We start from the raw sequence: 285,009 nt of genomic DNA, 5'->3' as shown, positions 1-285,009 counted from the left end.
GAGGTTTGAATAGCACTTCTATCACCAGAAAAAGATGTAAAAAATTCTAACTTCCCTGAGACTATGACATCTAAAATGAGTTCTAAACAAGACAGTCATACTAGGGAAAGAAATGGAGGTGAGGGACAAGTGAATAAAGGCAGAGGTACAGAAATCGTGGCAGTCTAGAACAGGGGTCAGCAAACTACAACCCCATAGGCCATGTCCTGCCATCTTTTTTTATATAGCCCACAAACTAAGAATGCTTTTTACATTCTTTAACGGTTGAAATAAAATTTTATGACATGCAAAAATTACATGAAATTCAAATTTTAGTGTCCATAAAGTTTCCCTGCACACAGCCATGATCGATCATTTACATACTGTCGATAGCTGCCTTCATGCTACCACAGCACAGGTGAGTAGTTGTTGACAAAAACAGTAAGGCCCACAAAGCTTAAAATATTTATTATCTGGCCCTTTACAGAAAAAGTCTACCAACCCCTGGTCTAGAGGCCTGCAAGTAGTACATGTAGTATGGATAGAACAAAGATGTGTACAAGGGAGACACATGGTAAATGAGATAACCTGTAAGGTAGAGGGCTGTATGTACTAGGCTAAAGAATCTGAACTTGCCTCAACTTGATTGCATTTATTATGAGAAGCTACCAAAGAATTTTATTGAGAGTAATCTGATTAGATCCACCTTACGTAAAGACAATTATCTACTCATTTCTAAAGGTAGCTGAACTATTCATTTTATTTATTAAAAAACAAAACTTGCTAATAAAAAAAAAAAGCCTAGAAGCATACCAATAAGGTTAACAGTGGGAGTTAGCATATTTTTATTTCTTCTTTGTGCTTATCTATGTTTTTCATATCTTCTCAAATGAAAAGAAAACTGCTTTTATAATCCAAATCCCAAAATAAGTGCTTTTAAACTCATATTCATACACACACACAATTTCTTCTCTAGGTTCTATACTCTTCTACCCTCCCCCCACCGCCCAACCCCCATAGCCTCAGTTAGGAGAAAATATGTCTAAGAAAACCTACACACAGCAAAACTATATCTATCACACTTGTAAAGACTAAATGGCATTCCACCTTTTCAAATTACCTATTTGCTTTACAGACGTGAAGGAATAAAATGTTGGAAAGCAATGTACTGGCAGGGCACTCTTTTCCTATACAGGGCTTTCAACACATCAAAGAGTCAAATCAGGGATTCCCTGGTGGTCCAGTGGCTAAGATTCCATGTTCCCAATGCAGGGGGCCCAGGTTCCATCCCTGGTCGGGGAACACATGCCGCAATTAAAGATCCCACGTGCCGCAACTAAGACACAGCAAAGCCCAATAAATAAATAAATTAAAAAAAAAAAAAGATTTACTAACTTAAAAAAAATGTTTTTTAAGAGTCAAATCAATAGTATCTTTTTGAAACTAAAAATATTAAAGGACAAGTGAAAATGCAGAGCTTGCAAGTCAGGTCAAAATGTTGAAAACTGATGCAAGATAAGACTGCATATAGCTCTGAGAATATAATTATGGGCTTAAGAAATGCAAAGTCTTTGATTTATACCACAGTACTTTGCACTTACTGATATACTGTTTGTTAAGATTAAATTCCTTTTTAATGTTATGTTTCAGTTCCTTGACTAAATTGTCAGGGATTCGTGTGCAGGGAACCATGACTTTTACTTCTTTTGTGTGTCCCCCACAGCACCTCATACAGTGCCCATATATGGTGGGTGCTCAATACATGCTTACAATTGAATGACAAATTAATTAACCCTACTTGAGTGCACAGACTGAAACCCTCACACCTACAATACACACCATTAAGCCTCTCTCTGTGCAACAATTAAAAGGACATTCCTGGGCTGAGTACTGCTAATTCTACTGGATTTATTACATTAGGTTTCTCCTCTAGCAAAGAGCTCAAAGAACATGTGTAATGTTAAAATAAAATTCCTGACTCCTGAGAAGGTGGGTGGGAAAGTGGGCAAGTGGAGGAAAAATTTATTATATAATAGCTTGCCTCCAAAGAATAAGCATTATTCAACTCTAGAGATTAAACCATTCCTAAAATGTCTCTGAACTAAGACTTCTAACTGACATCATTTCATTAAACTTTGTACTGGCTAAATTCCATCACAATAAATATCATTAAAACCAACAACTCATAAAACCATTAAAAAAATCTAAATATCTCAGCTAATGATCCATATGATTGTATATTATAACATCTAGTATTATAAGATCTAGTTTTAGTTATTTACTCTCTTTCGCCAAAACAAAACTTCTAAACTTTTTCAAAGCATTAGATTGGGCATACCAAGCACTGGGGAAACAAATGAATCAAAATCAACCGACTTGGGGCTTCCCTGGTGGCGCAGTGGTTAAGAATCCGCGTGCCAATGCAGGGGACACGGGTTCAAGCTCTGGTCTGGGAAGATCCCACATGCCATAGAGCAACTAAGCCTGTGCGCCACAACTACTGAGACTGAGCTCTAAAGCCCGCGAGCCACAACTACTGAGCCCACGAGCCACAACTATTGAAGCCCATGCACCTAGAGCCCATGCTCCACAACAAGAGAAGCCACCTCAATGAGAAGCCCGCGCACCGCAACGAAGAATAACCCCCGCTCGCCGCAACTAAAGAAAGCCCACGCACAGCAATGAAGACCCAACGCAGCCAAAAATAAATTAATTAATTTTAAAAATAAATAAATAAATGTCTTTCAAAGTTTAAAAAAAAAAATCAACCAACTTTATTCTGCTATAAATTAAAGTACCAACAACAGAGCTGAGGAAGTACTGTGCATGGAAGAGCCAACTTCTATCTGTGGAAATCTGGGGAAATTATATAGCAAATTTAAGCTACACATTGAAGACTGAGTAGGAGTTTGAGGCAATAAGCAGGAAGAGGGGTAGAAAAGAGGATTCTAGGCAAATAAAGGGCTATACACATGCAGAACATGTTGGGCATGACAGGAATGATAAAGAGGAAAGAGGATAAAGAGAGAAAGGTAGGGTAGAGTTCAACAATGATAGGTCTGGTATGCTAAACTATGAAATTTGGAGTTTATGCCCCCAGGTAACGTAGAGAAGGTAGAAATCTTCAAGTAGGACAGACACAAAAACCTGAAGAATCAGTTTATGTAGCAGGAAGAGCCTAAGGTACATTACAACCATCTCAAAGGCTTTATTTAATATAACACCATATAGACACAGTAAATACTGTGCTGATGCAGACACAAAAGAAATCTAAGTGTGACTTATTCCTCTGTCCATGCTTTCAGCTTAGTCTCAGGGCTCAGTCACTGGCCCTCTTCTCACCAGAGCCAGGTTTTTAAACACCATCTATGTATTGATGACATCCCAAATGTATATTCACAGCCATGACTTTGACTCCGGGCTCTAGACTGAACAATCAACTATCTATTCCTGCATAACCAGTGAGCATCTCAAATTCAACGTATCCAACTAAACTGTTCATTTTAAACCCCAAACTAGCTCCTTCCAGTTTTCCATCTCTCTACCTGGCACTAGTTGCTCTAGCTAAAAACCTTGCAATAATCTTTGATCCCTCTTTTTCTTTCACCTCTCACAACTAATCTATCAGCAAATTCTATTGGTTCTACCTTCCACATATACCCTGAATCCAACCCCTTCTCACTGTCCCCATCACTGCCTCCCTGACCCAAAGCCACCATACTTCATCATACCATTCCAATGGCTTCCTGAATGGTCTCCTGCTGCCCCTCTTTCCTCTACAGTAGTCAAAGTAATCTTTTTAAAACATAAATTATATTGTATAATTTTTCTTCCTAAAACTGTCCAATGGATCCCACCACACTTAGAATAAAATACAAAGCCCTTCTGGTCTACAAGGCTCTATACCATCTGAGACCCACCAGCTTCCCAGTGTCATTTCCTGCCACCCTACCCTACCACTGCCACCACCACCAATTAACACTGCAGCAGTCTCCAAACTCTAGCACACTAGCCTTCCTGCACTTCCTTGAAAATTCCCAAACTGATTCTTGCCCCAGAATCTTTGCATTAGTATTCCCGCTGCTTGAAATGCTCCACATGTTAGCATGGCTTGCTCCTTATCATTGAGGTCTCTTTATCCTCAAATGTTACCTCAGAAAATCCTTACCTCGTGACCTATGTAAAAGAACCACCAAGCCTACCACCACCACTCTCTATCCAATAGTACTATTTTATTCACAGCACTTTGACAATATCTGAAATCATATTATTTATTACTTTATTGTCTATCTACTAGACTATAAATTCCCACTATAAATAAGACATTGCCTTATTCACTGCTCAATCCCTACACCTGGTATAATATACAGTAGGGCTCATTAATTATTTGTTGTTGAATGAATGAATTTACCTAATAGGCCTCACCTATCTTATTTATATTTTCATCCTGTTATGCATAATTCATGGTTACCAGGCTGTTCTTCCTAAAACAGTTTAAAGACTGTTAAAACAAGCTATACTGTACTAATGCCTTTAATTCCTTTCTATAATTAGCCCTTCCAGCAATTTGGCCAGTTATTTTTTCTTTAACTGTAACTTCTATTATTGTCTTTCTATATTATTAGCTTATCAATGTACTGTTTACTATAAATGCTATTGATAAAGATGGACAGACATGCCCAGAGTATTATAACAAATACTTCTTGTTATACCAAAAACAAGTAACAGATTATTTTTAAAAATAGAAATTACAGAAAAGCAAACATTTAAAAACCAAATTCACAGGCAGGTGATCAAGTTCAACATCAAGAGTGACAAGTCATGTTGATAGTATGTACTCTAACCCCAGTCTAATAATAAAAAAAACATCAAATCCCAACTCAGGGACATCTGACCAGTACTCCTCAAAATTATCAAGGTCATCAAAAACAAAAGTCTAAGAAACTATCATAGCCAAGAGGATCCTAAGAGAGCTAAAAGTATTGTGGTTGTGTAACGGAAGGTTCTGAGAGGCAAGAGCTTCATATGAACTCTCTGGAGATGCCTTGGAAGATCAGGCAGCCAGCTTTGTTTGCGAAGCTATGGCCATCTGGGTCACACATGCCTTATATTTGTTTTTACTTTTTCCCTACCTCACTTCCTTTTTCCCCTGACACCTTCTTCCCTGTAATATCACCCACCAACAAAGCATTAGTACATTTTAAAAAAAGTATTGTGGTATCCTAGATGGGATTCTGGAATAGAAAAAGGGTATTAGATAAAAACTAAAGAAATCTGATTAAATTATTACTTTAGTTCATAATCATGTATCTTGCTTCATTAATTACAACGCATATACCATACTAACATAACATGTTAATAATAGGGAAAACTAGGTGCTGGGTATTTGGAAACTCTCTATACTGTCTCTGCAATTTTTCTATAAACCTAAAACTGTTCCAAAAAATAACAAGTTTTTTTTATTAAATTCATCCAAAAATCCTACCATTCAAGTAAAATCACCGTTAGTTTGTTTGATATATACCATTTTAGATTTCTATATAAACAGACACATAGAGGTATATTGCTACAAAAATGTGATCACACTGCACATCATTTTATAACCTGCTTTTTACACTTAACAATATATATAATGTGCTTTCCAAGTCATTACTAGAAATCGCTATCATGTCTACTAGCTACAGAGTATGACCCTCTATGAAGGCATCTTATTTATTTAACCAATCCCCCATTATTTAACACTTAAGTTTTTCCAGTTTTTTGCTACTATAAAAAAATACTACAGGGACTTCCCTGGTGGTCCAGTGGTTAAGACTCCACGCTCCCAATGCAGGGGGCATTGATCCATCCCTGGTCAGGGAACTAAGATCCCGTATGCCACACGGCACAGCCAAAAAAAAAGAAGACAACTCTTAATGAACATTTTTGCAAACTTACCAATTACTGCCTTAATAAAGAAGAGGAGCAGCTGAGTGAAAGGACATATAGGTTATTAATGCTTTCAATAAATATAGTCAAAATGTTCTCCAGAAAGGATGTTCAAATGTAAATACCCACCAACAGCAGTGTATGAATGTGCCAATTTCCCCACTCCTATGCCAATACTAGATATTAATATTTTAACACATGTATGCTAATCTGCTGGGGGGGGTGTTGTTTTGTGTTATTTGCTTATAAGTGGAAAAGAATGTATTTTTATCTTTATTAGTTATTTTTATTTCTCTATGCGTGTGATCTACCTATTCAGGTCTTTTGACAATCTATTAGATACTCATGTCATTAATCTTCTGGGTCCAACACGCGGTGCAAATTTTTTTCCCACATTTTGCCTGGCTTTACTTATCATCGGATCCCCTACACCTGAAAAACTGCATGTCACATCGTACACACTCAATAAATATGTCAAATGAATACTAAATGAGTAAATCTGTCTTTTAACTTGATGGTGTTGTTGCCAACTACGGGTTGTTTTACGTAATAATTCTATCAATCTGCCTTTGCAATCATGCTTAGAACAGCTCATCCTATGCCAAGATTAGAAAACTGTTCACCCATTTTTGTTTTGAAAGCATAATTTTGACTTCATATTTTATATTTAATTCACCCAGATTTTAGTTTATTTACATTTTAAGGTAGGATTCCATTTTATTTTTTTCAAATGATTAGCCAATTATTCCAACACAATTTCAAAATTCTTTCTCAACATGAAATGCCACCTGTATAATACTAAATAGTCTTATATATTTCTAGATTTATTATTCTCTCCCACTGCTCTGTCTATTCCAGAGTTACCACTTATTGTATTATCATAGCTTTATTTGTATATTCACTAGTACAAGTCCCCCCCTTTAACTTTCATCTTTCAAAAATTTTTGTACTTTATAAGTTCATTCTTCCAAATGAAATTTAGAATCATTATGTCAAGTTTTCAAAAGGAATACTGGTTGGAATTATGTAAATTATCAGTCATATGACCTTGTAGAAGTTACTTAATCTCTCTGTTGCTGTTTCCTTCATTGGTAAAATGGAAATAGTAATTAACACAGGTTTGTTACAAGAAGTAAATCAATTAAGACATATAAAGTACTACACTAGAAAGATGTTAACTATTATTATAATAGTTCAAAAGTGACAACTATTATTATGATTGCTCAATAAATGTTTTCCAGATTGTACTCCCACAAAATTCAAAGGCTCTTTAAGATACGTCAAAGGGTACTATAAAGCATAAGCAATGATATGAAAAATACATAATTTATGCCTGCTTCATTTCACTAAGGCCTTGACCCTTGGTAAAATGAAGAGGTGAAACTGGAAGCTGAGAACTATAAAAAACACCAAAGGCTGGTAGCAGGAAGCCTCAAAAAATTGGCCCGCCAAGTTCATAAGACTTCTTTCTAGTTAGCGTTATGGAGCATAGGCATGTGCCCTCTAACTCCTTTTATTTCCCCATCTCCACAGTTATGACAATACTACTTATCTCTTGATTTCTTTCCAGGAAAACACACAGGGACTAGACGTCTAAAAGACAGAATACCTTTCAAATGAGATAGTGGGCAGGTACAGAGTATAAATCCTACTGCTAAATATGGACAGACATGCCCAGAATATTATAACAAGTTACCTAAATCAAGTTTCCTGTAATGATGGAGGAAGGGGGATTGTTGTGGGTTTTCTCCTGTGGGAAGACCGCCTTGTCTCATGATTATTAATCACCTGTTCGTTTTTAATTATTTTGCTATCAGCATGACACTGGGATGAGGTACAGGTCATACACCTTTTAAGGGCCTTAAAAAAAAAAAAACTCCTATACAGAGCTAAAATACGAGAAAATAGAGGCCAAGAGTGGCAACACGACTTGCTAACTGCAAAGGTAGCCAAAGGCCTACACCCGAGGTCTCCGCGTTCCCAGAACCCTACTCATTCCACCACACCACACAGCTTCTCACCAACGCTTGCCACGCTTCGAGGTGGGAGGAGTAAAAGCAGCCAGTCCGGCCAAAGCAAAGGCGCTGGAAAACCAAGGAACGGCGCAGCCGAGAGCACATGACTGGCCACGCCTCTCCCCTCCCACCCTCCACCCTCCACCCTCCCCCCTTCCACCCTCCCCCCTTCCCCGCGCCAGCAGCACGCGCTGCCAACCTCGTCATGTGACCTTCACGCGGCCCCAGCGCTCCCCCTGCTAGGCGACTCTTTCCAGCAGCCATTTTGCCGAGAACTTGTCGTCCGTGCTCACAGTGGAGCAGGACGCCACGAAAACCCGCGGCCTGACTTTACAGGCCGCACACGCGCTTCGAAAGAGTACTGGGACCTGCAGAGCAGAGCCGAACCTCACTGAACACGTCGCACCCCGGGGCGCCGGGGAAAGCTGTGGGTGCGCCTCGGAGTGCGATTGGCTGTGGCGTCCACGTGACGCCATCGCCCCCCCACCCTCTCCTTCCCCCCCACCCACAAAAACAACCAGACAGACTCTTAACACCTCGCGCCAAGTACGCGCCGCTGGGCGCGTGGGGACAGACGGGGCGCGTGGCAACCAGGGCGCCTGCGCGTACCTGCCAGAGCCGACCGGAGCGAGCCCACGCGCCGCTCCGCTCACGGGTCCGGGAATCCTCGCGCTGCTGGACCACCCGGCTAGTCATTGGCGGCCAGGTTTGGTCATGTGATCGGCTCAGGCCCGCCCCTAACCACTAATCACCTGGCACCGTGCTCGAAGCGGCGCCGAAAGTCGTTCGCACGCGGAAAGGGAGGGTAGTTAAGAGGACCTCCTTTTCAGCCGTTATGGGATTACGTTCCTAAAGGGGAAAGGAGGAAGCGGGGTCTCAAAACTAAGTAAGCTCACACCTACCGCTTTAACTTCGCGTGCCCCTCTAGGAGCCGGGAACCATCGCCCTTGGGCGCTCCCCGATGCACGCTGGGATATTTCTGGCGCCCCTCAGTGTGTTGCAGAGCATGCCGGGAGAGGCACCTCTCTCGATTTCCTGGCTCTCACCTCCCTGGTGTTCCTTTCTTGTCCCGTTGAAAGCCCCGTCCTACGGCTGGGATGGAGGCGGTTCCGGTAATTATGGGAGTGTGACTGGGTGTAACAGGCACTTTTGAGTCCCCCCTTCCCCCACTCCTTTGATCTGTGTGGTTTTAGGGAAACCGCTTAACTTTTCTTCAAGGAGCATGCATTTAGTAAGTGCCTGCTGAGTGCCTTTTTGAATATTACAAAAAAAAAAGGGTGGGGGTCTTTGCCTACAAGCAAACTATCAGAAGTTCGTGGTGGGAAGGGGAAGAATGCTAATTTAAATACAACGTACTACAAACCCTACTTGCAAGTAGAAATAATGCTTTAGAATTTGTTTGGGGATAGAAGACCAGACCTTTCTTGGTAAACATACTGCTATTGTTGGGGAAAGTGGAGGTGAGAAGAGGAGGAGGCGTTTTAAAGGGACAGGAGTTGTAGCCCTACTACATTTCTGGTTCAACATAATCTAGCTATGATGTGTTGGAACCAAGAAAAACATCATCTACTAACGCTGTGAAAAGGTGGTCTTGCATTAGAATGAGTTAATTTTGTAACGTATTCACAAAACCGACCTCCAGGACAAAAACCTGATATTCTACTCCCAATTAAAACTATGTGTTCTGCTCTAACTCCATTCGTCAGCTTTGCTGATTTCAAAACTTTGTTTTTTCTGTTAACAAAGAGATGATTAAACTGGGGGAATTTGACTAGCGCTGGTCAGACTCACAAGAATGCTGATTTATAAGCTAGAAATTAAATGTGTTAATTTATAATGTGGTTATCAAGCCAAAATACATCGTTCTGGGCACCCTTTTCTGGTTTCAAGGCACTTGGTAAGCCTAATTACTTATCACAAAATTATTTTCTGACCATAAAATCAAAAGAAAGGGAATTAGACAATCACGTATAATAAAATCATTAAATTAGAAGACTATGTTAAACTTGAAGTTTATCAAACAGTGCAATATACTTTATTACATTTAATCCTAACAACAACCCTGAGAAAAAAGTACTATACTAATATAACTATCTTCTGAGACAATCTTTAGTGGGAAACCAGAAAACGTGTTTTGATGTTCTCCAGGCAATTGTGATGCACAACTAGGTTGGGGTCTATTGGCTATAATGGAAAGAGCCTTGGCCTTGAAATAAGACCCATACGAGTGAACTTGCAATTCTCCACTTTCTGTACTTTGACCTTGAACAAGTTTTTTAACATTTTAATCCTCAGTTCCTTTAACTTCAGTTTGGGGCCAACAAACCTAGCTTTTGGATTTTCATAATGATTCCAAGATAAAAATACTTAGAACACCTGTCACAGTCCCTGGTGAATAGGAGGCACTATATAGATGTGAGTACTAGTTAGTGGTAAAGGTTGTATTTTAACCAGCATCCTGTATTCTGTCCAATACAACATATTCTTGAATCCTTTTTTCTCCACTAGTCTGTTTCTCCCCTAGACAGTGCTAGAGGCACACTAACAGATTGTTACACTGCAGATCTTTTTTAGATTCCTTCGTTTCTGTTGCCCATCTCTTGGTACATATTGTTACATTATCTCTCACCTTCATTTCAAGGGTTTTTTTTCATCTTAACATGTCATGTTAAAATGCTGAACTGTAGACATTATTGAAGTAAAATAATGATAATACAGAGATGCTTAGAGGGTGGAGGGGGCATGGGTGCCTGCACTTGAAGAAGGTTAAAAATTGTTTACATTTAAATACCTCAGAGTTGGACTTCCCTGGTGGTGCAGTGGTTAAGAATCTGCCTGCCAATGCAGGGGACGTGGGTTCGATCCCTGTTCCAGGAAGATCCCACATGTCGCGGGGCAACTAAGCCCGTGCGCCACAAGTACTGAGCCTGTGCTCTAGAGCCCGCGAGCCACAACTACTGAGCCCACACGCTGCAACTACTGAAGCCTGCGCACCTAGAGCCTCTGCTCCATAGCAAGAGAACCCACTGCAATGAGAAGCCGGTACCACAACAAAGAGTAGCCCCTGCTCGCCACAACTAGAGAAAGCCTATGCACAGCAATGAAGACCCGACACAGCCAAAAATAAATAAATAAATTTGAAAAAGAAGAAAAAAAAGATTTGGAAAAAAAAAAACCTCACCCTCCCTTCACTTACGTAACACAATGTTTTAGACTCTCCCTTCCCAGTCTCCTCTCCTGCCCTTATCCATTCCTAGCAAAGGGAGGTATACCTAGAGCAGAGCTTCCCGTAGACATCTGAAATTCAGTATTTCAAAAGTCAAACTAATTGTCTCTTCACACCAGCTACTACTGTATTCCCTTAAATAGGCAATGACACCACCATTCCAATAAGCCTCCCAGTGTAGGAAACCTCCCTATCCTCCTTGGTCCTTCTCATCTATTTTCCACTTTTTTAGTCATAAAATTACATTGCTTGAAACACCTTAACATTTTTTTGAGGTCACCCCCTACTTTCCATTTCTTCAACCACTGCATTAGTTCGACCCTTATCTCTAAGAGATCCTACAAATACAAGCATATGAATATTTCATTATGATGATAATAGCCTGTTAAATTTGATTTCAGAATACAAAACTTGTCATCTATATTGTTTTACAATAGACTAGTTTATAATGCCCTACACAGGGCTTCCCTGGTGGCGCAGTGGTTAAGAATCCACCTGCCAGTGCAGGGGACACGGGTTCGAGCCCTGGTCCGCGAAGATCCCAAATGCTGTGGAGCAACTAAGCCCATGCGCCACAACTACTGAGCCTGTGCTCTAGAGCCCGCAAGCCACAACTACTGAAGCCCACACTCTAGAGCCCGCCAGCCACAACTACTGAGCCTGCGCTCTAGAGCCCGCCAGCCACAACTACTGAGCCTGCGCTCTAGAGCCTGCCAGCCACAACTACTGAAGCCCACGCGCCTAGAGCCCGTGCTCCACAACAAGAGAAGCCACCACAATGAGAAGCCCGCGCACCACAACGAAGAGCAGCCCCCGCTCACCGCAACTAGAGAAAGCCCACACACAGCAGTGAAGACCCAAAGCAGCCAAAAAGTAAATAAATAATAAAATAAATCTATAATGTCCTACACAGTGAATGCTCTTAGTAAGGATGAGTGAAATAATTTTTTAATATATCTATTTACTAGAAGTTTTGAAGAGATATTTTACTGAGTGCCAAAAAGTATTAGTAGTGATCTTGGAAGTAGTTGTTCACACTTAACACGCTATTCTCAAATATTTCTGGTTCTCCCAACTTCCAGGAACATGATATCAATATAATTGCTCTTCCTTGCTCCTATAAAGTTAGGAATGACTACATGACTTTCTTTGGCAATGAAATGTGAGTGGAAGTGACATGTATCACTTCTCAGAAGAAGCTTTAAATGCCAGCATGCAATTCAGCCATTTCCTCTTTCCTTCTGCCACAGCTACTAGCAGTGTTCCAACTGGTGGTCACTCTGTCAGCCTTGATCCCATAATAGGGATGACAAGAGCAGAGATCCCTAACCAAGTAGCAGTGAATATGTAGCATGAGCAAAACATAACTTATGTAGTTTTCAGACACTGAGATTTGGGATCATCAGTTACCACACATAATATAGCCACACTGGATCATACAGAAATGGAGGAAATTACTACAGGTGACCAAATTCCATTTCGTTAAGGAAGACTTCAATTGCCAATGTCCACCATGTGATAACAAATTTAGAAACAGAGTAGAAGACTCTAGCAGCATGAGGGGACAACTGCCTGAGGGTGATGTAAAAGAAGAGCCTGAAGAAAGAACATTCATTAGAACCTTGCTTTTCATCTCCCCTCACTATATGATCCATTCTTCATAGACCAGCCAAAGCGATCTTTTAAAAATATTAGTGAGATATTATGATCCTCTGCTTGGAACCGACCAATGTTTCATATTGCACTTAAGGTAAAATCCACATTCTTTGCATCGGCCTATGAACCCTAACAGATCTGGCCGTTGCCTACTTATGATTTTGTGGTTTTATGCTAATAATGATCTCTTGATCACACCCACTTTATGTCCTTCAAGATGATTGTGCCTTCAGCCTGGGATGAAATCCATGTGGATGGATCCTTCTGAATGGTTCTCATCAGCTCTAATGTCACGCTCTAAAAGAAAGGTCTTAACTGACTACCTTATCTAAAGTAGACTCCCTCCATCTACCAGTCACATGTATTTTATCACCCTGTTTTATTTTCTTTATGGGGCTTCTCATTACCTTACTTATTTGATTTATTGTTTCCCTCCTGCCTCTACCCAAGAGAATGTAAACTTCATAAGAGTAGAGCCCTTCTCTCTATTCTCAATGTCTGGAACAGTATCTGGCACATAAAAGACAGGGAGAATGTATCTGCAAACTGTGTATCTTTTAGTATCCAGAATATATAAAGAACTCCTACAACTCAACAACAACAAAACAAAACAAAACAAAAAAAACCTCAATTTAAAAATAGGTAAAAGATTTGAATAAATACTTCTCCAAAGATGTACAGATGACCAATTAGCACATGAAAATATGCTCACCATCACTAATCTTTAGAGAACTGCAAGTTAAAACCACAATGAGAGGGACTTCCCTGGTGGTGCAGTGGTTGAGACTCTGCTCTCCCAATGCAGGGGGCCTGGGTTCAATCCCTGGCTGGGGAACTAGATCCCACATACATGCCGCAAATAAGGAGCCTGCGAGCTGTAACTATAAGAAGGCTGCCTGATGCAACTGAGACCCAGTGCAACCAAATAAATTAAATAAATAAATAAATAAAAACCCACAATGAGATACCACTTCACACCTCTTACAACAGCTACTACTTAAAAAAAAAAAAGAAAATAACAAGTGTTGGCAAGGATGTGGAAAAATTGGAACTTTTGTGTTGTTGGTGGTTTTAAATGGTGCAGCCACTATAGAAATTAGTATGGCAGTCCCTAAAATAACTAAAAATATATTACCCTGTAATCCAGCAATTCAAAAGAATTGAAAGTAGGGTCTTGAAGAGATATTTGTACACCCATGTTCATAGCAGCACTATTTAGAATAGCCAAGAGGTCGAAACAACCCAAGTGCCCAAGGACAGATGAATGGATAAGCAAAATGTGATATATACATACAGTGGAATATTATTCAGCCTTAAAAAATGATGGAAAATCTGACACATGCTACAACATAGATGAATGTTGAGGATATTATGCTACATGAAAAAAAGCCAGTCATAAAAAGCCAGATACTTTATGTTTCCACTTATATGAGGTATCTAGAGTAGTCAAATTCATAGAGACAGAAGGTAGAATGGCAGTTTGCAGGGGTTGGAGGGAAGGGGAGATGGGAAATTGTTTAAAGGGTATAGTGTTACAGTTTTGCAAGATGAAAAGAATTCTGGAGCTTGCACAATAATATGAATGTGCTTAACACTACTGAACTGTACACTTAAAAATGGTTAAGATTGGGACTTCCCTGGTGGTGCAGTGGTTAAGAATCAAACTGGCAATGCAGGGGACACGGGTTCGAGCCCTGGTCCGGGAAGATCTCACGTGCCACGGAGCAACTAAGCCCATGCGCCACAACTACTGAGCCTGCACTCTAGAACCCACAAGCCACAACTACTGAGCCCGCGTGAAGCCCTTGCGCCTCGAGCCCATGCTCCGCAACAAGAGAAGCCACCACAATGAGAAGCCCACGCACCGCAACGAAGAGTAGCCCCCACTCGCTGCAACTAGAGAAAGCCTACACGCAGCAGCCAAGACCCAAAAATTAAAAAAAAAAAAGGTTAAGATTGTAAATTTTATGTTATATATATATTACTACAATTTTTTTTAAAAGACAGCAGATAACTGTTGACTGAATGAAATAATGAATGAATACATAAGTTAAGACTAACATTTCTGATACTTATTTACCATTTCAACTTTATTGGACTTGGCTACTTCTAACAGTTACTAGTATAGAGTATTTTTGTGAGAGGAGAGAAACAGATAGAGAGACAGTTCTCCACACCGCTCTCACATTTATCTTTTCGGAAGCACAGATCTCATCATACAATGCTTCCACTTAAAAACTATTGATAAAGTCCAACTTATCAAACTTTTTTTTATGGTTAACACTATTGTATCTTGTCCAAATGCCCTTGCCCACCCCAATTTATTAAGATTGTCTTCTGTGTTTTGGGAAGAAGTTTTACAGTTTTAGCTTTTACATTTTAGTCTAATATCTACCTCAAATTAATACCAGTGTATGGGGACTTCCCTAGTGGTCCAGTGGCTAAGACGCCACGCTCCCAATGGATTCAGTCCAGGCTTAGGACTTAGAATAGTCCTAAGGACTTACAATAGTCAGAACAATTTTGAAAAAGATATAGTTGAAGGACTTATGCTTATCAGGGACTAGATCCCACATGCTGCAACTAAAAGTTCGCATGCCACAACTAAAGAATCCACGTGTGGCAACAAAGATCCCGCACGCAGCAACGAAGATCCTGCATGCCACAACTAAGACCCGGTGCAGCCAAATAAATAAATATATAAAAGTTAAAAAAAAACACAACAGTGTATGGTGTGAGGTAGGGGTTGAGGTTCACTTTTATCCATAAGGATATTAAATTTATCCAACACTATTTGTTAAAGACTATTTTTTCTCCTTCAAATTACCTTGGCACCTACATTAGTTATCTATCACTGTATAACAAATTACCCCCAAACTTCGCAACTTAGCTGCTTTTGTGGGGGTTTTTTTGGCTGTGCAGCTTTATTATTTTTTTAACATCTTTATTGGAGTATAATTGCTTTACAATGATGTGTTAGTTTCTGCTTTATAACAAAATGAATCAGCTACAAATATACATATATCCCCATACCTCCTCCCTCTTGCATCTTCCTCCCATCCTCCCTATCCCACCCCTCTAGGAGGTCACAAAGCACCAAGCTGATCTCCCTGTGCTATGCGGCTGCTTCCCACTAGCTATCTATTTTACGTTTGGTAGTGTATGTATGTCCATGCCACTTTCTCACTGCATCCCAGCTTCCCCTTCCCCTTCCCCATGTCCTCAAGTCCATTCTCTATGTCTGCGTATTTATTCCTGTCCTGCCCCTAGGTTCTTCAGAAACTTTTTTTTTTTTAGATTCCATACATATGTGTTAGCATATGGTATTTGTTTTTCTCCTTCTGACTTACTTCACTCTGTATGACAGTCTCTAGGTCCAACCACCTCACTACAAATAACTCAATTTCATTTCTTTTTATGGCTGCGTAATATTCCATTGTATATATGTGCCACATCTTCTTTATCCATTCATCTGGACACACCTAAGTGTTGATGGACACTTAGGCGGCTTCCATGTCCTGGCTATTGTACATAGAGCTGCAATGAACATTGTGGTACATGACTATTTTTGAATTATGGTTTTCTTAGGGTATATGCCCAGTAGTGGGATTGCTGGGTCGCATGGTAGTTCTATTTTTAGTTTCTTAAGGAACCTCCATGCTGTTCTCCATAGTGGTTGTATCAGTTTACATTCCCACCAACAGTGCAAGAGGGTTCCCTTTTCTCCACACCCTCTCCAGCATGCTGCAGCTTTAAACTGCAATATTTATTACCTCATAGTTTCTGTGGTTAGGGAACTTGGGCACATTTTATATGGATGCCCTGGAATAAGGTTTCTCATGAGTTTGCAGTCATGCTGTTGGCCAGGGCTTCAGTCTCATCCAAAGGCTTCATTTGAGGGGAGGGGAGTCTGCTTCCAAGCTCGCTCGTGTGGTTCTTGGCTGACCTTGGTCCCTTGACACATGGGCCTCTCCACAGGGCTGCCTTACAACATGACAACTAGCTCTTTACCAATAGTAAGCCATCCAAGAATGAGTGCCCCCAAGATGTAAGCCATAGTATTTTTTTTTTTTTTTTTTTTTTGCGGTACGCGGGCCTCTCACTGTTGTGGCCTCTCCCGTTGCGGAGCACAGGCTCCGGACACGCAGGCTCAGCGGCCATGTCTCACGGGCCTAGCCTCTCCGTGGCATGTGGGATCTTCCCAGAACAGGGCACGAACCTGTGTCCCCTGCATCGGCAGGCGGACTCTCAACCACTGCGCCACCAAGGAAGCCCAAGCCATAGTATTTTTTAAGCCTCACCCCAGAAGTAACATACTATCATTTCTGTCAGTTCACATTCGAGAGGAGGAGAATACATAAGGGTGTGAATACCAGGAGAGAGGAATCATTGTGGGACATCTTAGAGGCTGCCTACTACAACATCCTTTTTCAAAAACCAATTTGCTGTATATGTTTGGGTCTATTTCTAGGCTCTATTCTGTTCAACTGACCTATTTATTTGTCCGTACACTAATGCCATGTTGCCTGGATTTCTGTAGCTCTATAGCAAGTCTTGAGGTCAGGTGGTATAAGTCCTTCAACTATATCTTTTTCAAAATTGTTTTGACTATTCTAAGCCCTTTGTATTTTCATATAAATTTTAGAATCAGCTTGTCAGTTTCTATGAAAAACCTGCTGGTATTTTAATTGGAATTACACTAACTCTATAACTTAGTTTGTGAATAATTAATATCTTAATAATATTGTCTTCCAATCTATTAACATGTAGTAATAATGTGTGTATCTGACAAAGGACAAATATCTGGAATATAAAAAGAACTCCTATAATTCAATAATAACGAGAGAGCAGCCCAAAAATTTTTAAATGGGCAAAAGACTTGAACTGACACTTAACAAAGAACAGCTACAAATGGCTAATAAGCATATGAAAAGATGCACAATACTTAATTATTAGGGAAATACAAATTAAAACCACAATGAGATAACACTTCATGCCTTCCAGAATATCTAAAATTAAAAACACTGACAATAAAAACTGTTGGCTAGATGTAGGGCAAGTAGAACTCTCATACATTTCTGCTGGAAGTGAAAAATGGTACAATCCTTCGGAAGTAGTTTGACAATTTCTTATAAATTGTAACATATATCTATCCTATGACCCAGAAATTCAAATTTCTAGGCATTTACTCAAGAGAAATGCAAACATATAGCTACAAAAAGGTGCTGTATCAGAATTTTTATAACAGCTTTATTCATGATCATCAAAAACTGGAAACAACATAAATGTCCATCAACAGATAAATGGATTAAAAAATTGATTATCATTGGACTATTACTCAACAATAAAAAGGAATGAACCACTGATATATGTAAAAACATAGATGAATCTCAAAACACACGTTGTGCAAAAGAAGCCAGACATATAATTATACACACTATGATTCCATTTATATGACATTCTAGAACTAACAAAACTAATGTACAACGTGGTACGATAAAGATGGCCCAAATTCTTTGTCACTATCCACACTGAATGGTGAGCTTTATTTCTCCTTTGAATTTGGGCTGGCCTTGTGATTGCTTTGACATATAGAATAGAGCAGAAGTGATGCTGTGCCAGTTTAGAGTTTAGTCTTTAAAAGGACTGGCAGCTTTCACTTCCTCCTTCTTGGAACCCATGCTGTGAGGAAGCCCAAACAGCCATGTGGAAGAAAAACGAGATCCATAACTGGCAGTCCTAGCTGAGATCCCAGCCAAAAGCCAATCCCAAATTGCCAGCCATGCAAGTGAGTCATCTTGGAAGTGGATTCTCCAGTTTCAGTCAAGCTGTCTCAGCTGGCTGATGCCACAGAGAACAGAGACAAAATGATTCCACTAAACCCTGACCAATTGCAATATCATGATCAAATAAATGATTTTTGTTGTTTTAAGTCACTAGGTTTGGGCGTGGTTATTTATTGAAATAACCAAAACATGTGGTAATAAAAATCATATCAGTAGTTGCCTCAGGGAAGAGAGATCAATTGCAAAGGGCACAAGAGGGATTTCAGGGGTGGTGGAAATGTTCTGTATCTTAAAAAATGGGACCTAATTAAACTTAAATGCTTTTGCACAGCACAGGATACCAACAACACAATCAAAAATGGGCAGAAGAGGGACTCCCTGGTGATGCAGTGGTTAAGAATCCACCTACCAATGCAGGGGACACAGGTTTGATCCCTGGCCTGGGAAGATCCCATATGCCACGGAGCAACTAAGCCACAACTATTGAGCCGGTGCTCTAGAGCCCTCGAGCCACAACTACTGAGCCCATGTGCCACGGCTACTGAAGCCCACATGCCACAACTACTGAAGCCCATGCTCTGCAACAAAGAGAAGCCACTGCAATGAAAAGCCCATGCACCTCAACGAAGAGTAGCGCCTGCTTGCTGCAACTAGAGAAAGCCCATGCGCAGCAAAAAAGACCCAATGCAGCCATAAATAAATAAATTTATTAAAAAAAAAAAAAAAGAATCGGCTAGCCAGTGCATGTGGCATGGTTTCAATCCCTGGTCCGGGAAGATCCCACATGCTGGGGAGCAACTAAGCCCATGCGCCACAACTACTGAAGCCCACGTGCCCTAGAGCCTGCAAGCCGCAACTACTGAGCCCATGCACTGCAACTACTGAAGCCCGTGGGCTCTAGGACCCACGTGCCGCAACTACTGAGCCCATGCACCTAGAGCCCGTGCTCCGCAACAAGAGAAGCCACCACGATGAGAAGCCTGCACAAAGAGTAGAGTAGCCCCCGCTCGACACAACTAGAGAAAGCCTGCGCACAGCAACAAAGACCCAACGAAGCCAAAAATAAAAAATAAAAATAAATAAAACTCTTTGAACCATAGACTTAAAATCTATATATTAGAATGTAAGTAAACTACACGAAATGAAGTTACTTTAAAAAAAAAAAAAAGAAAGAAAGAAAGGGACTTCCCTGGTGGCACAGTGGTTAAGAATCTGCCTGCCAATGCAGGGGATGCAGGTTCGATCCTGGTTCAGGAAGATCCCACATGCCATGGAGCAACTAAGCCTGTGCACCACAACTACTGAGCCTGTGCTCTAGAGCCTGTGAGCCACAACTACTGAGCCTGCTTGCTGCAACTACTGAAGCCCGCAAGCCTAGGGCTCATGCTCCGCAACGAAGAGTAGCCCCCTCTCACCACAACTAGAGAAAGCCTGCGTGCAACAATGAAGACCCAACGCAGCCAAAAATAAAAATAAATAAATAAATGTATTAAAAAGAATAAAAACTTCGGGGAATTCCCTGGAGGTCTGCACTTTCACTGCTGAGGGCACGGGTTCAATCCCTGGTCAGAGCACTAAGATCCCATAAGTCTCACGTAGTGCAGCCAAAAAAGAAAAGGGAAAAAAAAAACTTTGAAGACTCTCTATTAACTAGAAAATAAAATTCTCGGCTTCCTGGGAGACTCCTCACAAAGTAGCCCCAGGCTGAATTCCCAGGATATTCCCTTCCCACCCTTTACATTAAGCTAAACAACATGATTCGCAGTTCCACATGAGCCCAGGCCTCTTGAAGTCGTTCTGTTTTCCTGGCATGTCACTCTTTCTGATTTCAGGCTGCTGAAGTCCCAGTCATCCTGTGACGCCCACCCACCTTTACCCACCCTGTGCTGAGACAGTCTTAGTCACCACCTCCTCTTGCTTGCAGAACACTTTGTGAATAGTCTTATTATAAAACTTATCACATTATATTGTAAATTTTTGTTTACATAAATGCTTCTTTCCTGTACCAGAACCTGACTTCCTTCAGGAAAGAGACAACTTCTGATTCATCTTTGTATCACCATAATCTAAGTGCCAGGCAGGTAACAGATACTCAGAAATGGTGAATGGATTATGGTCCATTAGCCAGGGTCTCCTTTTGCTTCTCTTATTACCTTACTGCTTTTCACCAGCCCTGTGTGTTATAGGAGAGTCTCCATCCACTGCTTCCTCCACCATCTGCTTTCATCTCCCTCTCTCCTCCTTCTCCTCTCTCTCTCTCCTCTTTGGCAGTCTCTAAAGGTTCACCCAACATCATGACTGCAACCATTTCCTTCACTACAGATAGCTCCAAATGTTCTTCATTATCAGGAAATGTTTACTGAGCGTTAAGGACACTGTACTAAAGGCTGGACTGCAAGGACTTTCAAAGGAATTCACTGGACTTGAGGATCTGAAGAGCACTGAATGTTGAAGACAAGAGACAGAAAGGAATCAAATATCTTCAAGAAACTGAGCTTGTGTACCCAAGAGAATGAGGAAGCAGCATCAAATGGGGAAGTATGAAGGAGGATTTGGTTTGCGGAGAAAAATACGCATTTTGTCTTAGTTGGGTGTCATACTATTACATTCAAGTGAAACTGCTATAAATGGAGATGTAGAATTTTGTGCATTTATAAATGCTTCCCCACAAAAATATATATATAATTTATATATATAGTATATATATACTATACATGTAAATATATATATGTGTGTATGTGTATATATATATGTGTGTGTAAAAAATATATATATATATTTTGCCCTCATGAGACTTATTGAGGTGACAACATAAATCAAAGAATTCCATAAATAAATATAAAATTGCAATTTATCATAAATGCTGCCGAAGAGGTACACATTCTTATGAAAGCATGTAGTAGGAGGAATTGACCAGCTCAAGGATATTTGCACTGATAGCTGAGGAAGAATAGAAGCTGACTAGAGGATGAGGTGGGGGAAAGGTTCTAGGCAAAAGGACCAGCATGTGCAAAAGCCTACAACATAGAGACAGAAAGTAGATTAGTGGTTGCCAGGGGCCAATGGGGTTAAGGGGGGAAAGGGGGTGCCTGCTAATGGGTATAGAGTTTCTTTTTGAGGTGATGAAAATGTTCTGGAATGAGATAGTGGTAATTGTTGCACAACTTTGTGAATATACTAAAGCCCATTGAATTCTATACTTTAAAAGGATGAATTTTGTGGTATCTGAGTTATACCTCAATTTTTTTTTTTTTTTTTTTTTTGGCTGCATTGGGTCTTTGTTGCTGTGCGCAGGGTTTCTCTAGTTGCGGCGAGCGGGGGCTACTCTTCATTGTGGTGCTCTGGCTTCTCATTGCGGTGGCTTCTTTTGTTGCGGAGCTCAGGCTCTAGGCATGCGGGCTTCAGTAGTTGTGGCACACGGGCTCAGTAGTTGTGGCTCGCGGGCTCTAGAGCGCAGGCTCAGTAGTTGTGGCGCACAGGCTTAGTCGCTCCGCGGCATGTGGGATCTTCCCCGACCAGGGCTTGAACCCGTGACCCCTGCACTGGTAGGCGGATTCTTAGCCATTGTGCCACCAGGGAAGCCCTCTCAATTTTTTTTTAATAAATTTATTTATTTACTTTTGGCTGCTTTGGTTCTTTGTTGTTGCGTGTGGCTTTCTGTAGTTGCGGTGAGCGGGGGTCACTCTTCGTTGCGCTGCGCGGGCTTCTCATTGTGGTGGCTCCTCTTGTTGTGGAGCACAGGCTCCAGGCGCGTGGGCTTCCGTAGTTGCGGCACGTGGGCTCAGTAGTTGTGGTGCACAGGCTTAGTTGCTCCGCGGCACGTGGGATCTTCCTGGACCAGGGCTCGAACCCATGTCCCCTGCATTGGCAGGCGGACTTGTAATCACTGTGCCACCAGGGAAGTCCCCTCTCAATTTTTAAAATAGAAAAAATTACAATAATGAGGAGGATTTTAAAAAAGGATGAAGATGAATGCAAGTTAAACAACACCAGTAACAAAAAGCCTATGTCAGACAGGCCATCGCACCTTCAAGAAACTAAAAGAAGGCCAGCCAAAACACAGAATGAGAGCAAGCATGATGCATGAGTGAGGATGAAGAGGTGAGTACAAAGAACGATGCAGGAGCCATACTTAGAGAAATAATGGTAAGGTCCGAGACCCAAAGGAGATCAAAGAGTAAGAGTAGAGAGACAGATCAAGAGCTTGCACAGTGAACCTCCCTCCATGCCCACAACCGAGGAGTAGAAAGAAAGACATGGAACCTGTACAGGTGTTGGGCAAAGAAGCCACAGGGAAGGAGAAGCAGCAGCACAACAGACTTGCACTCAGGCCAAGACAAGAGAAGATTCCACAGAGCAGATGACAGTCAGCAATACTGACCATTGCAAAGAGGCTAAAAAGGACAGAAATCAAGAAAAGTCCTTTGGATTTGGAGCTGGATGACCACAGACACAGCCATGTGAGAGTGGGGGTGGGGGAGAGAGCCAGATGGCAGAGGAATAATGAGAGAGTGAGTCACAAAGACATGGAAGTACACAGTATTTGGCTGTGAAAGGAGGAGGAAAATGGGACAGTAGCTTAAAGAGACGGGGGTCATATGGAGGCCTTTTTCAAAATAGGAGAGACATGAGTGTGTTTGAGAATGAGAAACGGGATTCCGGAAAAAGGAATCAATTTAAACTATGAGGGAGAAAAGAATTCATTCAACAAGTTCCCTTGAGGAGATGGGAGAGGATGGAATCAAGACACAGGTGGAGAGCACAGACATAGAAAATAAAACAGGGGCTTCCCTGGTGGCGCAGTGGTTGAGAATCCTCCCGCCAATGCAGGGGACACGGGTTCGAACCCTGGTCTGGGAAGATCCCGCACGCCGTGGAGCAGCTAATCCCATGCACCACAACTACTGAGCCTGCGCTCTAGAGCCCGTGAGCCACAACCACTAAAGCCCGTGCACCTAGAGCCCGTGCTCTGCAATGAGAGAAGCCACCGCAATGAGAAGCCCTCACACCACAACGAAGAGTAGCCCCTGCTCGCCACAGTTAGAGAAAAGCCCGTGCGCAGCAAGGAAGACCCAACGCAGCCAAAAATTAATTAATTAATTAATTGGGGAAAAAAAAGAAAATAAGACAGTCTTTTACTCTGAGGAAGGCAGTGATGGATAGTGACAGAGATTTTTTTTTCGGTGAAGAGGAGTTTGGATAATGGAGTTCATGTCACTGCCCTCTGTGTTCTCAGTAATATTAAGAGCTAATATTTACTAAGCATTCACCATGGTAGTGGCCTAAACAACTCTTATATATTAATTCATTTAATCCTCACAACCACTTCATAAGATAGGTACTGTGGTTATTCCCATTTTGCAGTGAAGGAAGCAGAGTCACTGAGGAGTGAAATAACTTCAATAAGTTCCTGCAGGTAATACATGATAGAACTTATATTTCTACCTGTGACATAGGAAGGGAGTGAGGTGATTTGTCAAGATTAAAGGAGGAAGTGGTAGAATAGGAAGGAAAAAGGGAAACTGGGGACTTGAAGTACATTAGGAAAGTTTAAAAGAGTCAAAGTGAAAAGTATGCTACTGAGAATGCGATTCAAGTTGGACTTCTTTGGGGACTTCCCTGGTGGCACAGTGGTTAAGAATCTGCCTGCCAATGCAGGGGACAGGGGTTCCATCCCTGGTCCGGGAAGATCCCACATGCCACGGAGCAACTAAGCCCGTGCACCACAACTACTGAGCCTGTGCTCTAGCGCCTGAGAACCACAACTACTGAGCCCATGTGCCACAACTACTGAAGCCCGTGCACCTACAGCCTGTGCTCTGCAACAAGAGAAACCACCGCAGTGAGAAGCCCATGCACCACAACAAAGAGTAGCCCCCGCTCACCACAACTAGAGAAAGCCCATGCACAGCAACGAAGACCCAATGCAGCCAAAAATAAATAAATTAAATAAAATTTAAAAAGAAAAATAATCTTCAAAAAAAAAAAGACCTCTTCCAGAGCAGCAGTCCCATCTCTCCCCCACAGAGACAACCTCTCCACTTGAAGACTCCACAACTGAGATATGATTAATTCTTCACTCAGTTTTAGGTGATTCAGCCCCTCCTTTCAAGTTCCTGGGCTCTGGGTCTGCCCATTGCATGGGATTTTCCTGGTAAAGCCGAAGATGGCAGAGAATTATTCTGTCAGAGACCTGGCCCGAAGCCACCCACACACCTGGGCAGCTTTACTGAACCTACAAAGTGCATACTTTATATTGGCATTAAGCTGGCATCTTAGTAGGCCCTGTGATTCAAGGAAGATTTTCTAACTTAAAGTGAGTTAAAAAGGAACAGAAAATTTCTTGCTGAGATTGTTCCTGTAGCCCTTACCACAGGTAACAAATCTGCTTTTTCAAAACCACATTTGAACTTGATGAAGACTTTTTATATGTTGCATAATTATTTATGTCACCAAGGAAACAGAAGAATTCACAAGAAGCCAAATTGTCTCTATTCTCTTCCTCAAATGTCAGTGGTATGTTGGCAAAGATTCTTAGAGGAGTGAGAACAGAAAAGCAGCAGCACTAAAAAGCCAAAAACCTCCTCGATATAGAGACATCAGTCAAAAATGTCACAGAAAGGCAAATTGGATTTAGAATAGTTTCCAGGCAAATTTGCATCACTGATATTATTTCCTCCAGCAATACGTGTTAGTATTTTTTCACATTGTGAAGAACACCCAACTTCCTAACTATAATTCTCTTGAAGTATCGACATTCATACAATTCAATATTCCAGCTCCCATGCGCAAGTAGAGCTGGACTGATGAGGTTTCATGACTCAAAAGGATAAATACTGGCACAAATGCATATAAGCAAGGCAGCCTGGTTATTTAGCAAGACAACCAATTGGGAATCAAACTCAGATACAAAGATGGAGAGATCCATTGTTCCTGAGATATGAACAAGAAGCAAACAGCACAAAATGGAACTGGGTTTTTAAGAATGTGTCATGTGAATCCGCCTACAGACAACTCTGGGAACTGTTCCTGAAATGGGAGGAGGCTGTCATCACCTCTCCCTCGGTAGCACCATGTGCCACAGAAATGATTTTCGTTTTGGAAGTGCATTTTGATATGCTGTCTCCCTTCCCTCATTTCCCTCCTCCCCACTCTGGGAAACAAACTTGATGCTCACTAACCTCTGCCTTTGCTGTCTGAGGAAGGAAGTGGGGGGAGTTTTACAATTTCCAAGGCTGCCCCTGCCATCACCCAGGCGGGTATGCTCTCTGCTTCCTCCTGGTGGATGTGGAGGGAAGACTGATTCCTTGTAGTGAGGTGTAATGAGAGCTAAATTGTGGCAACTGAGAGACCTCCACTGGAGGTCAGTTCAGAAGGACTGATGGCTATAAGCTCTGACCTGCTTCTTCATTCTTTGTGGACAGACATAAGCGGAGTGATGAATGGCAACATCTAGTCCTTTCCTGGAAGAGAAGGCTACAGGTTTTCTAACTGCACTGTTTAAAGGCTCAGGAAAGATCAGCTGCACCTGTACTACAGAGGACTTGAGTTTAGGCTGTCAAAGCCATTGCATTAATAGCTAACAATTGTTATCCAGCCACAGTCCCTGGGGCTCCTCACACATAAGCAAGTAGTGTCTTATAACAGAAGATTGTCTTCTAATTACCCTTTTGAATCAGAGCTAGATGTTATGCATCCACACGTGCAAGTAAGTCACAGATTGAGGATAATTTGTGATCATGCCACCTGACCTTAAGCTATCTGCAAATCTTTTCGAGAAGATTTTATATAGTCCTGAAGCCCCACCAAGATCCTGCCTCTCCTAGCAGAACAAGAAGATACCCGCAGATTCTAAAAGTCTGTCTTTCCCCCATTCCTTTTGCTCCTTGGACAGGCTAAAACCCCCTCCTGAGTTTTATGTTGTATTTCATACCCTCTTAGTCACTGCTTAGCCACATAGATTCTGATCCTTATGTCTCTACCAGAGATCGGCTCTTATTTTCTCTTAGTCATCTCTCCCGTTCCCCTCTCCTATTGGTTTAGAGCTATCTCACCATAATCACACAGAAGGCCCTCCTTGCTACTCCATTATTTTTTGTAAAAAAAGATTTTTTTGATGTGGACCATTTTTAAAGTCTTTATTGAATTTGTTACAATATTGCTTCGGTTTTATGTTTGGGTTTTTTGGCTGTGAGGCATATGGGATCTTAGCTCCCTGACCAGGATAGAACCTGCACCTGCTACACTGGAAGGTGAAGTCTTAACCACTGGACAGCTAGGGAAGTCCCATCCATTATTTATTCCTACAGCATTTTCAAGTTCATCCCCCTACCAGTGCGCGCACGCGCGCGCGCACACACACACACACACTCAGTATTTACATGGGGTCCAGGTGTTCTGGGCCCAAGTAGACTTATTCTAAATGGACATGCAGAGCCTGCATCCATAGCTCTTAGGGAACTTGGTCCTAGAATACTGGCATAACTGAATGAAGGGAGAGCAAAACTGTGAGTTGTGAATACTGGAGGTGGATCACTGTCCATAGAGCAGAAAACAAGACCCACTGAAAAGACAGACTTCATGTTGATGCCAGTGACCCAGCAGCTGTTTTCCAAGTTCTCATTAACATTTCCTGTTGGCCTAAGGTATAGGGAAATTCTGAAATCGTACTAACAGCACCCTTTCTAACAGTCATACTGAGGGATGGAAAGCTTGTGTGTTGGGGAAAGCAATTTCATCCTAGGTTACAGCCATCACAATTAACACTTGTGTTGTCATTTGCAATACACAAAGCCCTTTTATAAATGAGAGCTGATCTCCACAGCATTCTTGTGAAAAGGCCAGAGAAAGTGTTCTTATCTCCATTTTATAGATGCAGAAGATTCCGAAGGGTTTAGTGACTCATCCAGGGTCAAGCAGGACAAAAGAGAAAACAAAGCAGAATAAGAGGAGGGAAAACTCAAGAATGAAAGAAAGAGGTAAAGTGAACTGCCTTCAAATATCTTCTGTCATCTCAGCCCCTACGATGTAGGGGACCCTCTGACAGTTTGGGGGCAGGGGAGTGCAGCAAAGCCACTCAGCTCTACTAGTCCCCAAACTGTGAACTCCCATACAATGCTGCAGAGGAAACCTGGGAAGTTAGCCCACAGCTCTTCCCCGGGATGGGGCCTGTGGAAACACTGGCTTTATCTTTAATTAAAACTGCAAGCTTCCTTCTTTACTTTCTTATGCATATTTAATGAGTCACTAAAAACTGTTAACCAGGAGTTCGAGTTAATATTATCTTGCACAGAGCCCTGCCTTTCTTTTCCCTCCCACCCTCACACTCCCAATTTTTTCTGCTCCTGCTGCTGCTGCTGTTGCTGTTTGCCTTTTTCTCCTTCCTCAGAATCACTCACTTCCTCTCCCTATTTCGCATGAGTCTTTCCCTCCCCACTCCTCCTCACTGTTTCCCTCCTGTGCTCCTGGAGAAACCAAACAGCTCCACTGTAAGGACTCTGTGAAACACAAGGAACAGGCTACAGTTGACTGACCTGGTGAGTGGAAGACATCACAGGAAACCAAGCTGATATCCTAGGGCCAGTCAGCCAGGGCTGGTCTGGAGTTTCCCTGCTGTCCTATTGGCAGCAACTCCAGGGAGTCCAGATGGTCCTAGAAAAATCTCTGGCCCAACGATAAAATGGCAGAATTGATTTTAAGCCCCTAGAAATGTTGAATTGCTGTTTATGGACTCTGGAATCAGGTTGAATCTGGGACCCTCTGATAGCTGGAATGTGACCTAAATCTACAGGGAGTCCCATGTGGTCTCACCCAAGGGTCCTGAAACCCTGGGCATAGTCAGGAGCTGCCTCAGATGGTGCTGATGGAAGAAACATCAGGGCAGGCCTGAAGACTGGGAGAGACATAAGCCACTCCTTGGAGTGGGGAAGGGGAAAGACCAGAAGCTTCCTGCCAGAAAGACATAAGTTTCAGGAGAAGCTCCTCTACACCCCAGGACCTCAGGGAGGGATAGCATTGGGCTGAACACGTCACCCACACATTTGTAATCCTGCATGGCGCCAAAATGCTGTTCTGAATCTAGCACAAGGGACATGAGCACATGCAGACATCCTCTCCTTGTGGAGAAAGGTGCTCCTTCTGGTGCTGGGAGCCAGTTATATTCTGCTTTAACTTTTGTTTTAAAATAGTATTATAGGGGCTTCCCTGGTGGTCCAGTGGCTAAGACTCTGCACTCTCAATGCAGGGGGCTGGGGTTTGATCCCTGGTCAGGGAACTAGATCCCGCATGCTGCAACTAAAGATCCTGTGTGCCACAACTAAGACCCGACGCAGCCAAATAAATAAATAAATAGCATTATAAAAGGTAACAATGTGTCCTTTATGGAGCCCATTTTCCCCTTCCTCACTGCAATCTGAGTGGACATTTGCAGCTAAGAAAAGGGGTTGCAGCAGTGAACGAGCAGGAGTCATAAGCCAGCCCTGAGTCTCCAGCCTTAGGGTTGGAGCAGAAGTGCCAGAGCAGCTGAGAGAAAGAGAATCTAAAAGACAAACGGGGAGAAGAGTTTTCTTACCCAACTGATACTGAGATTAGAAGAATCTGGGATCCCTAAAGGCAGATGACATAGGGCATGGGCAAAACGGCAGCCATCCTGACAGCAGGACTTTCTGGAGAAAATAAGCTGCAGACTGGGTTAGAACAATCCAGTAGAGAAATGACTTCTTCATCCACGAAATTACTCTAGGAATTTGGCTGGAGAACATGGTGGAGGCAGCACAAACCCAAAATCACAGAGCTGAGAAGAAACCTAAAGATCATCTAGAGGTTTGGGGGTTGTTTGGTTTCTGTTTTTGTTTTTGTTTTAACAGAACTAGGATCTACTGGAGGGGCTGTAGACAGAATATTTCAAGCCAGAGGAGTTACATACAGGGTCCAGGAAAGGAAGGCCTGATCCTGGCAACCTCAGTAGTAGAACCTGGCCTTTCCAGAACTGGAGGTGACACAGAAAAAACAGAAGGGAAGAAACTCAGTCTTTCTGGGACTTCTGCATGCTCTGGGAAAGTTCTATCCATGGAAAAAGGTCAACAGCTTGAACATCGTCAAAGGATAAGAGTTAAAACAAGCTCTAAGTGGGAATGAGATCTCTTTTAATTCAGAAGAATCCCCTTTGTGTATCCCCCATGTGTATATTTCTCCCTTCTGCTCACATAGCATTTGCTTTAAGACAATGATTCTCAAGGGGCTGGAGGGTGGGAAAAAGCATACTAGATTCCCCTGGGTAGGCAAGAAAGGAAGGTGTTGTGGGCGTTTATAGTTTGTAAAGTTTCCCAACTGACTCTGGTATGTTCCTCTCTCTGCCTCGCTGAGAACCGCTGCTCTAGAAGTCACCTGGAGGGAAAAGAAAGAAAGGCTGATGATTTGCGGGGGTCAGCGTGCCTTCTGCTGGTCCACCTAGAGTGGTAGCAAAAGAAATATAGTTTTTAAAATTACCACATCAATGGTGCATCCAATCTGGTATGATCTCAAGCTCTTTGTCTTAATCCACTCGGGCTGCTCTAACTGAGTATCATAGACTGGGTGGCTTATACACAACAGAAATTTAATTCTTGCAATTCTGGAGGCTGGGAGACCAAGATCAAAGCACCAGCAGATTTGGTATCTGGTGAGGGCTCACTTCTTGGTTCACAGACAGCTGTCTTCTTGCTGCATCCTCACATGGAAGAAGGATCAAGGGAGCTCTCTAGGGTCTCTTTTATAAGGGCACTAATCTCATTCACAAGGGTTCCACTCTCATGACCAAATCACTTCCCAAAGGACACACCTTCCAGTACCTCACATTGGGGATTTCAATGTATGAATTTTGGGGGGATACGAACCTTCAGTCTATAGCACTCTTCAATCAACCTCAAAATCACTTTAGCGCCACTCAGGGAATTTCATGTTAAGATGTAAGAACCTTACAGGGAGATAACATGATCCAAACTAAATCTTCTCTCTTCCAAAATTAGAAGGATTATTATATGAAAAAGGTAATAGACTTGTTCTTGATTTATTAATTCAGTTAGTCAACAAGTATTTATTCAAGACTGTATTAGTTCTCTATTTCTGCTGTAACAAATTAGAGCAAATTTAGTGGTTTAAAAAAACATACATTCGTTATCTCATGGTTCTGGATGTCAGAAGTTCAAAGTAGGTCTCACTGGGCTAAAATCAAGGTGTTGGCCAGGCTGTTTACCTGGAGGCTCCAGGAGGGAATCCAATTTCTGTTTTTTCCAGTTTCTAGAGGCTGCCCAAATTCCTTGGCTCATGGCCCCTTTCATCTTCAAAGCCATGTCCAGCAATGGACAAGGAGTTCTTCTCACACCATCTCTCATTTTCCCCCTTCTGCCTCCCTCTTCCACTCATAAGGACTCTCTTGATCCCACTGAGCCCGACAGATAATCCAGGATAATAACCCCATCTCCAGGTCAGTTGATTAGCAACCTTAATCCCATCTGCAACCTGAATTCCCCTTTGCCATGCAAGCTAGCATATTCACAGGTTCTTGGGATTAAGAAATAGACATTTTTGAGGAGCCACTACTCTGCCTACCACAGAGGCTAGCGCAGTCTGAGTAATATTCCAGAGGCTGCTCCAGAGAGCAGAAGCAGGACCAGTGAGTGGCAGTCAAAATGCTCAGTTTGTGGGCTTCCCTGGTGGTGCAGTGGTTGAGAGTCCGCCTGCCAATGCAGGGGATACGGGTTCGTGCCCCGTTCTGGGAAGATCCCACATGCCACGTAGCAGCTAGGCCTGTGAGCCATGGCCGCTAAGCCTGCACGTCCGGAGCCTGTGCTCCGCAATGGGAGAGGCCACAACAGTGAGAGGCCTGTGTACCGCTAAAAAAAAAAAAAAAAAAAAAAAAAAAGCTCAGTTTGTTATTGTAAATCTTACCTCAACAAAGCTTTTAAAAAGTTAAAGCTTGACATTCAAGGCCCCCCATAACCTAATAGTTATGGCTACCGCTTTTTGAGAGTTTACTATGACTTTATATATTACCACCAATTATCCTCACAACAGCCCTGTGAGGCAGGGGACACCCTATTCCCTTTCTATAGCTAGAGAGATAAAGTGAATGGCCCAGGCTCATGCCTCTAGGCAACGGCAAAACCGTGATTGGAGCTGAGTCCGTGTGAACTCCATGGCCTGTGCACTAACCTCTAGGATCTTCTTTCAGCACATCCGCCACACTCCACCAAGGCACCCTGTGCCCCAGTTCTAAGGATGAGGTCACCGAACCAACATGTACACTCCCATTACAACATCCCTAAAGGATCCATTTCAAAGCTACTTCCTCTGAGAAGCCTTCCTTGTCCCCTTCACTCACAAGTCCTTGCCTCTTCTTGTGGGTGACATAGCTCTACTGACCACTTCCAACAGAGTGGTTTTCAGTCTTTCTTACGGTGGTATGTTACAGATCACCTTCTTTCACTAGATTCTAATCTCTCTGAGAGTGGGAGCCCTTCTTACTCATTTTTGTAACCTCGTAGTGCCTTGTCAACTCATTGTGCATTGCGCATTCAAAACTGTTTTTTGAGATACTTTGAGTCAAGATGGCTCTGTGAGTTCACTCTTTAGGCACTCCCTCTGCTCAAAATACACAGCAGGGATAGATAAAACATTAAAAGAAAACACCAAAATGATAGTGCTGAGCTCAAAAATAAGATTATCATCTCTGTGGCTCTGAACTAAATAGAAACACAAAGTCATGCGCAGGACTGAAGCCTCAAGGCTACAAGAATCCCAGTAGAAATCAGGGGTGGCAGCCAGGCACTTGGGGGAAAAAATGATCCAGTCTGGGTCAGGGGCTAGAGTCAGGCTTAGTGCTTGAAGCCAGGGCTTGGGACAGTTTCTCCACTAGAGGAATGAGACTGACAAACATAGTCCCCGACAGCTGCCAGAGAGATAGCTTACTTGGATTATAAAGGACATTTTATATAAATAATAAAAGATTTAGGGTTGGATGATAATGAAAACAATATATGGCAAAATTAGTGGAGTGGAGGAAGACTACAAAAGCAGCAAAGTGCCACTGGGGTAGTAAAGCAAAGACCCATGGATAACATCTCCACAAACCTAGGTGGCAAAGCATTCCTCTGAACCCACAAATTCAGGCAGGCAAGAATAAATCCTATCAGCTATAAGACTTGTGTGGGATCAGGCAAAAAAAGACCAAGAGAAAAAAATTGTATTGTTATATCGTTTTGCTTTATCCAGAAAGCAATGGAGTAACATTTAAGACAGTCAAAGACAGAAAATGTGAACACAGATTCTGTATCCAGCCAAACTGATCTTCAAGTATAAAGGCTGTAGAGAAACTGTTAGGAATATTGCAAACACTCAGAGACTACTGTTCATCCTGAGAGTTCTATGAGTTATTTCTGAGAAATCAACCAAAAGAAAGAGTTTCGGATAACTAAAAAAAAGAAAGAGAGACACAGACATAAAGATTGGCAGCTAGAATGTAGTGTGTGAGTAACTCAGCTTTGACTCTACGTAAGAGGACAACCCCTTAGGAAAATGTGGGACAACAAGATGGAAGGAACCAGGATCACTAAATATGCTTCTGGAAAAGAGCTACCTACTAGCCTTAGACTTTTCACCTCTGGACAGTTGGATGAGAGCAAAAGAAACTATTTTGTTTGAGCCATTGTATTTTGTATTCTCTTTGTTATATCAATTTACCCTGTATTCTAATACTATAAAAATAGCTACATGGAAGTGGAGTTGCTACCATAAAAAGAACCTAAAATACAGGGTTTTGGCTTACTGGTAAGGCAGCCTATGACAAAGAAACAGATTTTGTGGGCTGGATATTTGGTGACATGTCAGAATTTTTGGAAAAACTCTTCCCTGTGAAAACTTGGAAGACAGTCCTATGGAGCTATCAGCTCTAGGGAAAATGGTCGGAAAAAGCCATAATGTTAGTATTGCTCTTAGACATGCCAAGGCAGCTCCCTGCCCCAGGCCCTGCACCTGCCAGAGAGTCCCATGCTGTGATGTGCCCTCCTCCAGAGGCTGGGATTGGCAAGGGCCAGAAATGCCATAGTGGTGGGAAACTCCAGTCTGATTCTTCTAAATGTCCCTCTGATGCCTGGGATTGGTCACAGCCAGCAGCACCATCTAGGCAGAGTACCTGAGCCCAGACTGGACCTGAATGGGCCCTGGGAACCACTTCTCCTCTTCTGGGCTCTCTCCAACTCTCTTTACCGACCCATGCCCAGGCTATAGTTATGGTTTGTCCTTTTTTTTTTTTAATTGAACTGTCCTTGTCTGGTCAATAAATGGTGCCTAGATAATTAGATATGCATAGGAGGAAAAAATAAATTACCTTATACCATATACAAATATAATTCCAGATAAAGACCTTGATTTAAAAAGAAAGTCTTTAAAACTTTACAAAGAATATGTAGGAGAATATCTACACAACTTTGGGGGTAGAAAATAATTTCTTAAACAAGTCACAAACAGATGTAAAGTTGGGACTTCCCTGGTGGTCCAGTGGTTAAGAATCCTCCTTCCGGGGCTTCCCTGGTGGCGCAGTGGTTGAGAAGCTGCCTGCCAATGCAGGGGACACGGGTTTGATCCCTGGTCTGGGAAGATCCCACATGCCCCAGAGCAACTGGGCCCGAGAGCCACAACTACTGAGCCTGCGTGTCTGGAGCCTGTGCTCCGCAACAAGAGAGGCCACGACAGTGAGAGGCTCACGCACAGCAATGAAGAGTGGCCCCCGCTCGCCGCAACTAGAGAAAGCCCTTGCACAGAAACGAAGACCCAACAGACCCAAAAATAAAAATTAATTAATTAATTAATTTAAAAAATAAAAAAGAATTCTCCTTCCAAAGCAGGGGATGCAAGTTTGATCCCTGGTCGGGGAACTAAGATCCCACATACTGCAGGGCAACTAAGCCAGCACACCGTAACTACTGAGCCCACGTGCCCGAAACTAGGGAGCCCACACACCACAACTACTGAGCCCACGCACTCTGGAGCCCACACGCAGCAACTAGAGAAGCCCACGTGCCACAATGAAGAGCCCGCACGGTGCAACAAAAGATCTTGCATGCCACAACAAAGATCCCACGTGCCACAACTGAGACCCGACGCAGCCAAATAATAAAATAAAAAAAATTTTTAAATCCTCTTAGAAAAAAGCTATAAAGTAAAATATTAATACATTTAACTAGATTAAAAATTTAAACTTCTGTGCAAAAACAGACAAACTTCTGTACAAAAGACAAGTTGCAACCAGGAAAAGACAGTTTGCTGTAGACAATTAAAGAAAAACACAGTGTCCCGTAAATATTTGAAATTATGCTCACTAGTAATTGATGAAATATAAATAAAAACAAAAATGAGATATTGGGCTTCCCTGGTGGCACGGTGATTAAGAATCCACCTGCCATTGCAGGGGACACCAGTTCGAGCCCTGGTCTGGGAAGATCCCTGGTCTGGGAAGATGCCGTGGAGCAACTAAGTCTGTGTACCACAACTACTGAGCCTGCGCTCTAGAGCCCGTGAGCCACAACTACTGAGCCCGTGTCCCCCAACTACTGAAGCCCGCGCGCCTAGAGCCTGTGCCCTGCAACAAGAGAAGCCACCGCAATGAGAAGCCCGCACACTGCAACAAAGAGTAGCTCCCGCTCACCACAACTAGAGAAAGCCCATGCACAGCAACAAAGACCCAACACAGCCAAAAATAAAATAAATAAATAAAATAAATAAATTTATTTAAAAAAAATGAGATATCATATTACAGCCATCAGATTGTTAAAAAAAAGTTTTTTAAGTACTATTGGGAATGTGGAGCAATGGGAACTCTCAGTCAGTGCTGGGGAAAATGTTAGTTTTACAGCCACTTTGAGAGAGAGCTTGGCAATATCTAGCAGAGTTGGAGATTCCTAAGACCCAGCTTGAAATTTTGCTGTGCATGTAAGAGACAGAGCTAAGCAAGAATGTTCATTGCAGAGAAAACCATAATTCAGAAAGATACTGGACTTCCCTGGTAGTCACGTGGGTAAGACTCCACACTCCCAATGCAGGGTGCCCAGGTTCAATCCCTGGTCAGGGAACTAGAGCCCGCATGCCACAACTAAAGATTCCACATGCCGCAACAAAGATTCTGCGCGCTGCAATGAAGACCTGGCGCAGCCAAAATAAATAAATAAATAAAATAAATAAATATTTTTAAAATGATACATACACCCCGATGTTCATCACAGCACTATTTACAATAGCCAGGACATGGAAGCAACCTAAATGTCCATCAACAGAGGAATGGATAAAGAAGATGTGGTACATATATACAATGGAATATTACTCAGCCATAAAAGGAACGAAATAGTGCCATTTGAAGAGACGTGGATAGACCTAGAGACTGTCATACAGAGTGAAGTAATTCAGAAAGAGGAAAACAAATATCATATAACATCGCTTATATGTGGAATCTAGAAAAATGGTACAGATGAACTTATTCGCAAAGCAGAAATACAGACACAGATGTAGAGAACAAACTTATGGATACCAAGGGGGGAAGGTGGGGGATGAATTGGGACATTAGGATTGACACATATACACTACTATGTATAAAACAGATAACTAATGAGGACCTACTGTATAGTACAGGGAACTCTACTCAATGCTCTGTGGTGACCTAAATGGAAAGGAAGTCTAAAAAAGAGGGGAAATACATATATGTATAACTGACTCACTTTGCTGTACAGCAGAAGCTAACACAACGCTGTAAAGCAAGCATACTCCAATAAAAATTAATTTAAAAAAATTAAAAATTAAAAAAAAATTTTTTGAAAAGAATGTTCATTGCAACGTTGTTCAAATTATTGACACAAAAAAGTAGAAACTAATTGTCCATCAATAGAGAACAGAAAAAGTGTTGTGTTCATACAATGGAAAAACGTACAGCAGTTTACATGAATGAACTAGACATACACATCAAAATGGATGTCTTAAAAAAATAAATCATATGTACTTATATTTTGTTAATGGATATGTAAATGTAATGAAAGTACAAAACATGCAGGGGGGAGGATAAATACAGTATCAATTTCAAATAACGGATATCTGGGGAGAGGAAGGAGAAAGGGGAATGGGGTCAGGAAGTAGTACATGGGGGTGGGAATAGGGCTTCAACTGTATCTGTAATGTTTTATTTCTTTAAAAAAAAAAGCCAAATATGGAAAAAGTTTGAGATTTTTTTTTTTTTTTAGAGCTGAGTGATGGACACACACCCAGCTTTATATTTGTCTCAGTACCTTTCTGAGTGTTAGAAATATTTTCTAATTTTAAAAATATCGAGGGATTATTTTCGCCCTCGTTTTCTTCATAGATAGTATGGGGATAATTCTCACAGCATAGATTTGTGGTTAAGGACATGTGAAAGTTACTTAACTTTTCTGTGCCTCATTGGGGAAAATGGGGATGAGTCTCCAGCCCAAACCATTGTTAAGAATATTAAATACATTGATAATGTAAAGCTCTTTAAAAAACAAAGTAAACTGTTGTGTTTATTAAATAAGCTAGGACATATTATAGTTTGAGGATTAAAAATAATAAAGTTTACAAAGGTATAAGAAGAATGCCTAGTCTGGAGTAAATGCCTGAACAGAGTGTTAGAAACAATAATTATAGTTTGAAATAGTTTCCAGCTATCAAAAAAGGACCCATGATCTGATTAAAAGAAATAATGGAATTAGAAGAAGGCAGCACAGTTCCAAAAATATTCAATGTATTTCTAGAAGACACTACTGATGCATTGAAAACCTCAATTTCCATAAGGTTTAACACTTTGCTCATCCCAAGTTTTCAACTGAGAGTAATGAGAGATAGTGCTGGTAGAAATACATGCTGTAATTTACCATAAAAGTCTGAGCAAGTAACAAATGATTCTGGCTCTCCTTTTTTTCTCATTTGTAAATTTCAGTAGTTGGACCAACGTACCTCTAGGTCACAAACAAGAAAGTATTTCCTAACAAATGAAGATTTAAATGTTTTGAGGACCACATTTATTATTTTCATCCATTTTACATGTTATGTTTATGTTTTACATAACATTTCATTTCAATAAAAGACTGCTACTAATCTTTAAAAATATATTGAAAAATTGTTTGTTGAATTGGGTTATGGTTTGGGGCTTGTCGAAAGAAAAAAAACACACAACCTAAGAGTTGCGAGTTATGTTGTATTCGGGGATTTTACTGTGGACTATAGCCTGGGAGACGGCCTCTCCTCTCATACAGCTCTGAGGAACTTACCAAAGACGTAAGGGAGCAGCTACGATATATAGGAGTCTTTGCTGAAAAACTACAAGTAGCCGAACATCGAAATCACTGCTAATCACAAAAAAACAGACCTCTAAAGTTAATGATTTTACCACTTTTCTGGGTCCAGGAAGATGCAAGCATCTGGGCTCATTGAAATTATTCCTTTGATATGCACCTTAACTATCTAGGGCCAGCATCCTGTTTTTCTCCGTCCCGAATTCCCCTCCAGGTGCACCCTGGGGGTTAGGAGCAGAGGCCCAGTGGGTAATGGCTTGATAGTGGGCAACCTTTGCAGTTTACTGAAGTGGCAGCCAGTATTTCTTGTCCACAGGCTCTAGCAATCTCCTGGGAGTCTCTAGTTACATTCTGCCCAGTAAGCATTTGCAGACCTTGTTTCCGTGTGGCACCCCCACACCTCCAGCCACCCGGTTAGGACACCCTGGGCCTCCACTCGGCTGGGATGGCTCCGCCCACCTAGCGCTCTCCTCCTCTGCCCTGCCTTAGCGTCCCCCCACTCCTTAGCTCGTCCTCTACCGACTTAGTAGCACTTTCATTGTCTCCCAAAGCACAAGCTCCTTGGGCGAAAATAATCGTGCTCACAGTTCTCTTATATTCTTTGCGGCCAAGTCAATCCTTGTTGAGTTAAATTTTACCGCCGCAGAGGACAAACTTAAGACAGCTTTAACAAAAAATGTTATTCCCAGACGCAGGCCTTCAGAGACGGTGGAAATGGGAGAACCCAACCGTTGACCTCCGGGCGGGGGAGCGCTCACTCCGGCCACCGCAGCCGCGCTCGGCTCTCGGGCCTGCAGCTGGGGCTCCTCCACGCCGACCGGGACAAAGGGGCTTGTGTCCCGCCGCCCTGCGGGAGCCTTTCTCTGCCGGCCGCCGAGAGGCCTCTGCCGAAGCATGGGCGGAGCGAATTGCGTGCGACTCCGCGCGTGGCCCGGCTCCCTGGTGGGCCAGCCGAGCTCGCCGGTTAGGCCGCTCTAGCCCCGGCCCCGCGTGCTGGAGCCTCTTCGGGCACAGCCGCCCGGTCCCGGCCCCTACTCCTCCCGACGCTCCCCTTGTCGGAGCCGGTGCGCAGAAAGGCGCCTGTGGCAACAGCGTGAACTTTGCCCAAAGTTCAGGCACAGCCCTCCGACTGGGGGCCTTTTGGGTTCTCAAGGGTAGAAATGTAAAATTCCTACTTCCCTTTTAATGATCCGGGAGCCTCCTCCACCTCTGTGTCTTAGGCAGAGCCCAAACAGCTTCTCTCCTTTGCTTTATCCCAGGGAAAAACTGAAGGATTGTGGGGGAAAAGAGAGAAGTCGTGCCTAACAGTAACTGAACTTCAGCCAATTGCCAGGTACTTTTCTAGGCACTTAGATACTGTTTTAGTTAATCCTCAAAAGGGCTTGTGAAATAAATATTGTTTTCACATTATGTCTTTACATTCTTAGAAAACTGAGGTTAGGACTTAACTGGTGGTCCAGTGATTAAGGCTCCACGTTTCCTGGGACTTCCCTAGTGGCGCAGTGGTTAAGAATCCACCTGCCAATGCAGGGGTCACAGGTTTGAGCCCTGGCCCAGGAAGATCCCACATGCTGCAGAGCAACTAAGCCCGAGCGCCACAACTACTGAAGCCTGAGCTCTAAAGCCCGTGCTCCACCACAAGAGAAGCCACAGCAAAGAGTAGCCCTGCTCGCCACAACTAGAGAAAGCCCGCGCTCGGCAACAAAGACCCAACGCAGCTAAAAATAAATAAATAAATAAATAAAATAAATTTAAAAGAAAAAAAAGTCTCCACGCTTCCAATGCAGAGGGCGCAGGTTTGGTCCCTGGCAGGGGAACTAAGATCCCACAAGCAGTTTGGCGTGGCCCCCCAAAAAAAAGAAAGAAAAAGAAAACCTGAGGTTAGAATTTTCCCCTCTGTGTCTGCCCTAGGCAGGCACTGGTTAATAACCTTAACATCCACCAAATCCTCCTCCAGTTACATATACATTTCCCTTTCCCCTTATTCCCACATAATTTAATGAATATTTATTGAGTGCCTACTGTGTACAAATGTGTGTGTGGTGTTGGGGGGGAGGTTCTGTAATGAATAAAGCAGACAAGGTCCCTGTGGTCACAAAACTGGGGGTGGGTGGGGGGAATCACAACTAATTATTATAATACAAAAGGGGAATGAGAGTCCTGAAGACGAATTCCCCAGGTGCTGGAGGAGGAGGCTTTATAATCTGGTTGGGGTTGGGAGAGGTCAGGGAGCTTTCAGAGCTGTTGTATTAGTCTGGGGGACAGAGGAGGTCTGAGGATGCTGATGGCAGGAAGGACCCATTATAAAGAAACTAGGAGGGGATTTCCCCGGCGGTCCACTGGTTAGGACTCCGCATTTCCACTGCAGGGGGCACGGGTTTGATCCCTGGTTGGGGAAATAAGATCCCACGTGCCTCCCAGCCTGGCAATAAATAAATAAATAAATGAATGAATGAATGAATGAATGAATGAATGAAACTAGGAGGGCTTCCCTGGTGGCACAGTGGTTGAGAGTCTGCCTGCCGATGCAGGGGACATGGGCTCGTGCCCCGGTCCGGGAAGATCCCACATGCCGCGGAGCAGCTGGGCCCGTGAGCCATGGCCACTGAGCCTGCGCGTCCGTAGCCTGTGCTCCGCAACGGGAGAGGCCACAACAGTGAGAGGCCCGCGTACCGCAAACAAAAAAAAGAAAAAAGAAAAGAAAAGAAACTAGGAAACTAGGAGATTGAAATCAACAGGACTTAAAGACTTGTTAGTTGTGGAAGGTGACTGAAAAGTTGACCCAGCCTCTCTGCCACCTCTCCCCTCCCACAGTGGGGCACTGGAGAGAAGGAAAAACTATGTAGATCCCTGGGTTCTGATCCGGATTGAGTTCTTCCTTGCTTGGTGACATCACGGACAAATCACTGTTCTGTAAAGGCTTGGGAGACCTGCATTCCTTCCTTAGACTGCAGGCATGCCATGCCCTATGATGATGTTCCTTAAACCGTGGGGGGACATTGCAAAAAATATAAGAAGAAGGTGTAGGAAAACTACATTCCTCACTTACAGTAATGCAAATACTGTAGTGGTGGTACTGGAAAATGGGATAAAAAGTCTAGAAATAAACCCAAATACATTTGTGAATGTAGTATATGACCAAGGAAGTAATACATAGAAATACAGAGAAGATTATTCAAGAAATGTTCAGAAAACATAGATTGTTCAATATGTGATTTTGGGACAATGAATAGCCATCTGGAAGAAAATTAATTTGGATCTATATCTCACTTCCTATTCCAAAATATATTTTAGATGACTCAAAATGAAACAATGAAAAATAAACTTTAGAAGCACTAGAAGAAAACATACGTTTTTAAAAATAACCTTGGAGTAGGAAAGTCCTTTCTAAGTAGTATAACACAAAAGCCAGAAGCCACACACATACACATGCATACACAGACACATTCAAACGACAACAATAAAAAACACCAGATACACTACGTATCACAGACAAAAGAATAATCTTCTTTTAAGATTTATTTATTTTATTTGTTTATTTTTGGCTTCATTGGGTCTTCGTTGCTGCACGTGGGCTTTCTCTAGTTGCGGCGAGTGGGGCTACTCTTCATTGCAGTGCGCGGGCTTCTCATTGCAGTGGCTTCTCATTGCGGAGCACGGGCTCTAGACGCGCGGGCTTCAGTAGTTGCGGCACGCAGGCTCAGTAGTTGTGGCACACAGGCTTAGTTGCTCCACGGCATGTGGGATCTTCCCGGACCAGGGATCGAACCTGTGTCCCCTGCATTGGCAGGAGGATTCTCAACCACTGCACCACCAGGGAAGCCCCAAAAGAATAATATATATTTTAATATAAAATGAGCAGGGACTTCCCTGGTGGCACAGTGGTTAAGAATCCTCCTGCCAATGCAGGGGACACAGGTTCGATCCCTGGTCCGGGAAGATCCCACATGCCGTGGAGCAACTAAGCCTGTGTGCCACAACTACTGAGCCTGCGTGCCGCAACTACTGAAGCCCGCGCGTCTAGAGCCCGTGCTCTGCAACAAGATAAGCCCGCGCACCGCAACGGAGAGTAGTGCCCGCTCACCACAACTAGAGAAAGCCCACGTGCAGCAACGAAGACCCAACACAGCCAAAAATAAATAAATAAAATATAAATAAATTTACAATTAAAAAAAAAAGAGCAATTATGGGGAATTCCCTGGCAGTCCAGTGGTTAGGACTCCATGCTATCATTGCGGAGCGCCCGGGTTCAATCCCTGGTCAGGGAACTAAGAAACAACAAGCTGCACGGTGCAGCCAAAAAAAAGAAGAAAAAAGAGCACTTACGAATTAGTAACAAGAGGCCAACAACTTGGTAAAAAAGTACATGACGGGGGAGGGATAAATTGGGAGATTTGTATTGACGTATACACACTACTATATATAAAATAGATAACTAATAAGAACCTAATGTATAGCACAGGGAACTCAATTCAATACTTTGTAATGACCTATATGGGAACAGAATCTAAAAAAGAGTGGATATATGTATATGTATAACCGACTCACTGCTGTACAGCAGAAACTAACACAACATTGTAAATAAACTATACTCCAGTTTAAAAAAATTAATTAAAAAAAATTATATGACAAACAGTTCACAGTAAAGAAAATCAAAATGGCTCTTAAAGCTATGAAAAGATACCTCACTCATAATAAGAGAAATACAAACCAAAGTTACAATGAAATACCTTTCTCACTTATCAGATATGCAAAACTCGCCTATGGAAGGCAATTTGGCAATATTGACCAAAATTTTAAACGTACATTCCTTTGACTCAGCAATTTCTCTTTTAGGAATTTTCCTATAGCTATATTCATAAGTATGAAGCGATATGCCCCCAAAATTCATTGCAGCACTCTTTGTAATAGCAAAGTATGGGAAACAGATGCATATGTACAGCTCGGGAAAAACCTTCAAATGTAGAGGCTTGTAGGGTATATTAGATTTGAATTACATCTATAAAATTGAAACAATAATTGTACCTACTGCACAGGGTTGTTGTGACGTTTAAATGAATTAAAATACCAGAAGAATTTAGAAAAATATCTGGAATATATACCATTAGCTGTTTACTTACACACATACTGTTAATAAAAAGAACAAGAGGCATAATGGCATGTACAGTTACCTACTATTTGTGTAAAAGAAAAGTAAGTATTTGGGCAAAATATCCCTTGAAAATTTCACAATTAATCAGTAACTCTGGTTACCTCTAGAGAGAGGAACTGAGGGGCCAGCAGCAAGGCAACTTATTTTCACTGTCTACCTTTGTATACCTGTTAAATTTTTTAACCATGTATATTTGATATCTATTTGAAAAGATAAATTAAATTTTTTAAAGTAGAAAAGTATCAATCAGAAACACATAAAGAAAAAGAAATCAAATTTTATAAGACAAATTATGTTCCAATCTTTTCCATTAATGTTATTATGCTGAAATTATATATTGCAGTCATTGAATGATTTTTCAAGCACTGCTGCACGCTTTCAAATTATTGATGCAGTGTAGTGCTTGCACCTCAAAGTGTGGTCCTCAGGCCAGCAGCATCAGCATCACCTTAGAATTTGTTAGAAATGCAGAATCTCAGGTCCCACCCCACACCTACCGAATCAGAATCTTTATTTTCAACAAGATTCTCAGGTAATTTGACTATGGCATCTTGTTTGAGGAACGAGGAGCACTGAGCCAGAGGACATAATAAAAAACAAAGATATACAAAACAAAACAAAAACACTGTTCTACTCGTCTCTTCTCTTTGACCCCCACCTCTCCAAATTGTTGTGGCTCTGAAACTGAGCAGGACCCTGTGGGGCCACTCCTGTGTACAAAAGCTTTTTTGTGTCCCCCCATTTCTGGTTTGCAGGAAAAAGGCTTCAGCTTCCTAGGCCTTCCCTGAACTCCAAAGGGCAGATTCAAGCAGTTACTAATTAGGGGAATGAGGGAATGCAGAAACAAAGAAAGGCAGTCAAGAAACAATGGGGCAGGTACCTGGTTCCTTCTCAAGGGATATACATAACTGATACAAATCTCCAAGCCCTTCTACAGGAACTAAGGCCTCCACCCATGTGGAGGATGGTAACTTCAGGCAGAGCACGTGGACCCAGACTGGTTAGAATCAGAACACCACCCTGTTACCTCGCCACCAACCAAAGGAAGGTCACACACCCTGCAGCCCTCCCCCACAAATTCTGTCTATAAAAACTCTTCCCTTGGGAATTCCCTGGCAATCCAGTGGTTAGGACTCCACGCTTCCACTGCAGGGGGCACGGGTTTGATCCCTGGTTGGGGAACTAAGATCCCACAAGCCTTGCGGGCACAGCCAAACAAACAGAAACAAACAAACAAAATTCTTCCCCCAAAACTATTGGGGAGTTCGGCCTTTTTGGGCAAGAGCTGCCTGTTCTCCTTGGTGGGTCCTTGCAGTAAATCTTTCTCTGCTCCGAACTTCACCATTTTGGTTTGCTTGGCCTCACTGTGCATCAGGCACATGAACTTGGGTCCGACAACAGCTTGATGATTCTGGAAAGCACTGCTGAGTGAAAGAAGGCAAACACAAAATAATCCAACCTACATGATTCTATTTATATGAACTTCAAAACAAACTACACCAATCCATGGTGTTTGAAGTCAGGATAGAGGTTACCTCTGGAGAGGAGAGAGGGGACAGACATGGGGCAGGGCCCATGACTTGCTTCTGGAGTGCTGGTAATATTCTGTTTCTTGACCTGGTTACTGGTTATTTGGATCTGTTTGTGAAAATTCTTAAGAACTGTACACTTCTGATGGGTATACTTTTTTGTATGTGTTTTATACTTCCATAAGAAAGTTTTTAAAAATTCCACTATTATCACCTACCTCAAGCCCCTTGACTGTTGGAGGTGCCAAAGTCCAATGTGCTTGGGGAAAAGAGACTGAGCTGAAAAATTACTTAAACCGATTTAATTACTGATAGGTATCTCCGATTTAAATACATTACTTTGTCACACACACACACTTATTGGAACTCCTGTGCATTTTTAAAGGTGCCTACTATCGACAAGCATTCACCCAAAAGATGACATGTTCGCAATGAAACTTCAAGGTGCTCTCTGGAGTGGTAGGAGAGTTGCACAGGCTCTGCTCTCTTACTTAGTGGGTTTCAAGCCTGGATCAACAATTCATTAGTTACATAACCTTAGACAAGTTACTTACTCTGCATTTCTGTCCTTTTGGAGGATAATTATATTCCCACTTTATAGGAATATTCCCTGTATTAAATGAGATAACATACTTGAAGCACTAGGCACCGTGCCTGGCACATAATACCAGGAGCCCATTAAGAGCAGACAATTAGGGACTTCCCTGGTGGTCCACTGGTTAAGACTCTGCGTTCCCAAAGCAGGGGGCATGGGTTCAATCCCTGGTCAGGGGACTAGATCCCACATGCTGCGACTAAAAGATCCCACGTGCCTCAACAAAGATCCTGAAGATCCTGCAGATCCCGCAAGTGGCAACGAAGATCCCGCATGCCACAACCAAGACCCGGTGCAGCCAAATAAATAAATAAATATTTTAAAAAAGAAAAAAATAGCAGACAATTATTTAAGAGTACAGGACTTCCAAGTCAATAATTCCCAAACATTACCTCACAGATAATGATTACCTGCAGTTAAAGCTAATCACAAGAAGGAAAGATTCTGAAAGCCACTTCCCTGGAAGTTACTTCAGGTCTCACGATCTACATGGGAGCAAGAATCTGGAATGCCAGCAACAGGTTTCTCAGGATATTTGCTTTCAGAAGAACCCGCCCCATTCCACTGCCCTCAGCCAGCAGGGCAATACCTGTGTCCCTCACAGTCTTCCCATACTCCTCGACACAGAGAGTGGCTGTTTCTCATGCCTCCTGTGTCTTGTTCCCATAAGCTTGCTCTAAAAGCTTCTAAAGTTTTCAAATGGAAATACTTGAAAGCAAACTTCATGCTCTTATTTCAAATCCTCAAGAGGCTCAACATTCTCCTTGCCCACTTATTCCCAGTTTCCTGGCTCCAGGTAACATTGTGAAGGTGAGAGCTGTCTCCACACCCAACAGACAGTCTGATAGAGGGTTAGGAGGCAGCCAAAGTAGTCTCTTTGTCTTTGTTCCAAGATAAAGAACTTTTTCAAAACACGTGCATTTTCAAAAGGTCAATGGTGATAGGATTACAGGTATTTGGCATTTAATGACTTTCTGCATTTTCCTAATCATCTATGACTATGTATTATTTTTACTATAAGATTCTTTGGGACCTTGTGTAATTACAAAAGCACTTTGTGCTCAATGAAGAAAACTTAGAAAACACAAAGGAAAAAAATTCCCTTAATCACATCAGGTAAAGATAACAGCTGTGGGGCTTCCCTGGTGGTGCAGTGGTTGAGAGTCGGCCTGCCGATGCAAGGGACGAAGGTTCGTGCCCCGGTCTGGGAGGATCCCGCATGCCACGGAGCGGCTGGGCCCGTGAGCCATGGCCGCTGAGCCTGCGCGTCTGGAGCCTGTGTTCCACGACGGGAGAGGCCACAGCAGTGAGAGGCCCGCGTAAGGCAAAAAAAAAAAAAAAAAAACATAACAGCTGTGAACATTCTGGCATATGTCTTTCCAAACTTTTCTCTATGCAGAGATGCTTCATTTTTGTGATCTGGGAAAAAAGTAAACATTTAAGAGACAAAGTCTTGGGTCTTTAGTCTTCAATTTATTTCTGTTTTTAAACAGCATCTAATGGCTTGGAAAAGTCCCTAACAGCAAGGGCCTGCCCCATGCACTCCCAGAGGCTCCCCCAACCAGGGCTGGGGTCCAGGCTCCAGTAACTCCCCCTCAGCCACACCAGCCATCAAGCCTACTTTCTCTCCATCTCTGGAGACTTGGGACAGAAGAGGGTCTCCAGTTAGAGGGAAAGATGGCACTAAAGGACACTGCGTGGAAGGATTGGGCTCAGACACAGCTGCCTTGGTTAGTCTTAGGATATTTGGGGATTTGGTAGCATGCTCAGACAGACTGCGGGAGGGCTCAAAGAGGGGCTCCTGGGCTCCTCTCTGGCCTCACTCATTCCTGGGCAAGCCTTACAGCAGCCCTTGCTCTTGCCGGGCTCAGTGCATTGCCTTTAGAAGCTGGGCAAATGGTAGCCTGTGTAATTCAGCATGCCTTGCTGTGACCTGGTCAGCTGCACTTTACTCCTGGCCTAGACAGGGTGGGTAACCAGGGAGGTGACGAAGATTCAGCCCTGAGGGTCCCACTGCCTCCCGCTACAGGGTTTGGGACCTGACTGTACCAATCCCTTACCAATTCTCACCTAAAGGGGAATAATACAAGGGCATCTCTTTGGGAGGAGGGGCAAACCTGGGCATTTAAACCCCAAGCACAGGCACAGATGGGCCCCCAGGCCAGAGACGCCTCAATGCATGCACTAAAGCAGCAGGGGCAGCTCAGCTAGGAGGCTAGGGGCCCACAAGGTTGGATCTACCCTCGCCCAACTCCTCTCCGCACCCATGGTAACCATGGAAACATAACCACCCCCTCTGCCAGCTGCCTGGGTTTAGACAACCAGGTCTGGCCCACCTCCACCCAGCCAAGGCCTGAACTGATGCCAGGCCAGCCACAGAGTGGTTGCAGGAAGCACTGGGATTGGGTGATTTGGTCAGTCCAGCCTTCCAGCACAGCTTGGGAGGACTACCACAGGAGCCTCCACACCTTGCTGCCTGGGCTGGGGTCAGGCAGGGCTTAGTCAGCCAGCACAGTGGCCAGCAGAGCCAGCCGCATGGCCCCAGATGCCCTCTGCCTGTGGGCTAACAGCTACTGTGGGGTAGTAGCCCTTGCTGCAGCAGCAGCAGCCTCTGGGACTCATTGACGGGGCTGTCTGGCTGCTGCTCCTCCTGCCCAGGCCGCTCAGCCAGCCCCCCGGGGCTGAGGATGTACCGACAGTCACTGGGGGTGCCCCCCACGGCCCCCAGGCCACTGCCATCCCCAGCCCCGCTGCTGGCCGGGTCCCCGCCAGGCAGCTCCAGGTTGCCTCCCTCGGCAGACTCCTGGGCTCCCTCAAGGTTGATATACAAGGGGTCCTGGCTGGCGGATAGCACAGACAGGCGGCCCAGGACATTCTCCAGCTCCATTCGCAGACATGTGAAGCTCGGGCGCTGCTTGGGGTCGGCGCTCCAGCACTGGTACATGAGCTCATACCTGGGGCAGAGAGAAGGGTGAGGGGACGTAGTGAGGAGCCAGAGAAAGGAGAAGGAGGGTCCTTCTCTCAAAAGCAGAGGCCCTTTAATCATATGAAGCCAGGATTTAGAAAAATGTGATTGAGGGAGTTCTCTGGTGGCCTCGTGGTTAAGATTCTGGGCTTTCACTGCTGTGGCCCCGGTTCAATCCCTGGTCAGGGAATTGAGATCCCACAATCCGAGCAGTGCAGCCAAAAATTTAAAAAAAATTAAAAAAGAAAGAAAAAGAAAATAAAATGTAATTGAACACTGTAATGTATAGGGCTTACTATGTATCTGGCACTCTTCTAAGCATTTTACATTTATTATTAATTCTCCCAATACTGTGAAATAAGTGACCCCTATTTTACCAACGTTCAAACTGAGGCACAGAGAGGTTAAGAACCTTGACTAAGGTCACACAGGTAGAAAGTAATGAAGCTAGGTGGGTCGGGTCCAGAGTCCCTCTTACGCTATTTTGGGAAGGGGTAGTAGGAGTCTACCCTTGTGGAAGACTTTGTCTTGTGGAACACAGCCTGGAGTCAGGGTTATTTTACGGGGGTGATTTGGGAATCCACCCTTTGTCCTAAATCCTCACCTGTTCAGGGGGTCTTAAATCCTCATTGTTCATGAGGATTCTCACCTTCGAGAATCTGAGAAAAGCTTCCAGCCCTTTTCCCCTGGCAGGGACACTTTTTACAATTTCAGGAGCTTTGCAGATTCCCTGAGGTCTTATCCCTGTTCCCAGGGAATGCCTCATGCTGAGAAAAAATAAGTAAGTAAATAAATAACAGGAAAGGATTGAGACCAGATCTAGTCATAGCAAATGCCTGACTTTCTTGCCTGTGCCCACGATAAAAGCCCCAAACACTCCTCCGACTCCAGCCCTCCTAACAGGGGCCTCCAACGATGGGGGGAATCATGCCAGACACTGAATAGGTCGTGGGAATGGTCCAGGCCATGGGTATGTGGCCAGGCTGGAATACACTGTCAAGGCCATGCCAGGAGCCAACTGGCGCCTGTCCACCAGGCTGCCTGGTGGGAGGCCAGCGCCTGCCCACCCTCTATTGACAACACTAACTCCAGCCCCAGATGACACTAAGCCAGGGCCTGGTCCCCACTGCCCAGCAGAACCTCTGTGGCTCCAGAGGCCCCAGCAGGCTACAGCCACCGGGAGACCCGACCTTTCTGCCCCTGACATGCCTGAGCTCTGCTGAGACGTAGGGCCTGGTTCACGTACTCAAATTGCCCTCTCTCCCACAGTCTAACCTCAGGGCACTTCAAACCCACTGTCCTAGAGAAAGAGGACCCTACCATTCAGGCTGAGCCTTCCTCTGCCTGTCTCCATTCTTGGACCTCTTGAGGTCCAACCCCAGAGCAGGAAATAGGTTTGTGGACTCCTTCCCTCACTAAGACTTGTACTAGTGAAAAGGTTCTCTGGAGGCCCAGGGAGACTCTGGCTTGCATGGGGTGGTAGAATAATACTAGAATAGACAAATCATAGTTGGGTTCATGGTTAATAGGCACATTCTAAAATCACACAGATCTAGATTCAAGTCCCAACTCATTCACTTAATCGCTGTGTGACCTGGGTCATGTTACTTAACCTCTTTAATCCTAGTTCCTCATCTACAAAATGGGAATAATAATAGTCTTTTCCTCATAGGGTTAGAGGAGGATTACCTGAAAGAATGCCTGTAAAGAACCCAGCTAATGTTAGTGATACTGTCTTCTAGTCACAAGGGGCTCATGACTCTCCCCCGTGCAGTGAGTGTATCACCACCCTGCCCCACTCCCAAGGGCTCTGGGCTTCCACAAAGGAGAGGAGGCAAGTACCCTTCTCCCAGGATCTCAGTTTGTTATCTTAGGTCTCTCCACTCCCTCAGAGAGGAGGCCAAGACAAGAAAGGAACCCAACCTCCCGCCCCCAGCGCCCCCTCCCTGTCAGGCAAGGAATGTGAGGGAGCAGCAGTTTTTTTCCTGCCCCTGTGCAGCACTCCCTGAGGGGGAGGGAGAGCTCAGCCTTAGGGAAGGAGTGGGGGTGGGGAAGAGGTGACAGGGAAACCTGCACTGTTGCTCAACCCTGCACCTTCTGCCCTTAGGTGGGATTCCTGGTTCTCCCTGGAAACTGGAGAAAACAGAGTGATAGGAAAAGGCTGGAGCAAGAAACATGGGATGGTAAAGGGGGAGAGAAAGAAAACAGGAGCAGTAGATGAAGAGGGAGTTTGGGGTAGAGGTCAGACTTCCCTCTAATGATGAGGACATGTCCGCAAAAAAAAAAGAAAAAAAATTAAAGTTTAGTTGCGGATCGGAGCTCCCAGTGGGCCAGCAGCTGTTGCGGCGGCCATGAGCTGAAACCCCAAATACCTGTTTCCTCCCAGAATCCCCTTCCTGGGGCACTCACACGTCCTCCATACACTCCGGAGGCTGTTTCAGGCGGTTCCCGCCGATGAGGTAGTTGTAAATCTCAGCGTTCTCAATGCCAGCATACGGCGTCTGCCCACGAGTCATGATCTCCCACATGGTCACCCCGAAGGCCCACTGGGACAGAATCGAGGTTGGAGGGGAGATGTCACTAGGCTTCCTGAGCCAGGCAGAGTCCCGGGGCAAGCATATCTTGGGGCTCTGGGGCCTCATAATGGGGCAGCCAAAGCCCAGAGAGCAGTGCTAAAGGTCCACCCACGCACTAGTCCGCACTACTGTGTTACCGTCAAGTCTCACTCTGCCGCCCTGCTCACCACGTCACTGTGCACAGTATACAAGTTGTCAGCCAGGCTCTCCAGGGCCAGCCACTTGACGGGCAGTTTGGAGGCACAGCCCTGACGATAGTAGTCCCCACTATAGATCTTCCGGGAGAGTCCAAAGTCGGCCACGCACACCGTCATGTCTTCCGCCAGCCTGTGAGGAGTGTCGGAGGATGGGGTCAGCCTTCTGCCAGACTGGCAGCCTAAATCCAGAGCATCTTTGTTCTCAAGCCGTTCCCTCACGTAGCAGATACTGTCCCAGGTGGGAGCTGACCATTAGCTAGCTCTTCCTGGCACTGCTTCCTGCCTCCCAACCCCGAGCCCTCCAGAATTCACATACATGCAGTTCCGAGCAGCCAGGTCTCGGTGGATAAAGTTCCGGGAGCTCAGGTACTCCATGCCACAGGCAATGTCCACCATGAACCGAACCAGGGTCTGCAGGGGCAGGTTCTGGTGGGCAGACAGGGCGAGCTCAGGCTAGACCCAGTCAGGGCAGGATGAATGGGATCCCCTGGCCAGAAAGCCTAAAGACTGTCCTCAGATTCACTGAAAGGAAGGGGATGAAGGGGCTTCCCAGTGCAAGGAAGCCTTGGCAAATCTGAGGGAGAGCACCCAAAAGTCAAGACTCCCCCAGTCTGGGGCTCCACGGGACTCTTCTCTCAGGAAGGGGCCTTGCCCAGCCTAAATTCCCAGCAGGGATTTGTGAAGGAGAAGGAAGCCTGTTAGCAAAAAAAGTCAAACTTGGAGCCCACCTTCTCCCAACCAACTCAGTTGGCCCTATCCACCAAGCCAACCTCTCTCCCAGGGTCTTTGTCCCTTTCCAACTCCTGGCTGCTCCCACCCCAGGCACTCACAAAGGGGTTCTCCCCAATCCGGGAGGCGAGCAGGAAGGCGTGCAGGTCCCCGTGCTTCATGAAAGGCAGGATGACCATGGGGGTGGGGAGACGGCCTTTGGCCCTGCTCCGGAGGCTCACCCCTGGGGACGAGGGAGAGTCAGTGGGGCACATAAAGGTCAAGGCAAGGTTCAGGTTCAAGGTCAGGTTCAAGGTCAAGGTCAAGGTTCAGGCATCTGTATGAGACCCTACCTGCTGGGTTCTACCTCTAGCCCTGGTTCTGCTACCTCTTTCCTCATTAAGTTCCACACTGGCCTGGTGACTACCCAGGAGGGACTCTGGCTGCCCCCCCAGTCTCTGGAGCATCTTCTCTGTCCCCTCTTCCTCTGTTTATATGAGCAGCCTTCATGGAACAGGGTCTGCAAACTGAACTCCTTACCTAGAGCCTGATCAGATTTCAGCCAGGCCGCTCCTTGCTCTTTTGGTGTCTGCTTACTCACCAGGCGAAGTCCGAACTTCTCTCCCACAGAACTGCCCTCGCAGTTGGGGGAGCGTAGTTTTAGCCCTATTTTACATTTACCTCCCCCAAGAAGGGGCTCACCAACAAGCTTGGCCACGTGTGGGTGGTCAAACTCCTTCATGCAAGCCGCTTCCCTGAGGAACTCTTCAATGTCGCTTGAGGCAATTATGTCAGCTGGGAGGAAAGGAGGGAGGGAGTGAGGGAAATGTGCCCCCAGTGGGCCCAGGAAACAGTCCGGCCATGAGCAGGAGAAACTCCCACGGGCTGGTGCTATCCAACTATTTCTCCACTCGCTCATGCCTTCCCTTTGGTTTGGAGAGTCAAACGGCTCAACCAACCACAGCTTTAATCACCCCGAGTGAAACCAGAGGACAGTCACTGCTGACAGCAGGGGACAAAGGCTGGGGCACCAATGAGTGTGGGTTTATGCCTGTGAATTATTGACATGGTACAGACAGCATCCCACTTAGTGCTAACTCGTCTTGCAAAGTCTAGGGGCCTAGCAGAGCCTGCTTCAGGATCAGCCACCCCTTTCACTCTCCCAAGTGACGTCCTCACTCCACTCCAGTACTATTCTCCACTCACCTTTCAGCATCTTTACAGCCACTTTCACAAAGGAGCCATCCTCCTGCTTCAACTGGGCCTCCCTCACCGAACCAAACTCTCCTAGGAACCGATCCAAATGATGGTAAGTCCCCTTGGCCTCCTGTCCCCAACCCAGAGCCCTCCCAGGGGACCCCTCATAGGGACACAAAATCATTAGACTCTGGGGCCACTGAAAGAGGCTCCCTCCTTCATAGCAAAGCAAAGTATGCTGGGCTGGGTGTGATAACACCTCATCCCTCCTCGTTCACAGCCTCCATTCCCCCAAACATCCCAAACCCAGGAGTCTACAAGCATATGCCGTTCATAGGAGCTGACCTAAATCCACACCCTCAGAGTGACGGAAGCAACCAAACACACCGGGACATGGCAACTCATGCCAATCCCTGCACAGCCTCACACACCTTTGCCCAACATCCGGCCCAGGGTGAACTGCTGCTCTGGGATGAGTACATCCTCCAGTTTGTCCTTCAGCTCATCACTGATGCCCAAGCTGTCCACTGTGGGGAGGCGGGTGGTGAGAAAGGGGAGGGACCTCTCTGGTTCCAGATCCAAAACCCAGCCTGCCTCCTGCACCCCAGACTCCACCCTCAAAGCAGAGATGAGCTTAGGTGAGCTCTCCCACAGCTGGGCCGGCGATTTCCATGAGGATGGGTCTGTGTCTTTTCCACGGTGTGCTTAGGACTCATCAAGGTTCAGACCTATTGGTCAAATTAATAAGAGGAATGCAGATAGGGGTCCAAGATAACCCACTTTTTCCTCCTATGGCTCCCCACCACTCACTCACGTGTGGCCTCGATGCGCTCGGGCCTTTCCCGATTGAAGGATCGTGCTGCCCGGAAATGAACTGCCGGCTCCCCCCGGGCCATGACACTGTCAAAGGCTTGCCTAAAGGGAAACCCAGGACTTGGAGTCAGCTCCAAGTCTTCAGTTACCACCTGCCTCTCCCTCTGTGCCCCCGCCTTACCCAAACCGTGTCTCCTTCCGTGTCTTTCGAAGCAGGATGAGGGCCAGGGCAGCAGCCGTCACCAGGGCTGTCAGCACACCCAGGACCACAGGCACCCAGGATGTGCGGCTGTGGGGAGCACCCCGTCGGCCTGTGGGAGACAGGGGCAGGAAGCAGCACGAGCTAGCCTGATTCCAAGGAGGTCCTTTAGAATTTTCCAGTGATGGCCATCTGGCCTGGTCAAGAGGCTCCTCTCACTCAGTAAGGGTCCAGAGTGGAAAGAGGTTCCAAAGGAAGAGCCAAGGGTTCCTACTCTGTCAGTGACAGGCGCTGACTGTTGGGACCTACAGCACGACCAGGGATTTCTATGCTAGCTGGAGGGCAGGGGGAGGAGAAGGAGATACAACCCTGGCCTCAAGTGCTTGACTCCGAGTCTTTGGGCCTCTTCAGAGGGGAGGCACTGCCAGCCTCCTCCCATCAGTGTAGGTTGCCCTTGAAAGCCTCCATCCCCTGCCCCCTTCCCCTTACAGGTCTTGCAGGTCTTACCTGCATGGTCATGAGAAGAGACCACCAGCGGCTGACTCCAGGGCCCACAGCCAACTGCACTGGAGACACACACACGCACAATCAGGTCCTTCTGGGGATCCCAGCCCGTCAGGTTGGCCCTGGTCCCCTCCACTGTCAGCTCACCCTGCAGCCAGGAAAAACCCCCATCGCACACCGAGCCTGAGTAAAAGGCCTCCAGCTGGGGCCTGAAGTCAGAAAAAGGTCTCGCTAGGAACGTGGGAGGTTAGGGACACTGTGGGTTCAGGGGCTGCAGGAACACAACCTGCTGGGAGTAATCACATTCCTGCCGCAGGCTGCAGAGGCCTCTCCTGAACACAAACAAGGCTCAGTCCGAGAATGCAGACGTGGGGGATGGGCGGGAACTGGGGGGTGGGGGAGGATAAGAAGGCTTTATCTGTGTCCTTCCCCAGTTTGTGCAGGAATGCGCTTCCTGCTTTCTTTTCAAAGTGGACACTGGAGGCAATCTTAACAGGAGACATAATCCAATGAAGAGTGCAGCTGGCGGGGGGGGGGGGGGGGGGTAGACTCCCCGGGATGGTAACAGGCCCACCAAGGCCCCCAGGCTCACCAAGGACAGCCCTTCTGAAGCTCAGAAGGCCTCAGAGCCCTGAGGGCCGACTCTAGTAGTCAGCAGAAGCTTTCCTTACCTGGGTTCCGTTGTCTTGAACCCAGGACAGTTTATAGGGTCCCAGAGGGCCTTCTAAAGGACCTTCAGGGATCACTTCTTCCCACTCCAGGATGAGGCCTGAGTCTGTGTGGATGGCATGGAGGTTCTGGGGAGCAGTGGCTGGGGCTGTTCCCAAAAAAAGAAGGTTGCTAAGAGCCCTGCCCTACCCACCACCGCTATCCCATGCAGGTCTTTGGAACCAACTCCAAAGAACCAAATAGCTCAGAGAACGACACATGGGGGAAAAGTCTGCTTCCCAGGTCTGACTGCTCTCACCCATCGCTCTGGGGAGTATGGGTGGGTAATGGCAGGACCCGTACCATCCCAGTTAGGCAGGGTATTGCTCTTCATCACCTTGGTTACTGCCTCAGCAACATCCTTCACTCTCCTCTCACAACCCTGCCAGCCTCCTTGCAATTGCTAGGAACTCCAAGCAAGTTTGTGCCATAGGGTCATTGTACTTTGTGCCCTCTTCCTGCAGTGATTTCCCCCAAATATGGCTCTTTCCTTATCATTCAGACCTCAGATCTCTGTATGGGGGTACTCCTGGAGCACCCTGGGGCACTCTTCACCACCATATTACCTGACCTTTCCCACTTTGCTTGTCTGCCCCACCCACTAGAACTAGAGCTGAATGGGAGGGGGACTGGATTTATCTCCAGGTAGCAACAGGCCCTCAGTAAAGTGTTTGCTGACTGATGCATGATCCTCCCTCTCAGGTAGCCCTCTCTCAATCAACGCCATTCAGAACTGGAGCCAACACTACCCCTACTACCCCTACAACACTACCCCTAGCCCCCGGCCCCATTCATCCATGCCCAGGTACTCTGCTCTGCAAGTCCCTTACCTAGACCCTTTGTCCGAAAGGGCACCCAGTCAGCATATGGAGAAGGCCCCAAGGCATTGGCACAGCGAACCCTGAGGCTATAGTTGGTGGCAGGTGCCAGGTCCCGGAGCAGACAGGTAAAAGGTGGCACAGGGACCACAACAGCCAGGACCTCCCAGCCTCCTGGGGCCTGAGTCACCTACAGAAAAACAGAAAATTAATTATGTGGGACTTCTCTGGTGGCACAGTGGTTAAGAATCTGCCTGCCAATGCAGGGGACGTGGGTTCAATCCCTGGTCCCGGAAGATCTCACATGCCGCAGAGCAACTAAGCCCGTGAGCCACAACTACTGAGCCCATGTGCCACAACTACTGAGCCCACATGCCCTAGAGCCCATGCTCCACAAGAGAAGCCACCACAATAAGAAGCCTGCGCACCGCAACGAACAGCAGCCCCCACTCACCACAACTGGAGAAAGCCCACGTGCAGCAACGAAGACCCAATGCCGCCAAAAATAAATAAATAAAATTTATTTTAAAAAAAGAAAATTAGGGCTTCCCTGGTGGCACAGTGGTTAAGAATCCGCCTGCCAATGCAGGGGACATGGGTTCAAGCCCTGCTCCGGGAAGATCCCACGCGCCACGGAGCACCTAAGCCCATGAGCCACAACTACTGAGCCTGTGCTCTAGGGCCCGTGTGCCACACTACTGAGCCCGCGTGCCACAACTACTGAAGCCCACGCACCTAGAGCCCGTGCTCCGCAACAAGACAAGCCACCGCAATGAGAAGCCCGCGCACCACAACAAAGAGTAGCCCCCGCTCGCCACAACTAGAGAAAACCCCCGTGCAGCAAAGAAGACCCAATGCAGCCAAAAATAAATAAATAATTTTTTTAAAAAATAAAGGAAATTAATGATGTAAGGCAGGGAGGTTTCTTAGGCATGTGAGATGAGATGGAAGATGGGACAGGTAGGGGGATGGTTGGGGGACTTGAGTTAATGCCTCTTCAAGTCTATCAGCAGAATAGCCAAGACTTGGAAACAACCTAAATGTCCACTGACAGATGAATGGATAAAAAAGATGTGGTACATATATACACAATGGAGTATTACTCAGCCATAAAAAAGAATGAGATAATGCCATTTGCAGCAACATGGATGGACCTAGAGATTATCATACTAAACGAAGTAAGTCAGGAAGAGAAAGACAAATACCATATGATATCATTTATATATGGAATCTAAAATACGACATAAATGAACGTACCTACGAAACAGAAACAGATTCACAGACAGAGAACAGACTTGTGGTTGCCAAGGGGGAGAGCGGAGGAGGAGGGAACGATTGGGAGTTTGGGATTAGCAGATGCAAACTTGTATTATATAGGATGGATAAACAACAAAATCCTACTGTATAGCACAGAGAACTATATTCAGCATCCTGTGATAAATCATAATGGAATATGAAAATATATATATAACTGAGTCACTTTGCTATACAGCAGAAATTAACACAACATTGTAAATCAACTATACTTCAATTAAAAAAGTCTATCAGCAGACACTTGCAACCCACCCCTTCCCACCCGCCACCACACCAGGTTCCATGCCTCCATGTCTTTGCAAACGCTGTTCCCTTTGCTGAGAATAACCTTCCTAGCAAAGTCCAACTCATCCTTTAAGATTCAATGCAAATACCACTCTCTCTGTGAAAGTCTTTCTCAAATACTCGAGAAAATCCATGCCCCTTTCTGTTTGATGCATAATTATGTTAGAGTGGATACCACTCTTTGTAACTGTTTACATGCCAATGCAAACTCTCAGAGCAAAGTAACTGGGAGCCTATGGGCACCATGAACCAGGCCTGCTCCTTACATTTTGGGGACCCAGGGCAAGAGTACAAATGGAGATCCAGTGTACCATATGACTAAATATTTAAACGTTAAAAATCAGCGAAAAGATTATTAAGTAAAATATTTTCTATCTTAATGTATTGACAAACAAAGCTACAAAACAACCTGGAAGATCGGGTTTACATTTATAATTCTCCAAATCCTTGGGAGTCCCAAGCCAGAATGTGGTGGCACAAGAAGAGCCAGGCTCCAGCCAAAGGTCTGCAACATGAGGGACATCACGTGCATGGCTGTGGACAGTGCTGCCTGCATACCTACTCCCCCTCAAATGGCTGCCCTTTGCGCTTAGAGGTGCACATACCTTAGCATGATCCATCCTTGGGAGGATGGACCAGGGAGAGGCCCATATAGGCCCCAGAAGCAGACTCAAATTAAGGGGAGAGGGGTGTGTCCTGGTGAGCTGGATGGGAGTGTTCCCTTGGCCCTACGGATTCCCTGCCCAGGGGCAAGGGGTGCAACCAAAGGAGGGCCAGAGTGGGATACTCGAAAGGGTGGAGCCGAGAGCAGGGGCCTTTGTTGCCCAAGAGAACTGCCTAGAACCATGTCAAAGGTGCTCATTAAATACCTTTTGAGTGAACAGACAAAAATGAACAAGCCTGAATTGCCTCATTTTTAGTATCATCTTACCCAGCTTTCCCACTGTCTGGGGCCTAGGACCTCTTCTGGTCCCCCCGTTCTCTTTGGCATGGGTCAGAGGTTGGGGCACAAGAATGCAGGTATCAGATAAGTTAAAGGTTTGGGTTTTCACCCACATAAGAAAAACTCTTCCAGGTATCCCCAATCTGCTCTAGTCATCTGTTTTCCAGCCTGAAGAATGCACAGGTTGAGCCGATCTACCGTCACTTGATTGCTAGAGCACCCTATGATAAGGGGCAGTGGCCAGGGCTCTTCCTGGTAAGGGAATGTCACCTGAATAGAGCTGGAGACCAAGCCCCATGGGCAAGACTAGGTAAACGTGATACCACTGTCAACAAAGTGCCACCGAGGCAGCCAGAAGGGGCACAGCCAGGAGAGCCTGTCCGCCCTCTCAGCCTACCTGGACCGTACAGGATTGGAGCAGGGCTTGGCCATCAGCACCTGGCGTCCAGGCCACACTAGCATTGCTGCTGGAGAGCTTCGTCACTGTGATGTTGAAGGGGGCTGCAGGCAGTGCTGTGGATGGGGACTTAGAGTCAGTGCCCAGGGAGGATAGAAAAAGAGGGAGAAAGCATGGGAGTCGAGCCTTGAGTTCCTCCCTAGGGTTCCCCCCCAAAAAAACTTAAGATGGCTACTCAGCACGCCCAGGACCACAGTAATACACAAGTCAAGCCACTGGCAGCGAACAGCTGCTTATAACCCGAGAGAGCGCCTAGGCTGTAGAGAGAGGTTACTGCTCCCTGAATCGGGGGCCCTGTCTGACCAAGAAATAGGGTAAGATAATGTGTGTCTGGCGGCGGGGGGCGGGGGGGGAGCATGGCACCTCGGCCTTGGGAGATACCAGTGAGAGGCAGCTGACCCTGCGGCCACAGCCCATTCCTGCACACACCGGCTCTCTTCCCCTTTCCACCCTGCCCACTGTGCACAGCAGCCCTTTGGGTCTCCTCTATCATCCTGCTAGGCTGTTATCCCCACCCCCATTCCCTCGACAGGGGCTGGCAGAAGCAAGATTGGGCCTGAGCCTTGACCATCTCCTGCTGGTTCCCTCCCTCCTTCCCTCCCAAGGACTCTGCTTCGTGATGGGAAATCTACTGTGACGTCAGGTTTCTATTCTCATCTCAGCCATGGCAGGGTCTCAGGTGCTCCCACTAGGAATGGGGCCATGCCAATTAACCCCTCATCCGTCAGATCCCAGCAGGACCCAGGCGAGCTGGAACAGCAAACAATTCTAACTTCACCCACAGCCTGCTGAGAACGCCCCTGCCTTACCGCCCCTCACCTCCCAGGGTCCTCCTACCTTGAAGACGAACAGTGGCTGGGCGAGAAGAGGCCAGGCCTTTTACGTTGTGAGCTTCACAGGAGAACACAGTGCTCTGGGTCACCCCTGGGGCCAGAAAACCTCAGTCAGCACCGCCCCCCAGCATCAAGTCCCACTCAGTCTGGGATTGGGGATAGTCAGGCTCTGGGTCTGAATATCCTACAATATCCAGCCAAAGGAAAGGTTCCACAGTGTGGGCCCGGATATAAATCCCAGGGCTGGGGCTCTGTTTTCTCATCTCCCAAATGGGAGAATTGTGAGAACCAACTGATGCAACATATGTAAAGTGCACGGCACACAGTAAAGCACTTGAGAAATGTTATACTGCCCCTCCCACCACAATCCCATCTCCCGCGGACAGTACAAAGCTGCCTCCCTTTTCTGGTCACTACTTGATTGCACATTCCAAGGCCCTTCTCTATTTGCTCTGTGCCATATCATTGTTCTATTTGCAGAGTCGCTGCCTTTCAATAGTTCTCTGCTCCTTATGCATGTGTCTTATCTCCCCAGTTATACTAATTCCTGGGGGGCTGGACCGATGGCTTCTATTTCCTTTGTACTCCCTTGATCTCCCATGGTGCCTAGCACAGTGTGCTGTGTGGAGTGGGAGTTCAGTGAGTGCTTATTCTCAAGCTGGCTACCTGACGGTCCCAACCACGCACATCTGGAGAGAACTGAATCCAACCTCCCTTCTCATCTGCTCCAACCCAGCGCCTCCTGAACAGGATCAGACCCTGCAGTCCACCTCCTTTGAAGATGCGTATTCCTAAGGGACTTGGCAGATCAGAGTCCGTCCCTCCCACCTTACAGTACATGAGACTAAGCTCAGACTCCCATCTTTTTCGGCCAGTTCAAGCCTTGACCAGAAACATTAACTTTGTTTCACAGGTTAGCAAGTCTCACAAGTGTGTAAGGTATGTGCCTGAGGATCCTGGGGTCCAGGTGGGTGGGCAGGCGTGGCTGCTTCTGGTCTAACTCTGTGGAGGTGTGGACAGATACAATTGTTTGGGAAAGGTTTGGAGATTTCTGGAAAAGGCCATTAGAAGAGGAGGCCCCTGTATCTTTGTGCTGGTTTCCCCCTCCCCCTTTTCCTTCCCCCTGCCATTCCCCACTCTGCAGCCTGAGACTCTTTACTTCTAGGCAAGTCTGCCAGACACTCCTCTTAGCTCTGCATGGGCTGGTTCCTGGCTTCTTCCCTTGGGGGGGGGGGGGGGGGGGGGGGCCCCGGGCCCCCCACATTAATCTTCCAGGGCCAGCTGTGCACGGCCTAGACTGCTGTGAACGAAGGAAAGAGGCTCCAGCATCTCCTTAGGCACACGCAGCAGGATCACCACTAATCAGCCCACCAGGCCAGCCTAGCACACCTGACTAATGAGCTTAGTAATGGTGGGTGCAGCTCACGAACCCAGGCACTCTGGACACTCACGACCGCAGGCTCAGTGATTTAAGCAGATTTGAACTCTGCCAGCCTCACCACCCCTGCTCAAAGCCCCTCCTGAGGCTGCTCACCTGTTACATTTAAAACGGAAGGAGAGGGAGCAGGTCCCCCAACCTTCGTGCCTCCTCTCCACCAGACAATGGTAACAGGTTCTGGGGGACCCACGGCCTCACAAAACAGTTGGAAAGGGGCATTGGGTGGCACTGCCAGATCTTTTGGCTCCACAGTGAAAAATGGCACACCTAGGGGGAAAAAGGCGGGTGGGGAGTGAGCCTTGCCACCTCTCAGCTTCCGACTGCCCAAGCCACAAGTCTGCTACCATCTGAAGCCCTCTATGCGGAAGGTCCCACGGGCCCTTATGATTGGGTCAACTGCAGAACAGGCATCTGGCTTGAGGGGGGAAGCTTCTCTTCTTTGGCCCCATCAGGGATATTCTTTATGCTGTACCCTTGGGCCTGACAGATTCTCCCTTTTCAGACCTGCTCTAACAGCCCTTCTCAAAGCAAGGGAAGAGGCAGAGGGTGGGGAGTTGGGGGAGGGGCAGTAAGGGAGGGGGAGGGGGCGGGAGCTTTAGCAGAGTTCTGCTGGCAGGCCCCAGATCCCGTTCAGAGCCCTTTGTTACTTTCTTAGTCACTTTGTTTTCCGGGGTTGCACAGCTTTGAGCTCCTGCAGCTGCGGATCCTTCCTCCCCTCCCCCATCCCTCCCCCTCCTGGCCTGGCCACTTGGCAGAACAGGGTCCAGCCCCAGATGGGTGCTTGAGGCTTGTTTGTCAGACAACTGAAACTTGACTGCACCCCATAGATGATGGGTCTTAGTTGCCCCTCTGGCTCTCAAATACCCAGACTCCGGTGGGTATGGTCTTCCATGGCTGCTCCAGGCCTGGAGTCTGGCGCAATCAGGTCCCAGAGGGCAGTGGGGCAGCCCAGCTTCCACTCAGATTTCTTGGGCATAGGGTGGTCACTAGCAGACAGCATCTGCTCCAGGCCAACACGCCCAAGTGGCTCTGCCTCCTCACCTTCTACCGTGAGCCACACTGGCTGGGAGGTCTCGGTTTCGCCCCCATCCTCCACCTGGCACCAGTACCGGCCCGCATCAGAGCGCTCCACTGACTTCAGGCTGTGGAAACAGGACACCAGGTCTCCCAGGGTCAAGGAGGGCAGCTCTGCTGGGCAGATTCAATGGGTTCAGCCTGCCCCCACTTCTAGAAGTCTCCGCAGGTTGCCGAATAAAAAAACCACAGACCTCTGGGCATCAGCATTGCCCCCAGCTCCCAAATCCCATGGAAAGAGCACAACGTGTCCCCAGGCTGGCATCCCACACCTTCCCCCACGGTCCTGCACCTGAGGAAGCCAATCCAGTGCTGCTCACTGACTGGGATGTACACCTGATCCACGCTCTGGACCACAGCCCCGTCCTTCACCCACTGTATCTCAGGCTCCTCCATCCCCTCCACGCTGCAGTTGAGCTTCACCGGCTGCCCCTGAGACACTGTCAGCTTCACTGGGGCTCCCATGAGCTTCAGGCCTGAGAGGTGGGAAGGAGAATGTGTCATTCTGCTTGAGAGGGATCCTGTCTCGAGAAATATCCCCCATCCTACTCCAAAACCTAGGTTCTGTGTCAGGGGGCTCATTATCAGCCAATGGCCAAGGAAGCAGAGGCAGGACAGTGTGGGAGGGAAGGTAGCCTGGACCCGGGCTGGGGGAAGGAGCATGACAAGCTCTCCAGGCACCATTTCTGCCACTGCCAAGTTCCTCCCAGCTGTAAGGAAGTGACTTCTTCCCCGTACCTCCCTGCTGGGCAATGTTAAGTCAGGCCCAACCACCAAAAGGAAAGCAAGCCAGGCTGCAACAGTGGGGCGCTTTCATACACCTGGGGCAGGTACTGCCCTGGGAATCACTGCTGCACCCAGTCAGTGCAACAGGCAGCCAGCTCTCCACCCAAGGTGTCAGCCTAGGCCCTGCACTGCTGCTGGCATCCCCCTGCACCCTACCCTAGCAAATGTAAGGAGGCTGAGGAAGGGAAGGAGGGGGTGCTCCCCTGAAGTGGAGAACATATGGCTGCAAAACCACGTCAGAAAACACATGGCAGCCTTCCTGGCAGCCAGCCGCTCTATTAATACCTGAATGGGTGCAGGGGCAGGCACTGGGAAGGTAGGAGGTAGAAGGGAGGGGAGGGGCCCTGAACAGGGAGCCCGAAACCCCTGAGCTACTCTCACACCAACAGGGGCACTACCCTCTGAACACATACACATACACACACACACACACACACACACACACACACACACACCCTCAGAGAGCGGCAGGTGAACTATCAACATAGCTGAAATCCAGTTCTGCTTCTTCCTGCCCTTTGCTGTGTGACGCAAGGCAAATCCTGAGCGCTCTGATCCTAAGATACATACACCCTTCCGCTTGTAAATACTTGTCACTCTTTCCCTTCCCTTCCCTGAGATGCTGATAAGGCAGGGAGTGCTGTCTGAAAAGAAGGTGCCTGCTGGGTGGCTGCTGCTCTGCCCTGTGTCTCTTCCTACCCCCTTCACCCTCTCAGGACCAGCCACAGCGCAAGGAGGTGTAGCCTTACACCCCATACATGCCCAGCAGTCCCAGGGGTGTGTAGTGTGAACTTGGGGATCCCGGTGCTGCAAGAAGCACTCCTGCCATTGGCAAATGCCTCATGGCTATGTGGGAACACAAGGCTGAACAAAGATCAGCAACCCTGCCCCAGACCATCCTCTCCAACACGCCCAGTTTCAGGAAGCTCGGAAAAGGCACCGCGACTAGAGTACGCCCAGGTGTTTTCTGTGACTGGGCGCTCTCGAAGCCCCTGTACCTACATGATGTAGGGGTGCCGGTGGGTGCTCAGTCCCAGCCCCTGTGGCTTCAGAGTGGGACCTTCGTTTGTGTGGGGCGGGTAGATGTGGTCCCCAGGACTGGGAGGGGAGAGCAAACAGCTAGGAGCGTCGAGGCGGGAAACGCCAATCCCAAACACCCCCCGCTGACCACTCGGCCCGCAGCCCCGCTCCTTTCCTTACAACCCCGCCAGATGAGCCCGGACGCGAGAAAGTTGGGGGGTGGGGGCCGCGACCCGAGATCCCGCGGCGAACGCACCGCTGAGCCCCCTCCCCCCTCCCGAGCCTCGGCCTTCCAGCTTGGAGCCCCCCGCCCAATTCTCCGGCCCGCCCAGGCCCGGGGCTCGCTCGGCTGCCGTCCCCGGGCTCCGACACCGACCGCGCCCTTCCGCAGCCCCCCGCTTTCCGCCCCCCCCGGGCCAGCCCCTACCTGCGGCCGCGGGCTCGGGGAGCAGCAGAGCGGTTAGACCCGCCAGCAGCAGCAGCAGCGGCGACGGCGGCGGCGGCGGCGGCAGCGGCGGGAGCCCCGACCGCCCCATGCTCCGCCTCAGCGCCATCGGCGGCGACCCCGCACCATGCCGGTCCCGGCCCGCGAGCGACCAGGGAGGAGGGACTGGAGGAGGAGGAGGGAGTGGAGGAGGAGGAGGGAGTGGAGGAGGAGGGAGTGGAGGAGGAGGGAGAAGAAGGAGGAGGAGGAGGAGGGAGGAGGGCCGAGGGAGGGGCGGGGGCCGGCCCGAGGGGCGGCGCTGCGGCCCGCACTCCGAGACCCGCACCAGCTGCGAGTCGCCGCGGCGGCCGTCAGCCGCGCGGGGTCCCGAGGCCGCTTTTGGGCCACCGCGCTCCTTCCACAGCCGTCGCCGCCGTCGCCGTCGCCGCCGCCGCTGATTCATGTTCTTCTCGGAGCCGCCGCCTCCTCCCCGGCCGGCCCGCCCGCCGGCAGCCGGAGCTCGTACCGCCCCCCCCCGCGGAGCCCCGGGCGGCTCGCTCCGAGCTCCAACCCGGCCGCTGACTGCCCGGCCTCCGGCCGACCTCCCCCCGCAGACCTCCGCAGCCCCGGCCGGCACCCCCTGCCCCAGCTGCCCCAAGGCCGGATCCACGGATCTGGCTCGGTCCCCTACACGGGCACCCCAGCCGCGCCCCTCCTTTCCCTAAGGACTCCAGCATCTTTTCAAACCCAACACTCCAGATCCTTCCCTCCAAACCTTGCTAGAAGCCTCTACCACACCCCAACTTTTGTCCAGACTGATCACAGAACCCAGCACCCTCCTCTCAACACAGAAAGTATCCCCTAGATACTCCCAACCATGAGGCCCCCTGAAATTGTCGTGACTCAGTGCTCCCGCCACAGGATATACTAGCACACCTTCCTGCCTCTTTCATGAGGCCAAATTTCGCCCAAATTCCCCATCTTCGTACTCCATTTCCCACCCCTTTATCTCCAAGACCTTGGGCCTTGGGTCTTGAGTTTTCTGAGATCTTGGTAATACTCAGGTTTTATCTGCTATCCCCACTGCTACACTACATAGGTCAAAGCCCAATGGCCCATATCTTTTGGGGCTGTCATTCTCCCTAGTTGCTTCCTCTGCTTTTTGCCTCCATGCCCCAGGATGTGGTGTGAAAGTTGGCTGTCTTCACAATATCCAATAAAACATTAGCTATTATTAGTAGACCACCTTGCACACAGTAGGCACGCCATAAGTAAGTAGACAGATGCCTGTTAAATGAATGAATAATTGCCTCAGAACTTGGCCTGCCCCACAACCAGTAATCAAGGGGATGGCCGTGCTCACAGACATCCTGTCAGGCAGAGAAAGAGCTAGTTCCAAATCCAGTCTACCAAATGTTCCCCTCCTCTTTCCCTTGCCTTTACTGTCCCCAGGAGCCTACACTCCAAAGGGCCCTTCCCAGAAGTCCTGGTTGGGGAGGAGGGACAAGCCACTCAGTGCCCCCTCCAACCCACCTTCCACTTCCCTGCAGCCTCATTGGATCTTTTCAGGGATTCTCCTGAGCAGCAGAGGCCTGCCTCTTCTTCCTCTTGGCCCCATCAGTGCTTGTTTATTAATTATACTAATGATAACAACAGTAGCAGTGCAGGGCGGCAGTCTCAGACCCAGCTGGGGGTGCCCCCAGGCGGCATCACAGGGAGAAGCGCTGTTAGAGTTGGATGGCAGGGGCCTGAGCCTCCATTTCACTGAGAGCTCAGGCAATTTTCTGGGGCGCTGTGGGTCAGCTTCAGGACTCTTTCCTAAAGGAAAAGCCTTGCTCCATTCCAGAATCCACAGTGTCTGAGCTCAGGCTGAGTCGGATCAGGGCAGGCAGACAACAGTCTGGGGCTGAAGCCAGATTCACCGGGGCCATGGCTACTGCAGCAGTGCGGTTGCTGCAGCCCTGAACTTGAGCACTTATCATTTCTCAAGGTCCTCTCTCCCACCTCTCCTCTCTGGAGGGGACTTCAAGTTTCCAGTGAAAGGAAATTGTTGACTCTGGCTGACACTGGGAAGACCCCTCCTAGAAGGTGTTGAACCCAGAGTCCAAACCCAGCCTTTCACTTCCTTTTCACCCCTTACCCCAACCCTCCCCCTGAAACCCATTTCCTGAACTCTGATGAGAATCCCAGCCCAAGGACCATCCTTTGCTACCAGGCAAAATGGGCTTCTGGAACATATCATGAATACCTCTGCATTCTCCACTCACAGCCTTGACAAACTTCCTACCTCAGCTGCAGGGCTGAGGCACATCACTCTCACCCTGGGGCAGCATATTGTCCATGTGGGGCCTGGCACCCTGAGTGCCTGCCTCCTCTACCCCTGCTTCTGAACCCCTCTCGATCCCTAGTATTTCTACTTGCAGGGTAAAGAGGACTGTGGGGTCCTGGTCTTCTGACTTTCCAGCTCCTACACAGCATGCTTGCCTTCCTGAGCCCTCACAACCCACTCTTCTTACCCATCTCCCCCATCTTTCTCTCTCTCTCTGGGCACAGTAAAGGAACACACTTTAAGGGTATGAGAGCAGGTGTGATTTTGTGGAAGAGGTGTGTAGGTGGGTGAGAGGGTGTGCATTGTGATGTATGAGGGAGGGTGTGCATTTGTGCAAACTCTAAATGTGACTGACGCTTTGTGGGTGGATGGGGAGAAGATGTGTGTGTGTGACTGGAGGAGGTTGGCTGCCTTTGCAAATACATGCCTGCAAAGATCTCCCTTCCTTTTGTAAATGCATTGCTTGGAAGGAAACTAATCGAATCAACAGGAAATGTATTTGACCTAATGTATGAGCAGATGTCCTAGGAGTTCCTGTCCTCAGAACAGAAGCAGAGCCAGTTATGATCTATCCCAGGAGAGAGGAAGGGCCAGCAGCAGTCCCTTATTATGGGTGGAGCTAGGTTGGGCCTTGGCATCACCCTACTCGTGTGAAGTAAGTATTTGCCCACTCTCTGCCTTTTATAATCCACGACTGTCCAAGGAGGCCAAGGAGCCAGAGAAGACAAAGACAAAACTGGAAATGAGAACCACCTGCCCAGAGCAGCAGAACACCTTGATGGCAACTTCCAGCAGTCTCAGGAAGTAGCTGCTTCAGCTTTCTCAGAGTTAGGACTCCACCTCCTGTCCCCACCTCAGGGAGTGGCGGGGAACCAACGTGAGTTATGGGGTCATGGCAGTCTCACTGGCCCTGTGACCAAGGCTATATTCTTTCCCAACTACTGGTTAAAGAGGTAAGAGTTGGGAAGTTCCCTTTAAGGAATGGGGCAGACCACAGACTGTCTGTGTTCCTCATCACCTTAGAGAATGCAGGGAATCTATGACTTTGGGGCTTGGAGCAAAACTACGTTACAGGTGTGATGTCAGGGGTGCTGGGGACTATTGCTGTACCTGCCAAACATCCCTTGCCTGAAATCCCTAAGCCAGAAACAATGTCACTCCTTGCCCAGTTGATGATGAAGCAGAAAGTAAGTTCCTAGGAAAGACCACACTGTGAAAGGGGTATTTTCAAATGATCAGGTTTTTCCCCAAAAGCAGGTTTAGGAAGTAGAAAGAGAGCAATAAGCTTGGGGTTTCTGAAACAGCAGATGGGTCCAAACGTGTGGAAGAAAAACAGTTGTCCTCTTCAAAATTTCACCTAGGGATGGCCCTGAGAGAAAAAATGTATGTGTGTGTGAATGCCACATATCTGGCTGTCTGTAGTGCTCTTTTTGACCCACTTTAATAGCAACATGGCAATTTAGGCTATTTTCTAAAACCTTTTTTATTATGGAATATTTTAAACATACACACAAGTAGACAGAAGAGTATAATGACTCCCAAATGTACCCATCATTCTGCTTCAATGATTATCTTAGCCAGTTGTGTTGTATTATCCCCAATTTTTTTTTTTTGTTCTTTTGCTGGAGTTTTTAAAAGCAAATCTTAGCCATATAATTAATTTCAGCTGTAAATATTACACTGTGTATCTGTAACAGACTTAAAAAAACTCATCCATATATAGATTCAGATGGTTACATACAGAGATAATTATGGATATGTGTATATATAACAGTATACACATATATTTTCTTTGTCAGCTGAGGAGGGCCAAAAAGCAAGACACCCCAGTAGCAATGAGTATACCTAGCACCCAAATCTTGGTTTCTAATACCATTTTCCAATAAAAAGAACCAAGGATCCTTGGAGAAATGGCTGATTCTAGGACCGGAGGTCCAGTGGTTAGGACTCCTCGCTCTCACTGTCAAGGCCCTGGGTTCAGTCTCTGGTGGGGGAACCAAAATCCCACAAGCCATGTGGTGTGGCCAAAAAAACCACACACACACACAGAAAATGATGGGGTTTATCAAAGGGTCAAATATATATAAGTGAATAAGTTATAATTTATTAATAATTTAAAAGTATATTATAAATTAATAAGTTAATTCATGGAGAGCATATACAAATCTCCCATGCAGAATTACAAATAATTTATGTAGATACTCCAGCCTCAAGGAGGGGGAGGACCTGGAACTTCCCTGGTGGTCCAGTGGTTAAGACTCCACACTCCCAATGCAGGGGGCCCGGGTTCAATCCCTGGTCAGGGAACTAGATCCCACATGCTGCAACAAAGATCCCACGTGCTGCAACTAAGACTCGGTGCAGCCAAATAAATAAATATTTAAAAAAAAAGGAGGGGGAGGACCTAAAACCCATAACCCCAGTCTAATCATGAGAAACTCATCAGACAAATCCCAATGGAGGGACATTCTACAAAATATCCTACCAGTATTACTCTAAACTGTCCAAGCCATCAAAATAAAAAAAGTCTACGAAGCTATCACAGCCAAAGGAGCCTAGGGAGTCATGATAACTAAATGTAATGTGGTATGCTGGATGGAACAGGAAAAGGACCTTAGGGAAAATTTGAGGAAATCTGAATAAAGTATGGAGTTTAGTACTAACAGTATGTCAATATTGGTTTTTCAATTCCAACAAATGTACCATATTAATGTTAGATGCTAATAACAGGGGAAACTGTGTTTGGGGTAAATGGAAGCTTTCTTTCTTTGCAATTCTTCTGTAAATCTAAAGCTATTCTAAGATAAAGTTTATTTGGCACTTCCCTGGTGATGCAGTGGTTAAGAATCCTCCTGCCAATGCAGGGGACATGGGTTCAAGCCCTGGTCCGGGAAGATCCCACATGCTGCAGAGCAAGTAAGCCCATGCACCACAACTACTGAGCCTGCACTTTAGAGCCCATGAGCCACGACTACTGAAACCTGCACGCCTAGAGCCTGTGCTCTGCAACAAGAGAAGCCACCGCAGTGAGAAGCCCGAGCACCCCAATGAAGAGTAGCCCCACTTGCCGCAACTAGAGAAAGCCCACACGCAACAACGAAGACCCAATGCAGCCAAAAATAAATAAATTTTAAAAATAAAATAAAGTTTATTTTTCAAAAAGAACCACATCCATACCCAATACATTTTTTTTTTTTTTGGCTGCGTTGGGTCTTCGTTGCTGCGCCTGGGCTTTTCTCTAGTTGGGGCGAGAGGGGGCTACTCTTCCTTGTTGCGGTGCATGGGCTTCTCATTGCGGTGGCTTCTCGTTGCGGAGCATGGGCTCTAGGCACGTGGGCTTCAGTAGTCGCGGCTCATGGGCTCCAGAGCGCAGGCTCAGTAGTTGTGGCGCACAGGCTTTGTTGCTCCGCGGCATGTGGGATCTTCCCAGACCAGGGCTCGAACCCATGTCCCCTGCATTGGCAGGCGGATTCTTAACCACTGTGCCACCAGGGAAGCCCCATTTTTAAAAAAAAACACATTTTATTTATTTATTTGGCCGTACCACTTGGTTTGCGGGATCTCAGTTCCCCAACCAGGGATTGAACCTGGGCCGTGACAGTAAAAGCACCGAATTCTAACCACTAGACCACCAGGGAACTCCCCATACACAATAAAATCTTTTAAAAATACTTAACATCATATAAAACTCAGTTTGTGTTCAGTTTTCCCAAACAGTCTCAAAAAACGTCATTTTATAAGTTTGTTTGAATCAGGATACAAACAAGGATGACGTGTTTAATTGATAGTCTCTTAATGTAGTTAGAGATGATAGTTAGATCTAGATGCCTGACTAGATTCAGCTTCAATTTTTTGGCATGAAGGCTTCCTAGAACATGTTTTGTACTTTCAGTGGCATCATATCAGGAGGCACATTATGTCCAGTGGCCCCACTTTTAGTGATGTTAAGATTCATCAGTAGGTTAAAAAGTTGACCACCTGATCCATACTAAGTTCTCATCAACCTTTTACCTAATAGCTTTATCAGTTATTGATGATTACTGTCTGGAGCGATTGTTTGATTAGTGGTTGCAAACAGTGATTTTCTACATTCATTCTTCCTGCATTTTTGGATCCAATTTCCCTCCCTCATTCACCATAACTTCTGAACAGTCAGTACAATTTGGACCCCCAAGGTTGGCTAAATCCTAGTGGCTGAAATTTACTGCTGCACTTGAAACCAAGCGAACTAAAGAAGGATTCTGTAGAATACTTAGAAAGTTGTTAGAAATGCAAATTCTTGGGTCCTATTGGAGACCTACTTTATCAGAAACTCAGGTGAGGCCCAGAAATCTGGTTTAACAAGCCCTCCAGGTGTTTCTGATGACTGCTAAAGCTTGAGAACTCCTGGACTAACACTGGCTGCCCTAAGACAGCCTTCAATCAAGCAATGATTTACTGAGGTCCTATGTTCATGGCAATATGTTGGGTGCTGAGCATTACGGATGCAAAAAAGAAGGCCTGATGCCCCCAAGGAACTCACAGTCTATACAACGGAACAGGGTACGTACTTATGAAAAGGTAACTGGAGACAGTTGATCGTGGGCAGTATGTTCCCAACATGGCACACAAGTGGTGCAGATGGAAGATTCCAAGGAAAGTTCAGTGAGTAGGCCCAGTTGGCAAAAGTTTAGAGCTGATTCCAACCAGGCCTTAAAGGAAGAAAAAGACTGGGGTGGGATGGAAGGAAAAAGAGACATTGGCACGAACAAAGGCAGGATGCTCAAGAAGTGAATCACCTTGCAGGCAATGAGGCTGTTTTCTCCTCTCCTCATTATCACCATTCCTGCAGTGTTTCTTTCCTTGGGCTCACCTTTCCTTTTTCCTGGTTATCTTCTTGCTCGCCCATAATCACATAGTCGAGTCTATGCAGGTTTCTATGTGCTGTCCCTGAGCTTGGGAGTGTAGGATGTGGTAATCCGGGCTGGTGAGTGCGGAAGGGCGTCTGAGGAACCCTTTGCCTCTGTCACGGGTGTTGTATGTGTACAGAGTGTCCGCCCTGAGCTTCCGCGCTGCGGTGGGACGCGGCAAGCGTAATACCTTCAGGCTCACGACTCCTGAACACCAAAAGGGCAAACCCCTCCCAGGAGTGGGCGGAGCCAGGACCTGAAGAGGCGGGGCCGGGCTGCGGGGCGGAAGCTCAGAACTGGTGGCGGCGGAAGCCCGGCCCCAGCTGGGCAAGATGGCGGCGTCCAGGTGGTACAAGGCCAAGTAGGTGGCTGGGCTAGCGGGACGGACTACAGGAGATCCCGGCGGAGGGCTCTGGTACAGGGTATCCAGTTCTTTGTCGGAGTCTGCCCCAGTGTCTTTGATCTGGCCAGGAGCGGCCGCGGCCTCGTCGGTGCGGAGATCCTGGGAACGGCCCTCCATCCGCGGGCAGCATAGGCTAAGACTCCGTGATTTTTCTTTGTTGACGCGGGTGGCCCAGGAGCGCCCGCGACCGTAGAGCCCTAGGGGCCGTTGTGGGGCCCGACAGAATATGTCTTGAACTGCTTTGGTGAAATTTATTCCTAAGTATTTTATTCTTTTCGATGCTATTGTAAATAGAATTGTTTTCTTAATTTCGTTTTCTGATTGTTCTGTAATACTGTATAGAAATACAAATGATTTTTATATATTGATCTTTTATAGCCCAAGGTTTTTAATAATTTGAATACTTTTTGGCCAGGCATGTTCCCACCAGTATGATACCGAATCACCACTCCCCGGTATGACACATTTATCCGCCTGGCTCCTAATGACATTTTCCTTAGGTCCCCTATGGTTGTTCTTGAAAGTTTTTATCATCCACAGATTGTAAACAATCTAAGATGGCAGTAAATATTGTTGCTGGGCTATTGACATCAGGGAGAGCTAAGTAAGGAGGGAATGGCAATAAGGTATGAATGGGGAGGAATGAGTCCACCGAACCCAGGGAAAAGGAGCCTTTTCTGATGCACAAAAAAGAGAATCAGAGGGCTTCCCTGGTGGCGCAGTGGTTGAGAGTCCGCCTGCCGATGCAGGGGACACGGGTTCGTGCCCCGGTCCGGGAGGATCCCACATGCCGCGGAGCGGCTGGGCCCGTGAGCCATGGCCACTGAGCCTGTGCGTCCGGAGCCTGTGCTCCGCAACGGGAGACGCCACAACAGTGAGAGGCCCGCGTACTTCAAAAAATAAATAAATAAATAAAGAGAATCAGGGTTCAGTTGCAGAGGGCCCAACATCTTTACTGCTTCTAGGAGTGAATGAGAGTGAATTCCCCACACTGAAGCAGTGCTGGAAAGAGTCCCACAAGGGAGGCAGCTGGAGTGTCAAGATGCTGTCGAGACCAAAGCCAGGGGAGTCCGAGATGGACCTGCTGCGCTTCCAGAGTCAGTTTCTTGCAGCTGGTGCAGCCCCAGCAGTACAACTGGTGAAGAAAGGAAGTAGGAGTGGTGGTGATGCTAACCCGGACAGGCCTCCACTGCAGGATCATCGGGATGTGGTGATGCTGGACAGTGAGTGGCTGTGGGTATGAGGTTGAAAAGGAGAGCGGTACAACTTCAGGGTCTCTCCCTCTTCCTGATGTGGCTGGATTCCCCATCATTATTTCAGAACTGTGTAACCTCTGTTGCTGCAGCCCCATTTTACATATGAAGAAACGGAGGCTCAAAGAGGTTAAATACCTTGCCCAAGGTGACACAGCTTGAGCCAGCGCTGCACAGCAGCTGCCTTTCTTTCTTTGGCTTTCCCCTAGCCCTCAGTCTCTTCCTGGGAAGATATGAGTAACCTCACATCTGGGTTTTTTTCTTTCTCAGATCTCCCAGATTTGCCCCCAGCTTTGGTTCCTGCTCCCCCAAAGAGAGCCAGGCCCAGCCCCGGCCATCCCCTGCCTGAACATGAGGACCCTGAAGAGAGGCTGAACAGGCATGATAAGCACATCACTGCTGTCTTGACTAAGATTATTGTGCGTCTCACCCTGGTTGAGTGGGGCAAGGCATCCAAGGGCAGAAAGGATGTTGCGTGTGGGTGGTGAGCCTTATTGAGCAGAGAGTGATTCAGAAAGATGGGACTTTATCCCCGTGCAGTCAGGTTGGGGGCTGGTTTAGAATCACTATGACTTAAGAAGCAAGATGGGTTCATGACTCCTTAGGGTGAGGTTCTAGTCATATAGAACTGAGGCTAGTAGGATAGGGTCCAGCCTGGGGAAATCTCTGTATCTTCACTGCTTTGTACTTTGTTGCTGCAGGAACGAGATACAAGTTCAGTGGCTGTGAATCTGCCTGTGCCCTGTGGCGTTGCTTTCCCTCCTGTATTCCATCGCTCACAGGGGAGACAGGTAGGCAGCCATGACCTCACATGGTGTTTAGGGGAGGACAGTCTTGTGAGCATCATAGTACATATTCCCCAGGTAGATAATCTTAATAATGATAAGCAATTCCATTGTTAAAACAGCACCACACTAAGCACTTTATATGCATTACTTCATTTGATCCTTATAACAGCCATGTAATATAGGTATCATTATCTCTATTTTTCAGATAAGGAAACTGATAACTTTTGCAACACCACACATCTAATAGATAGAAGAGCCAGAAATCCAACCCAAGTCTGTCAGACTTCAAAACCTATGCTTCTGTAGAGCCCTGCTTTCTCTGAGGACTAGGGTTGTGACCCTTGGAGATTAAGCAAGTCTCTTGTATCTCTCTTTGTTCCAGCGACCTTGGTATAAAGAGGTTGAGAAGAGAATGGGGTAATGAGCATCAGTCACCTGGGTTTTCTTTTTGCCCCATAGGGGAAGCCAGCAACATCTGGTAAGAGAAGTATCTTTGCCCAGGAAATTGCAGCAAGGAGAGCATCTGAAGCCAAGGTCCCACCAGTTGGAGAAGTTGCATCTACCTTGCACCCACCAGAGGGTGAGCAGGGTTTGAAGAGGTTTGGGCTCAGCCTTTTTGTAATACACATTTGTAGAGTCATCTTTGGATATACATCTTCCCTGCCTCAAATCTGAAGTGCATTTGGGCCATCTAAAGAGGAGCCATCCGATATCTCCACTTAGACTATTGAGTTTGGGCAGCTTGGGTCCACATCTGGGTCTTAGGTGCAGGGAGAAGGCAGGGCATTACTTGACTGTAGGAGAAAGGAAGGGGATAGAAGTGTCTGGTAGAGACTGTAAAATAAAGACGTAGGCCAAGATTCTTTTAATGGTGCAAATTACTAGCAGAAGAGCTGGGGGCAGGCCCCTGGAGGCAGACGGCTGCCTAGACATCCAAGAGAAGAGTCAGAAAGTGGGATGTTTCTGAGGGAAACTTCTAAGTCCAAGGGGAAAAATGAGTAGAGAGGTCATCACCCCAACCCAGCCCCAGGATGCCCTGGAGTCTTGTGCCAAACCCAGGGGGGTCTCCACTCTTTGCCTGGGAAAACTCGGGCTTCCATCTGTCTCCAGAGCTAATGGGATTAGAGAAGAGGGACAGAAGGCCCAGTTGGGGTGAGGCAATGAAACTGATCGTATCCTTCTTCCAGGTGCTGCAACCTGTGAGGCACTCACACCTAGGGAGCAGGGCAGCCAGCTTCCATGGAACAGCTACAGCTTCCAGGGACCCCATCTGGTTACAGGGAAGGGGCTCAAAAGCCAGGAGGCTGAGCAGGAAGCCCAGACCATCCATGAAGAGAACATAGCGAGACTGCAAGCCATGGCTCCGGAGGAGATCCTGCAGGAACAGCAGCGGTTACTGGCTCAGCTTGGTACGGGTACCAGCCTTTCCTGCCAAGACCGGGCTAGGAAGGGACTGTCATTTATTGAGGAAGGCTCACTGTGAGTGCCAGGCAGAGTACTTTAACACATTTCATTTTGTCCTCAAACTGTTCCTGTGAGGTCGGAGGTACTAACCTCATTTATTTATGAAAAGATAAAAACAAAAAAAACTGAGGCTCAAAACTAAGAAATTCTCCCTCAGGTCACACAGCCTGGTACCACATCCTGTTAATGAACACCAATGAGATATAAACCCAGTTCTACCTGGTCTCATGGGCTGTGTTCTTAACCATTATACCATGTATACTGTACTACTGTAGTGTAGTATACACTATTTTGGCTGTACTCTAGTACAACTACAGGGTACTCTATTATGTGATGCTGTGCTATACTACACCTCCCTCCTAGTTTCTGTTCACCAAAACAATAGTGCCAAGTCAATCTGTTCCAAACTATGTATCTAGCACTTATATAGAGCATACCATATATTAGTTTTGTTTTCTTTTTTTTTTTTTGCTGCTCTGGGTCTTCATTGTTGCACACGGGCTTTCTCTAGTTGCAGCAAGTCGGGGCACCACTCTTTGTTGTGGTGCGCGGGCTTCTTATTGCAGCGGCTTCTCTTGTTGCAGAGCATCGGCTCTAGGCGCGCAGGTTTCAGTAGTTGTGGCACACGGGCTCAGTAGTTGTGTCTTGTGGGCTCTAGAGCGCAGGCTCAGTAGTTGTGGCACACGGGCTTAGTTGCTCCGCAGCATGTGGGATCTTCCCAGACCAGGGCTTGAAACTGTGTCCCCTGCATTGGCAGGTAGAGTTTTAACCACTGCACCACCAGGGAAGTCCCCGTATATTAGGTTTTTAGTGAATATTTGTGCATAAATAAATAAATAAAATAGTTGAAAGTGAGAAACTATTCCCCTAAATGCCTTCTTTTTGGCCCTCGTCAACATTGATTCATTTATTCCACAGCCACTTACTTTGGGCCTCTGACCTGAAGCCAAGCACAGGGATGGGCAGACTGGCCTGGACCAGGGGACTGTGAAGGGTGGAGGGATAGGCGGGCAGGCAGGTCCCAGTGACAGATATGGGTCATCGAGGCTACAAGAGAGCCCCAGGGCTTAGGCCAGGGCTGGGAAGTGGCTTGTCTTGGCCTTGGCGCCCACAGACAGGCAGTATTAAGCAGACTTCAGGTGTATGGAGGCTGGGGAGGATCTGCCCCCACCCATTCTCCCCTCTATGCTCTCTTCTAGATCCCAGCTTGGTTGCCTTCTTGAGATCTCACAGCCGCACCTGTGAGCAGGCAGAAGAGAAGGCCACGGGGGAGCAGAGGCCAGGAGGTCGCTCTGCTGAGGTCACTGGAGAGGAGCCCATCATGCCAACTTCTGCCAGTGAGCCCAGGCAGGAAGATAAGCTGGAGCCAGGAGCCCCAGGTTTGGAGGAGGAGGGGACTTCTGGGGAATAAAAGTAGAGGGAAGTATTCCTTCTCCTAGGCCTGGCAGATGGGAAAAGAGAGAATCTTCTCTGTCCTTGAACATCTAACGTTAATCTTCATTATTGGCTTGAAGTCAATCTTCATTTGCTGATGCATATATTCTTCCTGCATGTGCTTCCTGTTTTCCTGTCCTGTTACTGCTCCTTCTCTCCCTTCCCTGGTAAGAAACAGCACAATGTGATGGCTGAATGGCCCCCTCCCCCTCCAGACCATCTGCCCCCTGCCTTTGCAGTAGCTGCCCCAGCTCTGGCTCCATCCATCCCACAGTTCTTTCTGCCTCTGCTCTCAGTGTTGGGAGGATAATGGCAGGGTGGTGGGAGAGGAAGGGTCTGACGCAGGTCTTGTGAACATGCCAGACCTGAAGCAGAGAGGCCAGTGGGAGCACTCATCTTCCAGGAACTGGATGATTTTATTAGTGATTAACAAAAGAAGAATTGAATTAGGAGAGCCAGGAACCTCCTGCCCCTGGATGAACTCTAGGCCAGTTGAGCAGGTTGGATGGGGGTGGTGGGGGTGAGGAAGGAGGAGGATATTGCAGGTGTGTGTTTCTGTATCTTGCTCTGCTGAAGTATAGCTGCCCCCTCCTCATTGTCTCCACTCCCCTGCTCCTTTAGAAGGTCGGTACTAGAGAGTGGAGAACTGTGGTTTCCCTGCTGTATGTGGTCCTGCCTTCCTCCTCCGCTTCCTCTCTCTTCTCTTCCTTATCTCCTCCGCTTCCTCGTTCCTCTCCCAACAAATCTTTGGGGTCAGAAAGGGGCTAGAGCCCAGGACGGGGTGTGTTCTGCCCTATCAGGCATTCCAGCCCCTGGGCTGTGCCATTAGTCAGAGCTCTAGGCAGAGGCTGCCAGACCCTTGGGCAGAGGTGGATGTGGCAGCTTCTGGATGATGGCTGGGACCCCAGTGGATCAGTGAGCTGAGCCCCTTAGGGAATACTACTCTGCTTCCATCTCCCCAGCTCTGGCACTGCCCGTGACTCCCCAGAAAGAATGGCTGCACATGGACACCGTTGAGCTGGAGAAGCTCCACTGGACCCGAGACCTGCCTCCACTCCGACGGCAGCAGACTCAGGAGGTGAGGAGAGCCAGCTGGCCTACAAGGGCAAGGTGGGGTGGCAGTGAGTGGGGCTGCTGTCTTGCACCCAGAACTTAGGCTTTTCTCTTCCCCCAAGCTGGAGAAACATCTCTCCTAGTGCTCACCCGCCTCTTCCTGCCTGGTCTCTAAGGCCAGAGGAGCCCCACTTCTGGTCAGAGGTAGTCAGGCCCTACGTCCTGAGAGGCCTGGGATTACAGGTGAGGAATGGCTGTGGGGAAGTTGCTGGTGCCCCCAGCCCATAGTTCTCTTTCTGTACCCATTAGAGGATGCAGGCCCGATTCAGTCTTCAGGGAGAGCTGCTGGCCCCCAGCGTGGACCTTCCCACCCATCTGGGCCTACACCACCATGGAGAGGAGGCGGAGGTGAGGCGTGGGGTCCAGGGAGTACTGGGCAGCTCTCAGCAAGTGCTTTTAACAACCATGTGGAGAAGGACTGCTGCTCAGCTGCCTTGGCCCTTCTGTGCACCCTATTCCAGTTCACGGCCTTACTGTCTTTTCAGGTTTTTTTAAAAATATTTATTTATTAGTTTATTTGTTTGGCTACACCGGTCTTCCTTGTGGCATGTGGGATCTTCATTGCCGCATGGGGGATCTAGTTCCCTGACCAGGGATCGAACCCGGGCCCCCTGCATTGGGAGCGCAGAGTCTTAACCATTGGACCACCAGGGAAGTCCCTGTCCTTTCAGTTCTTAGGCTTGAAATCTTTCTCCTCGTTCCCTCACATTCCAGTCAGTTGCCAGAACTTGCCAATTCTGTTTGTCACCTCCCTACAGTGCTTCCTCGATCAGAGCCTTGATCCCTCTGGTCTGTTCAGTCACCATGTTCCACTCATTCCGTCTTGCCGTTCGCTTGCTCCCCAACGGGTCTGCCGTAGTGATTTCCCCTGGCCCAGCTCAGGCTGTCCCTTGCCTCAGAAAGTTTCCTCGCTCAGGGAATTCTCCCAGAATAAGGTCTTGGCTCCTCAGCATGACAGAACAGCCTTCCACCATCTGTCCCTGCTGACCCCACAGCTCTGCGTCCCTCACTTCTGCTGCACATTCTGTTGCCTCCCGCTGTGCTCAAGGACCTCCAGGGCTCAGTTCCTGAAGCCCACTCCAGGGAACGCCTTTCCCCTCTGCTCCATGCCAGGCCATCAGAGCTCTACCCACCCACTGAGACCACAGCACTTTTCCAGGTGCCCCTTCTCTCTGTCTCCTGTTCTCTGGTTGCAAATTAAACACCGATTACTACATTCCTCCCAAACTGCCTTATGCTATGGTTACTTGTACGCCAGTCTTATTTTCTTTACCAGTTTGAGGGTCCACGGAGAGCAGAGGCAAGAGACATCACTTACTTTTCTTTGTCTTCACCTTGGCACCTGACTCAGTGCATGGCAGATAGGGGTTGCCATGTATTTGTTGGTGGGTGCTGTCCTGTGTCTTGGCTCCTTCTGACTTCTTGTCCCTGTTCCAGAGAGCAGGGTACTCCCTTCAGGAGCTGTTCCACCTGACGCGCAGCCAGGTGTCCCAGCAGAGAGCACTAGCGCTGCATGTGTTGGCCCAGGTCATCGGCAGGGTGAGTGGACTGTTGGCCTCATCCTGCCCGCCCCCCTCCCCTTAGACTTTCCCACCTTCTGCCTGTTTCACTCTGACTCACTGGCCCATACACCAGCTGTGTGTGGGTCACACTGAGAACAGGATAAACCCAGGGTCCTAGCTGGACAAGTAAAGGGTTTAGGACAGAGACTGTAACTTCAGCGTATTCAGCAATGTTTTATCCTCCTGCCCTCAAGGCCCAGGCTGGCGAGTTTGGGGACCGGCTAGTGGGCAGTGTCTTGCGCCTCCTTTTGGATGCTGGTTTCCTCTTCCTGCTGCGCTTCTCTCTGGATGACAGAGTGGATGGGGTCATCGCAGCTGCTATCCGGGCTCTTCGGGCTCTGCTGGTGGCTCCTGGAGATGAGGTACAACAGGCATAGGAATGAGGCTTCAAGGCATTAGGGTCCCTACGCCTCCTGCTGGGGCTGCCCTCGTTGATGATGCTTTGCCAGGCAGAGCACAGAATGGGGTGGCTGTGTCACTACCTTCTAAAGGCCCCAAAGCCTAGGAGCCTTGCCTCTCTGTCCTTTGTGCGTGGCTTTTGCCCTCTGCTTCTGGACCCGCTTTCTGGCCTGATGCCTTCTTCCTCTTCCCACCTTCACACTCTTTCCTCTGGCAGGAGCTCCTCGATAGCACCTTCTCTTGGTACCATGGAGCTTTGGTGTTCCCTCTGATGCCCAGCCAGGAGGACAAGGAGGACGAGGATGAGGATGAAGAGCCCCCAGCAGAAAAGGCAAAAAGGAAGAGCCCGGAGGAAGGAAACCGGCCTCCATCTGACCTGGCCCGACATGATGTCATCAAGGTAAAAGTGCTGGGGCAGCTGCACTTGTCCCATGACCTCCGGGGCTGGCACATGTTGGGCAGGAGGGGTCATCAAGGCCTAGGGTCCAGTTGCATTTGGTAGTGGGTTTGTGTCTCTGATCCTCAGGGGCTCCTGGCTACCAACCTGCTGCCTCGGCTACGCTACTTGCTGGAGGTGACCTGCCCAGGACCTTCTGCGGTCCTTGACATCCTGGCTGTGCTCATCCGCCTGGCCCGGCATTCCCTGGAGTCAGCCACAAGGGTGAGAAAGAGAAGGAGGCAGGGACTGGGCAAAGAGCCTAGCCAGGCCTGGTCTTGACCCTCAGCCTCCTTACCTCCCTTTTCATCCTGGCCTGCACAGGTCCTGGAGTGCCCTCGGCTGATAGAGACTGTGATTCAAGAGTTCCTGCCCACCAGCTGGTCCCCTATGGGGGTGAAGCCTACCCTCAGTCTACACAGAGTGCCCTGTGCTCCTGCCATGAAACTTCTTCGTGTCCTGGCCTCGGCTGGTAGGAATATTGCTGCCCGGCTGGTAAGCAGAACACAGGGCAAGGGATGGCGGCTTGAGACAGGGCTGGGCTGGGGGCTAAGCATAGCCCCTGCACTCTGGGTGGCCCAGTCATGCCATCTTTCTCTTCGTATCTGTTCCAGTTGCCTAGAAATAGAACAGAAACCCCCAGGCAGGAACCTAGTCACCTGGAGCCTAGCGTATCCTGTAGGCCTACTCTGCTCTCATTATGGGAAGGGAAGGTTCCCTGTTCCCTGGACCCAGGCCAGAAGGGCCACATACAAATAGGCATAGCCAAGGTGCCCAGCAAGTGCTTGCTAAAAAGAAGGATGGAAGGAGAGAGGAAGGGAGGGATGGATGGGATAGTTTCACCCTAGCCGGGAACCATGACCCTCTGGCACCAGAGGGGCCGCAACAGGGATGAGTTGAGCCAGTCTCTGTAGTGAGAGAACCTGAGGCCTGGAACTTCAGGCTCCCAGCTGATCCTGATCCCCAGACTCTCTGCCCAACCCCAGCTGAGTGGCTTTGATCTCCGGAGTCGCCTGTGCCGCTTCATAGCTGAGGCTCCCCAGGATCTGGCCTTGCCCCCAGAGGAAGCCGAGACACTGAGCACTGAGGCCTTCCGTCTGTGGGCTGTGGCAGCCTCCTACGGCCAGGGAGGTGACCTTTACAGGTGAGGAGAGACAAGGGTAGGCTCCCTCACAGACCCCTCCAGCCCTGCACTCTGGCCTTGATCAAGGTTCAAGCTCGGAGGGAGGCTGAGTATGAGAAAGAGGTGATTCTGGGAGAAAGGAAGAAAATTTGGGAGTCAGGACTAGCCGGGGGAGAGTGGAACAAAGCTGGGTTAACCACATTCTGTGCACCCCAGCTTGGTATCTTGGTGAAATCAGATTTAAATTCCCTCTTGTGGTGGAAGCCTTGAGGGGCTACCTCCTTCCCTTCAGCCCCCAGCCTTCCTTCTTGAAACCTTCCCAGAGTCCGCAGCCCTGGCCTCCCTCCTGCTCCTCCTCAGCCAGACTGCAGATGCCCGGGGCCGGGCCTTGCTTTGTGTCTTCTGTTTCCATCTCCCTTCTCACACTGAAGGGCGGTCCTTCTCCCCACTCACCAGGGAGCTGTACCCTGTGCTGATTGGAGCCCTGCAGGCTGTGCCGAAGGAGCTCAGCAGCCCCTCCCCGCAGCCCCTGGCTCTGCAGAGGGCAGCCTCACTGCTCACCGTCCTCACCCAGCTGACCCTAGCCGCCGGTAGCACCACCCCTGAGCCCAGAAGGTAGGCTGTAGCCCTGAGCCGCTGGCGGTGACATCCTGTCGGGAGCTCTGGGACCGGTGGGAGTGCTCCTCCACAGGGAGAGGGCGGCCAGAGCTTCGAGGGGAGTCCAGGCAGCCAGATCCTCACGGTGGCCCCTTGTGGCTCTCCTGTAGTGACTCTGCTGAGGCCAGTGTGTCGTCCACTCCTTCCTCAATCACTTGGACGCAGGTGTCTGGGCTCCAGCCTCTCGTGGAGCCTTGTCTAAGACAGACCTTGAAGTTGCTGCCCACACCTGAGACGTGGAGTGCCCTTGGCCCAGTGCCCACTGCCTGCCTGCTCTTCCTGGACGCTTACTACCAGGCCTGGAGCCAGCAGGTGAGTGTTGCCTGCCTGCCTTCCACACTGCCCTGGGTGCCCTGCCTTCATCTTAGCATTCCACCCTCGTTCTCCCTCTGTCTCCACCTCTCCGTCCCTGCCTCCCCATTTCCACCTTTTCCCTCCTACCTTTCTTCCTCTTTCCACCTCCATGTCCAGTGGAGCTTCCAAGGAGTCGTGTTGGTAGGGACCGTAGAACCCCAAACAGCAGCTTGGCCTCCCTGGAGCCTTTATGCTCTCTCAAGACCCTAGACAGTGGGTGCCAGGGCAACCTCAGGGTCTCCTCTGCCTCTAGAAGGGGCAGAAGGCAGAAGCTTCTAAACACTGACTCTTGGCCACTCGGAATCATGGGCTTGGCCTGGGTACACGGGGTCCAGGAGAATGGGGCTCCTGGGCCATCAGCTCAGTGAGTGTCTTGGTCTTCCAGCCAGGCTTGTGCCCAGGGGATTGGCTTCAGGACATGGAGCGCCTGTCGGAGGAGCTGCTGCTGCCCCTGCTGAGCCAGCCCGCTCTGGGCAGACTGTGGGATTCGCTGGGGTGTGTACTGTGTGCGGTTGTGAAGCCGGGGGTGGGGCGGGGAGGCGGCAGTTTCGCTCCTTGTGGGGCTCCTATGCCTGGCTCCCTGGTCCATCCCAGGTGGAACCCCCCAGCCTGAGGGAAACCTGAATCCCTAGCAGGCAGCGACTGGGGGCTCCAGGGAACGTGGGCACTGTCTGCACGGCCACGTTTCCGCTAGCCTTGGTTGCAGACCAAGCAGCTGTTTCCAGCCCGGCACATATCAGGCCAGAGCCCCCCTCAGTGTCTCCATTCTGCTTCCAGGTGCTGCTCCCCTCTCTGCAACCCACAGTCCTGTGCTCCGGCCCCTGAAGCTCTCCCCAGCCTCGTGTCACTGGGCTGTGCAGGAGGCCACCCTCCTCTTAGTCTGGCTGGCTCAGCCTCCCCCTTCCCATTCCTCACGGCCCTCCTCTCTCTTTTCAACACCCTGGGCTGGATCCACAAGGGGCTGTGTGGCCAGGTGAGCGCTGGGCGCCTGGTTAGGGGGGCAGGGGACCAAGATGGCAGGAGTCAGAAAGGGGAAGGGCGCCCCTTGGGGAAGAGAGGCGTCTTCTGCCAGCACCCATTTCTCTGAGTTTAGCTGGGGAAGGGGCAGCTGGGGAGCCCTAGAGGGCATCAAAGTCACCTTGTGAATCTGAAGCTTGCTTTCCTCAGCTGGCTGCCGTATTGGCTGCCCCAGGACTGCAGAACTACTTCCTCCAGTGTGTGGCTCCTGTGGCGGCTCCACACCTCACACCCTTCTCCGCGTGGGCCCTGCGCCATGAGTACCACCTGCAGCACCTGGCACTCACCCTGGCCCAGAGAGCGGTGGGTGCCCCCAACCCCCATCCCTCTGTCCCCCCCCCGCATTATCCCCATCCTGCTTCTCTGGAGCTTGTGCTGCTTCTGGCAAGCCGTGCAGTTCTACTTGCCTGCAGACATGCCCAGGCCCTGTGCCCATCAGCATATATTCTCTTCCTCACTTCTCTTTGCTTTGTCCCCCCTCACCGCCTCTGCCTACTCCTCCCCCTTCCCCCCTTTTCTGTCCACAGGCAACACTCCAGCCAGTGTCAGCCACCAGTGCTGCCCTCTATCACGGCATGGCCTTGGCCCTGCTGAGCCGGCTGCTGCCCGGAAGCGAGCACCTCGCCCATGAGCTACTGCTGAGCTGTGTGTTCCAGCTGGAGTTCCTCCCGTAAGTCCAGGGTTGGTGGCATCAACTGAGCGCTTTGAGAGGCTGCTGTGGTGGTTGACAGAGCAGCCCTGAATTTGGGGCCAGGAGACCTGGGTTTCTTTCTCTTTCTTCCATGGATTACGCTTAACCTGTCTGAGTTTCCATATCCTCATTAGTAAAGTGAGGATGAGGATAATATGCTAGAGTATTATTATGAGACTTCTGTGACTGTATGGCTGAAAAATGGTTCTAAACTAGCTGTACGCTTATAATAGCTAAGTGTTACCCAGTGCTTACTCCTTGTCCGGTACTCCCTTAACCGTTTGTCTCTATTTTAATTGTTTTACCTGTACCATGAGAGTGTGTATTATTATCATTATTATCCCCACTTTACTCTGAGGAAACTGAGGCACAGAGAAGTTCTGTAAACTTGCACCTAGGTAACTGGCTCTAGTGCGCATCCTCTTAACTGCTATACACACTACATGGAAGGTTATTAGGGGAACAGGGAGGAGCGGGATTGGACCTAGGAGCCTCTGGGAAACCCTGGAGAGCTGGCATGGCCTTGTGGGTTCTAGCCCTCATTTTTGGCTTTTGGGTTCTGTTACAGGGAAAGAGCATCAGGGGGTCCGGAGGCAGCCGACTTCTCTGACCGGCTGTCCTTAGGGAGCGGCGGGGACCTTGGGTGTGGGCGAGGGACTCTACTAGCTCAGGCCTGCCAGGACCTCCCCAGCATCCGCAGCTGCTACCTGACCCACTGCTCACTGGCCCGAGCCAGCCTGCTAGCCTCTCAAGCCTTGCACCGAGGGGAGCTCCAGCGAGTCCCAGCCCTGCTGCTCCCTGTGGCTAAGGAGCCTCTGCTGCCCACTGACTGGCCTTTCCTGCCATTGATTCAACTCTACCACCGGGCCTCAGACAGCCCCTCGGGGCTTCCTCCTGCTGACACTGTGGGCACAGCCATGCGGGCCCTGCAGTGGGTGCTAGTCCTGGAGAGCTGGCGCCCCCAGGCCCTCCGGGCTGTGCCTCCTGCTGCCCGCCTGGCACGGCTCATGTGTGTGTTCTTGGTGGACAGTGAATTGTTCCGGGAGACCCCAATACAACGTCTGGTGGCAGCCCTCCTGGCCCGGCTCTGCCAGCCTGAAGTCCTACCAAACCTCAACCTGGATTGCCCACTTCCTGGCCTGACGTCTTTCCCGGATCTCTATGCCAACTTCCTGGAGCATTTTGAGGCTGTGTCTTTTGGGGACCACCTCTTTGGGGCCCTGGTTCTCCTCCCCCTGCAGCGTCGGTTCAGCGTCACCTTGCGCCTTGCCCTCTTTGGGGAGCACGTGGGAGCCTTGCGAGCTCTGGGCCTGCCTCTGACCCAGGTACTTTCTCAGCCCAGCAGGGCCCACCATGGACATCCTGTCCTGGGCCTTGGAGGCAGTCCTGAGCCGCAGGGAGCCTTGGTAGACCTCAGGTTCCTTATCTTACCTCTTGGAGGCTTTGAGGAGATTAAGAGAATACATGAAAAGGGTTTACTGTGGTGTCTGGCGTACAGTAGGTACAGTAGGTACTTATTATTAAAAAGGCACGGCTGCTTGCTCATGAGGTGCTACAGTCTAGGTAAGAGATGTACTAAAACCAACATAGTTCTCAGGTATTCAGATTCTAGGTGTTAAGTCAGGATTCAGAGAAGGGAAAGATCAAAGTGGGCTTCCCACAAGGAGAAGCCTTTGTGGAAGAAGTGGGGATTGATCTGGGCATGGAAAATTGGGTAGAATTTGGACTGTTAAGGAGAAAGATAGAATGTGCCTAGTGGAACAGCATAAGCAAAAGCTCAGAGGCAGGAAGGAATTGACAAGATGGGAAGAGGAAGGAGTCTATGACAGATACCAGCTTGGGAACTTGTTGGAAACAAAGCTAATAAAGTCTTGGAGGGCCTCAGATAACAGGTTAAGGAGTTAAACTTGTAAGCTGTAAAGAGTTACTAATTTTTTTAAGATTTGTTTTTTTATTTTCATTATAACTTATTTTGGTAAGCTTGAAATACAAACATTTTAATATATGTATGTAAGATATAAATGTATATTTTGTATAAAAAAATAAAAAGAAAATATAAAATAGTTTTAAGAATTAAAAAGAACATTACAGGGAATTCCCTGGGGTTCCAGAGGTTAGGACTCCATGCTCTCACTGCCAAGGGCCCGGGTTCAATCCCTGGTCAGGGAACTAAGATCCCACATGCCACGTGGTGTGGCCAGAAAAAGAATAGATTAAGGGAAAAAAAGAACTTTACAGTTATCCATAATCCCACTGCCCAGTAGTAATTATTTTGATTTACCTTTTTTCAGTCTTTTTTTTTTTGGCTGCACCTCGCAGCATGTGGGATCTTAGTTCCCTGACCAGAGATCAAACCCGTGCCCACTGCATTGGGAGTGCAAGTCTTAACCACTGGATCACCAGGGAAGTCCCTGTGCATATATATTTTTATAAAATTGGGATCATTGCATAATGTTTTCTTCATTGAATGTTAGGTAGTAAGCATTTCTCACATCATTAAATAATCTAAGAAATCAACGTTTTTATTATTATATCATAATCCATCGTGCAAGTGTGTCCCAGTTTATTTTATCAGAACCCCTTAGTGGGCATGAAAGTTGTTTCTGATTTTTTGCTATTTTAAGTAACACTGTGATAAACACCATTGGACATAAACTCATAATCATTTCTGCGTAGAATTAAGAATAATTTTTTTAGAAACAATTACTATTCCAAAGAACATTAACTTTTGAAAGGTTTGCTAATAGAATTGAGCAGCTGAACATGACATTTTGAAAGTTTTAAGTAGATTAAGCAAGTAGTAGTAGCAGTAGAAATTCATAGCTGCTTCTCAGTTTCCCAGTTTCCGCTGCTTTTGAGCTCTTTAGTCTTTAACCTTGATCCTTGTGATGGATGTCTGTTTAGGACCGGATCTCTGCCCTCGTGGTTTGTTTCATGTGACCATCAACCATCCACCCTGTTGTCCAGTGATACACATTCCACCCTGACCCTCAGCTTGTCTCATTTCCCCTGTCACAGTTGCCTGTGTCCCTGGAGAGCTACACAGCGCCTCCTGAAGACAACCTGGCCCTCCTTCAGCTCTACTTCCGGGCTCTGGTTACTGGTGCGCTCCAATCACACTGGTGCCCTGTGCTCTATGCTGTGGCCGTGGCTCATGTCAACAGCTTCATCTTCTGCCAGGACCCAAAGAGCTTGGTAAGTTACGTCCCCATCTCCAGAGGGAGGGAAGGAACCTGCAGTTGAACTGAGCCAGCTGGGGAGGAGGTGAGGTCCAGGCCAGGTGAGTGATAGGCCTGTGGCCTGGTGCCACCTCTCCCTCTTCTGCCTCTAGGATGAGGTAAAGGCTGCCCGCAGGAGCATGTTGCAGAAAACTTGGCTGCTGGCAGATGAGGTAGGGCAGGGCACATCTTGGAGGGTGGGAGAATGGAGGGTCTTGGGGAACAGAGATCTCAACAGGATCTCACTACCCACTTCATAAAGTTTCTTCCTTCTTTGCAGGGTCTTCGGCAGCACCTTCTCCACTATAAACTTCCTAATTCTGCCCTTCCAGAGGGTTTTGAGCTGTATCCCCAGTTGCCCCCTCTGCGTCAGCAGTACCTCCAGAAACTGATCTCAGGGGTGCTCCAAAATGGGGTTTCAGAGACCTAGTATAGCTGCTGCAGAGGAAGAGATGGATACATTCTCCTGGGGTTCACCAACAGATGCCTGGCCAGAGAGAAGGGCTTTGTGTCCTAAGAGTGTGCAGGAAACAATAGAGCAGAAGGCTTGCCTTCCTAGGAGCAAGCTCTTTGAGCTTTTTTGGAGATTGGTGAGCCTACCCTTATGTCCTGATATCTGGAGCTCAGGATCTGGGGCTTCTGAGGGTCTGTGCTGGGAGTGAGGGGTGACTTAGCTATATACCCCTTCTTGGGGACAAGACATACTAACTACACCTCTTCCTCTCCCCACTTCAGGCCAGGGTATATGAATACTGGAGCTGAGCATTGAAATAAAGAATTTTTTTATCTTCTGGGAATTTGATTTGGACTGATTTCAGATGTACTAGTTCAGGATTGGTATCGAGGAATGGGTTATCTCTGGGGGAATCAGGACCACTGTGAGAGACATGGGGGAGGAATCATGAATGGGAGGTGAAAACTGAGTCCACATCTGGGACAACAAAAATGTGGGTCCCAGTTCTGGAGTGAAGCCAGGCCAGGGCGGTGCTCTTGGGAATGGGGGGGCGCTTCTAGAAGGACTCTCATCAGTCCACTTGGAGTGTAGGTGTGCTAAATGAGGTTAGCATCTTGTCTCCTTATGGTCCCCTATTTCCATCAACGGCAATCATGAGACAAGAAGAAGCCGGAAATCAGACTGGTGCAGTAGCTGTCTATCTTAAATCTGTTTGGGCTGCTATCACAGAATACCACAGGCTGGGTGGCTTTTGAACAACACACATTTATTTCTCACAGTTCTAGAGACTGGGAAGTCCAAGATCAAGGTGCTGGCAGATTTGGTATCTGGTGAAGGCCTGCTTCCTGGTTCATAGGCAGCTCTCCCATGGCAGAAGAGGCAAGGGAGTTCTCTGGGGCCTCTTTTTATACGGGCACTAATCCCATTTTACCCATGAAGGTGGAACCGTCATGACTTACTTCCCAAAGGTCCCACCTCCAAATACCCTCAATTTGGGGATTCCATTTCAATGTATGAATTTGGTGGTGGGACTGTGGCGGGGGCCGGGAGGGGAGGTGGAGTGAAAACATTGTCTATAGTGCTGTTCTACAACACCCCTTCCACTGTGGACTTTATTGGTGATAGGCAAAGGCTGGGGAGGAGTGGATCAAAGCGTAAACTCTTGATTCATTGGTTTCTTTCTTTCTTTTGGTAGTTTCTAGGTTCTTTTGCCTGAATTCCAACACTAAGCTTTCTTACAGTGTCATTTGCTGTGAGGAATTACTTACCATCATTGTGTTTATAGGTCAGGGTGAGTGCCGTGTGCTGTCAGTAGGTAGAGAAACCACTCGCCATAAACGGAGCTGCCGAACACAGAATCATACAATACGCTTCACTCAGCAACTCCGGTTTCTGCAAAAATAGCTCTCAAACTTATGTGAAAAAAATCCCCTGGACAGTAAATTAAAACAGATCACCGGGCCCTACCACCAGTGTTTCTGATTCAGTAGGTCTAGGGTGAAACCCAAGAATTTGCATTTAACAAGTCCCCAGGTACTGCTGCTGTCCAGAACCAACCGCGCTTGGGGAACTGTTGATTTACAGGGACCTTGCAAAGTAAATTCTGTGACCTCATAGTGAGAGTTAAATAAGGCATGGGTACCAAACTTAAAAAAATCACTGTTGTGTCTACACCTGGCACTCTACACTCAGAGACTTTACCAAGTAGCTAACTACTATAACTTCTTTTTTTCAGTGTTTTATATTAAGCAGGCCTCAGCCACTAAGATTGGTATTTTGAGCAAAAGAATGAGGAAGACACAAAACCGCCTGACGGCTGTGTGGCCCCTCAGTTGTCGGGTGCTTTGTGGTTTACAGAGAAACTTCCCTTCCTATGGTTTTGCAGGTGGTAGAGAAACTGTCTCAGAGCTGTTGTGATTTCTTCACCAAAACCAATTGACTAGGGATGCTAATACTAGCACTCTGGTCTTCTAACATCAGATCACCAAAATCACAGTAAGAAGTTGTGCACAGAGTTGACGCAGGCAACGGAATTGTACGAGGTGAACCCTGAGATCCTTCGCATCCTGAGGTCTGAGGTGGGAGTGGCCAGGCCGGCTTTAGGACCCAGCGGTCTCCAGTGAGCGACTGGACACTCCTATAAGCGGCAGTCTGGGCTGAAGTCGCAAGGTCTGACTCTGCAAGTCTGGCTGCAGTGGGCCAGTCCGCTCAGCCAGCTGCTGCTGTGGCTCAGAGCCGTGGGTAAGTGCCTTTTGGCAGTCAGGGAACCATCATGTTAGAGGCAGCTTCCTAGGCTTGGGGACCACAGTCGAGACAGGAGTCCCAAGTGGTTCCTGCAGAGGCCTCGAACTCTTGCAGCCAAAGCTCCTGGGTCAGTGTGTGGGGAGTGCAGGCAGAGAATTGCAGGGGTGCCTGAATCTGAGGATCCAGATAGCGGCTGGGGAAGGAGGGACAGGCCCTAGAGTCTCAGCACCGCCTGGGGGCAGAACCACCAAGGTAAGTCGAGAAAAGACGGGGGACCTGAAGGACCGAGTTCAGCTTGGTGCTCTAGGCATCCACTGGGAAGGGCTCTCCAGGGGAAAAACTTGCAGAGACAAAAGCAGGCACCACGACCCTTTCCACCCCCTCCCCCAGCCCTGCCTTCGGCGGCTTCCAGGTGCTGGTGTGCCCTGACTGGGTGGGGGTAGGGGTGTGGCTGTGAGAGGCTAGGGCAGCCTTCTCTTCATCTCCCATCCCGTTAACCTCTGTGCCCTCTCCCAACCCTGCTGTTGCCCTGTCACCTTTCAGGTGCCATTCTCTGCTCCAGCTTGGGGTCCCAGGCCCCTTTTCCCCCCTCCTCACCCTTGCCCCGGCCGGTTCCAAGCCCCTGGGTCCTGGACATCACCACACACCGCCTAGCCGCTTTGAGCCAGCCTCTCCCCTAATTCCCCCAGGTGAGCTCCTAGCTCCTTCCTCCCTTCTCCACTCACCACGGCAGACCCTCAGGCTGGGGCAGGTGCTCTTGACCCTTTCCTCCCTCCCTGCTCCCAGGCCCAGAGGGGCGTTGGCTGTTCTCCACCTGCAGGGCCAACAGCTGACGCGGGCCCACACAGTGTGGCCGGGACTACACCGGCAGCAGTGTGGTGGTGACAGTGGGGCCGCTGGGCCTCTGAAAGGCGTGCAGTTGTGGTGGGCACCAGGCGCCGGCCAGCCTCTGTAAGTGCGGAGCAGGAATAGACGAGGTTGGTGACCTGCGAGTCTGAGGTTCTGTGGTCAGGGGAACCAAGGCTATGTACGCACCACTTTGTGTCTTGGAGTATTCCGCAGTGACAAGCGGCCAGGGCGGCTTTGTCCCTTCTTCCAGCGGAACTCGGGTAAAGGTGGCAATAGTCGCCACCAAATTAGCCGTACCCAGGAGCCTGTTTCTGCCAAGTGGAGTGTCCCTAACCAGCCACCAAGGGTGGCTTGAGCTTCCCTCCGTCTCCATTAAGCCTCGCGAAATAAGTGTAAAATCTAGGGAATTTCCTGCCGGTCCAGTGGTTAGGACTCTGTGCTTCCATTGCTGGGGGCCCGGGTTCAATCCCAGATCGAGGAACTAAGATCCCGCAAGCCGCGCGACGCGGCAAAAAAAAAAAAAAAAAAAAAAGTAACATCTAATTTTATGGTGTGCGTACCTAAGTCTCCCCATTCCTTCAAAATCGACTACGTCCTCCAAGTCCTTCAGATAAGAACTTCTGAAGCTGCCTCTGTCAGCAATCTCTGCCCTAGGCGGGCGGCCCGAGGGCCGATGGTCAAGGGCCGGGGACTCAGCGCCTGCTTTCCGCAGGATCTCAGCCTATGGAGCCGCGGGCGGCAAAGGTGCCAAGAACCACCTGTCACCGGCGCATGGAGTCTTCCTCTCCGCCGTTTTCCCCCTTGGTCACGGGGAGCTGCCTTACATCCTCGTAGGGCAGCAGGAAGAGGACGCCTGTCCGAGAGTAAGCGGAACCAGTGAGAGGGGGACGGCTCAAGCGCCCCAGGGCGAGGGCTGGGTGGAAGGAGAGGGCGCTCCTGGGGTTAAGACCTCAGCACTGAGAGCGGAGGGTCCCGGACCCCCGCTGATTCCGGTCCCGGCCGCCCGCCGGGGAGCCAGGAGAGCCAGCTCGTTCTGTCTCGGAGAGTCTCCGGCCGCTGAGGAGCACGCGGCGACGGAGGGGATGGGAGGGGTTCCGGGGTCGCGGAGCTGGGCAGGAGTCGGAGCGGATGGGGGTTGCAACCGCCGTCTTTCGGGTACTTGCTTGCCTCGGCGCGGGCTGCTCCCGCCTCCAGCGCTCAGCGTTGAGGTCGCAAACCTTCCCGCGGGCGCGCACGCACACGAGCTCCTTGGCGTCCCCAGAGCCCTGGGCCTGGCTGGGAGCCCCTTCGCTTACTCCAGTCCCCGGGGTGGGGCCCTCACCCAGCGCTAGGGTCGTCGCTGGACGGCTAGAGGGCGCGCCCCTGAACGCCGCTGCCGCGTAGCTGCGCGCACGCGAGCTGGAGCCGCTGCTGGTGGTGGCCGGAGGAGGTGGTCGGGCGTACCTGAGGCGGGAGGACCGAGGCCGGACTCAGGCCACCCCCGAAAAACTGCAGAACCGCTCGGCGGCTCCGGGAAGCTCGCGAGAGGCGGGGCGGCGGGTGAGGGCGCGGGCTGCGGCGGGGAGGAGGCCGTGCTCCCCCTCCCCGCGGCCGGCCATCCCGCGGTCTCTCTGCAGGTGGAGGGGACGGCTGGACGTCGCGGGTCCCCTCTCCGCCGGCCGGCCGCTCACCGCGGAAGGGAGCGGAGGGTGGCCAGGGCTGCAGGGAGGCCTGGGCTACGCTTGGCTGGGCCTCAGCCGGCGGCTTCACTGGAGACGGCGGCGGCCACCCGGGTAGGTGAACTTTTGGGGAGGGCACCTGGGCAGCCCCGAGAATGAAGTGAGGTTAGAGCCTTAGAACACACCTAGTCCCTCTGGAGATAGTTGAGTTAGGAAAGGTGTTGAGCTAGCTCCAGGTCAGAGTAGGTAGAGTAACAGCTCTTAGAAAAGGAGGTCAGATAAGTTGCAAGTCACACGTGCAGGTAGGACTCCCTCGATTTTCTCTTACATCCAGGACCTTTGTCATTACAAGTCCCATCCTCGATCTGCAGCAGTCCCAGGAACTTACAGCTGGCTGAGTTAGCAGGCTGAGCAGGGAGGCAGAAAGGCAGGGATAGTTTAAGTCAGCAGTTCTCAAAATGTGGTCCCTGAGCCAGTAGCATCAGCACCACCTAAGAAGTTGTTAGAAATGCAAATACTCAGCCCCCTTCCACCTACTGAATCAGAGACTTTAGGGGAGGGTCCCACTATCTATGTTTTAGTCAGTCCTCTAGGTGATTCTAATACACTCCAGAGTTTGGAAACCACTGCTATAAAGAAACAGAGCCTTTGTGTCTGTCTGGGCTGTACTGTTCGTAAGTACTTTATACGCATCGTCTCCATTATCACAGAAGTGGAATATGTGGGTTGGGCCTCTTCCATTTGATAGCTGAGGACATGAGATTAGAGAGATTCAGACAGACAAGGAGCCATCCCAGCCGACGTGAACCAGGCCTTCAGATTCCATCTGATTACTCCTTTCCCACTTCTCTGGCCCCTCAGCTCCCACATGCAAGCTGGCAGCACCTGTACTGTAATGTGAGTGTGTAGAGAAGGCCACACTGGGGTTTCCACTGGGAGACTCCAGCTTCCCCACTGTTCATAAGCCAGCTTCCCAGCTGTGAGGCAGCTGTGTGCCCCTTCATCCCCCATTTTGTAGCCAAACCCTCTCTTTCAATTTCCAGGGGGCGATGCCTCAGAGGCTGACATCCTCTGGGCTGATGGGGAAGATGGGGTATCCTTCATGCACCCCAACAGAGAGCTCTACCTGCAGCCTCTGCCAGGTGTTGGCCCCTATCCCCCACCTTTCAGCTAGCCTAGCCCTTTTCCTCAGTCGCTCCCATCTGAGCCACCAACTCTGCACCGTGAACTACCTGTTCTTGCACAGCACAGGAATACTTGGGAACTGGGCTGTCAGTTGTAATGCCAGTATGGGGCATTCTGGTCTGCTTGTCAAATATCTCTTGCTATGAATTCTCTTCAACTACCTGCAAGCTCAAGGATCCCAGAAGAGGAAGCATACAGGCTTGACAGAAGTCCCCCAAGCTCTCCCACCCACCCTAGACGCCTGGCACTGCTCCTTGTTCCAAAGTCCAGGGCTAAAATTAACCATGAGGCTGGAAAAAGTAGGTATGCCCCCCATGCTCACCCCGCAATATGAGTTCTTTTACTCATAGTCATGGAGAGCCATGGAGAGGTGGAGATTCGATTATACGTCAATCGAGGTCATTGCCTTTTGAAAATCTGCCAATGGCAGGCAGAGCTCCAGTTGGCCAGATGCACGTGCCCAGAGGGCATGGAGCTGGCTGCAGATAACATCACCTGCATGGGTATGTCCTGCCTGTGTCCGAGGTCTGGACTCCTGGGGCCATGGGCTGGGGTGGGGGCAGTAGGGCACGGGAAGGATGCCTGCTGTGTGCCAGGTACCATGTTGGGTGTTGGGCAGGGGATTGGAGGTGCATCTCTGCCTTCAAGGAGCACATAGTCTAATGGTCTAGTGTGTGAGGGGAGATATCTATCACTATCTCTAGATATACATCTACATTTATATCTAGATATATATCATAGTGACAGTTGGCATGGGAGGTGTAAAGTATTTTAGGGGTTCTCAGGAGGGAGAGGCTGCATTCATTTAGGATAAGTGGGGAAAGCATCATGGAAAAGCTAACAATTGAACTGAGTCTTGAGGCATGTGTAAAACTTGGGGTAGAGGGACGGAGAGGCGTTTCCCACTGGAGATGTGTCTTTCTCTCTAGACCTGCCCACCTCTCAGACCCTTTGATTCTGATGGTGGCTGTGATGTTGATCTTGACACTGAGACTCCCTATGGTGTGTGGGGTCCAGATTCTGGGTACAGAGCATCCAGCAAGCATGGCTGATTTCTCCACTGAACTGATGGGCTTCTGTGGGGTCCCAGGGGCAGACGTGGCTGATTTCAAGACCTCTACTCCCAGCAGAGCTGTGGTGGACTCCTCTGGGGTTCTAAGAGTAGAAGGACAACATTTATCTTAATGGGCATCTGGAGAGGTGTCCTGGGAAGGGGGCAAGTCAGGGTGGGCCTGATGGCCAGGTAGAGAGTGTGCCGTTTTTCCTCCCACCCTCAGTGAACCATAAGAAGTGGCAGGGCCTGTGGTGGATGAGGCTGCCAGGCCCTGAGCTCCAGCTGAGCAAGCTTACCTCCACCATCAGGACAACCCCCAACCCCTACTACTTCCAGGTGGGGCTTGGCCCAGCCCAGTCCTGGCCTCTGCCCCCAGGGCTTACGGAGGTTTCCCAGTAAATATCACTCTGCTCAGCTGCGTCCTCCCCCTCCTTCTGAGAACCTGTGCACTCTGAATCCCCACCCTCCATCCTGCTCCCTGTTGTGGTAAATTATGGATCCCAGAGAACGTCTCGTCCAAACCCCTTGTGTAGAGAAGAAGGGCAGAGAAGCTCCTAAAGGGAAGGTAACCTGTCCAAAGTCAGCTGTCATCCCCAGTTCTGGGATGGTAGGGACCTTAGGATATGATTCCTTTGGAGCAGGGGTTGCCTCCACCCCAGGATGTCTGCAAGGACCTAAGGGAAGCCTTAGCACAGACTCCCACCCCATCCCCTTACCCCACACCTGCCCCCTCTTCTGCCCTGGCTCTGGCCTAGTCACCGTCACCCTTGCAGAGTTTGTACTTGGGGACATGCCGTGATGCGGAGAGCTCAGACCCTCAGAGAGGGCCAGCAGGGCATATGGAGGGCAATCAGGGGGACAAGGGGGACCCTCGAGGACCCTCCCCAGACCCAGTCACCCACTCACTTCCAACCTGTCTTCCTGCAGAGCCCTGGGCCGTGGTGCCTTTGGAGAGGTCTATGCGGGACTGGTGATTGGCCTTCCTGGGGACCCCAGCCCCCTGCAGGTGACTATCAAGGTGAGAGGGGGTGGGGCTTCCAGCTGACAGTAGGAAAGAAGGGTCCAGGGAGGAAAGAACAGTGGCTGGAGCTAGGGTCAACCTGCCTTCCTGAAGTGTCCAGGGCGCTCAGGAGCTCTGCCCTCTTCCTCCCAAGACTCTGCCCGAACTCTGCTCTCAACAGGACCAGCTGGATTTCCTCATGGAGACACTATCATCAGGCACACCTGGGGCCAGGGGCAGGCGTGGAAGGTGGGAGGAAGGCACCCAGAACTGCCTGCACAAACAGCCTGTCTTCACCCTGGGGCTGAGAGGTAGCAATTCTAGAGACACAGAGGTTCACTCCAGTCTGTGGAGCCTAGAGCATGGTTTCTCTCCCTGCTGGTGATGGGATATGTGCACCACTGGCTCAACAAGGTCAGCCATCAGGACACTGCGCTGCGTGGGGCTCAGCATGCAGGCTGCCCCTGGCCCAGTTCTGCTGGAGTTGATGTCTGGAGGGGACATGAAGAGTTTCCTGAGGCATAGGTGGCCACAGCTGACGAGACCCTTCTCCCAGCCCGCCAGGCCCCTCTGAAGACCCTGTTCATGTGTCCCCAAACCTGCATGGTCTGATGCGCCTTCTGCCTGACCCAGGGCCAGCCATCACCTTTGGCCATGCAAGACCTTCTCCAGCTGGCTTGGGACATAGCCCAGGGTTGCCACTACCTGGAGGAAAATCACTTCATCCACAGGTTGGAAGTGATCCTGGTTCTGGGGACCTCGAGCCCAACTCCTTCCCCAGGGAATAGCCCTTCCACATAACTTTTAAAGAAAAGATCAAGGCTGGAGTTTCTCAGTTCTGGCAGTGAATTTTTTACCTGACTCTGCAGGGACATTGCTGCCAGGAACTGCCTGCCGAGCTGCACCAGACCCAGCCAAATGGCCAAGACTGGGGACTTGGGGATGGCAAGCACTATCTACAGGTGTAGGACCTGGGGATGTGGAGAAGGCTGATGCTCCAAGGGAGTTTACCAGCGCCTTTGGGCCATTTAAACAATTCACTCCTCTCCTCCCTCATGTAGGGCCAGTTATTAAGCAAGGGGAGCCAGGCTCTGCTGCCTGTCAAGTAGATGCCCCCAGAGGCCTTCCTGGAGGGCATCTTCACATCCAAGACAGATTCCTGGTGATAACACGCCCTCCCCTGCCTTGGGCCATCTCTTGTGAGGGAAAGGGAAGCTGTGCCTGATGGGCCTCACTTAGTTCCTCCCACTGGTGATGCAGGTCTTTTGGAGTGCTGCTCTGGGAGATCTCACTGTGCCCTACTCTTGGCACACCGATCAGGAGGTGCTGGGCTTCGTCATCTGAGGGGGATCGATGGACCCTCTCAGGGGCTCTCCAAGGCCTGTGTGAGTATGGAGTGTTGCCTCAGGAGGGAGGTCTTTCACAGCCGTGGGTTGGCATGAACTCCTGCCTCTCCCCAGGTACCATCTCATGACCCAGTGCTGGCAGCATGAGCTTGAACTTCACCCTAGTTTTGCCAGCATCTTGGAGGTCTTCAGTACCGCACTCAGGTGTGCCCCCTGACCTGTCCCGACCACCCTGGACTTGGGGGTCAGGAGGGAAGCCATAAAACAACACTGTGGCCCCCTGCTCCCCTACCCTCCCATTACAGAACCCTGATGTGCTGAATTCACCCCTTCCAGTGGAACTGGGACCCATCCTGGAGGAGGAAGGGGCTGGGGAGCCTATCTTTGGGGGACCTAGGATGTCCACAGACCCAAGAACCAAGTTTGGGGAGCTTGAAGAGCTGGGGAGGGAACCTCCTTGGCCCCTGGCCTCAAGCCCTCCAAATCCAGGGGTCTCCAACCTCAGAACCTTTGGAATCCCACCTATGGTTCCTGGGTCCCAAAGGGCCCTGAGGGTGAGGACTCTGGCACTGAGGGTAGCAGTTCCTCCCTGTACTCCTCCCCAGGCTTCTAGGTGGCTTATGTTCCAAGTAGCCTCTGTCCGCCACAGTCTGTGCTGTATGTCTGGGCCTGTATATCTGCTGCCCTGGCACCATGGACCCTCCATCCTGGAAACCAGTCTCAGGCCCCCTGGGCAAGAGTCTGGCCACTCCCAGCCTTTGATATTTGGGACCAGAGGATACTCCCCCAACTCCCAGGTATAGGTGGGGAATTGAAATTGGCTCCTGCAGGAAGTCTTCTCTAGATTGCCTTTACCCCACTAGCGTCCTCCATCTGGGCAGCCCCCAACACTACAGATACCTCTAATAAAGAGCTCTTCTCATATCCTCCAGTGATCTGAGTGGATGTGAGGGATGCCAGGGAACTGAGAAAGAAGGGACCAGAGGAGGGAGGGGATGAGGCCTGAGTCAAAGCTGGTGTCTTTGAGTTTTATTGGGAAGGGGAGTCCATTGTAGTGTGGGAGGCCAGACCAATAGATCTAGTACCTGTGAAATAAAGTTCATTATCTGGCTTCTCTGGAGAGGTATGGAGCCCCCTCAGAAGAGCTGGGCTGAAGAAGAAGCCACTCATCCCACTTCTACTCCTCCCTTGCCCGGTAAATTAGTGTCATCAGCTCTGGGAACACTGGGGCTTTTATGGGGGCCAGGCCCTGCGCGTGCAGTGTGTCCTGTAGTGGTCGGCACCTGGCCCTATAGGACTGTATGAACCGCCCCGCACCGCGGGGTTTCAGTCTCTCGCCTGCATGCATGGCGGGGATGCAGGCGCATGTCCTTCTGTCAGACCCTCCGGTCCGTGGGGACAGGGACCCAGCCTCATCTCTCAGCCAGGCTGGCCAGGATGCCAATGAGATTGTCCAGCCCCAGCAAGTAGCCGTCCTCTCGGTTGCCCTCCTCCCAGGGCCGCCGGTGGTCCAGGGTCTGGCCGTCGGGGAGGGGCGTGGTCTTGCCGAAGTCGATGAGCCATACGCCGGCGCGGTGGCAGTGATCATGCACGAAGAGGAGCGAGCTGCCGATCACCTGCCGAGTCCCACACCGTCAGGCTACGGCTCTAATCCGGAGAAGCCCTCCACCCTATTCCCTCACAGACCCCAGACCCGGTACCTGAGCCTACCCCTCTTACCTCGTGCTTCCTAAAGAACTCAGAGACCTCCAGTGTGTCCCGGATCTGCTGCAGGCGGTTCAGATACCTCCTCTGGAGAGGGGAGAGTAGGAGAGGAGAACAAATTAACTGAATACCAGTTGAACCTCTGCGAATATGAGGAGCGCTATGATGCATGTTTGGCTTGGCAAATACCGTGGTGAGGAAGGCACAGGCCCCCACGTGGCGCGCAGCCCAGAAGGGAAGGAATGTAAAGCAATTACAACACAATGCGATAAATGCTATGATGGGGGTCACATAGGGTAGGGTGCTACAAAAACTGACCTGACCTGGGGACACCCCTAGGTATCAGGCTCCCCAACACCTCAGGGTTCTGGGATCCCGCGCTCACCAGCACTTCGGCATCCCCTTGCACAAACTCCTGGAAGACGCGAATCACCTGCTCCCGGCTTCGCGTGGTCTTGAAGTCTGTGCTGCAGGAGCCGTCGGCTTTCTGTAGGAGGTGGGCAGAAATTGTCAGGGGCCCCGTGCCCGCCCGAGGGGAGAGGATCAGGCCACAGCAGCGGTACCTCCCGGGACGTTGAATGCCAGGGACAGCGAGACTGCCGCCAGAGGCTTGCCTCTTCCGGGGACTGTCAGGGTGGGAGGTCAACATGGAGGACAGACACCGCACAGTGGGGCTGGGGCGGGGGAAGGGCCCGGGAGGTGCAAGGCGAAGCGGGCCTGGCTCACCTTAATGCCCTCGATGCGGAAGCCGAGCGTGGTACTGGAGCTGATGCCTTCTCGCCACTGCATGTAGCGCGGCTTAGTGACCGCGCGCTGCGCGTGCTCCTCCTCGGTGGGTGCCGCAGGGTCTATGGCCAGCATCTTCTTGTACATGTCCTTCCGCAGCTTGGGCCGCTCGCGGGCTTTGGTCAGCTCCTCTTCCAGGTAAGTCCTACGGAGGCGCAGACAGCGGCGGGGCTTGAGCAGGCGCACACCCGGACCCTGTAAAGCACGGCCTTGGGCACGCGTAGAGCGCTCGTTCCCACCCCGGGCCCTTTACAGGTTCCCACCTGCCCGGTAGGGCACGCGTACCTGACGCCCATCTTGCAGTCAAGTACGCAGGGCCCATCGAAGCCGTCGAGCAGGTCCTGCAACTGCAGGTAGCTCTCGCCGTCGCGCTCCACCACACCGTGGAAGGCGGGCACGCAGCCGCGCAGCGCGTCCGCCATGAGCCGTGCCAGGCAGTAGCGCTCGGGCTCTGAGCTACGCTTCAGAATCATCCCGCTGCTGCCCGCCTTGAAACTCCCTGCGGGCAGGCGCTAGTTAGTGCTGCCTAGTCCCTTCCTCCCCGCCTCCACCCACCTCCCCCGTGCCTGCTCCGTGCTCACCCGTGTGCCCTGCCAGCTGCACCCAGGAGTAGCGCTTCTTGAAAGGGCTCATGACGGGCAGATTCACCATGGTCCGGATCTTCTGCCAGTGGCTTTTCTGAAAGCGACACGGTCCCGGTCTGTAAGTTAGCGTCTGCATAAGCCCTCCTTCCTCTGGAACATGGTCTCGCCCAGCCCAACCTTACAATAAGCAGCTAGAGCCTGATGAGTCAATCATTCATTTGCTCAGGGAAAGTTTATTGTGAGCCTGTGTGGCGGACCCTGAGACAAGCACATGCAGTTGACAGACATCCAGCTCTTCAGTGTGCTGAAAAGAGCCCTGGGCTCAGTGTCAGAAAGCTCACGTTTGCACCCCAGTTCTGCTGCTCCAAAGCTGCATGGACAGGTTACTAAACTGCTCTGTCAAGGTTTTAGGACTTTTGTGAGCATGAGAATCACATGATGGTCACTCTTGTTTAAAAAAATGCAGATTTTCAGGTCCACCACAGGGAAATTCTGAGCAGTCTGGGGTGGGACCAAAAATTTGCATTTCTACCAATGCCTCCGGATATTCTGCGGCCTGAGAAGCCTCTGAGCTGTTTCTTCATCTGTAAAATAGGGAAATAACCGCTCTCGCTGCGTTGTTGTGAGTAGTAAATGAGGCTTGAGTGTGACAGATGCCCCCACCCCCAACCCATTCCTTGGCATGAAGCAGTAGCTGGACAAATCTGGATTATTGTTTCATTTACTTGGGACCATTGGTTCCTCTCATTTAAGGAGAAAGACAAACATGGAAACAAACCATTACATAGGCCCAGGGCAGGGAGGCCAGCCTGGTAGGGCCTGGAGAAAGAGTGGCTTGGGGCTCCCCAAGGCCCTCTTGCTATCCCTGGATGCCATCTCACTCCTAGCCAGTTGACAAGGCCCAGGGCACCCTTAGTCCTGATCTGGACCCAGAAACCTGGGCTTTGAAAATGGGATACAGAGCTGCGGGTCTGTCATCTTAGATGAAATTGGGAGGGAAATGTAGATTTTGGTGTACCTTTTGCCTCTTGACCATTGTGTCTAGCCTTCAGCCAGTCCCGAGAGTATCTCATACTCTGGACCTTTCCTCTTCCCACCCCAAACTCATCAGTCCTGTGTCTACCCACTGAAGTGCAGAGGTTTGTTCATGCAAACATTGTGTCTGCTGCCTCCTCCCAGGGTGCCTGCCTTTTAGAGGAGTTACACATGTGTGCCTCCACAAGCGTGGAACCCAGGAATCCAGCTTCCCTGACCAGAGGGTGTTCTAACAGGGAGAGGGAGAGCTGGCATGCTGGCCTAAGCAGGGGAGGCTGATGACCATAAAACCCCTTTCCGTGGGGAGGAGATGGAAGTTAGTGACAGAGCACTGGATGGGGAGTCCGGAGTTGGTTCCAGTCCTGGCTCTGTCACTTTCTATCTGAGTGAACCCAAGGGAGAATTTCATCTGTGTGAGCCTGTTTCCTCTGGACCTAGCTGTTGCCATAACACGAGCCACCATTTACTGACCGCCTACTGCATGCCAGGCACTTCTCATCTCCATCAGACAGCCTTGCTCCTGTTTTCCTACTGAAGTCCCTACATGGCACACTAGGGTGTGATCACTTGTCCAATCCCTGGGGATCTGGGGGTGTTGCCAGAAGCAGCCCACTAGAAGCATGACATCTCTTTCAAAACTCCCTTTTTCACGCTTTAAATACATACAAGGTTTGCATTATGCTGCATAATAAATCCAAGTTTTATTATAAAACTCTCCCACCTCCGAATCCTCAAATAAAATTCCCGGAAGATGTATGTGCTGTGTGTATTGAGTGGCACCATCCTATACCCTCTTCCCCCACACTCAGTTTGAGATTCGTTATGCTGCTGCACATGCACAGCAAGTGCATGAGGTGGTAATTATTGCCATTTTACAGAAGGCAGTCAAAGTTCAGAGAGTTAACATCCCCTCCATCCCTGCTCCCAGCCCCCAGTCTCTGCCTTAAGCTCCAGTTCAACCCCCTCCTCATGCTTCAATTGCCCCAGCAGGTTCCAAAATCCATGCTACCACCCAGACTCCCTTTAGGGGTCAAAGGCGACCCTGCAGGAGAAAGAGTTTTGTACAAGATGAAGCAATTTGCAGCCACAAGGTGGTATGTTTTAATCACTGAGGAAACACTGAGATCTGTCTGGGGACCCCTCTCTGTTGGCTGGACACTTCTGCTTCATCCAAAGGGATGGGTTTAATGGTGGGGCTTCGGGCAGCTTTAGGGACTTACTGGCAGAATTTGGGGGACAGTGGGACCAGAATGGACTTCATCAGAGGGTACATCTAGTTCTGTAGCCACCCTAGTAGAAGAAGGAACCAGCCTTGGGTTAGATGAGATGGGAGAACGGCATCATCCTTTCTTCTGGGATCATGTGGGGGCAGTGAGTGAGGCTGGAAGGTGGAAGCTGTGCCTGGTAGAAGAGGATTTAGTACCTGCAATCCTGGGCTACTGACACTTGGTTGATGTGTGATAACATAGCACTGACTTGCTCCCAAGCTGAGGTAACGTGGGGTCATCTCTCCACTCTCCCCACCACAGTTTTGTGAGGATCGTATCAGCCAAGAGCATCAAAGACTAAGGCTGGTTCCAGCCATGTGGGTTACAAAGGGCTTTCACACCCATAATGCCATCTCAGCCCTCTCAGCCACCTCTTGAGGTTGGTTGGTAGTGACAGGATTTAGTTCTTCTGCCAGTAATGCATATGGTCAAACATGGAAGGAGCTGACGCAAGTATCATGGAACTCTGTCGTCTTCCATCTTAGGGAGCTACCTCCCCCAGGGAACATAATGCATACAAAGATGCATGTATCCAAAAAGGTTCTGGGAGAATCATTCTTTGGTGGGTGGGTGGGGATTTGGGCACACGAACAACAGCAGGGAATATATTTTTGAGCAGGTAAGGCTTTTATTGTATGAATATCAGAAAGCAGATTTATTATGTTACAGAGTGAAATCTAGCTGAAAAGAGGGCTAAAACTCCATCCTCTGGCACAGTCTATTCCGCCACAGAAGTCTGGGAAAGCCGCTCACAGCCAAGAGGCTACCCAGACATCTTGGGACAAAAAGCTCAGGAGAGCTGACCATGTGAAAGAGTCTTTGATGAAATCACAGGAGGACCCTCCGATACTTCCTCACTCATGGAGCTGGACAGGGAGCATCTCTCTCTGGGCAGGGCTTAGCTGGATACTAGCCTCAGACCCTCCTTTGTCTGAGCTCTATTTGGAAGCCCTGAGGACTCTCCTCCTTCTCATATCACACCAGATATTCAGTGTATCTTCCGCCAGAACGGATCCTTTGCTTGTCTTTGGTATTCATCCCCATCCTTCCTGACTTCTACTCCCTACCTCCAGCCGTCCAGACTCTGGCTAAAGCTCTCTACCACCCAACCCCCTCACCATGTTCCCAATACTCTATCAAATAAGCACTCCTGGTGGCAGGGGTGATGAGAACAATCCGTTTAAATTTATAAGATGATTTGCACTAAGGTACAAGTGACCCATGACTTCACCCTCCCAGGGGCATCTGCTTTTTAAAAAGGAAGGCTGTTAACCTAAATTCTGCTCTATAATTAGTGAGAAGTGAAGTGTGGGAATTCTGGGTCCAGGACAGGATCGAATCCAGGTCTCCTTACCCATCCTGGAGCACTGAGAGAAGAGAACCAAACAAACAAGAGTCAAACACCCTCTCTTCTGCTAGAGCAACATCCCAAAATTGTTTTAATAGGCAGACAAGGCCTAAGAATACAGTCATGCCAGCCACCCTTGGGGATAGGGCCCCAACTCCTCTCCTGGCCTGTATGGTTTTCCCTGCCCATGACTCTTCCCTCTACCGTAGGAAAGGACCCAGCAGGGAGGCAGGCTGCCCAGTCCCAACTACCTTGCGGGGAGCCCAGCTCCAGGCTCTGGAAAGACTGTGCGTAGCTCCTAGGAAGAGAAGTGAAGGATGTACAAGCTGGGCAGAGCCTCCCCTCTCTTCCCATTGTCCACCCAGGCCTGAGTTGTAAGGGGTTGGCGAGCTGGGAGCTGCCGAGCACTGCCTCAGCACCCTTCTCCCAGGTGCATCCTTCACGGTCAGCCAGCCGATGGGCTCTGCTTCCTACCTGGGGAAGCCCTAAAGGCAGCCTGGGCGGGCGCACTGTGGCGCTCCCGGCCTGGCCGCGAGGCAAAGTCCGAGCTGGGCCCTCCACGCAGACGCAGGCGGCCTCTGTCAACAGCCCCCGGCTTATCTGTCGCTGCCTCGGCTGTTTGCCTTCGGGGAGGCCCCGGCGTGCTGGGGGTTGGGAAGGCCTGGGACTCGCCGCCTCGGAGCTGGAAGGGCTCTCAACGGCCATCTGCTCCAGCTCCTGCCGCCCCAGGTGACAGCGAGGCCCAGAGTGGGAGAGGCCGGCCGAAGACGCCCAGGCAGAGCTGCGACTGGTCCCCGGAGTCTTGACCCAGGCTGGCCTGTCTACGTTGTACACAGTCCTGGGCCGCGGGACCTACTCCGCCTTTGGGAGGAAGAGCGAAGCTGGGGGCTTCCCTCCTGGCTCCCTTCCTCCAGCGCCCGCCTCTCAGCTGTCAGAGATTTGAGCGGGGGAGCGGTGGGCCCACAGCTACTGCTCCGGGTTTTTGGAGGTGGGGAGGGAGGAGTCCTCTCACTGCCCCACATCACCGCCTTAGAAACCACTGGGCGGCACCCGCCTCCTTTCAGGCGCCAAGGTTGCACCAAGAATGATCGGGGATCAGGCGTACCCTTACGCCGGGGGAGGAGAGAGGGACTCCCCGCACCCTACACCTGGTGGCGGAGTGTGTTCCTGCTCTATGAGACTTTTCCCTTCTTCCTCTTGTGTCACTTACAAACCACGCCGCCCTCTGGGTAATGTAAGTCTCAGGGGTAACTGAGTCACGGAGCCACAGCAAGTCATTACAGTGACTCCCGCGCCTCGTCCAATCCGAGCACGGGGGGAGCCCAGGTTCAGCAGGCCCCGGCAACCCCGGCGCGCGTCCGCCGCTCTCACCGCCCTTCTGGGCAGGCCCCGAGCCACCAGAGCCTGCGGGGAGCCCTTCGCCTCTCCCTCCACTACAGGGACACTTGCATAACGAGGATCTAGAGCAACTCCTTCGCGTTGACCGCGGATAGTTATGTGAAGTATTTGGCCTTGGTTAAAACCAGGGGGACAAGACGGCTATCCTGGGCGCGGCACATGCGGGAGGGGCAGGCACCGGGAATGACTTCACCGCACCTTAGCCTGGGTTATCCGAGGGTCAAACCTGGCCCCGGAACATCCAGGCTACCAGAGGCGGAGGTCAGCAGGCTGGTCCCACCCTTTCCGCCTCAGTTTACCTTCTCCCGGGCCAGAATTAGGAGGAGTAAAGCGAAGGAGGGCTGCGTTCCGCCCCCTGCCAGAGCTCCCAGTCCCGCGCCCCTCCCTTCCCTGCGTCCACGCCTGGTGCGGGCGCCGGGAGCAGACGGCGGCGGCTAGCGAGCAGAGCCTGGAGCGCGGCTCCACTCCCACTCAGGAGAGGGAAACCGTGGCAACGGCGGGGGTGGGGCCGCGGCGCGGGAGAGGGGGAGGCAGAGAGGGAGACTCGTTGACCCCACTCTCCGAGAGTTCGTGGGGTAACGCTAAGCCCCTCCGATCCCTCCAACCATCTCTCAGCCAGCAAGTCACGCTCCCCCCCCGCCCCCTCCCCGCTCCCCGTGGCGGGTCGCAGACTCCTCCTTACTCTCTTAGACGCCCCAGGGCCCGGGCCGCGACTCGCCTGTGGAACCGGGGTGACCACTGTAAAGGTGAGGGGTCGGCCCGGCGCCTCCCTTTGGCCCCAATGCCCTCCTAAAGAGTGAGACTCGGACCCGCCGGGGAGGGAGCTTAGGGCAGGAGTCGGTCCGCAGAGAGCTCAACGCAGGTCCCCGCACGCAGCCCCCGCGCCCCGCGCTGGCCCCGCCCCCGCGGCCAGTACCTGAACCACGTCCTCGCTTGTTTCCAGCTGCACGTTGCCGCGGCTCCGGCTCTCGCTGTCGCTCAGAAGATCGTCCTCCGAGTCCTCGGGCAGCGACGAGGAGCCAGTGGAGGAGAGCGACGAGGTGGAGAGGCGGCGCGGCTGCTGCAGGTGCGACGAGCCCGCGGCCGGGAGCCAGCCACCCTCCGGCTTGGGCGGCCCGGGGCTGGCCGGGGTCACGTCCGGCTCCTCGGCCGTCACAGTCAGCTGCGGGATCACCGGGGCAGGGGGAGCCCGCGGAAGCCCGTTGGGGATCTGTCCCCCCCGCCGCTTGGCCCCGCGGGCCCGGGGCTCCCCTGCGGCGGCGGCGGCGGCAACCGCGGCGCAGCGCGCCTCGAAAAGCAGGCGCAGCTCCCCGACACTCCGGCGCGGGGCCCGCTCCAGCCCGGGGCTGCAGGGCCCCGCGCCTCCCGGTCGCGCCATGCCCGTCGGGCCCCCGGGCAGGGTCATTTCCCAGCAAGAGAGCCGCCGGGGAGCCCACCAGCCCGCGGCGCGGCGGGTACTGGAGCCGCTCGGCGCCCCAGGCTTGAGACTGCCCCGAGGCGGAGCCTGCGCGGCCGCTCGCCTGGGCCCCGCCTCGGCCGCGCCCCCCGCCCACTCCTTTCACTTTCAGAGAAAGCGCGGGCCTCCTTGGGCTTCTGCCCAGAATGGAAGGCTCCCTGTTGCTCCTCCGGGTGGCCGGGAAGCCCAGACCTCCTGGAAACACACAAAACCCGGGCCTGGCCCTCGCGGCCTCTCAGTGCCCACTCTCGAGAAGACCGGAGGGGCTGCTCCGCCCCACGCCGCGCCGCGTCCCCGGGAGATTCCTCCTGGCAACTCCAAGGGCCCCGACCCCGCAGGAGAGGAGCTGGTCCAGCTCTTGCTCTCGCACCCAGTCCCTGGGGCTCCTTTCCGCGTTCCACTCATCCTGGGCTAAGGCTTCCAGGTCTCCGGGGCTTTTCTCCGCCCGGGACCCCTTCGGCACAGAGTTCAAGGCCTTCGGCTTCCCAAAGAAGCCTCACCCCAGGGCATGTGCCCAAGTGGGGACTCTGTCTTGGGAACGAGCTGAGGCTTCTCCCCCTCCCTACCCCTCCAGCTCCCCACTTCCCGGCTGGCAGAGTAAAAGGTCAGGGGGCAGGACCCGGATCTCTCCAGGTTTTCCTGGCAGAGACCTGGGCAGCATCCCTGGCTGCTGGCTGGCGAGGGCTGAGCCCTTCTTCCTCCTTTCCTTTTGGAGTTCGGGGCTTGGAGTCTGCTGTGGGGCTGTAAGCAAGCCATTTCACCTCCTTTGAACTGCTGATTCTCCTTGGCAGGGTTGTTGTCCACCTCACAGGATTGATGTGAGAATGAAATGAAAGATGTGCTATCTCTGAAACGTTGGAATCATTTTAGTGTGAGTGGTAGAAAGAGCCAGCCTCAGGTTCACCACACCCCAGATGTGATTTTAGGCAGCCTCTTCACCTTTCTAAGTTCCGTTTTCTTACTTGTAAACGTAGGAAAACCTCACCTGACCCACAGAGTTGTGGCTGTGAAACTGGGAAGAGGGTGCTAATGGCGGTGAAGGATCTCATACACTGCAACGTTCTCAGCAGCGGCATCATAGTGGCGGATCTTCGGTCACTTCGCATGTTAGCGGTCAGCTGAGCCGCAAAGGCTGCTTTGTGTAGAAGTCAGCATTTCACAGCATTTCCTGTTTTCCCCCAAATGCCATGAGTGAGAATCCCTCATCAGGTGCCCGGTGCCTAGGGGTTATTGGGGGACCTCTGGGGAGACTGCCCTCAGAAGGACAGCCTCTGAGCTGATGAAGGCCAAAAGGAGGAGCTTTCCTTTCATTATCTCCCTTCAGCCAGAATTCAAGGATGGCCCAGGAGGAGAGAAAAGGAGGGTCAGAGAGACAGTGGGAGCCTTCAGCAAAGAAGAAAGGAGAAGATCCCTGAGGGGGAATTGATGAAGAAGGTAAAAGTGTGGAAGAAAGAGTGGGAGGGGGAGGGAGGAGGAGAAACTGAAGGAATGAAGGAGTGAGAGAAAGAAGGAAATACAGGAGTCTGAATACTTAAGTCTTCTGTGGAGAACCTGGGAAGACACATGGCTATTTCTCTGGGACACAGAGGTCTGCAGGAACCTGGGTGTTTGGGTGACAGGTGTGTACTCAAGGGCTTGAAGGCCCAGAAACACCCATGTCTCTTGCTCTCACTTCTCTCCCTCCTTCAGAGCTACCCTGCTTAATGGTGGGAGCTGGAAAGGTACTGCCCTCAGAGAGGAGACTGGGGGCAAATCCAGGGTGGAGAGAGTCAGCAAGGACCTGTCAGAACTGGAAAGGTGGGAAGAGAAGCGAGAGGAGGGAACATGTACTCCACACCTGTGTGCCAGTCAATGGATGGGCAATGTTGGAGGTATGAGCAGGCTGGGAGCTGGTGTCAATTTGGCCGCCACGAGCAAACTCAGGGCAATTCCTTTTTCTTCTTATATTAGGCACTTGTCCAAGGCCAGCGACCAAAGAAGAGGTCTTTGCCGCACCTGCCCAGGTGTTCCTCACTGGGAAGGTAAGGGCAAACCTGGGAATTGCATATTGAAACGAGAGTTAATTTCATGGATTTTAGAGTGGAAGGACTTTTAGATGCCTCTATCATCCTCACAGTACAGCAGAAGTAACAAAGGGGTTAAGTGGCTCAACCCAGGAGGTTAAGGCACTTGTGCAAGGCCACACAGCTAGTTGGTGGAAAAGCCAGAGTGTATCCTAACTTCTATTCCTGTGCTATGCTCAGTTTCTTAAATTAACAACTTGTAGTTCAGTCCCTAGTTCCTTATCCAGTGAAGGCAGGGTCTGCCTCCACCTACCACAGGCAGAAAGCATAAGGGGGCAGGGTTTACCCCTAAACCCAATATAGCTGTGGGACAAGGTCAAGGGGTTCTCACGTCCTCTTAGGTGAGCCAGGAATGACCTTTCAAATCCTGGAATCCCGTTTTTGTGCCTCAGTTTTCCCAGTCCTGGAAGCTGAGTAGATGGATGTGAGTAGAGGGGGGTGGAAAAATCAGACTGACTACTACCTAGGTGGAGGAATGGCCTCTTGTGTGCTGCAAAAAAAATGGAGGTATGAGAGCAAAGAAGAATGTTTCACAGTTGGCTGATCTAGGATGGGCCATGGGAGTCCCTTATCCACAAGGTCTTATCCACAAGGTCAGCTATGTGTCTGAGAAGAGAACTGATCTTTCTTCTTCTTGTGGCCTCCTGAACCCTAGAGGCCTGCGTCCTGGGGTGTCTGAGTCTTCACCTCTCTCCATGTCCTTCAGGACTTATCAGGCATGAGGGCTACATCCCTCCCGGAGGTAACAACCCTGGGGCACAAAAGCTGGAGAAAGGGGCGCCTAAAGAATGGGGTGTGTGAGGTGAGGTGCTTCTGGTTTTATTCCCTAGCCTGCCTCATTTAGCTTTGTTCCTCCTCTACGCAACCCACAGGGCAGCACCAGTGGCCTCAGGGGCAGGAGCAAGGTCACCACTCACCATCTCTATGCCAGTTTCTGCTTCCCAAGACCCAGAGGCAGGGCCTCTCACCTGTGGGAGAGAGGGTGAATGGGCCACCTGTTTTTTGTTGGGTTTTTTCTTTTTTTAAATATTTATTTATTTATTTATTTTGCCTGTGCCGGGTCTTAGTTGCGGCATGCGAACTCTTAGTTGCGGCATGCAGTATCTAGTTCCCTGACCAGGGATTGAGCCCAGGGATTGAGCATTGGGAACGTGGAGTCTTACCCGCTGGACCACCAGGGAAGTTCCCCACCTGCTGTTTTGAGGAGATTTGAAAGCCTCTCCAGAGAGAGCCTAGCTTCTATGTTTTGTGTGTGTGTGTGTGTGTGTGTGTGTGTTGGGGAGGCAGAGGGGCGGCATATGCTCCTTTAGACCAGGTGGTACAGGGTCTCATTCTAGTCAACAACTCCCAGACATGCTCTGTGGTGCTTAGTTTAGTGTCCTCCAAGGGACTTTCTGACCCCAGGATTCCAATATTCTGTGACAATACCTATGACTCATTCATCATTTACAGAGCAAACAAACTTCCACTGAGCAGCTGCTATAAACCAGGCATTGTGCTAAGGTGAAAGGGTTACAGGAATGAGTAGCTCCTTACCAGGAGTGGTGGTACATCATTTTACATTGTCTTCTGATGGAGGGAAGCGAGAAAGGACCCAACAGAAAACAGCTCCCAGGATGATAAATGGCTGTATTTACTGTTTCCAAGGGACTTTCAGTGAGACCTTGGTCTTTCAGCAGCTTCATGCAAACAATTCCCCAACCCTGGTCAGTCTGTTGCCCTTCTCTGCCCAGGGCACGGTAGAGAGAGTGCTGGAGGGCTTCCCAGAGCCAGGGCCCAATGAAAACTTGCAGACGGGGAAGAACTGGAGGTCTCTTTCCTCCTGGAAAGAAAAGTGAACAGGGCTTCCCTGGTGGCGCAGTGGTTGAGAGTGTGCCTGCCGATGCAGGGGACACGGGTTCGTGCCCCGGTCCGGGAAGATCCCACATGCCGTGGAGCAGCTGGGTCCGTGAGCCATGGCCTCTGAACCTGCGTGTCCGGAGCCTGTGCCTCGCAACGGGAGAGGCCGCAGCAGTGAGAGGCCCGCGTACCGCAAAAAAAAAAAAAAAAAAAAAAAGTGAACAGCTGTCTTCATTTGACAACCCAAGACCCTTTTCCTTGCCTCCGGGTTTCTGCTCCTCCCCACGCAGTCTCTGACCCCATAATTGATAGAATTTGTGGGAATATCTTCTGACAGTTTAGCAGGACTTGGGATCTAATAGTGTTCACTGACCTGCCACCATCTGAATCACTCTCCTCTAAAACGAACAAAATGTGTCACCACGCCTGTGTATGTTCAATAAGAACATTTTCTCTCCTGACACACTTCAGAAACAAGGTTTCCCATCCCTCCCAGGAGCCTGTGTTCCTGTGGTTCTCCCTCCTCCCTCTCTCCAAAACTCAGAACCCGCAGAATCTCTCCCAGTGGCCAAGCGGAGGCAGAGGGGATTGGTAGCGTCTGAGGTCAGGGACGCGGGACGCGGCCCCCAGTGTCGAGGCGATTGCTCTAAGAACGTTCGGGGTGCAGTCGTCCTCCGTCCCCCACGTCCCTACCAGGGCACCTCTGGAATCTTGTAACCGCGGGAGGTGGGCGCATCCCCTAATTCCATTTGTGATCTCCGCCTGCCAGAGTGACCTCCACCCCAGGTGCGCGGAGACCGAGCCCACAAAGCCTCCGGTGGCTGGGTGGAACCAGGAGGCACCGGGAAGCTACGCGCACGCCCCGGGTCCGTGGAGCAGATGCCCACTCCACCTCGGCGTTGGCTGCAGGGGCGCCACACGCCACACGCCAGGAGCGCGCCTGCGAGCTGAGGGCCCTACTCCCAACTGTGGGAAGCCGCTAGGACGCGCGCCCGGCAGGGGTCCCCACACCTAGAGCCGCGAGCGCGCGCACGTGCAGGCTGCGGGGTCGGCCCCGCGTGGCACTCGGGCCCGGACTCCAAGGTCGCTGGGACTCCAGTGGGCGAACGGAGGCCGAGGCTGTTGGGTGGTCGGGGCCGGTCGGGTGAGGGGATAGCTCCCATCTGCCACAGCTGCTTTTCTCGCGGTCTCGGGTCGAACCCATAAGACGGACAGTTTGGGCTTCTACTGCAAGCAGCGTCCGCACCGCCGGGTCTCCTTCCCGCTTGCGCTGCGGTCTGGGGACACGATGGAGGGGAGAGGTGGCATCAGAAGCCCCAGAAAGCAGGGGCTTGGGAAGGACGTCGGCTTGCCCCGCCCCCCTTCCCTCCACTACGTTTATTGGGCGTTAACTAAGTGCTAGGCGGAGGACACTAGTAGCTTCCAGGATGGTGGTGGTGGGTAGGCTCACAAATAACAACAGTACAGCGTGGTGGGTGCCGCCCTAGGGGAAGCCTAGGTGCTCCCAAACCCGAGTGGGAAGGGGCAATCGGGGAAGGCTTCCTGGAGGAGGTGGCCTTTGAGCGCTGAAGGGTGAAGAGGAGTTCTCCAGGGAAAAATCGGTGGAGATAGACCAGTGCATTCCAGGAGAGGTGAATGTGTTTATGGCTGAGCAAGATGTGGTCTCCACATGAACTTAGTGAAGCAGGGTCATCAACAGCTAAAAGAGAGAGAGAGAGAAAAAAAGTGATATTCTGAAGACGGTTATCAAGGTAGTCATCATGAAACAGATCAGAACTTGGTTGGACTTCTTTACACTTATTTTCCGGTTTGGTACTGTTTTTAATGTTTTAATTACTCTCCGTGGTGAGACAATCTTTCTGAGCCCGCTGGGGCAGTGGCGAGGTGGAGGCCTTCAGAGCCACTGAGGGCTGGGAGTGGGAGGATGCTTTCAGACTGACCATCAGTAAAGAGGGAGTGTGTTGGGGGCTGGAGAGAATAGCAGCAGCAAGTTTGGACCAAAAGGCAGCTGTCTTTCTCTGGACGGTTCTCCAGGCCAGCCCCAGCACCCACTGGAACCTCTGTGTGGAGACTGAGTTTCTTGACCCCCAAGGTGGAGGCTGCCGGGAGTCTCTGGGCCAAGTCATGCCCTCTGTCAGCACTCAGGCTGTTCTCCTGTGACTTCCCACCCCTATTTCACCACACTGGCCCTTGCATCCCAACCCCTGCCACTCTGCCCCAACAGTCTCTCCTGCGAGGCCTAGTGGCCTCTACTCTCACTGACAACAGCATTTATCGAACCGTTATCGAGGAAAGGAACACTTTAACAGGCTCCTGACAGATCTTATAGTAAAGATGGGGAACTTGGGCTCAGAAGAGTTAACCAGCTCAGCCCTAGGTAGTTAAGTGGTGGAGCTGGGATATGAACCCTGCACTGAGCCCGCTTGCCTTGTGGCTTTTAGGTCCTCCCTCCGGTCCAGGGCACAGTCTGGAAGCCCTAGACGTGCCTGTGCTCCACTGGCTAAGCCCCTATTCAGGGCCAAGAAACTCTGGCACTGAGGCTGGCCTGGGGAAACTTATACAGAAGGCAGTCTGCCCCTCTGCCCCCCACCCCACCGCCTTAGTGCTGCTGTTCCCTCCAAGCCTCTGACACTCTCCTCCCCAAGGCAGTTCAGCTGCCCCTTTGGTCAGGGAAGTCACACACAAAAAATCTGAGCTGGAGGTCCATGGCTTCCCCATTCCTGGACACCACTACCCAGGACACCCAAGAAAAGTCAGCTCCTTCGCTCCCTCAACTCCAGAAAAAGTCGATGGACCCTGCACCCCTCTCACCTTTGCATCCCTCCACCTGAGGCAGTCACAGCAAGTGGCTGCCTCACAGCAGGGAACCCTGGGAGATAACTGGACTAGGCTGTCCTCTGCTCAGAATCTCTGCTCTCTAGGCTCCCAGGGAGCCCACTGCTTCCAAAAATCAGGCAGCTGGGGACTTCCCTGGTGGTGCAGTGGTTAAGAATCTGCCTGCCAATGCAGGGGACATGGGTTCAACCCCTTGTCCGGGAAGATCCCACATGCTGCGGAGCAGCTAAGCCCGTGCGCCACAACTACTGAGCCTGCGCTCTAGAGCCCATGAGCCACAACCATTGAAGCCCTCACGCCTAGAGCCCGTGCTCTGCGACAAGAGAAGGCACCGCAATGAGAAGCCCACGCACAGCAATGAAGACCCAACGCAGCCAAAAATAAATAAATAAATAAGTAAAATAAATAAATAAACAAAAATCAGGTGGCTGGAGTGATAGAGAGCTTAAGAAAACCTCATGAGATGCAGTTGCTGGGTGAGCCCCAGGGACCCACCTCTCCCAACACCAAAGGCAGGCTTGGACTGGCCTTGTACCATTGTGATTGTCACCTCCACCTTCCCATCTCTAAAGGAGAGTTGATCCAGGATCTTGCTTCCTAGCTAACACATGGTCAGAAAGGTTTGAGACACAGCCTCATGCAGTGTTGGTGGTGAGCCTTACAGATCTCTCCAGCTTGGGCCGTGAGGGAAAGGTATCAGTATTTCCTCCATAGGCACACTCACAGCCCCTGGGCTCCCCCTTCACACTCGTGACAGGCTGAAAACAGGTTAACAAAGGAATTGTGGCTTAGCCAACTGAAAGCTGGAAGGACCAGACTCTCCCCAGTGTTAGGCAGTGTATCTGGGGCCCACCTAGTTCTGTTAAAGCTTGGTGATATATCTTCCAAAGTAGGAAGTAAACCAGGCCAGTTGGAGGTTGCCTTGGCTCTAGACAACTACTGTCTCAGAGAGGCTTCTGGGGAACCAGGTGGCTGAAGACGACAACAGCCACTTTCACTTCGGAGGTGCAGGGCTAAGGGTAGGGGAAGGAGAGAAACCAAGTGAAAGAGAGACTCTCTTGGACTTTTAGAGCATGACTTTGAGAGTTGCCACTCAGGATGCAGTCCTTGGACTAAATCTGATTCCCTTGTTAAAACAGGGCATAAAGTTTATTTACAAGTATCTGTACAGTTTGAGTGACAGGTCAGGACTTCACAGAAACAGAAAACAAAAGCATTCTTTTTGAAGGGAAGTTGCAGGCAGTAGACTTTCCCTGCACCTGTCAGAAGCAAGACAAACAGACCTATACATCATGAGCTAGGCATATGGACATTGGCCTTTTTGCTTCTCGGAAGGAAGTGAAAAATGTAGAAAGCCGTCTTAGGTGCCGCACCCTTCAATACTGAAACCACATGGTGGGGTCAGGGTGGAGCAGTGGGCTGCTGCTGTGATTCCCCAGCACAAGAAGCCTGAACCACCAAGAAGCCCAGCTGGTGGGATAAAGCCAATGCCTGGACCAGATCTCAGTTCAGAGGTCCTGCCTCAGCTGAGACTGCAGACAAGCCCTCGGTCTTGACTCCAATCACCAAGTAGGCTACTCAGATGACAAGTTAACATTCTGTCTTCTTTGGTTGGCTTTGCTCCCTGCTGTGTTTTGGTGTCTCAGAACGCAAGTTTCATTAGCTGCATGTGGGGAGGCAGGGGCAAAATGGCTACAGTGTGATGTAGTTTTAATAAAAATTTTATTACACAGCCATAATGTAACCGACACTTCTCCAAATCCAAATGATACTAAATACAGATCTACATGGTGGATCAGAATGACTCCAGCAAATTATATGGATTCTATAATTTCATGTCTTTAAAACCAGAAAAAAAAAAAAGTCCAAGTTTGTCACTATAGAAGAGGTCCCAGCAGCTTCCAGGACTCTGCTGGAGTCCAGGCAATGTTTAACAGTCTGTGATTCCACATTTACACAATAGTCTATAAAGAGTTTCGGTCAATGGACTATTCAAGTATATATGATTTTAATGAGTCCATCACCATTCCTTTGCCCAACCAAACTGTGTCACAGCCACCACATAGCTGTGTTACAGTCATATTTATCAATTTTACAGACACAATTCTTTTTAAAAACCATCGATTGCTGCTTTTTTCTTTTTTTTAAATAAAAAAAGTATAAACTAAGTTAAAGCAACACTGAGGCTCTACTAAACCCGGAAGAGTTACCAAGTTCATTTTTATGTTTAAAAACAACTTAACTCCATGATTTCCCATCATCCCACTTTCTTATAGAAAGTAGGGTGAAGAAATACAAAGCGGGGCTTTGAGATGCCTCTCCCTCTTGTGGGAATCAGAAGCTCTCAGCTGTTCCTTTATCTTAGTTCTTGTTTTATATAGTCAGCTGTACTTTGTTCTGAAAAGATCTGTTAAATGCCACTTTTATTTACACTTGGAGCTTTACACCTGAGAATGATTATCAAGCAGTCAGCTTATCTCTTTGCAAACATTTCATAAAGACATACATACTTCTTTGCTGGCTTCACCCTAGCTGCACAACAATATATATGCTTACCATATATATATGTATACACACACACAAAACTGCACATGCTTGTAACATTTGCAACCTAAATCTTTGTGTTCGTTCTCTCCACATTCATGTTGAATACTTTCTCTTAAAAAACAGAACAAAATATTATTCTTGCTGAAATGGCAAAACAGAATCACTAAGAAGAGACAAGTACATGGGGTGGAGAACAGACACACTCTACACTCAGCCAGGAAGCTGTGGGCTATACACATGGGCTGAGCAAGACACCTGCACTGCCCTCCCTGGTACCTGGCTGTGGGCTTCCCTCCCACCTGCCAGGACACAGCCGACAGGGCAGGGGCCAAACTGGGGAGATTTCTCCAAGGTGGGGGAGGTGATGGGGAAGAGGAGGTGGGGGAGGGGAAGTTACACAGCTACAGCAGTCAGGCCTGTTTAGTAAGAAGAATCACATTTAATGAGTTTCTTTCTTGCAGTTTCAGATGCTCAAGTACAGCTGAAAAAAATCTGAAACAGCTATAGACCCATGACAGACTGATACAAAGAGTACTGCATTTTTAAAAAATGATAAAAAAATCCACACACTTACAGACACATACACACATACACACTCTCTCTCAAATAGACCCCCCTCCCTCCCCACAAATGTACACTTTTTGGAAACTAAACTGGTTTTGAAAATCCTTCTTCCACAGAGATGGGAAGAAGAGAAAGATGAGGAGAGAAGAAGGAGGACTGCAGGTGCCCAGTCCCCATTCCCTCCAGAGGGTCAGGTGCCAAATGTTCAATGGTTGGGTCCAAGGCAGTCCATAGAGGAGGCTGCCCAGTGCTGCTGCTATCACCGCCAGGGGCTCCAGCAAGAATCCCAGCTCCACGGTAACACTGAATGCGTGCAGAGTGGCCAATGAATTGTGCTGGTTTTTTTTTTAAAAAAAAAAAGGCAAACACAAATCTAAAGACATGGATAAAGCCCAAGAGAGCCCAGGTTCACACTGGGTGGGGCCTGGGGGGTTGGTGGGAGATGTTGCAGACAAGGGAAGTCTATACAGCAAATGGTTTATATTACAGATGACTGGCAGTTTAGAGTCTCTTCCCAGTTCTACTGCTGCTCCAGCCCAGTGAGGGCAAATCAAAGGAAAAGAGGAAAGGTGGGGCACCGTGATGGGGCATGCAGGGTCAGAAGCAGCAGGCTGGGTGCGCTCAAATAAGCCCTCGTCGTTTTTTGTAGTCTTCCAAGTTCAGAGATCTCCTTGGAGCTCCATCCTTGGCTGGCGGAGCCTTGGAGGTGATGGCCAAAGCCTTTGACTCTATGGGAAAGAAGAGGCAAATCGGCATCTGAGGTCCTTTGGTCTTGTGCTTCACTCCTTCAGGTAGCCTTCCTTAGTATCCCTGTTCCCTCTCAAAACAGACCTGCAGCCTGTCTTACTCTGGTCTCCATAAATACTGGTAAGCAGACACCCCCATTTCTTCCCTAAAATCAGGCCTCCTTGCTGGCTCAGAGCCATGGAGCCACGTGGTCCTTGCTCATCACCAATCTGCACCTTCACCTACCTGAGCTGGGAACTTGTAAATCAATCTTCACGTCGAAATCATGTACTTTGAACAAGTCTTCTGAGAGGTCACTGGCTGACTTAGAATTCAAATCTTTATCCTTTCCCTGACCCTGCAATGTGAAGAGAAAAAGTAATTACAAAGTATAAATGCAAGTGGACTTCAAGAAGCAGTGACCACTAACAGTAAAGGCTCCTGCTCGAGTTCATTAGATCTTCCTACTAAGGCCCTTTTCTGATTCCTTCTCTCAGAGGGAGGACAGGAGAGGCCATAAAGAAGTTTCTTTTCTGAGCCTAAAAGAGGAGAGGGAAGGGAAGGCTCATGTCTGTGGTGTGAGGGAGAAAGGGTGGGCTTAAGACAACAAGCCATCTCTGACCCAAGGTTTTAGGAATTCCTGGAACAGTTTGGGCTCCTCAGGAAAAGGCAGAAAATGGCTTCTAAACGGGCAGTTTCTCTTGGTTTAATATTTTAGTTTTCAAAGAACTTTCACTTTTACAACTGCCTCATCCTTACACGTCAACTACCCCTTCTAATTGTCCTATGAGTTAAATAAGCAGGGTATATAATATTACCCCCACTTTACATATGAGAAAATGTGGGTTAGAGGGCTAGAGGTCAGTTGCCTAAAGCCGTAGTCAAGGACTTCATTAAGTAGTGGTGTTGGGTTTAGAATTTAGGTCATCTGACCAGAATTCAGTAGTTGTTTATTACATTTGTAAATAATGAGGACGGAGAAAGGACTGCAAGTGGGACGCCATGTTCCTCCAGGTGGGGACAATCAAACCCGACCCAGGAAGTGCCTCTGGTGTCCGGACCAGCGGCCGAGCTCCAGTAGTATACTTGCCTTGCTCATTTCCTTTGGAGCATCTGGTAACACTCCAGAACCGTATTTTGCGTTCAGCTGGGCCAATATGGCAGCTTGAACAGCCGGGTCTCTGGACTGAGAGACAATGCAAGTTATTTTAGAGATTGTTCAACACTCACACAGTCCTACCACCAGCTTCTGTCCCACCTACCACCACTAACATCACAGGCACCACAGTGGGCCCATCAGCAGATCAGTGGGGTTTTCCTCCACACTGCAAAAAGGGGCAATTAAAAGCTTTGAAGCCCAGCCCAGACGGGCCCTAGCTAGGCGCTTCAGCCTACACATTCCTCACCTCTGCTGCACTGGTAAACCTGCCCTGGCATAGGCGGTTAGTCCATAGGTTTCTACAAATCCATGCCAGGTTTTCACTACCTGTATGTCCTAGAGTAAGATAAAAAAAGGAAGTATCCAGACCCAAGAGTTTGAGGCAAGCAAATCCCACTAAGACAATATTATTTTTAACTTCTTTATTAATCTCCTAATGGAATTCATTTTATGTCCCAGAATCTAGGTCCTGACTAAAAACGTCCTCTCTAGGCACTCACATTAGAAACGATGGTAGGTTTACACTGTCGCCTGGTAAAAGGATCCATCTGTTGGTTTTTCATGTTGTGACTTTCAGCCTGAAACAGAGAGCATGTATTACAGAACTGTATCTCCTGCCCCCCGCCTCTCATTCATCGTAAGCTTACATATAAATAACAGTCTGCAAGGTCCTAAAAAAAGTCAAAGGCTGTCTATCGTCCTTTTCCCTTTAAGAACACCAGAGCAGATTATGGGGGCAACAACCAAAAGAAAAAGACTGGAAACTGATAAAAATGAATACGCATGGAGTAGAATCTAAAGATGGGGAGGGATAAGACAGGGTAGAAGACTGCTGCTTTTTATTATAAATTAATAACTTATGTGCTTGTATGTGTGCCTACAGAGAAACTATGTGTGTGTTAAGTGTACACGTTACTTCAATAATTGAAAGATAAACTCAAGCAAGATACAGAAAAGATTACATATTGTTTTATTACATATTGTTTTATTAATTAAAATTATTTTCAGTGATCCAGATAAAGTTGTCTTACTCACCACAAGGGCCTTCTCAGACTCCACAATGTTCCACTCCCGGTTCCGCTGGTTGATGTAACTGTGGGGTGAGTAAGAGGCATGAGTCAGTGGGCTGTGAAAGGAGGGAGGGGACCACTGAGTCCTCACCCCAGAGATACGTGGAGCCACTGGGGCACAGTGCGTACAAGGCCACAGGCTCGCCTGATAATTGTGGACCAAGGATCTGTAACACACCTGATCGCAGATATGTTCTTGGTCCGCTGGCGGTCCAGGGCCTCTGCTCGTTCCTCCAGCTCGTTCAGCTGGTCTTGGATTTGTTTGGCTTTGTCCTGATCCCCCAGGTCCTCAGCCATGGCCTGCACATAGAGAGACATGTGAGATTCTGGCTATGACTGGCTCTATATTAAGTGTCCCATTACTTCCAGCACAGGCAAGATACCTCACATGATGAACAAATGACAGGAGGTGTGAAAGAGTACTGAAAACAAACACCGTAGAACCCAGGCCCCACATGGCTAACTCAGCCTAACAAGGCTCACCCCACCCTGATGTGAAGAACGGAAAACCACCCACCGCAGCTGGGCTTGGCAATATCATTCGTCTGTTCAGACCCAGTGCTGATACTACCCTGGGGTCTATCTTATTACACACGAAACTAAAGTGACTAGAAAGTGAGGAAAATGGAACAAGCAAGATCAGTTTCAATTTATAGAAAGGAAAACAGCCAAAGGATGCTGCCCAGGTGCCAGGAAAGCACTGTTGCTTACCTTTGAGCCCAGCATTTTCTCCCAATCCTGCCACTACTAACTTGAAAGACGGTGAACAAGTTTGATTTCCACATCTCCTTACAGGACAGGGAGAGAGGTTCAAGCACAAGTCCTCACCTTTTCCTTTAGGAGCTGCGTTTTCTTCATAGCATAGTTGGGTGGAGCTTTCCTGAATCTTTCTTTCTCTTTTACAATCTGTACCAGAGAGGAGATACCAGCAGTGAGGTATTTCTAAATTAGTTCTGTAGGCAAGATAGGTGAGCCCACTTTGGAGGTAAGCAGCTAGTTAAACGGGGGCTGCTCTTCCTATAGCAATGCCATGCCCCACAGAGAGAGCGAGTTCATTCCAAGGGATGCTATGCTGCTTCCGGGGTCACGGAGATTCTTCTGGGATAGTGGGAAGAAACATGCACCAATAAACAGCAGCAGCCCAAGGACCTTGTACTGTCAGGCTAGCCACTGTCCAAGCGAACAGAGATCAAGGAATTTTACCAAAATGTTTTGGAAAAAGAAAACTCTTAAAGGACCAAGCCTAGAAGAAGAATACAGATTCCTGAACCCTGAATACACTTCCTTAGTCTATGACTTCAAGTGAGAATGTATGGAGAAAATCTTGATGAACTATAAATAATAAGGTAGCGATATTAGTATTCCCTCTTTCTCACGCAACAGTAGCAGAGCCAAAAATGTCAAGATACAGGAAAGAAAAGAAAGGCATGATCTTCTCTAACACTGGTTCTTGATGAGCCTCCGGACTCTGGGGTACCAGGTTTCTTACCTCTTCAATGTCCTGGTCATTGAATTTATAATTAAGAGCTTCTTTAATAGATAATTCCTTCTTATTGATTTCATCTAGAGTGGGCAACTGCATGCCAGCAGAGAACATCTGGACCAAAACATGATAAAAGGTTATTTATGATAAAGGGTTTTGGAAAGAGGCTCTCTCAGTGTTTTCATCAACAACTGCTAGGGAGGTGCTGTCTGTCCACTTACCGCTTCTTTCCACTTCATGAATTCGCTTTCAGTAAACTCCTGGTTTGAGACAAACTCTAGGCGGAACACTCGCTGGTCACTGCCGTGCCTACACAAAAAAGAGCAGCTTCAGGAATGGGTATGTTGACTGCAGCGCCAGAAGAGCAACCCCACCAGACTGTACACCACCTGTCTCTGTGGGTTTCCATCATAGCTACCCTTTAGAATCATCTAGGAATATTTACAAAACTTCTAGTGCCAAAGCACCACTCTAGATCAACTGAATCAGAATCTCTGGGAGTAGGAACCAGGCACTGAAATTGTACACACAAAAAGCCCCTCCCAGGTTGTTCTAACGGGCAGCAGGGACTAAAAATCAAAGTGAGCCCTGGAAACAAGTGGATTTGGCCAGTGCTTCAAAAGTCCATTTACAATAAAATCCATCACAGTCAACTGGCATCAAGAATATGAAATATTACATAGATATCTGAATGACAAGGAAGCTCTATCCCTAGAAAGAACACTGCCGTTCTACTGACTCCTGTGCTGGCCACGTGAGTCAGTGTCATCCTCCCAGAGATAGTCACTTTCAGCACGTCATGGCTGCTGCCCACACCAACTGGCTCTTTTCAAACAGTCCAGGAGAAATGACGGGAATGGGAGAAGGGAACAGAGAGACCAGAGAGGCCAAGTAAGGCCATGGCAGAGCCTTGTCTATGACCCACTATTTGCAGTCACCTGGCAAGCTATTTCTATTGCTTCCCATATAGGGCCTTTAGAATTTTCAGGCTCCAAGAGGATAGGGATTTGTGTGTGTATTTTGTTCTCGCTTCTATCCTGATGCGTAGAACTGTGGCATGTAGCCAGCATTCAGTCAATATCATGCTATTGAAGCAGAAACCAAGTGCAAAAAGGTAACCTGGCTTGTGAAAGATCAAGTTAGTTAGTGATGGAGCCAGGACCAGAAGCAAGCCTCCTGACCATGCTCACCGAGGAATGCCTGCAGGATTCTGGGAGGAGGGGGTCTCGCAATCTGACATTTTCCTTCTATGTGTCCCACTGCTCCATATCCCTCACTTCCCCTATGAGAGAGATATATCCTACTTTCCCTATAGGCAAAGGCAGAATACAAGTTTCCCTCCAAGTCCCCTGCGGGGATAACACAAACAGTATTACTGTAACAAGAAACATCACACTGGGAGTGAATAACAGCCGCAACAGGCAGTGCCTGTTTGCACGGGAGCAGAAGCTGCCACGGAAGCACCTCTCCTACCGTAGCTGTAGCCCTTTGTTTGTTCTGGTGCCACCAAGCTGGTAAACTTTGGCGGTTTCCACTACACCCGTGATTTCAGCAACCTAAGTGAGGACAGAGACACCAATCACAACAGACTCTTTCAGAGCTCTCCACCCCACCCTCTGGCTCCATCTGCATGAGTGCAGATGAGTGACCCCGCACTGAGAGAAGCCCACAGCTGCCAGGTGTTCTGGGCATCTTTCTCGGGCTTAGAACTCAGACGGCCAGGCACCTGTGCCCAGAGTTAAGCAAGCGCCAGGTGAGGAGGCAGTTAGCCTGGTGGGGTGTTGGAAGCTTCCCCTCCAACTTAATTCTACCTTACTAAGGGGTGCACCTGGATTTCAGAGGTCAGTTTTATCAATCAAGTGTGAAGACCGTGAGGTCTGTTTCTGTTGCCAAGGTTTCTGAGACATGACATGGCCCCTGGTCCTCACAGAAGGAGGCAAAACACGTTAAAACCAAACAACCCAGAACAAAACAAACAAACAAAAAATCAAACAGCTATGTTCTAGTCATCTAGACCACAGAAGCAGAGCTGGAACTCACAAGATAATCTCTATTAGGTTGGAGGGTTTTTTTAAAAAAATTAATTAATTTATTTTTGGCTGCATCAGGTCTTTGTTGCTGCGTGTGGTCTTTTCCTAGTTGCAGCAAGTGGGGTCTACTCTTCGTTGAGGTGCGAGGGCTTCTCATGGCGATGGCTTCTCTTTGTGTGGAGCACAGGCTTCAGTAGTTGTGGTGGTGCACAGGCTTAGTTGCTCCACAGCATGTGGGATCTTCCCAGACTAGGGCTCAAACCCGTGTCCCCTCCATTGGCAGGCAGATTCTTTTTTTAAAAAAAAAAAATTAATTTTTGGCTGCATTGGGTCTTCGTTGCTGCGCATGGGCTCTTCTCTAGTTGCGGAGAGCAGGGGCTACTCTTCATTGTGGTGCGCAGGCTTCTCACTGCGGTGGCTTCTCTTGTAGTGGAGCACAGGCTCTAGGTGCACGGGCTCAGTAGTTGTGGCTCACAGGCTCAGTAGTTGTGGCTTGCAGGCTCTAAAGTGCAAGCTCAGTAGTTGCGGTGCACGGGCTTAGTTGCTCCATGGCATACGGAATCTTCCCGGACCAGGGCTCGAACCCGCGTCCCCCATGCTGGCAGGCGGATTCTTAACCACTGTGCCACCAGAGAAGTCCCTGTTCGTCATTTTTCAAACCTCAATATAACTCCTTGTTCCAGAAGTCACTTAGTATGTAACATGGAAATTTTTCATTTATTTATTTTTCAAATGGACAAATCTTCCAGATTACATAACTCTTGAAAAATACTTCGTTAAGTGTCTGCCTTCTCACATCTACATGAAAGGAGGATAGAGAAAATTGTTCTAAATCTAAACCCTTGGGCTCCAAGTACTCCTCCTGGCAGCAGGTCACAATAGATCTCTGGTTGGCTCAGACTGTCACTGCTCTAAGGGCATCTCAATTGGAGTCTATTTTCCCATCAAATGGGAAAAGTGACAGATTTGTTCAGTAGTTCCTACTCCTAGCTAAGAATCATTATATTTAAAACATAAAACATGGACAATTGTCCAAGGAAAGAAATACTAACCCGGTAAACTGGTTTGCTGTTGTGGTTTCCAATGCCAATCCGTACAAAACATCCTGTGACAGTTTTAGCAAAGAAGGGCATGTGACACCAACGTTCCAGCTTATGCCGTGATAATCGAACCCGATTCAGTTCCTCTGGTAAGGAGACCGGTTGTGATTTTGGAGGGATCTCTTCTTTCCTGTGAGGAACAAAGGACACTGGGAAAAATGTGCATCATAAAAACAGATCAAGGTAAATAAATAATACCAACTTCTTAAAACTTAACTGAAGTATGTGTGATTTCATACAGTAGGAGAAATAAATGAAGCAACAGGAAAGTGGGACTAGAATCCTATTCCTAACCAGTAGTGTGAACTGTCTCAAATGAGGCTGCCATCCCAGATAACCTATCAGACTAGGAAAACTAATGGAAGGTCCTGGCCAATCTGAGGGTGACATGAAGGCAGCTCCTACCCGCCTGGCCATGATAAAATGTGCAGGGGTACAGGCTAAGAGCCAACAGCAGAAGTATATGTTTGGGCTGGTGTGCTGGGGAACCCAGCTCGGCAATTCAGGGTATGGAACCAAACCAAAGTTCGTCACCCGAACAGGGGAAATTTGGAAACTACACTAAGCCTTTCCCCAAAGAACCACCTATCCTGACTACTAGACCAAAATGTACACAGCTTACTCCTCTTCTTCATCAGATGACGATGTTCGGGATGAGCGGTCTGACTTTTCACTGGACTTGTCATCTTCCTCCTCCTCCTCATCGTCAGAGTACACCTCACTGGTTTTTAATGGCTGTTTCTTGGCGAGGAGCTCAGCTTAAAAAAAGAGGAAATGTTTACCTAGATTCTCTCAATAAGAAGCTGAAACATCTTTCATCCCTGAAAAAGAACTGGAACATGGAAAAGGACTCAATAGACAGCTCCATCCTCTCTGGCCTGGTTTGTGATTACTTGTGTTAACAGGTACGTTAACCAGAAAGTTTAAGTCACACCGAATGTCAAGCCGCGGTAGACAAAAAAAAAAAGGGCTGGAAGACTGTCACTAAGTGGGCAAAAAGGGTCGCCAACTCTACTGACAGCTGTCTTTTATATCTCTCAAGGCACTTGAAGATTGGCAGGAAAATTGGGGATAAACTTAAGATGTCTTCAGAGAGTCTTTCAGGAAAAACTTACTTTGAGTTTACAGTACTATTTGTAATAGCAGGAGACTGAAAACAACCCAAATGTCCACAAAGGGGAGTGGCTGAATCACCTCTAGCACATCCACCCAATGAACTACGCTGCAGCTGTAAAAAAAGGAAAGAGCCGAGCCTTACACTGCATCCTGAGTCAGAAAATGTTTTAAATGAACACATAAATATTTTTAGGATAGGCATTATATGGTCACTGTATCAACTACTCAACTTTGCTACTGTAGACAGAAAGTAGTCACAATTATGAAAAAATGGGCATCATTGTATTCCACTAAAATTATTTACAAAAACAGGTAATCTACTAACCATTGCTTAACATAAAAACTAAGGAGTTATCTTTAGAATATATGGTTAAGTGAAAAAAGCAAGGCAGAGAGAAGTGTGTATAATGCACTAACATTAATCTAAGATGGAGGGTGAATCTGTGTCCTTTTGTTTAAAAAATAAAAAGGAAGGATATAAAAAAATTTTTTAAGTGGTCATCTACTATGGGAGGGAGGCAAGGGGTGAAAGAGAAGGCTATAGATGCTAAATTTCTCTGAATATACCTTGCTTAGTAGATTTGACTTTGGAACCTTGCATCGTGTATAATCATAGAACAGAACAATAAGTCATCTCTACAGATCACAAGCAAAATAAAACAAAGTACTCATTTGATGGCACAACCACACAAAAAACAGCTATAACAAGTGTTTTGTGTTGGTTTTTTTTTTTGACTGTGGGGCTTGTAAGATCTCATTCCCCTGGTCAGGGATTGAACCCAGGCCACGGCAGTTAAAGCGCTGAATCCTAACCACTAGACAATCAGGGAACTCCCAACAAGTGACTTTAAAACATAGTCATTCAAAAGACAGACATACAGACCAATGAAATAGAGAGCCCAGAAATAAACCCTTGCATATATGGTCAGAAGATTCCCAACAAGGGTGTCAAGGCCAATCAATAGGGAAATGACAGTCATTTCAAAAACTTGTGCTGGGGTGGGAGGATTTCCCTTGTGGCACAGTGGTTAAGAATCTGCCTGCCAATGCAGGGGACATAGGTTCAATCCCTGGTCCGGGAAGATCCCACATACTGTGGAGCAACTAAGCCCGTGCGCCACAACTACTGAGCCTGTGCTCTAGAGCCTGTGAGCCACAACTACTGAGCCTGCGTGCCACAACTACTAAAGCCCACGCACCTAGAGTCCGTGCTCCGCAACAAGAGAAGCCACCGCGATGAGAAGTCCACGCACTGCAATGAAGAGTAGCCCCCGCTCGCCACAACTAGATAAAGCCCGCACACAGCAACAAAGACCCAGTGCAGCTAAAAATAAATAAATTTATAAAAAACAAAAGAAAAACAAAAAACAAACTTGTGCTGTGGTACTTCCCTGGTGGTCCAGTGCTATGACTCCGTGCTCCCAATGGAGGGGCCCCGGGTTTGATCCCTGGTCAGGGAACTATACCCCACATGCCTCAACTAAGAAGCCTGCATGCCGCAACTAAAGATCTCTCATGCTGCAACGAAGATACTGCACATGGCAACGAAGATCCTGTGTGCCGCAACTAAGACCCAATGCAGCCAAATAAATAAATAAATATTAAAAAAGAAAACAAAACAAAAAAACCGAAAACAAACTTGTGCTGGGAAAACTGGATATCCCACATGCCAAAAAAAAAAAAACAAAAGTGGACTCTAACCTTACACTGTATACAAAAATTAACTCAAATGGATCAAAGATCAATTTTTTTCTTTTCTTTTGGTTGCGCCAGGTCTTAGTTGTGGCACATGGGATCTTCGTTGCCACATGCAGGATCTTCGTTGCGGCATACGGGATCTAGTTCCCTGACCAGGGATCAAATCTGGGTTCCCAACACTGGCAGCGTGGAGTCTTAACTACTGAACCACCAGGGAAGTCCCTGGATCAAAGACCTAAATGTAAGAGCTAAAACTATCAAACTCTTCAAAGGAAACAGGGGAAAGCTTTATGACACTGGATTTAGCAATGATTTATTGGATGTGACACCAAAAGTACAGGCAACAAAAGAAAAAAAAGTGAAGGCAAACAGTACTTCACCAAAATTAACTTATGCATCAAATGACACTATTAAAGAGTGAACGGACAACCTATGGGAGAATGGGAGAAAATATCTGTAAATCGTGTCTCTGATAAAGAATTAATATTCAAAATAATTTTAAAAGTCTTACAACTCAACAAGAACCAAAGAACTTGATTAAAACATGGGCAAAGGACTTAACCAGACATTTCATCAAAGAAGATATCCAAATGGCCAATAAGCATACAAAAAGATACTCAACATCACCAGTCATTAGGAAAACGCAAATCAAAACCACCACAAGATACCACTTCATGCTCACTGAAATGGTTATAATCATGAAGACAATGACAAGTGTTAGTGAGGATGTGGAAAGAGTGGAACCCTCATAAGTTGCTGCTGGGAATGCAAAATGGTTAAGCCTCTTGGAAAACAGCCTGGCAGTTTCTCAAAAGGTCAAACACAGGGCTTCCCTGGTGGCGCAGTGGTTGAGAGTCCGCCTGCCGATGCAGGGGACACGGGTTCGTGCCCCGGTCCTGGAAGATCCCACATGCCGCGGAGCGGCTAGGCTTGTGAGCCATGGCCGCTGAGCCTGCGCGTCCGGAGCCTGTGCTCCGCAACGGGAGAGGCCACAACAGTGAGAGGCCCGCGTACCGCAAAAAAAAAAAAAGTCAAACACCGAGTTACCATATGCTTTAACAATTCCACTATAAATGCTCAGAGCAGCATTATTCATAATAGTCAAAAAGTGGAAACAACCCAGTGTCCCTCAAAAGGTGAACGGATAAATGTGTATATCCATACAATGGAATATTATTCAGACATAAAAGAAGTATTGTTACGTGCTACAACATGGATGAACCTAGAAAGCATGCTACGTGAAAGAAGCCAGACACAAGAGATCATATATTGTATGAGTCCATTTATATGAAATGCCCAGAATAGGCAAGTCTATAGTGACAGAAAGTAGACCAGTGGTTGCCTAGGGCTGGGAGATAACAGGTCCGTAGAGGGGGGTGACAGTTAAGGGATATAGGGTTTCTTTCTGGGGTAATGAAACATCTTAAAACTCATTGAGTTTTACCACACAGCTGTGAATATACTACAAGCCATTGCCTTGTATACTTTAAATGAGTAAACAGTATGGTACCTTAATTATACCTTAAGAAAGTTGCTATAAATCAAAACAAAACAAAAAAACTTGGTATCCTGGTTTTGAAATGGACATACCAGTATGAGGCTCAAAATAAATTCTTAAAAAAAAAAAAATCCTAGCTGTGGACACTGAAAAGACTTAGAAATAATAACCAACCCAGTTGCACTCCTGCGTCTAGACTATGGTGTCTAAATACAATTTCTCATGAGAAAAGAAACCCCACCCAAAACCAAAAAAACCCCAGGGCTCCTTAGAGAAATGTCTGATTCCAAATCCAGAAAGCAAGAAAGCTATTAAAGACTACTGGGGTTTCACATCAAAAGGACTCAGGCTACAAAAAAAAAAAAAAAAAAAAAAAAGGACACAGGCTACAACTGCTTGAAGATAAGACAATTTGAGTCTCAACAATAATAATAATAATTGCAATGGAGTAAAAACATAAAGTATGGGGTCTTCCCTGGTGGCGCAGTGGTTAAGAATCCGCCTGCCAATGCAGGGGACACGGGTTCAAGCCCTGGTCTGGGAAGATCCCACATGCTGAGGAGCAACTAAGCCCGTGCACCACAACTACTGAGCCTGCAAGCCACAACTACTGAGCCCGTGCACCTAGAGCCCATGCTCCGCAACAGGAGAAGCCACCGCAAGCCCGTGCACTGCAACGAAGAGTAGCTCCTGCTCACAACTAGAGAAAGCCCGCATGCAGCAAAGAAGACCCAATGCAGCCAAAAAATAAATAAATAAATTTATAAAAATAAATAAATTTATATTAAAAAAACCCATAAAGTATGTTAAAATCCATGAGTTCACAGGGATATTCAAAATAAACAAATTTCACTGGTTATCTTTGGAGTTTGCCAAGGAACTATCTCATTCTTTTGAAAACTAGTAAATAAAAGGGGGAAAAAAAGGCAAGAATTTACTCTGCCTTTCCTATACAAAATGTCCCTGGTGGTAACTGAATAGCTGATGAGAAGTTTCTCTTTCCAGAAGCATACCAGATAATAAATGAAGAAAGAACGATACATTAGAATATCACCATTTTGTGGCTTAAAGACTTAAATATAAGACATGACACCATAAAACTCCTAGAAGAGAACACAGGCAAAACATTCTCTGACATAAATCGTACCAATGTTTTCTTAGGTCAGTATCCCAAAGCAATAGAAATAAAAGTAGGGACTTCCCTGGTGGTCCAGTGGTTAAAAATCCACCTTCCAATGCAGGGTATGTGGGTTTGATCCCTGGTCAGGGAACTAAGATCCCACATGCCACCAGGCAACTAAGTCCGCATGCTGCAACTACTGAGCCTACATGCCACAGCTAGAGAGCCTGTGTGTTGCAACTACAGAGCCCACGCGCCACAACCAGAGAGAAGCCCACACGCCACAATGAAAGATCCTGCATGCCACAACTAAGACCTGATGCAGCCAAAAATAAATAAACAAATAATTTTTTAAAAGGGAAGAAATAAAAGCAAAAATAAACACATGGGACCTAATCAGACTTATAAGCTTTTGCACAGCCAACGAAACCATAAATAAAATGAAAAGACAACCTACAGACTGGGAGAAAATATTTGTTACTATTTTTTAGGTATAGTAATGGCACTGTAGTTACATTTAAAATAGGAGTCCTTATCTTTTAGAGACACATATTGAAATATTTATGGTTGAAATATGATGATGCTGGGATTTACTTCAAAATAACCCAAAGGAGGAGAGCAGTGTATATTTAATAAGATTGGCTATGAGTTGACTGCTGAAGTTGGAGGATGGGTTCATGGAGTTTCATTACACTATTCTCTGTATGTGTTTGGAACTGCCTATACTAGAGAGCTAAAAAGGGGGAAAAATAAAAATTGGCATCAGGAAGTTAAATCATATGATCAAAGACACAAAGTAGCCATCACATTTTCCCCACCTACCTGTTCTGTTCTTCCGTTTTTCTCGCTCTGCTTTTAGCTCCTCCATGGCTTGAGATTTCTTATCTAGTTTCTCATCCCGTTTGGAACGTCGTTCCTTGTTATGGGATGTTACCTGGGAAGGGAAAAATATGTAGGATGGCTCCTTTTACCAACAGCTGATGATAATATTCTCTATACCTAAAAATCATTTAGTTCTCCAATGTGAATCTATATTGGTTGCAGAAATTGAAATTTGCTTAAGAGGAGAGAGCATCCTCTTGTGGACAAAGAGGATAGAGCAGTAAAGTCAGTCCTTGTCTTACCTGCCTAATAAACAGAAAGCCTAAGAAGTATAAGATAAACACTTTCTGGAAGGACTCCCTAGATCACAGCTAATATATGTTAATACTGTCAACAAAGCTTTTTGTGATAAATGCAGAGATGACTAATTTTCCCAGCTACATTTATTACCAAGTCCAGGATGACATACACCTGAGTAAACATCATAACCGATTCAGCTACCCAGGACAGGAAGTTTACAAACTTTCCCTTAAGGAGTGCTCACACACCAATGAGCTGCTTTTTACATGCAGACTTGAGTAGAATTCCCATGGAGTTAAACAGCACAGCTAATGGTGAAATGATATGTCCAGAGATTAATGAAACCTATAAGATGAAGATAGTACATAAATAGTTTTGCACTAACTGACCTACGCTGATTAATATAAACCCATCTTTTATATAAACACACATACACACTCAAAATAGAGGTTTTATTCTTTGGATAACAAGGACTATTGAATCTCCTACCTGAGATTCTTGAATCTGTGTCAGTTTCTTCTTTTCCTGCTCCTCTTCTTGCTTTTTCTTTTTTTCTTTCTTTTCTTTCTTTTTGGCTGTTTTCAGTTTTTTCCTGATTTCAAATCTGTTTAAAATATATTTATTTGGTTTTTAAGTGGCAATGAAATATTTGTAGACTGATTTCTATTAGATAGGAGAAAGGAATTAAGTGCGGGGAAGGAGTTAATAAATGTTTTGGTTTCCTGTAAGAAACTCCAATGTATCTTATAAGTACATTAGAAATATTGAATATAAATACACCAGAAGTACTTGAAAGCATTAAGGTGGAATAGACTTAAAATGAGAGAATACTGAGGATACTGTTGTATCCTGTTGGTAACGCACTGCTCTTCCTCAACTTCACATAATGGAAGAAAATAGTTGATTCTTGGATCAACTCCAATGGTGTCCCATTAGAAACATAATGAAGCCACAGAGAGCCACTCTCCCGTTGCGGAGCACAGGCTCCAGATGCGCAGGCTCAGTGGCTATGGCTCACGGGCCTAGCCACTCCGCGACATGTGGGATCTTCCCGGACTGGGGCACGAACCCGTGTCCCCTGCATTGGCAGGCGGACTCTCAACCACTGTGCCACCTGGGAAGCCCCACTGTCACATTTTTAAGGTGGTCAAGACACAGGCTGTATTTTAAAAACACCACTCTCCATCTTTCTTCATTAGGAAAAATGCCTCCCTCAGCTCCACCCCAGCAAACATGTGAATAAATATGCTATTCTCTTAAACAAATGCAATCTAGGCTCTCTCCCTGTAACAAAAAGCAGGCTTTTATGAAACAAAACTATTTTTTTGTGTGTGAATTTAAGGAACTTTGTGGAAGGAATAAAATAAATATTAAACTCTTTTCATAACATTCTAAAATAAACCCAATTATGAAATTTTTTACTTAGTTCTTAATAGGGTCAATATACAAAAATTAACTGTATTTCTATATACTTGCAATGAATAATCCAAAAACAAAACAAAGAAAACAATTCCATTTACAGTAGCATCCAAAAGAATACAATATTTAGTAATAAATTTAACAAAACAAGTGCTAGTCTTTCACACCCAAAACTAAAGGACTGTTGAAAGAAATTAAATAATACCTAAGTAAGTAGAAAGATATCACATTCATGGATTAAAAGACTTAATATTAGATGGCAATACTTCCAAATTTGATAAACAGATTCAACACAATTCCTATAAAAATCCCAGCTGCTTCTTTTGCTGTTGCAGAAATTGATAAGCTGATACTAAAATTCCTATGGGAATGCAGAGGGCCCCATATAGCCAAAACAATTTTGAAGAAGAACAAAGGTGGAGGACTTAACACTTCCCAAGTTAAAAATTGACTACATAGCTACAGTAATCAAAACAGTATGGTACTGGCATAACCATAAACATAATGATCAATGGAACAGAATACAGTCAACAAATAAATCCATATATCCATGAACAACTGATTTTCAACAATGGTGCCAAGACTGGGGAAAGAACAGTCTCTTCAACAAGTGGTACTGGGACAACTGGATAGCTACATGCCAAAGAATAAAGTTGGACTCTTACCTCACACCATATACAAAAAATGATCTCAAAATGGATCAATGAGGGGGAGAGGGATAAATTAGGAGGTTGGGATTAACATATACACACTACTATACATAAAACAGATAATCAACAAAGGCCTACTGTATAGTACAAGGAACTCTACTCAATACTCTGTAACAACCTGTATGGGAAAAGAACCTGAAAAAGAATAGATATATGTACATGTATAACTGAATCACTTTGCTGTACACTTGAAACTAACACAACATTGTAAATCAACTGTACTCCAATATAAAATTTTAAAAAATGGATCAATGATCTAAACATAAGACCTGCAACTATAAAACTGTTACAAGAAAACATCCAGGTAAATTACTCATGAACGTGGATTTGGTAAGATTCTTAGATATCAAAAGCTGCAGCAAGAAAAGAAAAAATTTATTGTGCATAAAAATTTTTTAATTTTGTGCATTAAACAATACTTGACAGTGAAAAATACAACCTACAGAATGGGAGAAAATATTTGCAAATCATGTTATCTGATAAGGGTCTACTAACCAGAATATATAAAGAACTCTTATAACTCAACAACAAAAAGACAACCCAATTAACAAATACGCAAAGCACTTGAACAGACATTTCTCCAACAAGGATTTGAAAAGATTCTAAACATCATTAGTCAACAGGAAAATGCAAATCAAAACCACAATAAGACACTTCACATTTACCAGGATAGCTATTATCAAAAAAAGAAAAAATAACAAGTGTTGGCAAGGATGTGGACAAACTGGAACTCTTATATATTGCTGGTGGGAATGTAAAATGGTACAGCTGTTACGGAAAACAGTTTGGTGGTTTCTCAAAAAGTTAAACATAAAATTACCATATGACTCAGCAATTCCACTCCTATGTATATACCCAAAAGAATTGAAAATAGATACTCAAATATTTGTACATGAATGTTCATAGTAGCACTATTCACAACAGCAAAGATATCAAAAAAGATTAATAAATAAAATGTGGTATATACACATAATGGAATATTATTTAGCCATAAAAAGGAATGAAGTACTGATACATGCTACATGAATGAACTTCAAATGTATGTTAAGTGAAAGAAGCCAGGCACAAAAGACTACATATTTATGATTCCATTTATATAAAATGCCCAGAAATAGGCAAATCTATAGAGACAGAAAGTAAGTTAGTGGCTTCCTAAGGCTAGGAGCAATAGAGGGAACTGAGTACCAGTAAGTACAGGGTTTTTTTTCTGGGGTGATGATAATGTTCTGAAATTAATTGTGGTGATGACTACACAACTTTATGAATGTATAAAAAACCACCGAACCACTTTCAACCACTTTCAATGGGTAGATTCTATGGTGTGTAAACTACATCTCAATAAAGTTATTTTTAAAAGTTAATACCTGAGGTGCTGAGAAAACTGGACAGCTACATGTAAAAGAATGAAATTAGAACATTTTCTAACACCATATCCAAAAATAAACTCAAAATGGATTAAAGAACTAAATGTAAGACCAGAAACCATAAAACTCTTAGAGGAAAACACAGGCACACTCTTTGACATAAATCGCAGCAATATTTTTTTGGATGTCTCCTAAAGCAAAGGAAATAAAAGTAAAAATAAACAAATGGGACCTAATTAAACTTAAAAGCTTTTGCATAGCAAAGGAAACCATCAACAAAACAAAAAGACAACCTACTGAATGGGAGAAAATATTTGCAAATGATATGGCCAATACACAGTTAATATCAAAAATATATATATATAAACAGCTCATACAACCCAACATCAAAAAAACAAACAACCTGATTAAAAAATGGGCAGAAGACCTGAAGAGACATTTTTCCAAAGAGGAAATGCAGATGGCCCACAGGCACATGAAAAGATCTCAACGTTGCTAATCATCAGGGAAATGCAAGTCAAAACCCCAATGAGATATTACCTCACACCTGTCAGAACGGCCATCATCAAAAAGAACACAAATAACAAATGTTGGTGAGGATGTGGAGAAAATTAACTGGCGCAGCCACTGTGGAAAAGAGTACAGAGGTTTCTCTAAAAATAGATACTTCCTTTGTGGTCCAGTGGTAATGAATCCGCCTTACAATGCAGGGGATGCAGGTTCGATTCCTGGTCAGGGAAATAAGATCCTACATGCTGCGGGGCAACTAAGCCTGCATGCCACAACTACTGAGCCCACACGCCTCAACTAGACCCCCTGTGCTGCAAACTACAGAGCCCACGCACCCTGGAGCCTGCACTCCACAACTAGAGAGGAGTCCGCGAGCCACGATGAAAGATCCAGCGTGCCTCAACTAAGACCCGATGCAGCCAAAAATAAATAAAATAAAATAAATAATAATAATAATTTAAAAAACTAAGAATAGGGACTTCCCTGGTGGTCCAGTGGGTACGACTCTGAGCTCCCAATGCAGGGGGCCTGGGTTCAATTCCTGGTCAGGGAACTAGATCCCACATACATGCCACAACTAAACCCCGTGTGCCGCACCTAAAGGCTGGTGCAGCCTAAATAAATAAATAATAAATAAATATTTGTAAATGAAGCAACTGACAAAGGATTAATCTCCAAAATTTACACCAGCTCATGCAGCTCAATATCAAAAAAACAAACAACCCAATCCAAAAATGGGCAGAAGACCTAAATAGACATTTCTTCAAAGAAGATATACAGATTGCCAACAGACACATGAAAGGATGCTCAACATCATTAATCATTAGAGAAATGCAAATCAAAACTACAATGAGATATCATCTCATACCAGTCAGAATGGCCATGATCAAAAAATCTACAAACAATAAATGCTGGAGAGGGTGTGGAGAAAAGGGAACCCTCTTGCACTGTTGGTGGGAATGTAAATTGATACAGCCACTATGGAGAACAACACTGAGGTTCCTTAAAAGACTAAAAATAGAACTACCATACGACCCAGCAATCCCATTACTGGGCATATACCCTGAGAAAACCATAATTCAAAAAGAGTCATGTACCAAAATGTTCACTGCAGCTCTATTTACAATAGCCAGGACACGGAAGCAACCTAAGTGTCCATCAACAGGTGAATGGATAAAGAAGATGTGGCACACATATACAATGGAATATTACACAGCCATAAAAAGGAACGAAACTGGGTTATTTGTAGTGAGGTGGATGGACCTAGAGACTGTCATACTGAGTGAAGTAAGTCAGAAAGAGAAAAACAAATACCTTATGCTAACACACATATATGGAATCTAAAAAAAAAAAAATGGTCATGAAGAACCTAGGGGCAAGATGGGAATAAAGATGCAGACCTACTAGAGAATGGACTTGAGGATACGGGGAGGGGGAAGGGTAAGCTGGGACAAAGTAAGAAAGTGGCATGGACATATATACACTACTAAACGTAAAATAGATAGCTAGTGGGAAGCAGCCGCATAGCACAGGGAGATCAGCTCAGTGCTTTGTGACCACCTAGAGGGGTGGGATAGGGAGGGTGGGAGGGAGGGAGACGCAAGAGGGAAGAGATATGGGGACATATGTATATGTATAACTGATTCAATTTGTTATAAAGCAGAAACTAACACACCATTGTAAAGCAATTATACTCCAATAAAGATGTTTAAAAAAAAGAAACCAAAAGGTAATAATAATAATAAATAAATATTTTTTAAAATATTAAAAAAAAAGAAAAACCTAAAAATAGAACTACCATATGACCCAGTAATTCCACTCCTGGGTATATACCTGAAAAACAAAAATGCTAATTCCAAAAGACACATACACCGCCATGTTCATAGCAGTATTATTTGCAATTGCCAAAATATGGAATGAATGGATAAAGAAGATGTGGTGTATATACATACAATAGAATACTACTCAGTCATAAAAAAGAATGAAACTTTGCCATTTACAACAACATGGATGAACTCAGAGGAGATTATGCTACGTGAAATAAGTCAGACACAGAAAGACAAACACTGTATGCTATCACTTATATGTGAAATCTAAAAAATACAACAAACTAGTGAATATAATAAAAAAGAAACAGATTCATAGATATAGAGAACAAACGAGTGCTTACCAGCGGGGAGAAGGAAGCAGGGAGAGGCAATATAGGGGTAGGGGATTAGGAGGTACAAACTATTATGTATAAAATAAGCTAAAGGATATTATGTATAAAATTAGCTAAAGGATATAAAATAAGCTAAAGGATATATATAAAATAAGTTAAAGGATTAGGAGGTACAAACTATTATGTATAAAATAAGCTAAAGGATAAAATAAGCTAAAGGATATACACAGGGAATATAGCCAATATTTTATAATAACTATAAGTGGAGTATAACCTTTAAAAACTGTGAATCACTAAATTATGCATCTGTAACTTATATAATATTGTACATCAACTATACTTCAATTTTAAAAAAGTTAACAGCTTATATTTACATTATGTTCTTATATGTATTATCTCACTGAAGACTTACAACAATCCCCAACGAGAAAGCTGAGGAATGAGGAGGGTAAGTGACTAATTCAGATAACCTGGCCAGTGAGTTTGACTTGAGCCTAGATTTTCTTTCTTCTTCTTCTTTTTTTAAAAAAATATTTATTTATTTGGCTGCATTGGGTCTTAGTTGCAGCACACGGGATCTTCGTTGTGGCATGTGGGATGTTTCCTTGTGGCGCACGGGCTCCAGAGCACACAGGCTCAGTAGCTGTGGCAGCGGGCTCTCTAGCTGCAGCGTGCAGGCTCTAGAGCACGCAGACTTAGTTGCCCTGCGGCACGTGGGATCTTAGTTCCCTGACCAGGGATGGAATCCGCATGCCCTGCATTGGAAGGCAGATCCTTAACCGCTGGACCACCAGGGAAGTCCTGAGCCTAGACTTTCTGATGGAAAATGTCAGTGCTCTTTGCACAACCAAGCTACCTTTATGCTGCCTGCACTTACCTTTAAAAAAAAATTTTTTTTAATAAAAAAAGAGGAAGCTCTAGAATAGGTGAAGAATCTAACAACCAAAAATGATACCTCACTACTGGTGTTGCTGGCTATAAAACAGGATGCTAATGGTGTTTACATTAAAAACATGGAGAAAGTTTCTGAGTTACCGTATTGTACTGCCTTGCAGCTAAACAAATGAGCTACAAAAACCTCCATTTTCTGTGATTGGCTCTGAACTTCTGTCTTAATTATCATCATTGTAAACATTCTTCCAATCACTAAAAAAGTCACAGAATCAGTCAGTCAACTGCTTCATTCACATAAGGTGAAAAATAAAAAACCCAAGTTTGAGATCAGCCACCCACTACTCTTAAGCTACTTTGTGATTTTATCATAGGGCCCTATTGGCCTTATATGAGAACCTCTTGTTATGCTCTCCCCAATTCAGAAATACAAATTTCAGAAGTCATTCTTAACCATGTGGCAACCGTGGTAGTTTCTTAAGTCCTGTTTGTTCCAATACAGGTAACCGTGGAAGCATTCACACTCAAAACAAATGTCTATTACTTGCTGCTGACTGAAAGCCAAACATTCTTGTCTAGAATAACTCACCAGACTTAATATGGTCTCCAGAAGGGACAGACAGGCTCCCAGACGAAATGGGACTAACTGCTGCCAAGGAAAATGCTTCTGTTTATTTCGCAATATTAGGTAGGTAGGGAAGGATCCAAATTGTGAGGACTATTTTATCTCCTGAGACAAAGTCAAGTTTATTTTCACCTTGAAATTCTGTTAGGAGATAAGGAAAAACTTCTGCCATTTAAATATGGCAAAAGTAATCCAAAATACTGAAGCAGCTTTGTATATCAAAATGCAATTTAACATTTGAGCTTAAAAAAAATACAAAAAGCATGCTGGGAGGATAGTCAGATTCCTAACTCATAAATAATGAGAAGAAATTTCAAGTCTTGAATCCTGTGAAGACAGGGCTCCAAATGTGAACTTTGGGAAATTACTTTATTATTTTATTTTATCATTAAGACTACCACTTTACCTTTTTTTTAACACCTCCCTCTTCTCTATGCGGTTGAACAGTTCTTGCTCTCTCTCCTTTTCTGTCATCTGTTCCAGACGGGCCCTGTCTTCCTCATCTCCCATGAGGTCTTCTCCATAGCCATCATGGAATTCCTCATCTTCTGAGGAAGAGTCTGAATCTGAACTGGAGGAGGAGCTGTTGCTGTCAGAATCTGACACTTCACCTGCAACAAAGGACCAAACACAAGATTAGGTGATGCTGCAGAAGACAGAGCCACAGGTGGCCCCACAGTGTTGATAATCATTACCCCTTGGCTCTTCTAGGTGAAGTGGAACATGGTCATCTCACCTCCCTTGGGAAAACGCTTGGTCTGCCTTTGGCAAATGCAAACACAGGTTACAGAAACTTAGGCTGGATTAAGAAACCAACATGATCTTTTTAATTTGACTTTTGTATTTTGAAAAAATTACAGACCTACAGAAAAAAGTTGCAAGAATAATTCAACTCCCGTACATCTGTTACTTAGGTTCACCCACTGTTAACATCGCCAGTTCACTTTCTGTCTACATACATAAAACAATTTACACATTTTTATCATTTATTTTGCTGAACTGAGAGTAAGCTGCAGAGATTGTGACCTTTCACCCCTAAATACTTCTTGTAAAAAGGACAGTCTCTTATATAACCAAGTATACAATGATCAAACTCAGGAAATTTAACATTTAAGAAATAGCATTATCTGACATATAGTCCATATTCAATTTTCATAATAAGTATACGGAGATGCTTTGAGACTGTGTAAACATCTTGTTCCTCAACAAACTATCATCCAGTGGTTTTAACACTCATTGATAACACTTCAATTATTACTATGATGGTTGAAAATGGTGATTGTCTAACTATACTTTCTTCTACATTTATTAGTTGGCATTTAAAAAAATCAGTGTTTTAATAAGTCATTAAATTGATTAGTGAATTCCTAATGATACTGGATCTTGGTAGGACAAAGGGTGATGGAAAAAAGCATTACATATTGTAACTGAGTATTATGTTAAACTAGCAATTTTGTGCTTGACTCAATTTGAGCTAACATTCACAGGCATGTGCTTAAAAAGCAGGTTAGGCCAATTCTGTACAAGCCAGTTTGTATATAAACATTATTACTCAAAACAAATATAAAGTTTACCATTTTAGTCCTGGAACAAGTTCACTTTCAAACTAGTGTTAGCAAAAATTCTCATTTCAAAACAACATTTTTTTTTACTGAGTTTTGTATCTGGTTCAAGGATTTTCCCCCTATGAATAACCAAGAAAAAGGAAAGAGAAGGCACTCAAGTTAAGGTAAACGGAGATTCTAACGCAGGGAATCCTCATGGGTTTCCTGGATGGGTTTCAAGGGCTTCACTAACGCTTTGGAATGCATGTATTTTTCTTGCTTCATTCAGATTCTAAACAGACCATGACCATTGAAAAGATTAGAGACCCCTGCAATAAAGGCAGAGGCCATGCTGTAATTGTAATGCAGGCACCTTTTCCCTCCATTTCTGACTGCAGCTTCTACTAAATAAGAGTTCACTCCCAAGTCTGCACCACTTGACTCACCTTCCTCAGGGGCTGAGCTCTCAGCTGAACTGTCTTTGTCCGAACTGCCTGAGGAAGCAGTTTTATTGGCCTGTTTCTTCATGGTTCCTTTCTTCTCTATTTTTCTGGCTTTTCCTTTCTTCTTATTTTTATTGCTCCCAAAAGTCCACTACAAGGAAAAAAGAAAAAGGAAAATTGAACCAGGGATTTTATTGAGAAAAGCTGTAAGTTTCAAGAATTAAGAGTCTCTGACATTCATCAAAATGATTCCAAGTCTCTACTGCTTTGGATCTGAAACAAATACACTTTATAAGATGAAAGATATTGATTCTTGAAACCTTTGTTAAAACTTCATAACCTCTGGTTTGTAATTTCTTAATGTCAGTAGATAATTGATATAATAAACATAAAATTTAATTAGTATACTTTTTATCAATAGAAAAGCAAATATATCAACTTAATGGCAAGTCAACTGAGTTAACTAAAACTCAGTTGGTACAGGAAACAGCTTCTAATGTTTCCTGTGGCAGAGAGGTCAGCAATTGCTAGAGATGGGTTATGTCTGGGTTTCAGTACACAGTGCATGGCTGAGTTCTGGAGTGGGTCCCAGGAAAGCAGGGAATAAAGCTTTTTACCAAGAGAAAACTTCAGAAAACACAGGGAGAAAATGATGAAGGCCACTCTTTGGCATGGATGGTAGTATCACTGGTACCAACTCCAAGGAGTCAGAAAGTATAATAGATCATTAAAAAATATATATACATATATATATGTATATGTATATATATATATATATTTAAATCTGCATATATTACACTACAACATAATGTTTACATTGGATCTTCAATAGGAGATCCCATACATCTAAATATAAGGAACCTGCAACTTGTATTATCAAACTAACAGGCAGGCAATACACAGTTGATCACTCCAGGGCCAAAAAAATCATCTTCATCAAGCACTTTAATTGTAAATCTGAAAGACCATAAAATCATTTTTTAAATTCACAGAGACTATTTAGTTACATTAAACCACACCTCCTTTGATATTTTAACTTGTCAATTTAGGAGAATGATTTTAGGTGAAAAATACTTTACTTAGAAACTTTATTTTATGTACTCTAAAAATAGTATTCATAACCAGCAAGGGCCTACTGTATAGCACAGGGAACTATACTCAATAATAACCTATAATGGAAAAGAATCTAAAAAAGAATATATATATAAAATAAAATAAAGTAAAATTCAAGACTTCCCTGGTGGCGCAGTGGTTAAGAATCTGCCTGCCAATGCAGGGTACATGGGTTTGAGCCCTGGTCCGGGAAGATTCCCACATGCTGCGGAGCAACTAGGCTCATGCACCACAACTACTGAGCCTGTGCTCTAGACCCCACGAGACACAACTACTAAGCCCATGTGCCACAACTACTGAAGCCCGCACGCCTAGAGCCCGTGCTCCGCAACAAAGAGAAGCCACTGCAATGAGAAGCCCGCACACCTCAACGAAGAGTAGCCCCCTCTCGCTGCAACTAGAGAAAGCCCGCACAGCAACGAAGACCCAATGCAGCCATAAATGAATAAATAAATTTATTTAAAAAAATAAAAAAATAAATTAAATTAAAAATTTTAAAAAGTATATATAAAAACACTGAATCACTTTGCTGTACTCCTGAAACTAACATTGTAAATCAACTATATTTTAATAAATATTTTTTTTAAAAAAACGGAAATTGTAAAACAAACTGAGACAATACTAAATAAACAAACCAACCAACCAAGGAGGGGAAGGATAAAAAAATCAAAATAATATTCATCTTTCCATCATCACAGATTGAATTATAAATCTGGTATTAACATAAAAATTCTACATCTAATATTTAACAAAAGCACCAAGTCTTTGCTCCTTCTATAATGTGATCATATTATAATGTGATCATAAATGTACCTCCTACCTCACAATAGCCAAGATCAGAAGTAAATTTACTTTGGAGTTTTTTTGGGGGTGTGGGGTGAAGGGGTAGTTCTGATGAGGTTTCCACCTTAGAAATGTTCCAGATGAGCTATTTTTAAGAACTACAGTCTGTTAATTTACCTTGATAAAATATTGTGAAAGGGCACTATTTTAATCTTCTGATTTTTTATTTTAATTTACTCTTAGTTATTTTAATTGCCACTTTGTTTTTGTACTCAGGAGCTAGGAAGAAGGGACAAGTGAAAATAAAACAGCTCCATGTTCTAGAATGATATATTAAGTGAATAAATGATATATTAAGTAATATACCACTTATGTATTAAGTGATATACATTAACAGCGACTTCTCTTTATAAATGAATTTACTTCTCAAACTTTTAACAATTCAACACTTAGATCACTATTTAGAAAGAAATCCTAATGCTTCTCTTCTAAAAGCTATTTTTCAACCATTTGAAATCTTAATCATTCAAGGAAGATACTTTTTAGGTCAGTTTGAAAGAATCCAAAAGAGGCCAAAGTGTTCAGTTTCCTAGTTAACTGAGCTAAAATATATCAACTTCCTATGCTGAGAATACAGATATTACTAGAGGTAATAATGTATAAAACATCTTTTGCATTGGCTTTGTTTACAGGAAATAGCACAACTATGCACATAGTAGTCAATATTTATTGGCTGGTTATGAAAATGAGCATGACCCATCTCTTCTAAACAGGGTATCTTTTTGTACTTCTTTGTACAGAAATCCCTTCTTTGTACAAAGAAGTCCCTTTGTACTTCTACCCAATGGGAATATGAAAAGGCTGAGAGCATAAAGGGTGAGCTACCAGGGTCACATGTGTGTTAGAGTGGATAGATCTATTTTCACCTACAGATTTGGATTTCTCACGTGCAACAGAGTCAAATTCTGAACTTCCAGGGTGGGGGGAAAAGGGGGATTGTGTATGAGAGTAAAAAAAGGCTTAAATGTGAAGTCACACAGGTGAATCCAATTCAGGAGGTGCTAGAAAGCTATCTGGTTTCCTTATCCTTCCACTGTCTATCTGCTGCAATCTGCCATTGCCTAAGCTTAGCAACTGTCATCTATAGCCTATGATGTTTATCCCCTGGAGGGGAGAGATAAAAGATAAGAGTTAAAATAGAAGAAATAAAATGTTTCAATTTAACGAGGGCTTGCCTGGCTGAACCTGAGTGTGGGAAGGGAACCTTGGTCTTTTTCCTTCCAACACAATTTTCAAAAGAAATGACAGAAGTGCCTCATCTCCCATGAGGCTAACTCAATAGAGTCTGTCATGCCAATGGCAAACAACCAAACTCACTATATATGACAGGGTTTTAGGGAAATAAAATAATCACTTAAAATATGGGGACCAGTCACATTACTCCTATTTAATATAGAGAAAGAGACTCAAATGGGTACTGATAATTTCCCAAAAGATTTTTTTCCTGCAGAATAGATCGTATTTGTAATATTTTACATTTACTCCTTTAAACCAGAAGCTCCTGAGTGTTTTTTTGGTCTGAGCACATATTTTAAATACTTGCCCAGTACCTCTTCTCTCAAGATCACAGAATCTAATAAACCATAAAGGAGATGGTCAAGACTTGTGGTAGGCAAAACTGACATAGAAATATCTTAACCCAGCCATTAGCCCAGAGATTGCTCACCTATTCCTGCAAAAGCCTTATTCTGTTGACTCCAAGACAGAAGGAAAACTAATTCTTTCATTGCCTGAGTGTGGTAGTAAATGGAGTCTAAAGAGTACAGTGCATGATTAAAGAGATGCTCTCAGGCTTTCCCCATCCATCAGAGAGTAGAAGAAATGACCTGGCTTTTCTTAATTTGTTTTGGGAACTATGGCTTCACTGAAAGGCAAGCTCTGTTGTGGCCTTAAAAGTGCTCTAAAATGTACCACACAGAAGGCAAGAATAAGAAAATGAGTGCCTGCTGATCTGCATCTGAGTACATCTGAGTACAGAGCATCCCCCAAGGAGAGCTGCTTAAAAACAATCTGGGAAAGGGAAAGGGTCCACTGTCAGTCAGGACCCTAATACACACTGACACCCTGCTTTTCTCAAGCATTCTACATGCATGCAGGCTCACACAAAACACCAGGAAAGTATTACGTATATTGCAGTGATGAAAACCTAAAACAGTGACTAGAAGGAAGATGTCTTAACTAATAAATTAAAAGAGATTAGCACTTTGACTCTCACTGCTGTAACTGATACTCTAATGGACGGCAATTATCTAATGATACAAGGAGGGTTAGAAAGTACTACATAACCCTGTGCCATACTGAGAGTGTAGGGGTTGTTATAAGCAGGTCCCTACTCTGGGAAGCAGCTGACCTTCCTGGCATTCAGCTGAAAGACAGGAAGGAACATGGGGTGGGGAGTGGTTGCCTTGGACTTGGGTGCCATTGACATGCTGAGTACTTTTATCCTGGAGGCAGAAAAGCAAAGAAACTTCAACATTTCAGAGAGGTTATCTCTAATGGACAAGGAAGATCATATTCTAGGTCTCAGGACCCAGAGTAGAAACCATTGCAGCCCAGTTACTCCTGAAACGAATTTACAGTGAAATGAAATACTTTGAGGTAAGTAGGGTTCAAGAAGAACAGCTGGGCTAGTGATAAACTATGGGACTAGAGGTTAAAAGAACTGGAATAAAGGCCCAAGCGCTTAACCTGAGACTGTTTCCTTATCTGTAAAGTAGGAATAATAATACCGCCTTGACCACCTATCCCGGTAGTGTGACACTCAAAGGAGACAGAATAAAAGACGCTTAGAGCACATCAGAAACCATGAAGTTCTATATAAATGGAGGGTACTATTTTATGATGGAAAAAGGAACTTCTGGGAGCCTGTTTTCTTATCTGAAATAAGGGAATCTAAATGATCTCTACGATCCCTTGGAGTTTTAAAGTTGTAGGATCCTATATGAACTGAGTGTTACACTAAATTGAAGTGTTTGTCAAAAGGATTCGGTAGTCATTATTCTAGATCTTAACAGTGACCAACAAAGAGGTGTGCTGAGAGGGCATGGTTCCTAATTTAGGTATTTTTTCCCTGTGAAGATACTGAAGATAGAAAAGGGTCAGCAAAGTTGAAGAGTATATGCAAATGTCAGCCTAAAGAACAATGAGGAATAGCTAAATTTTCTTTTCCCTTAAAAGAAATTAATTATTTGTAATTAATCAAACAAAGTACAAAGGGCACTACTGTATCTTATAATCAAGCAATCAGTTATATTTAACTGGAAAACACAGAGAATCCCTACACTCAATCACAAAAACTTATAATCTGGTTATGGAGATAAAAACAAAAGTGAAACAAATGACACCAAAAAAAATGTAAAATATAATCAGTACTCCACTGCACTATTTGGTAGGAAGTGTCAGAATTTGTTGTACACAGTTTAAGCAAGTGGTCCATGAAAATCACTTTATTTTTCTTGTGATGAGATTTTAGGTATCTAGATAAATGAGGTGCTACTGTATGGTAATCTACATAGCCAAGAACCCAGAAGCATGCTAAAAAAAAAAAAGGGGACTTCCCTGGTGGCACAGTGGTTAAGAATCTGCCTGCCAGTGCAGGGGACACGGGTTCGAGCCCAGGTCCAGGAAGATCCCACATTCTGCAGAGCAACTAAGCCCGTGCGCCTCAACTACTGAGCTGTGCTCTAGAGCCTGCAAGCCACAACTACTGTGCCCGCGAGCCACAACTACTGAAGCCCAGGCGCCTAGAGCCTGTGCTCATCAACAAGAGACGCCACTGCAATGAGAAGCCGCGCACCGCAACAAAGAGTAGCCCGCGTGCAGCAACAAAGACCCAACACAGCCATAAATAAATAAATACATGTATACATACATACATTTATTAAAAAAAAACGTTTATGAGAAATTCAAATAGCTATTGTTAAATTCAAGTACTAAAGCAGAGTATTCCAACCTAAACTCTATGGGGCCCCCTGGTTTCCTGACCCCAGAGCAGATCAGAGACACAGGAAGATGGAAGTAGAGCAGATTACTAGGAGATGAGAACAATGGCCACTGCTTACCTTCAGTATTGGGGGAGAAAGGAAAAATAAAAACCAGCACCACAGAGCTTGGTATTTTGGAAGTCATTATTTCACAGTATAAGAACTGTCATTCATAATCATGACTAAATCAGTTAAAAAACTATATATAATAAGATCTATCAAAAAAATTTTCAAATATAGTGGTTTTATATTTTAAACTTTCAAAAGTTTAGTTTTAGTATTGGGATAATTCATCTATATGGAACATCTTTTTCCAGAGGTATTGTGTGTATGAAAACCTTACTAAATGAATATACACACAGGAAAATATTAGCTTAGCAGTGAAGGCCTTTATCAGTATGTGCTGATTATGTATTATCTGCATGGTAAAGCAACAACAAAATGCTCTTGGGTATCTAGGCTGACTTCCTGGAAAAATTATTACTAAATGAATTTTAAGTAAAAGTTGTATCTTTTTCAAAATGTTCTATTAATAAAAATATTGGAGCCAACAAGCAATAACATAGTGGGAATAGGAGTGCAACTAGATCAAAGTGGGAGTGCTCAAAAGATTAAATGGGGTTAAGAGAGAAAGAGAAGAAGCTTCAGAAAGAAAGAAAGTAGAAAAAAAATGGAATGGGGGAAAAGCAAGAAGAGGCCAGAGACTCTGAAGTGGTAGTAAGCTGGAGCATAAAATGTATCCAGGAAGTTCTGGGGAAGAAAAAACAGGTGACAAGTGCTGAACTGCACGGCTGGGCCAAATGTTTTTATTTCTCAAAAATGTTGAAAACAGGACTGTGCATGAAGCTTTTTAAAATAATCATTCTCGCTCAGGCACAGGGCAATAGAACATAATTCAGCTGTTTCCTTACTTTGTCTAATGTAGTTATATTCAATTTTGAACAACAAATAAAGGGTTTTCTTGGTATCTATTGATAACATGATTTTTACTGGTAACAAGGGAAAATCTAGGCTTTATTCCTATTTCTTATCTAGGTGCAGCTATCTGTTTCCACAAGATTCACCATGTTTCTAAAAAGGACTCTGAAGTACCCGATTTAGGACTCTGTTCCTCCTAACGAATGGACTTTTTTGTTTTGGCCATTTTTTTTTTTAAACTTTAAATCTCATGAATGAGCACTGCTAGCTCCCCTCCTCCTAACCCTGTTATTTTTCTTCCCGGCCACTCCTGTCTGCACCCTTGGTGGTGCTTCTCTTACCAAATGCTTTCAGGGACAGGAAGTGACAGCACCAAAATGCCACACCACAGCATTGTAACCTACCACTGAGGTTGTGCTTTCCAATTTCCCAGGCTTGGTCAATGTAAACCTTACAGAAAGAGTTCTACTTCTCATGTGCCTAAGATACGACTGAGAATAATTCACAAGATATCTACTATTCTCTCCTTAATTGAACCTTTTTTTTTTTGCCATGTGGCACAGCTTGTGGATGTTAGTTCCCTGACCAAGGATTGAACCCGGGCCCTTGGCAATGAAAGCGCAGAGTCCTAACCACTGGACCACCAAAGAATTCCCCCTAATTGAGTCTTATACTTAATAACCAATGCACCCACTTTTTTCTGGATAGGAAACTTTCATAACTTCTGTGTCCCCCTCCCCACCCCCAACAATTAGCTAGATATCTTCTTGCTCTAAAGTCAGTGCATGTCTCTCCTTAAAACAAACTACCCATTAACCTCCTAAATCAGTTGTTCCTGTCTAGTTTTCTGTCCTAGCAAATCTGAGGAGAACAACATACTTCTTTCTACCTGTATTCAGCATCATGAATGACAATAAATAAGAGTCACGTGGGAGGGGAAAAGGGTTGGGAGGTGTATTTGAAAAAACTCCAGAGTAGCTTCTAGTACAAGCAGGCTCCATCTGACTGAGAACTGACATTTTAACAACCAAATTTCTAAAAGGCTAGTTCGTAGGTAATAAGGATATTAAAGCCATAGCAGAAACTAGAAAACACAGCAAATTATTTCAGTATATGGGGTTCACCTACAAAGATGTATGAATATTCATTATGAGAGAGGAAAAAAACCAAGAGCCTCTGTCTCAAACACTGTATTCTAAGGATCTCTCAGAAGTCCCCTACCCACTCTAAAATATCTCTATGGCAGCCATAAATCTGAGTTTACAATACCACTGATTTCTCTAGTGGCTGGTAGGATTTTTTTAAAAAAGATTTTCTTAATTGTCCAAAATAATGAAGTATTTACCCTAACTTTGGGGTGCTCTGTACTTAAGCTAGTAGCCTGGGCCAGAAAGTGATAATGCAGACCAAAAAACCAGGCTCTTTTCAGAATGGCCATGATATAGAGACTGCAATTCCCAGTGCAGGGTGAGGAGGGACTAGAGTAGAACTGCCAGAAGCCAGTGGGCCAGGGGGCTGGCACTTGGAGGCAGTAGCAAGAGCTAAGAACCTTGGGAGGAAAGTTACGCAAACTCTCAATCCCCACTAGACAGGGTACAGCTTGCCTGTCAGCTTTTTCTCCAATAAGTACATAAGTAGCTGGTAGCATTCTAAGGTGAAGACTCTCAGACTTGGTTAAGTAGCTGCGAGTGACAAAGGGAATCCTAAGCTGTAAACATTTTTATGGACGCGGCATCTACCCTAGCACAAGTTTTGGGCTTCTCTAATGCTGTGGAGTTGATACATACTTTGACCTTCTGGTAGAAGCAGCTCAAAAGGATGAAGGGAATCCCTACAGCAACTGCATACTTAGGAGTGATTTAATGACAGGAATATGGAAAACAAAATGCTTCAAAGGATAGTTATTGATTGTATCTCAAGGAAGTGCAAAGACAATAAACATGTTACAGGGTATTCCAAACACAACACAGATTCAAACTTAATGTCCCATAGCAGCTGACTTCTGAAACATGGAAAATGAAAGGAGTTGATGTAGGAATAGTGGGAAAGGGAATTATTTCAAGATTTTCCTGTATTATCTTTGCATTTTTTTAAAAATAGAAAAACAAAACAAAGCAAATTATTTCATAAAATCCACTGTTTTTCTAAGCAGATTGGGTTACTTTATCAATTTTAGAGGAATTATAGTACCTCCATGAAAAATAAACGAAACAAAAGAATAAAACTCGCACATTCACTACCTCTTGCTATCAAAGCAATTTTAGGTCTGTTGAATTATTTAAGATTAAGAGAATATCAGTACAGTCAATCAGAATGCAATCGTTCCTAATTTGCATATGCAGGGCACTGGTAAATACTGTTCTGGCTGTTAACTAAATTTCATTATAATAAAAAACATTTTTTACTTTAGAGGAACTTTAAAACAAAATACTGTTAGTGCACTGTTAAAAATATTTTCCTAGACTGCAGGGTAAGAGATTAAACAGAAAGATGATATCCGGCCTCCCCCCAGGAAATTACTAAGGGAAAAAAAGTATTTTAAATCAAATGAGGAACATGTAGGAATGCTTCAAAGACCTTTCCCCTAATCTCTCTCTCTTCCATTAAAGTTCTGGATCTTTCAGGGCCTTGTTTGGTGGTGGGCAGCAGTTTGGGAAAGTCACCTTAGCTTAAACAATGAACAGCTGGACGTTTCTCATTAAAAGCTAATGCCACTACTCTGAGAGATGTTGATTCCATCTACCCAAAGAAAGTTTCTTACCTTGCTAAAATATTTCCCACTAATACTTTATCAGGCATTACTCATAGACTTTCTTTTCTAACATAAAAGTGGGATTAAAAAGGTGCCAAGGGCTTCCCTGGTGGCACAGTGGTTGAGAGTCCGCCTGCCGATGCAGGGGACACGGGTTCGTGCCCCGGTCCGGGAAGATCTCACATGCCGCGGAGCGGCTAGGCCCATGAGCCATGGCCGCTGAGCCTGTGCGCCTGGAGCCTGTGCTCCGCAGCGGGAGAGGCCACAACAGTGAGAGGCCTGCATACCACCAAAAAAAAAAATGGTGACAAAAAATAAAAGAGATGGTGACTAACAAGTTGTGCTCCCTCTGCAAAAGGGCTGAAAATAAAAGACTAAAAATGGCCACGAATGCACTGCAGAGGTACCCACTAGGTAACTAGCAGTACAAAGAACATCACAATGCGAGAGCTTCTCATACACAATTTTCTTTCCAAGAAGTTCACATAGATCTTAGGCAGGAAGGTCTCAGTTTAAGGAAAAGAGGCTGCCAGGAGTCACCAACTCAGGACCCTCAAACACTCATTGGTCCCAGAGGCCTAGCCTTCCACACCCACCTCATCATCACTGTTAGACGTCTCCGAGTCTGAGGAGGCTGCAGGCTGACTAACAGGCGGCTCCTTCTCTTCAGAGTCACTTCGTTTCCGCTTTGCCAGGGACAAGAGCTCCTGAGAGGGCAAAAGTAGCCATGTGAGTTTTGTTCACAGAGAAAATATATCCAAAAATAATAAAATGCCCACCTTCTCTAGATCTCTTTTACTTCTTTGTGGTTTCACTTGAAGGACATCATCGTGGGAACTTTGGTCACATGAACAGACCAACTGCCAGCACTCGCGCTAAAGAAATGCTTTCAAAGTCTGGAATTCCCTGGCTGTTCAGTGGTTAGGACTCTGATCGTTCACTGTAGGGGGCCCGGGTTCAATCCCTGGTCAGGGAACGAGGATCCCACAAGCTGCACGGCACAGCCAAAAAAAATCTGTTCCCTCACTCTTAATGGGAAATGTATGTCTGAAGTGGAAAAGTGACTGAAAACTAAACTGGAGGCTATCCCCGAATTTCCTCTGTAAGTTACAGAAGTACTGATTCTCAGCAATTGATACGACACGAACCATGTCTACAAAGGTAATTTTGCTCCCTGTTCTTATTGGTATAGCTAATACTCTGAGCACCCTCTTATTATATATAACTCATGGTAAAATTGGCATTTGTGGGGCTGTTCTGAATAAGCTGACAAACTACAAATTTCTGAGGTCATTTTTAATTTTGGATGCCTAAACCAGGGGGGGAAAAAAAGTATATTTCTGGTACTGAACCCAGGGTTAAGCAGTAAGTATGCTGGCCTCTACATGGGAATCCCAATTTGACAACCCCAATATTCCCATTCACCACCTCTGCCTTGTCCTGGTGATTTAAGGGAGTTTAAAGAAGAGATATGCTATTTAGTAAGACATGGCTACAACCAGGATTTGCTTTCTCACATGGTTTCCCTCTCCTGTTACTTCTCCCCAACTCAGTCCAGTCACTCAAAAACACAACAAAAGGATACTTACTCTGGTTCTTGCTTTCTGCTAATATCAATACCAGCCCCAAATTATATTGTACTTACTAGATGCCAGGTACTTTTCTAAGCATCTAACATTTAATCTTCACAACCGCCTTAAGGTAAGTATCGTTATCTTCCCCATTTAAAGATACAGAAACTAAGGAGCAGGAGGGGTTAAGTAACTCACCCAAGGTAATACAGCTAGTACATGAGAGAACCAGGATTCAAACTAGGGCAGATAAAATCCTAGCTCCTATTTTAATCATGGTTTACATTTTCCCCTTGGGCCAAAAGAGAGAAAAATATAACTAATAAATACTAGTAGTATTATTCCTTGATGATGTTGGTGCTATACAATTATAGGTTAAGTGCCAAGATAAATTTTTTAAAAAGAGACTGCTATAAAATATGTTTTCTTCTTCCAGTCTTTCTATTTTAGGAGTATACCCTCCTTGGCCAGAATGAGAAAATGACCTTCTCAGATTAACAGCTGACACCATCTCTTCTTCATAAGCAGTAACTAAATGTTACTCTTCTCATTTCTTTAGATAGAGCTAGCATACTAACTTCCTGAAAAGACTTTAGATCATAAGAACACTCTACTTTTTCCACATCAAAATGGTAACTCCTATTGACCAAATGCAAATTACAGCAATGTTTGTGTGTTTACAGTCTTTTAAAAACTTGAGGGTGTAATTTACATACAGTACCTTTTATCCTTTCTTATGGATGGTTCTATGAGTTTGACAAATACATACAGTTGAACCACTCACACAATCAAGATATAGGACAGTTCCATCATCCCCCCAAATTTTGCTGTAATTTGCACTGGTCAATAGGAGTTACCATTTTGGTATGAAAAAGTAGAGTGTTTATGATCTGAAGCCTTTTCAGGAAGTAAGTGCTCTTCATATCTCTCCCTCCACCCCCTGGCAATCACATACCTGTTTTCTGTCCCTACAGATCTGCCTATTGTAAAATATCACATAAATGGAATCATATAGTGTGTAGTCTTTTTTTTTTTTTTTTTTTGCGGTACGCGGGCCTCTCACTGTTGTGGTGGCCTCTCCCGTTGCGGAGCACAGGCTCCGGACGCGCAGGCTCAGCGGCCATGGCTCACGAGCCCAGCCGCTCCGCGGCATGTGGGATCCTCCCAGATCGAGGCACGAACCCGTGTCCCCTGCATCGGCAGGCGGACTCTCAACCACTGCGCCACCAGGGAAGCCCAGTGTGTAGTCTTTTGAATTTGGTTTCCTTACTTAGCATAATGCATTTGAGATTGGACAGGTATCAATCGTTTGTTTCTTTTTTTTTCTTTTTTTTTTTTTTAAATGTGATATTGAGTTTTGGGGACAGATTTCTTTTTTTTTTTTTTTTTAAATGTTGAGCCTTCTTTTAATTAATTTATTTTTATTTTTGGCTGTGTTAGGTCTTCGTTTCTGTGCGAGGGCTTTCTCTAGTTGTGGCAAGCGGGCGCCACTCTTCATCACGGTGCGCGGGCCTCTCACTGTCGCGGCCTCTCTTGTTGCAGAGCACAGGCTCCAGACGCGCAGGCTCAGTAGTTGTGGCTCACGGGCCTAGTTGCTCTGCGGCATGTGAGATCTTCCCAGACCAGGGCTCGAACCCGTGTCCCCTGCATTAGCAGGCAGATTCTCAACCACTGCGCCACCAGGGAAGCCCCAGTTTGTTTCTTTCTATTGTAAAGTAGTATTCCATTGTGTGGATACACCACACTTTATCCATATGCCAGTTGAAAAACATTTGGGTTGTTTCCATCTTGGGGCAATTATTTGTTCATGTACAGGTTTTTGTGTAAACATTAGTTTTTATTTCACTCGGATAAATACCTAGGAGTGGTACTGCTGGGTTATATGGTAATTTGTGTATGGCCTTTACTATTATCTTTTTTCCACATTACCTTCATGCAAATTTATAAAAATTAGAAAGACTTCTGGTAAGTAGTGTACTTCCTGACCCTTTGAGGTTCACAAATGCACTAGAAGTCTGTTTTAATACCAACTCATTAAAACAGGGATTTGGATATGCTAGCAATCAAAGCCTTTCCTGAAACAAGCAGTAGATATATTACAAACAGTAGATATCCATTAAAAGTTACTGTAACTAAAGTGTTAATGTGTTAGTATCGCCTTCCTGTTAAAGAGATTCCACTCTATACTAAAAACCTAACAAATGTCTCTCCATCAGCAAACAACTGCATCTGATAGGCACAGTCCTTCTTCTTCTACTACATTAAATACCATATTAACAATAGCATAGAGACAGCAAAGACCTTCCTCTTAAAAAGTGTGAAAGATACCCTTTCCACAAGCTGAGAATTGTATAGGAAGTTACTGGGGGAACTCATGGCAAGGCTACTCTTCACAGTTAAGTCCTTTATATTCTTTTTTTTTAAATAAATATATTTATTTTATTTATTTATTATTTTTGGCTGCGTTGGGTCTTCATTGTTGCGTGTGGGCTTTCTCTAGCTGCCGCGAGCAGGGGTTGCTCCTTCTTGTGGTGCACAGGCTTCTCATTGAAGTGGCTTCTCTTGTTGCGCAGCACGGGCTCTAGGCATGCAGGCTTCAGTAGTTGCGGCTCGCGGGCTCTAGAGCGCAGCCTCAGTAGCTGTGACGCAAGGGCTTAGTTGCTCCGCGGCATGTGGGACCTTCCCGGACCAGGGCTCGAACCTGTGTCCCCTGCATTGGCAGGCGGATTCTTAACCACTGTGCCACCAGGGAAGCCCAAGTCCTTTATATTCTGAGGGCTCATAAATACAGCTGGACACACTAATGTGCAACAGAAAGGTCTTGCCAACACTCCACACATGAAGAGATCATCAGATTTGTTACCTGTAGGGGTTGATTTATCCAACACCAATACTGAAAAAAGCCAATCTAAAACTGATTCATGCACAGGGGGTAGGTCCTTCTGCAGCTCTCTCCTGCTAGCCCACTTCACTGTGCCACACTGGTTGAGATGACATTTCTGTGTGTCCAGTGGTTCTCTCTCACCATCCTCCTTGTATTTCATCACATCTAGTGAAAACCTCCCCTACTTATCTCAGCATTCCTCTAGGATGGAATGGCTGTGTGTGGTGCCCACATGGTTTATCAAACTTAAGCTGAACTAAAGATCTGCTGAGAGTAATGCCAATGCCCAACACACTATAGGTGACTGTGTAGGATGGTACATCTGGCTTCTAGAGCAGTTTCATTAACATTGCTTGAAAACCATATTTAACAATAAACTAGACAGCCAAATTGCAAGTCTAATTGCACTAAGGTAATATTTATTAAAATAGTATTATTCTGGTTAAAATTAGAATTCTAATCCATCAATATATGAAGACTCATAAACCTTAGGATTTAATTCCTCCACCCCATCATTCACAAACAGTGTATTTTTGCAATGCCATGTCGGGATCGATCTGTAATAAAGAAACTTATTTAAAGGAAATTACTTACTTAAAGGAAATTAAATCTCATCTCTTTAATCAAACCTCCCATGATCACACAAAAGTGGGATACAGATTCTGCACCCCAGAAAAGGAGAATAAAAGCCCAAATGGATAAACCTCAGGGTTTTTTTTATAGCTAATTAGCATGCTGAGCTCTTTTTCACGTATTCATTCCACAAATACAACTAATGCAAGTGATTACTACCATCTAGGGTGACCAAACATCTTGGTTTGCTTAGCACTGTCCTGGTTTTAGCACTGAAAGTCCTGAATTCTGGGAAACTCAGTTCCTGGCAAGCGGGACAGATAGTTCCCCTGCTACCAGCACCTACTATATACCAAGCTGTGGGTAGAAAGTCAAGAATAAGAGATACATAGTCCTTGACCTCACAGAATTTAAAATCAAGTGAGGGTGTGTATGTATAACTGATTCACTTTGCTGTACTAACCTGAAACTAACACATTGTAAATCAATTATACTCCAATAAAAATTTTAAAATAAATAAATAAAATCAAGAGAGGGAGACAGACAATAAACAGGTAAACAAGTATATCTAGTGATAAGTGCTAAGAAGGAAGTGAATCAAAGTGAGTGGGAAACCTATCTGCAATAGGGTGATTGTGGGAAGGCTTCTCTGAGGCAATGGTATTTAGGCTGAGACTAGAAACGGGGGGAAGACACAGGGTGCAGTCTTCTGGATAGAAGTCTTCAGATAGAACAGATAAGGCACTGGACTTCTCTAGTGGTTAAGAGTCCGCCTGCCGCGGCTTCCCTGGTGGCGCAGTGGTTGGGGGTCCGCCTGCCGATGCAGGGGGCGCGGGTTCGTGCCCCGGTCTGGGAGGAACCCGCATGCCGCAGGGCGGCTGGGCCCGTGAGCCATGGCCGCTGGGCCTGCGCGTCCGGAGCCTGTGCTCTGCAGCCGGAGAGGCCACAACAGTGAGAGGCCCGTGTACTGAAAAAAAAAAAAGAGTCCGCCTGCCAATGCAGGAGACACGGGTTTGATCCCTGGTCCGGGAAGATCCCACATGCCGCGGAGCAACTAAGCCCGGGAGCCACAACTACTGAGCCTGCGCTCTAGAGCCCGTGAGCCACAACTACTGATCCCGCATGCCGCTACTGAAGCCCGCGCGCCTAGAGCCCATGCTCCACAAAAGAAGCCACCACAATCAGAAGCCCACGCACCGCAAGGAAGAGTAGCCCTCACTTGCCGCAACTAGAGAAAGCCCTCATGCAGCAACGAAGACCCAACACAGCCAAAAATAAATACATAAATAAATAAATTTATATATTAAAAAAAGGATAAGGCCCTGAAATTGGCAATAGCTTGGCTTAACCAAAGAACTAAAAGGGAACCAGGGTGACTAGAGCTTCATAGGCAAGGGGACAGGGGGTGGGGGTGGGGGTGGGGGTGATGGAATGAGGCAGGTTAAAGGTAAGAAGAAACCACATCATTCCCAGGTTTATACAGCAGGATCAGGAAAATGAATTTTATTTGAAGGCAGTGGGGAGCCATCAAATGGTTTTAAGCAGGGAAGTAACCATCCCCTGAGGGTTTTTAAAATAGCACTCTGACTGACAGAGGGACAGATTACAGGGCCAGGGAGGAAGTGCAGAGAGGAGTCCACAGCAGGGTCATCAGAGTGGATGGTGACCTGGACAAGGTAAGAAGCCACAGGGACACAGAGAAGTGGGAGGACTTGAGAGAAGCTAAGAAAAGAGTAGTAATTCATAGAGGTTTAAATCTGAGACATTATTTTCTATTATTTCTTTCATATCAAAATTTTTGATTGAAGAACATCATTCCAACAGTGGACACTGGTTATTTTTCAGGATAAGGAACAGAGCCATTGCGCGCATATACGTTTGAGGAACAGGGAGGTATTTTTGTTTCACTGGAACTGTTTCAACAAGCATGTACTATTTTTATCATTAAAAAAAAACAAAAGAAAACAAACCAAAACAATGAACATACACACGAAAACCCTTCTGAAGTAGTAATTCCAAAGTGACAGTGTAACATTCCTTTACATTTCACATGACTGGCATGAAATGTGGCAACTTCCCTTTCCAATTTCTAGCAAAGTGATTATAATTATAGATAAATACTGAGTTATATAAATGCCCACAATGTCATAGAATTGATAAAATAAAACCAGTTTTCAACACATTCAAAATAAAAGGTACATTAAAAATTTTTTTAAATTTCTACTACTGTTACTTGTTTCTACTTGGTTCCCTCTTCTAATACACTTTCTAACTAATGCACATTTCCATGGTTTACAGAAGAGGTTTCAGTATTACAGCAGAGGGGCTAAAGCAAGAACTCCCAATCTGACAGTGTCCCTTTACCTCTAAGTAATACTACTATAATCAGAAAAGTTAGAATCTAACTTTCTACTGTGGATATGCCAAGCAGCACTTGCTTATTCAACAAAGATTTATTGTCTACTCTGTGTCAGGCAGGCATTATTTTCAACTACGTACTTAAATGTCTCCACTTGAGTATTTCATAGACAACTTTAATCTCTACACATACAAGACTGAACACATGCTCTTCACCTTTAAACCTGATCTTCCTCCAGGGTTCCCCATCTCATGCCAGAATCTCCTCTTCCTCACCCTCAACATCCAACCAGTCATCAAATCCTCTCAGTTTTACAGCATGAATATTATGTCCAATTAATCCACCTTCTGTCGTCTCTATAACTACACCAGTCCAAGTCAGGCATTCATTCAACAAATACTGACAAGGTATATGCTGCAGGCCAGGCACTGTTCTAGGTGCAGGGATACTACGTTGAACAAACAGTCTTGCCCTCTTGGAGCTTCCATTCTAATGGAACTTATGCTCTCCACCATCTCTCACCTGGACTCCTCTATCTGCCATCTAACCAGTGTCCCTTCTCCAGATTACTCTCCACATAGCAGCCCGGGAAAACTTTTCAAAAGACAAGTTGGAACACCTCTTTCAGCTTAAAATCCTGCAGTGGTTTCTCATTACCCTCAGAATAACGTCCACAGTCCTTACTATTGCCAACCTGGACCTGCCAGTGGCTTAAAACGTCTTTTTAACCCCAGCCCACAGAAAGATAAATTATACTTTATGACCCTGTATATACATACATACATATATGTGAAACACAAGTTTTATGAAACAACACTTATCTTTACTAGGTCTGACATATGATTTTTTTTTCTATTTGATTCAATTTCGTTTTTATTTTTAACACTGGTTGTGATTCACTAAACTGGCTTTTCCATCCTCAAAGGGTCCAAACAGACTACTTCTGCAGCTTCATTTGTACCACTCTCCCTCCAACTAGTGATGTCCCAGTCACTCTGCTTCTTTCAGTTTCATGAGGGTGCTAGGTCCTTCCTGCCTCAATGCTTTTGTACATTTTGGTCCCTCAACCATGAACATTCACATGTCCCTGTACTCTTCAGTCTCCTATCTCCTTATCCCTAACCCATATTCCAGATCTCAGTTTAAATGTCACTCCCATCAGGTGAACATAGAGTCCCTGGTCAAACTCTCACAGCATCCTTGCTCTTCCTTCATAGCCTGTAACGCAAGTGTAAGGAAATGACTCTCTGAGCAATGCCTGCCCCTGTCCCTCCCTTTGCCCCCATCCCCTAAGCTCCTTGAAGGTAGAAACTGCTTCGATTTTGTTCACCCAATAGCCCTATTGCCTCGCTCTGTCTAACACATTTGTTGAAAGAGTAAAAAAAACAAAAAAACAATCTTTGCCCTTGGGGAACTTACAGTCTAGGGAGCAAATAAGTACACCAAGAGAACCAGTGTTGAAAGATAGGTTTTGAATTTTTCCTGAAAGCCTCTCTGTTAAAGGTCCCATGGGACTCAATTTTCCCTGCACTACTTCTAAAAGAAAATCAAGTGAAATTGGCAGATGAGTTACATCAGGCTAGATGCAACATTATGACACAAATTTAAAACTTCACAAGTTAACCCAACACTTCTCATAAGTTCATCCTAGACTTCAAACTCTGCTCTAATGTAAAAAGACTTTATCAATGAGAAGCACAACTTTTATTTTTTATTTTTTTAACATCTTTATTTAAGTATAATTGCTTTATAATGGTGTGTTAGTTTCTGCTTTATAACAAAGTGAATCAGCTATACATATACATGTATCTCCATATCTCCTCCCTCTTGTGTCTCCCTCCCACCCTCCGTATCCCACCCCTCTAGGTGGTCACAAAACACAGAGCTGATCTCCCTGTGCTATGCGGCTGCTTCCCACTAGCTATCTATTTTACATTTGGTAGTGTATATATGTTCATGCCACTCTCTCACTTCGTCCCAACTTACCCTTCCCCCTCCCCGTGTCCTCAAGTCCATTCTCTATGTCTGCGTCTTTATTCCTGTCCTGCCCCTAGGTTCTTCAGAACCTTTTTTTCTTTAGATTCCATATATATGTGTTAGCATACGGTATTTGTTTTTCTCTTTCTAACTTACTTCACTCTGTATGTCAGTCTCTAGGTCCATCCATCTCACTACAAATAACTCAATTTCATTTCTTTTTATGGCCGAGTAATATTCCATTGTATATATGTGCCACATCTTCTTTATCCATTCATCTGTCGATGGACACTTAGGTGAGAAGCACAACTTTTTAATTTCCCACCTTTTATGGGGAAGGTTTATGGAAGGATACTTTATAACAATGCTATTTTAACACATAATGTCTAAAAATAACTCCTAGAAAATACTTAGGGGCCTATTGTTTCAAAAAAATTTTTAATTTATGGTTACTTCAATAGAATGAGCATAGAAAAAGAGGACAGGACAACACAATCCCCATTTTAAATAAGGATGGAAATTATGAAATAAAGCATCCCAGTATGCATGTAGCTTTTTTTCCCTTGAAAACGGCAGAGTAAAGTTTTTATAAATACTGAGTTGTATTTATCTGAATAGACAACTCTGATTCCTTTATTATCTTAGATGCTTTTCATGTTATAGCACCCACTGCATAGATATTATTCCATAAAGAGTGCACATGTTATCTCCGTGGAGGTACGTGGTGGGGTAAAAAAGCCTAGGTTTGGCTCAAATTCTGTTATTTTTTTCCAAGAAGCACCAAAAGCAAGTATCTCCATGATTTGCAATTCTGAAATGTTGAAGAAAGGGTGTGGCCAACATAAAAAAATAAGGTCACTATCAGGTCATATGTTAAAATAAATCCTTCAAATTCTCAAAGGTCTGAGTTTTTAAAACCTTTGAAAGTTAAAACAAATTTTAAAGGACTCCAATTCAGTTACTACATACCTCTTCCCACCAAGAAGAAGGAAGGGAAAAAAGAAACAGGCCTCAAAAAAAAAATCATCCCAACAATTCAAACAGCTTCAGGGATTTAGAAAAACCGGCAGCTTTGCCACTTTGAACATCTCTGTTAAGTTCTTTTGCTTATATGTGCACACACTATGGCTGAGACAGGAAGCTATTTCTCTCCCAAACTACTTACAGTGTCTTACTAAAAGATTAACTTGCATACAGACAGTGGTCTCAGTGTTTAACACAAATAAGTACCTGGGCTGTACCTGGTAAAAATGCAGAGGAGAGAGTCCCCACAGAGTCTGATTCAGTAGGTCTGGGATGGGAGCCCCTGCAAAGTACATCTTAAACAAGCAACCCGAGCAGTTTCTGACACACATGTTCCTCCTCTCACCACCAGGAAAAGCCAATGTAGAAGGCTAAGGACTAACTTGGAGGTAATATTTCTGACCTAATGGCTTAGATTCCCACCTGGAAAACTCAGAGACAAAGGATCTCCTTATTAACTGTGCTCCACTCTCACACTTGACACTCAGAGATTTGTCATGGTTTGTTCTTTCCCACTAGACAGCAAATACAATGTTATACCCCCCAACGAAGACCCAGAACTAGATGGAGCAGTCCAAGGCATCTTGGTAAAGAAAGGTCCAGAATGCATTAATTTTGCTCAGAGGAGTCCTAAAGTCCCCAAAACTAGGCTGACTTTGAACTTCTGCTAAAGATCTCTGGGAGATCTTCTAGAGAGCATAGATCTTTTTGATTCCTCTGAGAGCCTCGCACAGTGCTGAACATATAGAGAAGGCACTAGTGCCTGTTAGGATGCGCAGGAAAAGGGAATTCTGATCTGGCTCCCATCTGATAAAAGAACGCCAATGAGTAGTTTGAAAAGGAGGAAGTTGAAATTGCTGTTAAAATGCAGTACGTATTACTTACAAATTTTATGCTAATTTCTTTTTACAAATAGATAAAGTTGGGTTTAAAGTTGCAATCCCTCCAGTTCCCACTTTGGAAAAGCTTTCTGTGGATCAGAAAAATCTCTCTACTACAAAAGGAAGCTCTCAACTCATTTCATATGTCAGACTTCTGTGGAAAATCACCAAAGACAGAATAATTTACAGCTTAGTTCATGCATCATCAGAACAGGTGACTTAAGAGTGCTTCACCAAGGAAGTCCCCCAAATAATTTTTTAAATTGATGTATCAATTTTCTCTAAACTATTCAATATACTTTACAAACATGAATTCTAGCAACACGGAAAATGGCTGTGCAACATCATTTTCATTTTGCAATATTAAAAACAGATTAAGTTAGTATAGTGGAAAGAGTATAGGCCTTGTAGTTGTACAGATTTGGGTTGAAATGCCACTAACAAGTTGTGTGAATTTAGATAAGTTACATCTTCAACCTCCATTTTCCTCATATCTAAAATGGGGAAGGGGCTTCCCTGGTGGCGCAGTGGTTAAGAATCCACCTGCGGATGCAGGGGACATGGGTTCGATCCCTGGCCCGGGAAGATCCCACATGCTGCGGAGCAACTAAGCCCATGTGCCACAACTACTGAGCCTGCGCTCTAGAGCCCGCAAGCCACAACTACTGAGCCCACGTGCCACAACTACTGAAGCCCGCGTGCCTAGAGCCCTGGCTCCCCAACAAAGAGAAGCCACCGTGATGAGAAACCCACGCACCACAACAAAGAGTAGCTCCCGCTCGCCTCAACTAGAGAAAAGCCCGCGCACAGCAACGAAGACCCAATGCAGGCAAAAATAAATAATAAATTAATTTAAAAAACAATTTTTAAAAATATTTTTATAAATTTCAGGAGTCTTCCGGGTAACGTTTTCAATTTACCTTTTACTTCCTATCCCATAACCAGGTGTCTATCCCTTTTATACTTCTCCACAGGCCCCACTACTCCCCACCTCCCACCTCCATACCACCATTTTCAAAACAGCCCTCTTTTCTTCAACACATCTTCAGTCCCTCTTTATTAAAGTCCTCCTCTTTCATGCCCTAATATTTAATTTCTGAGACCTCTGACTTACTACAAAGGACTCCCAAGAAGTCATTTATAGAAATGCTTTAGTTTCTAAGTGCTTGTACCAACATTAATTCTTTTTTTTTTGCAGTATGCGGGCCTCTCACTGTTGAGGCCTCTCCCGTTGTGGAGCACAGGCTCCGGACGCGCAGCCTCAGCGGCCATGGCTCACGGGCCCAGCCGCTCCGCAGCGTGTGGGATCCTCCCGGACCGGGGCACGAACCCGCGTCCCCTCCATCGGCAGACGGACTCTCAACCACTGCGCCACCAGGGAAGCCCTAATTCTCTTTTTAAAAAATAAATTTATTTTAGCTATTGATTTTTGGCTGCGTTGGGTCTTCATTGCTGTGCGCGGGCTTTCTCTAGTTGCGGCGAACGGCGGCTACTCTGCCGTTATGGTGCACGGGCTTCTCATTGTGGTGACATCTCTTGTTGCGGAGCACGGGCTCTAGGCGCGCGGGCTTCAGTAGTTGTGGTTCGCGGGCTCTAGAGCGCAGGCTCAGTAGTTGTGGCTCACGGGCTTAGTTTCTCGGTGGCATGTGGGATCTTCCCGGACCAGGGATCGAACCCCTGTCCCCTGCATTGGCAGGCGGATTCTTAACCACTGTGCCATCAGGGAAGCCCCCAACATTAATTCTTACAAATACTTAATCCTTTATAATAACTCAATCAGATACACAAGGCTGATGTTTTGGGTTTTTTTGCGGTACGCGGGCCTCTTACTGTTATGGCCTCTCCCGTTGCCGAGCAACAGGCTCCGGACGAGCAGGCTCAGCGACCATGGCTCAAGGGGACCATGGCTCAAGGGCGCAGCCGCTCCGCGGCATGTGGGATCTTCCCGGACCGGGGCACGAACCCGTGTCCCCTGCATCGGCAGGTGGACTTTCAACCACTGCGCCACCAGGGAAGCCCAAGGCTGATGTTTTATCTAGACTTTACTGTTCTGGCCCAAGATACATAGCTAGAAAACAACATAGCCCAGCCTAGAACTCAAAAATTTCAGATTCTAAGTTCAGTACTCTCTCTACTCAACTTATAGAACTATTATCTCTTGCATATCCTTTCTTTATATCATTTGTTCACAAAATGTGGGGGAAAACCCTCTTTGTATCTTCTGGTATCACTGGAGCACTGCTACAAAGGACAGCTTCCTCCCCACAGTATTTTCTAGAGTATATAACAGTTCAAGCAACCCCAAGACAGTGAGACCAAAAGTTAGTTTCAATGTCTCCTGTACATCTTTCAAGTAGAAAGAATTTCTGGGATGCTGCATGAAAAGGGCCAAGAGGCCCCGCCACACTCTCTCCATGACGCCCTAGATATTTCTCCACTTATGCCCTCTTTCCTCCTCCCATGAGCCGTCTTCGGTCTGACATCTCAACGGAGACCCTTCTCAAAGACAAACGACCCTAGCTGCCAAACAGATTCGTGCCCACAGCTACGTATTCCTCGCCAAGCACGACAGAGGTTCCCCTCCTCTCTGTTCACACCCTTGTCTGAAAAACTTCATCTTCCAGAGCTTGCACCTTCTCGGCCTCCCTCCCCCACACCGCCCCACGATCACCCTTGCACCTCCTCCAAAACCTCCCAGTCTCCCGGGTTGGCGGGCGATACTTCCTATCTCTCCGTGCCCGGATCGCCTGGCCTGCAGCCTGCCGCCCCGATCTGACCCTGGCAGACCAAGGACCCCTCGAGTCCCCCGAGCCCGAGGCCCACTAGCCTGGCCCCTGCCCCGCCTCCCCGCCCAAGGCGCCAAGTCCTCGGGGCTCTGTCTCCAGGCCCCGGCCAGACTCCAAGAGCCGCGGGCACTGTGGGGAGAGCAGAAAGGGGCGGCAGCGGGCGTTCAGGACACGAGGCAGGCCGGGCGCTCCGGCCAGGAGGCCCGGGGCCCGACCGGCTCCCGACTACCGTGGCCAGGACTCAGCTCTCCCGCTCCGCTGGCCCGCGCCTCCGCGGCCTGCCCTCACCTGATCCAGGTTCTCGTCGCTGCCGCTGTCTTCCGTGTCTGAGTCGATCACAACGCGGCCTTTCCGCTTCTTTACCATCGTGGTCCCCCGGCTCCCACGCCGGACGCCGCCCGGACTCCCCTCTTGCCCGCCTGCCAGTGGGACCGCCACTGCCGCCGCCGCCGCCGCTGCTCGACCCACACAAAGGCGACCGCGCATGCGCGCTCCGCTCCGCCCCCTGGCCCCGCCCCTTGCTCGTCGCACGCCGTTCGCCGGCGCCCAGAGCCCCGCCCACCCCGCCCCCGACGCAGCGTGGGAGGCGGGGGCATCGGGTTGGGTTCCGGGCTCTGAACCGCCGTTCCGTAACCAGCGCTGCCCGTTGGAAGACTTGGGTGTGTCTCTGCTGCGGGGCTGAAGCTTCACGTGCTGCCTACCTGTTGTGGACTGCAGCGGCAAGCATCTGGGTCCGCTCTAAGGAGCCTTTCAACTGTCCGACACTGATGGAGTGTCGAGGGCACCGTCAGGGCCGTCCGCCTGGGAGACACAAATCGGTTGGACCACGGTGAGGGCACCTGTCGTGGGATGAAGCCTTCCTACCTGGGCTGTGCGAGTGACAACTGAGCTGGGACGTGGAGGATGCATCTGATTTACCCAAAAAAAGAGTAGCGGGAAGGGTGTTCCAAGCAAAGAACCTCTTGGTCAGAGACCTAGCGATAATAGAAAAAGTTGGGCTCAGGGAACTGAAAGTTCATTATGGCCGAACAGAGGGTACGGTGTGTGGGGATGAGGCTGCGGAGGGACCCAGCAGCTGAATCATTCAGACCTAATAAACTCTTAGGAAGTTTGAACTTCGGAAGTTTGAACTTTGGTATTGAAAGATTCTAAACTGAAGAACAGCATTATCAGATTCGTGTTTTTAAAAAATTACTCTGGCTGCAGTGTGGCGAATGGATTACAAAGAAGGGAGACTAAGGCAGGGAAACCACAGAGGCTATTGATTGCATTTTGGCAAAAGATGATGATGCCCTCAAGTAAGGAAGAAGCAGTGGAATTGGAGAGAAGTGGATGGATTCTGGATAATTTGGAAGGTAGCATTACCAGGACTTGAAGATTAGTTGGGAGAGGGAAAATGTGACGTTCCAAATACAAATGGTGCTCAGGTTCTGGCTTAGGAAGCTGGTGGGTCCTTCGTGGAGATAAGGAACACAAGTGGAGAGGAGGTTGGGGAGACTGGAGGGTGCAGGAAATCAGTTCAGTTTTATGCCTGTTGAGGTCAGCTGATAAAAACAAATTCAGAAGTGATTTCTTTGTGGGATTTGGAATATAAGGTAGGGAGTGTCAGCAATAATAATTTGAAACTGTTCTCAAAAGTTTTTGGAGTCCATTAATTCTTTCTTCTGGTAGTGAACTTGAGAGCTAGACTTCAGTCTTCCCTGAGCTGTTATTGGGCAGAGGCAGGCTGATGAGTTCTTGCTGTCTGGTTTCCCTTTTCCTTTCCCTTTTACTGTCTATATTTTATTTTCTCCAGCAAGTTTGTATCACAAATGTGCATGCTTTAAAATAATAATAAAAGAAGATATAACATACACAGAGAAATCCCTGGAACTAAACACATACATACATGTCAAGTTTGCTGCCAGTTAGCTTGAAAAGGGTTCAGGATTAAGGTAGAGAAGACAACCCAAATAAGGCTCAACTATCTCTTTACTCCAAAAGATTTTTTCCTAAGAGAAGTCCCCTAGACTTCTCTCCCCCAGCATACCCTTGGAACTGAGCCCATGGCCAAGATGACCCAAAATGACCAGGTCATCTCCCTTGCTTCTGGCTACCCCAAAGGCTGGTGCCCTTCTCTGAGGACCCTCTCTAAATGTGTGAATAAAAGAAAGTCATAATATAGTCAGTGACCCCTGACTGCAATGAAGAAAGATAGGTTCTTTATTTGAGTGAAATCTATTGATATTGATCTTTCTGCAAGGGGTCTTCTAATGCATCATGGACTGGAGTTAGTCCATACTGAGACTAAACTGATATGAATGAATTAACACTGTACTCTAAATTTCCTCTTGAGTTGGCTTCCCAAGGAACCCAACCTGTGAAAGTTTGCCCTTGTAAAATGAGGATAATGATAATATCTGCCTCTTTGGGTTATAATAAGGTATAAATTAGTTAACACAGGTTAAAAAAAAAAGTGCTTAGAATACTTCCTGGTAAAGAGTAAGCACTCAGTAAATGTCAGGTATCATTGTTATAATTGGAGAGGCAGATTACAGTAGAGTGGGAAGGGGCTGGAGGAAGAGTGTTGGAGATGGGAGATTTTTATTTTTTAATTTGTACACGGTGTTCTGTGAACTTATTACACTGAGTATGAATTTTTCATAATTTTAAAATGTTTTCTGGGGAAATAGAGTAATTTTTAAATTATAAAAACGATTCCTACTTATTATAAATAAATTTAAGGGCAGAACATAAAGGAATAAAAAAAACTATGTAAAATTCTCCCATCCCAAGATATCCATCCACTCTTTATCAAAACAAACAAAATTGTTTGCATGTGTATATATTTGTTCAACATGTATTTATCAAGCACCTACTATATGCCTGAGCTCAGGCACTGAGCTAGATGCTGAATAAGATGAAAAAGTCACCAAGACAAGATCTCTGCTCTCAAGAGACTACATTTATTCACACATACACATTGCAAAAGTCATGCACATTCAAAGTGCTGTGAGGATCCCTTTTCATGCAGACCACCCCAAAGGACAAAAGAGATTTTTTTTTAAAAAACCTTGTTTTATTTTCGTTTTTTTTAATGTATTTATTTATTTATTTATGGCTGTGTTGGGTCTTCGTTTCTGTGCATGGGCTTTCTCTAGTTGTGGCAAGCGGGGGCCACTCTTCATCGCGGTGCGCAGGCCTCTCACTATCGCGGCCTCTGTTGTTGCAGAGCACAGGCTTCAGACGCGCAGGCTCAGTAATTGTGGCTCACGGGCCCAGTTGCTCCGCGGCATGTGGGATCTTCCCAGACCAGGGCTCGAACCCGTGTCCCCTGCATTGGCAGGCAGATTCTGAACCACTGCGCCACCAGGGAAGCCCAAAAGAGATATTTTTAACATCTGTTGTTTCTGAGAAAATGCAATATGACAAAAATTACTATGCATTCTTAATCCCCAATGTGATGGTGTTAAGAGGTGGGGCCTTTGGGAAGTGATTAGGTTATAAGGGTGGAATCCTCATTAATGAGATTAGTGCCCTATCAAAGAGACCCCAGAGAGCTTTCCCACCACTTATGCCATGTGAGGACACTGCAAAAAGATAGCAGTCTGCACCCAAAGAGGGTCTTCACCAGAACCCAAACATGCTGGCAACCTGATCTTAGACTTCCAGCTTCCAAAACTGTGAAAAATAAATTTCTGTTGTTTATATGCCAAAAAATTACTATGTGTTCATTAACCATTTTAAATGAACTTGTATTCTGTTCCTTACAACTATATCTAAAAATATATTTGAAAATAGTAATACATGTATGTATGTGAACTTTGAGAGAAGGACACAGAAATCATTACTGTGTGTATTTGCCATGGTGTTGCAGGGTCCTCCTTTTGGTGACCAGACCATCTCTTAATGAATTCAGGGTCTGAAAATTGACCCAGATCTGAAAGTGGGCAAAGGATGATCACTTTCCATTGGGGCAACTGCCCTCAGCCCCCTGATCACACAACCTTAATTTCTTCTGATTGAAAATTGAGGAGTACCCTCGTTGTCTGCCTATCTGTTTTGCCCTTGGGATGTTATATTCTGTTAACCATCTCCATAATTCTCTGAGGCTCAGACTTCTGTGGCTGTCATTCTGACCTTTCCACTCATTATAATAATTGCATCTACCTGGCTTCTGGCAGTTAAGTGTTGCCACCTGGCCTCTTGTTTCAAGACCCTATTGCCCCCTTGCTGTTAGTTAGCCCAGTTTTCTAACAGCCTCTCATACTGTCAGTCCTGTCCCAAATAGGAAAACCACCACTGAACTTTTAGTGATGCTGGTGCACCTCTTACTGTCATATTCCTTATGGCCTTGGTGAATGCAGTATCCTCTTTGGCCTTCCCACAGAAAATAATCAGTCTGTGGGATTTCTGACCTTGTATAGTACATCCACCTCATGCTGACTTCTCTGAGTTTTTAAAATCTCCTCCTACACCATCTGTCTTAGCAACTCTGGCATTTTTTACCTCATGTGGGCTGTAAAGTTTTCTGTGCTTCTGAGAGCCATTCTAGTAACAAATTTGTACCATTTCCTGGGGTCCTTGGCAGAATGATAAATTCTGTATCTTAGGAGAGTGCTCCCAAATCAATAAACTCTCCCTAACCCAATTTTACAACCTGGTCCCCTGATCAAGCACCCTCAGAATCCAGTCCCTTGCTTCTCTCCCAGTTCCTGCCCTTACATGCTTGGCTAGTTCTTGCAGCTCCTTTGGGTAGTCCCTTTCCTCCTTTATCAGTCCCAATATGTCCTTTGCTAGGTTATATGGTGCTTTAACCCGGTTATCGGCCGAGTATCCAGGAGGGAGACACAAGCAGATTTCGAGGAGGGTACATGCAGTCTTACAGGGTACAGGCTTCTGTACTGTCTACAAGAAAGAGGGAAGTGTGAAATGGTGGGTCATTTCTTTAGGTTCAGAGGGTTCAGGAGAATCTGGAAATTCAAGATCTTCAGGAACATCAATCAGATATCCCCATTCCATGTGTCATGATCTCATTATTTCCTAACTAGGGCCCTTAGCTGACCTGCATTGCTTGGGAGTTTAACCTTATTGGAGCTTAAACTATTCTGATGATTATCTGGGACCTCAGCTTTCCCTGCCGTCCCACTGCAGGTGTTGAAGACCTCTTCATATGCTGTTAAGGAGGCCCTCTGGCTTTCACACTTGGCTTTCAGTAACAGAAACCAATTTCACTATCCTTATAATTATTATGCCTCCCATATATATTTTTTGAAATATAGTTGATTTATAATGTTGTGTTAGTTTCTGGTATATAGCAAATTGAGTTTTAAATATATATATTTTTTCATATTCTTTTCCATTATAGTTTATTAAGGATATTGAATATAGTTCCCTGTGCTATACAGTAGGACCTTGTTTATCTATTTGATATATAGTAGTTTGTGTCTGCTACTCCCAAACTCCTAATTTATCCCTCCCCCACCCCCTTTCCTCTTTGGTAACCATAAGTTTGTTTTCTATGTCTGTGAGTCTATCTCTGTTTCGTAAATAAGTTCAATTGTATCATATTTTAGATTCCACATATAAGTGATATCCTGTGGTATTTGTCTTTCTCTTTCAGACTTACTTCACTTAGTATGATAATCTCTAGGTCCATGTTGCTGCAAATGGCATTATTTCATTCTTTTTTATGGCTGAGTAATATTCCATCATATTCATATACCACATCTTCTTTATCCCTACATCTGTCGATGGACATTTAGGTTGTTTCCATGTCTTGGCTATTGTGAATAGTGCTGCTGTGAACATAGGGGTGCATGTATCTTTTCAAATTAGAGTTTTGTCCAGATATATGCCCAGGATTGGGATTGCTGGATCATATGGCAATATTTTTAGTTTGTTGAGGAACCTCCAGACTGTTCTTCATAGTGGTTGCACCGAGTTACATTCTCACCAACAGTGTAGGAGGGTTCCCTTTTCTCTGCCCCTCTCCAGCATTTGTTATTTTTTAAAATATATATTTATTTTTGGCTGCGTTGGGTCTTTGTTACTGTGTGCAGGCTTTCTCTAGTTGCAGCGAGTGGGGGCTACTCTTCATTGAGCTACGGGCTCTAGGTGCGCGGGCTTCAGTAGTTGTGGCACACGGGCTCAGTAGTTGTGGCTCACGGGCTCTAGAGCGCCAGCTCAGTAGTTGTGGTGCATGGGCTTAGTTGCTCCGCGGCATGTGGGATCTTCCCGGATCAGGACTCGAACCCATGTCTCCTGCATTGGCAGGCGGATTCTTAACCACTGTGCCACCGGGGAAGCCCCAGAGTAGCACTCTTAACCATCGTCAGCAATTTGGTGCCTCTCCCTGGTCTGGTAGACAAGCACCTTCAGCTTGTTTACTCAAAGCAGTAAGAGACCAGCACAGTGGAAATAATTTTAGTGTAAAACATATGGAGGGGCAAGATAGTAAAGGTGGTCAAGACAGGGCAAGAAAGGAGAAACACAGTAGCCAGAGGCGGGATAGGGAAGGGAGAGTCTTCTAATACGTCTCCAGTGCTGTAGGCTGGAGGGGCCTTGAGCAGCTAGCATGCCCTGTCCATCAGCCTGGTCATACTCTCCTGGGAGTCCAAGAGTGGGTGACATTCCAGATTTCCCCAGTTTGGAGAAAATATCACTTAACACCCTCCATATCCATCTGCTCTGAAGGCCCTGAACTCCAAGCAGCCCCCTAATCTAAAAAGGCTTTTCCTTTTTAGACACAAATATTCTTGACAAATATACTTTTCAAGTATATTTGGCTGAAACAAATATTCTTGACAAATATACTTTTCATAATAAACTGTTGATCAATCTTATAAATCATTCTCTCTGTCTTTGGTTAGCAGGGACTGGTTCACCAGAGCCTGAGCACTTTTCAGTGATGAACTGAGCAGCCAGACTTCAAGGGGAGAGAAGAGATGACAGCCTGGGGACTGTGAGCTCTGTGTTCCCTCAGCATAACACCATGCTTTTCATGCATGGCCCTTCCTCTTTCTCCCTGTTTTTCTTACTTTGCCTTAGACTGGATGACTTTCTCTTTCAGCCCCAAATCATGCCCTAATGCCCCAGTGTGTGAATAGAATCATATTTTCCTACTGACTGCTCTCATGCAGGTGCTATTTTTTTTTTGGAAGAGGAAGAAGAAGGAGAAGAAGGGAGAAAGGGAGAAGGGGAAATAAAGAGGAACAGATGAAATCAAAAGGAAAGGAAGAAGGCAAACCCCTGGTGTGTTGAGGACAGAGCTTAAAGCCACGGTTTCTTTCAGTGTCTCCTCAAGGCTCTTTATTCATTCAAAAAATATTTTTGCAACACCGAGTGACACACATTTCTAAGTTAATCCTTTGAGTAAAGTGTAATTTAATTAGTTGGGGGGAATGTGGGGTGTGTTTCAGTCACTCTCAGATATTTTGAATTTATTTTTCAAGTGAAAAATTAATATATGCCCGTTGTGAATAAGAAATCCAAATACCGAAGTGTATAAAGTAAAAAGGTAGCCCTCATCCTCATTCTCCTTCTCTCCTTAACTCTTTTTTTTTTAAATATTGATTGATTGATTTGCCTGTGTTCTGTCTTAGTTGTGGTGCGTGGGCTTCTCTCTAGTTGTGGTGAATGGGCTCCAGAGCATATGGGCTCAGTAGTTGTGATGTGAGGCTTAGTTGCCCCACGGCATGTGGGATCTTAGTTCCCTGACCGGGGATCGAACCTGCATCCCCTGCATTGGAAGGCAGATTCTTAACCACTGGACCACCAGGGAAGTCCCTCTCCTTAACTCTTTTTTTCAAAAAAATTATTTATTTATTTATTTATGGCTGTGTTGGGTCTTTGTTGCTGCTCACAGGCTTTACTCTAGTTGCAGTGAGCGGGGGCCACTCTTCATTGCAGTGCGCAGGCTTCTCACTGCGGTGGCTTCTCCTATTGCAGAGCACGGGCTCCAGTAGTGGTGGCTCGCGGGCGCTAGAGCACAAGCTCAGTAGTTGTGGCGCACAGGCTTAGTTTCACGGCAGTATGTGGGGTCTTCCCGGACCAGGGCTCGAACCCCTGTCCCCTGCATTAGCAGGTGGATGCTTAACCACTGCGCCACCAGGGAAGCCCCCTCTCCTTAACTCTTAAGACCAGTTTGGTGTGTATTGTTCCAGACCTTTGGGGGAGCACATGTAAACACACCCCAAAAACAGGATTGGGCAACATGTATTATCTTGTAATGTGACCTCTCCCAGTAGTGTTAGACTGGCTTGATTGCCAGGCCAAGGTGGCACAAAGGAGTCTGAGAAAATGCTGCGTGTAACTACAAGGTAATGTCTATCCCCATAGGCCTGAGCTCCATGACTAAGTTGTATATGCTGTACATGTTGAACACTTATTAAATGGGAAACCTGTGGGGTTTTTTGTATTTAATTGTTTCCTCCTGGTGACTGAGAATTGATTTTAAGATGTTGAAAGTCAGCTCTCTCTCTGGACTCTCTCAGTATAGCTCCATGGTTCATAACCTTTTCCTACCTCAGCACACATAACAGATGCTGTGTGCACTTGCTACACACATAACCTGAAGTGTCCTCTGTACTCAAAAAAGCAGTCAGGAAAAGCATGTCAGAGTGCCAGGAAGTGAAAGGGATGCTGCCACAGGGATAACCTTATATCTTTAAAATTACTTTTATAAGGGACTTCGCTGGCAGTCCAGTGTTCGGGACTCTGCACTTCCACGGCAGGGGGTGTGGGTTAAATTTCTGGTCAGGGAACTAAGATCCCGAGGCTGCTCAGTTAAAAACAGAAACAGAAACAAAAACAACAACAAAAAGCATTCAATTGAGCACCTGCTCTGTGCCAGGCACTGAACCAGGTGCTGAGGAAACAAAGGTGAACAAGACAATCTAGTACAGCATTCTTGAACTTTACTGAGAAGCAGCTAGGAGCTTATTAAAATGCACAGTCTGTTTCAGTAGGTGAGACCAAGGAATTTGCATTTTTAACAGATACCCATGGTGATTTCCTCAAGAGTATGGGATGGTCTCATTTTATTTATTTATTTGTTTATTTATTTATTTGGCTGCACCGGGTCTTAGTTGCCGCATGCGGGACCTTCGTTGAGGCACACGGGATCTTTAGTTGCAGAATGTGCGAGCTAGTTCCCTGACCAGGGATCGAACCTGGGCCCCCTGCATTGGGAGCATGGAGTCTTAGTCACTGGACCACCAGGAAAGTCCGGGGATGGTCTCATCTTGAAAAACACTGGTCTCGACACAGAGAAGCCCAAAAATTACATTAGGGGTTCAAGATCAGGGACTATTTTTATCCCTGATATTTCCTGAAATAAGCAGCACATGTGTATTATCATGTGCTGAAATTAGAGTGACCCTCTGACAATGACTCAGGAAGATTTAAATGCAGAAGAATGCAGACTTATATAAACAAATTGTCTGTCAATATGTAGGAGTTTTCGGAAGATTCCAAATAATTAACATCCTCACTTGACAAATATTGAGTGCCTAGTTTGTCCCGGGTACTGGTGGGCATTCCCTTCTGTCTAAATCTCCTCCTATGCCTTATATTCTGCTACTTCTATTTTTCTGAACCATTATTCTATTTATTATTGCCCTTTCCTGTGTCTTCAAGCTCTCTTTTTCTGCTGGATCCTTCCTTTTAACACATCTCTTTTGTCTGAAAAGTAAAAATTCTTTGACCTTATGTCTCCTCTGGTTATAATTATGTTCTATTTTCTTCCTCACAACCCCATCACTTAGGATGCTTTTGGCTGCAAGTGACAGAAAACTCAATACACATTGGTTTAAACCAAAGCATCTATTGGCTCATGTGACTGAAAAGTCCAGAAGCATGTCTGGCTTTAAGCAACACTTGATGCAGTAGCTCAAATGATGTCTGAAGGAGCCTAGTCCCTTTGTGTTCTTCGCTCTACTTTAATCCTTGGTGTCCCATCCCATTCACCCCTGGCAGTTTTAAGTTCTCTCTTCATGGTTGCAAAATAGCTCAAATCCTCCCACCACCTTACCCAGGGAAAGATAGAGGATCTCACTGAGGAACCTCCAGGGAAGAGAGAGGAAGCTGTTTCTTCCTAGAAGGCCACAGTACTCCTTGGCACTGACTGAATTAGTTGTCAATTTCTGAACCAATCCCTGGGACCAAGGGTTGGGCTGTGCTGATTGGATTGAGCCAGTTAGGGCAACCCTTGGAGCTGGATTTGGAGTTAATCCCACCCAAATCATGTGGCTGAGAATGGAGGAGGAGTGGTTTTCCAAACAATATTTGGGGACACAGTACTGGAAGGAGAGGAAATGCTGCTTAGCGATCAATAACAGAGACTCGCTATAAGAGCCATGCTTCTGAAAATATAGGCCATGGTCATAGTCGAATGCTCTCATCTTCCATCTATTCTTTTTTTAAAAAACAAATTTACAGGGATGACTATTTATTTATTTATTTACATAGGCTGCACCATGTGGCATGCAGGATCTTAGTTCCCCGACCAGGGATCAAACCCCTGCCCCCTTTGTTGGAAGCTCAGAGTCTTAACCACTGGACCACCAGGGAAGTCCCCTCTGTCTGTTCTTTACCCCTGATCCTGGGGAAAAAAATTGCCCCTCATGCCCACATCATTAAATACTACCAAATCCATTGTTCCTTCTAGGTTCTTACCTTGTTTGACTTCTCTGTATCATTTGACACTATTGATGACTCCTCTCTTGACTCCCTTGGCTTATGTGATGCCTCTTTGTCTAGGTTCTACTCTTGCTTCTCTGACCACTCTTTCTCAGGCTTCGTCCCTTAAGTGTTGGTTTTCCATTTTAGGCCCTTTTCTCTTGTCGATCTGCAAACTCTGTGGTATCTGGCCCATTGCCCAGCATGATGTCTGGCACATATTAGCGCTCAAACAATATACTAAACAAATGAACAAATGAATGAATGGGTATTCACTTAGGCTTGAACTCCACTCTGCTAATATAATTCCCAACACTGTATAATCAGCTGATTCTACTCTCCAGGTCTCCATATATGTCAACAGCCTTACTGCACACCCCCTACCAGATAACCCACAAGTGCCTCGGATTAACGTGTGTAAACTACCCTCCTTATCCTTATCTTTAAACCTGTTCCTCCTCTTTTACTCACTCTACTAATTGATGGAGTCACTGTCCACCCAGTTATCCAAAACTGCTTCCTGGTATCTTTCCTCATACCTCCCTCAAACACTTCCTAAGCCTTCTGACTCTACCTCCTTAGTACATCTCACTATCTTCTTCATCCATGCCCACTGCTACCGCCCTGACTTACGTTACGTTAGTCTCCTTACCTTTTTCCTCAGCCTCTACACCATCATCCATCTCTTAAAGCCATTATGACTTGTTCTTAGAGAACATTTTTAAAAGTCATATCTTATTTGTATTTCTCCTTTCAATGAGCACCCCTTTGTCTACAGGATAGAGTTCAAACTCTTGGGCTTGGTGTGAAATATGATTTGTGATGCTGTCTGGCCCAGACCACTCTTCAAAAATGTTTTTCATACTATGAGTGGTGACCTGTTTGCAAGTCATGAAATCAATTTAGTGGGTCACATGTAACATTTAAAAAAGTGTAATATATAGAATTGAAACTATGAGAGTGTATTACTTAAATTATTCAAGTATTATGTTTTGTTTATATATTACATAAGTGAGGATAGGATAGCTTTTGCTGCAGTAACAAATAACACCCAAATCTCTGTGGCTTAACACAGCAAAGCTTATTTTTCACTCATGCAAAGTCTACTGTGAATCTCAGAAATGCTCTAGGGCAGCTGTCCTCTTCTTGTTGGATTAGCAATTAAGGGTGGGGAATTCCCTGGCGGTCCAGTGGTTAGGACTCCGTGCTTCCACTGCAGGGGTCACAAGTTCGATCCCTCGTTGGGGAACTAAGATCCCACATGCTGCGCGGTGCAGTCAAAAAAACAAAACAAAAAAAGAGCAATGCAGGGTGTTTCAATTCTGTGGTACATCCAGCTCAGTACATGCTTTCACAATCACTGTGGTGGGGAAGAGAACATTGGATGGTCTTGAACCTGAAATGAAATGTTTTGGCCAGAAATTGGTAAGTGTCACTTCTGCTCATAATTCACTAGCCAGAAGTAGTCATATGACTGCCTAATTGCCAGGAGGCAGAGAAATATAATCCTCCAATATGCCCAGAGGGATAGAAGAACTGGATGTTTGTGGGCCCTGGAAAATTCCACCATATTAATATGTATGTATGTATTGGGTCATAATAAATTACATTTCTTACTGTGGGTCACAGTAAAAAAAATAATTGAGAAACTGCTCTATTGCTTCCTTTTCCCTCTGCCCTCACTATACCCTATGATCCAAAGGAGTGCATAGAGATATAGGACCTACATTCAGAGGCCAGTTCTACCACTTCCCTGCTTCTGTGAACTTGTTCAAGTCACCTAACCTCTCTGAGCTTCATTCTCTTAAGAGGTATCAGAGGGAAATAACATTTGTCTTGTAAGATTGTGGTAAGATGTAAGAGACATGATATGGTAAATGTCTGGCCCTAGGCTTGACTCTGTGTGTGAATTTAGTCCCTGGAAATTGTCAGCATTCTGCCAAACAGAACTCCTTTTTTCAGATACATGATCTCTTTCATAACCCCGTGCATTTGGACATGCATGCTGCCTCACCTGGATTGCCTTTTCCCTTCTCATCTGTCTGTTAAGTGCTTTATCCTTTAGTACTCAGCTCAGTTTCCTCTAGGAACTACTCCATGACTCAGATGAGCAGATATGATACAGTGTAGTGGATAATGGGCATGTATCCTGGAGAGAACCAACAAACATAGTTTAAATCCCAGTTCCACCACTTCACCAGCTATGACAAGCCTGTGACTAGCAAGTTATTTAACATCTGTTAGATTCAGTTTTCTCACCTGTGAAATAGGCATAATATTAGTACCTACTTCATAGGATGTTGTGAGAATTAAAAGAGAAATTGCCTCAAAAGTGTTAGGTTCGGTGCCTGGCCCATCACACCCTTCTTTGGGCCACCCTGTACCTAGTAACTCCCTCTGCTATAATTCCTCTCACTCTGTGCTGCCATTTTTTGTTTGACACCATGCCATGCACTAGACTGTGGACTTGTTGAGCACTGTCCCAGAGTTCAACAATAATAGCTAGCTTTTTTGGCTTCCCTGGTGGCACAGTGGTTGAGAACTCGCCTGCCAATGCAGGGGACATGGTTTTGAGCCCTGGTCCGGGAGGATCCCACATGCCACGGAGCAACTAAGCCCGTGCGCCACAACTACTGAGCCTGCGCTCTAGAGCCCGTGTGCCACAACTACTGAAGCCCACGTGCCACAACTACTGAAACCCGTGCGCCTAGAGCCCATGCTCTGCAACAAGAGAAGCCACCACAATGAGAAGCCTGCGCACCTCAACAAAGAGTAGCCCCCGGTCGCCGCAACTAGAGAAAGCCCGCGCGCAGCAATGAGGACACAACACAGCCAAAAATAAATAAATTTATTTAAAAAAGAAAAGCTTAAGTACTAAATCTTGAGGAAGCCCACATTTAGGGGATGGGGGAGAGAAAATGCAGAATAATGCCCTACTGGTTGAAACCACCCAAGCCAGTATTACCTGACTCTTCTAATGGTTTAATCTGTGACAAAATTTATACTTGAGTTATATATTTCCCATATGATGTTTAGTAGTCTCTGGCTTTCACATGCTGACCCATTCAGGAGTAATTCAGGGTTCTTGCACCATTATCTAGGACCACACTGTCCCATATCGCAGCCACTAGCCACATGCGGCTATTTAAACTTAATTAAAATAAATAAAACTAAAAATTCAATTCCTCATTTCAAGTGTTTAACAGCCACATATGGTTGAGGTCTACCATATTGGACAGTGTTGCTAGGGGACATTTCCATCATCACAGAAAGTTCAGTGAGTTTAGGAAGTCCCTGCCTATTTGTCTGTCTTTCCTGTTGGGTCTACCTGGATGTGTTGTCATCGTTGTTTGTTGTTGGCCACACTCTTGTGCGAGATCTTAGTTTCCTGACAAAGGATGGAACCCGCGCCCCCTGCAATGGAAGCATGGAGTCCTAACCACTGGATGGCCAGGGAAGTCCCTGGGGGTATGTGTGTGTGTTGGGTTTTTTAAAATCTTTATTGGGGTATAACTGATTTACAATGTTGTGTTAGTTTCAGGTGTACAGCAAAGTGAATCTGTTATACAGATACATATATCCACTCTTTTTAAGATTCTTTTCCTATATAGGCCATTCCAGAGTAATGAGTAGAGTTCCCTGTGCTACACAGTAGGTCCTTATTAGTTATCTGGATGTGTTATTTTTACTAAAAAAGAAACATGACCCAAAATTGGTCAAGCTGTACACTTACAGATAGTGGTACAAAGTGGGATACATTATTTAGGACTAGAGTCACCTGTGGATGATAAACTCTAATTAGCAGTGTTAATAGGAAAAAAAAAAGCTTACTTTTCATGTTAGAGTCCAGATATAGGCGATCCAGGGCTGTTTTGGCTGCTCTGATTCACAAAGTCCTCAAGGTCCCAGGCTCCTTCTAGCTTTCTACTACTTCTGCAGGAGCTTGCCCTCATCCTCCTGGTCCAGGATGGGGTTCTGTCATGACAGGTTCTAAGCAGTAATATGAAAGCAAAGGGGAAGGATGGAGAGGACACCTGTCAACTTTTTTTTTTTTTTTTTTGCAGTACGCGGGCCTCTCACTGTTGTGGCCTCTCCCATAGCGGAGCACAGGCTCTAGACGCGCAGGCCCAGCGGCCATGGCTCACGGGCCTAGCCGCTCTGTGGCATGTGGGATCTTCCCAGACCGGGCCACGAACCCGCATCCCCTGTATCAGCAGGCGGACTCTCAACCACTGCGCCACCAGGGAAGCCCCCACCTGTCAACTTTTTTAAGGAAAGCTCTTAGCCACAATCACATAACATTCCCACTTCCATTAGTAGCTGCAAATGGGAAATGTAAACTTTATTTATGGGCCCAGCTAAATATTCTATTACAATGAAACAAAGGAAGAACAAATATCAGGAAGCAATGAGTAGTTTCCCTCTTAGGGCTCAACTCCAGAAAACAACTACCAGTTAGGAAATGTCAATCAGAAACGGAAGCTATTAAGTCTGTCCAAATCTTGCACCCTGGCAAGTGAAAAATAAATTTTCTCCTAGGTTTAAGCAAAAGCAATTCAGGTTGAGGAGATATGTAATGCTGTGGCAGACACAGAGGATCTTTCCCAAATCTAAGTCAGGAAGGGACAGTGATAGAGCCACCTGGATTGTGATTGTAATTGTAAAGGAGGATAAAATCACCTCAGTCTGAAGGGATTGTCACTGCTCATATATTGGTGGGGGATGGATTGGGGTTTACCTACCTGGAGTCAACTAAGACAAGAGCCACGGAAAAAGAACATGTCTGTGTTTATATACTGATTAAAGTGGCGTCATAAAATGTCTGGTCTCAGAACAGCAGATAGAAATATCCCCAAAGGAAGAATAGACAATACCTGTTGTTTAAAGGACAGTTTGCTTGAGCACTGCCAGCTGTTTCTAATTATGTGACCCTCCTCACCCACTGGTCTGTGTCTGGCCTGGAGGGTGGGTTTCCCCACCAGGAGGGACTGTCCTGGGTAGGTGGTCTTGGGTCTCAAATCAGACCCATTTTCTGTTGTCAATTAATAAATGGACATTCTGGTCTGTCATTTCTCCTCCTATGAAGTTGCTTGTCATAAAGTAATCCTCTGAGTAAACAGATAAAATCGAGTTCCTGGATTAGCAAAGCAGGGAACTAACCCTGGATCTGCAGGGTTACAGATGACCTCAGGTAATCTCTTTTTCTGAAATCATTTATTTCCTTTGCCTCAAACTCTGAAAGGACTCCATCAAGAGGTGAAATTGCTGAATCATATTTGCCTCTTGCCCTATTACAATATTCTTTGCTTGACTGTGTCACTACAGCCCTTCTAAAATGTTTTCATGAAATTTGTCTTCTGTTTGGCCTCTTGAGGCAGTGCCCATTCTGTCTAAATTTGTGCAGGTTACTGTCATATATATTTTAACGTATATGACAAAAATCACTACTTTCAAGGGTCTTACTCTCTGTTGAAAAGTCTTGTATACATAAAACAATGAAAAAGCAGTTTAGTCATGTTTGTAATCTAGTTTTCACTTGAACACAAGTAATTGCCAGTGTTACAGCATAAAGAATAAATATTATAGGATGTCAGAAGGAGAGCAATCATTTTGAGATGGAGGCATTAGGGCAAGTTTTTAAGGAGAACATGGAATTTAAGGTGTGTTCTTAAAAGGTGGATTCTATGTATCAATTAAGACCTATTGGTTGCAAGTGATAGAAACCCAACTCAGATAAATTTAGGTAAAAAAATGTATTGGTGCTTAGAAGTCAAGGAAAAGACTAAACAACCATGCAGCTGGGCCTCTAGAACTAGCAATATACATGCTGACTGGATCTTCTTTTATCCTTCCATTTCTGTCTCTCTTAGCACCTTGATTTTATTTTCTCTTTCCATAAACCAATTTTCTTCACAATATCCCCAGGCTGCTCAGGAGCTCCACTGGAACCACCAGGGGTTAAAAGCTCTTTTTTCCAGTTTTAGTTCAGAAAGTCCCTGGTAATAACCGATTGGCCCAGTACTGACCAGGTTTCTACCACTGGACCAGTCAGCTGAAGTCAGGGCATGGGGATGGGGAAGTCATGTAGACACTTGAGATCAAACGTGTGGGATGCGGAAAAGAGGAATACTGAGCAGAGAAAACATTAACTCCATTATGAGGAGGAATGAGTGTGGTTTAGGCAGGTAACACCTGGGATGATGTTGGGCTGCACCCCACAGGCCCAGCTCCAAAGAGAAGAAAGAGCCTGGAAACAGTGACAGAGACATCAAGGGATTATTGGATAGGAGGTCTGAAGCAAAAGGTCCTGGAGTGACACCCCACCAAGGGCGGCAGACAGAACATAGCAACAATCTTTGATAGTTGTGGGGAGAAGGAGGCTACCATTGACTGGGGCGGGGTGGGGGTTGACGTCAGGTGGGGCTCATCAGTTACCAGGGGCTAATTAACCCTATACTTAAGAGGATTGGATAGTCATGTGAGTGAAGCAGGGACTTGTGGTAGGGTCTGTGCAGAGAGCTTGAGTGTCCTGGCCATACAGATGAGAAATTGAGGATAAGTATGAGTAGTATAGATGGATTAGGAGATTATGGAGGGTTTAGAATTGATGCAGTGGCACGTCTGGAGGCCAAAGGAATTTTATGTTTATCTCTGGGTGATTTTTAAATGAAAATAGACAAACTGTTGTGTCCAGAAGCAGATTGAATGTAAATTGCATAGGTCAATAACTATTGGGGTTTCACTTGATTTGGAAAGAAGGAGTGAAATATCAAAGACGGCAACAAAACAAAACAGAACAAACAAACAGGATTTAAGGTCAGTGAGAGGAGGTTTCAAGGAGAGAAGCCAAGGATAGCCAAGAATCTTCAGCTTAGAAGGATGCAGGCATTTACAGAAATAGGGAGGATGAGAAGAGGAGTTAATATGGGTAAATGTGATACGTTCTGTTTTAAACAAATCACATTTGAGATGCTAGTGGTATATCCCACAACTGAAACCGCTATCAAGAAATTGGAAATATATGCTGGTGTTTGGGGGAAGAGATTATCTGATTGTCTGCAGATAACTCATATCTGAAACTAGAAAAGAGGAAGGCCATAGTCTGCTGGGCTTTGGAGAGAACCCGCATTTAAGGTTGTGGGAGGAGAAAGAAGAGTCAGTAAAGTAGGCAGCTAGAAAAGGTTCAAGGAGGTAGGAGAACCAGGCAAGTATAGAGTCTAGTGAAGTCTAAGCAGAATTTAAAGAAGGAAGAGGTGATGGTGTGGAAAAGGGTGATGGAGGAAACGTGGAAAAGGCAATTGTATTTGGTGAGGTCTTGGAACCCTGGAGAACGGTGTTCAAGTGCCAGCGGTTACAATTCATTCAAATTCATGCTGAGCACTTAATTCCTGCTAGCATTATGCTAGGTGCTGGGGACAGGAAGAAGAGCACCTTCTGGACCCAAGAAGCTCACAGTATGGCGGAGGAAGTGAGAAGTGAATAAATAATTAAGTTACAATGTTGAAAGTGCTCAAACAGAGGTGTGCTCAAGATACAATCGAAACCCTGCGGAGTGGGCGACCCCACGGGGCTGGATTGGGGAAGGGAGGGTAGGACGGTTTGCTGTCCAAGTTTGCGCTGGGTCTCCAGAGATTCCGCAGGGGCAATTCCAGCAGAACCAGTCCTCTGAGGCCGTGTACAGCTCTTGGGCGGCTATGGTGGGATGGAGCAGGAGTGGACCCTGGCTCCTTGGGGGCGAAGGATGTTAGCAATATCTGGGTCCTACTTGAAAGATACGGGATGGAGTTTGCAGTCTGAAGGCGGGATGCAGGAAGGAGAGGCGAACAGCTTCTCTATATTCGCCCCACTTTCTCACACAGGGCAGAAGAGATGGGGGGGTGGGGGTGGGGGAGACTTTTGGGAAGCTAGTCGACCAAAAACCTCAGTTCGCCGGGGTCCGGTAGCCTCATTACTCTTCCCCGGCCTCTGCACCCGGCCGGAACTTGTGTCATCAGGCCTGGTTTCCCGCCGGCCTGGAAAAGCAGACGGCCCTACAGAGACGTGGAGAACTCGGTCAGGAAAAGCCAGGCTCGGGCGGAAGTCACTCTGAGGCGTCGGCAGGGGAGGCCAGTGAACGCCAGCGGGGTGTTGGAGCGACCGGGGCTTGTGAGGGCCCCACGGCCCTAGCAGGTGAGGGGTGAGGGGGCTGTGGCACGGTCCCGACTGCTCCCTGACTAAACACCGGGGCTCTAGGGTTGGTTTTGCCACTTACTAGTTGTATGACCGGGAGTAATTTAATTTGCTCAGTAAGTGGAATAATAATAGTACCTTTCTCACGGTTGTTGTGAGGAGTTAACGAAAATACACCCAGGACAGTTTCTGGCACATAGTAAACTCCGGATGTACAATCTTCACTAATACTGCTGTCAGCTGCGTGGGTTACGTTGCTCTGAAAACTCACCAACTTCCGCCCGGGATCATCCAGTTAATGTTTTTGACTTTGTGTTTATTGGTAAAAGTATGAAACAAAACACTTATAATTAAAGTTATATTATTAGAGAAGTGATAGCACTACTGAGGGGTTGGAAAATAGGGTGAATAATATTACTTATAATCCCATCATCCTACACACGACTTTAAGCCTTTTTCTTCTTTTTTACCCCCAAATCTTTTTGTGCGTACGTTTTTATAGTTGTAATCTTAGTGTATATGCATTTTGATTCCTCCTTATTTGCCACTCAGTAGTGTAGCCTAAGCATGGTGTTAACGAAAATCGTGTTTATGATTGTACAAATTCCATTTTATAGGCTTATCATTTATTTTCCAAATTCCTGCATATGTAGGGTAAAATCATTTAAAGAAGTCAGTGAGGGAAATTTAGATATTACCTATGATTCCAGGATGTGAGATCAACTGTTGTTATTTTTCCTGGTTCCCTTCTATTTTTCAGTCCATGTGAAAACATACTGTTTGCACGGTTTTCATTTATTTTAGCAAACATTGTGTATCAGTTATGTTTAAGCCATAGTCCAGGATTAAAGTCAGGCTAGTTAGGTAGACAGAAAAAAAAGCAAGATTCTAATAGTTTGTAAGGGCTGTGAGATGTATGCGTAGGTTCTCATAAGAATATGGAGGAAGAGCAATGTCAGTGCCCTCCAGTCAGAGGCCACCAGGAACATGCTTGTAGTTGAAGTTAGGCTTATTACTTTTGTAGTGAGAAAGAACACATGCCGTGGGAAACCATGGGGCTTCTCAGTAAGAGGGTGTTAGAAGGGATTTATTGTTGGACTTAGGTTTGTGTCAGGTGATTTAGGGGAAAGTATTGAGGAGGTGGAGGCAATTCTATAATTAGGAGAGAATCTTATCTATCTAGAGTGAGGCTAATGCTATGACTGGTCAGTGTATGGCAGTCACTCATATTAGCCAGGATAGTAGAATGTTTGGTCACTTTTGTGGGGTTTTTTTTTGCGGTACGTGGGCCTCTCACTGTTGTGGCCTCTCCCGTTGCGGAGCACAGGCTCCGGAAGCGCAGGCTCAGCAGCCATGGCTCACAGGCCCAGCCGCTCCGCGGCATGTGGGATCTTCCAGGACCGGGGCACGAACCCGTGTCCCCTGCATCGGCAGGCGGAGTCTCAACCACTGCGCCACCAGGGAAGCCTCACTTTTGTGGTTTTTGAGCAATGTTTTTTTTTTGTGTGTGTTCAGACATGATTATAGTTAGTATAATTAATAGAGCTGAGAGTGTTTATTGCCCATGGAAGTGAGGAGAAGTTAGGCCAGGGAGTTGGGCACATTTTGGAGGGCCTTGTGTACCATTTTAGGAGTTTGAATTTCTGGAGGGAATTGCTGAATAAGGGGAGTGCCATCATATTTAGAAAAATCCCCTTTGTTGCCAGGCAAAGGTTGGATTGGGAGAGAAGGAGGAGATCTGAGTTAGGACCTTACTGAATCCTAAAGGGTGTTCTCAGTGCCAACTTTAAGGGCAACACCTGGTGGCTCGTTAGAAATAAAGAATGTCAGGCCCCATCCTACACCTACTAAATCAGAATCTGCACTTTAACAAAATTCCCAGATGATTCATAGGCACTTTAACATTTGAGAAGCCCTTTGTTAGGGGAATTTCAGTAGTTCTGGTAAGAAACAATAAAACCCTGAACCAAGACAGTGGTGGTAGTGGTAGAGAAATGTGGAGATATTATTTGTTCAACAAATATTAGAAGCCTCCTGCATGTCTGGCACCATCCTGATTGCTGGAAGTACCACAATGAAGATAGTCTCTCCCCTCAAGACACTTCCAGTCTGGCAGGGGAGACTGACAAGGGAACTGTCAATAAACTGTAGCAGGGAAAGTGTAAGCCCAGGATGCAACACATCAAAAGGTCTTGGTGGAGTTGAGTAATTAAGGGTTCTTGGAGGAGGTAATGGATGCCTAAGCTGAGTCCCAAAGGATAAATCAGCCAGCAGAAATCGGTAGAGGGCATTTTTGGCCTAGGAGCAGCAATCTGCCAAGGCATGAAGCCCAGAAAGGGGGTACTAGGTGGCACTTGTTAGACCACAGGTGTTCTCTGTGGTTAGAGCAGAGTAGGATGTGATTAGAGGGGAGATTGGAGAAATGAGCAGAGGCCAGATCTGGAGGGGTCTTACAGACCCCATGGAGAAAGTCGAGTTTTATTCTGAAGATCATGAGAGCCTCTGAAGAGTTTTTTTATTTTTTTGCAGTACGCGGGCCTCTCACTGTTGTGGCCTCTCCCGTTGCGGAGCACAGGCTCCGGAAGCACAGGCTCAGCAGCCATGGCTCACGGGCCCAGCCACTCTGCGGCATGTGGGATCTTCCCAGACCGGGGCACGAACCCGTGTCCCCTGCATCGGCAGGCGGACTTCCAACCACTGTGCCCCAGGGAAACCCCCTCTGAAGAGTTTTAATCAGAGAAAACAATCAGTTTTGTGTATTAGGCCCTCTAGATGCTGAGTGGTGGGATAAGGTGGAGGTCTGGGTGCAAGCCTGGAGTGCAGTGATTTAGGAGAGAGAAGGTGGTGAGCCACCTGATGTGGGGAGTGAGGGAGGAGGGGCAGTCTGGAAAGATGACCGGTCCTGTGTTGTAGATAGAGTGGTCTGGGTGCCATTTTGATGTAGACTCTCAGGCGACTGAGCTGAATTGTTGAATTTGGGCATTTTTGAAGCTTTTTTTTTTTTTTTTTTTAAGTTTTCAGCATTCCATCTAGTTTCTCACTCAGTACTGTGTTCTGACTAGTGGGTGATTTTTTGTTTTTGATTTTTCTCTCTCCTGGTCTCTGGTGAGAGAAAGACAAAGGAGAAAGATGATGAAGTCAGCATTCTGTATTTTATTTCATTTTTGGGGTAGCTGGAATAAGTAGGAGAGGGAACTCTTTAGCCTTCCTGGTTCTTGCAGCACTTCCTGCCAGCAGTCATTGAAAGTTGCTGCAAGAGCAAAGTTGTTATTTCAGTAGAGCTATGGAAGTTATATTACTAATGGTTAACATAGAGAGAGGCAGCAGTAACTAATGGAAGGATTTAAGGCCAGGGTTCTAGTGCTAGCTTCCATACTGATTAGCATTGTAATCTTAGGCAAGTTACTTCACCTGTTGGTGTCTAGTTCCTTGTGAAAGGAAATAACTACCTGACTTGTCTTACAGGAGGCTTATGTGGATTAAATGAGATATTTGTCAGGGTGACTTAAAAATACTAAGAATGGCATTTAAATGTAATGGTATTATTGCTACTATTGTTTAGGTTCTGTCTTTGAGGAGATCAGATAGTGGCTGATAGTCAGAGCCTTGTTACTCAAAGTGTGGGCCTTAGACTAGGAGCTTCTTAGACATGAAGAATCTTGGGGATCTTGTCAGACTTACTGGATCAGAGAAACCTTTTATAGCCATTATTCCATCTGATCTATAGAAGAATCCCTTAAGGTAGGTAGGGGAGGTGTTAGCACATCCATTCCCCCGAGGAAATGGCCTCAAAAGATCAACTGCTTTACCTGAGGGTAAACAGTTCTAGGTGTGAAGTCCAGGCCTCTGACTCCATATACAATGTGAACTGTAGTCTCTTCTTTTTATAGATGAAGTGCTAAAATGTTGGTTAGCCTAGATCCTGGAGTGAATTACTGACAGTTGAATATTTTATTTTAGGAACCAATTATTTCTTTAAAAATCCGGCATAAAAATTTGCTTTAAAATTGACAACCTTTTGAAGCACATACTTGAATTATTTGGGGGTTGATCATTAACTCCATGAAGGGGCCTGTGTTTCTGTTCATCTTGGCATTTTTTCACAAGGCAGTGGGATGTATTATGTACAGTGTAAACATTCTTCTGCTCATAGTAGGCCCTGGGTAAGTGTTCATAGAATTAGAAAATAAGTTCATGAATTTCATAGTACATGATCCATGTTGAAGTTGAAATTATGATGCATTCATTGGCTATACTGGTAACTCTTCACTGTCTCTTTTATTATAGGTGGAATTGGGCTATTTGCTGAAGCTTCTTTCCCTGGTAGGCCAGGGAAAAATTTACATTTTGATTTTCTTTTAATCATGGCTTTGGTTCATAAATTGCTGAATGGCACTTATATTCTCAGAAAATGCCCGAAGCCAAGTGTTGCCTCTTGTCCATTTTTGAGTACTCGCTTTGCAGATTATTGTTCCAGCAGTCTTGAGAAACCAGTGGCTGCTCCTGGCAAAGCCTCTTCTCAGAGGAAGACTGAAGGGAATTTGGAAGGACATCACCAGAGAGAAGTTGATTTGGATATAACTTCTCCTGAGGACAAACCTGAAGTTAGTTTTGATAAAGCAATTAAAGAAGAAATAAAGGACCATTTTAGGCGTTTGAAGGATGATATTGTGAATCATTGGATAGGGCCTGAAGGCCGCCCTCTGCATGAGGTCTTGATGGAACAAGCCAAGGTTGTCTGGCAGTTCCGCGGCAAAGAAGATTTGGATAAGTGGATAGTGACTTCTGATAAGACAATTGGTGGCAGAAGTGAAGTGTTCCTGAAAATGGGCAGGAGTAACCAAAGTGCACTGCTGTATGGAACTCTGAGCTCTGAGGCACCCCAGGACGGGGAGAGTGGCCGAAGTGGATACTGTGCAATGATATCCAAGATTCCAACGGTACGTGAGACCCAGGAGCTGCAGTTTTCTAGTGAACTGAGGTGAACTTCATTGTAGCATGAACTATTGCAGACAGTTTTTTTTTCTGTAAATGAAAACAGCTGGCATCTCATCTTGTGTATGGGGTTAAATAACTGCTGGGCACAAGTGTAAAGTTTCATAAGCACAAGGGGGAAGTGGTTCCTGAAGAGAGGTTACCTGTTTCTGGCCATCACTTGGGGCCAGGGTGGGGCATGCTTATGTTTGAGGAGCCCTGAGAGGTTAGATATTTAAACGATGATCTGGGGAGATTTACATCTCCTCTAACATAGGCCGTAGACCCTCTAATGGCTGGGGGTTCCTTAGAGTGGAAGTAGGGTCAGCCGGGGTTTTCGTTTTTTTTTTTAACGTAAACTTTTAAATTTTAGAATATTTTTGGTATTACAGAAAAATTGCAAAGATGGTACTGAGAGTTACTGTGTGTCCCTCACCCAGCTTCTCCAGTTGTTACCATCTTATATCACTTGGTACATTTGCCACAACTGAGAAGCCAACATTGCTGCGTTACTGTTAACTAATTCCAGACTCTATTTGGATTTCACCAGTTTTTCCATAATATCTTTTATTCTGTTTCAGTATCCCAGCCAGGATACATTACATTACATCCAGTTGTCATGTCTCCTTAGTCTGTTACTTAGTCTTTCCTTATTTCTTAGTCTTTCCTTATTTTTCATGAGGATTTGAGAAATACTGGTCAGGTATTTTGCAGAATGATCCTCAATTTGGGATTTTCTGATTTTTTTCCCTCCTGGTTAGACTTGGGTTTTCTGGGTTTTTAGGAAGAACAGCACAGAGTTGAAGTACCCTTCTCATCGTATTAGGGTACATGCTAGTAGCATGACTTATCACTGATGTGTTAACCTTGATCACCTGTTCAAGGTAGTATTTGCCAGATTACTCCATTGTTAAGTTACTTTTTTTTTTTTCCCCTCCATATTCTGTTCTTTGGAAACAAGTCACTAAGTGTACCCTGCATTCAAGGCATGGGGTAGGGTGTGGGATTAAGTTCTAGCTCCTGGAAGGGGTAGTATTTACATAAATTATTTGGGATTTTTCAGAAAGGAAGATTTGTTTCTTCTCCCACATTTATTTATTTATTCAGTCATTTAGTATGGACTCACACTTTGGGTTATAATCCAATACTATGTTATTTATTTTGTTGCTCAGATTGTTCCAGCTTTGGCCACTGGGAGCTCTTTCAGGTTGGCCGTGTCCCTTTGACATGCCCCCATCCTTTTGTGTTTTTGAGCACTTTTTGGCACTACAAGGTGCTGTAAGCTCATCTTGTATTTCCTCTGTTCCAACCCTAGAATTAGCCATTTCTCAAAGGAGCCCTGGTTCTTTTTTTTTTGGAAGATGGAGTTGGAAACCAAGATCTGGATGCTGAGTATGCTTGTTGCTTCTGGATTGACACTATTTCTAGGACCTCTCAGTGGACACAGCTAGGAAATATATGTATGCATACCAACTCATGGAAACACACATCTGTAACTATTTCTATATCTATATTAAGCTAAGTATGAGTTCATACTGATGCTTTGACTCTAATCCGGTACCACATGATTTATTCTAGCTTCCTCCCTCTTGTTTATTGATAACTTCTGTAACGGTGTGAAGCCTGTCTCCCGCCACTTACTATACATTTATTAATTCGACCCAAGAGTACATGTAAAGCAGTTTCAGGGCTTCCCTCGTGGCACAGCGGTTAAGAATCTGCCTGCCAATGCAGGGGACACGGGTTCGAGCCCTGGTTCGGGAAGATGCCACATGCCACAGAGCAACTAAGCCTGTGCGCCACAACTACTGAGCCTGCGCTCTAGAGCCCGTGAGCCACAACTACTGAGCCTGCGTGCTGCAACTACTGAAGCCTGCACGCCTAGAGCCTGTGCTCCGCAACAGGAGAAGCCACTGCAGTGAGAAGCCCATGCACCACAACGAAGAGTAGCCCCCGCTTGCCGCAACTAGAGAAAGCCTGCACACAGCGGCGAAGACCCAACACAGCCAGAAATTAAATAAATAAATAAAGCAGTTTCAGAATTTCTAACCCATAACCCTGTGAGAAACAACTTTACCAACTACAGTACAATGTTTATGTATAGTTTCTTTTGTCTTTAGCCTTTTGGTTTCCAGTCAGAACACAATTTTCCAAGGCTACTTAGGTCAGCTCCTTTGTCTTGCTACCAGCCTGTTGCTTTTTGCAATGCTGATCAGGTGTTTCAGGGCTGCTCTGGACAGGTTCCTGTGCCCGGCTGTGGCCACAGCCCATGGGTGTTTGCTTGGTTGTGGTGCCCTTTTTTTTTTTTTTTAATATTTACTTATTCATTCATGCATGCATGCATGCATGCTGTGCCAGGTCTTAGTTGCAGCAAGCGGGATCTTTGTTGCGGCATGTGGGATCTTTAGTTGCAGTATGAGAACTCTTAGTTGCTGCATGCAGGATCTAGTTCCCTGACCAGGGATCGAACCTGGGCCCCCTGCACTGGGATTGCGGAGTCTTAGCCACTGGACCACCAGGGAAGTCCCTTGGTTATGGTGTTTTAAGGAGAAAGGCAAATGATAGGAATAGTATTAGGCTCCCTCTCTCCAGATAATGATGAAAAAGCAAGGTTCATGTTCTTTCAGAGGTAATAAACTATGTGTACAAGATTTTGTTTTTCAGGCCCTGAAAATCCACAGAATGGATTTGGTCAGCCCACAGTAGAAAATAATTCTATGATGTACTGTGCAATAATGAAAGTAGTCAATAACATTTATTAAGTTACCCTGCCAGTCCTTGTGCTAATTACTTTATATACATTATCCCTTTTATTCCCCACATCAATCCTGTAAGGTATAACCATCCCAGTTTTACAGCTGAGGAAACAGGCTTGGGGAGATTTAGTAGCTTGTCTAAAATTACATGATTAGTAAGTAATAGTTCGTATCTGAGCACTGTTATACTTGAAATCCGATTAGCTCTGAGATTGCTGTAAACACCTTTGGAAATTAACACTACGTTCTACTTTCAGAGACAATTTAGGTAGTTGTTAAGAACATAGATTTTGGAGTTAAATAGCACTGGACCTACCACTTACTGGTTGAGTGCTCAGTTTCTTCATCTGTAAAATGGAGTACAATGATAGTACCTATCTCAGGGCTGTTGTGAGGATTAAATTATGCATGCAGAGTGATTAATGTATATTTTCAATGGATGGTAGGTGTTGTCAAAAAAATACCAGTTTTAAAACTTGAGGTCTTTCATAGTTTTCTGATTTATGGGAGGGCAGTTGTCATAAAATGGCCCAGTCAGAAGCCACTGCTTCCTAGGCCCTGGGAAAGAAAGTACATACAGTAATTCATTTCCGTTCAGTGACACAAGTGAGTGTCTACCCCATGTAAACACTGTCCTGGGCCAATCAGGTCTTGAACATTACCTTAGAAACATTTAACTAGGTCAGTATTTTGTACTAAAATAAGAATCACCAGATTTATCTGCCTCCTTACCGCGGTAGGAAGCAGAAAAAAGCAGAGAAATGGCTTGTTGATCCTTTTGATGCTGTAAAAGGTGATGACTCACATTTTGCTAATAGTGGAAAATGAGGTGAAATTAACTTTCCTTTCTATACCTTAGGGCCCTTTTGAGAGGAAGAGGTTTTATGATTGGTCCCAGTTCAACACTCTGTATCTTCGTGTCCGTGGGGATGGTCGACCTTGGATGGTGAATATCAGGGAGGACACGGATATAATCCAGAGGAAGGATCAGATGTACAGTTACTTCATGTTCACCCGTGGGGGGCCCTACTGGCAGGAAGTCAAGGTAACAGCGTAAGTCTTTACTGTGTATGAAAATGAGGTCTTATGAGATCATGGTTACATTGTAGTTTGTTTTTTTTTTCTTATTAATTCCTCTTGGACAGTGTGGGAAAGGAAAGAAGGAAGAGGACCTAAGGGCAAGATTTACATAATTGACTTTTTCTTTTTTTCTTTTTTGGCTGCGTTGGGTCTTCGTTACTGAGCATGGGCTTTCTCTAGTTGTGGCGAGCAGGGGCTACTCTTTGTTGCCGTGCGCAGGCTTCTCACTGCAGTGCCTTCTCTTGTTGCGGACCATGGGCTCTAGGTGCGCAGGCTTCAGTAGTTGCAGCACGTGGGCTCAGTAGTTGCCGCACGCGGGCCCTAGAGCACAGGCTCAGTAGTTGTGGTGTGTGGGCTTAGTTGCTCTGTGGCATGTGGAATCTTCCCAGACCAGGGATCAAACCTGTGTCCCCTGCATTGGCAGGTGGATTCTTAACCACTATGCCACCAGGGAAGTCTGACTTTTTCTTTTATTAATATAAATGTTAGCTTACTGACCAGTAAATATTTTTGATAAGGATGTGGACCCATGCTGAGTCATGGGTCCATCTCTGCCCTGTGCACAATTATCAGTACTATAGGTATTTCTTCTTAAGTTCTGGCCATATCATCTCTTCCAGGCAACTGTACTAAGCTAGTGTCCCTAGCTGAGCAGAAAGGCTCCCTTAAGAGGAATAAATACTTCATACTTTACAGTTATCAACATTTTTGGTTTTGTTTATTTCTTGGTAATATAAGGCAATCTTATTTTGTAGGGAGAAAAAACTTTTAGAAGGTAAAAAATGTTAATCAGGAGGAAAATAGTGGAAATTTAGGGAGTGAGGGCAAAATCAGGTGCCCATTCTTTTCTTCTGCCTTCTGAAGGTTTTTAATCCATAAATTCAAAAGAAAGTCCCCATTTTGCTCATACTTAAACCTAAGGGTTCATCCTGGATCCCTTTCTCCCCCACACCGCATCTAGTCTTTTAACAAATTCGCTCACCTATCCTTCCAGAATACACCTAGAATCTGACCATTTCTAGCCATCTCTTCCAATCTCACCCTAGTCCAGGCCTTTGGACTACTAGAAGAGCTTCTTTATTGATATCCTTCTTTGTCTTCTTGCCTCCTAAAGTCCACTCTGCACACAGCAGCCAGAGTGATCTTTCTAAAGCATAGTTCAGATTACATCACTCACATGCTTAAAACCCTCCAGTGGTCTCCCCTTATTAGAATACAGTCCAAACTCTTTAACATGGCCTACGGGGCCTACAGTAGCAGACCCCTGTCTTCATCTTCAGTCTGTCCTCCCCCATCCCTCCTCCATACTGGCCCCTTTTGTGTGTGTCAAACCCAACAAACTACTTCTGTCTCAGAGCCTTTGTATTTCATGCTGTATCTGTGGGCGTGCTCTTCTCCCATCTCCCACGTCTTCACCTGCTTCCTCTTTCCTATTATTTACCTCTCAGCTCCAAAGCCACCTCTGAGAGGCCTTTCCTGATCCTTCTAGCTAGAGTTGCACCTTCTCACCCAATAACAACATCCTGTTTAATTTTTTCATAGAACTTATCACTAAGTAAAATTATCTTTTTCATTCACTTGTCTATTTGTTTATTGTCACTCTCTACCAGGCTCCTCTGGAACATAAATTCTGTAAGTTCTGAGAGCAGGGACTTTGTCTGTATCCTTCATAGCTGTTTCCCCTGCACCTAGAACAGTGCAATGCCTAGCATATAATAGATACATATTTATACACTAATACAGATGTATAACCACAAAATTATTATGTATGTAACGCTTGTATATAAATAATACTTATAACAAATTACTAAATAAAACAATATCTCATTATAGAAAATTTAGAAAATGCAGAAAAGGAAAAAAATCTTGTGGTACCACTACCCAGAGGTAAAATACTATTTTTATTTTAGTATGCACCTTCAGACTTTTCTATTTACACTTTTTTTTTACAAGAATTGTATTGTGCCAGTGCTATTTTATAACATACATTGTTCACTGAACTGAATTTTATATACAACTTTCTGTTGAAATATATTTCTACATCATTTTTGATATCTGCATATTATGTAAATAGACACAATTTACTTAATCCATCCTCTATTGTTGTACATTTAGATTGTTTTCAGAGTTTTTCACTCTTATACCAAACTCTGAGGTAAATATCCTTAAATATTTTCTTAGATGTATTTCCGGAAATAAAATTCCTAGAATAAATGATATGTACATTTTTAAGGCCTTTGATGCACATTGCCAAATTATTTGCCAGTATAATCATTGACTATTACTTTCTTTCCTGAAAATACATGTAGTTCTAATCTTTGGCTGGAAATGATAGTTGTTTGCAACATCTTTCCTTAAATTATTATTATTACTTTAAAATTTTATTTTTGGCTGTGTTGGGTCTTAGTTGCTGCACGCAGGCTTTCTTTAGTTGCAGTGAGAGGGGGCTACTCTTTGTTGAAGTGCATGGGCTTCTCATTGCGGTAGCTTCTCTTGTTGTGGAGCGTGGGCTCTAGGCACGTGGGCTTCAGTAGTTGTGGCATGCGGGCTCAGTAGTTGTGGCTTGTGGGCTCTAGCGCGCTGGCTCAGTAGTTATGGCACACAGGCTTGGCTGCTCCATGGCATGTGGGATCTTCCCGGACCAAGGATTGAACCTGCGTCCCCTGCATTGGCAGGCGGATTCATAACCACTGCGCCACCAGGGAAGTCCCTCTTTAAATTATTAAAGGAAGTGTTGGGGAAGAGATTTTTATCTTTTTAATAAATTTATTTATTTATGGCTGTGTTGGGTCTTCATTGCTGCACGTGGGCTTTCTCTAGTTGCAGCACACGGGGGCTACTCTTCATTGCAGTTCACGGGCTTCTCATTGCAGTGGCTTCTTTTGTTGCAGAGCACAGGCTCTAGGCACACAGGCCTCAGTAGTTGTGGCTCGCAGGCTCTAGAGCGCAGGCTCAGCAGTTGTGGCGCACGGGCTTAGTTGCTAGGTACCATGTGGGATCTTCCTGGACCAGGGCTCGAACCCATGTCCCCTGCATTGGTAGGCAGATTCTTAACCACTGTGCCACCAGGGAAGTCCCAGGGAAGAGATTTTTAAAAATTAAATGTTATTCATTGCTGTCCATGTCTTCATGAATAATTCTCCTTTAGTAAATAGAAGTGAGATGCTCAAATATTTACTATGCTTAGAGAAAGAAAACAGAGGAAAATGATGGAAAAATTATGCATGCTAGTTTTCTGTCATCTGTAGAGAGAAAACAACTGTTGATCCTTTTCTTTTTATGCAAGCTGTACAATTTAATGCTTCTTCTTAGCTTCATTTTTTTTCCAGGCTAAAAAATTCCCTTGATGTGGACAGTGGCCTTAGCAAATTACATGACAAAAAGACAAAAGGCCAGTGGGGTGGGTGGCTCATGCTCCTTGAATGGTGAGCAGGTAGTATTGATTCTGTTTCCAAAATATATTTTGAATAATGAGGTAGATGAAGTGCCCAACCAGGATGCAAAAATGAGGAACTGACTGGAGGCTGGGGGTGCAGGGTCCCTTTCAGGTTTATGTAACAGAAATGAAGGGAGCCCGTGAACTGAGGATGTTGACTGCACTTGGATTTGCTGTGTGAGGAACATGATCTTGTGCAGTGGTGCTTTATTAAATGAGCTTTGAATTGAGTTTGCTTTTATGTCAGCAAGTGTTTTTGGTGATAATCTGAACAGTACATTTTATTTTTTTAACTCATTTTTATTTTTTGGCTCAAAAATCAAAATAATATAAAAAGATGTACAAAAACGTCTCACTCCCACTCAGTTCTCTCTCCACCCTTTTTGCCCTCACCCTCTATAGGTAACCACATTTATTAGTTTCTTCCATAGATTTAGTTTTTTTAAGCAAATATAAGCAAGTATATATACACATACACTTATTTTCTCCCTTTTTTTACTCAAAAAATATAGCATACTTTATGTGTCTTCTGTGCCAGTTTATATTTTTAAAATTTAGATCCTGGAGAGCTTCCATATCACTACATGGAATTATTTTTCATTCTTTGTTATTTTGTTTGGTATTTTCTGTTATATGGATATCTCAGCTGATTGAACTAGTCCTTATTGATAGATACTTGGGTTGTTCCCAGTTGCTATAGTAAATTTTTTATTAGTTTTTTTTTAGGCATTTAAAAAATTTGTTTTTAGGGGAAATTCACTGGTGGTCCAGTAGTTAGGAGTTGGGGCTTTCACTGCCAGCGCCCAGGTTCAGTCCCTGGTCAGGGAACTAACATCCTGCAAGCCACACAGTGTGGCCAAGAAAAAAGTTGTATTTAATAACATAAATGATATTTATACTATAGATTTTGTTTATCTCTTACTTTTTTACTACTAATATATTGTGGAGGTCTTCCCACAGCATCATGTATAGATCTACTTCATTTTTTAAAATAGCTGCATAGTATTCAGTTGTATGGTTGCACTATAATTTATTGAACTATTCCCCTATTTTACCTTTTTTTTTAATTAGGAAAAGCTGTATCTTTATGTGTTTGTCAGAGTTTATCTGTAATATAAATTCCTAAAAGTGAAACTGTCAGATCAAGTTACGGCATTTCAAATTTTGCTAGATATTGCTGTGTTAGTTTCCTATTGTTACATAAAAAATTACCACAAACTTTGCACAGTTCTGTAAGTCATGGTTTGGGACACCCTGTGGCCAGGTTCAATGCTCAGGGCTTTCTAAGGCTGAAATCAAGGTGTCATCTGGGCTGTACTTCTTTTCAGAGGCTCTGGGGAAGAATCCACTGCCAAGCTCACTCTGGTTATTGGCCAGATTTAGTTCCTGTGATTGTAATGATGTCTTGGTTTCTTTACTGGTTGTCAGCTGGGAGTCACTCTCAGCTCCTAGAAGCTGTCCACATTCTTTACTATTTAGCTCCCTCCATCTTCAAAGCCAGCAGTGGAGGATCCCCTTGACCTTCCCCTTTGAATCCCTCTCATTCTTCTGACCTCTTTTACCAGGCACTTTTATGGGCTCAAGTGATTAAGTCAGACCTACAGAGGATAATCTTCCCTATATTAACGTCAACTGATTTGGGACCAGACTTCGGGAGAGTCCCTTCACAGCAGCACTGAGATTTGTGTTTGAATCCCTGGAAGAAGGTGATTTCCACTAGGTGGAAATCTTGGGGGTCATCTTAGAATCCTGCCTACCACAGTTGCTAGCTGCTGCTCTCTAAAAGAGTTGGACTAATTTGCACTCCTACCAGCAGTATACAGATGTGCCTATTTCTCCCATCCCCATTTTTCTACTGGGTTGTTTAATCTTTTTCTTAGTTATTTGTAAAAGTTTTGTGTTTAGGATACTAGTTTTTGCCATCAGAAAGTTATAATTGTTCTCTGTCATTTTTTCCTTTGGGACTCCTGGCTTAGAAAGGTTTTCACCTGTTTTCTTCTAGTACTTAGGTTATTTCATTAAAAAATTTTTTTTTTCTGTGATCCAAATGACTAGCCACTTGTTATAACTTCACATATTAGATAATTTTAAAATTCAATTTAAACCGTTATTATTTTATCATTGCAGTTCTAAACAGATGCCTCCGTTGCTTGCATGTCAGATCTGAAGTCAATGGTTTCTTCTTTCAGATTCCTTTCTCCAAATTTTTCTTCTCTAATCGAGGAAGAATCCGGGATGCCCAGTACCAGCTTCTGCTTGACAAGGTAACATTTTCCTGTATTTTCACTCAGAACTATATTATCTTTAGTGAAACAGAACTCCTGTGAGGATGAGTTCAGTCCATTTTTGAAGGCTGGCAAATGAAAGATGAAAATTCCTATTTAAGTATACTCCTATTATACCTAGACAGATGCTGACTCAGAGCTATCCTGTGAGCCTAACCCTCATCCTGGAGGAATTTCAGTATGGTCCTCCTTTCAGCGTGCCTGCATTTTATTTTAGCTTTAAAATAGGAGTATTAGAGTTCAGGAGAGCTTCAAGGAACCTCCATTAGACATCCACGTTGTACTTACTAGTCTTAACTGGCACTACTTTAAAGAGAGAAGTAGAATGTGGAAAGAAAAGCAGTCCTGTACTTCCTCTAATTGGCTACGGCACATGAGAACTATCGTATACTTGCTAAGGGCTGATAGTATGGAATTTTAAAACTCCAGGAACAACATCAGCATACGAGATTTTGATCAATTTCTCTATTTTAAATTTAGATCTCTTCTATCGGATTCACCCTGGCTGATAAAGTGGATGGTCCATTCTTCCTAGAAATAGATTTTATTGGAGTATTTACTGATCCAGCCCACACAGAAGAATTTGCCTATGAAAATTCTCCAGAGCTTAATCCAAGACTTTTTAAATAGAGATCATGTAGTATTTCTGTGTTACTAAACTAAGGGTAGTAGAATCCACGATGACAAAAATAAAGTACTTCTTTAATGGCATCCAAACAATGGCGGGTATGTATTCCCTAAAACATAGCTAAATGCTGCTGCTAAGAGGGGCCAGGATCTGAGCTGTACCTTAACTTAAAGAATCAAGTACTGATGCAGAGGTACTATGTAAATAACTGTTTTTGGTTAGAATGATTCCTATTAGCAACAGTTCCTATATAAGTAGGTGGTTTCCAAAGCAGGGAGTCTCTGAGGTGACTGTTTATGGCCCTCTACCATTCTATTCCTTATAGGTTTCTTCTGTTTTCTAATCTATCAGGATAGGAGACTGTTGAAGAATATTAAGGTGCTATAGTAGTCACTGGGAAAAGATACCTGTTTTAGTCTGCCCAAGCTGCTATAACAAATGACTATAGACTAGGTGGCTTAAACAAAACACATATGTATTTCTTACAGTTCTGGAGGCTGGGAAGTCCAGGATACCTGGTGTCTGGTGAGTGCTTCTTGGCTTGTAGACAGCTGCCTTCTTACTGTATCCTCACATGGAGAGAACAAGTTCTAGTCTCTTTCTCTTCATATAAATAGCACTAACCCCATCATGAGGGTGCCACCTGCCTGACCTAATTACCTCCCAAAGGCCTCCAAGTATACCTCAAAGTACCAAGTCACATTTGGAATTAGGATTTCAGTATATGAATTGAGCAGGGGGTGGGGGCAGGGAACGGACACAAGCATGCAGTCCATAACACCTGCATAGCTGGTTCTCCAAAGATGCATGATCCTTACCAGTTCTTACTTTATAGACTAATGTCCCCAAGGCTTCCCCAGTCGTTTTTAGTATTAGAGATTGCATATACCAAAAATAAGACCCTGATTAACACAGTTTAAACTGATCAATTCTTGTCATCTTAGAGGAAGAAGTAGGAAACTATATGATATAGCCAGAGTACCCAACGAGAGCCAAGTTTAAAATAAGAGAATACACAAAGGCTGATAGCTTTCCCATCCATCTTGGCCTAAATACCTATTTTGTATGTTTTCATGTAATTATCTGTTTTTCAGCTTTATTGAGGTATAATTTACATAACATAAAGTTCATCTGTTTTAAGTATACAATTCAATGATTTTTTAGTTTATTTACAGAATTGTGCAGTCTTTTTTTTTTTTTTTGGCCGTGTCTCATGGCTTGATGGTTCTTAGTTCTCCGACCGGGGATTGAACCCAGGACCACGGCAGTGAAAGCGCCAAATGTTAACCACTGGACTGCCAGGGAATGCCCAGAATTCTGCAGTCTGTCTTTACATGAACTAATTGTAGGAAATTTCCGTCAGCCTAGAAAGAAACCTCAGTGCCTCTTTGCAGTTACTCTTCATTCCCACTCTCAGCCCCACAATTACTAATCTACTTTTGCTATAGGTTTATATTCTCTGGATATTTCATATAAATAGAATCATATATGATCTTTTGTGTCTTGCTTTTCACTTAGCATAATGTTTTTTAGGTTCATCCATGGTGTAGTGTGTTTATCAGTATTTCATTTTTTTAGTGCATATTTTTTAAATCCATCCATTGATGGGACAGCTGGATTTTTTTCCACTTTTTGGCTACTGTGAATAATACTGCTGTAAATATTTGCAGACACAAGTTTTGGTGTGGACATATGTTTTCATTTCTTAGGAGAATTGCTGGGTCATATGGTGGATGTACATTTAAATTTTTTAAAGAAACTACGAAACTGTTTTCCAAAGTGGTTATATCGTTTCACCTTCCCAGTAGCAGTGTATTTGACACAGATTTCCTGATTGATCTGATCTCTGCCTCTTGATAGCAAAATCTGAGTTTATTAAGCACCCAGGAGTATGCCATGTTCTGTGGGCCGATATACGTATAACAATAAGTATAACAGAATCTGACAGGTGCTGTGAAAATACAAAAGGACATAGTCATTTCTTCTAGGAGTGGGGAGTGGACGGTCAAGAAAGGATACACAAAGAGTACAAGTCAACTCTTGTTAGTCTTGGCTGGTCAACTAAATTTTAGAAACCAGTTATATTTACAAAGAATGAATCTACCCCCATGAGAAAAAATTTTATTTATGAAAATTTTAAGCAGTACAAAACTCGGAAGCTCCATTCAGGTGCAACAGACATGAATATGATACTAAGCAACTCTAGTCTTTTCCATAAATTGAGTAAGATGTATAAGTTTGACAGAGCATATAGTAATCCTTAAAGCAACAATCCTCAAATTTCAATATGACCCTGTATATTTCTAAATAAGCCAGGCTAGAATGAGCTAGAGTTTTGTTTTTAAGAATATATTGAGGGGAAAAAAAAAAAAGAGATGTAATTGACAATTACATGAAGTGATCTGAAAGAGGTACATAGAAGCTTAAATGAAACATTTCACATAGATAAAATATTGACGCCTTATAAACCCATATGGCCCACAGTTTCGGTAAGACTACTAGGTTCTCTAGAGGATGAAGAGGTGGCCTTTCACAGCTTACCCTATTCATAACTTGTTATTGTTCAATTTCTACTAAAGTCTGTAGTATAATTAGCTACCATCAGGTAAGTGCTTTTGCCTAGAAGAGGACTGAAGTTCTGTTAGAGCCAGCAGAGGGAAGTTGACCTTAAAAATCTAGGTCAAGAATCTACAGGATGGGTCTTTTTAGAAACCTGAGTTAGTTGTACAGGGGCTTAGGTAAAAACTATTTCAAAAGAATTTGAGAGCTTTAAAGGTAGTAATGTCTTTTCAGGGGTAAAACATGTGAAGAAGCCACAGACACTACATATATATGAACAAAGTTAAGAGCAGAAAAAGGTCTTTTGGCTAAAGTGAGAGGACAGTACAGAAATACTTACAAAAGAGGGTTCAGAGAAAAGGAATATTTACGGGATATTAAATTATGAATGTTCAGCCATAATGAGGCCCCTTCGAACTCCCAGAACCTTTGCTTTCTTCTCCTTTCGTTCTTGCTCATGTTTCTTCCGTTGCTCCTCCCTAAGGAGGGATAGGTATACGTTAGGCTCTAGTGAAGCTCCAAACAGACCACTTCAAAGCACCTATTGTTAGACTAATGTCCAAACTTAAAATGACATCCAGCACACTTGTGTAAAGCACACTCTTACAGGACATTGTGCTCTGTCCAGTGGTCTCTGTGATGGAAGCCACACCTGTAAGTCACTGTTGTGTTAAAAGGCTAGAACTAAAAAAAAACTAAAAAAAAAAAAAAAAAAAAAAAAAAAGGCTAGAACTTGGGGTGGGGGGGGGTTTGTTGTTTTTAATGTTAAAATCTAAAATCAAGCATTCTAAAATCAAGCATGGAATTGGAAGCAGAAGACACCTTGGAGATCGAATCCAACCCCTGTAGTTTTTTTTAGTTTGTTTTAAATGAGAAACCTCTACCTGTGGAAGTCAAAGGTCGACCTCAAAATCACACTGTCTAATAAAAGTGCTAAAATTGGAATCAGGATTCTGACTTAAACCACTATGATTTTGGGGAGAAGGAATTAAGAGAAAAAAAAGGCCCAGAATCATGATAATGATTTTAATAGCAAATAGTAAGGTCTTGGTGGTAGCTGGCAAGTCAAATGGTAGTTAACCCAGTATCAGGAGGGTGTCACACAGGGAATCGGCCAAACCAGGACCAGCTGCAGCCCAGGTCAGACTCTGGTGTTAACTTGGTTTCCACACAGAAAGAAGCCTCTAAGGATCATCCTGGGGTTTCCCCCTGTGTAGAGCCCTGAAGCCTAGAAAGCCTGGTTTCCCTGGGAGTGTGAAATTTACGTGCATCCTTAGGTGCCCTGGGCACCTGGATTGGTATCTGGAGAGACATCCAGGTGCATTGTTTGGGCAGATAGGTCATGTAAGAGCAGTGCTGTGAACCAGGTCCTCTTCTGAATCACCTGCAGAGCTTTGGAAACAATGCAGATACATGGGTCCCATCTCAAACCTACTGAATTAGAACCCACTGTGGTATTGCCTAGGCACATGTACTTTTATTAAGTTCTGTATATGATTCCACTTCTACCCTCTTCTTAAACACCACTATTACTGTGACTTTATCCCTCAGAGACTCTGCTTTTATATACAGTCTTTCAAAATTAAAAGTTAGAACTGGATAATTATGTACTTACCTGGTCTGGCGATGAGGCTGTTTATAACTTTTCTTGTGTAAGCTTACTCTGTTGACATGTTCATTCAGAGAACTGTTTTCTTTAGATTGTCCCCATGGTTTCAGTTTTCCTAGTTTAGGACAGAGACAGAGACAGATTTAAGAAGATTCTTGGGACTTCCCTGGTGGCGCAGTGGTTAAGAATCCGCCTGCCAATGCAGGGGACATGGGTCAAGCCCTGGCCTGGGAAGATCCCACATGCCGCGGAGCAACTAAGCCTGTGTGCCACAACTACTGAGCCTGCGCTCTAGAGCCCGCGAGCCACAACTACTGAGCCCGTGTTCCACAACTACTGAAGCCTGCGCTCCTAGAGCCCATTCTCTGCAATAAGAGAAGCCACCGCAACGAGGAGCCAATGCATCGCAACGAAGAGTAGCCCCCGCTCACCGCAACTAGAGAAAGCCCGTGCACAGCAGTGAAGACCCAATACAGCCATAAATAAATAAATGAAAAGATTCCTGTATTTATATTCCTAATTTTCTCTTCATCTGTGGCTACCTGCTTGCTGTCAACATTCATACTTTGGTTTTTTTGTTGTTTTTTTTTTGCGGTATGCGGGCCTCCCACTGTTGTGGCCTCTCCTGTTGCGGAGCACAGGCTCCGGACGTGCAGGCTCAGTGGCTGTGGCTCACGGGCCCAGCCGCTCCGTGGCACGTGGGATCTTCCCAGACTGGGGCACGAACCCGTGTCCCCTGCATCGGCAGGCAGACTCTCAACCACTGCGCCACCAGAGAAGCCCCATACTTTGTTTTTAAAGACATCTGCCAGTATAATTCTATTAATTTCAATTTAATATTCCACAGATAGACATTACATTTTTTTCCTCTAAAAATAAGTGTCTTCTACTTTTTAATCCTTGAAAAGCCAGAAAAAAATCTTAAAAAAACAAAAAAACTTTAATACTGAATCCCATGACACAGCACATTAAAAGAAGCCATAACAACTAAGTAGTTTATCCCAACGTTGCATAGGAATGTTTAATATTAAAGTAGTATTTCATCTGTGCAGTTTATCATTATTGTTACCTATTAAAATGTATTTGGAATGCAACAAGTGGGAATATTTTGTTGGCTTTAGAACTGTGACCAAATTTCCAGATGTTTATATATTACTTTATTTGTATAGTTTGACCTACTTCTGAGTACCAAAGATTACCATTTGCAGTGTTTACCATTTTATAAAAAGGACTTTCACACCTGCTATATCATTTGATCCTTTCAGTAACCACTGAAGTAGTACTTATTTATTTTCCCTTCCATAAAGGAATTAAGTGACTTGTCTAGGATATAAAATAACAAGCACAGATGAAGCTCTCAACCAGGTTTTTTTACCATCAGTAGAAGTTAGTGGTGATCAGTCATTCCCATAACAAATACTTTTTGAGTACCTGGTATGTGCCAGGGACTATTCTAGGTGCTAGGGACATAGCAGTGAACCAAGTGGTCAAAAATCCTTGCTCTCAAAAAAAAAAAAAAAAAAAAATCCTTGCTCTCTTGGGATTACATTTCCAGTGGTAGAGGTAGACAGTAGTCAAGTAAGATAACACCAGGTGGTGCTATGTGCTATGGAGAAATGTAAAACAAGGTGAGGAATAAAGAGTGCGGGTGGGTGGGTGGGCAGGGAAGACCTTTCTCGGTTGCTGACAGTTGAGTGGATGCCCCATTAAAACAAGGGAGCAAGCTGTGCAAAGATCAGTGTGAATAGTGTTCCAGGTGGAGCAGAGGGATAACAAGTTTAAAGACCTGGAGGAGGGGTGGTGTTTCAGTGTTTGAGGAGCTGAAACACCAGTGTGGTTGACACAGAGTCAGGGAAGGGAGAAGGCAATGAAATGAGGGTGGGAGAGAGACAGGAAACCTTAGGAGGTTCTAAGCAAGCAGTGATGTGCTCTGATTTGTTTTTAAAGTTGTAGTGGGGCAAAGAGGCTTTTGTAGAAGCCCAGGTAAGATGATGTGACTTGGACCAAAGGGAGTCAAAGTGGAGGAGGGATGAAGAGTGGTCAGATTAAAGATCAGTTTCAAAGATGGAGTTGAAAGGACTAGCTGATAGACTGGATATGGGGTCTGAGAGAGAGTGAGGAACCAAAGGTGACTCCTAGGCTTCTGCCCCGACACTCAGGAGAGAGTTGCCGTTGCCACAGATGGGAAAACTTGGGGAGGAAAAATGGGTGGGAGAAGTTTTCTTAAACCACGGTTCAGTTTGATTTTACCTCTAAATAAGGCTTACATTTTTAGGCTTCCCTGGTGGCACAGTGGTTAAGAATCCGCCTGCCAATGTAGGGGACACAGGTTCGAGCCCTGGTCTGGGAAGATCCTACATGCTGCGGAGCAACTAAGCCCGTGCATCACAACTACTGAAGCCCGCGCACCTAGAGTCTGCGCTCTGCAACAAGAGAAGCCACCACAATGAGAAGCCTGTGCACCACAACTAGAGAAAGCCCATGCGAAGCAACGAAGACCCAATGCAGCCAAAAATAAAATAAATTTATAAAAAAAAAAGACTTACATTTTCATTATATTTGTTTCATTAACATTAGTAATTTAAAAATAAACACTGTTACATGATTCTTATAGGAAGGTTTTGTTTTAAAGTAATTCCAGAAGCACTGACAGATCACATTAAGTACTGACGTTTTAAATGGATGTAAAGATACTTTAATATATCCCCAAGAGCGACATCTGGCCAATAAATGTCCCAGATTGTTTGACCAGTGATTCTCAGCTTGGGATCCTTTAAAAACTATAAAGAAAACATTCATTTACCCACAGCCTAACTTCCAAGTTTCTTGATTTTGGCTGAACTTTTATTAATACTTTGTAGTAACACTGATTAGAAGTTGTCTTTGCTTAATAAAAATGTAAGTGAACAATTATTTTTTTTTTTAGTATTTGCTTAATGGACACTTTTTAAATCATGGGTCACGTGGATACAGGGGCAGAGGCAGGAATTCTACGCCAAGTATGGCTTACACTGAGTCACTAGAATTTTTCACATCCTCAGATGCGGAATTGTTCAATCTTAAATCTTGTACATCAAAACATTCCCACATACCTTTGTGTGGCTCATAGTTGAGGGGACGAGACAAACTTGCTTTGAGATCAAACAGTGGTTTTCTATGGGAGATCGGAGTCTGCGCTGTCTCAGCTGTCAACTTGAACGGGGTAATAACTAAAACAACAAACAAGATCCAAGGGCTTAATTAGAAAAAAAGACCTGTTTAAGTATCACTTTTCAATCTTAAAAATAGAATTCAATACGAACAGTCTGAAACAGATATAGGGTTAAAAAGGAGGAGAAAATGGTTCTGATGAACCTAGGGGCAGGAAAGGAATAAAGATGCAGACGTAGAGAATGGACTTGAGGACACAGGGTGGGGGGGGGAAGGAAAAAAAAAAAGGAGAAAAGAATAACTGAGGAAAACCAACCCCTTAGCTGTTCCCCTGTTAGCAGCTCCCCAAAGTGTCTAAATATTGTGACATTTCCTAGGATCAGCTGGAGTTTAGAATCCTGTTTTAAGAATTAATCGGGTGAGGGACTTCCCTGGTGGTCCAGTGGGTAAGATGCCATGCTCCCAATGCACGGGGCACAGGTTCAATCCCCGGTTGGGGAACTAGATCCCACAGGCATGCCGCAACTAAGACCAAATAAATATGTTTTTAAAAAAAGAATTAGGGCTTCCCTGGTGGCGCAGTGGTTGAGAGTCTGCCTGCCGATGCAGGGGCCACGGGTTCGTGCCCCAGTCTGGGAAGATCCCACAGGCCGCGGAGTGGCTGGGCCTGTGAGCCATGGCCACTGAGCCTGCGCGTCCGGAGCCTGTGCTCCGCAACGGGAGAGGCCACAACAGTGAGAGGCCCGCGTACCGCAAAAAAAAAAAAAAAAAAAAAAAAATTAATTGGGTGGGAAGGATAAATTAGGAGTTTGGGATTAACATATACACACTACTATACATAAAATAGATAACCAAAAAGAAGTACCTACTGTAGAGCACAGGGAACTATACTCAATATTTTGTAATAACCTATAAGGGATAGGAATCTGCAAAAGATTATATATACAGTTATATATACATATGTATATATATGTGTAATTGAATCACTTTGCTGTACACCTGAAACTGACACAACATTGTAAATCAAGTTTATTTCAGTTAAAAAAAAAATAAGCGGGTAAATTTTCAGGCTGCTTCCCTGATATTTACCCTTTTATTTATTTATTTTTTAATTTAGTTTTTCTTTTTTGGCCGAGCCATGCGGCATGCGGGGATCTTATTTCCCCAACCAGGGATGAAACCTGCACCCCCTGCAGCAAAAGCGTGGAGTCCCAACCGCTGGACCACCAGGGAATTCCCTACCCTTTAAAAAAATTATATATTGTTAATAGTAACATTTTCATTAACACAAACAGATATAAAGCCTGCAAGGAACCTAATCACATAGAAATAAAAAGATCCATGGCTCTGGTTGTTACTAATGAAGGCTGTTACCGAAGAATATGAATTTCTGTAATATAAAGTTAAAAATATACCAGGATGGTATAATACGGTAAGCCACATTTTTGCTACAGTTGGGCAGCATATATCTGGCACATTTTGTAATCCCTTCCCCTCACAGGTTGCATTCAGGCCATCGTCAAATGTTGGCACTTGCCCATATATGTGAACAAGCAACTAGGATCTAGGACCACCTAGTGAAACAACCCAGAAAAGCACAGAACTCCTGTGCTGAAGCCATTCCACTGTGTTGCTATCAAGTGTTGGCAGGGAGGGGAACAATGGGACTGTCCCACACTGCTGATGAGAATATAAACCAGTACAATTAAACCAGTAATGTAAGGGTCTGTCTACCCTACTATCCAGCAGCCCCAGTCCTACTCTCGAGAAACTGTGTACATGGACAGGAGATATGTTCCAGAATGGTCATAGCTACACTAAAATAACAAAAGTTGGAAATATCCATGGGGTCCATGAGCAGTAAAATGGATAAGTTGAAATATATCCATACAATTGAAAAACACGGTGAAAATGAACTTTAGCTCATTTATTAATATGATTCTTGAAACAGTGAATAAAGCAAATCACAAGAAAAAAATTAGTTTGATTTCATTTATATTAAATTCATATTTGATAACCGGGGAAAGAAAACTATGCCATTCCGACTGGGCACACCCCTGAGTTACTTAGAGGAGAAAGCTCAGGATATGGCAAACATTTAGTTCCTGCCTCATGTCCTTATCTGTGAGTATTTGTGAGTCCTTTCTCAGTATTAGGCAGGTGGCTGCTGCTCAGTGACCCCTGCTCCATGTAAAATGACACAGTCACATCTTAGGCAAGTCCACTCTTCATTTTCTAGCCCTGCTCTCTGCCCAAGCCCCTTTCTTCCCCTATTACAGGATGATTTAGAATGTTATGTGGAATGTTTCCTTGCTGATATAGAAACGATTAAGGGTGGGTAGGAATGAGAGAGGTCATCTAGAGGAAGAATCATAAATTTTCTGATCCCACCTCTGTACTCTCTCTTGAAATTTAGTTGTCAGTCCCACTATTCAATCTTTAATTTAGGTGTCAAAGGCATGAAAAAATCCTCAGAGTCTCCACACTGATTATTACCAACAATAATACTCTCTTCTTGTTTAAACTCTTGCTGGATTGCTCTAGTCTCAGGGAATCTGGCAGTCCTTCCTGTGTAATCAAGGCTCTTGCCTGACATTCAGTAGGACTCTTGAGAGAATTTTGATATACTCAGTTCTAATACAGGCCTTAACCTGTTGGTGATACTCTTTTAAACCTTCACACTGCTATTGCAGTGTTCTTTTGAAAACCACTTGGTCTTTGTAGGTGATGATTAAGTAGACAGTGTGTAGAAGATTATCTATATGGCTTATTCTGGCTTATACAATCTACTAGTAGTCAATAGTGTGGCATTTATTCCATGAACTCTGGGTCCTGTTAGTTTCAGAGTCTGGCAGAACCATTCAGAGGCTGTAATGAATACTGTAATCCCCCTCCTAATCCCTGAGAAGGGGCTGAATGTTCTTCATTCAGGACAGGATGGAGTCCTCTGGCAGATATGTCAGGTTTTTTTGTCTGTGTCTCTGGCACTTCCCTTGCCAGTATAAATGAAAACTATGCTAGACAAATTTTTGCTTTTGATTCTATAGATAATGGAGAGGCTTTAAAGAAACAGACAATCATATTAGGAAGCTACATGGTTTAAAGATAAACCAGAACTTTGGGGGGTGGGAGGGAGGTTGTTTTGTTTTGTTCTGTTTTTTTTTTTTTTTTACCAGCAGCAGATTCAGCCCTTGTGGTCTTTAACTTGTGTGTCTCGAGCACAGCCTGGCCTTTTGGGGTACTCCCAGATGTGGTCACATGTGCAGACTTTCTGGCTGGAGTCTTGGTCAGTGAACGCTTATGCTCATTATCTTTAGTAGCAGCTGAAAACCTAAATAGGACAGTGGAGTATAAGACATGAGTACTTGGGTCAAGCTTCTAAACAAAACCACCTACCCATCACCAAGCACTGAAAGGGCCTCAATAAATACTTGTTATACAAATGAACCTCTTTCACAGAATAGACATGTTCTTAAACAATGATGCTAGAGCAAATCATTTATCAACTTCTGTTATTTGTAAAATATGGTTTTATATTCTCTGCTCTCCCTGCCTTGGCCAAAGACAGTATAAGGCAGAGCTCAAAGGAGATGCCTATGGGCCTCAAGTTATAGTTTAGGAGGTATTTTTAAAAGCTCCCCTTCTTTCTCCTCCTCCTAGTGAGGGCAAGTCTGAGGGAACAGGAGATTGCTATGCCAAATGAGTGATGGGAGCATTTCTTCCATCTTCCTAGAAGAATGTCATTCATTTGGGTGGTACATAAGTCCTTCTCTACTCAGAGCAAGTTGCCATAAATGTTTTTCATTGATCCTCTGATGCAGAGTTTTTCTACATTTTAACATCTCTGAAATTAGAATGTGTTTTACAATTGGTAACACATCAAAGTTAGTCGGCAGTGCTTTTTCTTAGTGGTTCATAGAATAATGGTGAGTCTTCAGTGGATGGTATCTTAGATTCAATGAAAATCCAGTAATGACAGACATAAATACACATAGGGTTGTTGGTGGTGGGTTAACAGAAGGGAACTTCTGGACTTACAACTAAAGATTTGATGGTGATCCTGAATCAACATCTAAAATTATTACTCAAGACTCTCTACAACAGAGTTAAGAAAATTAGATGCGGTAGGAAAAGTGCTACTAATTCCAGGCTGTTTTGTACCCTGCATGAAGCAAGGACTAGCCCCCGACCATGGTGTTCTTAACTATTAATAAATACAATCAGAACTGCCAAGTATAGGTACCTCATATTCCAGGCTAACTCAATAAGAATTCCAAATTCAAGGGCATTTTTCAGTTTTTAAAAACTATGTCAGATAATTGCACGTGCTGGGGAAGTGTTACCATGCACCAGTTCTGTTAGATGCCGCAAACGCCCTTAAAAAAGGAGAGAATCAAATTTCGGTATTAAGAGAAAGGAGCCTGAAGATCTTCATCTGTGGGGACAGTCACAGTTGAGGGCTCACCTGATGTCAGGAAAGGCACAAGCAAAGAAAACAGGGATCAATGAGCATGAGATGGCTATGCTACTGCAGTACCCAGTAGGTTACAATGTTCATAGTTTAGGATGAGTCAATTCTTTAGCTCACTACATTGGGAGATTAGGAATTTAGCTTCAACTTTAGATTTATGTCAACGGAAAAATTTCTATTTACACATCTTTGCAGACATACATTAAATTAATAAGGTAAAATATCCATATAGATCTTATTTTCTATCTTTACTTATGAATCAAATGTGAGCTTAGGGGGACTTCTCTGGTGGCGCAGTGGTTAAGAATCCGCCTGCCAATGCAGGGGACACGGGTTCGAGCCCTGGTCCGGGAAGATCCCACATGCCACAGAGCAACTAAGCCCGTGCGCCACAGCTACTAAGGCTGTGCAGTGGGGCCCACGAGCCACAACTGTTGAGCCTGTGTGCCACAACTACTGAAGCCCATGCACCTAAAGCCTGTGCTCCGCAACAATAGAAGCCACTGCAACGAGAAGCCTGCGCACCACAAGGAAGAGTAGCCCCCGCTTGCCGCAACTAGAGAAAGCCCGGGGGCAGCAATGAAGACCCAATGCAGCCAAAAAATAAATAAATTAAAAAACCAAAACAAAACGAATAAAAGGTAGTGTTTTAAAAAAAAAACACGCGAGCTTAGGGAAGGTGGACAAAACAAGAAAACACAAATTTAAGGGAAAAAAAGTAACATAAATAAAACCAGTTTGCTGATCTTTCTCTCTATTCCGATCCTTTCTCCTTTTTCATCAACACTAAAATATTTGTTGTAGTCCACCTGAAATGTATTAGAAGCAGTAAAGCTTTGAGCCCTCGCCCTTGGTTCCATTTTGGAGCTCTTCTTTACCTGACGTTCATCTTAGCTGCTGAGAGCACGGAGCGCTTGGCCAGCCCCTTCACACACGAGGTGCTACGGCCTGCGTGGGGCCGGCCTTGTGAGCCCCGTTGGCTGGCGGGGGTACGAGCCACAGAGAGTCTTTCTCGGGGAGGAACTGGAGTTGCCACCACTCCCTTAGTGCCGGGCTGCTTCTGAAGAAAGGGAAACGCACCACATTAAAGCTGGCCTCTGAGACAGTATTGTCTGGGCAAAGTGCAAGAGAGTGCCCCCATTTATCCCGTTTCATCGCCACTTTTAACCCTGTCATCCTTCCTTCCCCACTACCTCACCCTACCCTACCTGCCTGGCAGGCTGAGCAGTTCCCTGCACCTGTGTTGCTATGGTGACTCTGATTTAAGAGAAACTTCTGGTTGTGCTGAGTAACGTGTTACAGAAAGCCTTTCCCAGCTACCATGTCCCCAGGTATTTTCTAACTAGAGAAAGCAGGTGGCTAAACAGTCCCCCATGGCCAGAAAGGGAGGATAAATCGGTTCTCTTGGAAAGATGGTTCCTTTGAGAGCATGATATGCAGTTTATTAAATACAAACTCAAAGAGAAACCTACTATGTAAAAAGCTTATGGAATCTACAAATAATTCCTCCCCTACCCACCCCTGGCTCTCCAATAGCTTTTTAAAGTTCTTTTTAAAAAACCTAAAGAAAAGAAAGAAGGGAGGAAGGGAAATGCTCTCTTTGAAATGGCAGGGAAGGGTTCCACTTATGTTATCTTTTTCTAGATACTGTCAAAGCACAAAGAATGATTGAATGTTTCACTATCATTAGTCTAAGCTCTGTTGCAAGCAGAAGAAATCTAACTTCACTGACAGCAGAGATAGGACTATTAAAATTGACAATGTAAAGCCAAAAGACATAAAAATTCTGATTATATCCTATGAAATAATACAAGAAACTAGAGAATTATGTTAACTTCTCATTTCAACATACGAGCAGAAGAGATTCTCCTGTTGTGAGACAAATTTAAAACCAAAGTATTTGGTAAATACATATCTTTACTATAAGCTGAAAACTCAGGTTAGATGTATTAAGTATGCTGTTATATTTAACCACACCTTTTATGCCTTCTTCTGTCTTTCCCCTAAAATTCCCACTTTCCAGTATACCTGGTGATAGAATCACCAACTCTATACCTTTGCTTGAGCAACTTATGTTTAAATGATTCTACTTGCACTGAATATGAATCTTTCTGACTTTTCAGGTAGAATATTATTCCGCAGACTCTAGTAGTACTAATTTATTTTGTTTGCAGTGTATCTAATCAATTCCTTCCTTTCTTTTAGCAAAAAAAATCCTGTTTTAACAAAGCAAAGAGCTCAATCATACCATACATAAAAATTAAAATGTGGGTTAAGGAGTAACATAGGGAAAAATAATAAAAGCAGTAAAAATAAATATAAGAGCATATTTTTATGATCTTGGGACAGGGAGAGCAAGACAAAACCCTCAGTTTTAGAAGGAAAAGCTGGATAGTTGGATAAAACAATAAAACCTTCCACAAGGTAAGACACTGTTAAGACAAACTGTGGGAAAGTATTTAGAACATATAATACATAATATATGTCATTAATATAGATAAGTGGCTCATAAATCAGCAAAAATTAAGAAAAAGCAAATTCACAGCAAAATCATCAATGAACACATATAAATATTTGTAACATAAACATGTAACATGTAATGATCAGAGAAATGCAAATTCAATTGGGATTTTGTCATATACTGTCAAAGATCAAAAAATTTGATCATTCCTACTGTTAGCAAAGTAAACAGGCAACTCAGGGCACAAGGTTTCAGATCATTGCAGAGGGGAGCCATTTGGCAACTAACTCAATCAGGTTTCCATCCTCTAATCATGAAAGGAGAGATTGGTCACAGCCAGAATGATTCTCTCTAGATCTCTGCTCATTTCTTATTGTCCATCACTCTCCAAATGACCAATCCCCAAACAAGTCAACCGTCAAGAAATCCATATTAGCTATGGTGAAGTCACTGTAATTGTTTTTTATTCTCTAGTCTCCAAACAGATCATACCAAATAACCCATTTGATTAGCCAATTCCTTAAACAGTGGCGCTGGGGTGGGATTTTAGAACTCATTCAGATGGGGCTATCAACTAAAAAACAACATAAGCTACTCATTTATTCAACACATCTTCAAGGCTACAATCAAGTTTGTGGTTGAAGCAGTTGTTCTGCCCTTAACTTTTACCTGGAAATTAATTCATCCATATTATGTAGTACAGAAAGCTTGACTTTCAATCAAGTACTTAAGTAGGCTCAGCTTCATGGTAAGGAGAACGAGTGGCCCTCCTTACAGGCATATTTGCAGCTAGCTCATGCCTATGCAGAAAAAGAAGCTGTCTACTTTCTGTAAAGCATCAGCAGGACACCCTCCCCCGCTCCTCCGGGATGGGCCTCTTGTCCCAATACTCAGCTGTGAATGTTGTGATACTTAGCCCTTGCTAATAGTTAAGAGTCTTCTTATGGACATACTGAATAGCTCTTCCCTGGATTGTCCACCCATGTTGTTAGATCACTATGAAGGAATGGAGATGTTTAATGCCAAGACTGTTTGCTAGAAGGTTGTTAACAGCGTCTTCAACTGTGGTAACAGTGGTTTTATAAATGTTCAAATGAACATTTATTATCCAAGAGTAAGCTTCTAAGAACCGTATGTTTTTTGTTTTTTGTTTTTAATTATTTAGAACTTATTACCCAGTGCATTTCCGCATTGGCACTGATATCAGAAAACTCAAAACTCAACTGAGTGACTGATATATTAGTCACTGTACCTGTTAACAGTGCTCATTTTCTGCCCCTTTTAAACCAGATTTATACTGTTTTGTGTTGTGTGTAATACCACAAACTGCCTCAAATTCTTTGAGAAATAGGCAGGTTATTATGTATTATTAAATTCAAAAATGTTTCCCATCCATCTTTGTGGCACCCCTTTAACACCAGATACCATGTAAGACAGGAACATCAACTTCCTAGAATGTTATTTACTCACTACTATGCTGCTAACTCAGCCTCAGGGTTGACTTTACCTTCTCTTACTCGAAGCTGCTTGAGTCCAGCAGGACCTGGCCTGAAGGCCCCCCACCCAGGGAGCTCAGTTATGACAGGAAGCCTTTAAATTAGCAACTGCTAGTCACTCATTTTCCCTTTAGGTCAGAGACAGGGAGAGATGGCTTCAGCCATATATCAGTCCTTCCCCAACAAAAGTGATAGGCACAGTGTCTGAATGTGGAAAACAGAACAACTTATTGCTACTTTGGAGTTCTTCCTTTTTTTTTCCTTTTTTTACTGTTTACTTTAAAAAAATTTTTTTACAAATTTTTAAAAAATGTTTTATTTTTTTAACTTTATTTTTTACAGAATTCTTTTTCATAGTGAAGATTCACTGCTTTATCTGGAGGGTTTTGAAAATTCTCAAAAACAAATTTAAAATAATAAAAATACATTAGACTCAAATCCATTCCACTAGTAGAATAATAGCTAATTGTATTAACCATTGTATATACACAGTATCAACATTAAAAACAAACAGCTTAGTGGCATTAAGAACATAATTTTATCAGCATACCTTCAGTTCATTAAATGAATTGTGTTCTTCAAAATGTTTCTTTTTTCTCTCAACATATTGATCAATGGACTCCATTTCCTTAAAACGAGCCTCATGAAGCTTCTTAAAATCTAGAATATTTCCCCAAATATGACAATTAACAACAAGACAAAATCCATTTATTCACCTTCCCTATGTTTTTCTGTTAACACTTATTCTTGTCTTGGCATCCCTGACATTCAACTTCAGCATCATCTTTGCTAAAATTTTAATTTCAAAACATTTAGGTTTTAAAAGTCAGGGGCAAAGCATATTCACCTTATAAACTATCGAACACTGACCATCTCTCCGTTGTCCATTTCACTGCTGACTAACATCTTCGTTTAGTCCAGAGGATAAGAAAAGACTAACAGATTTGTCCTCTCCCCTCACCAATTAATTAATGGCCTTTACTTAATCACAAATTTGACACGTAATAATGCTAAGAAAGCTCTATGCAAAGGATTGGCAAACTTTCTGTAAACGGGCAGACAGTAAATATTTTAGGCTTGGCGGTCACATACACTGTGGTCTCTGTCTCATATTCTTTCTTATATACAACCTTTTACAAATGTAGAAACCATTCTTAGCTCAAGGGCTATAAGACAGGCCAAGATGGGCAATAGTTTGCTGACTCCTGCTCTGTACTATTCTAACTAATTATATTCTTATTAAGTATAATTGTTAGAATTTCTCAAATATGCTAAGCAGCATTTTAAGTACTCTAAATATATAGCACAGTCAACATTCTATGTGCCAGGCAATAGAGAAAGAGAATTACATGTCCAGAAATGGAGTCCCTTAGACTTATTACTAAAAATAATAAGTTTTTACAAGGTAGACATTGTGCCAAGTATTTGATACACATTAATTCTCAGATATTTCATGAATACTTGCTACAGCCTAGCTGCCCTGCTAGGTAATCAGAAGTGGAAAACTGTCTTAATTAATCCATATATTAACCTGATGAAATAGGTAGTTTAATTATTCCCACTTTAAACTGAGGACGTGGGTTTACTGGGGATAAATAAGTTTCCCAAGGTCTCACAGGCAGAAAATGGGGGAACGAGGGCGCAAACCCCAATGCCAGTGTCTGAGCCTTCGGCTGTCACAGTGCACTGCCTCGCCAGCGTCAGCCTGAAGGGGGCCAACCACCATTTTGTTTCTTTGTGTGCAAAACTTACTTGGAGTAGTGCTTGCAGTTCTTTTATTTTTTCTGGGTTTGGAAAACCCATCTGTGTAGAGAGACTTCTTTCTTTCTGAAGGTATCTTTGGACCTTCATTACCTGAATCCAAGGATACAGAACTAATGAAAGATTTCCAAAAATTATTCCCATTAAGAAATGTAAGTTAACGTGGAGCATATTCATGTGATAGGCCTCTGCCAAGGTATAGGAGAGACGGCACAAGGAGCACAAAGCATTAGTTACAGCATCACCACAATTTTAGCTCATATTTCAAGTAGACAGAAATTTTATGCTTCTTGTATAGATGTTTTTAAATTTCTGTATGTTTATAAAACTCTTTTCCAGAACTTTTGCTATGAACATGTCTAGTTGTTTTAACAAGGATGATAAAAGTCACACAATCCCACCAGCCTAAGAAACACTATTATCATTTTGGCTATTATTATATTTATTATATTTTCTCAGGTCCTTTGCTTCTATACTTGTTTTGCTTTTGTTCTTTAAATCCAGTTAAAGCCATCATGTATATAAGGGTTGCTATTTCCCCCTACTTATCTCCCACATTCTAGTATCTTTTTCAGCTTAAGGCAATCTACTAAAAACTGTGCAAGTGGGTTTTCAAGAAATGCTACTTATAAAGTCACTCATCCTTAAGGTTTCCCAATGCATCCATAAAACAAGGCAAAAGAATGACTGGATAGAGCAGAGGGGTTATAGGGCTTTTGCTTGGACCTTGGCCATGAAATAGGATATTTAAGGAGTCACAGTCATTCCTCACAAGATACTTATTACAAATGGAAATATAATAACTATTACAAAGGAGCAACCTAGCAGACACCACCATAACCAGGTGATGCAAGTTGATAAGACTAGTCATAGAACAAACCAACATCTGAGCCCTCTGGGGTGCTGAATGAGGAGGACACAGCCCTAGTTTGCGGGATTCCTGCCAATAGTGCATGATCTGAATCTAACCATCAGCAACATTAGACAAACCAAGTCAGAGGACCCAAGAAACTGTATTTAAAAAAGGTCAATGCGCTAGAAGACAAAGGAAGGCTGCGGAACTGTTCCAGATTAAAGTAGCTTAAAGAGACATGGCAGGACTTCCCTGGTGGTGCAGTGGTTAAGAATCTGCCTGACAATGCAGGAGACACGGGTTCGAGCCCTGGTCAGGGAAGATCCCACATGCCGCAGAGCAACTAAGCCCATGTGCCACAACTACTGAGCCTGCGCTCTAGAGCCCGTGAGCCACAACTACTGAGCCCATGTGCCACAACTACTGAAGCCCATGCGCCTAGAGCCTGTGCTCCTCAACGAGAAGCAACCACAATGAGAAGCCTGTGCACGGCAACAAAGAGTAGCCCGTGCTCGCCGCAACTAGAGAAAGCCCATGTGCAGCAACGAAGACCCCACGCAGCCAAAAATTAAAAAATGTATAAATAAATAAATTTATTCAAAAAAAAGAGAGACATGGCAATGAAATGCAAAGGATGAGTCGAGATTTGCCTTTGTTTTAAGGGACATTGCTGGGATGAAATCTAGATAAGGTCTGTCTACAGGTTAGTTAGCAGGTCTCACACTTTCTAGCCTCAGGATCCCTTTGTACTCTCAAAAGTTACTGAGGACCCCAAAGAATTTTTGTTCATGTACATTATATCAATATGTGCCATATTAGATATTAAAACTTAAGACATTAAAAAATAATTGATTCACTAAAAATATACCCACTATACGTTAAAATAATTTATGAAAAATGGCTAAAATTTCTAAATCAAAAAAGTGAGTAGAGCGTTTTTTGTTTTTGTTTTACAATTTCTTTAACATCTGACAATAAAAGGCAGCTGGATTCTCTTTTCTTCTGTATACATATGTTGTGATATATTGTTTTGATTGAATATATGAAAACGAATTTTGTCATATACAGCTATGTGGTTGAAAGTGAAGAGTATTTTAATAGCCTTTTCAGATAATTGTGGATATTCTTCTTTGATACTATACCAAACCTTGACAAGTGGTTGTTTCTCAGAGGTTAGTTGTAATGTGGAATAAGAAGAAGCCCTATCAGTGAACTTTCTGCTCTCTGTACATTTGTGAGAAAAAGTCCTGATGTTTTAAGAAACACAAATATTTAGGGGTAAAGGGGAACATAACTGAAACACTCTCAAACAGTTCAGGAAAAAAATGTATATAACACATATATGTACGTAGATATGTATATAAATATAAATAGAGAGGAGGATAAAGCAAATACGTCAAAATATTAACATTTGAGAAATCTAGGTGAACGATATATAGGAGCTCTTGGTACTATTCTTACAACTTTAAGTCTGGAATTATGTCAAAGTTTAAAAAATTCCTCTCACCAGAAACTGCATGATCAGATTTTTCTCCTTCAAACTGCCTGTGTGCTTCATTGGGCAACCCTGACTTAAAGGGTCCACCCTCATTCTTCCCATGCCTTCAAAACTGGGTCCTAGAAGTAAGTCTTCTTGACAACAAGATTGGTGGAATAATAGATATTTTAAATTCCACCCCCACTTCTGACCCTGTCTTATTTCTTTACATTCCCCTCGTCTCAGGATTTCAAAATGGGTTTATGAGGCATATGCATCAAAATTACCTGGGGTACTTATTAAATCTGCAGAATTCCAGGCTCACGTCAGACCTACAATCAGAACATCTACCTTCTTTAACTTTCTAGATTTAGTAAGACATTCAAAATTCTGGGGTAACTGGGAGGGCTCAGCATTAGAAATTCTGCATTTAACTGCTTGGTGGACATGAGTGGATCATCTTCTCTCCCAATCCCCTCAGGCAAGCCTCAGGTCCCAGATAGATGTGCTGGGGGAAATGAACACTGAAACACTGTTGCAACTGGCAGGCTTCCCGAGGGATGAAATCAGAAAGCACCAAGTCCTGTTAGGCATAGGGGAACTGAAGTTTTCTGGCCTTATTGAAACAAATTTTTAGTTGAGAAAGTTTAGGGAAGAGGTTTTTAGGAGGTTAGAGACTAAGTAAAATATACATTTATCATAATAAAATGGCCACCCCCCTGGGAAGGTAGACTCTGCAGATCCTTTTTTTTTTTTTTTTTTTGCGGTACGCAGGCCTCTCACTGTTGTGGCCTCTCCTGTTGCGGAGCACAGGCTCCAGGGCCATGGCTCACTGGCCTAGCCGCTCGGCGGCATGTGGGATCTTCCCAGACTGGGGCACGAACCCGTGTCCCCTGCATCGGCAGGCGGACTCTCAACCACTGCGCCACCAGGGAAGCCTGCAGATCCTTTTTAACTGTCCTACTTGAAGGGGCTAACAGGTACCTGTCTCTGGAGCAGGCCAGAAGGAGCTAATTGGCAGAATGAGCCAGGCTCTCTCCTCATCCTGCCTTAAGATCAACTGCCTTAAACTTTCCAGATACCACTCATATTCTGCTTTCTACACGGTTATTAAAGGTGACCTGATGGGGCTTCCCTGGTGGCGCAGTGGTTGAGAGTCCGCCTGCCGATGCAGGGGACACGGGTTCGTGCCCCGGTCCGGGAAGATCTCACATGTCGCGGAGTGTCTGGGCCCGTGAGCCATGGCCGCTGAGCCTGCGGGTCCAGAGCCTGTGCTCCGCAACGGGAGAGGCCACAACAGTGAGAGGCCCGCGTACCGCAAAAAAAAAAAAAAAAAAAAAAAAAAGGTGACCTGATGGCCTACTGTATTTGGTTCTAACTTTTGCTTTCATTGCTGAACCCTTAGAAGTTCTACATAATGGTGTTACGGGTTGAACTATTTCCCCAAAAGAGATATGATGAATGAAGTCTTAACCTCTAATAATTGTGATCTGACCTTATTTGGAAAGAGTCTTTGTAGACATAATCAACTTAAACCAAGGTCATTAGGATGGACCTAATCCAATATAACTGGTGTCCTTTTAAGAAAACGATGTAAAGAAAAAGACACACAGGAACTTCCCTGGTGGTCCAGTGGTTAAGAATCCGCCTTCTAATGCAGGGGACTTGGGTTTGATCCCTGCTCAGGGAACTAAGTTCCCATATGCCATGGGGTAACTAAGCCTGAGTGCTGCAACTACTGAGCCCATGAGCTCTAGAGCACGCATACCACAACTAGAGAGCCCGTGTGCCACAACTAGAGAGCCCGTGTGCCACAACTAGAGAGAAGCCCACGCACTGCAACAAAGATCCCACGTGCCGCAACTAAGACTGGACACAGCCAAATAAATAAATAAATAGGGACTTCCCTGGTGGTGAAGTGGTTAAGAATCTACCTGCCAATGCAGGGGACACGGGTTCGAGCCCTGGTCTGGGAAGATTCCACGTGCTGCAGAGCAACTAAGCCTGTGCGCCACAACTACTGAGCCTCCGCTCTAGAACCCACGAGCCACAACTACTGAGCCCACATGCCAGAACAACTGAGGCCCATGGGCCTAGAGCCATGCTCCACAGCAAGAGAAGCCACTGTAATGAGAAGCACGCACACCCCAAGGAAGAGTAGCCCCCGCTCGCCGCAACAAAGACCCAACGCAGCCATAAATAAATGAATGAATGAATGAATGAATGAATATTAAAAAAAAAAAAAAGAAAGAAAAAGACACAGAGAGACTGCCACATGATGAGGAGGCAGAGATTTAGCTGCAAGCCCAGGTCTACAGCCACCACCGAAGGTACAAAGGGGCCAGGAAAGATTCTCCCCAGAATCTTGGAGGAAGATGGCCCTACTGACACCCTGATTTTAGACTCCAGCCTCCAGAACTGTGAGAGAATAAATTTGTGTTTTTTGGTTTTTCTTTTTTGGCCGCACCGTGCGGCTTTCAGGATTTTAGTTCCCTGACCAGGTACTGAACTCGTGTCCCAGCAGTGAAAGCGCCAAGTCCTAACCACTGGACTGCCAGGGAATTCCCAAATTTCTGTTGTTTTAAGTTGCCCAGTTTATTGCACTTTGCTATGGCAGTCCTAGGAAATTAATGCACATGGTTACCCTAGCAATTTTGGATTTTTAAAAAGTTACTTGGCATACCATTTATTCCACTTTTTCCTGAGGGCACTGCCTTCTCATCTTGACTCTTGTTTGGTAGAGAAGGAGCTTCTACAATAGTTCTGAGAGCCTGGTTTTCATGCTTTTCTTGATTCTGGAATTCAGTAGGATCACATACTTTTATCTCTGAATGATCCTGCTACAGATTTTAAAAGAAAATAAATGATTTCAATAACAAATAAGAAGGAATCACACTTGAAAATTGCTAAGAGTAGATCTGAAAAGTTCTCATCACAAGAAAAAAACTGTAACTACATGAGGTGTTAACTAGACTTATTGTATATATATTGTGAAATGATCGCCACAAATATTGAATCATTACATTGTACACCTGAAACTGATAGGATGTTACATGTGAATTATATCTCAATTTAAAAACGTATCATTAAAAACATTGCTTATATTCAGACATAAAGAAAGAAAAAAGTAATCACTGCCTTCCAAAGATAGGCACCAAATTGAGGAGGAAAATGAATGAAGAAAGAAAAGTAGGAGAACAAGATTTTTGAGTGGCAGATTTGGTTCTCTGCCTCACCAAATGTCATGAGAACATGCATCTGGGAATAGTAGAGACTAGGGACCACTGGAAGGCATACAACCTCTAGGAGAGCAGAGGTTGCTCACCTAGGGAGGAGAAACTAACTAGACAAGCTAGTGACTAAGGGACTACACAAGACTAGAAAATAAAAATTAGGACCATCTTGTAAAAGTTACATTTGAATGAAAGGATAATAAAATCAGAGTCCTCTCAGAGCAAGTGGGAGAAGCCCCCGGAATCACGTGACCACACTGTTCAAAGACTAAGCTCAGCTGATCACGAGGCCCGGGACAAGATAGGAAGGAGGAAAAAAAAATCATATTTGATGTTGGTATCTCTTTCCTTCTTACTTACTACACCTCACTTAAGAAAACACTCAATGAATGTTCATATTATTCAGCAAACATTTAATTTGTGCTTAATACTTACTAAGTGCTTTCCGATTGCCAATGCCCGGGGTGTGATGAGGCCAGACTCAGGTTTGTGCTTTCATGGAGCTCACAGCAGTGTTGCCACCACCCGATATCATAAGGGAATTAAGAGAAGGCTCCCTAATAATATACCAGTTTGGGCACAGGTGGTAGCTTATTTTTAGTTTGCACATTTCTATTCACCTGAGAGTCAGGGCTCCTGTAGACAGTCCTGCGCCTTCTCCTTGTTTTGGTGACATGTCCCACTGGCTCCCTCTCAGCTTGCTCCTGGCTGCTGAGCTGTACCTCAATCTCATCACAAGAAGATGCAGAAGTTTGAATTTCATCCTGAAAAAGAGAGACATTAATCTGCCATGTCCAATGTATAGAGTTACAATGCTCAGGAAGAATCAGAATTTAAACTGAATAAAAAATATGTATTACATATGCAAGAGATAATTTTAAAACCCTCCAGCACTAAATTATAGGCAAGGACAAGAATGATAGAGTATTCAGAAAGAAACACTTAACAACCCAAGCTAAAAAACTAGGCTTGCAAAGCATTCAAAGGTATCTTAGTGTGTGTAAATAAGCCAATTATTTTTTTGGGGGGGCCACACCACATGGTTTGTGGGATCTTAGTTCCCTCAACAGGTATTGAACCCAGGCCCATGGCAGTGAAAGTGCCAGGGAATTCCCACAAATTATTAAAAGTATGTTAATTTACTGAATATACACTATATGCTAGACAGTATGCTATAACTAATAACAATTACAGCTAATATCATAACTGCACTGGGCTAAGTATTCTCATGGATTATCTCATTTATTCCTCAAAGCCTATGAGACAAGTATTAACATTATCTGCAGTTCACAGGTAGGGAAACTGAGGCTTAGAGAGCCCAAAGTAACTTGTTAAAGGTCAACATAAGGGAGTAAGGGAAGAAGGGCATGTGCATTATCATAAACTAGAAGAGCTTTGTCATCAAAACAGCATGGCACAGGTACCAGAATGTCCTGAACAGAACTGCTTCCAGAAGAAATCATCGTATGACAATGGTTGCACCTCACATTAGTGGGGGATGGTTGGATTCATTATTCAACACATGATGCAGAGAAAACATTGACTATGTTTTTGGTGAGGGGGTGGGCAATGAAAGATGATCATTTTCTCACACCAAAATGAAATCTGGATGGATTAAAGATTTAAATGTAAAATATGAAACTATAAAAGCTCTAGGGAAAAATAGGTGAATTATATCCTCATCGAGTGTGAGGAAGGCATTAAGCATGTTATCCTACCTAGAGACGATAAAGGAGAGGCTTGATTTGTTTTTGGTGTTTTTGTAGCTTTTTAAACGTAAATTCTAATTTTTTGAAATAAACTAATACATACATATAGTTAAAATAATAAAATACTAAAGAGAGTATAATGAAAAGTAAGTCATTCTCTGCCCTACCCTTCGTATTTCTAGGGTTTGATGTTAAGTGGTTACTTACATATCACTAATGATTTGCTGATGGGATATTCATTTGTATTTTCAATAACTATTTTCAGTGCCTCATGTACTAAGATTTACTTCATTTGTACCACTCTCATCTCCCCATCTTCTTCCTAATAGACTTATACCACTTACTCACTCTATTACCTTTGCAGCTTTAAACGTTCTTAAACCTTTATTTCTTGTTCCATGACTGCAGACACATATCCTGTAAACTGCAGATATTAGCATCCTTATACTTTCCTTCAGATCCTGTCCTTATCTCAACTTCTGTCATCTATTCTTTAAGTTGTTAACATTTATAGCTTGTTATGTAACCTTAATTGAATCGTCTGTGTAGCTTGATTCCAGGAGTTGGTAATTCAATAGGTTATTGTAAGACATTTTTCAAGGCTTTCATTTGTTTTCTGTATCATGTTTCCTTTAGGGTCATCTTCTTCCTTACAGAGAAACCTTCCAGCATTTTAGACTGTAGTAGACAACTGGTACTCTGCACATGGAAGTAGGGAATAAGAGGGCTTTGCATCCTGACTTTTCAGTCCATTTCAGTATGGTGACTGGACCCTACCCTCTGAGAGTTAATTTAGTTGCCTGGGATTTGGTGAGGCCTAAATATCAGTGTTTTTAAAAAGCTCCATAAATGATTCTCCCACACATCTTGGGTTGAGAACCACAATATAAAATAAATGTTTTGGTTGTAAAAGAATAAGGAGGCTTAAAAAATGGAAGGTTTTTAGACAGAGGTGAAATATTACAGAAGAATAATAGTTCTAAGTGATCTAAGATCCAAGGTATACCCAAAGAAGGGGATGGCTAATGAAGAGTGGAAAAGAAAGTCACAGGACTTAAGGAACAGGGAGGCAAGGGTAGTAAGGGACATCCAAGTGGACTTTTGAATTCACCCAAAGTAAGGTCAGGACAGGAGATGATGAGCCAGGCAATGAGACAGTGAACACTGGAAAGCAACAAGGAAGTCAACAGATGAGAGATGAGAATTGGTGAGCCTGAACTCAAAGGAGCAGGGATATTTACGTGAGGGTAGAAAGACGCTATCTGAATCCTACTTTCCAACTCCCTGGATAGTCATGAAGAAGAAGAGAGGAAAAAGAAACTGTTCTCATTACAGAAGTGTAACCCTCAGGTTACACATATTGCTGGAGTATAGACACACTTTAAAAGTACTTATTGCCCCCTTACCCCCATTAACACAGTACAGAAGAGGTTCTATAACTGGTTTAGAAACCTATTAACATGACTCCCAGAGATGTCTTGTTTTAACCCCACACACCTTCACCAGGGTATGTTAGTTTGGGAGGCCAGCAGTGATCAGGTAGCATATGTTCATTCCTGAATGCACCATGATGTAACTGTAAAGACTTGTATAAGCCCAAGACTGAAGTGGCACAGCTGGTTCTGAGAGTCCCCAGCACACAGTCAGACTAACCTACATACAGAGCTGCTCCAACTCATATAGTTAAGGCTAATCTACATAGGGAGAACAAGGCATCCAGAAGGTCATGCTCCTTAGATGTGACCCACACCTGTGCACTTGCCTAGGTGACGATTTGGAGGTCTGGAAGCTTACCCATCTGTCTGTCCTTGGTAATATTACTGATCTCTTTGCCATGTATTTGGACTGTGCTGACTCCTGCAGCTTTAGATAAACTGTCTATGTCAGTTCTTTCCACCAACCTAAGCTCACTATTGACAGATTCACCACTTAGGAATTCTATAGCTGACCAAATTTTGATTATCATCCTGCTCTTGTGAAAGTTCTTCAAAATGGAATGGCTCTTGAGATGCTGAATTTGAAACATGATAGATCATTTTAAATTTAGCCCATCAATTACCACCCAAAGTAAAATCCTGATTTCAGATGGTACTACGATATGTATCCTTAACCATGAAAAACTTTTTAATTAATTAAAATATCTATATTGATTTAGTTGATATAGAAACTTAAAGGAATCCAAAATCAATTTTATTGTCTATTTTATATTAATTAAACCTGGAATCAAAAAGAATTTTGAACATTTAAAGTTTTTAAATGTTTATAACCTGGAATACAGAGAATTACAGAGTCTATAAAGACAGAGAGAAGGAATTCAGATGCTCAGTTCATGTTTTTATTTACCTTCATTTCAAGATATATAATGGATGCCCTCCGAAGCCCAGTTCCTTAAGGCCTTTCAACATTTTCCTGTATTTCAAGTTAAGAATGAAGCATTCATTGATCATTTAGGTGTTGAGCCTTGTCAGAACTCTTTGGGGTGGTCTGAAGCAGCCATGACAACTGTTCCCTCCCATCAGCAGTGGTTTAGTTTCCCACAAGTCACTTCCACAGTCCCTACTTCATGTGATTCTCACAACCCTCAATTCAGCAGAAAATATGTTATTTCCATTTCAAAGACCAGGAAACTAAGAATAAATGATTTGAGTTTTCCAAGGTCACACATACAAAAAAGACAGAGCTGCTACTTAACTGGGTTTTTCTGACTTCAAATCCAGTTCCCTCCCTATTCACACCATTTGGCATACATGTGGCAACTAGTAATTAATCTTTGCCTTTGTATGAGAACATCTTATTCAATAGATTACAGAGGCAGCTTTGTCATTTATAAGAATTATGAAAGGATTTACAATTACCAATGACAATCTCTTTGGTAACAGCATGTCTTAAGTCATCACCAACTGTGTTTATCATTTATTAACTGATTGTTTTGCTATTTAATAGGTGATGAAAATGTTACTTACCTGATTCTCATTTTCTTTTCTAGCTTCATTTTTAAGGTGGGCTTTTAAGGCTCTTAACAACTTGTCTGCCTGCAGAAAAGTTTAAAGACCTTATCAGTAGAGCCAAAAATCAAATAAGCACAAAAGATTCATTGTACATTTTCTCCTGTTCTTGTACTCATCAAATGTCACCCGGGCAGGCTGGGAGTAGGGTAACCAAGATAGAAGGGGTCCCTGTCCGCAAAGATTTCACGGCAGAAGCCAGAGAGGAAAGTGGCAATTACAGCACAGTGGGGTAAATGCCCACATGAGGAAGCTCAGGTGTCGTGTGAGAACACAGGTGGGCTGGGCCACCAAAGCCTGGACCGCTAGGGTAGACCTCAGTAGGTAAGTGGACATGCCAGTCCTAAGACAAAGATGTGAGGTCACTAACTGCTGAGGCTGAAGGACAAATAGGAGAGAGTGGGACATAGGGAAAAGGGTAAAGAAATAGCATGGGAAGGTAAGAATGTGTGGAGTTTGAAGAACTAAAGTTTAGTGTGGGCTGAAGCAGGGAGCTGTTGGAGGGGATGGTGAGAGAGAATGTTGGGAAAGTGGGCCTGATCCTGCTAGGCCTACTAAGCCTCTAAAGAGTATGAACTTTACCCTCGGGGCAAAGGCAGTCTGCAGAGTTTGCAGCAGGGCAGTGGGTGACCAGTTTTGCATTACTCAGGATGATTACTCTGGCTGTATAATGTGCAGAATGCATTTGGTGAGGGCAAGATGGAAGACAGGGCAAGGGCCAGGAGGCTGTTGTAGGAAGCCAGAGACGACTTCGGCCTGAGCTAGAACGGGACTGAGGCCACATGAATGAATTAAAAACTTTCCTAGGAAGTAGAATCAGTGTGAATGTGAGGGTTGAGGAACAGGGAAATTTATCATGCCTAGGTTTCTGGCTTGGGCAGCTGGTAAAGCACGTGTGGAGGCGTGGGGGATCCTAAGATGGGGAAGGCCAAAGGCGCCACCTTAGGAGGATGGCTACAGGTCCCCGGGGGAAGGGAACTCCTAGCTCCTCCTTCCACCACAGAACTGCCCTTTCCGTTCTTTCCTGAAAGAATACTAATCTGATGGGTTATGTTTTCCTGTGCTTTCAAAGCTCAAGCACATGGCTGGGTTCTCATTCCCTCCTCTTCCACCAGCCATACAGTTGAGAGCCAGAGAGTTTCTTCTCAAGGGGGGCCCAGCCACCAGGCTCGTCTCTTCTCTGCTCCTACCATTTACCATCAGCCATGTGTTCAGGTGAGAATGGCAGAGATCCCGATTTGGTTTGGTTTTCAGGGCACAGGAGATGCTGTGCTCAGGCTGTGAGTTTTACCAGAACACTGTGCATCAAGATATCAGGCACCACATCGGCTAGTAGTAATAAAGGAGAGACCTATTTTCTACTTGCTGTTGTTTCTTGAACCTCTCTTCGGGTCTTCTCTGGGAAGTGAGTGATTGGCAGGGCAGAACTTAGGCATTCTTGGTTCTTCTCTTTTTTCTCCCTCAATCACTTTACAGAGGTATGACTGACATACAAACAGTTGTCGATATTTAATACATATAAATTGATACGCTGGGAGATCAATATACACTTGTGAACCCGTCATCACTGCCTTAAATGTATCACCTCCAAGTTTCCTACTGCCCGCTTTGGATTTTTTTTGGTGGTAAGAGCCTTTAACATAAGACCTAACCTCTTAGCAAATTTTAAAGTATTGTTAATCATAGGCTCTATGTTGTACAGATTTCTAGAACATCTTAAAATGCCATGAAAACCTCAAATATGCAACAGTGATGAAATGAAGGGCCTGTAGCAGAGCCAGGTGAGGGCATACAGCAGGAGGAATGATGGGGGGTGATGTTTGGGGGAGCTGAGCTGGAGGTGCCGATGTTAGCATCAGCACATTTTCATGCACTACCTCAACAACCTGTTCCAGGCACTGGAGAGACAGCGGTGAGCAAAACAGACAAGGTCTCTGCCCTCCAGGAACCTCTAAAGGTAGGCTACTGGGGAAACACCCTATTAACCAAGTAAGCAAAAATAAATGGTATGACATTAGGTGCTAGGAAGCAAAAACAAAACTGGAGGCTCAGGGTAGAGGCAGGGGAGGACAACCTGCGTTAGGATGGTCAGGAAAGGCCTCTCAGAGTCGGTGACTTTTGAGCTGAGATGTGAATGAGGCAGTAGGTGAAGATGCAGGGGAAGAGCATTCCCAGCAGAGGGAACACAAAGCCCAGAGATGGGCTGGTGAATTTGAAGGACAGAGAGAAGCCAGTGTGGGGGGCACAGTGAACACTGGGGTGAGTGGAGGGCAGGGAGACCAAAGAGGTGACCTGGGTCAAGAAGAGGGTTACCGGCCACAGCACGCAGTGTAGATTTCTTCCTTCTAACTAAAATTTTATTATAAAATTGTCGAGTCTATAGAAAAGTCAAAATAGTCTAGTAAACACTGATACTCCTCACGTAGATTCAGCAACCCTTAATATCGTCTCATATTTGCTTTCTTTCTCATTCATATGTATTTCTTGCCAAGCTGGTTGAAAATAAGTTCCAGACATCATGATACTTTACCACTAAATACATCAGCCACATCTCCTAAAAATAAGGGGATATTTTCCTACATAACCTCTAATGCATTACCTAGGAAAAGTAGTAATTTTCTAATGTCCTTTGATACATAGCCTAAAATCAAATTTCCTCAATTGTCTCCAGTTTTAGCTTAAAAAAATTTTTTTTCCCTCCAAATCAGGATCAACCCAAGATTCTCACATTACATTTGGAGAAGTTTGGATTTTATTTTAGGTGTGAGGAAAATTTGACGAGAACTGAGCAGAAAAATGGCATATTCTAAGTTTCAACTATCACCCAACTACCAAGAGAATACTATTTTAAGGCAAGAGTAGAGGCAGGGAGACCAGCAGACAGCCTGAAGCAGTGGTCAAGAAAGGAGGGTGTCATGGCCCAGGTTTACAGCACTGGAGATGGCACACAGGCCAGATTTCAGGTGTATTGATACTTGGGAGGAAGAGCTCACCAGGATGGATGGGTGTGGGCAGTGAAGGGAGGAATCAATCATTTACCGACACAGGGAATAGATCTTCATTGTTTTGACCTGATCATGCTGTTTACGATGCACTTAATTGCACAAGTCAGCAGATGAGAGGTCTTACTGAAGGTTTGGATTTGGGCGTCATCAGTTCCAGGTGAATCTAAAGTTCTGAGAATGAATAAGATCACCAAGGGAGAAGCACAATTAGAGAAAAGAAGGCCCAAGAGAGAACCCTGGGATACGCCACATTTAGAGATTTAGCAGAGGAAGAACTAGCAAAGGAGACTGGAAAGAAGTGCTAGCAAGGCAGGAGAAAACCAAATATCAAAGAAGTCTAGAAAAGGAAGTGGTCTGAGCAGAAGGGAGGGTTCAATCATGCCAAATGCTGCTGATGGGCAGGTGAAGACAGATAGAGATGGACCACAAGCTTTGCAAGGTGCAGGGCATGGTGGCCTCAAAAACATCAATTTCAGTAGAAAAGAACAGAGAAATTGGGCAGTAGATAAAAGACGTGGGTCAGGAGAGGGGTTTTGTTTCTTTTTTAAAAGATGGATGACATTAAGATTTGATTGGGCGCATTATGGAAATGAGCCAGCAGAGTGAGGGAAACTGATGGAGCGGAGAGGAATAACTGCAGGAGTGTAGCCTCAGAGCGGGGAATGGGATCTCCAGCACAAACAGCAAGGCTGCCCTTAGGCGCAGCCTTTTACCATAACATATAACAGGTGGAAGGCAAAGGATATGGGGACAGGTGGGTCTGGTAATGCAAAGATGAGGTAATTCTCAGTTTAATTGCATCTATGTTTCTATGATCTATGAGGCAAAGTCATCAAGTGATGGAAGGGCGCCAATCTAAGGTGAGAAGATATGAAATAACTGTCCTCAATAATGGGAAAATTAATGACTACCAAGGAAGTGTAGGAGAATCAAATAAATCATAAATTAAATTTATGGTCACATTTAAATTAAGTTCAGTCAATAAAGTTAGGGGATTTTCTCCAGCCAGGGTCAGATGGTTAGTACAGGCAAGGATTAAGCACATAGCTTGTTTAATCAGGTGTGGAGTTTTGCCAGGTGAGGGAAGGGAGCTGCAAGAAGGTAGAAATAGTGGTAGTTTTATAATTGAAGCTTGCAAGAGTGAGAAAAGGACCCTGGCCGTACAATAAATCTTAGTAACTGACTCCTTCATTTTGCCTTACCATTAAGAGTAGTGTCTCACTATTATATATAGAATGGATAAACAACAAGGTCCTACTGTATAGCACAGGGAACTATGTTCAGTATCCTATGATAAACTATAATGGAAAAGAATATGAAAAAGAATATATATATGTATAACTGAGTCACTTTGCTATACAGCAGAAATTAACACAACATTGTAAATCATCTATACTTCAATAAAATTTTTTTTAAAAAAGAGTAGTGTCTCAAAAGAAAGTTAATATTTTCTAAATTTATTTTGAATTTTGTCATACTGGTGAAATTTACTTAAATCTTATTCTGTTAAGTTTTTTAAAAAATCAAGTCTTGATAATTTCTTAGAACAATTTATTCAATTTTTTTGCTATGCACTTAGAATTTTAAAAAGGCAATTGATTTAATGAGCTCTTAAGCTGTACCAACTGTAACTTAAAACATTTTAATTATGGAAGATTTCAAATGTGTACAATGAACCCCCATGTATCTATCACCCAGTTTCAACAGTTATCAACATTGTGCTCTTCTTACTTCATCTAGTTCCCCCTCTTTTTCCTGGAGTATTTTATAGCAGATCCCAGGCATCGTAACATTCTACCTGTAAATATTTGGCTAAGAGGTAAGGACTTTAAAAAAAAAAAAGCATAACCACAATACCACCATCATATGCAACAAAATTAACAATAGCTTAATATAATTTAATACCTAGTCCAAGTTTAATTTTCTCCCATCATCTCAAAGGTGTCTTTTTGTAGTTGGTTATTAGAATGCCTGGTATAGTCAAATTTGTCTGGGAAAGAACACCTCTAACAGATATTTGTTGACACCTACTATGCATCAGATGCTGTATGCTAGGCAAGCAATGAGGTCTGTAGTGACACAAAATACTGTACTATACCACTTATATGAAAACAGGTGATTAAATGGCTACCCCAATCAGGTTCCTCAAGAGACAATGATAGGTGGGACTTTCAGAAGATCGAAGTTGCAACAGTTCTTCAGAGATCTAAAAGGTTGTGGGGCCTTCATGTTAGACAGAGCGCCGAATTCAAGTAGGAAACCTCCATAGTAACTCTTCACAAAGGAGTTACCCTCTGGTGTATTGTTCCAGTGCTCCCAAGAAGCGGTTGTAAATAGTAGCTCTGAATAAGTATCCAACGCCTCCCAAATAAAATGTACTGCACTTAGTGCTGTAAAGACTTCCAAGGTGGATGGATGAGATCCCTGTTCAAGGAACTTAACGTTTAGTAGAGAACGTATCTACACAAATAACCACAGTGCCAGGTGGAAGCCTGCAAGTACTCAGAAAAAGTACTTGAAATTATACTGCCTTAAAGGCGCAGAGGGTTCCTAGGATCACTCGGGTGGTGGATCTGTGACCAAGGGAATGAAGAGGAGGGGACGAGGTGCCAGGTCAGTGATGACATTTCAGTTGGACTGTGATGAGTAATTGGAAATTATTCATGCAGATAAAGAAGAGGGAGAGAGAAGGGGATTTGAGGCCAAAGGATTAAAATTAGCAAAGGCAGAAAGATGGACAAAGGTGCCAAGTGTTAAGGCACCAGGACAGTCTGGATGCTGCACTGGATAAAAGATTCCAGCCAGATTGCAAAAAAAAATTTAAGAGATTTAAACCAAGGAATTAAGATTTTGTTTATGAAGTATTGAGAAGCCGTTACATACTATAGCTCAGAAATCTCTCCAAAGATAGCCCTTTATCATTCAGCCCCAACAGGTGCATGGGCCCTGATTATTTTGTTTAAACCACTTAAAAACATCTGTGAGGACTGATTTAGGTATTCACTCCGTGTAAATACCACAGCTTGCAGAACAAAACTCCAGGGTACACGTTAATATGATGTGGGAAAATAAAATATAGAGAACCCCAATCCTAAACTGAACCCTTACATTTTCCCCCAAACGTTTTTAAGTCTCAAAGACCTCACCGGTTTTGAATAGAACACTACCACAATAGTGACCAATAGAGGAACGATCCGACTAAATCAGGGCTGAGTTGTAAAAACTTATCCACGGGGGAGGTCCCCTAAAAGTCATCCTTTCTTCCAGGTCCCCCATTTAAGTAGCAGATTTGGAGCGCTGTTACAATTTACAGAAATGTTAGCTGTTTGGAGTTTTCCAAAAGCCAAGGCAATTATTTCCGCGACTGCCTAACAATTAATCGGCATTTAGATGCAGCATTCCTTTAGCTCTCTGGGCCTGCGTTTCCTAACTGATGTCCTGGTATAACTGAGTACTTCCAATAAAACGAAACCAAACAAACCCTTTTGGAGTCGGTGTCTTTGTGAGTCCCCAGGAAAGTCAGCCTCAACATAAGGTGAAAACTATGGCTCCCTCTCGGTTTTGCAGAGTTAGTGGGACCCTTCGGTGAACCAAATCTACCGCCCCAGGGCCGGGACAGCAGCCTCAGCCTTTGGAATTCCCGCTCGGTCCCCTCCCACCGCGTCTCGTAGAGGCCGCTCGTCCTACCCCACCCGCCACTTGCCTCGTACCCTCAGGTTAGCCCGGAGGCCCAGACTCTTGGCCAAGTTCTGCAGGTCACTGTACTTGAAGGAGTCCAGCTCCTCCAGGGAGGGGACGGTCATGGCGAACTGCAATCCAGGCGACCACGCAGAGGATCGGTCCTCCACTCCCAAAAACGCCGTTCAAAACTCTTGCGCCGCTCTAAGCGTTGACCAAACAGAACGTTACAGAGTTTAAATTGAGAAAGCTGCACTTCCATTGGTTAAAAATGCCTCAAAGGCGGGGTCTCCTGGTGTTGACCAATAGAAAGGCTGACTTCCCCTCCACCAGACGCACGTTCTTCACCCTCCCTCACCAACACGAAGGCGCCAAACGGCGTGTCCAGGCAACGAGTGCGCGGCAGAGCCCCACCCGGCTCACGTTGTCCAATGAGGACCCAGGAACCAAGCTTGGGGCGGGGCATGGTGCGTCTTTGAAACTGAGGCGCCAGCTGCAGGAAGATGGCGGCTAGGCCGCGGAGGCATCGCTCGCGCTTTGCAAAGCAGCCGCGGGGTGACTTTTGTGATGGCGCTAAGAAGACGATTGATGAACCTTCTCTTACGACTTCCATGGAGTGGGACACGCAGGTGGTGAAAGGGTCTTCGCCACTCGGCCCCGCCGGGCTGGGGCCGGAGGAGCCGTCCGGCCCGCGGCTGCCATGGTGGCTGCAGCCCGAGAGATGCGCTGTGTTCCAGTGTGCGCAGTGCCACGTCGTGCTCGCTGACTCTGTGCACCTCGCCTGGAACCTGTCGCGGTCCCTTGCAGCCGTGGTCTTCTCCAGTGAGTGGGCACGGCGTCTGGGAAGCGTTGCCGCTTTCTTACTGGGTGGCTGGGAGCCAGCTGGGAGGAAAGCGGGATGAAAATTTGGAAGGAAATTAACTCCATTGCCAGGGGTCGGGGGCGAATCACTTTTCACGATTTTTGTGGCCATGATGAGTCTTTCTGGAGGGGAGAGTTTTTCCCTTCAATGCCTCATAGGTAGTCTTTCTGACCCGTGTTTGTCTTCCTAGGAGTCACAAATAATGTAGTTTTGGAGGCTCCCTTCCTAGTTGGCATTGACGGTTCGCTCAAAGGCAGGTACGTACTGAGAATTGCAGATAGATCTCTAGTCATTCCCTGACTTAATGAGACTGAGGAGCGTGGAACCGACTTGTACGAGGAGAAAATAGTTTATTCCTATCTTGCACTAGAATAAAAGTCTGTTTCATCCATACAATGTATTGGAAGGATGCTCCCTTTACCTGAGTCTTGTACGAACTTGATGTATTAATGAAATGGAAAAGATATTTGCGTGAGGGTTTTAAGGTCTTTATGAGGGCCACATCTCCCTAGTGGGTTGTGCAAGTGAAGTGAGTTTAAGAAAGTTATGTCTAGTAGGGGAAAAAGAAGAAAATTACCTTTAAGTGTATAGTGAGAATCACTTACCATAAACTACAATCCTTTGACATAACTAGGAATTACAAGTTTTCATTTAACCTGGAATTTGTAATAAGTTATGGCAGGACTAATTCTGCTGTAACCTGGGGAAAAACACAGTTGAAAAGTTACTTGAATATTGCCTGGTAAACTTTGCATCTTGACTGTAGTGTGATTTACAAGTAACAACAAAGTACTCAGTTGAATTCAGTAGTACAAAGCTACTCAATTTTCAGTGTTGGTTTTAACAGCAAGACAATTCATTCTGACCACAGTTTGGTTCAATTTTAATGTTAAATAGAGTTCGTATAGGAATTCTTAGTTGCTGTACTCAGTAATCAGGAAGAGTTCTGCAGCTCCTCTTACCTAACTGAAAGACACTCCCTATCCTTGCAGGAGTGTCCTCTTCCCACCCAAAGGAAACAGAGAGGGAAGGAGTGATGGCCTGCTTGGAACTGGTTCATTTGGGGCCAGAGGCAGAAGCTCTCTGAATATCTTCTTAGAGGGAAGCACATCTAGCTAGACCTGTGCTGTCCAGTACTGTAGCCACTAGCCACATGGTGGCTATTGAGCACTTAAAAGGTGGCCATTCTGAATTGAAGTATGCTGTGAGTGCAAAATACACACCAGATTTTGAAAACTTGGCCCCAAACATTGAATAATTTAAAAGTACTGATTACATGGGTTTTTTTTTTTAATTTTTTGGTTTTTGGCCACGCTGCACAGCTGTGGGAATCTTAGTTCCCAGACCAGGGATCAAACCCAGGCCCAGGGCAGTGAAAGTGCTGAGTCTTAACCACTGGACCCTCAGGGAATTCCCTTGATGACGATGTTTTTGAATATTGGGTAGCATAAAATATATTAAAACTAATTTTACCTGTTTCTTTTACTTTTTTTTTGAAGCTAAACTAATAGAAGATGTAAAATTACTTATGTGGCTTGCATTCTTAATAGACAGTACAGATCTAGATGGTTTATAAAACACTGGACAGAAAGTTCCATGTGTTTGGAATAAGGAGAGCCGTGGGACTCAGCAGGAAGAGATTTATTGTCAGGAATTGGCTCACTAGATTATGGAGGATGAGAAGTCCCAAGAGACAAGGTTGATAAACTGGAGACACAAGAGAGCCAGAGGTTTAGTTCTAGTCCAAGTCCACAGGCCTGAGATCCATGAGCCAAAGGTGTAAGTTCCAGTACAAAAGCCAACAGGCTCCAGACCCAGGAAGAGCTGAACATTTCAGTTCAAGTTCAAAGGCAGGAAAAAAAGATCAGTGTTGCAACTCAAGGCAGTCAGGCAAGAGGAGTTCCCCTTTTTCACGAGAGGGCCAGCCTTTTTGTTCTGTTCAGGTCTTCAACTGATTAGATGAGGGTCACCCACGATAAGGAGGGCAAACTGCTTTACTCAGTCTACTGATTCAAATATTACTCTCATTCAAAAACATCCCCATAAACACATTCAGAATAACATTTGACCAAATAACTGGGCACCCTTTGGCTCAGTCAAGCTGACACACAAATTTAATCATTACGTGTTAACCCGGCATCCACATGCATCTCCTAAACCCATACTTAATCTCCAAATAAAGACAATAACAAGGTCGTAATTCTTCCTAACATGTTACAACTATCTTGCATACAACTAAAAACGCACTAAACCCTCCTCCAGAAAAGGAGATAAAGTCCTTAAGTGATACTTACTTTTCTCCTTGATATCTCATGGCTTAAATACTATGATGTAAAATTAATACTTAAATACTATAATAAAAAGTCAGTACATCTTATGTTACATTAGGGAAAAGAAAGGGAAGAAAACATAAACGCACATATACATGTAAACCTATTTATAACAAAATGAGGAGATATTCATGACAATTACATTCCTGTAACTGGTCACATGGTCATAGCTGGTATTTATAACTACCCTCTTCCACTACCCATTCTGTATTCCTTTTGCCTTCATCAGGCACTCAGATGATCATAGTTCTTTACCTGGTGTGATGCAAACCTTCATTCCTGGGCCATTAGCAGACTAATATTCAATGAAATATTTGTTATATGTTACATGCTAAGCATAATTTTGGGATCTCTTTACATTTTGCTCTGTGCCATTTATTTTTTTAAAGACACTTTTAAAATTATTTATTGTCTGCATTGGGTCTTGGTTGCTGCGTGCGGGCTTTCTCTAGTTGCGACGAGCGGGGGCTACTCTTTGTTGCAGCGCACGGGCTTCTCATTGTGGTGGTTTCTCTTTGTTACAGAGCACAGGCTCTAGGCATGCAGGCTTCAGTAGTTGTGGCATGCGGGCTCAGTAGTAGCTTGCAGGCTCAGTAGTTGTGGCGCATGGGCTTAGTTGCTCCACGGCATGTGGGATCTTCCCGGACCAGGGAACAAACCTGTGTCCCCTGCATTGGCAGGCAGGTTCTTAACCACTGCGCCACCAGGGAAGTCCCAGCTCTGTGCCATTTATTAGTTTCTACAGACATTTGTCTATAGGTACTGTGGTTTGTCTGATATAATTAATTCCTACTTAGGAATTAATAAAAATGCAACTTTATTTCATGGCTTGCTTTTTGGTAATGTAGTCACAAAAATACAGTACTGCATGTGTGGTGTGGGACTTCATTTACCAGTAAATTTATATTTTGTTGCTTGGTCTTTAGTGTCCATTGACATGAATCTATTTTTAGCCATGCAATTATTATACTTTATTAGTACTCATTTACTGCATATAGTATGTTTATACAGATAATTTTTTCCCCTTACTAAACCACTCTAAATTGCTTTCAGTACATGAATGATGAAACAGTTAATTTTTTCTTAAATATTTTTTGTAATATTTGGATTTGTCTTATATACCAGAAAATAAGGTAAGTGACTTACCTACATGGTGTAACTAGAACTAAAATCCATGTTTCCTGATTCCTCATCCAGTAATCTTTCAAAGGATAAAGGAAAATAAAATAGCTTGCTAGGACAATATGATTTATTTTCTTTCTTTTGCATTTTATCTGGGTAATTTTTTAATTTTTTGTTATATCTGCAAAAACAAAACAAAACCTGATTTGAGTTCTATTAATAAATTGCTTAATAAGCCCTAATCGATTTGTTTTACTTTAACTGGAAATTGGCTTAATGGTAGCTAATTTATATGGTCATGTGTAGTTTTATATGTTTAAATGTTTTTTTGTTTAAATAAATTTATTTATTTATGGCTGCATTGGGTCTTCATTGCTGCCCGCGGGCTTTCTCTAGTTGTGGCGAGTGGGGGCTACCCTTCATTGCTAGGCACAGGCTTCTCAGTGAGGTGGCTTCTCTTTGTTGCAGAGCACAGGCTCTAGGTGCGTGGGCTTCAGTAGCTGCAGCACGCAGGCTCAGTAGTTGTGGCTTACGGGCTTAGTTGCTCCGCGGCATGTGGGATCTTCCCGGACCAGGGTTCGAACCTGTGTTCCCTGCATTGGTAGGTGGATTCTTAACCACTGCGCCACCAGGGAGGTCCCTGTTTAAATGTTAATCTGATTTGTTAACTCTTTTTCTGCTTTCAGATATAAATTACTTCAGTGAAATGACAGTTACATATCACATGATTGCTTTTGTGGCCAGAATCCACAAGGGTATCTATAATCTGAGTTAACCTTTCTTTTTTTTTTTTTTTTTTTGTGGTACGCGGGCCTCTTACTGTTGTGGCCTCTCCCGTTGTGGAGCACAGGCTCCGGACGCGCAGGCTCAGCGGCCATGGCTCACGGGCCCAGCCGCTCCGTGGCATGTGGGATCCTCCCGGACAGGGGCATGAACCCGTGTCCCCTGCATCGGCAGGCGGACTCTCAACCACTGCGCCACCAGGGAAGCCCTTGAGTTAACCTTTCTTGAATGTGACATTTCCTCAGTCTCATTCCTATCATAGCCTATTTTTTAGGAATGAGTCCATAACATGAGTTATTTTGTATTTGTTCTTTGATTTTCTTTCTTAACCCAAATCCTGTTTTTTCCTCCCAGCACGTACAACCTTTTATTCTGTAGTTCCTGTGAGATTCCCATTGGTTTCCATCTGTATTCTACTCATGCTGCCCTTGCTGCCTTGAGAGGTCACTTCTGCCTTTCCACTGACAAAATGGTGTGGTAAGTAGACTTAGATATTCTTTATCAAATAAATTTTAAAACATCTTCCAGAAAAGCCAGAATGTTTGTACCAGAGAAGATGCTAAAGCCAGATACTGTTTCTTACAAAAAAGATGGCAATGGGACCAAAACATAGTCTTATAACATTATGATCATTTTGGATGTCTCATAATCATACCATGTGTTAATAATCATACCATGGAATAACTGAGAGGATATTCTTTCATTCCAAGAACTTTTGGAAGGTAAGTTTTTGCAAAATAATCCTGTAGTAGACACTTTTGGGGTTTGTGCCTAGCCCCTGTCTCCCTCCCATAGTGTGGGACTTTGTGGCCATATTTGTTATCCTGTGTGATACCACTCCCAGGTGATGGGATCAGGAATAGACCTGACCTAAGCTAAGCCAATCAGGCTTTTTACCCTAAGAATTTGAAATAAAGACCCAGAGACATTGGTCATCTGTAGATGGAACTGGTGCTGAAGTTGGGAAGTGAAAGCTGTAGGTTTAGGGTAGATATTTTCTATGTCGTGCATGTAAATGCAGAGAAATTTTGTCTACAGAAAAAGAAGAATGAAGCAGATACACAAAGAAAAGTAAAAAATAATGACCATGTGGCCTCATAAAGTCAGAAAAAGTTCCCTATTGTTTGTTCCTTCTCATGAATTACTTTGGATATTTCTTGTCTTTCTAAATATAAATTCTACTTTTTACTTAAGCTTTTCTGTTATTGCAACAAACTGAAACATCCATCAAAGTCTCTTCTTGATTATTAGAAACAAAAACAGCCATTGATGGCCTAGTTTGTGTCAGGTATTGTACTATGCTTACCTCACTGAGTTTTTGTGTTTTGTTTTTTTTTTTCCCTTACTGAGTTCTTAATGTAAGAAAACTGGGGCTTGGAGATGTGGAGGAGCTGAAAATTGAGTCCATGTCTTAACTCCAAAGCTTAATTTCCATTCATAAAACAGAAAGTTTCCTTTTGCTCATTTAATGCGCTTAGATGGGTGTTTCTAGCTGAGCTATGGACAACAAGAGCAATAAAACATAAATAGGGGGGACTTCCCTGGTGGTCCAGTGGTTAAGAATCCACCTTCCAGTGCAGGGGACGCAGGTTCGATTCCTGGTCAGGGAACTAAGATCCCACATGCCACAGGGCAACTAAGCCTGCGTGCTGCAACTACTGAGACCATGCACTCTGGAGTCCAAGCGCCACAACTAGAGAGAAGCCTGCGTGCTGCAACAAAGAGCTCACGTGTCGCAACTAAGACCCGACACAGCCACATAAATAAATAAATATTAAAAAAAAAAAAAAACTTATAAATAGGGGACTTCCCTGATGGTCCAGTGGTTAAGACTCCGTAAAAACAAACAACCTTAAAAATAAAGCCCATCCTTTGCCATGAGGTTGTTCAGTGCGCATTAGGTACACTTTGTTCTTCGATGCCAATTTTCTTTTTTTTAAACATTTATTTATTTATTTACTTGGCTAAACTTGGTCTTAGTTGCGGCACACGTGTGGATGGTTGTGGCGTGCAGGATCTTTAGTTGCGGTGTGCGGGATTTAGTTCCCTGACCAGGGATTGAACCACGGGCCCCCTGCATTGGGAGTGTGGAGTCTTAACCGGGGACCACCAGGGAAGTCCCTCAATGCTGATTTTCAACAGGATATGTGTACTTGAGATGGATTGATATTTTACTTTCAATTTCTAGTTCATTCTTAAATAATTTCTATTTAGAATTAAGTTTAAAGACACAGGGAAAAGTATCTCTAAGTGTGTGCTATTCGTAACCTCGAATCTTTTTTAGAAACAGTTTTAAGTAATTATTCCAGCCAACCTGTAATTGAGTTTTTGCTTAGGGAAATAAGCTTTTAGTAACAAAAATTTTTAATATAAATTTGAAAAGCATTATGAGATTTTTAAGTAATTTCTTAATCAAAATGAGGAATTGGACTCAAAGGTCAGTATATTCTTTCTGATTAAGTAGAAATTAGGGAACTTCCCTGGTGGCGCAGTGGTTAAGAATCCACCTGCCAATGTGGGCGATATAGGTTTGAGCCCTGGTCTGAGAAGATCCCACATGCCACAGAGCAACTAAGCCCACGCACCTAGAGCCTGTGCTCCGCAACAAGAGAAACTACTCTAATGAGAAGCCTGTGCACCACAATGAAGAGTAGTCCCCACTCGCCACAACTAGAGAAAGCCCCACACGCAGCAACGAAGACCCAACTCAGTCAATAAATAAAATTAAATTTAAAAAAAAAAAAGGGAAAGTATAGGTAGCACGAGTCTGGGAATATGATAAATCTATGTCTGTGTGTATCAGAATGAATTTGGTTGCTAGTTACAGAAAACCAAAGAGTGGCTTTAACAAGTACAGGGTGGGGCAGTTGGCCACTCCAGGATTGTTCTAGTCACTCAGCCATGACAGGGCTCTGGGTCAGCACCTCTGGTCCTCTTGGCCTTTTCCTCTTGGATGCTGCAAGTATAAGCATCCAGAACTGGAAGAAAAAGGATATGGTAAGTGTGGGAACACAGGGAATGGTCTCTTTATCAGCAAAAATTTCCTTATCATTGGCAGAACTATGTCACATGGTTGCCTTAAGCTGGGAAAGCAAATATGTGACAGTAGGGAATAAGATTGCCACAGTTGGCCCAGAACAGTTATGATTCATCTTTTAGGACTGGACACACTGCTGCCCTAAACAAATTCTGGGTTCTGTTAGCAACAAAAACTTGAGGAATGGCTCTGGGGTAGGCAACCAACAGTATTTGTCACAACTGTGGTTACTTTTCTTCTGTGCTACACCATCTACTGGTAGAGTTATGAGGCTTATACTTATCACAGTTATTCATATGACCCTGGTTTTTTGTCTTTAGTTTGTCCTAGGATAATTTTAAATCATGTATTCTGGGCTGGCAAGGGGTGAGATGAGGCACAGGGTCTCTCTGATGACTTATATTTTTAATATGTAAAAAATTATATATTTTTTTGCGTTATTTTTGGCTGCGTCGGGTCTTCATTGCTGCGCGCGGGCTTTCTCTAGTTGCGGCCAGCGGGGGCTTCTCATTGCAATGGCTTCTCTTTGTTGTGGAGCATGGGCTCCAGTAGTTGTGGCACGTGGGCTCAGTAGTTGTGGCTTGCAGGCTCTAGAGTGCAGGCTCAGTAGTTGTGGTGCACGGGCTTAGTTGCTCTGAGGCATGTGGGATCTTCTCAGACCAGGGATCGAACCCATGTCCCTTGCATTGGCAGGCGGATTCTTAACCACTGTACCACCAGGGAAGTCCCTCTGATGACTTATTGAGAATACTTTTCCTACAAAATACATTATGAATCTTGAAATGGAAATAAGCAATAAGGCAATCTTTGCTTGACAGATATTGCAAGTTTGGTTCCTTGATAATTATAACTGTGGTATAGTACTAATATTTTCTCTCTATATTTTCTATTTAGCTACCTCTTAAAAACAAAAGCCATAGTAAACGCATCTGAGATGGATATTCACAACGTATCTCTACCAGAAAAAGTTGCAGAGGTAAAATTTCATGATGGTTGTGTGTTTCCTTTAATATAGGCAATTCCTAATTATCTGTACCCGTGAATTTAGGGGCAGTGAAATGGTGAATACGCCAGTAATTCTTTATACCTGGTTTGGCATTCCTTATTGAATTTGTGACACAAAGCAAAATAGTAAAGCCATATTGTCAAGTCTGGTTCAGGAGGAGGTGGAGAGCTGCTGAGCTCCACATTCCTATTCCTCCTCTCTACTGGGTATGGACACCATCATCCTTCATAGGTCTTTCCTCTTTGCAAGCACCTCATGCTTAGACAGCTTGGAGGAGAAAGAGTGCTGAAACCATCATTAAGAATTCTTACTTAAATGGGCTTTACTAGCGTTTCATGGTTTCCAGCTGAAGAAAGAAACTTTGTTTCAGTAGCTTGCTGGCTTATTCTTAGTGGAAATTTGGCTATAACTTTACTACCGTGGGAAGAACCACCTTAGAATTTACTGTTGGTTTTGTTTTTAGCACTGTTAATAGTTTATTCCTCGGTAATTACACATTTAGTAACCAGGGCATTTACTTTTCAAAGTTTAAGTAACTTTTAGGACAGGGGAACAGTGACTTTTTTTTTCTTTTTTTGCATAATTAACTAAGCTCATGAAACCATGTTCTAAGCCAGGAATTCGCAAACTTTTTCTGTAAAGGACCAGATGACAAATGTCTTAAGCTAGACCATTCAGTCTCTACTATTCATCTCTGCTATTGTAGTGCAAAAGCAGCCATAGATGGTATATAAACACATGGATATAGCTTTGTAGCAATAAAACATTATTAAAACAAATGGGCAGCAGGCTATCCTGCAGTCCATAGTTCGCCTACCCTTGCTCTGAGCAACTAAGTTGATGAGCAGGGTCAATAAATACTGTGGTTAGAAATAATTTGTATGGGAGATAACTTCTAGAATGGTGGCCTGAGGAGCTGCATGGACCCCTCCCCAACAAAACAGCCATAACCAAAGAAAATTATAAAGAAAACAGCCATCTTAAGTCTGTGGAAATTTTCCTCAAGGCTTAAAGCAAATGAAGAGATATTTATTGAAGAAAATCTACTAAACCTTGGTAAGAGCAGTGAAAACCTGTGGCATTTGAGCCACAACCTACTCCCTCCCTCCCTTGCCCCTCCAGCTCAGAGGGAGGGAGGCTCCATCTGGGCGAACGCAGCCAAGAGCACAGAGATCCTTTTCCCCTAGCTCTCAGTTTAGGGCTGTGGTATCTTCCCAGGAGGGGCAGGCTGCCAGCATTTCTCATCAGAAGCTCTATTCTAGGCAAGAACAGCCATTTGTAGTGTGCAAGTTCTACCACTGGCACAACAGGCTAAGAGTACTAGGAACCCAGTCACTTTTGTCCCAGATTGCTTGTAGGGCAGAAGCTTCATGCTGACAGATGCAAGCAGAGAAGACCAGAAGCTACTGCCTCTGCCCAGCACCCTGCTGGTAAAGCAGGGGTGTTACTCTGAGAGACACTACCCCACCCCAGCTTGGGAGCCCATATTAAGAGGTAGATTGTAAAAAAAGAGCTCTGAAGCTTTCCTAAGGGAACTAACTTTATTTGGAACAGGGTGTGGGGATATTCAAGTCTAAGGATTCTACCCAAAACAATGGAGATTTTAGTGGTGAGCAATTAAGAGGAAGCTAATAGTCCATATGAACAATAAGCTAAACCATGGACAAGTTAGAAATTTATGAGAAAATCAGGGAAACAGACAGCTAAAATAAGAGCCCTCCTGGGGTTGGAACAAAAGAAGACTGGCCTTAAAGACTACCCCCCCCCAACCCGTATGAATGGGTCTGATTTTAATTGGATTAGACTGTGGAGCAATTTATGTCCCAGGGCACTGTCAAAATAGAGCAGTCAGCCAGAAATTAGTGAAGGCTAATAGCTGGGTGTGATATCAACAAAGGCATCCAGTTTACACAGAGCTCAGGGAAAAAGAGTCAAAGAAGGCCCTGCTAAATCCACTGTCATCCCAGGGTGACTGCACATTTCCAAGGCTGTGTCCTCCGAGGAGTGACATCAGAAGCTGCACACTGTGAGGGAAATAGACATCACTGAAATAGTCAAGCCAACTACTAAACAGATAAGCAAAAAATAACCACTACAAGCCAGGACATGGGGTGGAGGTAGGGGGATGTTTAATATCCCAAGTTGCTTTAATATGTTATCTAAAATGTCTGGTTTTCAATAAAAATTAGGAGACATGCAAAGAAAAGTATGACCCATACACAGGATAAAATACAGGCATCAGAAACTGTTTGAAAAGGCCCAGATGTTGGGACTTAGCAGACACAGCCTTCAAAGCAGCAATTAAAAGTATTTGCAAAAGGGGCTTCCCTATTGGTGCAGTGGTTAAGAATCTGCCTGCCAATACAGGGGACACGAGTTTGAACCCTGGTCCAGGAAGATCCCACATGCTGCAAAGCAACTAAGCCCGTGTGCCACAACTATTGAGCCTGTGCTCTAGAGCCCGTGAGCCACGACTACTGAAGCCCATGTGCCTAGAGCCCATGCTCTGCAACGAGAAGCCACCGCAGTAAGAAGCCTGCGCACTGCAACAAAGAGTAGCCCCCGCTCACTGCAACTAGTGAAAGCCCGCGTGCACAGCAACGAAGACCCAACGCAGCCAAAGATTAAAAAATAATAATAAATTTTTTAAAAAGGACTTAAAAAACAAACAACATCTAAATGGAAATCCTGGAGTTGAAATACAATCAACAAGAGAACAAACGTATGGACAGCAAGGGGTGAAAGTGGCGGTGGCAGGTGATGATGGTGGTGTGATGAATTGGGAGATTGGGATTGAAGTGTATACACTGATATGTATAAAATTGATGACTAAAAAAAAAAAAAAATTGATGACTAATAAGACCTGCTGTATAAAAAAATAAGTAAAATTAAAAAAAACACAAAAGTACAATCAACAACTGAAATGAAAAATTCACCAGAGAGGCTGAACAGATCTGAATTGGGCAAAGAATCAGCGAACTTGGAGATAGACTGATGAGATTTGCAATCTGAAGAAGAAAGAAAAAAAAAAGAATGAAGAAAAATTAACTGAGTCTAAGAGACCTGTTGGACACCATCAAGCACACCTAAATATGCTTTGGTAATGCGAGTACAAAAGGGAAAGATAAAGTAGAAAAAATGTTCAAGGAAATAATGGTTGAAAACTTCCCAAATCTGATAAAAGACAATCTACATGTCTATAAGCTCAACAAGCACAGGTAGGATAAATGCAGAGAGAACTGTACCCCAACACACAGTAAAAATGTTGAATGCTAAAGACTGAAGAAAAATCTTTAAAGTAAGAAAAATGATTCATTGTGTCCAAGAGCACCCAAATAAGATTAATGGGCTCTAGAGTGACCTGTTCAAGCAAAATTTCCTGATGAATTTTGTGTGTTCTTGTATCTTGGATCATAAAAAGTAGATTTCATGCTATGCAAATTATGGCAGAAATTTTTTTTTTTTTTTTTTACTTCAACAGACGACTTATCCATGATAACTTTGTGAGTCTGAGTACAGGTTGTATTTTGAGTAACACTAAGTTTGGTTCTAGATATAGCTATTCTAAGCTGAAAAAACTATTGAAAATTAGCTACCACAAACATCTGTTCTAAATCTGACAACCAGAGCTACTCTTGAAGGTGATTAGCAGAATATTAAAGACAGACATTTGTTACTGTGAACAAAGAATTAGAAAAAAAAATTTCTTGCTACTGGAAAAAAAAGGGAAAGCCTGATTAATGCTTCTGTTTCAAGCTTTCTTATCCCCCTTTATTCTTGTCTTCCTCCCCAGGTTTTGGAGTTATCACCAAACTGGTGATAAGGGCTAGGAAGGATGGAGACTAGAAGCAGTGATGCTCAGCAGTGGCTGGTCTTTTCCCACATGAAACTTTTTATCTGTCACCTTATTGTGCTCTAGGTTTGTTGTATAAAGTTCTTTCAGAAATAGAACAGATGTCCTTTTGAAATGTGTTGCAGTATTGCCAGCTCCCAATCACTAGCTTAAGTCTGAAGTGGCTTCTAGAACCAGCAGATTGAGACTTTAAGATTCCCTGATAATCTATGTATTTCTTTTCCCAGCTGAAAGAGAAGATAATGTTAACACATACTCGCTTAAATTCACTCATCAAGATTCTGAAGGAAGGGACTCCTGACCAGTCCAAGCCAACAAACTGATCCAGAATCAAAGCTTGAGTATCATGTTCAGGCCTTACTGCTGTCTTCAACAACAGGTGCTGTTTGATCACTTCTCAAGAAAGTTCAGTTTCAAGGATGAATGGGAAATGTGGTTTATTGTTTACCTCTAGACTGATTTTCCAAGTGATTTGTGAAGCTGTTTCTGGAAGATGAGAAACTAAGGAGACTTCTGTTCAGATTTCATAGTTATCTGTCTTAAGAATTTATTTTAGCTTCTTATCAATTTCATAATATTTATTTCGGAAAACATTTTGACTGCAAATTTAGGGATTAAGAGGCAATGTCCCATGAGTGCTCTGATCTAAAGATGCATGTTTGGCCTGAAAATAGCGTTGTACTTATGTTGACTATTATTCCTACATGGAGCAACTGTCATGAATACTGAGAAATCATTTTTTTCTTATGTGAAATACGGGTACATATATTTTCTGTAGGTTATGTTCAGTAAGTTAACTGCATAATATATATTTATCGTTCCCTTTTCTGTTGTAAACTGAGCTTAACAGGATGATAATGAAAGGAATGATAAAAACATCAAACATTTACCAAAATGCTTTCTTTTATTTTGCTTTATGTAGCACTGTGGCTCAGTAGCTCATCATATTATTCATTTAATAAATATAAAGTATTATGCTAGCTGCTGGGGATGAAAGATAAGCAAAAACAGCTACTCTGTATCCTCAGTTTATAATCTAGTCAAGAGATGGGACACTCAAATAACCACATGAAGACATTTAAAATTACAACTGTAGTAAGGGTTCTGAAGAAAAGGGACATAGAGATATAAGCACATATAGCAAGTAACTGACCTGGTTTGGGGGTCAGGTAAGGCCTCTCTGTGGAAGTAATGTTTCAGCAGTGGTCTGAAAGATGAGTAGGCATTTAATAAGCTGACGAAGAGAACAGTCTATATACAAAGGCCCTTAAAAAGACCTGTAGGAGTTACAACGGTGTCCAGAAACCTGCGGATGCAAGGTCTTATCGGCCTTCTGAAGGATGTTTGTTTTTATCCCAACAACCTTGAAGAATTTTAAAGGAGGCCTATGACAGGATCAAATTTTCGTTTTCAGAACCTCGTTAGGGTTGTCTTATGGAGAATGGGTGGGAGGGCGGCAAGCAGACCACTAAGGAGGGGCTGGCACTAGAACAATCAAGAGACGATAGCCTAGTGGTGGTGCACAGAGAAGTTAATGTGGTTCCGATGTGGCTAGCAGATTTTTTTTTTTTTTGCTGCGCTGCGCAGCATGTGGGATCTTAGTTCCCTGACCGGGGATCGAACCCACACCCCCTGTATTGGAAGCGCAGTCTTAACCACTGGACCACCAGGGGAGTCCCCAGTGGCTAGCAGATTTAATAGCAGATTCTTTCCATTTTAGACTGCATATAGGATATTTTCCTTTAAAAACTATTTTAGAGAGAAAATTCTGGCTCGCTTTATGCTTTTGAGTTGCAAAATTTGGTTAAGTAAGGGCGAAGCCTCTGGCAACAACCAGTACCAGAAAAGCTCTTTCTACTCCTAAAGAATGAGACCTAATACTAATACTACATTGAATCATCCTGGGATTCTTATTGTGTATGGGTATGTCTGCCTCAACGTATTTCCTTTCTTTAAAAAGCTGTTCTTACGTAGCTATTTTCCTTAACCTCTGGATTTGCTGTTTTGGTAGACTTTCAATAGAAAATTAAATGCTTGAACTTGACATCAAATTAAGCTGGCTAGTTTTACATATTTTTTTTCTCTCAAATACAAATTACATGTTTACTCTAGAAAAAAATTCAGATATAGATGTGTGACAAAGGAAAGGGTAAAAGTATACTTCCCCTTACATTTCTGAGAGGCACAATGTAGCATGCTGGGAGCCAAATGATTTAGATTCAGATTGTGGCTTGGTTACTTATTAGCCATGAACTTGAAGAATTAAACTCTTCTTGTAAGATAGGGATTAAAAACTAACTAGGGCTCTAGTGAGGATTAAATGAGTTAATGAATACATCTAATGTAATTAAGAGTAATGCTTAATATTAAGTGCTTAATAAATGCTACGCTATTATAACCTTCATGCGTGTGGACAGACACATAGACATAAAAGGCAATTATATTTTTCACATTATTCTGCAACCTGCTTCTCAAATAATACATGTCACAGACAGCTTTCTATACCAGGCCTCACAAATTACTTAACACCTGCATATGATTCAATAATCAATACATCAGAATTTAACCATTGTTTTATTGGATCCTTGTCATGTCTTTGCGTATCTGTTCTGGTATTTCTGTAGGAGTGATTCCTAACGTGGAACAGAGTCAAAGGGCATGTGCATTTACAATTTTGATATTATGCCTTCCATAAATGTTGTACCAATTGTACTAATACTCTCACTAATGGCTGACTTTTTTAAACAAGGCCTTAGTGGTATAAAAGCTCCTCTGGAAGTCTATAACATCAATAATGACTGGCTGATATTAACAGATTCTAAGGCTAGTTATCATTTACCACTGTATGTATGTTGAATAAAAGTGTTTTCAAAATTCCATGTATTTATGAGAACAAAAAAATTGCATATATAAAGTCCCCAAGTTGTACACTTTTGAGCTCCTTAATTAATGGCAGAAACCATCTCAATTTTTATAACTCCAGCATCTAGCACAGTACCTGGAAGTGGAGTATATCAGTGTGTGTTAAATGAATAGTCTCATAAATCAAAGGAAGGAACTATTACATTAGCTGTCACATCACAAAAACCACATAGCTTTTGTTCATTTGACAATAGCCAATCCCAAGGAAGTTTGTAACAGCTTTCTTAAAACTGAACTCCTTTCCTTTCCCCTGAATCTAGGAGGATCTCTTAAGTAGCGTTGAAACGTCTTAACTTTTTAAAATTAAATATAAAAGCTTAATTATTGGCAGTAATTGTATCATTATTTCCTTACCAGAAACTAAACATTTGCTCCTAGACCTAGCATAAGGTTGGCCCTAAAGGTAAAACAGGGGATGGCATAAGGGCATAGTTTAAATAAGGTGCCTCTTTATTCATATGGTTGCCTGTTCTTCCCTTGAACTACAACAGAAACTGCCACAACTTGGCATCAAGAAACCCAGGTCCTTTGTCTTCTTTATTTGACATCTGGTGCCTACCTAAGCACAGGTCTGTGGATAGGCTCCTTCTTCCATCTCCATAATTTACTGCATTATTAGAATTACCCATTCCAAATAACAACACAGTGAAATTTCAGTGCATTCTCAGCCCATGCTGCTTTATTGCCAAAATATATATGTACACAGGCGCAGAGTTTCCAACTTTTACAGCAGTTCCTTTTTACAGCAAAGAATATTTCTTCTAATATCCCAAAGATGCATAGATTAGAAAGCAAGCTGCCTTTTGTAAAACTTCAAACATTCAATTAATTCTTTTAACATTATCTTATATACCAATGAGGCAATGAAGAAGATCTGAACAAGTAAAAACAAAAGCTACTGAAGTAAAACTCTATGCAAAGGTTATTCTAACATGAATCTTTTAAATTACCAGCGATAGGTGGTTTTAAGGTAAGCGCCAAGACTATTACTGTTGTTTACGGACTGATGATAATGTATTGCCAGAATATTTATCCCTGGGAGAAAATTATACTTTAATCTATGGCATGGCATACCATCACCAGGGGAGACAAAATCTTTTGAAAATTCTAACCTTAAGATATCTACTCTTGACTTTAAAAGTTTACGGGTATGGGGCTTCCCTGGTGGCGCAGTGGTTGAGAGTCCGCCTGCCGATGCAGCGGACACAGGTTCGTGCCCCGGTCTGGGAAGATCCCACATGCCGCGGAGCAGCTGGGCCCGTGAGCCATGGCTGCTGAGCCTGCGCGTCCGGAGCCTGTGCTCCGCAGCGGGAGAGGCCACAACAGTGAGAGGTCCGTGTACCAAGAAAAAAAAAAAAAAAAGTTTACGAGTATGGGTTCCTGGAGAAATCTGTGATGTCTGGGCTTCTAATATTAACATTTTAATATGGCCTAGTGGAAATAATAGGAACAGAGATTAGAGAAACTCTGTCCTTAAATCTTTACTGGTTTCATTGTTTGGTAGACATTTTATTGATAAGTACCAAACTGAAACTTTACATATGGGATATGACATTTCACTTCCTGAACTGGGTAAAAGGACTATAAGTTATTCATTAGGAACTACTGGAAAGTTACCATTCCACTTAAACATTCCTAAAGGTATTCAAAGTGAAATCCCACAGTGAAGATTAAAATGAGGTTGAAATAATTTTGGAAAATTATTTCATAGAACATGAAACCTGGAAGGGGCCTAGTGAAAATCATCCAGTCTAATCTTGAATTCTCTTCTACTTAGGTCTCTTTCAAATATAATGAATCACATTTGTACATTACTTGTCATGATCACATGTACTTACATGGGTTATTTCAAAGTCAGGAATCATCTCAAAAAATTTTAAGCTATTATAATGAACTGATCTATTTTCTTCATCAAGTAAGAAAATAAACAGCAAGGTTTTTCTTTTTTACAAAATGGGAAAACTTGCTCCTGTCTACCTGGCATCAAAAGCTTTAGGCAACAAATTATGAAGTCTAACCAAAACATCAAGGATAAAACTCTGGCTATAAAAAAATTTCTTTAAAAACTTAAATACAGTAACAACAGAAAAACCAAACCACAGATGTATCTATATTTTAAGGACTATTTCCATAAAATGGAACGGGCTCCTTTGCTGGAAGGATCTTTTATGGTTGGGTAAAGCAGTACCATCCAAAGAGTCACCTAGTTACCTGAAAATCCTGGAACATCTGAAATATGTCCATGTTGCCTCTATTCACTTCCAAGATTCTAGTCTTAAGAGATCCAAACTTAAGCCACATAAATTGTATCAGACAAACCCCATCCCTAGTTACTCTACATCTTCCACACTGGTATTCCATACTCTTTCTGAAACTCTGCACCTTTCTATTACAGCCATAGCAGCTTCTTTATTTATTTGAACATGCTTAGTTTGTGCCTTTTGTTTTAAACATGCTTGGGGACTAATGGAACCAGGCAAGAGGTTAGAGGGTGAGCACTGTTATGCTCTATTCCTGACAGTTTGAATGTCTTATGGTTGCCCCTGTTTATCTTCTAGCTTCCATTTTCAATGGAAGTAAGATAATCTTAGAAAATGAAAATAATCCAAACAATAAATTCAAGCTAGTGGTTTAAGTCTCTATTGCTTCATTATTAATAAATGCATATATCTAATTACTAGTAGCCACATAACACTGGACATTTTCAACCATGCATTAGAATATTATACTCTAAAATAAGAGTTATGGGCCTGCCACTATTGCTTGCACTTCCATCCAGACCCACTTTTAATAAACATGCAGAGTAAACCCCTTGACTCAGAGGAAGTAGAGGAAATTACATGCAAAGTTTCAACTGAAAATGTGGGTTAATAAAGTGATTGCTTAGAAATGTAGGCAGGTGCTCCACATCTATCACAATGCTGCTTCAGAACAGAGGTACAAAAGTCACACACAAAAAGGTTAAAATTAGGACCACTATTCACTTATAAAAGGATTAATTGCAAATTCTGGTCCTTTTGGGTAGAGAATGATGTAAAAAATTTGGGAAAATAGAGTACTGAGAGATGTCCTCTGGAGCAGTGAGTTTTCTTGGCCATTTACTGACAGTGATGGCATACAAGAGCATAGGTGGTATAGAGATGATGAAGATGCTCTTAGGCAGAATAGTTTGATTCACATTAATAAGCATTACCTGCACAGCTCCCTGGGGAAAAGGAGTTCATGAACAGCAGAGCTAATACAATGTAAACTCAAAAATCAATGCCCTGAAGTTTAGCATAGCCCTCTGCTTTTGAAAACTATTGGCCAAGGAATCCTTCCAAACATGGTATAATTAACAGCCAAGCAATGTTCTGAATAAACTAGAAGCAATTTGCTTGCACCAGCAGCACCATGAGAATGTAAACTCCTGGAGGCCAAGGGTCTCTTCATATTTTGCATATCACAGGTACACAAAGAGTAAACATGAGACCAAAACAACATTGAAAAGTATCAACCATACTTTGAGACTACAAAAACTTGTAGCACATTTGAGCATTTAAAACTATGAATGTTGCTATTAAGGGTAATCTTTAATTGTTCTAAGTAACTAAACTGTTACTGACATCACTGTAATATGCAGTGGTGTCCTCATGATCGTGCAGATGTTTGAATATTGCTTGGTTATTCCAATGTCTCTAACACAAAACTGAAGACATAGGACATTTAAAGAGGAGCTATAATCAATTTAATATAGCCTTCTCTCTATCCTTTGGAGTTGCCATTTAAGAATTTAATATTCAAGAGGCACTATTTTCTTAGATCCACTCATCTTTCAGTTTCTTCCCCTGGGAAAACAAGGGAACACAGTCACAATCCTTTCAGGGATCTTCAAGGTGCTAAATGGCCAAGATGAACATGAGGTAAAAGGGAGTAAGAAGTCACCCTCATTCTGTTATTACATCCTGATGTGAGAGCTGTATGATTCAGATCAAGAAACTAGTTTGCTGGGTTCTTGTTAAAATAAGCAGTCACAGGCCACAGGCCTTGGCACATCTACATTAGACAGTGTACTGTCTCTGGCCATTCCCTTCAGTCCTTTTGCTTTATACCTTTAAATCCTAACGCCCCTACACTAACAGGCATGAGGAAAAGCCAGGTATAGTCTGTCTTTTTAAACTCTAAATATATACACACAGCAAACTTTTCTCTAAAAAATGTACCCAGGAAACTAATGGAGAAAGATGAGGTGACAAAGCAAAAAGTATGCCATTTTATAAATGCCTGTTGTTAAAAGAAACATAAGCAAAATCCCCACACGATGAGCTTCACTGGGGGTACTCAGTAGGAGTACGTTTCCAGGTTAAGCATCAGAAAAGCTTAAATGGCTCTAACCCTCTGCTCTAGCAAACAAGTAGGGTCTTTAACCTTTAACTTGCACAAACGTTGCTATTTCTCACATAATGATATACTCATATACATTCATAGTTTTGTTTTTTTTTTTAAGTACCTTTTACATACTCTTTACCTACAACATCTTTTTCCTTTCATGGAATTCTGTTATCACAGAGCCTCAAACTCAAGTAGTATTCTACTGTACAACCCTGCTAACGCAACTTAGTATACATGCAAAACTGTTATTGCTACTGAAATTCTACCTCTTGAAAATTGTTTGTTTTATGGCTTTTTTTTTTTTTGCAATAGGAAATATTCTTTCCTATATACTGTGCTATTTTGCATTCATTACCTTTTCAGAGGTATTTTTTTAAATGTTTAAATGCTTTTCAGAAGTGGATTCTCCCAGGCACTAAACTAATTGAACCAGGAGTACAACTACTTTAAGTACACTATAAGAATCTAAGCCTGGGTCCCTCGAGATTTGCTGCCCAAGAGTCAATTTCTTTAAGCCTGCTTCTGCACACAAGACACACCACATTAAAAAAGTTTTGCATTTCCTATCATACTAACTATAGAATCTGTGGCAATAAATCCTGGACTCTCCTAATACTGAGATTTAAAAATCACCCCAGAAAACTGCCATTTCCAAGTTCTCAAGAAAGCTTTTAGAGGTAGGAATTTCTTTTCTACAGAAAGCTATGCTTTCAGAACAAAACAACTTTTATTTCTACAAGGAAAAGAGAAAAGAGTGAAAGCTGTCTGAGGCAATTTACTATAACCAAGCAGGGAGTTGGTTAATATTAATACATGGCAACCTAGGTAGTCTCCATTTAGCTACATTGCCAATTCTCATGAAAAGGTCTGGAATCTCATCAATACACAATTCAGCAAATTTGGAAACAGGAAAAGCTCAAGAGAAATTAATCTAGGACACTCAACTACTGACCAGTGTTCTTCTGCTAACATGTAGCATACTGCAGATAGGAAACATAAATGGTCTTCCGATTAGAAAAGCACTCACTTGAGCAATTAACATAGCATCTCAGTAAGACATGCAAAATGTAAAATAATCTGATGCAAAAAGAGTGGGAAAACAATAAACCTACAAGACATACAATGTGAAAACAGTGTAAGAACAGTCTCACCTCAAAGAGAGCAAAGCAGAATCATGAAATGGGGCCTCATTTTGATATAAGGTTTCATAACACACAAAGGCAACTTGGTTTCCTACCTCATGGAAAGCTTAAAAATCCTCAAAGACAGTATCTCACCTTGTGACCCCATATTTCTATTCATAAATGAGTCTTTTGGGCCTTAATCTCTTTTCCCCAGGGAGAATATCACGGATTCAGATATTTATGAGAAAAGAAAAGGTCTAGATTTTCCACTCTTTTTACACTATTAGTTATTATCAATAATTCATCCTGAAGTTTAAATTATTACTAGGCTCATGCACTAACCCCTAACATGGCACTACAATATGCTACCAAGCACTAATGCTTACAAAACTATACACATCTCAAAATGGAAGACATTGGTGATTTTGTTGTTCTTAAACAACTTGTAACATCTGTCCACAAGTATTAAAATATACATATATATATTTCTATTGCACATATCCCATTTTTGTTCAACTTTTTAAAAGAAAAACTGCCAGCTAACATGGATGAGCAAAGGAAAGGAAGTAGGCACAGCTACAGATTGAGGCATAGTCCTGCCTAAAATTATAGCTTTTGCCATCATGAAGTGGACCAAAATAGACCAGGAAAAACAATGTAGATGTATTAAGTAAACACTGGGCAAATACAACTGGAATATACCCATTTTGTTAAATGCCATCTGGTGAAAATCATGGAAGATGCAGATGCAGAAACAACCTGAAAGCATTAAACAGTGGTTCTCTTAACTTTGAAATGAAAATATGTAAAGCAACTGGAGAAGATGAGTCTGATACACAATTATTCAAACAAGTGGGCCAGAGATGGTTTCACTGGTGCTGACAGTAGAGGGTCTCTATCCCCTGCCAAACAATCCTACCCAAAAAGTTGCCCAAAAAAACATGGGGAGGATGGGTAACAGACAACTGAAGATACAAATTCTCCATATGATATTCCCAACATACCAACGGGACTCATGTATGTAGGTTCCATTCTGTCTTTATCAATTCCAAAATACTGATAGAAAACATCAGGAAGTGGCTGAGAATTTAGAGAAAAATTTAAGTTACCTTTATCCAAGTTATTTCTACTATGCTTTACCACTCAGTAATTGCCCCCAATTAAAGGAAATTATATTTTATCTATATTATGTAATTATTTTACTAAAACGCTTCCATATGCCAATTCAAATTGGTTGACCAATTTAACTAATCATTAAGAGTGCTCAATATTTCCAGTTTTTGGCTATTTTTATCACTCTCAAATTCTGGTAAATCTGCCCCAAGATTTCAGCAGCACAACATGCATGGCCCTGGGTAAACATTCCCTGTATCACAGAGATGATCTAAGATGATTTGTTCTTAATTTCATCTAACCAGCTGTAAATTCTTTCTCTACTTACAAAAACTTATAAAGGTTTCATTCTTCTTATGTAAACACCTGGCAATTCATACAATGGTCCCCTGTTGATTTGGAAGCAAGGACGGCTTTACCCTGTAGTCTGTTCATCAGATAGTTATAAGTTTTAACAGAAAGAAAGGAAATTCATTATTTCCTACTGGAACTACTTTTCTTGTTTGAGTTTTTTCAGACCCTGGATTTCTTCTAAATCTACACTGACCTAACCACAGTCTGGGAACATTTCTTCTGAGGCCCATTCTCTGATGAGAAAGTTCAGTTCCAACTGGGGGAAGTTACCTCAGTCCCAGCCTTTTCAGCCAAACATACACCTATTGCCTAGAAAAATAAATCAAATACCCAAGAACCCATCTTGGATCAAAGGGAAAAAGTTACTTATCCTTTTACAAAAAACAAAGCTATAGAATGTGAAATGCCATAAAGTCAGATGGAGCTGCATAAAGCATTTTCACTTCTTTTTCTTAGGAGAAAGGAGTAATATGGAAACTTTCCTCGTTTTTTTCTCCACTCCTGTATGTCCAAAGGTGAAGGCAGGTCATACTGTAGGGTCCATCCCAAGATCTTCTGAACAGAAAAACCACTTTTGCCACTTTTCTTCCAGCCTTAGCAGCATGTAAAACCAAGTCTCAAGTGCTATATAAATAAGACTGCACGAAAAAGAAAGAACTAATTTTAATACAGTAGCTTCTCATCCTAGGGTGGTGAAGAGGGTTCCATCCCTGGACTCAAAACTGTTTAGTTCCCTTTTACCAACTTTTCACTAAACCCAAGCATGCATTCATAGGGTTAGCATCTGCACAATGTGGTTATTCCTTAGAAGAATGAAAAAACATTTAAAAATACCATATATCCAAAGACTTCTGAGAAAGAAGTCCACCACAGCTTCCTTCTCCAGGAGAAATATCCCTCTTATCATCCAAAAATGTGGACTTACACATGTAAAAATGTGTATTTATAGAGTTGTGATAATGTACTCACATATGCAACTAACCTTGTGATATCTTGTCTTTATGCTTCTTTATCACATCAAAGGTTTTACTGCAAAATTGGACCTTTGTTCTTATCCAGTAAATCTATGCCAAAGGATGAGCCAGGTATTAGAAATATATGTAATTTTTTAAGCATCTCTTTCACTTCAAATTAGAACACATATTTGGAATTTACTGCTGCAAGTCTCAACTGTGCTTATCACAACAGTGGCTAAAACTGGAAGACGTTAAAAAAAACACACTGATGTCACGCACGCTTGCTATTTTGTCTTCTTGTCTGGAACAAAAGGTAAAGAATTCACAAATATCACCATCTAAGCACCTGTTTCAAATGATATCAGCCTTCAGCTTGTAAAATTATTTGTGATTAAGCAAATTGCAGCAGAAGATGTATATCTGTTGCTTCTTTCTTCCTAGAGAAGTTAGCAGGATGACTGCATCCCAGGGGCTTCTCTTCTTTGAATCTGAGAGGTGGAACAAAAAGAAGAGCAGCCTTTTCCAGTCCAAATCATGGAGGTAAAGTTTAGAGAAGAGATATCCACATTTCAAGAATAGGGAAGGTGGCCCGATAAAAGAAGCAGGACAACCCCACTCCAGGAGACAACATAGAAATACCTGGAAATACAAAATAGATTGAAAACAGGAAGATTAAGATAGGTACTTCTATATGAGCTTACTTTTTAAAAATAGTATTTTAAAACACACAGAAAAAAAATTTTTTGGATTACATATTGTTTAAAAGAAAATGTCCAACCACACCACCAAATTCAGTATTATCACTGGAAAAGCAGAAGCAGGGGAGCTTCCCTGGTCGCACAGTGGTTAAGAATCTACCTGCCAATGCAAGGGCCATGGGTTCAAGCCCTGGTCCGGGAAGACCTGACATGCCGCAGAGCAACTAAGCCCGTGCGCCACAACTACTGAGCCTGAGCTCTAGCGCCCACGAGCCACAACTACTAAACCTGTGCACCTAGAGCCCGTGCTCCACAACAACAGAAGCCACCGCAATGAGAAGCCCATGCACTGCAACGAAGAGTAGCCCCCGCTCACCGCAACTACAGAAAGCCCGCGCACAGCAACGAAGACCCAACACAGCCAAACATAAAAAATAAAATTAAAAAAAAAAAAAAAGAAAAGAAAAGAAAAGAAAAGAAAGAAAAGCAGAAGCAGGGACTTCCTCAGCGGTCCAGTGGTTAAGACTCCACCTTTCAATGCAGGGGACACGGGTTCGATCCCTGGTTGGGGAACTAAGATCCCACATGCGTAAGGGTGTGGCCAAAAAAATAAATATATATAAAATAAGAACTAACAAATAAATAAAAAGAAAGAAAAGCAGAAGCAGTAGCCAAGAAACTTATGTAAGTATGATACAAAAAGCTAGAATTACATAAAAACTTGCATTATATAAAATGAGATACACATGTTAATTTTCTCTTATGCAAATGGAATAATATAGTCCATGAAATGATTCTATATAAAACATTTGTGTTGGGACTTCCCTGGTGGCACTGTGGTTAAGAATCTGCCTGCCAATGCAGAGGATATGGGTTCAAGCCCAGGTCCAGGAAGATCCCACATGCCGCGGGGCAACTAAGCCCACGAGCCACAACTACTGAGCCCACATGCCACAACTACTGAAGTCCATGCCCCTAGAGCCTGTGCTCCGCAAAAAAAGAAGCCACTGCAATGAGAAGCCCACGCACTGCAACAAAGAGTAGCCCCTGCTCACCGCAACTAGAGAAAGCCCACATGCAGCAACAAAGACCCAACACAGTCAAAAATAAATAAATATTTAAAAATTAAAAAAAAAAAATCTGTGCTTAAAAGCAGTATTGTAGGACTTCCCTGGTGGTGCAGTGGTTAAGAATCCACCTGCCAAACAGGAGACACAGGTTCGAGCCCTCGTCTGGGAAGATCCCATGTGCTGCAGAGCAACTAAGCCCGTGCACCACAACTACTGAGCCTGTGCTCTAGAGCCCATGTGCCACAGCTACTGAAGCCCGCATGCTTGGAGCCCATGCTCCACAACAAGAGAAGCCACTGCAGTGAGAAGCCCGTGCACCACAACAAAGAGTAGCCCCCTGCTCGCCACAGCTAGAGAAAGCCAGTGTGCAGCAACAAAGACCCAACACAGCCATAAATAAATAAATAAATAAAACCAGTATTGTACTCCAAAGTTGATGCTTAAATACTTAATACTCAAAACCATATGTGTCATCTTACTCAGAATTATCTTCAACTACCTAAGACCAAGAGTGAACAATAAAAATTTTGTAAACTATAAACACAGGTAAAACAATACGTACTGTAGCATGATCGCCAAATGCAAGCATGTAAAAACATTAGCAGTTCACTGCTGTTAAACATCACACTTGTTAAACTGCAAATATCTGCAAAAGTAAATCAGACAAAAAAAGGACAAATATTGTCTAAGTCCTCTTACACGAGGTAACTAGACTAGGCAAATTCACAGAGAAAGAAAGTGGAATACAGGTAACTAGGAACTGGGGGGGCGGGGGGCTGGTGGCAGGGAAGTGGAGAGTTACTGCTTAATGGGTATTGAGTTTGTTTGGGATGATGAATAAGTTCTGGAAATAGACAGTGGTAATGGTTACAGAACAATGTGAATATACTTAATGCCACTGAATTATACATTTAAATATAGTTAAAATGGTAAATTTTATGTATGTATGATAATAAAGAAATAAATCACAGGTGCATATCAAAAGCTTAAATTACTTAAGCTTACAAAAATGGCCAATGGTGACTGGCTGACTAGTCTTCCTAGCCCTCCATTTTTAGTACGTCACAGAGATTCAAAAATACCTCTCAACTCCAAACTGACCTTGAATAACCTCTTCTGGTTGAAGACGAGACAGTTCTGATTCAAAACCTACAAAAGGAAAATGTAAATTAATTCAGAAGGTAAAGAACTACAGAATTTGCATTTGTTATAAAAGCAGCAGAGGAAGTGAGAGAAAAAACTGAGAATATCCACATACAGGCCTTTAGAACCCTACGGAGAACAGAGCTGTTTCATTATATAAGCTTACTCAGGCTAGTTCAAAGCTTGCACCAGCCACTAGACTGTTCTGTAGCTCAATTCTAATGGCCAGATAATTGGCAGTAATGTTGAGGGGGAATGAAGATACAAGCTAGTCCTTTCCACAAGTAAATATGCTGAAAGAATTCTATATAAACCAAATAAGTACCAAAGAAGTCTTTTAAAAATGCACCTTTTGGGCTTCCCTGGTGGCGCAGTGGTTGAGAGTCCGCCTGCCGATGCAGGGAACATGGGTTCGTGCCCTGATCCGGGAAGATCCCACATGCCGTGGAGCGGCTAGGCCCGTGAGCCATGGCCGCTAAGCCTGCGCGTCCGGAGCCTGTGCTCCGCAACGGGAGAGGCCACAACAGTGAGAGGCCCGTGTACCGGAAAAAAAAAAAAAAAACACCTTTTTGGGACTTCCCTGGAGGTCCAGGGGTTAAGACTCCATGCTTCCAGTGCAGGAGGCACGGGTTCGATCTCTGAACAGGGAGCTAAGATCCCGCATGCCATGCGGCTTGGCCCAAAAAAAGAAAAAGATAAAAAGCACCTTTTCCTTAATGTCATTTGCTGCAACATGGATGGATGTAGAAATTATCATATTCAGTGAAGTAAGCCAGAGACAGAAAGACAAATACCATATGATATCATTTATATGTGAAACGTAAAAAAAAATGATACAAATGACTTATTTACAAAACAGAAACAGACTCACAGACATAAAAAACAAACTTATGGTTACCAAAGGGGATGGCGGCTAAATCAGAAGTCTGGGATTAACATATACACACTACTATGTATAAAACAGGCAAACAAGGACCTACCATATAGCATAGGGAACTATACTAAATACCCCGGAATAACCTATAATGGAAAAGAATCTGAAAAAGAATACATATGTATGTGTGTATGTATATATATACATAGATATATATAAAAAACGGAATCACTGCTGTACAGTTGAAACACAACATTGTAAATTAACTATACTTCAATTTTAAAAATGCACCTTTTCTTGTGCTTGCTTCAGCAGCACATATACTAAAATTGGGAATGATACAGAGAAGATTTGCATGGTCCCTGTGCAAGGATGTCACACAAATTCGTGAAGCGTTCCATATTTTAAATTTATTCATTCATTTATGGCTGCGTTGGGTATTCATTGCCGTGCACAGGCTTTCCCTAGTTGCAGCGAGCGGGGGCTACTCTTCGTTGTGGTGCGCGGGCTTCTCATTGCAGTGGCCTCTCTTGTTGTGGAGCACTGCCTCTAGGCGCGTGGGCTTCAGTAGTTGTGGCTCGCGGGCTCTAGAGCGCAGGCTCAGTAGTTGTGGTGCACAGGCTTAGTTGCTTCGCGGCATGTGGGATCTTCCAGAACCAGGGCGCGACCATGTCCCCTGCATTGGCAGGCGGATTCTCAACCACTGCGCCACCAGGGAAGCCCTACTTTTCCTTTTAATCCATGCATGAAACACTACATAAGGCACTTATGTAAGGTACAATACTTATTATGTTTCTCACGTGTCCTGTCTAAAATGTAACCTCCACCAGGAAGGAACCTGTTTTGTTCACTGGTGAATCCCAGGCACCTAGAATAGCATGTGACCCATAATAAGCACTTAATAAAAATTTGTTGAACAACTGAATAGCAGGGCTCTTAAATATACCTAGCCAACATGAGCTAAAATTTAAATAGACAGGTCCTAGAGTTAGGTGAAGAAAGTACAACTATACACTCTGATCTACAAAACTTACAAATACATTCCTGTAAAGCTGGTGCCTTACTACGCATTTCTGGGTCTCTGAACTCACTTGTTTAGTGCTGTTGATTATACAAAAAATGTAACTTTATATTACAAAATCTGACTTATTGAGAGGATGAAAAGGGAAAATAGGAATTTTCAATGAAGCTCTTGGGCTAGCCAGATCTGAGTCAAATGACTTTATGTAGTAGTCAGCTTCTAAGATGGTCCTCCCTTACTGCTGCCTCCTGGTATTCACACCCTTTAATAATCCCTTCTAAAAATGAACAAGGGTTCACCTATGTGACTACTGTATAATAAAAAATTTGACTGGCCTTTGTCCCTAGAGGGAGACTACAAATTGTTGGAATTTACAGTAAATGAACCAGTGGAAATTAAACAACACACTCCTAAACAACCAATGGGTCAAAGAAGAAATCACAAGGGAAATTTGAAAATATCTTGAGACAAATGAAAACAAAAACACAGCATACCAAAACTTACAAGATGCAGCAAAAGCAGTGCTAAGAGTAATATACAGCTGTAAATGCTTAAATTAAAAATGAAGAAGGATATCAAATCAACAACCTAACTTTATACCTTAAGGAACTAGAAAAATAATAAATAAACCCAAAGCAGCCAGAAGGAAGGAAAAAATAAGTATGAAACCAAAGATTGGTTCTGACAGGGTCATGGGAACCCTTGAATCTGCAGCCAGTTGGTCAGAAGTGCAGGTGGCCTGGGGATCCTCCAAAGTGCTGCTGGCATCTAAAGTGAGGGCAGTCTTCTTGGGGGATCATGCCCTTTTGACTTGTGGGGTCTGCATTAATTCCAGATGGTTAGTGTCAGAATTGTATTGCAGTATACTAGTTGGTGTCTAAACAATGACCAACAGAATGAGGAGGAAGTGACAGTGAGTGACTTTTGAGGCAAGGTCATAGATGGGATTGTGGCTTCTGCCTTGCTCTCCTGAATTACTTGTTCTCGGAAAAGCCAGCTGCTGTATCATGACACTCAAGCAGCCCTGGAAGAGGCTGACAGTGGTAGGAATGAGGCTTTCCACCACCAGCATGAATTTGCTAGCCATGTGAATGAGCCACCATGGAATTAGATGACTGCCACCCCAGCTAGTATCTTGACTGTAACCCTGTATGAGACTCCAAACCAGAAACTCTAATAACTCCTGACCCACACAAACTGTGCGAGATAATAAATGTTTACTGTTGTTTTAATCCATTACATTTTGGGTAATTTGTTACACATCAATAAATAGCTCAAGGGCTTCCCTGGTGGCACAGTGGTTGGGAATCCGCCTGCCAATGCAGGGGACACGGGTTCGAGCCCTGGTCTGGGAAGATCCCATATGCTACGGAGCAACTAAGCCCGTGCACCATGACTACTGAGCCTGCACTTTAGAGCCCGTAAGCCACAGCTACTGAAGCCCACGCGCCTAGAGCCCATGCTCCACAAGAGAAACCACTGCAATGAGAAGCCCGTGCACCACAACAAAGAGTAGCCCCCGCTCGCCACAACTAGAGAAGGCCCACACGCAGCAACAAAGACCCAATGCAGCCAAAAATAAATTTTTAAAAAAATTATTAAAAAACAACAACAACAAACAAACAAATGCTGGGACTTCCCTGGCGGTTCAGTGGTTAAGACTCTGTGCTCCCAATGCAGGGGGCATGGGTTCGACCCTTGATCGGGAAACTAAGATTCCCCCATGCCACACGGCCAAAAAAAGAAAAACAAATGCTGGGTGTGTTGGACAGTTTCTGCCCCCAGATGTGGGCTAGACTATACTAATATAGATGTGCTTAAGTGGATTTATTTCCTCCCCATAAATGAAAGCACACTATACAATGTCCTGGGATTCAATATCCTAGGATAAACCAAAATGGAAAAGAATATAAAAAGAATATAGTTATATGTATAACTGAGTCACTTTACTGTACAGCAGAAATTAACACAACATTGTAAATCAACTATACTTCAATTTAAATAAATAAATTTACTCAGTTGAATTTGTGTTATTTAACAGTCTGCCTGGACTTAATTAAGGTTACAATCCAAGCAACAAAGCCTTGGCTCTAAAAGTATATGATAAAGACTCTACCAGCTAAAGGGTATTTATTCCTTTTCCCCTCTTCTTATTCCTTTTCTTAATATTGAAATACATATAGTTGGAGTTTTTCACTCATCTTTCTTCAATTTTTTTTATTGTAAAATACACACAACTTACAATTTATCATCTTAACCCCTTTTAAGTGTTCAGTTCAGTGGTAAGAAGTACATTCACATTATCGTGCAACCATCACCACCATCCATCTCCAGAACTCTTTTCATATTACAAATCTGAAACTGTACCAATTAAATAATAAACCTCCATTTCCCCTCCCTGCAGCCCCTGGCAACCACCATTCTGTCTGTCTGTCTCTGTGATTTTAACTACTCTAAGTCCCTTATACAAGTGGTATACAAGATTTTAATCCTTAAAGCAGTTCAACATTGAATGTTTTTCATATAATACAATCAAGGTATATGACTAAGTAGATATTATGGTTTGAACTGTGTCCTGCCCAAATTCCTATGTTGTCATATGAATACCTCAAAATATGACCTTATTTAGAAACAGAGTCACTGCAGATGTAATTAATTAAGATGAGGTCATACTGGAGCCAAGTGAGCCCCTAATCTGACTGGTGTCCTTATAAAAGGGAGAATTTAGGACATAGACATACACAGGGAGGATGCCTTGTGAAGACTGGAGTTGTGCTGCCACAAGCCAACGAACTACCCAAAGCTAGAAGAAAAGCGTGGAACAAATCCTTCCCTAGTGCCTTCAGGGGGAGATTATACCAATAATTTATAGTCACTTTTGACGTTCATCCTCTGTTGAAGCTAATGATTTCTTGTTCTACTTCTATCTAGCTATTGCCAATTTGCGTAAACAGTATTTGAAAGCATTAGCCACTATTACTCACTTGCCAAATCCTGAGTTCAGAATTTTGTTTTCTTTTTGAGATGAATATAAAAGCACCTACAAGTCAAGGAAAATGTTCTTCCTGTGATAAGGAAAAATAAAAAGAACATTACAGTAAGGATACAGCCCTCACTTTTGCTGTATGCGTTTATGTGCAAAATTATTCAAATGAACCAAACTAGTCTTAAAAACATCACTATCAAAAACTATTCAGAAGGAACAATCAAAAAGAATTTACTCTCTACCTGCACTGGCATTAATTTTATAAAGATGTCAAAACTCCTGGAGCAGTGGTTCTTGAGTTTTTAAACACTGTCCCCTTTGAGAATCTGATGATGCTATGGACACTCTTCTCCAGCAAAAGACCTTTGCTTTAGTATAAATGATCACTCCCCTGTTTGTGAGGTAGGAAGGAAGAATGTTCTGTTCCTTTCCTCTGCTTAGTATCTTCTTCTCCTAGATGAAATGAAAAAACTACTCTGGACAAAAGCAACACAAACGTCTTATTTAGAAGTATTTCTTTACCTGGTATTTTCAGCTCTGTTAAATCCAGGGCCAGCAAAAAGCATACCAGACACATTCATTTGTATTCGGACATGTCATTCGAACTGGGTCTAACTAATGTGCCAGTTTTAAACAGGCTTCAACAACTCAGAAACCTTTCCCACAATTTAACTGAAAGGTCGAATGAGGGGTCATAACAACCCAAATTACAAAAAAAGGTATCCCATGAAATTAAACAAGAACCGAACACAAATGCCTGAGGTATACTTTGTAACCTCACCCCATTACACAAATTACTTTATAATAATAATTCCCCAAAGTCTTTCTCATTCTCTCTACAAATATATACATAAATAAAAATTGTACACTGACTCCTTTAGTTCTGGAAAACTACGGTTAATTCTACCTAGAGTTAGCTGAGATTAATGCGCCATTAGGCAACTATCAGGTCATACAAGGACAAAACTGCTTTCGCAGATCTTCAAAAAGTTTGAGAGGTGGGAGTGGGAACGAATGCATATAATAAAGGTAAGCAAGAGAACGTACACGATACACAGACTCAAATTAAATCCCAGGAAGTGGGGGAAACCTGTTACACCAAATTTCAAGGTCAAAGGGACAGGGTCACAAAATACTCAAGAGCCGCAACAGGCCTCGATTGAGACCCGAGCCTCAGGCAAAACAGTGGACACGAAGTTCGTGAGGCGAGGAGCATAAATAAATCAATAAAACAAAGATATTCTTCAAAGATAAACCGATGGCCGACGCAGAGAATGCCACATATGCACAAGCGTGGGTGCAATCATCGGGCAACAAGCCGAAAGCACAAAGGCAGCCAAAGGCAAGGCACTGAGAAGGTCAGTGGCAGGTCGGGTCTGAGTTATGGTGCAACACACCCCCAAAAGTCCGGGCTGCCGCCCGGAGGTCACTCACAAGGAAACCCGCGCCTGGCCAAGGCCCGTGCCAGCTGCGGGCAGGCTCCGCGCACTCCGTTCTTCGGACGGCTTGGGCCGCGCCACTTCCTGCTAGTTCCCGTCTTGGCCTTCTCGGCTTACCTCGCACGGGCCAGCAGAAGCACTCGAGCGCCCGGGGTCCGGCCCTCCCCCTGGCCCAAAGGCCAGGGGGCCTCGACGAACCTCACTCCGCCATCTTTGCTCCTCCTCAAGTCCGCCAACCCTGCGGCGGCCGTTTCCACAGCCCCCGCCTCTTCCGCTAACGCTGGTACGGATTGGATAACGACTTGCGCAGGCGCGCTCTTCTTCCGTTGTAGGTTGGTTGGAATGTATGTCAATCAATAGCGCCAGCATCTCTTTTCCGGTCCGTTTTTGCATCTGATTGGATCTCAGGGTTGAGGTAATAGGGAAAAATGTTCTCGTAATTGTTTCTTAGGGGTGTAAAATTAATTCCGCGTAGAAGCAGTGTCGCTTCGTAGTTAGGTAGTCTGGCTAGGCCGCATGGCAGTTTTAAGCCATCGTTAGATTAAGCTATAGATTAAACTAATAATTTCATACTCAGGGCCTAGGAGCTTTTAATACTGGGCATAATACGACACCTAGGCAACCAATTTAATAGCTCAACTTTGCCTCCTGACTTTGACCCATTTCCATTCCGAAAGAGCCCAAATGCCCGACTGCTGTTTATAGTTCTGGTCAATGCGCGAGAGCAGATTCGTCACTTTTCTTTGAGGGCCATTCTGCAGAATGTCAAACTGTTATAACTGACAGTCTTGTTGCTTACTACACCCAACTGTAGGAGTACTGAGATTCTTTCTTCAGTGATTCTTCCAGGAAAGGCAGGGAGTGTAATTGGGAGCTCCTCTAACGGCGCGCGACAAGCGATGGGCAGTATAGGTCCTCAAACACCATCAAGGCTGTCATCTGAGCTGCTTCCTAGAAGTACAGATTCCCTACGACTGCAGCTCTCCGAGATCCACTTCCCTAAGTCTTCAGATGAGGCCAAGGAATCTTATTTTTACAGAAGCTTATGATAAAGGACATCTAAACCTACAGCTAATATCACATTTAATGGTGAGACAATACTTTGCCTTTAAGATCAGAAACAAGGTAAGGACGCAGTCTCCCACCACTTCTACTCTACATTGTACTGGAGGGTGTAGCCAGTGTGAAAAGGCAAATAAACAAAAGGCATCCAGATTGGAAGAAATAAAACTGCTTTCATTGGCAGATGACATGATCCTTTGTAGAAAGTCATAAGGAAAACACAGACACAGCAAAAACAAAAACAAAACAAACTACTAGAACTTACATGTTTAGCAAGGTTGTAGGATACAAGATTAGTATACAAAAAATCAACTTTATACTCTACACTAATAACAAAAGTGAAATTAAGAAAACAACTGCGTTGGGGGACTTCCCTGGTGGTGCAGTGGATGGGACTCCACGCTCCCAATGCAGGGGGCCTGGGTTCGATCCCTGGTCAGGGAACTAGATGCCACATGCACGCTGCAACTAAAAGTTTGAATACCGCAACTAAGGAGCCCTCCTGCCGCAACTAAGACCCAGCGCAACCAAATAAATAAATATTTTTTAAAAAACTGCATTCACAATAGCATCAAAAACGATAAATTCTTAGGAAAAATTTAATAAGTCCTTTGTAGATATTTAAGTCCTTTGCAGATATTATGTGTATTCCTAAAAACAAAAACAAATACAAAGGGAATTCCCTGGTGGTGCAGCAGTTAAGAATCCGCCTGCCAAAAAAAAAAAATAAATAAATAAAAAATAAAAAAAAGAATCCGCCTGCCAATGCAGGGGACACGGGTTCGATGCCTTATCTGGGAAGATCCCACATGCCGCAGAGCAGCTAAGCCCGTGCACCACAACTACTGAGCCTGTGCTCTAGAGCCCGCGAGCCACAACTACTGAGCCCACGTGCCACAACTACTGAAGCCTGCAAGCCTAGAGCCCGAGCTCTGCAACAAGAGAAGCCACCTCAGTAAGCCTGCGTGTGGCAACGAAGAGTAGCCCCTGCTTGCCGCAACTGGAGAAAGCCCGTGCACAGCAACAAAGACCTCAACGCAGCCAAAAATAAATAAATAAATATTTATTTATTTAACAAAAAACAAATACAAAACATTTTCTGTAAAATACTGTTATAGCTACTTAGAGAACCTAGTAATCATATTATGAATTAACATGCAGGAATTCTAGATCATCTAGATAAACCTGTATTGTAATTTAGGGATTCTGCAAGATTGCTGACAGAAGTGTTCATTCAAGATTTTGCTTAAGCAGTTCTAGCAACTAAGGGCTAGGGAATGCACTAGTTTGAGGAACATCCTGTTCCTCATTTGAACAGTTATAATTATTAGGAAATTCTTCCTTAGAATAAGCTGGAATCTATCAACCTATCACTTCCACTCGTTAATAAAACTGATATAATGCTTAGCATGTGTCAGGCACTCATTTAATCCTCACAGCAACCTATGATGTTGGTAGTGTTATCATTATCATCATAATCCCCATTTTACAGTTAAGGAAGAAGACACAGAAGAATTACCCAAGTTCATGTGCCTGGTTAAGTGGTAATGCCAGATCTGAACCCACCCAATCTGTTTCCAAAGTCCATGCTTTCAAACTCTACATTAAACCACCTAATTCTATCCTCCGGAAAAAAACAAAATAGAGCCTTTCAAGGACAGGTCCTTAGCTGTATGAATAATATAGATACTAAATATTTTAATATAACTACTTTCTTTTCTCTAGATTAAAGCCTTAGTTCCTATACTTGCACAAGGTAGTAAGTTGCCCTGAACACTTCACCATTTTGCTTCTTGGGGATCCATCATTTTGACAATGTCCTTAAAAGATGATGGTCTTCAAATTTTTGATATCTTAAAATACACAGGTGTCTCTTGCTTGCCATCTCTTCTTTTTAGTTTAAATACAGGAATTTACATCTATCTTTGTTAAAAATAAAGGTTGTTGGAGAGTGAAATGATTAAGAGCATGGACTGTGCAGAGTTCCTGGGCTTGAATCCAGGCTCTACCACTAACTAGGTGTGACTTTGATCTTGGGAGAAAAAATCATATAGCCTCTCTGGGGCTTAATACCCTCACCTGTAAAATTGTGATAATAACTGTACCTGCCTCCTAAGGTTGCTGTGAGGATTAGAATTAATATTTGTCAAGCACACAAAACAGTGCCTTGCATATAGTAAATGCCACATAAATGTTAGCTATTATTGGGCTTCCCTGGTGGTGCAGTGGTTAAGAGTCTGCCTGCCAATGCAAGGGACACGGGTTCATAGCCCTGGCCTGGGAAGATCCCACATGCCTCAGAGTAGCTAAGCCCGTGCACCACAACTACTGAGCCTGAGCTCTAGAGCCTGCAAGCCACAACTACTGAGCCCACGTGCCACAACTGTGGAAGCCTGTGCACCTAGAGCCTGTGCTCCGCAGCAAGAGAAGCCACAACAATGAGAAGCCCACGCACCGCAACGAAGAGTAGCCCCCGCTCACCGCAACTAAAGAAAGCCTGTTCACAACAATGAAGACCCAACACAGCCAAAAATAAATAAAATTATTATTTTTTTAATATTAGCTATTATTGATTGAACGCAAATTATTAAGATAATTTAGCCTCTATTCTCCCATGGAGGGACTACTATTAACTATTTTTATGGCATTATGTTACTTTAAAAAATTAATAAACACTACTTTTATGCTTTGTCTTGGGATGTTGAAAAGGACTGAATACTGACAGTAAATCCCTTGGCATGTCATGGAAGGTTTTCCTTAAGTCTGACACTGATCTTTTATTTTTTTAATTTTTATTTATTTTTATTTTTTATTTTTTGGCCACACTGCACAGCTGGCAGGATCTTAGTTCCCCTGACCAGTGATTGAACTCACACCCTCAGCAGTGAAAGTGTAGAGTCCTAACCACTGGACTGCCAGGGGATTCCCACTGATTTTTTCCCCCCCCCCACTGATCTTTTATTTAAAGTTATATTGAGGGACTTCCCTGGTGGTCCAGAGGTTAAGAATCCACCTTCCCATGCAGGGGACTCAGGTTCAATCCCTGGTGGGGGACCTAAGATCCCACGTGCTGTGGGGCAACTAAGCCCTTGGGCCACACACAGCTAGAGAGCCTGCATTCTGCAGCTACAGAGCCCACGTGCTCTGGAGCCGGCTGCCACAACTAGAGAGAAGCCAGCGCGCCGCAACAAAAAAAGATCCCGCATGCCACAGCTAAGACCTGATCCAGCCAAAGATTAAAATAAATAAATAAATAAATAGTTATACTGAGGTATAATTCAAATGTCATATAATTCATCCATTTGATATGTACCATTCAATGGCTTTTGGTATAGTCACAAAATTATACATCCATCAACACGATTTTAGAACATTTCATTAATACAAAAAAAGAAACCTCACACCCCTTAGCTATCACTCCCTAATCTCCCATTCCTCCCGGCCCTGGAATCATACAGTATTTGTCCTTTAGTGATGGGCTTCTTTTACTTAGCATAATATCTTTAGGGTTCATTCATGTTGTAGCATGGGTCAAAATTTCCTTCCATTTTAAGGCTTAATGATATATCACTGTATGTATATACCACATTTTGGTTTTCCATTCATGTGTCAGTGGATGTTTAGGTTGCTTCCACCTTTGGCTATTGTGAACAGTGCTGCTATGAACATAGGTATACAAATACCTCTTTAAGACCCTACTCTCCCAGACCAGCTGAGGCAGCAGCCAGAGCATGCCCTCTCCCGCCTGCCCACCCTCCGCTGCCCTCCACTCGCCCCGGGGTCTCTTTCGCCCTTCCTCCCCACTATCCTCTCCCTCCCCCCTCCCCCTCCCCCTCCTCTTTCTCCCCCCTCCCCCCACCCCCCCAACTCCCGCACCCACCCCCGCTCCGGAGGGGCCCCCTTGCCTTCCCGCCAGCCCCTATTGTTCCGCCCCAGCCTCCCGCCCTTCCCCTTCCCGCAGGTTCCTTTTTTCCCCTCAGTCGTCTCGCGCCTGCAGTTTTTGGCTTTCACCCCCACCAGTGACCAAAGACTTGACCACTCAGAGTCCAGCTCCTCAGAACACTGCTCGACATGGACACCGGTGTGAATGAAGGTGGATTAAATGTCACTCTCACCATCTGGCTACTTATGCATGGAAAGGAAGTTGGCAGTATCATCGGGAAAGAAAGGAGAATCAGTTAGGAAGATGCGCGAGGAGAGTGGTGCACGTATCAACATCTCAGGAGGGAATTGTCCTGAGAGGATTATCACTTTGGCTAGACCCACTAATGCCATCTTCAAAGCCTTTGTTATGATCATTGACAAACTGGAAGAGGACATCAGCAGCTCTATGACCAGTAGCACAGCTGCCAGTAGAGCCCCAGTCACCCTGAGGCTGGTGGCCCCTGCTGGTCAATGTAGCTCTCATTGGGAAAGGTGGTTGCAAGATCAAGGAAATAGGAGAGAGTACAGGGGCTCAGGTCCAGGTGGCAGGGGATATTCTCCCCAGCTCGACTGAACAGGCCATCACTCTTATTGGCATTCCGCAATCCATCACTGAGGGTGTGAAACAGATCTGCGTGGTCATGTTGGAGACTCTCTCCCAGTCCCCCCCCACCAAAGGGTGTGACCATCCCATACTGGCCCAAGCCTCCAGTTCTCCGGTCATCTTTGCAGGTGGTCAGGACAGGTACAGCACAGACAGGGACAGTGTGAGCTCCCCACACCACCCCGTCCATGTGCCTCAACGCTGACCTAGAGGGACTGCCTCTAGAGGCCTATGCCATTCAAGGACAGTATGCCATTCCACAGCCAGATTTGACCAAGCTGCTCCAGTTGGCAATGCAACAGTCTCATTTTCCCATGACACATGGCAACACCGGATTCAGTGGTTTGGATGCATCTGCTCACACTACTTTTCATGAACTCACAGTTCCCAATGATTTGATTGGCTGCATAATCGGGCATCAAGGCGCCAAAATCAATGAGATCCGTCAGATATCTGGGGTGCAGATCAAAATTGTGAACCCAGTGGAAGGATCTACTGATAAGCAGGTTACCATCACTGGATCTGCTGCCAGCATTAGCCTGGATCAATGTCTAATAAATGTCAGGCTTTCCTCGGAGACAGGTGGCATGAGGAGCATCTAGAACAATGCAGATTCATCCATAATCCCTTTCTACTGTTCATCACTACCCATGATCCATCTGAGTACAGTCAGCGATTCCAGGTTTTAAATAGTTTGTAAATTTTCAGTTTCTACACACTTTATCATCCACTCGTGATTTTTTAGTTAAAGCATTTAAATTCCTTTCTCTGTTCAGCTGCTAATGCTGAGATCCATATTTAGTTTTATAAGCTTCTCCTTGTTTTGTGTTTTTTTGGCTCATGAACTTTTTGTCTGTTTGTCATGTAAATGTGAGTGGAATATTAATACATTTCAGTTTAGTTCTGTAATGTCAGGAATTTTTCAAAAAAAGTTTAAAAGATGGACTGGAGCTTTTTCTTTGTGAATAGAAACTGGATGCTACAGTGGTTAAAAAAAAAAAAAAAGGACCCTGCTTTCAATTCTTTTGGGTGTATACCCAAAAGTGGGATTTCAGGATCATATGGTAATTCTATTTTTAATTTTTTGAGGAACAGCCATACTGTTTTCCACAGTGGCTCTACCATCTTACATTCCCAGCAACAGTGCCCAAGGGTTGCATAATTGGGTTGTCTTTTTATTGTTGAGATGTAATTCATATAATGTGGGTACAAGTCCCTTAACAGGATATGATTTGCAAGTATTTTCTCCCACTCTATAGATTATCTTTTCACTTTCTTGAACAACAAAAGTTAAAATTTTTTTTCATGCCACGTGGCTTGTGGGATCTTTGTTCTCTGACCACGGATCGAACTCATGCCCCCTGCAGTGGAAGTGCAGAGTCTTAACCACTGGACTGCCAGGGAAGTCCCAAAAGTTTTAAATTTTGATGATGTCCAGTTTACCTATTTTTTATTTTGTTGATTGTGCTTTTGGTATCATATTTAAGAAACCACTGCCTAACCCAAGGTCATGAAGATTTATGCCTATGTTTTCTTCTATAAGTTTTGTAACTTTAGCTCTTACATAGTCTTTCATACATTTTTAAAAGTCATTTGATTTTTTGTTGTTGTTGTTTGCATATGGTGTGAGGTAGGGGTCCAACTTCATTCGTTTGCATAAGGATATCCAATTGCCCCAGTTGTATCGAAAGACTACTGTTTCCCCCACCAGTTTGCTTTGGCATCCTTGTCAAAGATCAGCTGACCACAAATGTGAGGATTTATTTCTAGACTCATGATTCTAGTCCATTGCTCTATGGACTAGAGCATGAGGCAGTCTATCCTCATGCCTTGATTACTGTAGCTTTGTAGTAAGCAAATTTTGAAATTGGGAAGTGTGATTCCAATTCTGTCCCTCTTTTTCAAGACTGCTGATACTGATCTTTTAGATTTTTGGTGTGTGGTTATTCAGCTACCATCCTCAAATACATCAACTGTAATTCAACACAATTTTCTCCATCTTAACCTTATGAATACTATGAGAGACCCAGTCATATGTTTTGCTGAAAACAACACTCTAGGGGACTTCCCTGGTGGCGCAGTGGTTAAGAATCTGCCTGCCAAGGCAGGCAACACGGGTTCGAGCCCTGGTCCAGGAAGATCCCACATGCCGCGGAGCAACTAAGCCCATGTGCCACAACTACTGAGCTGGTGCTCTAGAGCCCGTGAGCCACAACTACTGATCCTGTGTGCCACAACTACTGAAGCCCGTGTGCCTAGAGCCTGTGCTCTGCAACAAGAGAAGCCACTGCAATGAGAAGCCTGCGCACCGCAAGGAAGAGTAGCCCCCGCTCGCCGCAACTAGAGAAAGCCCGTGCACACCAACGAAGACCCAACGCAGCCAAAAATAACTAAATGAATAAATAAATTTTAAAAAAGCAACACTCTGCCTATTTCACTGATCTGACACACAAATTTAATAAACCTTTGAAATAAGTGAGAGGAATTCTGCCTACTTAATTCTTTGCCAAAAACATCAGCATCCTGGTGATCATCAAATTCTTTTCCATGTCTTCACAACCATGTAGTGACTTATTCTAAAATTCTGCTGGGGAATAATGTCAAACAAATGAGTGGATCATTTCTGAAATTTGCCCTTTTCCCCTTTTGCAAACTTTGCTAGTATCTGCCTCTTTCTGTTCTCTAACCATCTCGCAATATCGATGATGTCTCTGTGACTACGAAGCTACCAGAATTGCCCCTAATTTCATGCGCACAGAGGAGGAGCTCACAGAATGCAGAGTCATGTTTTACAAACACGGATTGTATGCTATCTCAGGTTTGTGATTCGGCTCCACATCTGCCAGAAGGATGTAGGAGGCAGCACAAAATCATTTATAGTACAGCATGTGCATTCTGCTAAAGTTGAAAGTTTTTATACAGAGATTGAGTCTGTTCTGAGAAGATGTTTCATCAGATCATGAGGGTCTCCATGGCAGCCTTCTCCCCAAAGAGATATCCTGCAGAGGATAATTTAATAACAGCTAGAAATCTGCTATACCCAAGTTGACAGAGAAAAGATAACACCTACCCGCAAGAAATATAGTGTCATAGAGAATAATGCTTTTTCTCTCCACAGCCCATAAGGTTGTTTGCAGATATGTCTCTAAGCCATGCCACCACTTGAAGTCACCATCAACCATTGCTTTTTACAAAATGCTAAGAAAAAAGATGTAGAAAAGGAAAAGGAAAAACCAGGCAGGAATTACTGAGATCGACCAGGACAAATAGTATTGAGTTACACAGATCTAGGTGCAGCCTGAATTACATGTAATAGCATTTAATTTTTTAGTATTATCAGGGATGTTTCACCTAAGTAAACTTCTATTTTATTGAAGCTTAAACTTATAAGCACCAGCACATTTTAGACCTTTTCTTGATGACTTGAGGTCTTTTCTATAAACACATGCTGTTGAAATGCCTTCAGGTTTAATGAACTGCTTAGGATTATCTGGTCTACACTAGAATGTCTACTGAGTTACTTGGTTTTTCATATTGTCTCCTCCTTTGTCAGCTGCCCTTCTTGGTTATCAGCATACCAGTTTCTAGTAGTGCCTGTTAATTTAACTACTTCCAATTTGTTATGGGCTGGATGACCATATCACGAGGCTTATTAGAATTTGTCAGATTTATTTCTAAAGAATATCTGTGTGTGTGTGTGTGTTTTAGGGAATACGAGATTTTCTTGTGAATAAAACACAAACTCTGGTTAATGGTGCTTGATATCTACTGTGGTAGCCCGGAGACTTTCTTTGATCAATTCTTATTTCTCCAGCCACATTCAGGTACGAGATATAACAATTCACCTACCTGCTTCAGTTCTTGAATAGACTGCAAAGGTGGTTGGAAGTGTCAGGACCATGCCTCCAAACAAACAGCCTTGCTAGTTTTGATGAGAGATCAGTATCTAGTGCTTAGAGACTTAAGAGCTTAGAGAAGAAAACTGAGTCTTGGCATCTCAAGACCATGTCCTTGATCAGCTTATACATTAGGTAAAGATGTCAGGCCAGTTACTTACTCCAAAAGCACTGAGTCCTAACCACTGGACTGCCAGGGAATTCCCTACTTACTCCATCTTAAAAGACACGAGACTCTTCATTGCTATCTGCTCCCTCTCAGTTCCCTCTCAGAAACAGCCTGCAGTACCTCACAAACTTACCAGGTAAATCTCTCATCACTGCTTGGCATAGAGGAAAAGAAAATGAAAATCTCAAAACTGGAGTTTCTATTAAGCTAGATGTTAAACGGTCTGTACTGGCAAATCAGCCATCTTCAGTTTTTTTTTTTTGCGGTACGCAGGCCTCTCACTGTTGTGGCCTCTCCCGTTGCAGAGCACAGGCTCCGGATGCGCAGGCTCAGTGGCCATGGCTCACAGGCCCAGCCACTCCGCGGCATATGGGATCTTCCCGGACTGGGGCACGAACCCGTGTCCCCTGCATTGGCAGGCAGACTCTCAACCACTGCGCCACCAGGGAAGCCCAGCCATCTTCAGTTTGAATCACTAGTTGACTCAAATCTCAGTCAAAGGAATGTGAATTTAGGGAATTTCAGTCCAGTAATGATGACTTCCTTCCAAACAATTCTGCTTTCAGTGTTTGGGGAACAGGATAAACACCTGGCTTGTAGCTTAAGAAATGCAGTTTGTAAAGACAGTCCTCCATGAGGCGTCTCTACAGTAAATACCTGCTCTAAATCCCTATCAAGACAATCTATTCTAATAGTGTTTTAAATACAAAATTTGACAGGATTCTATAATCAATTTGAAAAAATAGGTGACCATGAAGAACATTCTAAAAAGAATACTGAAGGTAAAAAGAGTAATTTGATTGCTTCCGGCATTCTCTTGAAGCCTATCAAAAGCTGTAAGTAAATGCCTAAAGTTTGCTCTAGTAATCCCACTCCCACAAAATTTTTTCAAAGAAAAAAGGAAGTTACATGCAAAAAGGCATTCATTGTACCATTATTTTATAACATAAAATTGGAAACAATGAGCAAATAAAGTAATGGGACTTCCCTGGTGGTCCAATGGTTAAGACTCTGTGCTTCCACCGCAAGCGGACGTGAGTTTGATCTCTGGTCGGGGAAGATCCCACATGCCACGTAAGGTAATGGTTAAGTAAATATTACATCAAGTTGGTAAAATATTATGTAACTGTTGATACAAACAAGGAAGAACAGTTAACATGGGGAAATATTACAATATGTTAATTTCTAAAAGCTGTTATCATCTCATGTTATGTTTCATTTACTTTAGAAATATGTAATGCATGGGTAGACCAGAAGGGAGCAAGGGAAATAAAATTAGTTAAGGGGATTCTCTTCAAACTGCAGGTAATGTTGTAATGTTCTTAAATTTTTTTTTTTACAGTATCAATGAACGTCTTATTTTAGTCACAGACTGGTATACCTATGGCCATGGTCAGTAACATTAAGCTTCCTCCAAAACTGACAGCATGGTCACTCCATCTGTTTGTCACTTTCTCCAAATCCTAAAGTTACACTCAAAATGAAGCAAAGCTGAAACAGTGCAAGTCATTTTGAATGGACTTTTGAGGCACAGGGACCGGAAAAGAAGAGGGTATTGTGTTAGAATTCATAGGATGACTCTAGCTATTACTCTTTTGAGTCTTGTGGCGTGACACTAAACCTTAAAATAAGAAGAGGTACTCATACCCTACATAGCAGACTGAAACGTGAAGATGTGAAAAGCCATGTAACAATAGCTGGGTACAATATGTCATTGAGACTGTACGTACATGAGGGGGTAGACAACTTATTAACAAGCAATAGACAGATACCCTATTTTAGACCTCTTCTACATTTAAGGAGTCAGAGAGTCAAGAACAGAAATGGAATCCTACCTGGAGCAAGTGGGCAGTGGCTAAGGCTGTCAAAGTGTTAGTGTTGGCCCCTAAATGAACGCTTCCACCTGTTATGTCCAGGCAGCAGCAGATATGAAAGCCGATAGAATCTCATGTCACGTTCCAATTACGTTCAAATAAAGGCATTTGATAGCACAGACATAAACCCGAGTAAGTGAGACACACTGTGATTTCAAACTTGAAGAAGGGGACTGAGTTATGTAAAATTCTTGTAAAACAAAGGGACAAAAATCACCCAAGTTATTTTGTTTTAACCACAAGTATTTATTGATGGATCAAAGAATACAATTTTAATGAAACAATAAGGCACAACTGTGGATTAAAACAGATTGCTATACAGCCAAAAGGAGCAAAAAGCTGTAATCTTAGGAACTTTAAATATGCAGGTCAAGGAGCCTCTGAAGTACCTCTCTAACAGACCAGTGTCAGACAATTCTTCCCTTTTATACAATTCCTATATTACATCACTTGATCACAAAGTAAGACTGATACTTCACCAAGAATTCCTCAGTCATTTATACTTGAGTCATCCAGCCTGGCTACTCTTTCTTCTCCACTCTTCCTAATCCCTTTGCAGTGTTTTTTTTGTTTTTTGTTTTTTTTTTAAAGTAATTTCCTTCCTAAAGTATTGTGTATACATCTTGGATAGCCTTCCAAAGCAAGGAAACAGCAAGCAAGCAATGAGTCAGAGAAAGTCAGCCAAGGACAGATATGGATGAAGAGACTCATAAAGACAGATGTTAGGATAACAACAGCCTGATTCAATGAGGTCTATACTAAGCTGACTTAGGCAGAAAAGTTGCTCTGGTTCATGCAAAGGCCTATTATGCCACCTCAGGTCGTGCCACCAGTGCCAGAGCCCTTGTTCCTAAGGGATTAGCAGTGGTCTAAGAGAGGAGCTAGGATGTCATTGTAACCAGGCAGCTAATGATACGATACATTCAATGCTTTGGACCTGTATTAGGAGCTGACTATGGCTTCCAGCAGTAACATGTGCCAGGTGTAAAATTCATAGAGAATTCTGTGTAAAACCTCAAGACACTGAGGACAATCTTTAAATCTTGTGGACTGGGATAAGTTAGGCACTTATCTTTCTACTTGGAAATGTGAAGAGAAAAACATTCCAGGGCACACAGCACTGAGGCATAAACCATGCTGCAGAGGTGGGAATACTTTTAGGGTGCCCAGTCTCCTTGTTCAAGCAGCCATGAGAAACACCCCTGACAAGCATACTGTCAGAGCAGCTATTCTGGTGGTGACAGCATCCTCAAACTAAGCAAGCCTGCAGGCATATGGCTAATTTGTGGAGAGTCAACACTGTACTAACAGGAGCAGCCACGTAGGTATGTATGTTGAGAATCGGAGGCCAGAGGTAGAGCGACCTGGGCAAGCCACCCAGAAGACTTGTCTCTATAACCCTTATCTTTCAAGAACATCTCCAACCAACAGCCCTTTGGTGACAGAGCAGAGGGGACCAAGAGATGGTCAAGACATTCTTCCGAGAGAAGTATTGACCGAAAAGCTCCTGAAGAGGCAACATCCCAAAGACCCATTTAAGAGTAAAAGTAGATTAAAAACTGCCAGACCACTGAACTATACTGCCAAGTCAGAAATACATTTAACAGGCATAGCTTGGGGTGCCAAGTAGAACAGAGGGGACTGAAGCTTAATAAAAAGCAGGGACACTGAAAGATTAAGTGAATGGTAGATTGGGTGAAAGAGAAGTAGGAAGCAAAGGACGTATAAAAAAGGATGAAGGAGCATGCCAGACCCAAGCTGGGGGGAAGGCAGCATGGCTACGGTCCACATCCAGTCAAAGAGCTTTGCTGGCTGGTTCTTGGCATGAATCCCTCTCACTTCTCAGACTGGATGGACACGTGGCACTCAGCAGCAGAACAGGGGGAGATGATATTTAGAAATGGAGATATCCAGCGAATGATACTGAACAGAATTAGGCGGGGTGTACCATTCTGTAATGCCCTGTTTATACACCAAAGGCAGGTTTGTGTTGATGGAACATATTTGGGGTTGTCATGCAACAGCAGTAGTACTTTGGGAGAAGGGGAATGATGGGATGGAGGTGGGGCTGGTGTACAGGAGGACTTTCAAGTTCCAGTTCTTAAATACTAGAAAGCAAGGAACAGTTTGGTCTCAGTCCTTTAGTGAAGAAATCGGATGCTCATTTTCTGTTCTACGTCCACCTTCTCCAAAACCTGTTAAAAAAAACAAAACCCAACGACAGTTATGAAGGTCACAACAGGAGATACTGTCTCAAGTTCTTATGTGAATAATGTTTTTCTCCCTCCCTCCTGTGTAGTAGGATTTAACTTCTTCAAACCAAGAGGTAAGTGACTGACCTTAACAAATTCTGTGAAAGATATGGCGCTGTCCCCATCCTGATCAGCCTCCTGGATGGTCCTGTCTGCGATGCTGCCCAGCTGCTCGTCTGAGATATTCACTCCGACCATCATGCGTAGCACCTGCAGGACCAACAGCCAGGAATTACTGGAGACTTGGGGGTGAGCAGGACTCTTCTACTAAAATTAAAGATAAAAGCCACCCCCACCCTCTTTTCCTTTGATGTCCTCAAATATAACAGCCAAAAAGCTGAAACCCTTATCTTCTCACCTAGGCCATTCTAGACAATGATGTGAGCAGAACTCTCTGGCAAGGTCACTGAATAGGAAGGCAAAGCCTCACTTCAGGGAGAGTCCTTTGCATTTTGGTCCTCCCCATTCTTCCTGCCCGGAACGTAGATATGATGCTTAGTGGTACAGCAGCCATCCTGGGACCGTGAGGTGAAAGTCAAATGTGCTATGGATGCCAGAGCAAGAAGAAGCCTGGCTCCTGGACATCATTTAGGTACTGTACCAACCTGGACAATCTATCCCCAGGCTTCTTGTTGCATGACGCAAACTAGTCCCTTATAGGTTTAAGTCAGTTTGGTAGGGCTTTCTGGAATCTCACCCGAATGCAGTCCTCTTTGAGGCAGTGCATTAGCCCAGATATTCCTAAAGTATGGTCGAGAAACATAAAGATCCTTGAAGAGTTAAATACTAACTCCCCCCTTTTACAAAAAAGACAAGCACATTTAAAGGGTTGCGAGAACTGTGGAAAAAAAGAGAATTAAACATTGTTTCTCCAAATTTGTTCTCAGATTTAACAAAGAGATCGCCTGCTCCCCACTTATTCTGCTAACATCTTTAGGGTGTGAATATACATTGAAAACTGCTACCTTAAGCAAAACAAGCAACTCTAATGACATGGCTCTTAGACAATATGAAATGGGGGACAGGGTGCTTTTATGATGCCTTGCGTTGCCCTAGTTAACCACCTCTGTCTTCAACAGGTTAAGAGCTGAGCTTTACCCCAGGAAAGCAAGGCCTTCTAGCCCAGCTGTTCACAGGACTCCCTTTCCCCTATTCCTTTACATCCTTCCCCAATCTCTTGAAACAGATTTTTAAAAGTATATTATAGGATTTTCTGAAAAGAAAACAAGAGCTGAAATATTGATCTGTATCAAGACTGTTCCCCCCACCCCTGACCCACAAATCAATTCTTGAAAATCGGAAGTTGTACATTTGGGTAGAAATGTATACAAATTGAAGGATAAATAAAAAGTGGCAATGCTAACAAAAATATTAAACGGCCAAGCCATTTGCCATCTTCCCTGACTGTGTGTGGCCAACTAGACAAATCCATCCTCAAACAGCAGCTTCTTCAGGTCCCAGTCTAATTATTCTCTGAAGTGTTTTATTTTTAGAATTATAGAACTAATTGTGCATGTGTGCTGTGTGTATACAGTGGGGTGGGGACAGGAGTGGTGGTGTCTTAAAAATCACTCATCCAGTCTGTCAATGAGGACATAAAGGTCCAGAAGTGCCTGGACACAGGTCCCAACAGCCACTAGCCCGAGCCACCTGCCCGGGCCTCCACACCTGGCCAATGCTCTTTCCACCTCTCCATGGTGTCACTTTTAGTTCCAGTCAGAAGTTTATTAGCAAATGGAACTTTTCTTATTACTATTTTTTTAATGCATGGTGAGGTTTTTTTGTATATACCCTTCAATGGTTTAAGAAAGCTCCCGTCTCTATTTTTCTAAGACTTTAAAAAAAAATCATGAATTGGTTGGGGTGATAAATTGGGAGACTGGGATTGATATATACACACTACTATATATAAAACAGATAACTAATAAGGACCTACTGTACAGCACAGGGAACTCTAGTCAATACCCCGTAATGACCTATACGGGAAAAGAGTCTAATAAGAGTGGGCCTATGTGTATGTATAACTGATTCACTTTGCTGTACAGCAGAAACTAACACAACATTGTAAATCAACTGTACTCCAATAAAAATTTAAAAAGTCAGGATGCAAGGGACACAGGTTCGTGCCCCGGTCCGGGAAGATCCTACATGCCGCGGAGCGGCTGGGCCCATGAGCCATGGCCACTGAGCCTGCGCGTCCGGAGCCTGTGCTCCGCAACGGGAGAGGCCACAACAGTGAGAGGCCCGCGTACCGCAAAAAAAAAAAAAGTCAACATTGCTACCTTAAAAAAATCATGAATGGAAGATGAATTTTATTAAAATTCTATGGAAAAGACCATTCAACTTTTCTTCTTTAATCTGCTACCATGGAGAAATACTATTGATTGGTTTTCTAATTTGAATTCTTTGAATTCCTGGTATAAAGCCACTTGGCTATAATATAGTATCCTTTTTATATATTGCTGGATTCGACGTATTAATATTTTGTTTTGGATTTTTACATCTATGTGAGTGAAGGAGACCGCGCTGTAATTTTCTTACAGTCTTTAGAAGGTTTTCATGTCCAAGTTATGCTGGCCTCATAAAATGTGTATAGCAACTATCTTTATTGAAGTATAATTGATATACAGTAAAATGTACACATTTAAAATGTACAATCTGATAAGTTCTGACATCTGTTCACACTTGTAAAACCATCACCCCGATCAAGATAATAAACATATCCATGACCCCCAAAAGTTCAACCAGAATTTTTTTTTTTTTTTTTTGCAGTACGCGGGCCTCTCACTGCCGTGGTCTCTCCCACCACAGAGCACAGGCTCCGGATGCGCAGGCTCAGGGGCCATGGTTCACGGGCCCCGCCGCTCCGCGGCATGTGGGATCTTCCCGGACCAGGGCATGAACCCGTGTCCCCTGCATCGGCAGGCGGACTCTCAACCACTGCGCCACTAGGGAAGCCCCCAGATGTAGCAATTTTAAATAAAGTAAATTCTTCTTACTGAAGAAAGATGTCCCCGGGGCTTCCCTGGTGGCGCAATGCTTAAGAATCTGCCTGACAATGCAGGGGACACAGGTTCCAGCCCTGGTCCGGGAAGATCCCACATGCTGTGGAGCAGCTGAGCCCGTGTGCCACAACTACTGAAGCCCGCGCACCTAGAGCCCGTGCTCCACAACAAGAGAAGCCACCGCAGTGAGAAGCCCACACACCGCAACGAAGAGTAGCCCCCGCTCGCCGCAACTAGAGAAAGCCCACGCACAGCAACAAAGACCCAACACAGCCAAAAATAAATAAATAAATTTATTTAAAAAAAAAAAAAAGAAAGATGCCCTCAATTCAAAAGCAAAGGACACTATCATTGACCTGCAGGCTGTTTTGGTTTTTACTCAGACACAGAAATGTAGGAGTACCCTGGGTTGGTCCTTAACCTCAACTTAGAAGACTTCTCAAGGCAATGAGTTCAGACTTACTTCAGGGTGAGTAGAAACCACTTTACTTTTTAGTTTTATCTTGAAATAGAGAAATCTCCCCATGGAAATTCCTGAATGTTTTTGCCCCCTAGGGTCCTCAAGATTCATAAATATTTTTTAATACCTTTAATTAATTAATTAACTTATTTACTTATTTATTGCCACACCGCGCAGCATGCGGGATCTTAGTTCCCTGATGAGGGATCGAACCTGTGTCCCTGCAGTGGAAGCGTGGATTCTTAACTACTGGACCGCCAGAAGTCCCTCAAGATTCATAAATATTAAAAGAAGAAAAGAAAAAAGGAGAATTTTCTCCCTACCTAAACTTGTATTTAGGGAAGGGGGAGCAGGGAGAAAGAGAACGGCAATGCTAATAGGATGAAATGCCAGTCACTGCTATTAGAACAGGGAATTATCTAGGGGGAGCAACAAAGGCGAGTGAGTAGTGGCTCAGCTACACTGTCCCAGAAGCAGTTCCTTGACCCTTACATCAGGCCTAAGGACATACAAAACAGCAGCATTAACTTTCGTGTCATCAGAATTACCAATAAGCTGACAATAAATGAACTATCTGATCTAAATCATCTCACATATTTTAGTGCCAGTCTGCACTTAAATGACATTTAGTTAGCTTTCAAATAGTGGAGACATCTGTGAGAACTCAAGACGCCATTTCAAGTTTCCCCAGGTCATCTGCTCTGCTTTATATCTAGGACAGGACTCTGCATACAGCAGGTGTTAAATAAATGCTTACTCAAGGAAAGAACAATTCCTGCCCACAAAAATAAGCTGGCAGGGCCCAAACACAAGTTATTCGTGTGCATGGGAACTCTCCCACATACCTGTAACAGCTCATCACGGGAGATCTTGTCATCTTTATCCAAGTCATACAGTCGAAAAGCAACTGGTAGGAAAAAACAAGAATTTAGTGGAAATTTAAAAGTGTTTTGCCCCTTCTCAAGGAACTAAATATATAAAGGACACCTGACAGAAAACTGACAATGAATTAATAGTTTTTCCAAGAGCAACTGCAATTACTTGTAGAGCTTTTAAAGACATTGTAACATTTAAGAAACTGGGATGCATCTCATAATTGATGGCATCCTAGCTTGGATGAAGTATGGCCCCTTTATTGCACAAATCAATAACGTAATAAGTCGAATGTCCTTTTTCTTAACTTAGAATGTTTAAAAAAAAAAATCCAAAACCCGTAAGTGGCTCTGTCAGTTAGGCCATCTCACACAGCCCAAGTCTACCGTGCACCGCACTCAGGGGGAGCCAACAATAGGAGCCACAGAGGCAACCAAACAGCTGACTGCACAAAGTATTACTCTGGAAAAATGACCACTTCGGCAAATTCATGTCAAATTTCAAATAATCCTCAACTACTTGGGAATCCTGAAGGTAAAGAACTTCAGTGTCAAATAGAAATGCCAAGAATTTGATGGTGTCCTGGCCTTCTCATGCTTCTCCCTCTTTAACAATAGGTAAGTCTTTTAGAAACTAGGATATCTGAGAGAGAGAATTCAGAAGAGCAAAAATCATTCAGACAGTGCCATTTTCCTGAAGGGCCACCAAGTGAAAAGTATGGTAACACTGGATGATTTTTTGGCACTGTGACAAATCACACTGAGGAAGTGACTACCTTACACTTAGAGCTGAATATACTGTGGTTTTGAGGCTTTGAATCATTTCAAGTATGTCAGTAAGATTTTTGGTTTTCAGTAGGTACTGCCAATATTAAAAGGCCCAAATCCAGCTTTAGAGTTATTAAGATATACAGATTTAGATCTCGTCCTTGGAACCCACAGCCTAGTAGAGGAAAGCAACACACACTACGCACTTTAATACAGTCCAAGTGTTATCATACATATGAAATACCAGGGAACAAAGCATATAGCAGATGTGCCTTTCTGGTTCAAGCAACATTTGAACAAGGTCTTGAAAGACAAACAGAAATCTGATGAAGGGTGGCATTCCAGGCAGAACT

The 285,009-nt window shown here is 44.5% G+C and overlaps 10 protein-coding genes, 2 long non-coding RNA genes, 1 other non-coding gene and 1 pseudogene across 33 annotated transcripts in view; 6 read left to right on the top strand and 8 right to left on the bottom strand.

Annotated features, from left to right (window-relative positions):
* Positions 1-8,619, bottom strand: part of MGA (MAX dimerization protein MGA) — a 153,810-nt gene extending 145,191 nt beyond the window's left edge. The window contains exon 1 of the mRNA XM_027083978.1: positions 8,532-8,619. The gene's annotated coding sequence lies outside the window, so the exon portion shown is untranslated. The remainder of the gene's footprint in view (positions 1-8,531) is intronic.
* Positions 8,620-44,523: 35,904 nt separating this feature from the next.
* Positions 44,524-46,424, bottom strand: LOC113608050 (uncharacterized). Its single transcript, XR_003428194.1, has 2 exons — positions 45,784-46,424; positions 44,524-45,697 (listed from the first exon to the last, which is right to left on the bottom strand). It is a non-coding gene; the product is annotated as an uncharacterized LOC113608050 (long non-coding RNA).
* Positions 46,425-46,647: 223 nt separating this feature from the next.
* Positions 46,648-64,826, bottom strand: TYRO3 (TYRO3 protein tyrosine kinase). 7 transcript variants are annotated; one of them, XM_027083973.1, is made up of 20 exons: positions 64,457-64,826; positions 62,516-62,699; positions 62,191-62,291; positions 61,246-61,416; positions 59,716-59,802; positions 58,819-58,934; positions 55,892-56,069; positions 55,025-55,170; positions 54,357-54,501; positions 53,832-53,961; positions 53,652-53,752; positions 53,269-53,364; positions 52,847-52,927; positions 52,181-52,435; positions 51,763-51,884; positions 51,249-51,358; positions 50,903-51,062; positions 50,569-50,705; positions 48,764-48,926; positions 48,031-48,148 (listed from the first exon to the last, which is right to left on the bottom strand). In XM_027083973.1, exons 1-20 carry the CDS (start codon positions 64,581-64,583, stop codon positions 48,143-48,145), a joined length of 2,616 nt encoding a protein of 871 aa, XP_026939774.1. In that variant the 5' UTR covers positions 64,584-64,826; the 3' UTR covers positions 48,031-48,142. The 7 variants fall into 7 exon arrangements, with proteins under 7 accessions (XP_026939769.1, XP_026939771.1, XP_026939772.1 ...); XM_027083975.1 differs by having other exon boundaries at positions 48,809-48,926; XM_027083968.1 differs by lacking the exon at positions 48,764-48,926 and having other exon boundaries at positions 46,648-48,148; positions 64,457-64,822.
* Positions 64,827-71,909: 7,083 nt separating this feature from the next.
* Positions 71,910-88,380, top strand: RPAP1 (RNA polymerase II associated protein 1). 4 transcript variants are annotated; one of them, XM_027083965.1, is made up of 25 exons: positions 71,910-72,032; positions 73,040-73,297; positions 73,598-73,746; positions 74,029-74,118; positions 74,575-74,695; positions 75,303-75,524; positions 76,779-76,958; positions 77,976-78,091; positions 78,376-78,474; positions 79,564-79,665; positions 79,883-80,050; positions 80,305-80,487; positions 80,614-80,748; positions 80,848-81,018; positions 81,510-81,667; positions 82,103-82,261; positions 82,414-82,615; positions 83,043-83,152; positions 83,435-83,630; positions 83,825-83,977; positions 84,202-84,344; positions 84,934-85,690; positions 87,384-87,560; positions 87,697-87,756; positions 87,864-88,380. In XM_027083965.1, exons 2-25 carry the CDS (start codon positions 73,117-73,119, stop codon positions 88,011-88,013), a joined length of 4,182 nt encoding a protein of 1,393 aa, XP_026939766.1. In that variant the 5' UTR covers positions 71,910-72,032; positions 73,040-73,116; the 3' UTR covers positions 88,014-88,380. The 4 variants fall into 4 exon arrangements, with proteins under 4 accessions (XP_026939766.1, XP_026939767.1, XP_026939765.1 ...); XM_027083966.1 differs by lacking the exon at positions 71,910-72,032 and adding an exon at positions 72,041-72,162; XM_027083964.1 differs by lacking the exons at positions 71,910-72,032; positions 79,883-80,050 and having other exon boundaries at positions 72,897-73,297.
* A 2,416-nt stretch (positions 88,381-90,796) lies between these two features.
* LTK (leukocyte receptor tyrosine kinase) lies at positions 90,797-98,386 on the top strand (the record flags this gene model as incomplete). The annotated part of the gene is given in 27 exon segments (XM_027083642.1): positions 90,797-90,922; positions 90,925-90,970; positions 91,068-91,166; positions 91,169-91,232; positions 91,843-92,006; positions 92,154-92,265; positions 92,267-92,285; positions 92,514-92,646; positions 92,649-92,669; positions 93,832-93,930; positions 94,324-94,569; positions 94,749-94,997; positions 95,251-95,421; positions 95,933-96,045; positions 96,182-96,276; positions 96,454-96,561; positions 96,657-96,758; positions 96,897-96,989; positions 97,089-97,096; positions 97,099-97,189; positions 97,288-97,313; positions 97,316-97,412; positions 97,488-97,555; positions 97,558-97,577; positions 97,679-97,737; positions 97,739-97,840; positions 97,842-98,386. Coding segments are annotated over 27 exon segments (2,676 nt in total), but the record flags the coding sequence as incomplete, so codon positions are not given.
* Positions 98,384-108,860, bottom strand: ITPKA (inositol-trisphosphate 3-kinase A). The gene is made up of 7 exons (XM_027083976.1): positions 106,413-108,860; positions 100,445-100,541; positions 100,149-100,362; positions 99,804-100,008; positions 99,463-99,564; positions 99,093-99,164; positions 98,384-98,989 (listed from the first exon to the last, which is right to left on the bottom strand). The coding sequence occupies exons 1-7, from the start codon at positions 106,899-106,901 to the stop codon at positions 98,786-98,788; spliced, it is 1,383 nt and encodes a 460-aa protein (XP_026939777.1). The 5' UTR covers positions 106,902-108,860; the 3' UTR covers positions 98,384-98,785.
* Positions 108,861-115,392: 6,532 nt separating this feature from the next.
* On the bottom strand, positions 115,393-164,747 carry RTF1 (RTF1 homolog, Paf1/RNA polymerase II complex component). Its single transcript, XM_027083963.1, has 18 exons — positions 164,541-164,747; positions 150,795-150,905; positions 140,593-140,740; positions 139,009-139,213; positions 131,412-131,526; positions 130,623-130,734; positions 124,991-125,126; positions 124,321-124,498; positions 122,712-122,794; positions 121,460-121,547; positions 121,245-121,352; positions 120,584-120,661; positions 119,934-120,055; positions 119,721-119,778; positions 119,186-119,263; positions 118,617-118,712; positions 117,773-117,884; positions 115,393-117,528 (listed from the first exon to the last, which is right to left on the bottom strand). The coding sequence occupies exons 1-18, from the start codon at positions 164,736-164,738 to the stop codon at positions 117,422-117,424; spliced, it is 2,133 nt and encodes a 710-aa protein (XP_026939764.1). The 5' UTR covers positions 164,739-164,747; the 3' UTR covers positions 115,393-117,421.
* An 18,154-nt stretch (positions 164,748-182,901) lies between these two features.
* NDUFAF1 (NADH:ubiquinone oxidoreductase complex assembly factor 1) lies at positions 182,902-225,297 on the top strand. 6 transcript variants are annotated; one of them, XM_027083958.1, is made up of 6 exons: positions 182,903-183,080; positions 187,368-188,020; positions 191,670-191,863; positions 197,516-197,590; positions 198,728-198,764; positions 223,655-225,297. In XM_027083958.1, exons 2-6 carry the CDS (start codon positions 187,445-187,447, stop codon positions 223,700-223,702), a joined length of 930 nt encoding a protein of 309 aa, XP_026939759.1. In that variant the 5' UTR covers positions 182,903-183,080; positions 187,368-187,444; the 3' UTR covers positions 223,703-225,297. The 6 variants fall into 6 exon arrangements, with proteins under 6 accessions (XP_026939758.1, XP_026939759.1, XP_026939761.1 ...); XM_027083959.1 differs by having other exon boundaries at positions 182,912-183,080; positions 191,670-191,855; positions 223,655-225,293; XM_027083957.1 differs by lacking the exon at positions 223,655-225,297 and having other exon boundaries at positions 182,902-183,080; positions 198,728-199,388.
* On the bottom strand, positions 200,343-234,862 carry NUSAP1 (nucleolar and spindle associated protein 1). Of its 4 annotated transcripts, none has more exons than XM_027083952.1 (11): positions 234,174-234,861; positions 225,982-226,050; positions 221,930-222,073; positions 220,760-220,916; positions 215,738-215,839; positions 214,536-214,645; positions 210,907-211,088; positions 208,731-208,888; positions 205,500-205,616; positions 202,414-202,522; positions 200,343-201,277 (listed from the first exon to the last, which is right to left on the bottom strand). In XM_027083952.1, the coding sequence occupies exons 1-11, from the start codon at positions 234,174-234,176 to the stop codon at positions 201,181-201,183; spliced, it is 1,248 nt and encodes a 415-aa protein (XP_026939753.1). In that variant the 5' UTR covers positions 234,177-234,861; the 3' UTR covers positions 200,343-201,180. The 4 variants fall into 4 exon arrangements, with proteins under 4 accessions (XP_026939753.1, XP_026939754.1, XP_026939751.1 ...); XM_027083950.1 differs by lacking the exon at positions 234,174-234,861 and adding an exon at positions 232,739-232,962 and having other exon boundaries at positions 200,344-201,277; XM_027083951.1 differs by lacking the exon at positions 234,174-234,861 and adding an exon at positions 232,739-232,962 and having other exon boundaries at positions 200,344-201,277; positions 220,760-220,913.
* On the top strand, positions 233,038-246,588 carry OIP5 (Opa interacting protein 5). Its single transcript, XM_027083961.1, has 5 exons — positions 233,038-233,528; positions 233,759-233,825; positions 238,158-238,280; positions 241,735-241,816; positions 245,927-246,588. Exons 1-5 carry the CDS (start codon positions 233,210-233,212, stop codon positions 246,020-246,022), a joined length of 687 nt encoding a protein of 228 aa, XP_026939762.1. The 5' UTR covers positions 233,038-233,209; the 3' UTR covers positions 246,023-246,588.
* LOC113608045 (uncharacterized) lies at positions 240,514-266,007 on the bottom strand. Of its 4 annotated transcripts, none has more exons than XR_003428191.1 (8): positions 265,888-266,007; positions 264,330-264,410; positions 259,409-259,456; positions 258,870-258,953; positions 256,886-257,178; positions 256,566-256,647; positions 246,853-246,906; positions 240,514-240,781 (listed from the first exon to the last, which is right to left on the bottom strand). It is a non-coding gene; the product is annotated as an uncharacterized LOC113608045 (long non-coding RNA). The 4 variants fall into 4 exon arrangements; XR_003428193.1 differs by lacking the exon at positions 240,514-240,781 and adding an exon at positions 241,816-243,870; XR_003428192.1 differs by lacking the exon at positions 246,853-246,906.
* LOC113608171 (U6 spliceosomal RNA) lies at positions 260,624-260,731 on the top strand. Its single transcript, XR_003428240.1, has one exon. It is a non-coding gene; the product is annotated as a U6 spliceosomal RNA (small nuclear RNA).
* Positions 266,008-270,730: 4,723 nt separating the features above from the next.
* Positions 270,731-271,982, top strand: LOC113608150 (poly(rC)-binding protein 2 pseudogene; annotated as a pseudogene).
* A 5,542-nt stretch (positions 271,983-277,524) lies between these two features.
* CHP1 (calcineurin like EF-hand protein 1) overlaps positions 277,525-285,009 on the bottom strand; it is a 37,321-nt gene continuing 29,836 nt past the window's right edge. The window contains exons 5-7 of the mRNA XM_027083942.1: positions 283,862-283,923; positions 279,639-279,761; positions 277,525-279,494 (exon numbers count right to left, since the gene is read on the bottom strand). Coding sequence (XP_026939743.1) covers positions 279,441-279,494; positions 279,639-279,761; positions 283,862-283,923 — 239 coding nt within the window. The 3' untranslated portion in view covers positions 277,525-279,440. The remainder of the gene's footprint in view (positions 279,495-279,638; positions 279,762-283,861; positions 283,924-285,009) is intronic.

This window comes from Aethalodelphis obliquidens, unplaced genomic scaffold (genome assembly GCF_003676395.1).
Source record: "Aethalodelphis obliquidens isolate GAN/ISIS:26980383/991018 unplaced genomic scaffold, ASM367639v1 scaffold51, whole genome shotgun sequence".
Taxonomy (NCBI): Eukaryota; Metazoa; Chordata; class Mammalia; order Artiodactyla; family Delphinidae; genus Aethalodelphis; species Aethalodelphis obliquidens.
The sequence above is the reverse complement of the archived record's forward strand: the minus strand, read 5'-3'. Positions and strand labels throughout refer to the sequence as shown.

Excerpts from the sequence above, each read along its gene's own strand:
- ITPKA (XM_027083976.1), bottom strand. The coding sequence starts at position 106,901 with ATGACCCTGCCCGGGGGCCCGACGGGCATGGCGCGACCGGGAGGCGCG. Across the intron at positions 99,165-99,462 it reads AAGGGGATGCCGAAGTGCTG|AGGAGGTATCTGAACCGCCT; the intron begins GTGAGCGCGGGA and ends TCCCCTCTCCAG. Across the intron at positions 98,990-99,092 it reads AGTTCTTTAGGAAGCACGAG|GTGATCGGCAGCTCGCTCCT; the intron begins GTAAGAGGGGTA and ends GGGACTCGGCAG.
- OIP5 (XM_027083961.1), top strand. The coding sequence starts at position 233,210 with ATGGCGGCTAGGCCGCGGAGGCATCGCTCGCGCTTTGCAAAGCAGCCG. Across the intron at positions 233,826-238,157 it reads GACGGTTCGCTCAAAGGCAG|CACGTACAACCTTTTATTCT; the intron begins GTACGTACTGAG and ends TTTTCCTCCCAG. Across the intron at positions 241,817-245,926 it reads TACCAGAAAAAGTTGCAGAG|CTGAAAGAGAAGATAATGTT; the intron begins GTAAAATTTCAT and ends TTCTTTTCCCAG.
- RPAP1 (XM_027083965.1), top strand. The coding sequence starts at position 73,117 with ATGCTGTCGAGACCAAAGCCAGGGGAGTCCGAGATGGACCTGCTGCGC. Across the intron at positions 73,298-73,597 it reads GGATGTGGTGATGCTGGACA|ATCTCCCAGATTTGCCCCCA; the intron begins GTGAGTGGCTGT and ends TTTCTTTCTCAG. Across the intron at positions 87,757-87,863 it reads CTTGGCTGCTGGCAGATGAG|GGTCTTCGGCAGCACCTTCT; the intron begins GTAGGGCAGGGC and ends CCTTCTTTGCAG.
- RTF1 (XM_027083963.1), bottom strand. The coding sequence starts at position 164,738 with ATGCGCGGTCGCCTTTGTGTGGGTCGAGCAGCGGCGGCGGCGGCGGCA. Across the intron at positions 131,527-139,008 it reads AGGGAGGTGTTAAAAAAAAG|ATTTGAAATCAGGAAAAAAC; the intron begins GTAAAGTGGTAG and ends TATTTTAAACAG. Across the intron at positions 121,353-121,459 it reads TCATGAAGTGGAAAGAAGCG|ATGTTCTCTGCTGGCATGCA; the intron begins GTAAGTGGACAG and ends GTTTTGGTCCAG.
- NUSAP1 (XM_027083950.1), bottom strand. The coding sequence starts at position 232,831 with ATGACCGTCCCCTCCCTGGAGGAGCTGGACTCCTTCAAGTACAGTGAC. Across the intron at positions 214,646-215,737 it reads AACTGCAAGCACTACTCCAA|ATTTTAAGAAGCTTCATGAG; the intron begins GTAAGTTTTGCA and ends GAAATATTCTAG. Across the intron at positions 201,278-202,413 it reads CAGCCTCATCGCCAGACCAG|GGAGGAGCAACGGAAGAAAC; the intron begins GTAAGTACATAA and ends ATCCCTCCTTAG.
- NDUFAF1 (XM_027083955.1), top strand. The coding sequence starts at position 187,445 with ATGGCTTTGGTTCATAAATTGCTGAATGGCACTTATATTCTCAGAAAA. Across the intron at positions 188,021-191,669 it reads TGATATCCAAGATTCCAACG|GGCCCTTTTGAGAGGAAGAG; the intron begins GTACGTGAGACC and ends TCTATACCTTAG. Across the intron at positions 197,591-198,091 it reads ACCAGCTTCTGCTTGACAAG|ATCTCTTCTATCGGATTCAC; the intron begins GTAACATTTTCC and ends TTTTAAATTTAG.
- TYRO3 (XM_027083968.1), bottom strand. The coding sequence starts at position 64,583 with ATGGCGCTGAGGCGGAGCATGGGGCGGTCGGGGCTCCCGCCGCTGCCG. Across the intron at positions 55,171-55,891 it reads CTTTCGGACAAAGGGTCTAG|CCCCAGCCACTGCTCCCCAG; the intron begins GTAAGGGACTTG and ends TTTTGGGAACAG. Across the intron at positions 53,753-53,831 it reads CGGAAGGAGACACGGTTTGG|GCAAGCCTTTGACAGTGTCA; the intron begins GTAAGGCGGGGG and ends GTTTCCCTTTAG.